Source organism: Ochotona curzoniae, unplaced genomic scaffold, assembly GCF_017591425.1.
Source record: "Ochotona curzoniae isolate NIBS_2020 unplaced genomic scaffold, NIBS_Ocur_1.0 contig_430, whole genome shotgun sequence".
Taxonomy (NCBI): Eukaryota; Metazoa; Chordata; class Mammalia; order Lagomorpha; family Ochotonidae; genus Ochotona; species Ochotona curzoniae.
In genome coordinates this window covers 25,138,722-25,427,079 of record NW_024466219.1, presented here as the reverse complement: position 1 = coordinate 25,427,079, position 288,358 = coordinate 25,138,722, and the positions used below count along the sequence as shown (strand labels likewise).

Genomic DNA, 288,358 nt, shown 5'->3' with positions numbered 1-288,358 from the left:
TTGTCTGATGCTCCTAAGAGGTTGCTTCATGGAGATCTGAAAACCCTTTGTCAGCAACACCAAGCATCAGTTCTTCTGTGTCAATAGGAGGTGCTTCAGGGAGTCATGCTGACACACAGCTGCTTTCTCAAGAAAAGATGACCTTCTTGATGGATCTGTCCAGGAAAACCAGCTCCTGTCTTTTAAATGAGTGGAATCTGTACTGGAAAGCACATCTTTATTCACATTCTAAGTTAGCTAAGCTGAACACATAGTCCATGTGTTTCCAAAAAGCTAAACGAGGATTTTGAATGTTTTTTCCATAAAGAAATGATAAATATTTATTGTGATAGATTCTCTAATCACTTTGATTTGATTATTGTACTGTATATCTATCAAATAATACCCCACATGGGTGAAATCACATATGATGACTCCGAAAGCTCTACTGGGGATGAAACACATATAGTTTTCCACTGGGAAACTCTAGTGTGCTAATTAGACACAAAGGCAAGGAAATGAAATACAAAATATGATACAATGTGCAAGGAACAGTTAGTCTCAATGTTAAATGCTTGGATTAAGTGTAAAATAAATAGTCACTAGAATACTCCTGTGGTGATGAAATACCCGTTACAGATCTCCCCATTTAAAGAAAAAACAGCAGAAAAAATGAGCAGTAGGCTGGTGACTCACTGTTTATGAGGTTATGATAAAACACATAAAGAACTAAAGAAGGATGGTGAAGTATGTAGTTTATCAGGATTTGCAGTGAGGGCAGCAAAGTTCTTTTTAAAAATTCCTTACAAGGAACGCAGAGGTCTCCCTTGGGAATTTAAACACTATAAGATATGCACAAACTGATAAAAGAAGGTAACAAAGAAAAAACTGCAGAATGCACTGACTTGAAAATTGATCGCAAAGTAGGGAAATGAACAAATGAGTTATCCAATCAAATTATGTAGCCAGTTATAGAGACCCTTGTTTAGGCAGCTCTCAGTAAAGAACATTTCCAGCTTCCTGCATGGTGAGGTGACTGACAAAGCTAAAGCCATACTGCACTGTGTGTTTGCAGTTGGTTATTATTCTTGCATTAACTATTCTTTCTGAAAGTTTTTACATTTTATGCGATTAAGCTGTTTGTAAGTGCTTCCTCATTTGCAAGTAATAAGAAATTCAATGTGGATTGTGTATGAAAATGTGTGTACACAAACTTATATACAGAAAGTTCCTTCTTGAAGTAATAGCACGACAAAAGCATAATTGTAGTGGATTTAAGAAAAGGCAGAGAAAGAAAAACTGGAGAGTTCAGTACAGAAAAATATTTTTGGAAGTTTTCTTTAAAACAAACTAGGACTAACAGGTGAGGTTTTTTGCTATTTTATTATTTTGATTTTCATTAATATTTGATTACACATATTATAAGGTATTATTTAATATCTTGATAAGTATGTAATACAATAATCAAATCAGGATTATTACAGAATATCACCTTGAGCAATTGTTATTTCTATTTGAAAAGGACATTCAAAATCCATTCTTGTAGCTTTTTGGAAACATATACTACATAACTGATAGTTACAGTGACCCTGCTATGCAATTGGACACCAGAACTTACTCTCCTGTCTCACTTTAACTTGGGACCTACTGACCATCTTTCCCCATTCCCCGCTCACTCCTATTTTCCTGATCTGCAGTAATCACTGCTTCCCTCAAGCTTCTATGAAATTGGCTTCAGATTCCATGTGCAAGTAAGATCATGCCAGTTTTACCTTTCCATGCTTAGTTTTCTCCCGTAACATATTGTCTCCCAGGTCATTTGCTGTTGCAGTTTCATAAACACAACCTTTTTACATACAACAGTACAATGATACAAATACCACATTTTGTTAATCCATTCATTCAGTATGATTAGTGTAGATATATCTTTGGGAAATTAATTCTACTTCGTACATATTATACACGTGTGTATATCCAGTAGTTGAGTTACTAGATCATATGGTAGCTTTATTTTTAACTTTTGAAAAATGGCTATGCTCTTTTCTATAATGATTCTGTGAATGTGTATTCCAGCCATCAGTATGCCAAAGTTTGCTCTTCTTCACATGCCCCTCAGCATTTAGTATTTGTCTTTTTAATAATAGTCATTCTGACTAAAGCGATATCTCATTTTGGTTTTGATTTGCATTTCCTGAATGACTGGTGATGTCAACCAACTTTTTCATGTATCTATAATCTATTTGTATATATTCCGTAGAGAAATGTTTAAGTGTTTTTGCTCCTATTTGAACTGGTTTATATGGTATGTTGTGGTTGAGAAATCTGACTCATTCATACATTTTGGATCTTAATCTCTTATCAGATACAGAGTTTCCCCAAAATATTTTCCCAATCTTTAGGCTGATTTGCAATTATATTCTTTATGAAAATAAAAAATATAATCATAAACTTCAAATAGCACCACTAAAAGCATTAAATATTCTGCTGATCTTGAACAAAGGAGCAAAGCTAGAAATGTCAGACTAGCTAACATCATATACAACAAGGCTACAATAACAGAAAGAGCATGGTAGTAGAATACAAAGCTATGTTTCCATGAAATATAATAGAAAAAGAACAGAAATAAAATAACTTGTGTATAGCCAACTGACTTTTGATAAAGGTGCTAGAAATCCACACTGGGATATGACAGTCTCTCCAGTAAGTGTTATTTCAAAAATTAAACATCTATGTACAGATTCACACTAGACTCTTCTCTCAGCATATGCAAAAATTGCCTCTAAATGAATTTGGGACTTCAAGTGAAGACCCCAAACTATACATAAAACCACTAGAAAAAAAAAGGGACATATTAAAACCTTAGAACTGGGCAAGGATTTTGTAGGTATTGTATTAGAGATCTATGTAACTAAGGCAAAAATAGGCAATTGGGATTATACAAGTGAGAAAATTTCCACACAACACAGATTATTTTAGTATGAAAGAGTATACAGTATGCTGAAAAAAACTCAAAGCATCATGGAGGTAGAAATGATGCAAGAAAGAAGGGAGAGGATTTTTAGCACAATGCCCTATGAAGGGATGTCAAGTGTATGTGAGGATTCGAGTTTATGGCAGTCATCTTCTGATAATTCCTTTTTTATCTGTGAAATAAGAAAGATAATCATTATCTGAGATTGAGAATGATGTATTAAAGAAAGAAAAGAACAAGAAAGAAAAATGAAATTGAGACATATTTACAAAAATAGTTTTATTCTTGGATTGTATTACAGTACCTCTTGGACTTCATGCTCATGAATTTAGCATGAGAACAATCAGTATGGCTTCATAATTTTCCTTATTCTCGTTCAAGAGCATTAGTGCAGGTGTAATAAGCAGAGCATGTACTAAGCCATGTTTGGGATTTGGATTGAATTTGATCATGTAAAATAAGCAGGAAAGTGGCCACATACTCAAAGCAGTGATTATAATCAATAGCCCTCGGAGCATAAGCTTGATGAGAAGGAAATGGTGAGAGCAACTGGAAAAATGGGTAGAAAAGCAAGAAAGCAAGAAAGAGGATGGGGGGGAGGGAGGGAGGAAGGCAGGAAGGCAGGCAGGAAGGCAGGCAGGAAGGCAGGCAGGCAGGAAGGAAGGAAGGAAGGAAGGAAGGAAGGAAAGAAGGAAGGAAGAAAAGACAGAGAAAATTAGAAGGACTGGAGCCATGGCTCAGGAAGCCAATCTACCACCCTATAGTCCCAGCATCCCATATGGGTGTTGGTTGATTCCTCAGCTGTTGCACTTCCAATCCAGCTCTCTGCTTATGACCCAACAAAGCAGCAGAGGATGGCTCAAGTCCTTGGACACCACACCCACAAGGAACACCAGGAAGAGGCTTCTGGTTCCTGACTAAAGATCAGCTCTGGCCATGTAGACCCTGAGGAATGAACCAGCAGATGGAAGACTTTTTCTCTGACTCTCCTTCTTTCTGTAAATCTGCCTATCAAATAAAAGAAGGAAGGAAGGAAGGAAGGAAGGAAGGAAGGAAGGAAGGAAGGAAGGAAGGAAGGAAGGAAGGAGAAAGAAAGAAAGAAAGAAAGAAAGAAAGAAAGAAAGAAAGAAAGAAAGAAAGAAAGAAAGAAAGAAAGAAAGAAAGAAAGAAAGAAAGAAAGAAAGAAAGAAAGAAAGAAAACATTTTGGAAGCAATGGATTAGTGGATTGTGTTTGGTGGCTGATGGGAATGACAGAAAGAGCGGAAGTGGTAGCATAAGGATGGGATCCTGAACATTGAAATCTTTTGATTTGAGTCATAATGAGATGTAGGAAATGCAATAACTGAGCTGGGACAAGTTGAGGAGAGGAGACTAATGATTTAGAGCACAAAGTTTTGGGAGAATCATCCCAAAGGTGTCTGTAATTCTCAGAAAAAAAAAAAAGATGATGGTGTTGTTGGATAGAGTGCCAGCGATCTTGAACGTTACCACTCACAGAGCAATCTGTCCACTTGAGTATCACCCTGGCCCTTGCTGGATTAGCAGTACCTGAGGTCTAACTGAAGAACTACGGCTCAGTAAGGTTTCCCGCAACACTCATGTACTCACTTATGTTTGAGACACGTTCAATCAAGAACTGGCTATACACCTTTGTGAAATGAGGAATAGCCGGGGTGTTGGAATGTCTGTAATAAAGAATAGTTAAAAATATGATAAGATGAAATTCAAAGTAGGTTTGAAAGTCTGGAGCTTAACTTGGTTGCTGACACAAACAGGATAAAGACCTCATTGATGTATTTGAAGTATGTTGAGGGCAAGTCTGAAAGAATTGAGAGTTAAAGACAAGTAGGTTTTCAGGAGAACCTGTGTTTACTATTGTTCCAGGTTGGTCTGGAAAAGACAAAGAGGAATCAATTCAACTTTCAACAAATTCCCACAAATAATGAATATAGCAATGAGTTAAATAAATGAACTAGGATTATATGTTTTTCATATTGCTACAAATCAAACTCATAATGCTGAACAAAGCAGAATGCATAAAACAGGCTAGTCTTGAAATCAAATATACTGTTTAATTACATTATGTCAAATTTTAATATAAAAATAACACTGATGTTAATAATGAATATGTGTATGTTTATGAATATATAAAGAATATATACATTTTTGAAACACAGCAGTTATATCCATTAAGTTTATAAAATTGATTACCTATGGAAAGTAAGCAGGGGAAGAGATATAAATGGAATTAGATGTATCTAAAGCAACTTAATAAAATATTAACATCTGCTTAGTACATACAGGTATCAATTATAATTATCCAAGAAGTTTTTCATATTAAAATAATTCACTAAAATGATAGTTAATGCAAGAGGGACGGCAACTGGCTACTGAGCCTTGGAACATAGACATTAAGGTTCTCTAAAATTAGTTACAATGCCATTTTATTCAATATTCCTTCTTTCTTCCTATTGTAGCCATACCAGTCCATCTCAATGCTGACATATTCCTTTTACTTTCTCTTCTATTAAGAGTAGAGATCACGATAAATGCATCATGCTTTTTTATGCAGATCAACTTAGCTTTGGCCTTGTTCTCCCCTTTCCCCTAGCTCCTTCCTGGAATATATTATGCAACCACTAAGTGATTTTTTTGCATACAAATGGCATTTCACCTTATCTAGAGAGTTTCTTTTTCTGAGAAGGAATTTAATTCCATGTTTCATGACAAGGAAAAGTGGACAGAATTAATACATATTAAAAAATTACAGGAACACATGCAAAACCTTCATGTTCCCCCTTTTGCAAGCAAATTCTTTCCTCCCAACAAAATGTGAGCTTATTTGCTGGTGACAGTGATGAAAGAGTTGAGATGTAGTTGAGAAAGTTTTGTAATTCATCATGATCACTTATTTATTTCTCAGAGTAGCATCAGGAGTGAAATATGTGGTCTGTAAGTTCAGAAATAAAAGAAAATGAATCTACTCACTTGTACAAGCATGCACAGTGTACACACATTGAAAAACCTATATTTGCTGAGCAAACTCTTTGCCTTTGCCTACGTAGAAGTGTCCTCCATTCACTAATCGTTTGAAGCATACGCGTTAGTCATTAAGAATGGCAGATACATCAACAGGCATGAACACTTTTGACAGAAGACACTGAGTCTGTTTAATCACAGTAAAGTAATCAAATTGGTTTTTAAAACACTGATGAGTTTTACTTAACCCAGAGTGCATGCAATATAACTACTGAAACAACAAATGCTGTGTTAAAGTCCAATAATGTGATGTCTGAATTAAGGAATAAATAATAGCAAGCAATTGTTCTCATTTCCTTTGTCATCAGCACTCCAGTAAGAAGACTCTAGACATGTTTTTATAGTGGTCACTTGCCACATGAAACTTTAATATCATAGATGTATTGTATATCCCCTATGTATTATGTGTGGCTGTGTAAATTTATACAAAGAGATTGTGTTTCCCAGGAAGAAACAATTTTTGCCCACGTATCCACATACTGACTTTTTTGTTTTAACTGTTCTTTCCTCAGTTATTCACAATGGCTTGCAAATATTCCTTTATTGCACTAGGTATAAAATGTCATATGTATGCTCCATTACAAGTTTGTTAAGAGCCTTTTCAGGGGTAATTGTGCCTACACATTTTTCGTGTGAAGTGTAAAGCTTAATTCTTTATATGGTTCCACAAAAGTCTTTCCATTGGTCAGAGCCTCCTGGAGTCCTTGTTCAGTTCTGGGCACTAGTTTTGTTAGAAAGACAATAAAGAACCACATTATGCTTTCCAGAACATCATAACCATGGTATGAAAAAGAATGACTCATTCATTGGAACAGTTGCCCTTCACAAACATGCTCAAGAAAATTTCTATTGAAATATTTAAGCAACCAGGAAGAAGGACTAGCATTAAAAAAATCATTGATGGATAACAGAAAGTATAGCACTTGAGCACAGCGATGATAGGAACTCGATACAAGAATGTTCTTTGCCCTGCCTCTGTCTAACAGCAAGACGCACTTTTGCTAAGGTTCCCCTCCCTTTCTTTTCCATCAACATGGCAGAAGTCAATCCTCATGGTCAATTTCTAAGGTGTATGAATCCATAGATGACACCAGAGAAATCAACCAAGATTGCATTGCTGAAATCATTCCTTTTATTTTTCCCACATTTCCTTCTCCCAATTTGCCATACTATAAAATTCAATGTTTTTTTTCCTTCATCTTGCCATTTTCTTCTTCTTTTTTTAAATTTATTTATTTTTATTACAAAGTCAGATATACAGAGAGGAGGAGAGACAGAGAGGAAGATCTTCCAACTGATGATTCAATCCCCAAGTGACCGTAACGGCCAGTGCTGTGCCGTTCTGGAACCAGCAGCCAGGAACCTCTTCCAGGTCTCCCACACAGGTGCAGGGTCCAAAGGTTTTGGGGCACCCTCAACTGCTTTCCCAGTCCACAAGCAGGGAGCTGGATGGGAAGTGAAGTTTTTGGGATTAGAACCAATACTCATATGGGATCCCAGTGTGTTCAAGGTGAGGACCTCAGCCTGTTAGACCACCACGCTGGGCCCCATCCTGTCACTTTCTGGAAAAAAAAAAAGTTATTTTTAAGATATCATTTGAGCTCAGGTTGTATCAATCCTTCTGATCTGCTCATCAGTGGGTGCTCTCCTACATACACATAAGGCACACATTAGCAAAATTCTGTGTGTTTTTCTCTTGTTAACTTGTCATTATTATTATTATTGTCATCATTATTGTCTGTAAGACCCCAGTCAACAGATCTGAGAAAATGGCTTCTCCTCCCTGCTCCATTTTGTCTCCCACGTTTACACACTAAGACCTTGGCAGTTTTGAGACAGCAGAATGTTTAAGAAGCAAACCCACCAGGAGGTCATCTTGTAAGATTTTGCCTTTGCAGTGAATGAATCCAGCCCAGCAGAAGTGGTTAGGTCTCACAGAAGTAGTGTAATGCTTAGAAGATTTGTTTACCAAAAGAAAAAAAAAAAAAGCAAACTTAACCTTTCCCCAGTCTCTTACTTCTTTGCTTCCACATGTGTCCCCTCTGCACACATGTCCCTCTTCTGCTCTGCCAGGTTGCAGCAGCCTCACCAGAATCCTAAACCAAATCAGCCTCTTGACTTTATAACTCACCCCTCCTAAGGCTTTAGGCTACAGCAGCACAGGCCAGAGTAAAACATCCCTACATCATTTATGGGTTCAGACAGTGAACCAAGGTCACCACAGTTTAAACCTTTGATTTTGAAGCAATCCATGCTTTGATTTCTAAAATCAAAAATCTAAAAATATGGATTTAATGATTGACATACTTCATTATGTACCCATTGTATCCATCCGATTAAATAAAAACAAAATGAGTTCATATGAAAAAATATGCTAAGAACATAAGCTAAAAGGTAGTATGAATTATCTTAGGAAAATGGCAATAGCTCTAAAATATGTATGTTAAGGACGCCCTCCCCAGATATGGAAGACACATCTAAGTGAAAAACTATCAAGCAGAAGCTTGTTAAGTATCTCTCAGTCATGTTGTAAAGGCACAGCTCATCATAGATCATGCGTTCAGAGCCACCCCCACGATTAACTCCAAGCAGAAACTACTCGAATGTTTCATTTGAGGAAGGTTCCTTGCCAAATTGACCAACAAATAAACTCCTGCAGGGCAGTGGCCTAAAATCTTGCCTGTGTGGCTGGTGAGTTTTCTTCGCTCCTGCTCAACCACAGCACATTGGCTCACGTTGGCTACCTGACCACTGGAGCTGAGTGACCGCCCCTCTTGGTCCTTACACTGAAAATTCTTTGCTAATTACCCAAAGGATGAATGACTGCCAGTTCCTGCTGAAAATATTTCTTGACCTTAGATGGACTATGTTTTCCTTGAATCTGACAGGGAACAGCCTTCACTGCTGGGAAAAAAAAAAAAAACAGAGAGAGGTGATGCAGCTGGCCAGTGTCAAAGCAACATATTGACAACTATAACTACATAGCTTTAATTAAGAATATATGTCTTACTGCAAATCACTAGGGATCTGTAATTACTTCTACTGAATTCTTACAATTAATGTGACTAGTTATCCATATGTCGTTTATTCATGGCCAGAGACACAATTTTTTTCAAGATTTTATTTATTTTTTTTATTTAGTGAAAAATCAGATATACAGAGAAGAGGAGAGATAGAAAGAAAGATTTTCTGTCTGATGATTTACTCCCCAAGCAGCCACAACAGCCAGAGCTGAGTTGAGTAAAACTAGGGACCAGGAACTTCTTCCAGATCTCCCACATGGGTGCAGGGTCCCAAGGCTTTCAGCCATCCCCAACTGCTTTCCCAGGCCACAAGCAGGAAGCTGGATGGGAAGTGGAGCTGCCGGGATTAGAACCAATGCCCATATGAGATCCCAGCGTGTTCAAGGTGAGGACTTTAGCCACTGGGCTACCGCACCAAGCCCCAAACACAAATTTTATAAGCTCACTTTAAACAGTATTTAAGGCAATGGGCTTTTCTTGAATTTTCTCTCTTCTATATTTCTTCAGTAGTTGGCAATTCTTTTTACCTCCTTGGCACAACTCATTCTCCTTGACTGAGCAAATCACTAATGTTCTACTCCCAATCCCTTAAATGCATTGTTTCCACGTTTCGCATTCTCTATACTGGTCCTAACCCTTCTGCTCTCTCCACTCTTTTCTCCATGAACTCATCTCTATTTCTTCATTCCAACTATCATCATTCTCCGTATGTCTAAAAATGTTCCTCAGGGGTGATAATGACCAAAAATCATCATGTAAAAAAAAAAAATAAAGCTATATGTCATGAGATCTGGGTTTAACAAAGAAAATATCATCATTGAATTATGATGAAAATACATTTTTTAAAAACTTATAACAGTTGATTTTGTGTTATGACTTTGTTATAAGCTGACATATGGTCCCCTGTCAGTTGAGATTCTTTCATCCCCAGACTTCTTGCCCAGACAGCAACTGAAGAGTCCTTCCAGGATATTTCCATGCAAGAACTTCTGCCATGACCCCACTAAAACCTAAAGACAATATTATTTCTGCTTACTTCTTACAACTTGCTTTCTCCTTCTATTGAGATTCAGAAACCAAACTCTTTTTAACTTATTTTTTCTCCTTTACATTAATAGTTCTAATATCACCAATGATCTACAGGAATACCACCAACATTTTCCTAAAGCGTTGCCCCCCTGCTCTTCTCTTTATATGTCCATTTAAACCTTCACCTTCTAGATGTCAACAAAAGTTCAACCATTTTCACTGTCACTAACCACCTCCTTTCTTTCCAATGCAACACGTTATCTTCCCCAAACACAAGTCTTCATTAATACATTAGTTCCTCATTCAATCAATATTTGCTGACAACCAGTCCATACATCAGGAAGACACTCCAGAGTGGTGTAACACTAAATGTTTAAATACTCAATAAATCTTTGTTTAAAATTTGTAAAATCTGGGTTCAGCACTTTGATTCAATTGGCTACTCTACCACCTGGAAGGGCTGGCATCCCATAAGGGCACCAGTTTGGGCACTGGCATCTCTATTTCCTCCCCAGCTCTTTGCTTCTGACCTGGGAAGGCAGTGAAGGATGGCCCAAAGCCTTGGGACCCTACACACACGTGGGAAATCTGGAGGACACTCCTGGCTCCTGGCTTTAGATTGGCTCAGCTCCAGCCTTATGGCTATCTGGGAAATGAACCAGCAGATAGAAGAGCTTTCTTGCTGTCCCTCCTTCTCTCTGTAAATCTGACTTTCCAAGAAAAATAAATAAATCTTAAAAATCATAAAATTCTCATATTTATTTAGATGCGGTTATATCCTTTGAATTAATTGACACTGCTGCTGTTTGTAGAGGGAAATCAAGTCAAATAATTGAGGTTGAAAACTTTGTAAGCCCAACAGGGTCAACTATTAAAAATGCTTTCTTCAAGGCCTGTGAGAGCCTCCCACAGTCACATCAATGCCTCTGTGTCCACATCCAGTTTGCTATGGCACCAAGGACAAAGTCAAGGGAAGGTGAGAGGCATAAAGATGTTCTTATTCTTGCTGTTTATTTGCCTGGTCCGTACTTCTATATGGGGTCAGACTTAGAAATGAAAGAAGTATGGAGTTGTTGTTTCATAAGGCTCATCAAAAAGCCTTTGACCAAAAATATGTCACTTTCTGGGCCAACTTCACCGTAAAAATTTACAAGTTATTTTCTGATATTAAAACATCAAGAAATCAGTCTAAAATGTTAGCAAAGAAATAACATATTAAACCATGCTTAACCTTTGATTTATTTCTGCCCATTAAGTTACATTCAATAACTCTTCAATTATTTTAAGATTTCGCATATCCTCTATTGCCTCTCAGTAATGCTGCAGTCAGCTAAGGTTAGGCCCTGTCCGAGCTGGTTGGCAGATTGCACAAATTTACCATGAACATTTCTCAGCAGTGACGTGGTCATAGACTGGGCAGTAGGCTACAAGTCCCAATTTTCCTTTCTTTCTTTTCTTCCTCCTACTATAATAAAAAATACAAATTCACCTCTCTCATATAGCATATCTACTATGTATAAAATACAATGTTCATTTTTTCCAAACAAAATTTTCCTAGCACAAAACATCAGTCCTATCAATCCACCTTTCTCCACTTAGTGTTTTGTTGGCTTCCCATAGAGCATAAAGACTCTTGTCTCTCCAACCTAAATTTCTATCCCTTTATCCTTTTCTAATGTATACCCTGTCTCCCCTTTTAAGCTTTCTAAGACTTCCAGTTCAATGCTCTCTGTCCTCCAAACTCATCCAGTAAATATCACACACACTCCTCATTTAGTACTTGTCCCTTGAGGAATAATCAATTTGTGTATTTCTATGCACTCATATATGTTTAACAAGACTATAACATTATTAATCTGGGATATTGTAATTGTCATTTTTTTTTGGTTAAAAAAACAGGTAGTGTTAATCTTGAGAAATTCTAAGAAGCTGAACATTTTCAAGCATATCCATATGTGTGTAATTAAATAAACAATTTAATAAAGTAACAATATCTACTAAAAAAAAAAAGAGAGAGAGAACTGACTAATTGGCCAAGGCACTAAAAGAAATATAAATGCGTATAATACAGAGAGAAAGCAGTCAAATGAAAGGGCTCTGAAACAAACTATTAAAATCTTAATCTTGAGTTGCTGCTGGCAAAATATCATTTAAGCATTAGACTGGGAAAGTCAAAGAGAGGGAAAATATTGCACAAATATTCACTGAGAATCTACCAAGTAACAAGTACTGCTCTAGGCCCCTAATAAGAGAACCATAATCAAATGCCTTCAGTCTGATGGGGTCCTATTATACCACATGGGTTCTAAAGTTCATGGTCTTTTAGCAATTGGCCTTCTTTGAGCATATAAACTATACATATTATCAGTAAGAAAGTTAGGGATTTTAAGCCAATTTTATAAAATTCTAGAGTTCAACTTAAAAGTGCAATAGAATAGCATAAAGAACAAGAAGTAACCACTTGATTACTATTCAGAACTTTTCTAATTTATGAGGACTCAAAGAAACCATCCAAGAACATATTTGAAATTGCCAATATGAAAAACAATCTAGACTTTTAGCATGCTGTACCTACACCCACACTGGCAGTGAGATCCCAGGGAATTTCACCCAATCTCCCTGTGTCACATTTCTCTCTGATAAAATGAGGAAAATGCCCTGGCAGTCAAGCATATGACTATCATAGGCTAGAGTCCAATGCAAACTCATCTGTCTAGATGCCCATCCATTAGAGTTTAAAAGGAGCCTAAAGGCCCTTTTCAAGATGAGATTTCCCAGGAATTCCAGGCTGTGTGTGTTCACCAATGTCAGAAGACTCTGTACTTTTTCATAATATGCTCAGTTGATTTAGATAGTTTGATAACGACAAAATTTGACAGAGACACAGTTTTTGAAAATTGAGATAAAAACACATACGTGCCTTGTTTCTATAAATTCTTAAAGTGCTCCTAAGGTACCTCTCATCCTAGAAAACAAGAAATAGTTCATAAAATCCTTCATCTCCCTGTCAGCTGTCTTCTTCAAGGGCTTAACAGCACAGCATGGCATAGAGCACAGTGAATGGCAGCCAGCTTGTCCCCTAAGCTCTTATAAATACCCATACACAGAGCAGTGCAGGGACACTTTGAATCAAGAGAGACACATGGCCCAACAAGAATAAAGGACTGTCACCATATAATTCTTCCTGTTTGGAAACCAGCAACACAAAACTTGAAACTTCTGCTTAGAGTTGGCAGCTGAGTAGTGGGAAAAGTTTCGGACGGAAGGAGAGCCAATAAGTGAATATTGGCCTCTTGGCTTTGCCTTTTCATAAAAGGCAAAAATGACTCTTCCCTTCATGAGGGATAGCTGGGAGAAGTTTAGAAGATTCACTGATTTGGTTTCATTCTAGTCAGCTTATCTAAACCAGATCCAAATGATCTAAGATTTTCTGGGTTATAAAACGGGACTGGAATTCTTAGAGCAGACATGTGAAGTTTCCAAGGCTGCCTATTTCTTGTCATCCTTTCAGCAGTGTGATGCCAGCAAAAACCAGCTAATAGAATCTTATGATCCAAACTTGATTTGGAAAAAAAAAGGAAAATAACCCACGAGGGTTTTTTTTAACCTAAAAAACAGGATAGCAATTTACATGGGATTTATGTTTTCAGCAAAGGTTTACATTAGCCCTGCTTTAATGTTTGTGGATTTACTCAGATCTATCTTGGTGAGGACAATTGGAGAGACCCAGGCTTTCAATGGTTGATGGGGACTGGTGAGCCTCAAAGAATGCTACGTCCAGTGAATGCACCTAGCACATCATTAGAGTAACTGTATCAAACACCCAAAAGAAAATGTCCTTCTCCTTACTGATCCAATTGGTTATCATCTAAAAATGAGGTTCGATTTTTACTAACCTAGAGAAAATTTAATTTCTGCCATAGAGCTTTCCACGATTCCTATTCCCTTTTATGACTATCTGAACTTTGTATTTTCCATGTATTTTACTTTTTAAGTAAGTGTTGTCATGTTTGTATAGTCAACACAGTAGAGAAGTTTTTAGAAGTAAATTAATCCAGGGCCCAGTGAGGTAAAGTCCTCGCCTTGCATGTGTTAGGTTCTCATATGAGTGCTGGTTCTAATCCTGGTGGCCCCACTTCCCATCCAACTCCCTGTTTGTGACCTGGGAGTGCTTGCTGAGGATGTCTCAAAGCCTTGAGACCCTGCACTCGTGTGGGAGACCCAGAACAGGCTCTGGGTTCCTAGCTTTGGATTGGCTCAGCTCCGACTGCTGTGGCCACTTAAGGGAGTGAATCACCAGATTGAAGATCTTCCTCTCTGTCTCTCCTTTTCTCTTTATATCTGACTTTCCCAAAAAAATAAATAAATCTTTAAGAAAAGAAGCAAGTTAATCCATGTTTATGGTTAGTTAAGATGAAGCATAAATTGAAAGGTAAAACTTAGGGGACAGAGATTGTGTTTTTCACTCCTGGATACTCCACTTCTGACCCAGCCTTCTGATAATGTACCTGAGGAACAGCTGAGGATGGCCCAAGCACTTGAGTCCATGCACCAGGCTTCAGCCTGACTCACTCCTGGCTGTTGGAGTTACTTGGGAAATGAACCAGCAGATAAAAGATCTCTCTCTTGCTCCATCTTTTAAATATTTTTAAAGGAGAAAGTTTAAGTAATTAAGATTAGGTTAAATAGTTTGGCTTTCACAGGTCAAGTTCCACTAGGCTGTCACACATACCAGATTGCATGAGACTGTTAGGGGAGCAGGGCCAGGCTCCGGCACCCACCAGCGAGTGGTGGGACTTGGTTTAGGCTGGGTCAGGACAGGCTACAGCATCCAAACACAAAGGTCATGACAGGTGAGGGGCTAAGCCAAGCTGGGTCAGAGTAACCACTGCCACATGCAATATTTAGAGCTGGCAACACACCTAGTTGGGGAGCTAAGGAGATGCCCTGGTTGTGCTATGGTTCCCACTGGTAAACATGGGGCTGGAATGGGAGCCATGTTCTGGTCTAGATAAGGTTGCAACATACCTTGGTACAAGTGTGGACTGGGGCTGGGTGCACCATACTGGGCTAGACCCCATCACCCACTGGTGCTTGTGAGGACCGGGTAGGCATAGGACAGGCTAGGCTAGGTGTTTGACCCTGATGAGCCAGGTATGAGCTGTGTCTGCATGTGGATCAGGCTAGATTGGACTGTAATACCCAACAATAATAACTGGAATGGATTGAAGGCTGGCTAGGAAAGGCCAGTGTTCCTGCTAGGTCAGGAAATAGACTGAGTAAGGATGGCCCATGGACCCAACCATGTGCGCTAGATTTGGCATTGGCAATGGTTCTGATAGAGGAGCTTGGGAAACTCCCCTGTCGGGACACAGTACACGCAGGTGAGCACAAGAACAACAATAGGGAGCTGCCCAGACCAAACAAGGGATTGGTACCCCCTGGCATACATTTGGCACAGGTCAGGGCGAACCAGCTGAACCAGTTCACATCACCCTCTGGTGAATCCAAGCACCAAAATTGAGTGTGGGTTGGGCCAGGTTCAGTTGCAACACATACCAGTACACATTATAGCTGAGATTGGGTACCTGCTGGGCTGGGTTAGGTTCTAACACTCACCAGTGCCAGCTGAAATTGGGGGTGGGCCAGACCGGGCCAAGCCAGGCTACAGCACCCACTTGCAAGAGCTGAGGTGAGGCAGGCCATGTCAAACCAGGCCATGGCACCCAAACAGCATACTCAAGACCTGGGAGGGGGTAGGAGGGGTAAAGCTGGTAGGGAAAATGTGGAGGGCTCCCCTCCTGGACAGCCACTCCCACTGGAGAGCATGAGTCGGGATGTGGCAGACCAGACCAGGCAGGGCAACAATACCTGAGGGCCTCCTGGGAACTAGATTAGGAAAAAGCCACAATCTCTGACTGTTCCTACTAGTATAAGCATAAATCAGAGTGGATGAGGGTTGGTTGGGCTTTGCCACAGCATCAGCTGGCAGGTGCTGGCACTGGGGGCTGATTCTGTCAAGCTAAACTGCAGAACCACCTGGAAAATGCAGGATGTGGGAGTAGGAGTGACACACTAGGGAAACAGTGGCCCCCCCCCGCCCCCTTGGTTTATCACTCCCACAGGAAAGCATGAAAGCCAGGACCGGAGCAGTGGTGGCTAGACAGAACAGCACCTTCCAGCATGTGTTTGGGCTGGTTGGGTTGGGCTGATTGGGTTGAACTAGGCTTCAGTGCCCATTGACGTGTATGAGAGCTGAATGGGATGTGGCACAGACTGGACTAGTCTGCCATACATACTAGCAAGTGTGGGAAGCAGAGCAGGGGGAAGGCCTGTTGGGAGTTACTGCAGGTTGCTCTGACTAGGTTGCAGTTCCCACTGGTTTGTGTGAGGGCCAAGGGTGTGGTGGGCAGAATCAGGCTGGACTGCAGCACCCATTGGTTCAAATGGAAGACACAGGGCTGGAAACAGAACTGACCCAGCAATTGCGACCACCAGCATATGCATAAGTTGATTGGGGCGACGAACTGTGCCGGACCCTGTATTGGCATGCACACACAGGTATGAGGCCTGGGATCAACTCAGACGAAATTTCTTTCAGAACTGCTGATCTCAGAACCCCATGCAGGTTCCATGGTCTGACCATGGAGTGCAGGTGTCAAAGCTGAGCCTCCTCAGAGGCTCAGATGGAACACTGGATGGCAAATCCAGGTGCACATGGAGGATATGGCAATCCATTGGAACGTCCAGAGGACACCTGGTACCACAACAGAGGATGGAGGGCAGAATAAATCAATCAACTACTCCAGTCATGTGCTGGCAGTGAAAATCTAGGCAAACAGAGACTTTAAGCTGAACTATGTCATTCAGTTATTTCTGGAGAGATTTCATCGTGCTTGGAATGGCGAGACTGGCAGCAATTCAAAACTGTTGAACTGTCAAAACCACTTGAGCGGGACCCTTGGAGCATGCCCTACGTCAGGGACCTGGGGTGCGTGGGATGCTTGGTGGGGTTTCTTCCTTTATTCTCCCCTTACTGCAGATCTAGAATCAATAATAATAATAATGTGGAAACAATGGTCTTACCAACTTTCCCGTAGCCCTTGACCCTTTGTGCCCTAATCAACTATGTAAACATTATCAAAATAAAATAATAATAAAAAATAGTTTGGATTTCTAAACTATAATATCTGCCAAAATTTTTACTTTTTAAAAAGTATTTATTTTATTACTTGAGAAATCATGAGAGACAGTGTATATGTTTATTCCCCACTGAGAGTTCATTCCCCAAATGCCCATGACAACCAGGCTTGGAGTGGACCAAAGTCAGGAGCAAAATCAAAGTCTACCAATGTGCTGACAAGACTCAAGTACTTGAGCTAGAACCACTGCCCATGAGGGTCTACACTAGCAGGAAGCTGAAGTCAGAAGCCAGAGCCATGCATTGAATCCAGGCACTCCGATTCATCTTAATAGGTCACTCACTCACCTCAGAAATTTTATTTGCAAAATTGGTAACATCATTCTTTGTGTTTCCTTATAGTCACATGAGAAAGATAATAGAAATCAAAGTTGGTGGTTAGCAAGATAAACCTTAAGAAGTTAAAATTAATAAACAATTTTGGGGAAGTGTTTGGCCTGACAGTTAAGACACCCTTGCCTATTTTAGAGTGTCTGGATTTAAAACCCAGCTCTGCTCCTGACTCCAGCTTCCTGCTTTCAGGAACCTGTGTGGGCAGCAAGTGATGGCTCTGGTGGACAGGTGCTTGCTACCTACATAGGATATTCAGAGTAAGTTTTGGCTTGCAGCATTGGCCTGGGCCAGCCTTGGTTCTTGTAGACATTTAGAACATTTAAATGACATATACTTATGTTTATTTTAAAGATAAACACCCTGTTTCCTCTAGAATTAACTGCAAGCCATCCACTTCAAGTATGTTATGTGTTTCAGTGGAATTATGAAATTATATTTTTGTCTAGTTCATTGAAAATCTACGTCAAATGACAAATTCATATCTTTAACATATATATACACGGAAAACCCCACACAGACATACACATGCCTCAAACAATAAAATTAAAGAAAACAATACTGTTTTCTAAACTATTTATATTTCATATTCTCTAAAGTAGCTGTTATAAAGGAATATTTTAAATATATCATTTTACATAAGATAATATAAAAATTGGAAGGCTTTTAAAATATTGTAATTTCAAAACATCATGTTGTAAAATACAAAGGAGTGATTCATACATTTTTATTGTTCTGTTTCTATTTTAGTTCATGTATTAGTTACCTGAACCATATTTTAGCAGTTTTGTGACAGCTGATAATTATTATAAAACTATATAAATATAAGACAATGCAAAATTGACTATCTGTGAAATTCCTCAAAGAGCTCCTTCTTTGAAAAGACTCTGGCTATTGTCCCATAATGCATTGCTACCAAAAGAGTGCCGGAAGTCACTGTCTTATTTTATTGAGGATGCTATCGTAAAGTATCTAGAGTGGCAGTTTATAAATGACAGCAATTCATTGCACACATTTCTGGAGGCTGGGAAGACCAGGAACAAAGCACCAGGGACCAAGCTTTCTGTGTGTTCTTATATGGTAGAAGGGACAAATAGCTGACTCACGTCCTCCCTCATGTCTGTTCACTTCCCAAAAGCCCCATCTCCTAATACCAGTGCCTGGGAATTATGTTTCAATATACAAATTCTGAAGCAATATGAACATTCATACCATGTCATCCCACCCTCCCCCAACAGCCCTCCAAAATTTATGTTATTCTATGCAAAACATGGTGCATCCCATTTCACAGCCAATTCAAAAGCCTCAAATGCAGAGTTTCATCTAAATATCATTTAACTCAAATATAAATGGGATTCAAGGTATGGTTCTTCTTGAAACAAACTGCTTTTCGTCAAATCAAAAAATTCACGTGTTTCCAAAATGCTGTGGTTGGTTTGACATGGACTACACAATCCCATTACAAAAGAAAGGAATACAAAAGAAGGGGTCCTAAGGAAACTGGTCCTAAGGAAACCCAAAACCTGGTAGAGTAAAAGACATTCATCTATGAGTCATCATCTGCGACTTCATACTTCACTTTTGGACATAATTGGGCAGAGGTTAGGCCACCACAGTTTTGGAAGCCCTTATAATCATAATGTTGCTGGGCAAAGCCCAGGTCACAGCTCTCACAAACTGGAGTCCCAGTGCTTGCAAATGTGGTTGTACCTGTTTGGGGTCATAAGGCAGCTCCACACCCACAGTTCTAACAGGCAGTGCTCTAACGGAGACTCTCTGGAGTTCTCTGGATTTCAAGACTTTCTGGAATATGCTTTGAACCCTGGCAAAGGCAGCCTCTCTCCAACAGCTCATGCACTCTGCACCCTACTGCAGATGGCACGATATGGACATTGAAGGACTGGCAACCACACATTGAGCCCACTAGAGCCAAACCTATAACAACTAGAGAATGCTACAGTCCAATGAGGTGAGAAGTAGTATGGGGCAGTAATGTATCAACAACAGCAGTTCATTGCTCATATGGGATAAAGTTGTTATTAAATAACAAAGGAAGTCAGATGCTGTTCGTCAGCATAGTGAAAGAATGACCCAAATGGCATTTCATAGATTTCAGGGCATCCCTACTGCCATAGACCTATAAGGCTAAGGCCTTGGAAGAAGAACAATTTCAGATGAGATCGGGCGCGTTCAGGGTGGTATGGCTGTAGACGGGAGAAGAACAATTTCAAAGGAGGGTCCCAGTGCACTCATCCTCCACTTCTTTCCCAGGCTACAACCAGAGAGCCGAATGGTAAGTGAATCAGCTGGGACACGAGCCAATGTCTGTATGAGACAGTGGCACTTCCAGTTGCATGATTAGCCTTTTGAGCCACCGCACCAGTCTTATTGTTTCTATTTTTGAAGAAACGTAATCTCAGTTTGTTTTAAGATACTGGTAATGTTCTCATTGAGATTTATGAAATAGACTTATTTAGGAAGAACAAATTTATTCTAAGTAATGCTTTTCTCTTCTTGCTGAGAGTATTTTTTAATTAATTATTTTTCACTTCATTACAAAAGCATAGAGATTAGGCAAAGAGTTATCTTCTCTCAGTTGATTTGCTCCCCTCATGTCTGAAATACCCAGGGCTGGGTCAGGTCGAAGTCCAGAACTTAATCTAGTTCTCCAAAATGTGTGGTAGGAGCCCAGGTAGGTACTGGAGCACCATCATCTACTGCCTTCCAGGAAATGTGCACCTGAGTGAAACTGAATTAGAAGAGAAGGGGCTGGGATTCAAATCAGGGTCTCCAATATGGGACATAGTATCCCAAGAAATAGCTTAACAACTGTACCGCATGCCCACTACTGAAAATGTTTTAATACTTCATATTTGTTTCTCCTTGTGTTCCTTCTTGAATAATATATTGAACAAACACTGATATATTATTCAAAGCCCATGTTTAGTAGCCTTTTTATATGCAGAAAGAAACTCAGGCCTAGTATAGAAAAGCAGGAAATTTAAAGAAATTACACTTATCAGTACTTACATGCTGGCCATTTTTGCCAGCAAATGTTGGAAAGCAAATATTTAGCCTAATAGTTTTCAAATGTGTGTTAATTTCTTCACCACAATACCAGTCTGTATTTTCATTTTTTAATGTATTTATTTATTTTTATTATAAAGGCATACTTACAAAGAGAAGGAAAGATCAACAGAAAAATCTTCCATCTGCTGTTTCACTTCTCAAATGGCAGCAATGCCCAGAGCTGAGCTGAGCTGAAGCCAGGTGCCAGGTGCCTCCTCTGGGTCTCCTAAATGGGTGTGCAGGGTCCCAAGGACTAAGGCCACCTTTTGCTGCTTTCCCAGGACACGATAACGGAGTTGGATCAGAAATGGAGCTTCCAGGACACCAGCTGGCAGCCATAGGGGATGTTGCTGCTTAAAGGTGAAGGATTAGCTTCTGAGCCACAACAATGGCACCCATTTTCATTTTTCAAATCATACAGATAGGATCTACTTAACAGGTTGATCTAGAATCCCATGAGCTGTGAAAGATGGGGAGAAGTAGTACCTATAAGATAAGTTCTTTTTCTTATAGAAGAGGGTTTTATGCTTCTCATTGGCCCCATTGCAATATTACAGAGATCATTTATCATGAAACTTAAACTTTCAGAGCTCCCACTGGCTGGCATGAGACCCTTGCAAGGCCTTTGAGAATCTCTAATCAAATGTTTGTGTGGCCAAGTATATTTATAAGATTTACAAAAACGCAACTTATCCACTCTTGTATTCTCCTACATTAAATGAATGTCAAGCAACTATAGACACTATTGATTCTGAGTTTGGGATTCATTAGTTGGCTTTTGGTGGAATATCTTTAGAGATTATGGATAAATCCCTGCAGTGTATTAGTAACCATGCGACAAGATGGATATGAATAATCAACCTTTGCTAAAATAATCCTATGTAACACTAATTTCTAACCTTAGAAATCTGCTTTACAAATTTCTCAGGGTAAAATGATATATAACCCCCTGAGTATAATTCCTTGACTCTTCAATTCTTTTAAATGAAAAAATTCATGCATATCAAAAAATTAATAAAAATTAGCATCAAATAAAACTTTCATGCCTTTTTTCCTATTAATCTGTCTGTCAGTAACTTAATTTGAAGCAATAGCCATTGAATCAGAAAGATCAGAGGAAACGTTTATTTTATTTCCCTACAATATTAGTTAAACTGAAATCAACTAGGCAAACAAGATAAATTACATAATGTATGCTATATAGAGTAAGATTAAACGCACAGTATATGATCATGGATTAGAATAAATCTGATAGACTTAAATTTAAATGTAAATCTATTCTACAACCCCCATTCACCTCAAAATAAGACAATTTGTTTAACTGAACTAAGAAAAGACCATGGATAAGGTATATAAATATGATTGGCATCTGATATAAAAACTCAGTGCAGTGTTGGTGTAGATTATATCTCCACATAATTTTCTATACCTCTTGAATGTCTTGGAAATAAATAGCACATCACTCTTAAGCAATAATCAAATTTTATTATCTTAGGAATTACTATATCATGGGGAAAGTGAAGTCCTTTTCTGTAACCTGAAGTTGGTAACTTCCTCAGACACAAGAATTTAGAGAAATCTGCATTCATTTTGTCGTTGATTCTTCCAGAATAATAACAATCTCCACTTAAAAGAAAATACATTCCATATGCTTCACCATCATTTGTACTTAAATCACCACATGGGAGATATAAACAGATATTAGATATATACATATGTATAAGCACTTATAGATGTAAAAGAGAATACTTTTATCTTTAAAATGAGTAGTTCATATGCTGATCCATACGAGGGAAATAAGTAGTATGGGCTGTCTTACAGGTTTGGCTGCTCATTCTGTAAGTAATCTCAGACTCAGGGAAGGTGTCCTCCCACTGAACTCAGCCATTACAGCAAATCCCTTGGGATGTAGTTGTACCGCAAGTTAATTTAGCAAGAATGAGTCCAACCTTCTATTCCTTTGCTCTTTAGGTTCATTGAGGACCAAGAATCCTGTCTTCTATCGCCTAATCTAAGCATAGGAACCATATATTTGGCCCAACCATGATGAGATTCTGTTTCATTCTTGATTTTGATGACTTTGGAGAAGTAATCATAAGATTGTTTGCTTAACCATAAGGGAATAAGGAAATCACTCCATTATGAGTGGAGAAAACAATTCTCAAAAAGAGCAAAAGGCTCTGTTCAAATGAATTTCTGTCTCTTTTATATACTTTCTGGTATATTGAAGTGATAATAATAATAATGTCAAGAAAGAGTTTCTAGATGGAATGCTAGCTCTAGGAGAGACTAACGCTTGAACTTTTAACAGTATGAGTCTGATACAAAAGCAACATCATAAGGATTTTACTACTTCTAGAATGATATACTACTCAGTTTATCACTCTGACTAAATATCTGAAGTTAGCAACTTATGAAGGCAAAAAAAAAGTTAACTTGGGTCTATAGTTTTGGAGATCTACAGTACAAAATCAAATGAGTCCTATTGGTTCAGCCATCTGGTGAGACCAGAGGATGGCAATGGCACAGAATGTGCAGAAAAAAAGGTCACTTGATGGGTCAGAGAGGACTTGATCCAATTCAGCTTGGAAGGACATGCCCTCAGTGACCATAATTGGATCAAGTCTCATCCATCCTACCATGCCACCCATGACTTTCAGGAGTAAACATCTATACAAGTCCAGGGATCAATTCCTGTTCTAATAAGATCAAAAAGACTCACGGTTCACACACAGTTACCTTGCTCCTGCCACAGGCTAGTCTTATTCTCATTTAATACAACGTCACTTGGCAGAACAAAAATGTACCTGATCCTTTGTGAGCTTATATCTGTCTCCTAATGATAGCATACTTTCATTACTTCATGCTCAATTGAAAAAAGAAGGAAAGTATACCCCTTGTTACTTCTAGTGCTGGAGTATACAACCAAACTATGCTCCAACCCAATAAATTTGGCTTGATATTACACAAATTTCACAAAAACAATAAAAATATGTATATTAAAAGTAAACTATGAAACACTTTCTAAAGTCTAGACTTAAAGAGGTTTTCACCCCAGCATAAGTTTCTACTCTACAAGAGAGAAAAAAAAAAAAAAAGTCACAGATTGATTCCCAAGCACAGGTTCTGTCCAAGATAATTCTAAAATGGAGACCTTTCCTAAAATTGGCTGGATCAGAATGAGTCCTATATACCATATACCTAAATACTTAAAACACAAATAAAGTGAACAAACTATTAAATAAAGTAATCTTATCTTCTTAACTTGACAAATGCAGCTTCATAATGATCTGGTGAGCCAGGAACAAGTGAATTCCATGACCTTGTTAGTGACCAAAGTTCACTAAGCTGTCTCACATATGCAGATCACAGACTACATTATCCTATTTCAGCTGGAAGGGATTCTACCAGGAGAAAATGGATGGTAGCATACATAAAGACTGAGGCTACAGGTCCAAGCTCTCCAACAAGCCTTTACAGCCTCTGCACAAAGCTGCTCCTTGGCCATTGTCTTAGTCTGCTCAGAGAAATATGACAAAATATCATAACCCAGGTGTCTGCAGACCATTTATTTCTCACAGTTCTAGAGGCTGAGAAGTCCAAGCCCAAGGTGCTGGAAGATTCAGTGGCTGATGAGAGCCCATTTCTTTCCTGGAAGACATCTTGCTGCATCCTCAAATAGTGCAAGAAACCAGACTGTTCATCAGGACACTCATCTGTTCATGAGAACTCCACCCCCACAACTGAATCACATCTCAGAAGCCCCACTCCCTAACTCTATCACACCTCAGATTAGGCTTCAATACGTGAGTTGTGGGAGCATAGAGGGTGCCAACATTCAGACAATAGTAAGCATCCTAGGATCTATGGCAAACACAAAACTCTACAAATTATGGAGGGATGAGAATGGGTTCACAGTGAGTTGGTCCTGATGGGAGGGTGTACCAACAGAAATAGGCCAGAGTCATTTACGAAGCCAAAAGGTTAAAGAAGGACTCACTCAAGTCCAGGAATAATATCACTCAGTTCTCATTGTCCTTTCTTTCCTCCATAATAGACCCTTGCCAGAATATTTAAGTATCTCCAAATCAGTTTCTAAATATCACCTTTTCTCCCTTCAGAATATTTTCAGTATTAGAGCTAGAATTTCTTATTTCTATAATTCAAGTAAATCTCAGCCTGAAGCCCTTTGAAAGTCTAATCTTAAAGATTAGATTAAACTCCTTAAATGGGCTACAAAAATACTTCATGGTCTGCATCCCCACTCTTTTTGTCATGACTTTCTCTCAATCCCTTCTACCCCTCTTCCTCCCGCCCATAAAGTGCCGGAGTTTTTGTTTCTACGTGAAATGTTCTTCTCTCATTCTCTTGCTATGTCCTTCAGGTCTTTGCTACCCTAGCCCATTGCATTGCATTTCAGAATGCACATTTTTCTCTTCTTTCACAGCTTTATCACCACATTGAATGGTATAAAGTATAGTTGAAGGGCATGTATGACTTATCAATCTCCATATTATATCTACCAGAGCATTTTCTCACTAGGAGCCCTGAAACTAGTTGCTAAATTAAGAGCAAAACCACCTGCATCTCTAAGATGATGATGAAAATATCACTACATCAGAAGGTTCAAAAGTGGAGCAAATGAAATAATAGACACAAATCACCTGTGATGGCACTTATAATTTTTATAATTTTTTAAAATTATTTGAAAGTTAGAGAGAGGGGGAGTTGCTGAGAGAAAGAAATTTTCGATTTGCTGGTTCATTCCCCCAAATGACTGTAATGGTCAGGGCTGGGCCAGTCTAAAGCCAGAAGCTTCCTCTGGGTCATCAACACAGTGACAGGGGCCCAGACACATTTTATGCTGCTTTTCCAGTTGCATGAACAGGGAAGCACATAGAAAGGACAATAGCCACTCCTTGAACCACTTGGGATGTGGACATTATAACCAATGGCTTAACTTGTCATACCACAAGGCTGGCCCTGTGATGTCTTAGATACTGGATAAAATTTCTTGCTCAATCTCCCCAACTCAACCTTAAAAAATACATGGAAGAGGGCCTGGTGGCATGGCCTAGTGGCTAAAGTCCTTGCCTTAAACGCCCCCGGGATCCCATATGGGCGCCAATTCTGATCCCACAGCTTCACTTCCCATCCAGCTCCCTGCTTGCGGCCTGGGAAAGCAGTTGAGGATGGCCCAAAGCTTTGGGACCCTGCACCAGTGTGGGAGACCTGGAAGAAGTTCCTGGCTCCTGGCTTCGGATCGGCATAGCATCGGCTGTTGCATTCACTTGGGGAGTGAATCATCGGATGGAAGATCTTCCTCTCTGCCTCTCCTCCTCTCTGTCTATCTGACTTTCTAATAAAAATAAATAAATCTTTAAAAAAAATACATGGAAGACAATATATTCTGTAAAGATGAGAGCCTTACCTCCTTTTCTAGGATCCACCAGGGTGGTCATTAAAAATAGATGCCAAAAAGGTGTTTTATGAATTATTGCTAAACCTCCCTTCCTTTTACACCACCCAAGCTCGGGTATTTTGTTATGTCACAGAAAATGGACTCAGAAATGGAAAATTGGCACTGAAGGAAGAGAGGAGTCACTGCTTTAACAAGACCTGAAAAACTTAAAGTGCTTTGACACAGGTTACAAACACGGATTGAACAACACTGGAGGATCATCCTGAAAACAAACAAACAAACAATCTAGAATGATCTCAGCATAGGATTCTGCTGAGGACTCGGGTGGCAGGATGGAAATGAGGATTCTGCTAGAAATGGGGTGGAAGCCAACCTGGTCTCGCCATTATAATGAAACTGGCCACATTTTCACTATGTCCGTGGGCTTTGTAGCAGGCTGATTTTAATAATGATCACCTATAACATTTATCCAACAAACTTGTTAAACAACCATGTGCTCCGACTGCCTTCAGTGAAATTTACAATGTGAGCACAAGGAAGTAGAATGAAAGGATTTACAAAATTCTCGACCAAGAAAGGAGTAAAACAAAACAAAGCAAAAACCACATACTGTATAACCCAGGATCTACCAACTAAAAATATTAGAATAGGTAAAAGGAAGGTAAGTGGGACCTAGCAGCTAAAGTCCTTTCCTTGAACATGCCAGCATCCCATATGTGTGCCAGTTCTAATCCTGGTGGCCCCACTTCCCATCCAGCTCCCCACTTGTGGCCTGGGAAAGCAGTCAAGGACAACCCAAAGCCTTGGGACCCTGAACCCGCATGGGAGACCCAGAAGTTCTTGGCTCCTGGTTTCGGTTCAGCTCAGCTCTGGTTGCAGCCACTGTAGAGCGACTCATCGGATGAAAGATCTTTCTTTCTTCCTCTCTGCCTCTCCTCCTCTCTGTGTATCTGCATTTCCAATTAAAAGAAAAAGTGGATTGTAACAGAACAAAGGGAAAAAATCACAAGAAGACATCTTGGACTGTCTGTACCATCACAAGCATGTGGTTATAGAAAGTGGGCACTGGGACCTCTGTAGGGCCTACATCATGATTCTACTGCATGGTCCACCAAAATGCTCCAGAGGCTCTAGAGCCATAGCGCAAGTGAGTCCAGGCTCAGCTCATGCCACTTCTCCCAAAGTTGCAAGCTACAGACTTTAGATTTCACACGGTCCTAATTTTGTGGGTATGTGTAAGACAAGAACTCTGAGGTCATGATGGCTCACAGTACAATTTCATAGAAAAGCAGAAATCTACTTGAGTCATTGCAGAAATTCACCATTAGCCTATCAAGAATTTCTCAAACCATTAATTCTTTAAGATAATTGCTGAAATGTGATTGTTGCCCATATATATTCTCAGCTTACTTTCCAAAAGTACACATAGGTATTATCCTCCAACTAGTGATATGTAAGCACCCCCCCCTCTGTTTCATACCGAAATTCTTATTTCCATTCTCATTAACTTTTGTTTACTTTTTCATTAATATTGGTCTTCACTATCTTAACTTTTTAAAATTTATTTCAGCTATTTTTATTTCTTCTAACAAAATAGCAGTTTCCATGTTATTTATAAAGTTCCCCACTCGCTTTCTAAAAACCCAATAATATAATTGCAAAATGGATAATCTTGGCTTGACAGCAGAATTGAAAAGCAAAATGAAAAACAGTCAAGAGGAACATAATAGCTGACTTTAAATATCAACATTTACAAATAGAAAAAAAATCTTATTTAATTTATAGTTTTCCAAAAGGAAAAAGCAGGACAGGCAGATGGAAAGTAATAGATTTACAGACTTTAGCTCATCTTAAGATGGAACATTTAATGGTCTCAACTATACAAAGACAGAGCAGGTTGCCTCAGGCATTGCCTTCCGTGCCAATAGGTAAATTCAAGGGTATAAGGGATTACCAGAAGCTTATAAATAAAAGGTTTCCTATATTGGGTTATCTGGATGATAGCAAATGTCTCTTGAAAATCCATAATCGTTCAGCTCACAGTAATTTCTCTTAAAAATAGACAGTCATGTACCATATAGTAATGTTTCACTAAACATTAGGCTCTTACATATGATGGTAGTCTCATTAGATTAGAAAGGAACTGAAAACTCCCTACCACTTTGTAATGTTGTAGCCATCACACTACCATAATGTAATAGATGACACATTTGCGAGGATGTTGGTATAAATGAACCTACTGCACTGCCATTCATATAAATGGAGAGCACATGGGCCTAGTGCAATGGCTCAGCAGCCAAATCCTCATCTTGCAAGTGCCAACATCCCACACGGCCTCTGGTTCCTGTCCCAGTTGCTCCACTTTGCTTCTAGCTCCCTGCTTGTGGTCTGGGAAAGCAGTGAAGGATGGCTTAAAGGCTTGGGCCCTTAAAGAAGTTCCTGATTCCTGGCTTTGGGATTGACTCAGCTCCAACCATTGCAGGCATTTAGGGGGGTAAACCAGCACATACAAAATCCTTCTGTCTCTCCTTCTCTCCATAAATCTAATCTGACATTCCAATAAAACAAATAAGTCTTTGAAAGCAATAAGTAAAATTAAATTAAAAGGGAAGCACATACACCGATGTATAATACTTAATATTTGATAGTGATAAGGCACAAAAGTTACTGTATTATGTATTTGCTAAGCTATACTTTGTAATCCTATCACTGTAGTTCTACTTACTAAAGTAAAATCGACAGAAAAAAAATGCTGTTCTATGCTGGCAGCAGCCTCATGCATCCTGTGTTTACAGTCTAGGTTGATTGCATCAGGAGGCCCAGCTGAGTGAATAACCAATACAATCTGGAGTGGTGAAAGGGCTGTCTGTGATGTTTGCATAACAATGAAATCCCCTGACACATTTCTCAGAACATGTCCCCACTTCTAATCAATGTAGGACTGTATGACTATTTGTTCATTCACTGTCAACTATCATGGAACGGAGAAAGAAACGGCAGATGGTTCTTGACTTAGAGTTGCATTCCCATAAACCTAACATCAACTGGACGAGGAAAAGAAATCTTTGTTGAAATTTACCTATGAAGTACGTGAAATCTGTTCTCATGATATCAATTTTTTAAGAGGGAAAGAAATGTGTTTAGTGCACATATGAACATTGTAGTTTAATGATGTGAAGTATTGGTTGTTTATGCTCACGAGCAGTAGTATATATGATATGGTGCTATTTAAGGAAAAGACAAAATTGAAAACACAAAGTCAGGTTTCTACTGAATAGATTTCATCTTTTCACCATCAAGAAATAATTGATATATCTAACAGATTTAGGAATACTATTGAGTGTAGAGTGCATATTTAATATTATTTATACATTTATATTATATAAGTATATAATTTTCTGTTTATATATTTATATAATATACACAATTTATTTTGGTTGTATAGGGTAGAGAGATTTTCTGTATTTCACAATACAAATTTTCGAGCATAGTGACCGTTCCCATGCTACCCACCCTTTTGCCCCTATTCTTCATCCACCCTCTCCTTCTCGATTTTTACAATGACATGATTTCACGTAGCTTCCCAATCACAAGCTTGACACTCCTTAGAGAAGGAATTCAACAAATAGACTCTGTTCCTCAAGAATATGGTCAAAGGCTGTAAACTACAATCAAGTCTCAAAATGCCACTCTGTTTCATACAGAGTAAACTTCTTGTACTCCATATTTTAGATACCACATAGCAGGGAAAACAAATGCTATTCCTCTCTTTGTGGGTCTGACTTCTCTCACAAAGCGTTAACAGTCATCTAGGCATAAAACACAAATTCATCTACTAGGTTTTCTAAATTGATCAATTTGTTATTTGTTTATGTTTTCATAAAAGATTGCTAGAGTAGCAAATTTTAAGAAGGATTTATTTGTTTATTTTAAAGTAAGAAAAAGACAAAGGACAAGATGGAGAATCTTTCAACCACTGGTTCATTTCCAAATTGTCACAATAGCCAGGGTTAAAACAGCCAGAAGCTAAAAACCAGAAGCCAGGAACTGAATGTCTCACATGAGTGGCAGTTGTCCATTCTCTCCTGGTTTTCCCCAGTCATTAGCAGGGAGCTGGATTGGAAGCTAAGTAGCAGTGGCACAAACAGGTTCTCATATGCAATGTTGGCATTACAGGTTGTGGCTTTCACCAGCTAACCCACAACATAGGCCCTGACAGTTATATTTTGAATGGGAAAAATGACTCGTATTTACTTTTAAAAGCTGTTTGCTTGTTTATTTCATGTTATTCCATTTATTTGAAATGCAGAGATAGTGAGAAGGAGAGGGAGGGAAGGAGGGAGGAAGGGAGAAAAAGAGATTACACAAGTGAAAGAGAATCCCCTCCTGCCAACTACACCTTTCATTCCCTGTACATTCCCAACAGCCAGGTCAGAGACCAGCCAAAATTAAGGACCAGGACCTTATCTTCGTTGTAGTCTCCTACATGTGTGTCAGGGACCAGCTGCTTGAATTATCATACGGTGCTTCCCACGGTTTGCACAGAAGGAATTTGAAATTAGGAAAAGTATCTAATTGAACCCAAGCACTACTGCGTGGGACATAAGTACCCCAAGACTCATCTTAATCCTATTATAAAATGTTACTCTATATCTCATTTAAAAAAAAAAAACCATTAAAAACTTCAAAACAGATTAATGTAAATTGAGAATGGCCTAGTTAGCAGGCATGCCAACATTTAGGAGTTCTTTATTGGCATGTGTTTTAAGTAACAATTCCTTTAACAGTAGTTAAGATGATTTTTACATTAAACAAATGTATACATTTCCATAAAATTAGCTGTGTAATTCCTGCCCTTTAAGAACTTCAAAATGTTTCGTGGTGAAGGGTTGGCTTTGTTTGAAGCAGGCAATAAGATGAAGATCGTAAAACATACTCATGCTCCATGTAGCTGTGGTTCCTGTCTTTTCCTCTCATGTTTCTCATGGGAAACTCACATCTGTATTTGCCTTCACTCTCTTTCAATCGTGTAGTAGAGGATCATGCGGAGTGTATCTATTGCGATGCGGAAAGAAAAACTCTTTTCACAGGGGCCACCCACTTCACTGTGTGAGGCTGCAGAAATTGGGCTTCGAATTGAGTTTATAATAGAGGCCACAACACTGTGGGACACAGGGATACTGTGTCAATTAGTCAGATCTAAAACTTTAATTCATCACACTACAGTAAGGAGGAGACACGCCATGGCATACATGCCTGCCAACTCTTCCCAATACTCCACCACAGGCTGTTTTTTTTAAGTCCCCAGCTTGTTAAGTGATACCAGCCTACGTTGTGTTATATGATCTTGCTGATACTGCAGATAAAATATTGCTGCTATTTATTTTGGTAATTTAATATGGCAGAAGCTTGAGAAAATTGTGCTGTTCACATGCTATTTTAGGATAACACTGACCCACCCTGATGCAGAGAAATCATGTTAAACTGGGCCTGCTGTTTTCCATTCCATTTTGTTGTCACGTGTTCCTTGGCTAAGTTTAACCCCCAAGAAAGATCAGAATTCAGACAAGATCACAGAGGAAAGTACAGGGCTTGACCATGATGTGAAAATAAGTCTGACTTCTAACATTAGTGCAGCGTGTATTTTTGGTAGGTCATTTATGGTTTCTGTACTCACATTGCCAATTTGGGAAACTAATAGTTTATTTTAGAAATGCATTCTTTCTTTTAAAGATTTATTTGTTTTTATTGGAAAGGAAGATTTACAGAGAGAATAAGAGACAGAGACACAAAGAGAGAGGTCTTCCATTCACTGGTTCAATCCCCAGATGGCTTCAACAATCAGAGCTAAGCCAATCTGAAACCAGGAGCTTCTTTTAGATTTCCCACATAAAAGCAAGGGCCCAACAACTTGAGCTGTCCTCCACTGCCTTCCCAGCGCACAAGCAGAGGGTTGGATCAGAAGTGGAGCACCCAGGACCCAAACCAAATGCAATTGCCAGCACTGCAGTTGAAAGGTTAGTTTGCCTAAGCCACCATGTCACAGAGCCCCCAAGAAATGCTTTTCTTCTAAAATTGCATTCATGGAAGGAGAATGCATCCACATTGCTTTTTTGACTTGCAAAGGAACTGTGTCCAGCCACCATGCAGAAACTTCAGGTGATGCAGAAATGTAGATACCACATAGGCCTTTTCTGCTTTGTTCTGCCAGTCAATACATTGAGCAGAGTTAGGTATTTGAGAGTCAAAACTGACCAAGAGTCTGACAAACTAATATATTCCATTTTCCCAAAATCAAATTTGTCAGTTTTCCTGAATTGTGGTACAGTCCTACTGTCATGACTTTGGGTAGGTTATTCTCTTATAATGAATTTTAATCCAACTTTTTGGGGGACAGTTCATATGTTTTATTGATCCTCTTCTGTGTGGAGGAAGGAGAGGGCATGCTATAGTCACCTGGAGAATTTTCCCAATAATTTAACTCTCACACCTCCTGTTTACTCCCATCAGAAACACCAGTGTGTAAAATACTATGTATCTACTGACTGAGCTGATGTCTGTATATTGATTGGAAAAGATCAGTAAACAAATGAATTTCTCAGTAACTCAAGCAAACTCTACACGTATTTCTATTTTTCATCAAATCTTCCTTCTGTTGCTTATGAAGAAATGCTATGCATCAAGATGTCTGTAGACTACAGAGATGGTCAGATAGACACTGTTCCTGTCATTATTGAACTTGTAGCTGTCTAATTGGAGAAACAGATCATATAAACATGCATGCACATGCATACATGGCACAGCTTCACCGAAATAGGAAATGGCCTGCTTATTTCTACAGGACGGATAACATAGAGGAAGATGGTTGCTCGTATCCTCATAAACCTTGTGTGTCTTCTCCAAGTCTTTCCACTGTCTTTTTCGACCTTGATTTTTCCGTATTTCACAGATGGCAGTTGCTCCTCCCCTTTCAAACTCATTTGGATGCTGTGCAAATTAACGCGCAGAGAGGTTAGATCTTGTCCAGAAAGAAACAAAAGATCCAAGAGAACTACTCCAAGGTGCAATTCTTGCTTGTGAATTTTCATTTAGAGGAGCTGAATATGTCTTTGCAACTCATTATGAAGCAATGGCAAGGGAAATAACACATCCAATCACATTGATTCCCAACTTTCCTGTAGCTCTATCCTATGCTTGTACTTCTAAAACCAATTCTGGACATCTTACCACCAGTCTCCTGGCTCTGGCCTATAAAGGATCCAGAATTTAAAGGCTGTTGTTATCAACCTCCAATGTCAGTTCTTCCATGATCATAAATAAATTGTTAAGGAATAGAATTAATGTCTCTTTGGAGTTTAGTTGTTTTTTCCATATATTAAAAACAAAATAATATAAATATGGGAAAGTCATTTTCTAGTGGTCGCATAATCTCAAATGACCAAATGGTTATCAATTTTCAAGTAAGAGAAATTTTTTTAGTGGGTGTTCGTGGACGAGTCCTACCTCTATAGATTGCATAGAAGTTATTGCTACCTGTCTTTTTCTTCCACAGCTGCTCTTTCTCGGAAGAGGTAACCATTGTTAAACAAACAAACAAACAAACACCTTGAAAGCTACTTACAATGTATATGAGACTAGTTCTCCCACACTACTCAAGTGACTTTTAAGAATTTTTTCTTCCAGATCTAACTTCTGCTTCCTAAATAAGGCCCTACAAATTTTACGGATTTTCTTGCCTACATCCTGGCCTTCAAATTGCATGAAATAAATCCCTTTTACTATTTTCATTCTTTCTTAAATATTTGCTTTCACCCTATCTGAAAGGCAGAATGACAAAGAACGAGGAAGGCAAAGAGACAGAGACAGAAATATTTTCATCCTCTAGTTCACTCCCCAAATGCCCTCAATAGCGAGCACTGAACCATGTGGAAGGCAGGAGTTTGAAACTCCTTGCACGTGGATGTCAGAGATCCAGGTGCTGAAAATATCACCTGCTCTCGAGATGCGTTAGTAGGAAGTTGTACTGGGACAGAGTAGCCAGGACTCAAGCTGGCTCTCAAATATGGTGCATAACCATCCCAAGTGGCAGGTTACACTACAACATCCACTCCACTTTGAGTTAATTCTTAGTACTTTAACCCTCCCAGAAGCAAAAAGCTTTCCTAACTATTATCACGTACCTTTCTCCTCAAAAAAAATTTTTTGGCCCAGTTGTGCACAATTAATTCAACTTTTCAAATAATTTCCTTAGGACATTCTTATGATGTTTGTTCAAAATCAAAACTTTTGCAACACCTATAATCTGACTTTGATTGTAAAGACTCGCCTGCTCAATTTGCAACAAATACCAGCAGTTCTAAGGCAACAAATATTTGGAGAAGATAAAGTGTTCAAATACTCTCATCACTTCGGCAGAATATAAGTTCTGTGTGGCTTTTGACTGTATGCTTCACTGCCAATCACCAGAACCTGGAAAATCTGAAGTGAGCTACCTATTTGATAAAGGAATGAATGTGTGTGTGTGAATAGTGTGTGCGTGTATATGTGTGTGTTTGTGTGTGTATATATGTATGCAAATGCACACACAGATGATGGGTTATGAAACCGTTTCAAATTACTGGCAAAGTCATAATCATCCTAGTCAAAATAATTGACATGGATAACAGGAAATTATTCCTGATAATACCCTAAGCAACTCAACTTATTTTTCCTTATGTGCTCAGCAATAGCTTACTCAATCATGTAATTCATTCTAAGAGTTTAAAGGAAAAAGAAGTTTAAAACCCAAGGCAAAAACTGCACCAGTATCATATTTCCCAAAAGTAAGTGCCTTAGGCATTCATCTGCTGATTTATCTTCCACCATGCACATACTTAAAACAAATTCTATTATTATTATTACTTGTTAGAGGAAAACACAGGATTTTCCCCTCATACATTTCTCTGATTGACCATAAATCTGCTGTGAGTCCATTGTTCTAACACTCCAATTTTCTTCTGAACTTTTAGATCATAAGTCACCAAGATCATTAGCAATTTTCTTTCTGTTTGCATAATTTCTGTCTGCCCCTGGGTGGCTTTATTTTAATTAGAAAAAAAAAAATTAGAATGGAAGCGTTTCCACTGTAAACACACAGAGGCTCTGTTGGCAAATGTTGAGTTTGACAGAAGAAAGGCCCGTGATCAGCTTCAGCTGAAGCTTACTGGCTCAAACACAAGAACAATTTTAACGGAAATTAGAATAGTTTTTTTAAACGTGACAATTTTCTCCATCAGGTAGATTACACTATTTCCTGTTATTTTATGATCCTGATATTTCACTTATACATGTTCCCCAACTCCCATAAAATTTTTCCATCTGGAGTGCACTTCTCTAATCCCATTGTAAGCCTTTGGATTCAGTCTACTCTCCTCTCCTCTCTCCTCTCCTCTCTCCTCTCCTCTCTCCTCTCCTCGTCTCTCCTTTCCTTTCTTTTGTGTCTCCAGGGATCCTCAAATCCTCAGATACTTGGAACACAAGTTATCTTTTATCCACTCACAGAAAACTACCACATATCCCTGATTCCCTGAAGGACAGAGGTGGCAACCGGTCCCAGCTGCTAACGTTACCTCTGCCTGAAACCTTAGCTCATGCTTTGAGTGGCTTACAACTGAAAATCTTTGAAAATTAAGACTTACAGAGGTTCCGGCCTAGACCTTCTCCACCCAGATGAAAGAGCAGGTGCAGCTGGAGTTCTTTCAAAGACGGGAAAGCAACTAGCTGTGGTCTGCAGCAAAGCATGGGTGGGGAGGGAATGAATGCTGTATAAAAGCTTAAATAATACCAAACAGAGCTTTCTCTCCCCTTTCCTCCAATTAAACCATAGAGGCTTTCGAAGCAAAGACCAGGTAGAGAAAGAGAAAAGACAACAAAGGCTGGAATGTTGTGTGGATGAAATTACAGGCTGATTACAACTCACACGGTGAGATTTTATTACTGATGGAAAAGAAAAGAATGAGAAACATTTCTGTCTTTGTGGACATTAGTTCCTGTTTCTGGAATACAGTGAATTGTTGCTGCTTTCATACATCATAGTGGGTCACCTGGCTTCCTAGGGTTCACTTTATTTATTGTCCTTGCAATGGCTTGACCATTCCCCACCCCACCCCGGAAATGCTCTCTGCCAATTCCCTATTCCTGTTCCAATACTTTTACCATCACTTCCAGAGTTTCCACATGTCTAGAGAACATATGAGCAGAAAAATAAATATGTTTCCTAGAACTTTTCAGTAGGAAAAGTGATGATGAGACTTGAGTCCTCTGTCCAGATCAAGGAGATGGTCCAGTGACCAGCACTGCTGTCACATTAGCAAGCTGCCATGAGTTTGGAGAACAGATAGGAAGGCCATGGGCTCAATGAATCGCTCCTATGAACATGCATTGAAACTGAGAAATCAAAATAATGCTCCAGAGTATCCTATGGCAAGAATACTCTGAACTAGAGGATGACTAAGGAGTAATAACATAACTCTTCTCAAACTTCTTTATACATTCAAGGTTAATATGAAACATCATACAATTATCTAAACAATTCATATCCAAAACGGCAGAAGAAGCAACAACATCACAGTATTTCCATTCAAAGTGTTCCTTGACTGCTCATCTCTCAAATCAAATTCCATTTTACCAGATATCCAAATACTTGGTTACTATTTTCCCAGTGAATAGATGAATGGATAAATTGTATGCCTTTGTTTCATTCTGTGCTTTGGTTGCATCAATAGCACCCTAGCACCATTCCCAAGATATTTTATATTTAATGTCTTGCATGTATCCCTGGATACTTTTTGCAACAGTCCCAAAGTATCTAACTGTTTGGAGACTCACGGCCTACTCTTATGCTGCTGAGTTGTTACAGCAGCAAAAATCACTGCTTGAAGTTGTCATGGAAACCGAGAAATTGCTTAGTCTTTGGGCCACAAAAAGTGCCAAAACTAAGTTTTGTCTCAGGACAAAAATCATCTTTCAGAGAAAATTAGCTGGTGGGAATTATATGGGGATAATTTACCAAATATCAGATTTGGATTATCTGGAGAATAGCTTAACATTAACATCATGTTGAAGGCAAGGTTTATTAAAGAATAAATATACTAATCCATGAAAATTATAATAAATATCTTCTCATTTAAATGTCATTTTGTCATTGCTGTGGATGACAGCTGTTTGGTGTCCTATATTTTGTCATTTTTTATTTTCTCCATTTAGAAATTGTATATTCTTTGCGTTTTAAGAACACACATCAGTAAAATTGGAAAATACAGCACCAGTTGCATTTTGTGTAGTTTCTGCTAAAATGGTAAGTCACATTTGTTCTCCTTGTGCCCTCAGTAATATTTTTTAAGCATGCATTATTTATTTGATAGGTAGAGCAACAGAGAAAGAAGTAGAGACACAGAGAGCAAGGTCTGACCATTGATCCACTCCCCAAATGGCCACAACAGCCAGCCTGAGCCAAGGTAAATCCAGGAATCTGTAACATCATCCAGGTTTCCCACATAGATGGCAAGAACACAACTACTTCAACTGTCTTCTGCTGCTATTGCTGGAGCATTATCAGGGAGTTGGTGGAGAAGTAGTTTGGCTGACACTCCAGTCACACTCGGTGTGAGATAGTGCATTCCAAGCAGTGACTTAATCAGAATCACCACAGCTCCTGCTCCTTCCAGAATTTTTGTCTCTTCATCTTCTGTGTCACTCTAATCTGTTGATGCAATGTATAAGTAATGCAAAAGTGTTTTCTCTCTATTTGAAATTGTCAAAGTGAGATGCTTAGAGCTACTGATACTGAAACAAGTTAAGTCCAATCACTAAGGGAAGAATAAATTTAAAGTCTAGAAAAGAAGAAATCCAAAATTCCTATTAGATCTCTACTCAGACTTCATTAAGCAGGTTGAAGGATTGATCTGGTTAAATAGGTTTTATGTGAACAAGATAATAAATCTCTTAGTATTAAAAGCTGCATTTTCTTTTTATTGTGATAAAACACATAAAATTAATCATCTTAACTATACTTTAGTGAAGACTAGAATGGTGATAAATTTAATCATAATATTGTGCAATAGATCACCAAAAACTTTTTTTTATATCGTTCAACACTTATCATTTCTCCCCTTTTCCAAGGTCCTTGAAACTATGGTTCTAATTTCCATCTCTGCATTTGATTTACTCTAAGGTAATTCTTACAAGAAAAAGGATACAGTTTGTTTTTTCTTTTGTGATCAAAAATGTTATCATCTTTGTGGCATTTGTCACAATCTTCTTCCTTAAAAAAAAAAAAGTTTGAAAGCACAATAGAGAGGGTGAAATAGAGGAGAGAGAGAGAGATCTGATCTACAAATTCAGTTCACAGATGGCCAAATATCTGGTTCTGGGCGGGGCCAAATCCAGGATCCAGGAACTGCGCCCTAGTCTCCTGGAGGGTGGCGCAGAGCCAAGCAGTCGGACCATGAGCTGCCTGTCGATGCCTGTGAATAAGAAGCTGGATGAGAAGCAGAGCAGCCTGGGCTTTAACCAATTCTCCAAAATTAAATGTCGGTGTTGCAGATGGTGGCTTAAATGGCAGCTCTGCAATACTGGCAACAGAACTCCCTTTTATGGCTGAATACTATTACATATATGTGTATACCACGTTACTCATCCAATGGACAGTTAGATGTTGCTTTTTACTGACACATGTTCTAGGATATGTTTATAAAACTGCTGCCATCACGTAGATTCACTGTCTCCTCAATCTGAAAGAAATTCTGTGTTTGTATCATAAAGGGGAAGGAGAATATAACTGCTCAGATTACTCTTCTCATGAAATAATCTTGTGCAACACAATCGAAATATCAATATGATGCCTCCATCAGGCATAGGAGTGCTAGTTTGAATCTTGAACACTCTGCTCCAGAGGCAGCTTTCTGTGAACACACCTTGGAAGTCAGCAAACAATGGCCTGAATACTGGATTTCCTGCCGCCCATGTGAGAGCCTGATGGAGTTCCTGGCTCCTGGCCTGGCTCAGCCCTGGCTAGTATTGTCATTTGGGGAGTGACTCTGTGGATGGAAGCGCTCGTTCACGCTCTCTCTCTGTCTCTCTCTCTCTCTGTCTCTCTCTCTCTCTGTCTCTCTCTCTCTCTCTTCCTTTAAAATGCATATCTCTTTTCGGGGAAGGAAAAAGTGAGATGTTTTTATTTTTTAAAAAAATACTTTCTATGTGAGATCTGTTGCGCCAATGACATTTATTTCATTTTGAGCATGGCAAATGGCCCGGGGTGAGAATATCACTAACCTGGATTTAATACACACAGGGTTGCCAAATAGAATGTGAGGACACCTTGTTAAATTTGTATTTTAGATAACGAACGAAGATTACCTAAGCAGAAACATGCCCAATGAAACATTTGAGAAATACTTCTGCTAAAATTCAAAATTGGCTGGGCATTCCCCATTTTTACTTGCCACATCTGGAAATCCTCAGTGCCTCTTAATCCATATGCTTTCTAATGTATAGGTACCTTCATGTGCCAAAAAGTGGAGACAATCAAATACAGTGTGGCAACACTAGGGGGCACTATAAGAAACTAAGAGTAAAGTCATTCTGGAAGCAATAAAGAAACTGTAATCCCCTCCCCTTATCACGCGGCACAAAGGACTGAGGACCACAGAAAGACAGGAGTGCCACTGGGGAGATCCTACCAGCAGGGACACATAGATCAAGCAGCGACAGAAGGCTGCCAAGCAGGCTACGTCACTGGCCATGAGGAGGGCTCCAAGTCCAGCAGCCAGGGGGACACAAGCAACAGCTATGGCTGTCACACAGTGGCATCAGCATTCACACAGGAAGGATTATCCTAGCTTCCAAGGAGGACAGCTGAGCTTCCAGGGATCCTCTCCAAGAGCAGGGGAAAGGCAACGGAAAGCTCAGGTCCTAACAAGTCTAGTTGGTGGGGGTGGGGGTAAGGGTTCAATTAAAAGTCTGTTTTTAGCTCCTTTGTGGCTTACAAACAACCATCCCCACAGTGACACAAACGTTCCCAGGGTGATGGTCTCAAAAACCAACGCTAACCAAGCTTTTCAAGACTAAAACTGTGTTTCACAGCTTCCTATCCAACTCTCGAAGTACCTGACCCGATGTTCTAGCTTGCTTTTCCCGATTTGCTTTCTAAAGGAGACAACTCCACAAAGTCAAGGAATCTCCCAGAGCCCCTCGATCGTCACGACAAAAAGGGAAGCACATCCAAGCTAGAGACGTTAGTAATTCCGAAAGCAGTAAAGCTTCTCAGTGCCAAAAACTACAGTACAGATAAGTCTTAACAAATAGCAAAGTATCAGTCTGGAACATAACGTTCTACTTTTCAGTATCCCTGGAAGAAATAAGAGTATTCTAAGTAATACAGTTGAAAAGTCAATACATTCTTCGCATTCTCACTCCGACTTTGAAATTCACTCACCTTCTCTCTTCAAAAAGCTTGATAGCTTGGAAACCTGGGACTGAAAGTATGAAAAGCCTGCTACCTGCTGTACATAACTCTCTTCAGAAAAAAGTAAACCTGTTTGAAGTCACAGTGAACTATTCAAACAGACTGAGCACTTCTGAGGGTACTTGGAAAAGTTCATGGAAACGGAGGAAATTTTTTTTTCTTGCAAGAAACTTGCTATCCACACAGATAAGGGATCTTCAAACGTTCATGGAAAAAGCATCATGCATTTCTTTCTTTGCCCTCAAAAGCCCAACTTTGGTTTCCATTTTTCCACATTTTGGGGTCTCATTTCACCTTTCCTGAGTCCCATATCTGATGATAAAAACATAAAAATATAAAAATATATTTACAGGTGCATGCAGTGACCTGAGACACATGTTAAATACAGCTATCCCGGCTTTGGTTGTGTCCGAAAGAGCAAAAAAGCCTGGCTGGCTATTCAGAATTAGAAAATAATTTAAATGCACTATAAACATATTTTTCTTTTCAGAACTGAAACTGGAAAGAATGGAATTGAAATTTGGTCAAAAGTTGCAACTTTGGTCAAAAAGATGACCAGAGTATAGGTTTGTGAAAAACCTGGGAGTGGACATCACCAGTACTCAGTCACGATCGTCTTCTGTATAGTGTTTCATAGATTATAAAACCGCTGTGTGTGTGTTCTTTGGTTTTTCGAGTTTCCAGATGAGGTGGACATTATTTCCATTTTATGTTAAACAAACCGAAGAGCTTACCTGTTTCCTCCAGACTCATTTCCCAACACCTTCTTCAGATTGCTAGCCCTCCAGCCCAGTCTCTCTAGGAAGTCACTCACATTCTTTTATACTTAGTGTTCTCAACAACTTAAAATCCTGTAAATCGGGCCCGGCGCGGTGGCGCAGTGGTTAAGGTCCCGGGATCCCATTTGGGCGCCGGTTCTATCCCAGCAGCCCTGCTTCCCATCCAGCTCCCTGCCTGTGGCCTGGGAAAGCAGTCGAGGATGGCCCAAAGCCTTGGGACCCTGCACCTGTGTGGGAGACCTGGAAGAGGCTCCAGGCTTCGGATCAGCACAGTACCGGCCGTTGTGCTCACTTGGGGAGTGAATCATCAGACGGAAGATCTTCCTCTCTGTCTCTCCTCTCTGTATATCCGCCTTTCCAATAAAAAAATATTAAAAATAAATCTTTTAAAAAAAATCCTGTAAATCGAAATATCATGGGGGCGGGGGGTGAAGGGCAGACATGTGGCCCAGCAGTTAAGATAGTGCTTAGAACATCCAAGTCCTATGTCAGAGTAACTAAGTTTGCTTCCTGGTTCTGGCTCCTGATTCGAGGTAATATACAAGTTCAGAGGCAATGGTGAGGACCCAAGTGATTGTGTGTCTTCCACCCCCATGGGAGACTTGGACTGAGTTCCAATCTCCTGACTTTGGCCCATTGCAGGCACCTGGGATTGAACCAGTAGTAGTTGGGAGCCCTCTCTGTGTCTTGGTCTTTTCTCTGATTATATCAGATAAATAAAATGCTACCAGCACTCTTGTCACTGAAGAAGAGACAATTCATTCCTTACTGGTTGGTCATTCCTCAAATATTCACTTAGCCTTTTAAGTCTCAGTGAAAGCATGAAAAAACTTTAGCTAACCAGTTTAGACAGATGCATCTCCTTGTCTGTGCTGCCACTGAGTCCTTCCCGAAGACCTGCAAAAATAGCACTGATTGCCATTGACTACAATGACGTAGTTAAGGATCCGTCTTCTCCACCTAACTTTAGATTCTATGAAAGCACGGATCATGCCCAGAGCTTAAAATATGCAGTGCCTCAAAAATATTTATCGACAGAATGAATAAAGTCATTTCCCAAAACTCACATGGAGATTCAGAACTGAAATGTGGGTTTTTCATTCCAGTAAAGAGCCAGTTGTTCACAGGGTTGCCTGGATGTTTGGTCAAGATAAAATGGAGTATTAATCGTGTTAAAAGACACTCTGAGTAAGTAGGAGTATGTCAAGAACTTGTACTGAATATTAGCAAAATGCTAAAATTGACTAAACAAATCTGAGGTACAGCATCAAAATGTTCACCATAAACTAAGGTCACGTTGTTTATTTTAGCTAAAACTCATAGTTCAACATGAAAAAAAACACATCATGTAACCTAAATATTATCTATAAAAAGCATCAAACTGAACCTTGACCAACTTCACTTTTCTCAGTTAAACATTATTTGTGTTTATGAGAAGATGATGTCATTGACACACACAATGTGAACAACTGAGCTCATCTCTCAGTAAGGTGAAATGGTTAGTGATGTGGTCTCATCATCAAAGACTCAAGCACACTAGTCAGCATTCTACACTAGTATCAAAGCAGTCACTGACATGGCATTTGTCTGCAGCCGTTGGGTCATTTTGTGATTTATGTCTTTCTTCTTTCCTATTCTCTGATGTTCTTACCTACATTAGTATTCAACCCCACTTTCTCAACCAAATGTTTTGATTTATTTTTGCATCTTGGAGCAGAGGCACATGGACTGCATCTGAAAATCTTTCTCTCCAAGTCCTTTTTTTTTTACTAATCCAGCTAAATAGTTAATTAACTTCACTGCCTTTTTCCACTGACATGACTGGATGTTTCACTTGTACACTCACTTTGAATAGATGAGCTTACGTTGTCTCTGTAATTCAACAGTCACATCATGGCTTCTGATGCCTCTGATCACAACTGAGCTGAAAATCAGTAACTCTGCCCAACCTAAAACAGTCTTGAATGTTTCTTTCACATTTTTTCCTAATTTTCTTTCTTATTATATTTTTTTTCTTTTTCCACATAGACTGGGATTCCATATTTTAAGTAGCAATTTCTGAAAAAGTGTAGTTTCCTTCCTCTGGGAAGATGCTAGTTCTCCCTATTTGCTGAGAAGGGAGGAAAATTCCCAGAAAGGTGAAAAACAGGAGAAATGGTTTTGTCATTTCTGTTCTTCATTGCCTCCCAGCAGCAACCGGGTGAATTATCAGATTGGCAAGAGTTGGAAAGAGGAACTGAACACGTGTAACCTGGCTCTTTCCAACAGATCCAAGCATTCTTCCCATCCCTGCTCTGCCTCATAGCAAGTTAACTTGGGCAGAAGAATAGCCACCAGCAGGTGAGTAAAGCAGTTCAATTCATAGGGAAGCAATCAGATCTGATTACAGCGCCTCTTAAGCCGTGGTTTCCTATCCCTAGTTCCAGCATGAAGCACTGATACCCATTTATCTTACCCCACTGTCTATGTGGCATAGAATTTCAAGTGAGAGAAGAATATGATTAATTACCAAATCTCAACAAGTGTCTAATATTCTATTTCCTCTCAGGGCCCTTGGCTAATGGCATTGCCCCCATGTCACTGGCACCCAGGAAAATGCAGACATGCTAGCATTATGTAGCTTAGTCTGAATCCTGCTACTTACCAGATTTGCTGCCGTGAACTAAACAAATTAACCTCTTTCTGCCTCAGTTCTCTCACTTCAAAACAGAACCAAAAATAGCTACCACATTCTGTTTTTTTTTTTATGAGAATGTAGTGAGTTAATTATACACAGACAGCTTCTAGCATGTAAATAGTGAAAGGCCTTGTTTTGCATCATAACGTTGTCATTTACAAACCTCAAAATGCCTTCTCATTTTACCCATATAGAAAAAGCCAAGTAGAGCATGGAGAATCTTATCTTCCTAAAGCATATTGCTCTATTTCTTTTGTAGGAAAGTGTGTATTATCTAAAATCAATATCCTAGCTTATTCACCAAATATGGCTGAGCTGCCTCCATCTTCCTTCTTGAGTATTTCTCTCCACAACTTTGCTGAGAAAACAGCATAAGCAGCTCCCTTTCTCCTAGAAAGCTAAAGGAAGTACTTTGGCACCTGCTCACCCACCAGGTCAACCAACTAGAGAGCTGTGTTGGTCCATTCAAGCCTGTGCAGCATCTTCTGAAAACTTCACAAGGAAAGGCTCTGAGAGTTTCAGCTCAGAGGAGCAAATCCAAGAGAGGTAGATAACAGAAATAAAACACCAACAAAGGCTAACTGGAGGCCATTGTGTCTGAGCAAACACATTTGAAAGATAGGGAGATTCTTTGAATTTTTTCCCTCCTAGAAACTGAAACTAGGGGTATTAGGGATTGTTTTATCCTGTCTTTTGTGCAATTTCCTTTTCACTCCCAACTTCACTTTGTTCTATTTTTCATCATTTCATATTCTGTCGGCTCTGCAAAATCCTCTTGGCTCCTATTTTAAGTGTTTTAGTTGTGAAGGAGATGGTGCCTATTTTCCCCATACTTGTTGGTCTTAGCATCAGGCTTTGAAATTCTCAAACATGCTGCAGCCACACTGAAGTCTCCCTTTCATTCCTGAGGTTTCTTGATTTCTTTTCTGGGGGAAAACAAAAGAGTTATTTCCTCCAACAGGGTCTCTAAGAACAGTTCTATCCTAAAACAGGCAATATCCTGATAAACAAATGAAGCATGATGCATTGCCTCTGTAGTAGAAAACCATGGTTTCAAATGGAAATTGCGTGGCGTATGTTGCGTGTGCACACCTATGTGTTTTGATCTTTCTGATTCTACATGCCAGCATCAATAATAGTGATTTTTTTTTGCATTAGTTTTGAACCCAGAGCCAATCTTCTCTGCTTGTGGGTTGGGTAGTTACCTAAGACACTTTGATCACCTTACTTGAGTACTGATTCCTGAAGTCATTTCCATAGAGGAGTGTCTTTTAATTCCCAATAAGCAATAAGGATTAACATGAAAGCATTATATAAGTAAAGCCATAACTCTACTCAGCCTATTTCCATCTCAGTATTTGTGAAGGATATCACCCACCAGCACAGTAGCTCACCGCTGCAGTCATTCTCCGCCAAGATGAAGTTATGTTGGGCAGAGTCTTTCAGAATCAATTGATGCCAGTTTATTTGGGGGGCGTAAGATCTGCCAGGTAGATAAATGCTGGATGTAGGAGCAATAGAATGGAGAGATCAGGAAGGCTGAAGATGCATATGGGAAATTCTTAACCCTGTCCAGGCCTGGTCCTTATTGATAGCCAGGAACAATACACATCCATGGAACCACAGTTCCAATTCCATGGACATGCTCATCTCACACTTGTGTACTGTCTATCTGAATGGCCAGCCTTCCTACGCCTCTTCTTACTAGGACTGACAAAATGTAAATCTTGTAGTCACTCTACCTTCTCCAACACAGGACAAGTCCAGCCAGTTCTGTAAAGGAGGTACAGACACAGTGAAAATACTAGGCAGAATCTAGACATGATGAACATGAAATTGCAAAGGTAGAAGCCAAGTCTTCATCCAGTAAGAGGTATAGTGAGTCTTGCACTAAAAGAATAACTTTCTGTAGCTTTAAGTTTTAACCCTTCTCCACGTAGTGTTAGTGTAAAACTTTCAAGAAAAGGCAACTAAAGTCTAGAATGTTTTAATAACCTGATCACATAGCTATTGGCTTGAAAAGCCTTCAGCCTTGCTGCAAGATCCTAGTCTTGCCTTCTTTCACCACCTGAAGAAACTATTCATGCTTACAATATCTCAGTTTCTGGACAGATGGAGAACCCTGATTTAATTGCCTGGTTGGTGCTTTTCGCTGATAACATGTCTTGAAGTACTTCTAAGACCTCAAGCTGAGTGCTTCTGCACTAACATTACAGTCAAAAATGTTCAGCATGACTCAGAAGGGAACTAATGAAAATGCTCATGAAACATACCAAATAAGTTGTTCACTCCCATGGACAAATGGAAGGAAGGCTGGTCCATCATTTTCTAGGTAAAAATTATGTCTAGAAGTTCCTGAAGTTCAAAAAGATCTCCCTCAACCTGTCAGCCTCCTCAAAAAAAAAAAAAAACTGTATTTCTGTAGAGGCCTGAGCAGTTGGGCAGTGATTCTTAAAAGTGTGATTCCTGGGGGCTAACACTGAAACACAACAGATCAAGTTGCACCTTGTGGGAGAGCCACTTCAGTGCATGGTGGCTCCACATCTGACCCAGCCTCCTGTTGATATACCTGAGAAGGCAATAGAAGATGGCTCACAGACTTGGGCTCCTGACACCAATCCTGGAGACCAAGATGGAGTTTCTGACTGTTGGCTTTTATCTAGCCCAAAACTGGCTAGCCTGGCCATTTGGGGGGGTGGACCATTGACTAGATCTCTTCTCTCTCTACGCTTCTGTCTCTATATGTCTCAAATATATACATCAATAAAACAAAAAAAAAAAAAAAGTGGGGTTACAAGAGCAATGGCAGCAGTTTCCAGAAGCTTGCTATAAATGAAATCTCACGCTTAACCTAGTAAATCACAAAATCTGAGGACAAAATCTGACGAGCCACGCATTTTCAAAACCCTTTAGATAATTCTAAGGCACATTAAAGTTCAAGAACCAATCAGCTTTCTCTTTTGTATTTTGATAATTGTGACTCTCCTTATTCTGATCAACTGTACCAGAGTTGGTAGGACCACTTAAATATTGTCTTCACTATTAGGGAGTTGCATACAGATTTGAGGCAACTAAAGAGCAATTCAAATTAGTACAAAACACCATACGGCAATTGTGTAGTCCAGAATCACAAAGAACTATGTAGCTATCACATATGGTGAGCAGAGATCGGTCCATTATAATTCAGGTGTGTACAGAGAAATGCATACCCAAACCCCACTTCAAACTATGCAAAAGATCAATAGATTGCTAAATAACTATGGCAGCCAACCACTGGTCTGATACTAATCCCTTAGAAATGGGGTGGCTCTTGGAGAGAAGCATAAAGGACATAAAATTTGGAATCACAACCAGCTCCAGATTCTACACATAATTGCCTTTGGCTGCAAAGCAAAGGTTTGTGTGCTCAGCATGAGAAGTACTTTTGGTCATGCATCGAGTCATGCTTGCACTTGCAGATAGTGGTCTCCACATTAAAGGATTCTAATCATGGGGTTTGGGGCAGATGGCCATGCAGACCCAATCGTGGAGTAAAAAAGAGAGTTGTGTCTTGGATTGGGCTCAGGCAGACAGGATTGAAGTGTTACACTTGGCCAACAGAAAACAGGCTGTCATTTAGCCATTTCTTGAGTGCCTTCTAATGCATAGAACACTCGGTGGATATAAGGAGGTAATTAAAACAGCATTCACTTTTGAAAAGCCCAAAAGTCGTTGAGATGCCAAAAGCAACAAATAAGTAATCAAAAACACAGCAGTCAGAAACATGTAAATACAGACCGAACTGGGTTAACTGAACAGTTTTCCGAAGGCTGACCAGAACCAGATTATCTTAGTGAAGTAGAATACAGGAAAAACAAACTTAACAGAGGAGTGTCAAATGTTAAAGAAAAGATAGAATGGATGGTGATTTAACGTAGATAATACAATATCCATAAAGAACATGAAGAGCATTATGCTTTTTTCAAGTAGAGATTCAATAGTCAACACACAAATCTGGATCAAATAATACTATGATAAAAATTAAGACTAAGGATTACTCCACATTGTTAATCACACAAACAGAGCCATAAAAGAACAAAGTTCCAACTCTATTGAGATATCGACACTAGGGCTGAGAATGAAAGGCAGGATGTAGAATAGAGGCAAAAGAAAGAAGACAACAACAGCACAGAGCACAGTGAACAAATTGAAAGGGAAAGCAACCAGGCCCAGGGCTTAGTCAGGTTTCTCAACCTTGAATGCACCATAGAATTCTAAATGAACATTCCAGACCAATTGAATGTGAGTGTCTCCAAGCTGACACAATATAGGTACTTTGAAAAAAGCTTCTCAAACATTTCTAATGTTCAGCTTAGAGTCACTAGCCTAAAAAACTAGCATCAAAGAAAACAATAAAATGACATTGTGGTGGCCACTACAAAGAATCTCTGATGAGGTAAGTGAGTTAGTGGTGATTCTATCGGGTAGTTATTTTAGGAAGAAGGAAGTTTGGAAATATAGAACAATAAATGGAATGTGAGAATTATTAGCTTACAGAAAATCCTTAAAGACGCGCTTCTGGGTACACTGTCCAAAGACTGCAGAGAAAACAGAAATCAACAAGAATAATTGTGGGTGATAGTGCCTATGATTTATAAGAATAATCGTGAGGGTTATGAGATAAAGAAAATAGATCAATAATTTAGAATCTAAGATCCAAACTGGACTTTCAACCATAATACACATGATGCAACCTGCTGTCCATTCTGAGTAGTTTTCTTTCTTTAGGATTTATTTATTTTTTTATGTATTTGAAGGGCACAGTGACAAAGAGTGTAGGGAGTAAGTGAGAGAGAGAGAAAGAGAGAGAGAGAGAGAGAGAGAGATCTTCCATCTGTTCATTCATTCCCCAGATGGCAGCAATGACCAGTATTGGGTCCAGCAGAAGCCGGAAGCCTGTAGCTCCATCCTGATCTCCCACTTGGGTAGCAATGGCCCGGGTTCCTAGGCTCTCTTCCACTACATTCTAGGCACATTAACAGAGAGATGAATGGAAATAAAGCCAATAGCCTAGCATGGGAGCTCTTCCACGCAATGTCTGTACTGCAGACTGCGGTTTAACGTGCCGTCTCAATAACACCAACCTTCTGAACTCTGAATTTTTGTATTCTCTTCCTTTCTCCCTCTTTTATTTGGCTTAACTTTATGAGATAATAATCCAACTTTGTCTTTAGAATTTTGCAGGTAAAAACTTCCAAGAGAAAGAGAAATGTTTACATATTTTTTTCATGGCTAACTTCAAATCAGTAATTGGCAATCTCAGTAATATTTTTCTGTCTCCACTCTACTTTTAAAAGATTTATTCATTAATTTATTGGAAAGGCAGATATACAGAGAGGAGGAGAGACAGAGAGGAAATTCTTCTGTCTGATGGTTCACTCCCCAAGTGGCAGCAACAGCTGGAACCAAGTCAATCTGAAACCAGGAGCCCAGAGCCTCCTCCAGGTCTCCCACACAGGTGCAGGGTCCCAAAGCTTTGGGCCATCCTCAACTGCTTTCCCAGGCCACAAGCAGGGATCTGGATGGGAAGTGGGGCTGCTGGGATTAAAACCGGCGTCCATATGGGATCCTGGCATGTTCAAGGTGAGGACCTCAGCCGCTAAGCTATTGCATTGGGCCTTCTTTGCTCTATTTTATGCTTACTGATTACCCCCTCCCCCATCTAAAATCAACCTGTCCCTCACTATACAGATATATTAAGTACAACTTACCTAAGGGAATGGAATCAAATATTGTATAATACCTTTAAAATCTTTACCTGCAATTTATTTGGCTTCAATTGAGTTAAGTGAAATAAACCAATCTCAGATAGTGGTAGAATTAATCTTTCTAAATATTTGTAGATGTCTCAGCATCAAAACAAAAATTTCTAACCTTGAAAAATCTCAAAAGAAGATCCTGTTATGTGTGCATCTTTTAAATTTCACCTGACAAGAATTATTTTTAAATAAGAGGAATAGATACATTATGCTGAGCTTAAACTAATCACTGCTGGTGGAAAAAGTGGACAAGTCAGTCCGAGTGATGGTTGTGTTAGTTAAGCTCTCATAATTTCTCACTTTTATTGGCCATGCGTGAAGTAGCAGTTCTGCAATATGACTTCTGTTGGCTTTCTGATAATGCAGAAGCTGAGAGGCAGCATAAAGCCTGCCCACATAGCAGAGGGGTCCACATAGGAGATCTGGAGTATGTTCTGGCATGACAAGTATTTAGGGAGTGAACTAATAGGTGGGAGCTTCCTATCTATCTATCTATCTATCTATCTAATTTATCTATTTATCTAATTTATCTACCTATCTCTATTTCTCTAGGTCAAGAAACAAAGTAAAGCAAGGCAAGGAGTGGAGAAGGAATGCAAAGGGAAAATCTTTCACTCAGTTGATTAGTGCATAGATTATCTGTGTCAATATTTAAAGTGCTATCTCTTGGGGCTGGCATAGTGGCTAACAGGCTAATCCTCTGCTTTCTAGCACTGACTTTCTATATGGGCACTGGTTCTAGACCCAGTTACTCCAGTTCATATCCGGCTCCCTGTTTATGGCCTATGAAAGCAGAATGAAAGATGGCTCAAGGCCTTGGGCCCCTGCACCAGGTGGGAGACTAGAAGAAATTCCTGGCTCCTGCCATTGGGACTGCCCAGCTCTGGCCATTGTAACAGCTTTTTGTGGCGTGAACCAGAGGATGAAAAATATCTCTTTCTCTCTATCTCTTTTTCTGTGTGTGTGTGTCCCCTTCTCCTATGAAACTGCCATTCAAACAAATTAACACATCTTTTTTTAAAGAAACGCCATCTCTTCCTTTGTCAATTTTTAACATATTTCTCTCCCTTATTAATTTTTTATTCTCGTCTCCCTATTATGTTCATTCTTTTCAGTATACCCCACATGAATCAAACTTGCTAAACTTTGGCAAAAATTAGCTCTGAATCACAACGGAGATAGATCTTACTAAATCGTGATCCTTCATGAACTTCCTCTAAGCTCTTCTTTCCCAATTGTGCCAGATTCAATGGAGGAAAGGCAATATTTCTTCCCTTTGATGTTACAAATAATGTATTATTTATAAAAAAAAAAAATTCAAAGCCTAGAAATACAAAGAGAAGTGGGTAACAAAAAAAAGTCAATAAACTTAGCATTCAAAGATTAAGTGATGTTGCCCCAGTGTGGCTGCTGTTCTCAGCCTGGCCTCAGCTGACTCATCTCTCACCTGGATTAGCACAATTGCCTCTCGAACCACCCTAACACACCATGTCTTCTTTCAGGATCTTTGCACCCTGTTTCCCTAAGAAGCTAAATATCTTCCTTCAATTTGGCTTTTCAATACAGAAGCTTCTTTCCCTGGAGTCAGACAGCTTTTGTTCATTGGATACTTTCAAGTTTCTGCCCCAATGGCCATTAACCAGAGTTGGTGCATCTCAAGCAGTGCCTTTATCCCACCATGAACCCATTTTGCTTTCCTTCTCAGCACTTAGTACTACTTAATGTACTGTGTCCTTCTGTTTGTGTATTTGTTAGCTGTCTAATTCTTTTCAGTAGAATGGAAGTGCTATGAAAGCCACCACTTGGGATTCCAGTATTCTACACTAGAGTGCCTGGGGTAAGGTCATGCCTTCATATCTGCTTCTGATCAGTTTCCTGCTAATGCACCCAGCAGGCAGCAGACAAGGCCTCAAATACTGAATCAGCAGGACTGATGTCGGAAGCCTGGATGGGCTTCCTGGCTCCTGACCTCAGCATAGCTTGGTTTCAGCTTTTTCAGGCTTTGAGAATGAACCAATCAATTCAATCTCTCTCTTCTTCTCCTTCTTCCTGTCACTCTGCCATTCAAGTATATAAATCTTTAAAAATCAGTTGTCAAGTATATGAGTGACTAGATAGCATTTCCATTATTACTATCTTACTTTCATGCCATGTCTACTCTCCTAGAAAATCTCAAAAGCATCTCTAAATTTGGAGTTGATTCACAGAACCCTTTAAATGTAGGGTTTTACAAATCTACATCTACAACTGGACAGGTTTCCATAAGTGGCTGTCAAAAGGAGAGTAGATCTGTTTAGCATACTATTTTTTAGCATTTTGAACTGTTAAACATATAATATAGCATTTGTGACATATAGTAGTCATGTATGTCTTCAAGTTCTGGAGACTTGGTGGTCCATAACCCATGTTCCAAATGATTTGCTGTCTGATAAGCACTTGTTCCCTAGCACATAGATGGCACCTGCTCACTACACCCTCCCTTTGTGGGAGTGCAAAGCAGCTCTGTACAGCTCTTCTGAGAAGAGCCCCAACCTCACTCTGATGAGTTGTACCTCTCTCGCCTGACCACCTCTAAAGGTCATATGCCCTAACAGTGCTACAATAATGGTCAGCTTTCACCGCTTCAATTTGGAGGAGATGCAAGCATTCAGGCCATAGCAAAGCCTTCATGCAAGAGGCAAGAATTACTATATTTAAAACTGAAACAATCAAGGTAATTGATGGTGAAACCAGCTGCCATGGTTTTCATCTGGCTCTTTGTTGGAGTCTCATTTCTACTTCTCTTTTGCAGGGTTCCTGACAAGCTCAGAACTTTTATTCTTTCCTCCCTGGACAATCCCAGCTCATAGATGCTTCACTTAAAACCAGAATTTGGCAATGTTTTACTAATATAGATGACAGTGGTGATGGTGATGATGATAGGTGAAATTATATTATTTCTCTATTTAACTGACAGATGCAGTTTTGTCAGAATATTTATTGACTATTATGAGCTGTGGAATACACCAGGTGCCAAAAGAAATAAAAAATGTTTGTGTTATAATGTAATCGCTTTGGCTGTGAAAGACAATAAATATGTGTTGATTGATTCATTAATGAACCATTCAATTTGTGTTGACAATCTTACTCAGTTCTTCTGTTCATTTTTATCCTAAGTCCAAGGTACATTTTACATTGAAAAATAAACAAAACAAAACAAAAAAACCCTTTGATTACAATCCCATGAGAACACCTAGTGACACAAATTAGGAACGAAATACAAAAGTAGATCATCAGAGAAATAGATACGTGCTTCATGTGAAAGCACAAATAACTAGGAAATGGTTCCGCCTCACCAAAAAGAATATGTTGTGGATGTGGCAACAGCATCCACAAGCGACCTGGCAAAGGCATCTGTCCCCTTCCACAGCTTCTCTGTAATTTAGACTCAGTTTATCTAGACAGTATTCAAACAAGGCCTTAGTTGCAAGGTATATTTTCCCTGCATGTATTTTGACAAATTTTGTAAGACGAAGAGCAGTATGAAGAGTTTAAGTGAATATTTAACCTGTTTAAGAAATTGCAACAAATGGTGCTAGCTGCTACCTCTTTGTGAATTCTTTCATTTCTTGATACTAACAAAAACTAGATTTTATTTAGGATAGCAGTTTAGCTCAATGATTTAAAAAAAAAAAAAATGCCTTCCTAAAACCTTTGCAGTTTAGGGTGAATTTTTGACCCAGCCTGGGACAATGACGTCACAGTGGATTGGTATTAGGAAGGCAATCTTTCCTAAGGCAAATACTTAGCTGGAATCACCATTGATTGACACTTGCCCTTTTCTCCTTGTTGAAGACAGGTTGTGATATCTGCAGGTGAAGTGGTCATCTTACATCACAATAGCTAGGACAAAGCTGAGAAAACTTTCTACCTTCAATAGCTTTTTTAAGTGTCTATAACAGCCTCGAACTACCAGCAGACCTTTCTGAAGCTACTACAAAATCAGTATTTTCTTACATACAGCCTAATGCAATCCCAACTGTTAAACTTCTGAAGGACCTGTGGACATGTGATTTCATACTGACATTGCAGCTACATTGTAATAATTCTTCTTTCCTATTCTATTAAAAGTTTTAGCCTACTTCTCTAAGAACCTGGTTCTTATTACAATTAACTCTAAGCTTTCATTTTCTAAAAAGATAGGTAAGCATTTGTCACAGCAGCCAAACCAACCTTGAGATGCCCAATCCTACACTTTAGATATTGGAGTACTGCATCTACTTATTAGCCTCCAGCTAATAAAGCCTTGGATGTGGAAGATGATGGTTCAAATGCTCAAGTACCTTATTCACTTCTACCCATGTTAGACACCTGCAAAGAGCTTCTTGCTTAGGCCTGACTCCATAGTGGCTGATAGAGTAATGTTGAGAATGAACCAGAAGATAGGAGATTTCTCTCTCTCCTTTTCCTCTTAACCATCAAATAAATAAATACTTTTTTAAAATAATCCATAATTATAGTTTACCAATACAATGAATATGATTGTAGTCTTTAAAATAGTCTTATTTTATCAGTTATTTATTTAAAGTCAAAGATGTGGAAAATAAGAAAAAAGATACACATCTTAGGAAGTACACAGATCTCACAGTCATGGAAACAAGGTTTAAATGCTGTCTCTACCTCTGCCAAGCGTCCAAGCTTCCAAGCTTCGATTCTTCATACATTGTAACGTCTCCTTCCTTTCTTGGTCTTAAATTTTCTACTGTCACAATCATCACATCACTTGCCACATTGCACTGAAATCACAAATTTGCTCATTTTTCTCCTTAAACTATAATATGAGCATTTTGAAAGTACCCTTCAACATTTTGAAAGTGGCTTCAACTACTCCCTTCTTCCACCAGCTAGCTCAGTGGCTACCATCCAGAGGGTATCCAATGAACATGGCTGATTGAATAAGTAAAACAGTTCTAATCAGTTTTTCAAACATGATTTTTCCCTGTAAAACTTATTAGAAAAGATAGAATTTGAAGATATGAAGGGTTCCTGGAAATTGACTTTCCATAGCAGCCAGAGCAACTTATCCTTCCAGAAGGTATTTCACCAGTCTGATGACACATCTCCAGTGGAAGGGCAATATGCTTCCTAAACCTTTCTCAATGCATCTTAGTGCAACCTGTGGGAATTTGAGAGACTACTCAACGATACTCAAAGTCAGTTTAAAACAAAACAGCACCCTAGACTCCAAATCCACTGCCTTCCTTAGACTTGGCATCTTTTCTTCTCATCTGTGAGGGACTCTGAGCCCTAAACTGATGATGTTGAGCAGGATAGAGTCCAAGTCTTTACATGCATAACTTCAGTTTTAGTCATCTAACTTTGTGCCATGTATACACGGAGACTACAAATGTAAAGGGTACCTGGAGAGCAAGGAGAATAGCAGTGTTTCTTTCAATCTCAATAAGTAGATGCTTTCTAAAGCCAAAAATCCAGTCTGTTATGAGTCAGAAACCCAACAGCAAACATGGAACACACATTTTATTTAGCAGATAAGGAAGAAAGAGGGAAGACAGATGAAAGGAGGAAGAGGGAAAGGAAGTGCATGGGGGAAAAAAGGAAGACAGGAAAGGAAAGAGAAATGAAAAAAGAAGAGAAGGGAAAGACACAGGAGCTGCGGGAACAATGGAGGAAGCAGAACCCCAAGATCTCTCCGGAAAGAATATCATATTCAACAGAGGGCAAATCATTTCCTACCCACTTCTCACAGAAGCAATTTCCAAGAGATCAGTGCCAACACATGCACTGGCAGATAAAGGAATTGAGACCCAGGAAATTGTGTGTCTTGAGAATGATAGCATCTGGATTTAGCCTCAGTCTATGATTTCAAAACCTGTGCATTTAAATAATCAGGCAGACCGAGCCCAAGGAAAAGTGACTGGTGGGAAATGCATACACATATGCATATTTATATTCCCTCTTGTACACAGACAAATGCATATATACACTCTCATTCACACACACACACCGGTTCACACACTTATATTCACATGTTCACATGTAAACACACACACTTGACATGCCTGTGCACACACACAAGACCCAGCCTCCGGCTGCCTCAGGGTTCCATACTTTCCCCTTCTTCTCCCACTCATCGGAAAGGTCCTTTGAGGGTAGCTGAGAGCTCTTCCTTACAATATATTTAAAGTTTTGTAAATAGCAGTGGAGTGAAAAGACAAGTTTCTAAACGAGACCAATTCCCAAGTAGGGATTTTTATTGATGAATTAGAATCTGTTGTATGGACCTCTCGACAACACTTAACCAGAAGGTCGGTTTGTTAAACATCAGAAGGATGAGTGCAAAGATTCCACCTTCAGTTTTAGCCTTAAAAAAAAAAAGGTACTCCCATTTTTCTTCTCCTATTTTTCTGATACAAAGATTTATTTCCTTTGGTGGTGGTGGTGGTGGTGGTGTTCCCCTGCCATCAGAGACACTGAGCAGATAATCCTTACAGAACTTCTACCCGAAGTGGTTTAATTAAAAACTGGCCGCATTCTCAGCATTGTTTTCCAGGTGCTCAGCTATTTTCCACTCTTTCTCGTTCCCACAGCTAACGCAAGGAAAGAGAACTGTCAGCTCAGTAATGTAAGCAACAGACCAGGAGATCATTGCCAAAAATGTAACCACCCAATCGACTCCAAAGGAAAATATTCATTAAAGTGACACATGTTAATAGTATTGAATTCAAAACACTTGTTTGGACATCCAGATGTCGGAAAGTGCCACATCCTGATTAGCTGAAATATTCTCAATTCTTTCAGATCTTCCTTCCTCATTTTGATTGTTAAGTCAAGTTTCAGGGAAATTCCTTCCCACTGTTGTCCACTGATCACATTGCTAAAGCATTTCAAAATCTTCCTCGTTTCCTATAAGAAGAAATGCAAAGCATGACCACAAATATTTGTGTAAATGTCACCGTTTGTTATTGGAAGCTTTGTTCAATCTGCTAGCGAATCGTTGCGGCCAGTCCTCCTAGCAGAGCTGCTCCTCAGACACCTCCCCCATGAGCACGGACACCCAAACACACCCACACACTCACTTTCCCAGTGCGGTAAAGCTAGAAATGCTTTCCCAAACTTTTAGATAATATCCACAGTGTTCAGATGAAAGGTTTATGGTCACTGTGAGCATTTTCATGCTCAGGGGAAGAGGGAAAATGAGGGAACTCTTCTCTCCCATAGAAGGCAGAAAATAAAATCCACAGAAAGAAAGAGAAAGCACCTCCAAAAGGCAGCAAGTTCAGGTTCACATCCAAAAAGGAAGAAACGAGTGAGGCAGCAATATTCATCGTTAACTCTTTCTGGGAGGGCCCTGAACTAGATGCCCAGGCTTTCATTTTTATGGAATTAGATCATAAATGGGACCAAGTTTGCTATTCAGTCATTTGTCACCAAATAGCAAGAATGTGGTGTCCTAACATGGAAAGAATGTCATGCCCTAAACATTTATTTCTGGCCATGTCTTTCCAAGCCTTTAGATCAAAATTTCAATAATAGATAAGCATAGGTCCTGGACTCCTATATCACCTCCTCCTCAGCTCCCCTGACAATGCCTGCTGGCCTAGCCTGGCACGTCCCTCTGCATGTTTAAAACTGTCTGGGGCTGCAGAGATCTTCCACCCCAGCAATGTTTATACAAGAAATCTCCCTCAAATTTTCTCATACCCATTCATTTCTAATAGAAGCATGGTTTCTCTGTCTTCCTTTGCTTTGCTGGTACTTCAGGAAATCCATCGTGTTTTATTTGCTGAATGAGTACTGGTAATTCAGTAATTTCTCCAACTGTAGCTAGCACTCATTCATCAGTGTTTCCTTTTTACCTCTGAGTTCATATTTGAAAGATGGAGAGCCAGAGACAGATCTTTCATCCACTGATTCACTTCTCAAGTACCCACTTTTGAATGGCTGTTTCAAGTTAAAACCAGAGCTCAAAACTCAATCCAAGGATCCCACATGAGTGATACAGACTCAGCTACTTGAGTCACCATCTGCTATTGCCTCCCAGCTGTGCATTAATGGGAAGCTAGATCAGAAGATGATGGGCATTTCATCCAGTAGCCCCTCAATGATAATGGAATGTGTCTTCACTGGAATCCACCACGCCCATCCCACATAGCTGTTTCTAAATTAAGAAAGTGCATACAGGGATGTATATGGGAGTGAAGGAGGGACTCAAAACGTTGCCTGAACACTCAAATACCAGATTGAGACATTGAACAACAATACAAAATGCTGGAATGGACTTTGCCTTTATAAGCTCTCTGGGGACATATGATTCACTGCATCAGAGTCAATGGTTTCTATCCAGAGATCATTTACCTTAGTCCCAGCATTGTCCATTCGGTACCAAAGAAACCATAATTTCTTTCTTAGAGAGAAGTCAAAATGGATAATTTCTCCATGTTTGCACGCTGCCCCTGACTTGCAAGAACTTGGTGAATTTATTTGACATCAGGTTTCTGAAACTTGGAAAAAAACATTAAAAAACCACTTCACTTTGGCCATTAATACATTGGTCAGATTACATGACATCTGGATCCCAATCAAGGACTGATGTGTGTGTTTCTAGTCAACTTTAGTTATATGCATTGCTTTGTCCTAATTCATTTACACAGATGCATTGTTTTGCATAAAAGTTACAGCTTCTCAATATGTAAAAATACTGTCAGGAAGAGATGAATACAGGCTAGACAGTCTGGCATCAAGTCCTCGCTCCATCTCCTGCTAAGCTATGATTTGAAACAAACTATTGAATTTTTTTGGTTTTTTAAAAAGATTTATTTCTTTAATTTTATTTTCATTTTTATTTTTATTGGAAAGGCAGGATTACAGAGAGATAGGGAAAGTCAAGAAAAGATGGGGAAAGTCCTCCATCTACTGACTCACTCTCCAAATGACTGCAACGGCAAGAGCTGAGCTGATCCAAAGCCAGGAACTTCTTCCAGTCTCTCACATACTTGCAGAGACCAAAGGTCTTGAGTCATCCTCTGCTGCTTTTGCAGGTCATAAGCTTGGAGCTGGATTGAAAGTGGAGAAACCTAGATTCAGACTGATGCCAGTTGATATGCTGGTACTACAGACAGAAGATTAGCTTACTCTACCACCACACCGGCTTGTAAGCTACCAAATTTTCTGGATATCAGTTTCTGAAAATCAGGGGATATAGATGGTAACTTACTTTAGGGTAACTAGGAAAATTAAATGAAATTGTTTATGTGAACCTCGGTATATGGTAAAAGAAAAAAGAAGCTTATACATTCTAGTTATTACTAATCCTACTACAGCAAATACAATATTAATGGACCCATAAATGATTATCAGCTAACTTGCCTATAATTTTATGAGGAATGAATTGGTAGAGAAAAATATTATTTTGAAGAGCAAAAATATTAATCAATTGATGTATACATGTAAACAATTTTTACCAAAAAATACCACTATATCAGTGTCCTACTTAGTTAGAAGTTGAAGTCACTACTTGATGACTATGTCCTTTACAAGAGCACTGGGATGACTCAGATGCCCCAGTCCTGATCCAGCTTCCTGACCTTGCATTTCCAGAGGCAACGCTTATGACTCAAGTGGATGGACCCCTATCGTTCATGTGGGAGGCCCAGACCTAACTTTTTCAGGCATTTGGGAAGTCAAGCAGTGACACAAGATCTCTCTCTCTCCCTCTCTCTTCCTTTTTTCCCCTCTCCCTTCTTTCCTTCCTCTCATTCTATCTGTTGCTCTGCCTTTTAAGTAGATAAAATAATACATAAGTAATATTTAAGAAAATAAATCTTACCAAAGATTCTGCACACAGAAAGGCATGTGTGTATTGTGTATTCATGCGTTCTTTTTTAAAATTTTTTTAAAGATTTTTAAAATTTTTATTACAAAGTCAGATATACAGAGAAGAGGAGAGAGGAAGATCTTTCATCCTATGGTTCATTCCCCAAGTGAGCACAATGGTCGGTGCTGTGCTGATCTGGAGCCAGGAGCCAGGAACTACACCATTTTTCTACAATAGTGTAGTCCTTCATACGGAATCATAATTCCATCAGTCTCTTATTCAAGTGTACCCCAACACTGTTGATATAAACAATGTCAGGCAGTCCAGCACCCCTATGTCTACACATGTCTAACAATCTCATTGGGACTCCATCTTTCATCTGGAAGCAGGATGCATGTTCCATTATACTCCCACATCTGGATATGGTAGACCCCAGTACTCCATCACTATTCCCATGACTGAGAAGCCATGAAACAAGGTCAACAACTAACATGAGTCAGAACAGCCACAACAACAACAACAACAACATCAACAACAAATTACAGCACCGTGAAAAAATATGCAACTGAGTAACCAACACCTGGGTGATAAAAAGGAAACAGAAAAGTCTCTTGGGAAAAATGATGCCACCATGTAATCCATGAACCAGTGATCAATTTGACAAGAGAAAAAAAATTATTTGGAATAAACAAAACTGAAATGAAAAACATCAAAATACACAGGATACAGCTTGTTTTCTTATATATATATAAGAAAGAACATATGGTATTTGTTTTTTTTTGTGATTGATTCATTTCACTGAGCATAATGGTTTCTAGTTGGGACCACCTAGTTGTAACTAGTATAATTTCATATTTCTTAATAGCTGAATAATATTCCATGGATAGATGTACCACAGTTTCTTCAACCACTCTTCTTTGGACACACATCTGGATCGTTTCCTTGTCTTTCCTATTGTAGATTGTGCTGCTGCAAATATAGTATAGAATTGTTGGCATAGATGTGGGGAGAAAGACACCCTCCTTCACTGCTGGTGGAGTATAGGCTAGTACAACCACTATATAAATCAGTATGGAGAGTGCTTGGAGAATTGCAAATAAACCTGCCATATGACCCAGCCATCCTGCTCATAGGAATATACCCAATAGAAGTGAAATCTGCATATGAGAAGGGGATCTGTAATCCCACACATGTATTCTTTATACATACATGGGTATGGTGTATGTAATAGTCCATATTTTTCTCTTTCTTAAATCAAGAATCATTGTTCCATAAATCAGAGGATCTACTGAAAACCAGCAGCAATGTCATTTTCTATTAAGCTCTCATGAGAGAAAAATTATTTCACAATAAATATCCTCCTGTACTACCACACTTCAAGTTCATTTTAGGGAGCGACATTTAGTGACTTACAGACATTATCCATATGACATTAAATCTCAGCCTGCAATGTTTCAAGGGATACAGTCATCCTGAACTCACACCTCCCAAGGTTGCCAATGGGACTGTGTAGAATTCCAACTTCCCCTGAATACTCAGAGCATAAGTCATCACTGTTGTTGACTTAAACTGATTCATACTGCCCGGGACTTCTTCCTTACTGAGTAGCAGTCCTTCAAAGGATCGAATGAGATCATCTCCCTCCCTCCCCCCCTCACATCTCTCTTATTTAAAATTGAGATGGGAAAATCTTAGAGTGCCTTTAACTCTTGGATCCGACAATGCCTCTAAAATCATCCAGTTTGACTGTATTACTGACTTCATTCACTTGTTGACTGATAGGGTCAATATTAATAAACGTTGAGAATGAGTCACCCAAATGTAATTTTTCCATCCTTTGGATGTAACTGTTCTCATTCATTAGGTTCAGTAGCTTATAATAGCCATCCTGGTATCTTGAGTTTTCTTTCTCATGAATGATAGGCCACACACTCTAAAACAACAATTTAAAATCTGTAATCTGCTAAGATAGCAATTAAGAGCATTCAGGCCCTGTTACTGTGGCCCTTGGCAACAGCCCTCCCCTACTTTGTTTAAGACTGGGAAAAGGAAGGAGAAAACAGGGACCCAGTGGGCATTATTCTAATCAGAGTGTTCCATTTGGCAGCCAGCATAGATGATCTCCTGTCCTGCAGGGCAGTTATCCCCAGGGTGCTGGAGAGGAATATAGCAAGGCAAGGCAGGTGCTGAGATCTCCCAACACATCATTCAGGAGGATTTTCTTTTGTTTTGTGCTAGAAAGTTGATAGGCCAATAATGAAACTCTGAAGTTGGTAGTGGACGTGCTCAAGTAGCGGAACAAATGAACTCTCAGTTCCTCCAGATCAGGCTGAGTGGAGTAGCAACCTGAAAAAGAGTTCAGAGAAACAAAATCATTTTGGTTTGGAGAATGTAATGGCTATTTAGACAAGGAGCTGAGCTGAGAAATGTCTTTGCCTCCCTCAGCCAACCTCATGTGTTTGGAGGCATGTCTCCAACTGGATGATGTCATAGAGGAGAGATATGTAAACGGAAATTGATATCCATCAATCACAATGTAGCAGGCAATCAGCAACTCCACTGAGGGTCTGGTTCTCAGACAAATGATTCCTTAATGCCACAAAGGACCAACCTGCAACACAATCTCCTTTCTTCACATCATGTGAAAGGGGGGTCATTGTATAAAAGCACAAAGTGGGGTTTTCACGGCACTTTTGTTTTCTTTTTGGCCACAGGTCTACTCTGTCAGCAAGGCGGAACTCTGTCAACTCAGAGACAAAGAGTAGCACAAAGGCATAGAATACAAGAGATGGAGCATAGGATTGGGAACCAGAGTTACAGCCGTCTCAGAAGCCATGCGATTTAATCTCAAAGGCACCCCCTTTTGTCATCTGTGGAAAATGAGGCTTGGACCAGACTGGTCCCTCATCTCTTGGCCTTTTTGGGACTCTCTAACTTATGGGATTTTATCATTTGAAATGGGTTCCCATCTTCAATGGAACTGTCTTGGACACTGCACATACACAAATAGGTAGAGTAAGCGAAGAATTGGTCCTTCTTCTATAACAACAGCCAATGCAATAAAACAAACTGACCAGTGGAAATCATATAAATTAGCAGCTCATAATATGACTGACTTATTCATGTTTTAATAAAATGATAGTCTAACAGGGAAGTAGTAACACTATTATACACAGAATTAAGTAGTCCAGAACAAAACAGTTATGTTTAACTGTTGCAGGAAGGGAAAAAATTGGTAAGGTATGGATAATGGGAAAAACATGGAATATTAGACTTTTAGCATTGCAGAGAGAAAAAAGATATAAACCACTTAGGAAACTTCATGCACAAAAGGCTATTGATAGCTGCAGTAACTTTGAAGAGTACCTTCTATGAAACCTTGACTTTGCAGATTCAGTACTTTCTCATTAATGGACAAATTTGGACTCCATGAGTGGGAATGTAGACAAAAAAATCCCTTTCTCTCCATCTGAGAAAAACAGACCAGACTCACAAAGCCAGAAAATGCCATGGTCTGTAAGTATAACCACAGATTTGGAGAGGTAGATTGTCAACTTGAAGCTCATCTCACACCACACTCACCAGATATCAGACGTGTATAAGAGACTCAGCACATTTTCACCAAGTGTGCAGCATGCTGTGCAGGAATATCATCAATTCCTTATCTTTCTTATCTCTGTCAGTTATTCACAGTGCATTCATTCCAAGCCTATGAGCTAACTGCTGCACCAGAAGCTAAGGATATGATGTCATTTAAGCAGATATTACTTCTCTTCACGGAGTGATCAAAGAGATCTACACTGGCCAGATAACTACATAAAAATTCAGCAAATAATATAAATAATGATATGATGTTACTACACAGAAAAAGGTAGAGCAAAGAAAGGTGAAGCTTGGGATTGGTTCCAGCCAGGAGCAAGAAATCCTGCTCCAGGTTCCATGAGGATTGACCAACCAATTATCTGGAAGATGACTAGCAGTCAACAAGATAAAGAGGAGGAAATAGCAAGTCAGACCTGGTGAGTAGCAAGAGACAGAGAATGACAAGAGGAATGTGGTAGTCAGAGCACAGAAATAAAAAGGAAGGCAAGAGATACTGGAGATGGCAGAGCCTGCATCCTAAAGATGCTCATAGGCCATATTAGCAGTTATCATCAACAGTAATCAATTATTCAGTAAATCTTAGAAGAAAATAAGAGTGACATTGTGATATAGCAGGTTAAGCTATTGCATGTGACACCAGAATCCCAAATGGGCATTGACTCAGTTCCCAGCTACCCTACTTCCAATCCAGCTCCCTGTTGATACACTTAAAATAACAGCATTAGAAAGCCCACTTAGAATAAGCTCCTGGCTCTTAGGTTAAGCCTGGCCCATCTCCACCTTTGCAACCATTTGAAGAATGAACTAGCACAATGAAGATCTCTCCTTCTCTGTCTCTCCCTCTCTCTGTGTGACTCCTCCTTTCAAATAAATAAATCTAATCTTTCAAAAATTAGCCAATAGTTGAGCAGATTATGTATGTGTTACGCATTCCTAGAAGATAAGACTCAAGTCCCTTACCTCAGTCAAATAGAACTGTAGTTGGTGAAAATATGGACTTTTGAAGCATGATTACGTTTTCTACAGAAAGGTAGTAAGTACCTTCTGTTAGGGGATAAGAGGATGGAGCACAGGCATTGCCAGCTCCCAGGAAGCCATCCCAGAAAAACAACTAAACTGGACATTGAAGAGCATGCAAATCACATGGAAGACCCAAGTGTAAAGACCAAGACTGAGGGAGGAAATCTGCAAAGATGCTTTGGGAGTCTCCCTAGAAGCCTTTTGAGCTACCCATCTCACAGTGTATATTCAAATGCAAAGTGGAGTATCAGGCAAATCACCAGATAGACCCACACAAGATGTCTGTGTGACTGATTCCAACTGATATTTTACCTGAATTCCATAAAAACATAGATGACCCACATCTATTATTTCCCTTTTGTATGTATCCCACAAAGATCCCTTAAGCAAAAACATACACTGTGTGTAAATGTTTCCATTTGCCACAGAAGGAAAATATATCTGCTCATACGAGCTAAGCTAAGATTGAGCAGACTCAACCAGGGAGATGTACTCAGTCATTTGTAATGCATCCCTCAGGGTAAATCAAACACACATCCCTACACATAGATGTGTCTGTTCCCAATTCTTTCAAACCAGCTTGAATTACTTTCTTACCACACATGTCAATGAGCATATTTCTGGATGATTTTAACTATTTCACACATACTGATTCATTTTATTTTCATAACCACTCTGTGTAGGTTGTGTTATCTGTTCTCTGTACTGGGCAGCTGAGAATACTGAGGCAGCAGAATCGAAAAGAACTTAAACATGATTACAGCAGATCAGAGGAGGAATGGACATTTGAATACATATCTGGCTCCAGGGTTAAACTCTTACCTCTAACATTATTCTGCCTCCCACTGTGCATAATAAACCAATGATCAGCAAATCTTTTTAGGAAATCCCCAGTTATCTTTAGCTTTGTATATTCTACCATGTACCACCCCTGTCCTTATTCCATTATGTCATCATAAAGTGGAAGTGGCACAGACTATATGTAAATGAAAATGAGTGCCACTGGATGGGACCCAGGGTAAGCCTGACCAATCCATGCCATAGCTATCATTGTAAGTAAAAAAAAAAAAAAAAGAAAAGAAAGAAAAACAGACAAAGCCATTTTCATACATTTATGAAGTATATGCTTGTTTGCCTTTAAAAAAGACTTCTTTCCTTATTTGAAAGGTAGAGCTACAGAGAGATGAGGGGAGGGAGGAAAGAAAATTTCTTATCTACTGGTTAACTCCCCTGATGGCTACAATAGCCACAGCTAGGCCAGACCAAAACTGCATCCTGGTCTCTCACATGGAGGCAAGGGCCCAAGTACTTGAGTCACCTTTTGCTGTTTCCCAGGCTCATTAGCAAACACCTGGATGCCTGCACCCTATTACAAGTGAAGGCTTAACTCACTGTGCCGCAAAAGTAATCACTTGTTATTTATCTTAATTCCCATTTGTACGTATTGATTTATCCAGCAAATATATATTAAGGCTATACTCTATGTCAGGTATTTTTTGAAGGTACTTGTGTCACATCTGTAAACAAGAAGTTTGAATCCACTTAGAGCTACTTTTAAGCAGAAGAGACTGTGTAAGGATCAGGCTTTTAACAGAATACTGGGTGGTGATAGTGCTGTGAACAAAAGCAAATCAGATCTAAGAGATCATGAAAAATGGTGGTTCTCCTGCAAAGAATGGCTAAGCAATGCTTGGACATTTGCGAATTGGATGGGATATGCTAGGCCGAATGCAACATTTGAAAAGAAAAGAAATTCTAAGCATGAACCCTCCCTGAAATACTCCAACATTCTAATCTGTGATGTTAATTACATCACAGGTAAGGTAAGGGAAGTGTTAGAATAAGTAGAGACAAATGTTATTAATGTTCATATGATACAGAGTTGAAAGGTGCCCATCAGATTTGCCAATGAGCATATTCTTGATAAATTTGACAAGACCAATTTCCGAAGAAGAAAGAAGGTTTGATTGAATGGGATTCACAACCTAGTAACAAAAGAGGAAATGAAGATACTGAGTGTGAAAAAGACTCTTTTCGAGACTTATGTTATGTAATGAAAAGAAATCAAGCAGGGTAAATAGAGAATAATGTAGTGCAAAGAAAGTATTTTTTGTTCTGTTTTTGTCTAAGAAGACATAGTGCATAGGCATATTTATCAATACAAATAAAATAGTAGGGTGAAAACATTGATGAAGTAATACCAAGAATAAATACTGTTAGGTTTAACAGTTGATATTTGCCTATATGAGGGAACTTCAGAAAGTCCATGGGAAAAAATGGATTTATGATGTAAAGTTATTTTGATTCTCAGAAACGTTAGGGGTAATTTAGGTGTCATAGACAGTGTTGCACTCCAGCTATTCCATGCATAGGTTACAGTTTTTATGAGATCAGAGAGGTCAACACAGAAGCAGAGTTGATATCCAATTGATACATGTCAGTGTAAACAAAACACAGGGCTGTGCTCAGCAATGCGTTAGAATTCTTAATGTAATTCTAACTCAATATTTCATCTATCATTTTTGCTCAGAATTATCCACCACATAATCTTGTTTTTTACACAGTCACTGTATACAATAATCAGAATTTCCTGAGGATTTTTTGCTTTTAATTATGCCATCCACAACACTGAGATTAGAAAAAAAATTAAACACAAACATGGTTTACCCATTTTCTGATTATTAGTTGATTGTTAGCTAAATGTATTCTCTTTCACTCTTCTCATATCTTGGGTGGTCATTCCAAGTAGCTTATTGTGGGTTACTTTGAGTAATCCAATCATTCTGTGTTTGCTTAACTGATCTGAGGATAATGCCGGAACAAAGCAAATGAGCTCTGTCCATGTAAGGACAGATTGGGAGGCCTGCATGTGTCCAATCACAGTGAGAATTCCTACAGGTTTTATGACATTCGATCTGCCGGAGAGGTCATCACCACTGACTGCATTCCTGAGATGCACAAATGCCTTTGGAGGAAAGGTATCTTGTTCAGAGGAAATTCCAAAATCATTTTTGAAATCTGAGGTCTGGGGACAAAATCAAATATGAAGCAGACAGTGTCCTCAAACTCCTAACAAGAATGACTGCAGAAGAATACTACAGTTCCTTAACAGTCTTTTCTATTTTTCCCATTTCATTGTCTACTGCAGAATATTCCAATATGTAGTAAGAGGGAAGTAGCTGCACAGATTCAGAGTACTGAAGCTACTCACTGGAAGTCTCCCACCCAAAGGTATGAGTGCAGATGTTGGCTGAGCAAATAATAAATGAATGAACAGGCAAACAGATGCCATAGGGGCTGGCTTTAGGTAGATCACGTTTGGTCTTTCATGGACATGTCATGGTTTCTACTAAGTGACTTAACCTTTGATTTTTATTGAAGTAACTGAAACCCAAGTTGTCACGCTAGATCTAATTAACAAAGCCTCAAGGTAGCTTAAATATGTATAACATAATATCAAAAGTATATTTAAGTTAATGCTTTGTGGCTTCTTCCCCCATCCCGTTCTCTTCTCTTTCTTTTAACAACAGATCTATACTTACTGGACCACCACTGTTTCATGAGAAGATGGGCTCAGCACTTATTCACTAGACAACATCCTTACCAGCGACACACAAGTGAAAGAAGGTACCAGATGTCCATGAATTCACTGGCTGGAGGTGGTGATTATGGCAAAGCGTTGGGCCACTTCAGCAATATTCTCCATCACCACCCTCCTTGATGTTTCTAACATTCATCTTTGACTCAGGCGGGCCAAGTCAGTGTTTGAATCCCGCTCACCTTCATTTGGAATGATGCTATGCTTCATGTCTGCTATGTATTCATGAACAAATGGCCGATTCCTGTGGCATTGTTATATAACCCTCATGAGGGCAAGGCCTCAAGTCCCTCTATAGCCCTTCAGCTTCGGCTATAGATGATGATAAATGTGAACCATATTGGGGAATCCTCTCTTCTTACTTCTGCCTGCTATAGGAGCCTCACAGTAGTTATGACCTCTCTAAACTTAACGATAATTGAATCAAAAAGTTTAAGGTCCAGTCTAACTTTCAACTACTATGACTACTTAATTCTAAGGAAATGCTTATTGCTCAGTTAGGATTCTCTGGCACCCACGAACATATTTTGAGGAAAATGTACCTTAACAGTGAAAGTTGAACTTTGAAGTACTCCAAAACATCTGAAACTTGTTTCCAGACATGAATAGCTACCACAAAAGAAGTTAACACAAAATTAAAGAGACAGGATCTGGTGCGATAGCGTAGGGATTAAAGTCCTTGTCCTCTATGCGCTGGGATCCCATAGGGGCGCCAGTTCTAATCCCAATGACCCTGCTTCCCGGAAGCTCTCTGCTTGTGGCCTGAGAAAGCAGTCGAGGATAGCCCAAAGCCTTGGGAACCTGCACCCACATGGGATACCCGAAAGAGCTCCTGGCTCCTGGCTTCAGATTGGCTCAGCTCCAGCTGTTGTGGCCTCTTGGGGAGTGAACCATCGGACGGAAGATCTTCCTCTCTGTCTCTCCTCCTCTCTGTATATCCGCCTTTCCAATAGAAAAAAAATAAATAAATCTTTTAAAAAATTAAAGAGACACAAGCAAAAAAGAAACAACAAATATTGGATTCAATTTTCAAAATCCATATGGAAATAAGAACTTACATCTGGTGAGATAATTTTCAAATATTTATTTTTAAATTTTTTATTGTATTATATTTTATTTTTGTTTACATTGATTTATTTGTTTTTGCTTTCTAGCTTATCTATTTATTTTAAAATCAAAATTACTCTCCAAGAAAATTACAGTTTGCTTCAACCAGGACTTGGTCAGATCAAAGTCAGGTCAGCCTCTTCTGGGTCTCCCCCAGGGGCAGTAGGAACCCAAACACTTGGGCCATCTTCTGCTGCTTTCTCCATATCATGAACAGGAAACGGGATCTGAAGCAGAGCAGCCTGGACTCAAACAGCTGTCCAGATGTGATCCCAGTGTCACAGATGGTGGTTTAATCGGCTCACTATGCCACAACGCCAGTCCCCAGAGAAATTTCTAAAATTTATCAAATGTTCCCTTTATTCACAAAAGATCAGATATGGATCTCCCTGGGAAATGGTTTTTGCCTTAAAAAATGGTTTTTGATTCACAATTTCCCCCCATTTTATAATGATGTGAGAGTGATATGTACCCAATGGAAAGAAAACTTAGAATTTTGAATCTTGATATCTTCCATGCTATGACACTGTCTTTGTTTTTTGGTTCTTTTTTTTTTTTTTGGCTTTTTTTTTAAGATTTATTTATTTATTGCAAAGTCAGATATACAGAGAGGAGAGACAGAGAGGAAGATCTTCCGTCCAATGTTTCACTCCCCAAGTGAGCGCAACAGTAGATGCTATGCCGATCCGAAGCCAGGATCCAGGAAGTTCTTCCAGGTCTCCCACACAGGTGCAGGGTTCCAAAGCTTTGGGCTGTCCTCGACTGCCTTCCCAGGCCACAAGCAGGGATCTGGATGTGAAGTGGAGCTGCCAGAATTAGAACCGGCACCCATATGGGATCCTGCTAGGCCATGCTGCCGGGCCCGACACTGTCTTTGCATCCTGCGCATTGGCAGTGAGCTACATCTTCCAGGCATCCATGTAATCGAGATTGTAAGCAATGAGCACTGTACTCCCGAACGTCCTTTATTAGGTATATATCACATGACATTCAATAATCCCAAAAATAGGCTGTATGTTAGAAGATTTTGTCTAAGGTAGAGTAAGTTGGTATTCTCAGCATAGTTTAGGCTCAGTGAAGTTTGGGTGTTCATAGGTCACATTTATTACGTGTATTTTTGCCTGTTCATTTTCAATGTGTGATGCATTCTTTGGGATATAATCCATCGTATGTTGTGGAGCATCTAAACCAGCTTCAGCAAGCTGTTGAGTGCATTCAACTATGAAAAAAAAACCTGAATCACTTAGTAAAATGTGTTACACGTATACAGGACTAAAAATGCTAGCTGCTATTTTCTGATATTTTTATGTTCACTATTTGTCTTCATCCTCTAAGCAAAGATCAAGTGGAAATGGAAACAGGAGAGAGAGGAGAATATCCATGCAAAAAGAGACAATATTTTGAAAGGATGGAAGGAAAGAAAGAAAGAAAGAAAGAAAGAAAGAAAGAAAGAAAGAAAGAAAGAAAGAAAGAAAGAAAGAAAAGAAAAGAAAGGAAAAAGAAAGAAAGAAAAGAAAGGAAAAAGAAAAGAACAGAACCAAACCAGTGATCAAATCATCCTCTTCTGCTTCTTGACAAGACTTCAAGATTGGACTTAAGTTCTACAGCATCTCCTGATACATAATATCTGCTGACAAGCACTGCTTATGCTACTACTCATCTTTCTAATCCATTCTTTTAATTAAAAATCAAGTTGAATCTCTGACTACATAAGTATAACATTGACTAGAAGTACTTGAATACCTGTTTTTAGTCTGTTCCCACTAAGCATTGCATGAGTTATTCAAATGTTCACCATAAAATTGTAGGGCTGCAATATTGTTTTAGAGAACTTCCAAAAGACTCCAAAAGGAAGCAGAACTCCTTCCTCCTGGGACCATCTTGCGTGACAATATGTACTTCAGGAATTAAAATAGAAGCTTTGTTTATTGCAAACTAAAAAACAGCCAAAAGGAAGCAGTGGCTCTGTACTGTGACTTTTCAGGATTATAAAACAACCTTTATTATTCATTACTACAAAGCAGAGCCTTCTGTTGCTAGTGTGTAGCTATCATTCAAAATAGAATGTGGACCTCCAATTACCCAAAAGAGCAAGTCCATTACAGTTTGCTATTTCTGCTTTCCATTATTCTATCTTTCCCCCTTTGCTCCTCTCCTCATTAATATTTATTGCACAGACTGAAAAGACTATTAAACAAGATAACAATTGATTAAAATAAATCCATTTAAACATTTAACTGAAAGCCCCATTTCTGTGCAGAAATACATGCAGTCAAATATTTGTACTAATCATGTAGCCTCATGGTTAAGCTCTGCTTCCTGAGTCAATAACGAAACTGATGCACAGAAAAGAAAAAAAGAAAGAAAAGCCATCAATCAAGGGTACAGTCACAGCTAGGCTAATGAAGAGTTTGGGAAGGAAAAGAAGAGCACCTCCCAGCCTATGCTATTTAATTATTTCTCTACACTTTTCCCCTCAGAGAGAAGATAACATGCAACCTTTCTTGGAAAGCACCACACGCTTCAGACTTTGTTTCTTTTGGATTTATCCTGGAGACAACAACATCATTAAAATTTGAGGTAAGGGACAGACACATGTCTCTTTGGTTGCTATTAGTGTTTTGGAAACTCTAAAAGAAGTGCTTCTAGTTAGCAACTAGAGGTGTTGATCAAGCAGTAGTTTCCCAGCCAACATAAAAACTGGATGTACCAAATAACTTTGCACACAAGCATTGGAATTTGGGAGTATGTGGCTAAAGGTTGACTTATGTTACTGAACATAATAAAACCTTAGCTTACAACAATTACAGCAGGAACAACAGCAAATACCCTCCTATATTGAGTTCAGGACATTCCAGAGACAGCCATTCATGTGACATTAACAACCTCGTAATCAGGGGCAAATTTTTTTCAGAGCATTAAGCCATTAGAATATGTGGTGATCTACTGAATAATTAATAAATCTCACAGAATTTTGCACTCATTTTTACAAACCAAGAATAGACTCCAGGAACAAAAATATGGGAAAGCATTCAGATATGAATTGCTGAAGTGATTACAAGGAAATCTCACCACACACAATCAAGTTATGTTGACAGGGAAGAATATCTCTCCATCAGTCTGAGTAAACTATTACATAACAGCTAAACTATAATAAAATCCTGATTCCAAATCAAATAAGTCTCCCAGACTTCTAAAATGAGTCACCAACAGCTTTATAAACATACAAAATACTTGACAAGGAAGTCTCTGATAATTTTTCTGTAATTATGTCTGCAAATTGTTCCTTGCTGACATCACTGTAAGAAATGATTTCCCATAAGCTTGCATTGCCTTTTCACATCTGTTCATTAATCACTAATGCTTTGAATATTTCTATCATTATTAGGTAATTTACAGGGTTTATATGATTCTACAGCACTCTCCTCAGTGGAATTTTTAATTAGTGGGATCAGTGTGATCAAAGTCCATGTAATCGTAGTCTCACGTTCCTGTCTGTGGATTTTAGCTCAGAAGGATTTACAATACTGACATACCTTTATCCTTAAATCATATTTCACAAACAAAGATGACACAACTTCTAAACATCTGAAAAAAAAGAAGGAAGAGAGAGGGGACAAGGTTGAGCGGTCAGTGAGTTAACATATTTTGTGTTTCAAGACATTTCAAAGCACTGGCGTCATCTTTTTGTGTTGGATGTGAGATTTAAAGTTCTTCTCTAACATATGATTCACAAACCAGATCTGAGCCAACTCTGAGTGTCGGATGCTGTGTTCTGCATACTGTATGGTCTGGCAATGAGCATCTGAGAGCTATGCACAGCAGCCCTGCTAGTCGAGAATAAAAATGAGGCGTCACAACCTGGACATTTAAATTTATCCCAGAAATGAGGGAAACACCACAGAAAGTTTAACTCACGAAAGTGATTGGAAACAAGAGAACTCCTTAACCTAAACCAGGCCATTATGATGGTTATGATCTAGCATAAACTAAGTTCTTGATCTTTCTGTAACTGTACTCATCCAGTGATAAACATTGGCTCCCTGGATGCCTGAGAAAGTGTAGTATTTAGAGGAGTTCAAAATGTGTCTAAATGGAATTTGTATTTCTCCCCAAATGACCTGTGCGGTTGGCATGCCAGAAGCTGGCCACTGGAATGCCACTGGAATGAAGATGGTTGAACAAGCAAAGGAATAAGCAGAATACTTCCTGTTGAAAATAAAGTTGCTATCTTCATCAGGCCTGAAACCTTCAGTTTAATATTTAGAATGAATTCACAGAAAGAAAAAATATTTTTATAGGAATATGGAAGTTCTGAAGATGAAACATTGGTTAACACACAAGAAAAGCTTTCTATCATTAGAGCTATCCAAAACAGTAAGGAGTTGACTAGCAAAGGAATATTTCACAACAGGAAGCATTTTAGTGGAACTTACATGTAAGCATCATGCAAGTGATGCAGTCCTTAATGCATTCACTTTTTTACCTACTATTTATGGATTGCCTTTTAAGTATGAATTAGTGAGGATGCGAAGATGCATGAGATATAGCCCTTAACATCCAGAAGGTCACAAAACAACGGATGACACATCCAAAACACAGAAAATTAAAGCACAATATAGTCAATGACAAATTGACAATGTGATCCAACTTTGGACCACACATAAGATCTGACCAAACAGAATGTTGAATCACATTACAGCCAGGTAGGTGACTGTAACAGCATCAGTTTTGGGCCCTGCACAAGATACCTATAGACGAAGCTGAAAAAAAAATTTTTTTTTTTTGTTCTTCCACTGGGGCTCTAAATGATTGCTTTCCTGTAATCCCAAAAAGAAGACCTTTATAACCTTGGTTGTGTTCTTGGAAAATAAAGTGATACGTATCTCTTTAATGTAAAGAAAAACAACAAATTTGCAAAAACAGAAGACTGGTCGAACCAGTGGTGATGGTGAGCGGGGAGGAGTAAATACAGATTTATTTGAAGCCTGAGCTCAGAAATGTTGGGATTTGGAAATTTGGGGGGCATATTGTATTGCTTGTCTATTCGTAATTCATGCACGATTATCTTGAGAATGGGACCTAATTCAAAACAAAGTCCATTTCATGTTCATTCATGTATATCTCATATATATAATATGTAAAGTTGAATGTTATTTCCATACAATACTTACAGCCTTTTGTTCATGAACAAAAACTTCCTAGTGTAGGATTTTCCACTATGGTATTATGTTGATAATCACATAGTTTCAGATCTTGAAGCATTTTGAATTTCAGATTTTCAGATTAAGGATGCTCAATCTTTAGTAACTCTTACCAGAAGGCTTGAAATAATTATCAGACCCATAGGATGAATCATAATAGAAAAGAATTAAAACAGAATGAAGACCAACTTTTTATCTTATGTGAAATTCTGGAGATGCAGAAACTAACATATGAGAACAACGAATCATTGTCAATTACTTTACTACCATGAAGAATATGAGAGGTGAGATATGTTTGAAGAAATAAAAATGTAATTTGAGACCAAGACTTCCTGGGTTCACAGAACTAAGTAAAAATTGTGAGCTATTTCCTGCTTTGACAGCTGAGAGCTTTGCATGGGAAGGATGGTTGGCAAGGTGAGTCATGATGTCTTACAAGGAATATGAAAGCTTGTAGACTGAAAGTATCAGTCGGCTGGTGACTTTGTAACTGATCAAATGACGGAAACTTAAGTGGAGTGATTATGAAGGGCATGTAATGTAGAAGGATTCTCACAGCACACCATGGATAAACTTTCTGCTGTCTCATGACCTTTTCAAGGTCACATGTTTTTCACTGAATGAAATAAGAAGGATGCTAAAGATACACTGTGTGTATATGTAGATAGTAACAGACAGGGCGACTCAATTAGATAGTTGACAGAATTCCGTTCTAAATGAGAATTAAGACCTTAAGACCAATAGATGCTATATCTCTAAATGAAAAATTATACAGTTTATATTACCAATCTGATTTCAAAAGTAAAGGATGGAGAAGTGTGGTTTAAGTAGAGAATAGACAGAAGTTGCCAGGATTGTATAATGATTGATTGTCATGACTGAAAGCCAATATGAAATTTCCGTGGTATTAAATGTACTAGAAATATTGAAAGTAGAGCAAAGACTAGTAGTAGAAGCTAAAAATATGAAAATTTCAGTGCAAGGCAAGGAACAACTTTTTGATTTCTAAGACTGTATAAAAATTAGAGGGCATACAGTTATGTTGCTCAACGGAGTAGCCACTAGCTCCATAAGAATAGTGAACACAGGCAGTATGGTTAGCCCAAATTGAGATGTCCTTGAATTATAAAATGCACTCTGAATTCTGCAGACTTCGTTTAAAAAAAAAAAAAGGACATAAAATATACCCTTAGTAATCTTTATGATGATTGCCTGGTGACATGATAATAATTTAGAGATGCTGAGTTAAATAAAATGCAATATTAAAATTAGATTTGCTGCTGCTTTTCTATTTCTTACTGCGACCACTAGACTATTTAAAATTACCTATATGGTTTTTATCTCTGGCTCATATGCAGCATAATCACGGACAGTTTGTAGGGGTATTACAAGTTGCACAAAGCTCAGGCTTTTCTTAAGTATCCCTGAGACTCCAATGTAATGCTATAGCCTAAAGAACACACACAAGAAAACCAAACATTAAAATGCAGCTTATAGGTTACAATGAATATATTATACCATTATTAGATTGGTATTAATAATAGGAAAATCTGAATATGGGAATTTTTCGACGGCTTCTCAATTTTTGTTTTGTAAAATTTAAAAAACTAAATAAAAAAACCTTTAAAAACTGAACAATAATTGATGTCTTTATTATTAAATTTAAATACAAATTCCTTTCAAGAAATTGACATTTGTTGGTCTTAGCGTTCTACTTAGATTAAATTTATTTGTAGAAGAAAATAAGCAGCAGATTCACAACACAAGTGTCTTTGTTCTCAGGCCTTTTCTAATAGGACCTTGAAGTTGATCAGCCGTAATGTTGGCATCTATTGACACAGAATGGTAAGCCAACCAGTTACTATTGTACAAGAATTACTATTATCCTTCCAAATAGTTACCTGTAATAGTGTTGTTCAATATTTTTAATTATTGCTTTCTGAGCATCTTATAAAGACAATATTTAAGAGTTTATCAAATGAACAAAAAAGTAAGAAAAGAGCTAAATGCATTAAAGAAAATTGAAGGAAGTGAGTACAGTTTACATTCATAAATTTTTGGAGTACATGGTCTTCACATCTTAAAGTTGAATTGTTTGTGTCTAAATGAACTAAAACCACTTTGAAATCAGTATGCAAGTCCTTTATATGAGTACAAGAAGTGTAAGATTTATACATGAGACATAGTAGACACTAATTAAATGCTTGCTGCATGTACATTTTAGAATAAGGCCTGTATATGGGAAAGTAAGTACATTTTCAGAAAACAGGGATTTTCAGACAAGTCTAAAAGCAATATAAGTTGTCATTACCAAAGTAATTTAAAGATTTTGAAGAAAAAAATAATAAAGATAAATCTTTTCACTGCAAAAATTTTGAACCTGAGCAAATGAAGAATGTCAAAATATCTGGAAAAAAAAATCATGAAAAATGTTTATTATAATAAACTAGATGATTCACAAAATGTTTTTATGTCAAAATATTTATCTTTTAGTTCCAATTTCCACGAAGTTTCTGAAGTAGACTCATTTATATCACTATAAATTTTAACCTTACTTTTCTTCCTCCAGAGGTAAACAAACCTTCAGAGTTTGCAGTTTAGCTAGAGTGTCCCGTATAATGGGCTAACAGGACCAGAACAGCCTCCAAACCTACCATGACTCCATTTTTGACCTCTTAAACTGAATTTTCATGTTACTACCTAGATATCTTGTGAGACTATGAAAGTTGGCCATGTATAGGGCAGGGAGAAGGATGGGCACATATCTCAACCAGAAATATCCTGCTTTTGATAGAAAGCTCTGCTGAGACAGCTTACATAATTGCTATTCCCATTTGTTTATCAGTATGGGGCTTGAGGGAAAGCTAATGATGGGCACTTAAAAGGCAAATGATTGTGAAGGCATCTCCATTTCAGACTGAGGGTGCAGAAATGCTCTACCTAGTGGATCATGGATAAAAATAGCTACTGTCTGCTGGTGCCAGGTACTTTTCATGATTCTCTCATTGAATGCTCATAGCCAGTTTATGAGGTGGGTGCTACACAATTCTCACTTAATACACAAGGAATCCAAGGCATGGGGAGGTCTTGCCACTTGTCAAAGGTTATAGTCACTGCAATGGACTTCCAGTCCTCCACTGATGCTATTCCAAAACCTAATCTCACATTGCTTCTCCCAGTGTAGTGCTGATGGCATCTCCAAAAAGTCCCTGGTCAGATTTTGGGAGACTAGAAAGATAGATAGATAGACATGCGGGGGGGGGGGGGGGGGCAGAAATCACCTAGCATTAGAGCAACATATTACAGGCAATACAATTTCAGTAACTGCCACCAGAACTAGGTAAGTATGGCCTCTTAGTTCTCATTGAAACTCATCTCATCCTTCAATCATTATGTGGAACCGATGGAAGCTTGTGCAAATTAAATTCCTCTAAACTTGTTATCTTTGTTTTCTGCTTCCAATTTAGTCACAGAATGAAGGCGTGTAGTTATCATAAAAAGCCAAGAAAGCATAAACAAGTAACTCATTACCATTAAATCCTAGAGATTTTATCCTAACAATTTGGGGCCTGAAATGTTATCGTTGCAGAAGAGAAACCAAGAAAGAAAAAGAGAATGGTCTGTGTCAAAAGACAAATAGGAACTACTGTAGAAAGGTGGGTCGGCCCTGCAGATTTGCTTGGGAGAAAATAGCTTCACTGACTCAAGCTCTGAGAACAGCCCTAAGAAGGAAGGAGGAAGAAAAGCAGCCAAGGACTGATGCCTCTCTGAAAGAACTTTAAGAAAGAAAGTGAGATGACCAGAGGAGCCCGAGAAAAAAGCAAGAATTGAGCTGAGCTTGGGAAACCTTAGACAGCAGCCAGTCTCAGGTGCTCACGTCCCATGACCCAATAGATGACCAATCCTAGACGTCAACAGGGCCAGGAAGGAAGAGAAAGCAAAAATAATTGTAGTGCAGGAAAGAAGAGATGTATTGTTTGAGCGCTATGAAGGGTAATGAAGCTCGTGTCTGGGAACCAGCGTCCTTCCTGGGCACTGATTCGAGTCCCAACTGCTCCACTTTCGAATCCAGCTCCCTCCTTAGAAGGCAGCAGAAGATATATTTCAGATTCCTGGTCGCAGTCTGCCCCAGCCTTGGCCATGCTGCCACTTGGGGAGTGAGCCGGTGAACAGGGAAGATCTCTGTCTCAAACACTCTTTTGCTCTCTCTCTCTGTAACTCTGCATTTCAAATTAATTAGTTTTTAAAAATCAAAGGAGAAATTAAGAGTGTAGAAGATGGCTCCACTCAATCTCATCTTTAGTCTTGAAATAATGAATAAGTTAACAGGATCTAGAAGAGGGTCATTTTAGGAAGAATAGAGCTCACTTCTAAAGAATAAAGTAATTAGCGCATTCAGTGGATGCTGTAAGGCAGCCACCAGATAATCATCGAATCCTATTGAGTTAAATTTCATGCCTGCCCTTACGAGGAAGGAGCGGCTCGCTAACAATGCAGCCAGTCACTTAGAGAACGGAAAATAATTCCAGATTGGATGTGATGGAAAGGTAATGGTCTCATTAAGTGTGCATCGAAATGATTCTAATCAGCGCCTTTATTATTATTTATTAATTATAGCAATGTGGGACCCGATTTCATAGTGGCTGAGGTCAGATTCAAATGGTTGACTCACACACATGGCTGATCTACATAAATAGCATGTGCTAAGATTACCATCTGGTATAACAATCTACATCACAAGACTCCACATTTCCTGTTACCCAGGGTAAGTAAATTTCAAGCATAAGGGAAAATTTTAGCAAATTTCTCCAACTACCTTGACTGAGAGACTAATGTGGCTTATGCGGAGAAAAGAGAAAGGAAATTATGAGGTAAAGGTTAGTCACTCTTTCACCTCCCCCTGACTTCCTCTTTGCCTGAGAAACACCACCTTTGCAATTCTGGCTTCTGTCATTGTAAAATCAAATTTGCCTATTGAATCTCTAAGAGAGGCACTCTGGGCATATCATACGACCAATATTTGAAGCAGCATTAAATAGGAGTGGTATCCATTGAAAAGTGTCCTTTTTCTTTTCCTTGCACCCTCCCTTGACTTCTGTCTCTATTCTTTTGTCTCCTTTTTGCATGAAAACACCAGTATCTGCTGTGAAAACTGCGTGAGGGAAGCAGTGACCTCTAAAGATAGCTTTGGTATTTTGTGTTTCCAATAAAGACATCCTATTTGAAGTCACTCCCTTCAGAGCTACTCGTGTTCACTGTTTAGAGTTGTCTGTCCGTAAACGCATGAGAACTGCCATGGTTAGAGATGCTCTGCCTTCTATCAGTTACAGGTGAGGAACCTCTGATTTCTTCCCTGCCTGTGTGAGTCCCCTGGTTTTGCAGTCTCAGAAGCCCTCAGAGAATCTACCAGGGCAAGAAACAAGCCAGCATCCCCATTCCCAGGCTCATTCTTCAGAAGCTTTTTACATTTTTTTACTTTCCCTTGATTTCCTTCAAATGTTTCCAGATTTCATGTTTTGTCATTCAGATTAGAAAAATGAGCTCAAGTGATAACATTTGGATGATACTCCAGCCAGAAACAGAAATCTTTCCTCTCTTATATTTTACTATTTGAGACAAAGAATATTGGGTTATATAAATGTAAAAAGGTAAACAGAAACATCTTCATGTAACTAGGAGAATAAAAATTGCTTGTGGCAATCTTTGCTTGTGAATGACAAATTCTTCTGCAAAATACTTTAAAGCAGGAATCCACAATTTGTTTTCTGTGAAAAGTCAAAATTATTTTACAATAGATCTACTGAGAAGAAAGAAAGCATTTTTAAGAGCATGGCGAGTATATAAAATTGTTTGTGGTTAGGGTTCAAAGTCAATGCTCCCTATTAGCAAACTGGTGCAAATTCTTTGCTGAGTTACTCTTAGCTCACTGGCTATGCAAAATAGGGAACAGGCTAGACTCGGTTTATGGGCCATACTTTGACAACCCTTGTTTTGTTTTGTTTTGTTTAAAGATTTATTTATTTATTGCAAAGTCAGATATACAGAGAGGAGAAGGAGAGACAGAGAGGAAGATCTTCCATCCGATGATTCACTCCTCAAGTGAGCGCAAGGGCCGATGCTTTGCCAGTGCAAAGCCAGGATCCAGGAACCTCCTCCAGGTCTCCCACACGAGTGCAGTGTCCCAAGGCTTTGGACCGTCTTCGACTGCCTTCCCAGGCCACAAGCAGGGAGCTGGATGGGAAGCAAAGCTGCTAGGATTAGAACTGGTGCCCATATGGAATCCCAGCGCGTTCAAGGCAAGGACTTTAGCCACTAGGCCACGCCGCCAGGCCCAACCCTTATTTTGTTTTCAGTGCTTTCAAGTGAGCGCTGTGTTCTAACTTCCACTATGTCATTTTAGTTCTGCAATAATTCTGTGAGAAGACTGAATTGATATGTCATTCTTATATTATAGATGAAGTCTCCAAAATGCCCACAAAGGTAATTGCTTTCTTGAATAAACACATCTAGTAAATGATGGGATCATTACTTAAATTTTTACCTCCAAACCATTCACCACATTCTAATATAGCAGATTTCTTCTTCCTTTGATTTGCCAAGGTAAATACAATATTAAATTAGACTTAAGCAATATGCTAAGATAATATTGATGTTACACCAAAGACCTTTTAAATGGCACCTTTGCAATGTATACCAGCACATTTTCAATGTTGCTATATTTTCATCCTTTGACAAAAAATTAGGACTCTGTAAACTGCCCCAAACCTGTTGATGCTGCGTGTCTCATAACACAAACTTAGTGTGAGTCACAGTGTTTGGTTAAAGTGCAATGCAACTTCTCTTATGGATGGATCCGAACACCCAGCTCTGAAGACAATCCCTCCCTTTAGAGAAAGAAAAAAACAAACAAACTTTAAGGCTGTGGAGTAGCCTCATAACTGAGTAATCTTTACAGAACTTTGGAATTTAGAACTTTGAGATGAGACTATGGAAATAGGTTTTTCCTGCTTCTTTCCTTTATAAAGTAAAGCTCAAAGAAAATAGCATGGAAGAAAAGTATCCATTTAAGTAGTAACATCTTGAAATGTATAGTAGTGGTTAGCAGAGGTTGGAAAGGGCTGGAGGAAGGGGAAATAAAATTATACAATCTAATATTTATTTTAAAATCCCTTTCAAGGCAGTAATAAATATTCAATAACTTTCTCTCCATTATCTACCTTATTAATAACAGTGGATATGATAATATTAAACTACCAGGGGTAAGGTCAGCACCCTGTAAAGACCAGGAAGTTTAGTCTTTTAATAGTAAGTAACTTCTGATTTAGATCTGTGTTTTGAATCATCCAGTCAGCAAACTCCATGCTACTATGAAAATTCAGCTGGAATCTTCCTGAATGTCTCCTGTACACCTTGCACCATGCTCAGCAGTGATCTTATAACAATCCTGTATGGCAGCTCGACTTATCCACCTCTTATAAATGATGAAGTCAAGATGCAGAACCTTTGACTTAAGTTTATATTTATAGTTAGAGGCAGATACTTGATTCCAACTTGATAAGTCAAGTGTAATCGAGAAAATCACTGAGGGAAGTATATCATTATCTTCCACAGATAGAACTAAGCTATGTTGGCACTGCTATTGATTTTTCATTTGGAACTGAACTTCAAGACTTTCCGCAGAGCAGTCAGAAGGAAACGTGGACATGAAACAGGAAAGGGCAAGAAAAAAAAAAAAGCAAATCCATGAGGAAAATCTGAAATCCACGAGGAGTTTCAGGACCATGTACCGGTCTCCTTCCTCCAAACCTCCCACTTCCGTTATGCATGTAACTAACAGAGGTACATTCTGCAACAAGGCTACACACGAACCAGTACAGGTGGCATTCTCAATTTCCGATTGAATGAAACCATTAACTGTGGCAAATCCCTTGGGAACCAGGACCTTAAGACTAATCTAGCAAGTACAGGAAATAAGGCTTCTACCAACTTACAACTTGGGGTGATTACAAGAAACAGTATTTAAATTTGCTCCTCTTGAATTTACAAAAACTATCCTGGCAGATGCTTTTGTTTTTCATTTGGCACCACAATCGTGTCTTTAAAAGACTCTCCCACCGCTCTACCAGGTTAAATGCTTCTGAGTGGTGAGAAATTAAACCAGTGGTGAGAAAAACCAGGTAATGCCATGAGTGTAAGTCCATTGCTTCCCTTCAGTTGTTGTGAAAGGAGTTTCTCTGTGAGAAGCAGTATGTAAGGATTACAAAATTCTAGAAGTATTGACAGAGCTGCTATGGAAAGGTAAGAGAAAAGCACAGCTACCATCAATGTCTAGTCTGATGATAAAAAAAATATTGACATTATCTGTTACAGGATTTAATTGATCCAATATAATCAACCTGCCATCAAATGATTGGTTGATATGGCACAGGGAAAGCTATCACTTTAGGGACTCAAGGTTCTTCTTTGAAGACCAGATCCAGGGTAGTGGCAGAAGCCAAAGCAATCTTAGTGAGTAGCAGTCTGTGATGCTGAGTCCATGCATAACTTCCACTCTTACTTTAATGTCAGATATAAGGGTAGCTGGAGAAACTTACTGATTTCCCTAAGATTGGTCATCTTGTTCATTACAAGCTTCCTCTGCCTAGGTTGCTCTTTGGTGCCCAACCACAGAGGTCCACCCATGCACTCTTTATTAGACCCTTTTCTTACTTATTTCCAAACAGAAATGCTTCCATGTCTCTGACCATCTGTGAAAAGCAGTCGCTTTAGCCCATGAATCACTATTCATTCATACCTCTGGTTGACTCCCCTTCAAAGCAAAATTAACAGCCAGTTGTACTACTCAAAATTCTGGCAGACTTTTTCCTTACCGCTGTCCGTAGGATCCCCTCATAGGACTGTCTGTTTTTCAGTATTGCCAACATATCATGAAGAATGATCTATAAACAAGCTCTAAATGGTTCTCTTCTCAGTTAACTAGGATAGTTTACTTCATTCATACACTTATTTCCTGTATATAGAATCCCATATTGAGGATCTACATTTTTGAGGGGAGGAAAGAAGCAGTGTAGCAGGAATGTGGCCATGGATATTGGTACCTTTGCATAGTTTATTTTTACCCTCAGGAGCTGTTTTAATGTGCTCTCATTTATATCAATTCAACCTCATAATGGAATGTTTCTATTCATATACAGCATTATGAGCCAAATTATGTCTCCATAACCCATGGTCTCAACAACTGTGTTACATTGCTGACAGTATTCATAACAAACAGGAGTGAGCTGTTATATTTCATACCGAGGGAAACATCAGACGGTCATTATTTTTTTCAACATCAGTGCAATGCAGACAATTGTTATGCTAACATTCTTGATTTCAATATAAAACAGATTGAGTGGAGCAGCGTTGACTCAAATACCCTCTGAGAAAATGCCCATGCAGGATGACTGATTTACGCTCTTGAAGATAATAACCTGTAACCAGTAACTATACAGGAGAAAATGTCTCCTGTGTACAAAATGACATATAATTTAAATTCTAAATGTCTTTAAGTAAATAGGTGCTTCTGTACTTTTTCTCTGTTAATGATTCACCCCCGTGGCAAACAAAGAGTAGAATTTAATTTTATTCTTAGGCTTTCTAAAATAAAACATTCTACAAACCAAGGTTGTTGCCTAAAAATGTAACATTTATTCTAACAACAACCTCAAAATATTTTACATCACATTATGGCATATGTTATAAGCCACAACTGTCTGAGAAGTTTGGTTACCCTGTGTGAAGTTCTAATACAAAGCAGACACACTTGAGTCTTCAATGTATAAGAAGGGAGACAGTAGAGAAAGCAAAGGGGTTTTCTTTTGATAAAGCTTTGAAAAAGAAGAATTTGTCTTAGGAAACAGCATAAATATTGATACTACAAAACCACGGTTTTGATGTCACTGTTACTAATTCACCCATGATGAGTGAAAAGACTCACTTATGAATAGAGAAGCTAGGTCTGACAACATTTTAGACTTAATAATAAGTGATTTCCTTCTAAAAAGCTGTCATGATATTGAATTAGAAAATATAAAAATATTAGAGGTAGAATCAGGCAATCATAGATTTTCCTTCTAGCTTTTCTGGTGACTTTTAACCTTTGGGCATCCCAGTGATTTTTCAGCTTCACAGTTGGCACTGCCACCTAAGCTTCTGGCCTGGGGAATCCTCCAATGTTTCCTGTAACTGTCCTAGCACAGCCTCTAGTCGACATAAGAGAGTAATGAAGTTGAAGAAAGCAGTCACTGTCAAAGCAGAGAGAGGGAGAAAGAGAGAGAGATGTGGTGACAAGAATAATCCAAGAATTGCTGTTACTGTCAAATGCAAGGATGATCTAGGAATTGCAGTTAAGCCAGTGAGCATTAATGCTTGGCTGTCGGATAGAACATCAAATTTAGGGAGCCTTTTTCCTGAACTCTAACAAATACTAAAATGACTCTATGCTCTGGGGATATCCAACAACTCAATTCTGGGGAGCCGGGCTATGTTTAACATTTTTTTTTTTCAGTTGAGGTACAAAATAGCAAATCCATATAGATGAATGGGGAATTGATTTTATACGTTGAGAATTGAGAACTGCCAGTGGGATAAGGAAAGGGAGGAGGCACAGCTCACGTGTAGCAGATCTGCATTGCTTCCAATCAGATCTGTAATCCTATCCCCTGCTCTGCAGAGGATGCTTGCAACAGTCATGGGTCACAACATGAAATCCTTCATTCCCACGGCAAGCAGAATTTGAAAATGAAGCTTCGTGCAATTAAGGTTTGTTGGGGATTTTTTTTTTCTTTTCACATATGGCAATATTTATCTTCAAAGTTCTCCTCTTTGGCTCTTGGGCTCCTTGGTGAAGCAGCTGGTCTTGTGTGGCCTAATTGTGAGATGATTTGTTGTGTGATTCAGTAGCATTGTTTATTTGTATAGTGGTTTGGTGGAATTTATAAACAGCACAATATTGTTCTAGACTGTTTCTTTTTAGTGAAACGACACATTTTCCCCAGCATTCATGACTGGGGCTATAATTAGATGGAGCACTTGAGATATTTTGATCTCAACTTCCTGTTAATTAATGACATTAAGCAAGAAGCCCTTGAAAATAAATGAAAAGATAGAAGCAGAACATGAGAAGAAAACAAGAACGACAAATCAAGTTGAAATCAATCCTCGTTTTGCAGAGGAGAGCTTGCTAACAAATGCGCAAAAAGAACTAACACAATTTGCAAGCTATTTCTAATTAGTGCTAGCTGTTCTCAGGAAAATCAAGTCAACTGACAGAGTCTTTCAGAAAACATCTCGTGCAAGTCTTATTGTGTTCCTGGGAAACCCTCAGTAAATGATCTGAATCACTTGTCATGCTTTCCTTAATGCTGAAATAACTCTTGTGCTTCCATGTCTATAAAAAGTTCTAAAAGCAATTAGACCTTCTCATTTTTATTCTTTTATTAAAATAGGGATGTATGTGGGTTTGCTGAGGGGTGGTGTCTTTTTTTTCCTTTTTCCAAAGAGAAGATTTCTGAATAAATGATCAATTTATTGATAATTTTTTTGAATTTTCAAATATTTTAAAAGTTAAAATATTAATAATAATTTAAAGATCAGAGATGGGATTTGGAATTTAGAAAATTAATCTGTGCTAAAACTGAAAAGAATGCCATGGAGCAAAATAAGGATGTCACAGTAAAATAACCAGGAAGCAACCAGTCAGTTTCCATTATGCTAATGTCTTGGTGCACGAGTCATAAATCAGGGTCTGGCCCTCTGACTCCTGGTCCAACAAAATGACCTTATCAATATTTCCAATCATGATCAACCTTGGAGAGATGATCATTCACTAACACTGTAGAACATTAGTATGTAAACCAAAGATTCAATTGAAAAAAAAAATTGAAATGTGCCTATTATTATTTTTATGGGGCATTTATTATCACTTATTATTATGCGGTACGTCTGTGTTCAGGGTCCTGAATACTCACCTCTTATATCTAAAACATTCTTTTCCATGTACAGGTAGATACATTCCTATCTTCTAAGCTGGGAGCTAGGTTATTAATCTAAAAGCTGCTTGATTGGCATGGAACTAAAATAAATCAAAGGGGAATGTCTTGAGAATCATGTTATTTGAGCTAAGATAGAGTTCACCCAAATTCCTAAACTCTCTTAGGAAACAACACTCCTCAGATTAACTATGATTAACTATGTTCTCCAGGTTTAGTCATTTTAATCCTCTACACATAAGCCATTAACTCTATTTTTTTTCAGTGCTACATGGTTTTATTTAAAGGTGTTTTATTTTTATTATTATTATTATTATACAAAGTCAGACATACAGAAAGGAGGAGAGATGGAAAGGAAGATCTTCTGTCCGATGAGGAAGTCCCCAAGTGAGCACAAGAGCTGGTGCTGCACAGATTCAAAGCCAGGAGCCAGGAACTTCCTCCAGATCTCCCATGTGGGTACAGGGTCTCAAGGCTTTGGGCCATCCTCGACTGATTTCCCAGGCCACAAGGAGGGAGCTGGATGGGAAGCAGGGCTGTCAGGATTAGAACTGGTGCCCAGAGAATCAAGATGACAAAATAGAGTAAGGACACATTTAAACTGATGGAGAAACAGTTAATCAGGAGGAAGCAGAGAGGAAACATTACAGGAAATAAGAGAGGACAGAACAGCAGAGGGGTACCTGGACACTGTCAGACACAGGAAAGCAGCGAAAACAATGGTGTGGTGTTGCAGTGACTTATAATGCAGTGACATTCAACTCACTACAATCTCAACTCCACCAGCAGCCAGAAAGCCACCAGCAACCAGGTGGGAAGGGACTTGCACTGGGAGTTTGGGAGATGAACCGAGACTAAGAACCATTCGTCCTGCTGGTCTGCTTGATTTGACCAGAAGCAGAGACTGAATGGCAGATCCCAGATGGGCAGGGGGAGAACAGGGCGGATTTCATAGCGCAATCAGCCGCTTAGAGCCGAATTGAGTACCATTTTTCGTAAGGAGGCAAAGGCAAGAGAAAGGATTGAGCATAAACGGAGCTGGGAGTGAACTCACTTCTGACCCAGTGAACTGCACCAATGCAACATTCTACAGGTTCTACCCAAGACAGGTCTGGGTAGCCCTCAGATCTGACGGTCAGCAGATCAAGAACTCTAGTAGGGGCACGTCAGGCACTATTTTGTACAGTGTGGCAAAAGCTTTAGGACCGCAGATAACAATAGTGAACTGCACATGTGCTGAGCTCCCGAGAACTCACTGAGTTCAGTGGATTGCACTGGTCCCATGGGAAAATAACAAATGTACGGGTCATAAATAGGTCTGTGTGGCAACCAGATCTAACATCCAACAGGTTCTGGCAAGATCAGCACCACCAACAACCTAGCTATATAGGATACCTGGTGTCTCCCTAATCCTGGGACCTACTCCAACTGGAAGGGGGAGAAAGATTGTACAGACAACGTGCAGCATCAGCACGGTATCACAGGAGGTGGAGATTGGTGAGCCAGGAGCTGGGGCTATGGAAACCATGGTGGAAATCTAACATAAGAACCCAGACCTGGAACTCACTGGGGGGAGTGGCACAAATGGCTGCAAACAAAGAGCTGTGTACCAACAGCAATAAGTAAAATCAAACTGTAGGCTTATGGGTGACACAGCTTAGAAACCTGCACCAAGGAGAAAAATCTGCTAACTAGAAGTACAATGAACAAAAGTAAAATGAACAGGAGTCAGAGGCACAATGAATATTACTGAAAACTCCCCTGCAAAGGAGCAAAAAGCTATGCCAACTTCAGGGTTAACTGAGGGAGACATTGAGAAAATGGAGGACACAGAATTTAGAAAATTATTTTAAAGTTTCTGATCAACAATGAGAAGCACATACAAGAGTTCAAAGAATTTAAGGAATATATTACACAAGAAAAAGCAGCAATATGGCAAATCAAGGCTGATATATCAGAAATTAAGAACACTGTACATTAAATTAAAAGTACAGTGGAGAGTCTCCAAAATAGAATGAAGCAAGCAGACAAAAGAATCTCAGATTTGGAAGATATTTCTTGTCACCAGGGGGAAGCAAACAAAAAGCTGGAAGCAGAGCTGGATCAGGCCCAAAAAAAGCATTCAAAATTGAAAGACACTAGTAAGTGGCCAAATATAAGAGCTATGGGAATCCCAGAAGGTACAGAAAGGGAAACTGGTTTTACAGATATATTTAATGCAATAAGAAGGGGAAATTTCCCTAATCTAGAGAAAGAATTGGGAAACAAGATCCAGGAGGGGCACAGAACTCCCAACAGGCTTGATCAAAAGTGATCTTCACCACAACACATGATCATCAAGCTCTCTTCAATTGAACATAAGGAAAAGATCCTTAAATGTGCACATGAAAAAAAATCGACTGACATATAAAAGAATGCCAATTAAACTCACAGAAGACCTCTCACAGGAAACTCTACAGGCAAGAAGAGAATGGAGTGACATATTCCAGATTCTAAAAGAAAAAATTGTCGGCCCAGGATAACATATCCAGCAAAGCTTTCTTTCATCTTTAAAAATGAAATAAAAATCTTCCATAGTAAAGAAAAGTTAAAAGAATTTGCCTCTTCCAAACCTGCCCTACAAATGATACTTCAAGATGTTCTCTTGACAGAAAAGAGAAATAGCACCCAACAAAACCAAAGGCAAATGAAACGAACATCCCAGTAAAATGACAACAGAAGAATAAATCAAAGAAAATCCCACTCCTAAAATGTCAGGACCAAAGTACCACCTATACATATTAACCCTGAAAGTAATTGGCTTAAGCTCAAACAAACATCATAGATTAGTAGACTGGATTAAAAAACAAAACACATCTATTTGTTGCCTAGAAGAGACACATTTCAGCAACAAAAATCAGCAGAAGCTATACCTCATGGATTTTGTTGTTTTCTGTTAGTTTCATCTCTTCAAAACAGCTTTTTGTGATTAAATTATTCAGCGACTCATAGATCATACAGTACCATCATTTTCTTCAGGAGGGTTCTTGATTTTCTTTTTCATTTCTTCAGTGACACATTAATCTATTAGTAACATGTTATTTAACTTCATGGTGTTGTTAATTTCTTTTTTCTCCCTGATGTTGATTTTGTTTTGTGGCTTTTCATTTAAGGGGATGTATAATAGCTGTGCAATGGAGACTGTCATGTCTAGTAACATGTTATTTAACTTCATGGCATTGTAAATTTCTATTTTTCTCCCTATTGTTGATTTTGTATTGTGACTTTTCATTTAAGGGGATGTACAGTAACTATGAAATGGAGACTAACATATCCAGATGTGAGGATACAATGTAGTATGTATCTCTACTTCCAGACAAAGATGGACTTACAACGAAAATGTTTACTATATCTTCACAATAGAATGCTGGACTCTCTGCCATAGTCCATGCCCACAATGATTGACATATGACTGTGTATGAAGAACAATACTTTAGTAATGATAGTGGGGGGATGTAGTGGGGGAACTGGGGATGGGTTAAGGGAAATCCCAGGAGCCTATGGAACTATATCATAAAATGATAAATAATAATAAAACAATTAAATAAACAAATGCAAGTAATAATAATAATAATAAAAGAACTGGTGCCCAAAGAGGATCCCAGCCCATTCAAGGCAAGGAATTTAGCCATTGGCCACTGTGCTGGGCCCTTTATTTGAAAGTTTTTAAGAGTATCATTAACTAACAAGCTATCCACTACTATCATATTCTTAATGTATTTAAATCCTTCAGAGCATTCTTGTTTACTTGTTCTCACTTTCTTGCAAACACCTTGCCATTTCCCCATGCATCATCGTCAACTTTTAGATTAAATCTTTCACTGAACACACATTAATTTATCTGGCATTCACTGAGTATAGGTTTTGCAACTCATGTAGACATTTAAAATCCAAAGTCTTTGCTGTTGAGTAAGGAGCTTAATCCAAACACAGTATTTAAACAAATCATACAATTGTATTGGTTTGCAAGGGTGGAGCCTGTGATGTAATAATCCCCTTTAAAAGGAGAGATCACATGGGTGAGCATGTTCCCTGTCTCTTCTTTTCATGTCATCCTTCTCTGTATGATGCCCTCCACCCTCTACTGTCCTCATAAACACAATAGGGCTGCCTGAGCCTGCACTGTGAGAATGTATAAAGCAACATCATGATCCCTCCTTATAGAAGAACTTCTTTGTGATACTCTGGTTGTGATAAGAAAAAGCTAACAAAACAAAAAGTAAGAAGGAAGGAAAGAAGGAAGAAAGGAAAGAAGGAAAGAAGGAAGGAAGGAAGGAAGGAAGGAAGGAAGGAAGGAAGGAAGGAAGGAAGGAAGGAAGGAAAGAAGGAAGGAAGAAAGGAAAAGTAGGGAGACCAGCTATACTCATACACAAATTCAAAAGAACAATTCCATGCAGTGCATGGCCTAGTGACAAATACGTAGTGAGAGTTCAACAAAAGCTTCATGGAAGAACTGGTATTTAGGAGGAATACTGTATAAATCCTCTCAGAGGCTAAGGCAGGATTTCGCAGTCTCAGCACCTTTGATATCACAGGCCAGCTCATGGTCCTTTTGACGAGCTTTTTGGTACATTGTGTGCAGTCTTGCAGCGTTCCTGGCTTCTAGCCAACTTGTCAGCAGCACCATACCCTCAAGTTACAACAACCAGAAGTTTCCAATATCCCAAGTGGCAAGATCACCCCATTTGAATTTCACTGGCTTAAGATGAAAAATCATTTAAGTGAATTATCAGAGTGAACATTAGCTATGAGGCACAGTCTCAACAGAGTGGTGAGCTAGGAACACAAGGATGTGAGTAGACAGTATCAAGGAATGGATATGAACAGAAATGGTAGGCATGAATCTGTGAATCTGAAGATAACATTGTACATAGTTGTAGCTATGACATCTTTTTGCACATAGATTGATTCTTTGAACATACTTAAAAATATTCCCATCCTCATTTTGAATTAGTGACATCTAAAAGCAGCTTTTTCTTTTAAAATAGCTCAGCTGTTCATTGTATGCGCTCATCTAACAGATATGGATGAATGCATGCAAGTAAGCATCTTTGGAGATGTCAAAACTTATCCTGTAACCAACAAATGGGATTCTGAGCATGCTTCAGGAAAAGAAGTCTTCAAGGGTGGGGAGTTGCCTCATCATTTACCTTTTTGTTTAAGAACTTAAAATTGACATTGAGTGCCTGAAACATATTTTGACCACAAACTACGTTTCAAAAGAACAGTTGTCATAAATAGTATTATCAGAATCTGTTACATAATTCCATTCCAGAGTGCCCCCCCCCCATTAGCGCTGCACATGAATAAAATACTGACCGCTGTCAATAGCTACTGGTTTTTCTAAAACTCCTAAGGGAAAAACTCAGCTTGGTGGAAGGCATTGTTTTGTTCAATCTGTGGCTTTTGGCATCCCTGTTTGGGGGAACCAAGGCAATGTCCATCTTCACAAGAGCACTTAGTGCTATTGTGGTCCTGTACCGTTATCCATGAAGCAAAAGTTCATTGTCTCCCGGATCAATTTTGTAATAATTCTAGCAGGAAACGAGAAGGCTTAGTGATTCATACAGAAATGTATCCTTAAAAAAAAACTCGAGTCAACTTTGCCAGCTTGCTCAAACATACATCATGTTCCAATTTTTTTTTTGTTTTTAACTCACCCTATAAACAGGGAGGAAGCAGGGTTAGGGGTTGGTCAGAGGTAGATCTTTAGTGCGGAGAGAAGGGTGGCCTGAGACAGAAAGAGCTCTGGAAGAGGGTAATCAATTCTGAGAGGAAATAGAGACCACTGAAATGTTGCCCGGCCTTCTTAAGTTAGTTTCCATTCGTTCTATTTTGCCCTCTGCCTGGACTCCAGAGCGCCAGAGCAGCGGTGGAGAAACAACGCTGATTCAGAAAGTCTGGTCGCCAGATACTTCGTTGGAAACACAAAGACAAAGGGACTCTGACAGTGTAGACAAGGAAGCTGGACACGGCTAAGGCTGCTGACCCCTGCATGCAGAAGACAGAATCAGAATCCTCCGAGGGAAAACAAATCAGGATGCTAAGTAACAATAATCAGGAAAAAAACCCTCTCAAAATGATGCTCACTTCTGACTTCAGAATTTCCGGTTAGGCTCCAACTGGAAATGCCACAGGAGAAAATTATTTACAATTTCTTATCCCTCTTCCCTTCATACAGAGCCATTTCTAAGCAGTGATTCTATACAGTTAGGATAATTTTATTTGGTGCAAATCCTTTCAGACACATTTCCCTTGTACTCTGTTCTTCTCCCCCTTTCCATTATCATTTGTTTCCTTTTAAAAAAATCGAGCAAACCTCTCACTTTGTGGCACACACTTGAAGAACTCCAAGACCTATTCTTAGATTGATACATCAGGAATTTCCTCACCACTCCCTGCAGGATTAAGGAGCATTAACCTTTGGAACACAGTCTTTGTGTGCATGTCAGGGTATTTTTAAGAATGGGAAAACCCAGGACACCGATAAACAACAGGGGATCCAAATGATTATTTTTAGATCTGAGATCCCAAAGCATATAAAGCTACACACACTCAAATGGTTTCCATCGTGGTGGTTGTACTCCTCGTGTCACCTTTGCTAGCTCTTCTCCAACTGCTTGAAGTGCCATGAGGACACACACGCACACACACACCCTTACTTCAGACCTCTTCATAAAATCCCACTGTCATGATCCAACCCTACTTAAGATTATAGTCCATAGAAGAGTTCCTTCCAATAAAAGACCGTTTTGATAAATCTCCCTCCCAATGCTTTTCTACAAAAATTGCTGGGGTGGTTTCAGGCATTTCACAAGCACTTCAACGTTGACTACTTCTTCAAAACAATCGTGAACACTTACAGCTGTGACGGGGAAGCCATGTGAGTCTTGTCCTTCCGGCTCTTACTACCAACAGCCAGTCTCTGACAAATGGACAGAAAGCCTACTCAGAAGAATGCAAAAAGTTCCTTTATGTAACACTCCCTGTAAAATCCACAGTGAAGAAGTAAGTCATCGCACTGCCAAGTTTAACTCATCTGTACTCATCTAGGGCACTTTGGGGAAGCTTCATTTGGGACATGCAGAATTGCAACCTTTCTCCCAAGCTGGGGGCCAACCTATAGTATACAATATAGTTTCATGCGCTTCACACTTCTGCTAAACCAGGGCACGTGTCATTCTCTAAAGAATGAATGGGGCCTGAAGACAATATGAACTTAGTTGCATTCTTTCAGAAAGAAAAGCAACACAATGACCCAAAGAAAGTCCATTTCTATGATACTTTTTACAAAATCACTTGAGCAAATTTACATTTTCAGGAAGAACGTCACTTTATTAATTTGTTGTTGTTGTTGTTGTTTTGAAAACTGATTGAGAGCCCAGCATGGTAGCCTAATGGCTAAAGTCCTCACCTTACACATGCCCAGGATCCTATATGGGTGCTGATTCATATTCCGGTTGTTCCACTTTCCTTCCAGCTCCCTGCAACTAGCCTGGAAAAGCAGTCAAGGATGGCAAAAAGCCTTGGGCCCTGCACCCATGGTAGAAGTTCATGGCTCCTGGCTTTGGCTCGGCTCAACTACAGCCATTGGAGCTACTTGGGGAGTGAACCAGTGGATGACGATTTTTCTTTCTCTTTCTCCTTCTCTCTGTGAATCTGCCTTTCCAATATAAATAAATAAATAAATAAATAAATATTTAAACAAAAGAAAATTGATTGATATAATATCTGATATTTCTTTAAAAATAATTTGGTAGTAGGCCAAGCACAATAGCCTAGTGGCTAAATCCTCACTTGGCATGTGCCAGGATCCCACATGGGCACTGATTTGAAACCCAGCTGCTCCACTTCCCACCCAACTCCCTGCTTGTGGCCTGGGAAAGCAGTAGAGAATGGCCCAAAGCCTTGGCACCCCACACCCGCGTGGGAGATTCAGAAGGAGCTCCTGGCTCCTGACTCCTGGCTTCAGATCGGCTCTTCCTCTCTGTATTTCCTTCTCTCTGTATATCTGACAATCTAATAAATAAAATAAATCTTTAAAAATAATTTGGTAGTGAGAAGATAAAAGTGAATGCAACTGTAGGTAAAACAATTGTAGCTGGCCAGCAGATGCATCTGTTTCTGGGGTATTGCTACATTTTTTATGGAAAATTTTCACAATAATAAAAAAGTTAATACACTTAATCGTTCATTTTCAATATTAACTCTCTGAATGGCTCTTTCAAAAGCACCTTTTCCCACTATGATCCACACAATTAAAGCATCATATAAGGAATCTTCAGAGAGTTCATTAAATACATTTTATGTAAAAAGGTATTCATGGATTTCAATTTTTGCATCAAAATTAACATAATTAAATTTGGGGTTTTTTGTTTGTTTTTAAAGTCCCCTCCATAGATGAAAATCCTGGCTTAGCCACTTACAGAGAAATGTTAGGAAAATTTACTTAATCTATGGTCTTGATAAATCTCATCATAGAATCGTTGTGAGGATTAACGAAAGTAATATAGCCAAAAAGAACCTGACATTATAGCTTATTAAATGTTAGCTTATTTCTAATCAAAGTTATGAGTAGAATATAGAAGCCTGAGGCTCAGTTAAAACTGAAACAACAGCAAAAAGCAACACAAGTGTTCCTTTAAGCATGTGCTGGTATTCAAGCTACAAATATTAAGCACCATTTGCATACTTTCACTGGGGCTAGGTGCAGTAGAGAATAATATATGAACATAGCTTCAGAGAAGTTCACGGCCTGGCAGTAAACAGAAATATAAATTTATACAGCCAGCTGGAGAAAAGCCAAAATAAGTGCATGCAGGCAGTACTGGGATCCTGGGGAGTACTCTGTGAGCTCAGCCCAGAAGGGGTCATTGAGTGGTTAACCAGGCACCCAATTAGGGCATCCTACTGACCACTAAGCCCTGCTCCACAGCCTTCCCAGGGAATCTATCCAAGCTCCCAGCCAATGCATTGCCTCCCTTAGCCATATCCTAGGTAACCAACAGACAGCCACGGAAACGGAGCATACACAGTGGAAGGAAACCAGAACAAATAATCTCTGGCATTTCCACTCATTTTCAGGACAGTACATCTGAATTGTTAATAAACAGAGAACAGATCTGTTGGAAGGAACATAGCCGACTGGAGGGTCCCACTTGAGGGACCAGGGTGGGGGCTTGAGGCAGAAGGAGATACAATGGGAACTCTTGAGAGATTGTTTATTGGCAGTGAGGGGGTCAGTGGCTGAGTCCTCTTGTCTTGCAGTCTCTGCCTTCATTCCAGGACAAAAAAGACTTGGGAAAAAGAGAGAGAGAGAGAGAGAAATAGCTGGCAGGGAGGGGTGGGGTTGCACAGAAAAAGGCAAAGCTCCAAACAACGTGCCCCTCCTATTTTCTATTGGCACTATAAATACCATTCTGAAATGTTACCGTAACTTAAGGAGTCTCTTTTAGGAAGCATTTGGTGGTGAGTCATCCCACAGCTATGTATAAAGCTGAACACCCTGCTGTGTCTCTGTGAAGCTCCTGGACTGGCCCTCCCTGGGTCTGGTTTGGAATCCCATTTCTGGGACAAGGAAGGACACGTGCAGTTTGCAGACAAGGTCATCTCTGCTGCCATGAGCTCATACTCCTATGTTGACCAGTGGATCTCCAGGAGAGAAGGAGGAAAGTCAGAGACCTAGAGAGCACATAGCAACTTGTAGGAAGAGAAGGCAGGGGCTCAGCTGAGTGAATAAATGGTTTGCAGAGGAAGACCCCTTTTGAGATGACAGAGAAAGAAGTTACAGGACTCACTGCCAAAGACTTCGCACAAATTGATCTTATTCCCAGACATCCTCAGTGCGCTTTCGCCTGGTGTCCTCGCAACAGCCCTGGCCAAGCTGCCATATTGGCCACTCGCCTAAGTAAGCTCCAACACACATCCGTTTCAAGCCTCATCCCCTACTCCTCATAGCTCTACAGAAACTCAGCAATAATAACCAAGGGCCAACCCTGGACCAACACAATCCTAACCAAACCATTGCATTACTTTCCACAGGGAGGGCCTCTGCGTTTATATGTATTTCTTACCAAACCTGGGATATGGTCAGTGCTTACTAGCTTTGGGTTGCTGATAGAACTTAATGATTCTACTCTTTAAAAACAAAACAAAACAAACAAAAGAGTATGTCAAGTATAATAGAATCCTGTGTTACTATCTCAAAATCATAAACAAAAAATAACACAACATAGCACTGAAAACTGTTCTTCCACCAAGTGAAAATAAGGACACTTACCCCCAGGGCCCTGCGCAGTGGCCGTTACTTCTTTAGGATAATTTCCCATTACAGTAACAGCCTTACTAGATGTGTATAAATATTTATAATGATCTTTATACATGTAGTTAAAACTGGTTCTAAAAGAGCTAAGCGTGTTTATGGATTAACTGCCACCATAAAGATGCTAGCTTCATACATTCTCACCAATACTTGATGTTAATCATTACTTCTGCTTCTTAATGGTGGAAGCAGCCTTCCACCCTGCATTTCCCAGGGTGACAGCCACTAGCTACACGCCGTGATTGAGAACATGAAGCGTGGCTAGTCTAAAGTGTAAACATACACACTAGGTTATGAAGATGCAGAATGGAAAGCAAAAACAAAAACCAAGGAATATAAAATTTCTGATTAATCAGATTTCCTGTCAATTGTATTTTAAAATGATACTACACTAAAATTAATTACTAAAATTAATTTAGCTTGTTTCACTTTGTAAAATATAGATGCCAGAATAAGCTGCATGAATGTATGCAATTCGCACTGTACTTCTAACACAGCTGTGGAGGTTTAAGTGATTTATCCGTTGTGCTCTCATACTGGATTCACAGCAAAGCTAAAACCAAAAGTAATAGTATCGCAGGCTGTTGAGTTCAGGACTTTTCCTACTGTATTACTTGGACAAAGTACAATCAAAGGTGTAGCACCGTCTAGGCAAAAAAACAAAACAAAACAAAAACAAAACACTATTGAGTTTATTTTCACTGTGTTGGGAACTGCACTAGGCTATTTTATGAACATAGTCTGTCTTTTTCAAACGTATGTTTTCTATATTTCACAAACAAAAAGAAGTTTAGAGTTGTCCTTTTACTTACAGGAGACACCTCACATGTCATTTTGTTATAAGATAGCCATCTCAAGGCAGAATCCATTTGGCTAAATTGTGGGGACAGGAAAATCAGATAAAACATAAGGAAAGGAATATGTGTGAGTAAAAATAAAGCAATACACTACTCACAGGAATGGGCTGTTTTAGGAATTTTGTCTGTTAATATGGGAAATGGGCTACGCAATTGCATTACTTTCAGCTTATTACAATTTTCTTTTATTGATTTTTTTTTCTTTGCTTTGGCTAGCTCAATAAAAGAAAAGCTGCAGCATAGAGAGAGTGAGAACTAAGTCAAAGGAAGATTAAATCTACTAGGCAACACAGACTAACACAAAGATCATGGTTGACAATAAAATTTAACTTCGAACTTACTGGCCACTGAGATTAAAAACAGACTAACTATGTAGTTTATTCTCATAATCTTATTGAGGAAAGCTTAGCATTGTATCAACAAAGATTTATATTTTGTTGGCAGTTGAGTTTAAGGTAAATGACTATGAAGTTTTCATATTTGGAACCATAAAGACTATAACAAAGGCTTTATTTTAAATTTCCTCCAAAACACAGATATTCTGGAAGGCATTTCTCATCTTCTCTGTGTGCTGTCCAAGTACATAATCATTTGATTTTGACATAATCATTTAAAGTTTTATTTATTTATTTGGGGAGAAGGAGAGACAGAATCAGACAGAAAAATGCTGCCCGCTAGTCTATTTCCCAGATGTCCACAATAGCCACTGCTGGACTGGAACTGGGAGCCAGGAACTCAGTCTAGATCTGCCTCATGTTATTGTACAAACTCAGTTACTTGAACCATCACTACCTGCTCCCAGGACTGGATTAGCAGGACTCTGCAGTCACGAGAAAAAGGAGGTATGACACCCAAGGACACCAATTTGGGGAGTGGGCATCTTAACTGCTAGGCTAAATGCTCACCCCTCATTTGGTTTTAAAATTGAAAAATATTTGTGAAAACAAATTACTCTCTGTATTGCAAATTGTCCTTGATTCAATGACTGCAACTTGCTTCAGCTTAAGTCCATGACTTGATGTAGCTTTTCTTCTTTTTTTACTCCTAAGAATATGTAGTTTTAAGTTCTGATATTTTATTTTAAAAAAATGTGTTTGTTTTTACTTAATTGAAAGAGTGGCAAAGAACAAAGAGAAACAGAGAGTTGTCTTCTGGCCTCTGGTTCACTCCCCAAATGCCCATGAAAATCAGAGCAGAGACAGGTAAACCCGGGAACCAAGAACTCCATCCAAGTTCCCCATGTGGTTGACAGTAACCCAAATACTTGGGCCAGAATCCATTGCGTCATTGGTGTTCAAAAGCTGAATTACAAGTGAGGCAGAATTCTGATACCAGGCGCTATAGTATGAGCTGCTGATATCACAAGTCCTGCCTTCACCCCGACACAACATGCACCTGTTACACAATTTGAAATAGAGAACTCAAGAATCCAGACTCCTAGAGGAGGAGGGTATGCATTTCAAAATGGTGCCATATGGCAGTTAAGGATAGAATTTAAAAATTTCAGGTGCCAGGGACTGGTGTGGTAATTCAACAGGCTAATACTGCATGTGCAAGAAATGGCATCCCAAATGGGTCCCTTGTAGTGTGCTGGCTGTTCCACCTTGCATGTAGTTTCTGGTTTGTAGTCTGGGAAGGTAGTAGGGAATGGCCCAGGTCCTTGGGTCCGTGCACCATACGGAAGACCAGAGGAGGTCCCTGGCTCCTGGCTTTGGACCTGCTCAGCTCCAGCTGTCACAGCCATTTGTAGAGTGAACCAATGAATGCAAAATCTTTATATATATAAAGTTTTATATTAAAACATATATTAATATATATATTTGGTGCCAAAAATGTATCAAAGCCTCCCAAATTCAATTTAAGATGTATTTGTCTTGTGTATGAGACACATAGATCAGTACAGCCTTCATTCTATGAATCATAATGAGCTCTCACTAGGCAGTGGCCTAATATTTTATTAGGTAGGGGCAAGAAAACGCAGCAACAGAGAAAAGTGCTGATTCACATCGGCTTGCCTCAGGATATTCCTTTGGTGAGAGTTGAAGCAAAGGAAACCTAATTATGCTGACTCAAGTAGAATGGAATCTCCTGTTTTCAGGAAAAACAGATCTGGGGGGAAAGGGGGGACGGGATATCTTTCTTTAAAGTTTCTGTTTTAATTATGCAGCATTTAGTATGAATAACTCCATTTTGATGTGATGTGATCTGCTCTGCTTTAGTCTACAAGAGCTCCATCTAAAACAATGATTGCTGACAGTTTTGTCTGATAATTCTATTTCATTATGGCAAAAGAAAAATTTGTTTACAAGGCTTGAAAAATTAGATAGAAAAATAAAGTTTATATTCAGCTTTTTATTCTAGGATAATTTACTTCTTCATGAGCTATTGATACCAAAAACTGACAAAAATTAAAAGTCGTTCTACATCCATACAATTTTTTATCAATCCCCCAGAGTTATTATTTTATAACACTTCGTCCTGGGGTAGCTCTATTTTGAATACTTGGAAATATTGGCATTGCATTTTTAAATAATATCTCACCTTTAGACTCTTTTATGAATTCAAATTGTCAGTTAACACTCTTCTATAATTCAAGTTGCACAGATATTACAGGGATTTTTAAAAAAATTAGGTCAGAGATCAGAATCAGGTTCCTTCCAGTGTGGAAATTTCCAAAATATCCATCGAACAGACTTCCTTTCTGAACCCCTGGTTGATGTTGCCAAAACTCATGGAAACCTCCAAATACCCTCTACCCTGGGTAAGAGAAACTCGGCTTGCAGTCAGGAAGTGACATCACAGTGCCCCCAGAAGAGGTTTGGGTTTACTGTGCAATCTACACTTTCAATATGAATGATGACAATGAGATGATCACTAAGGTGGGGACAGAGATTTTTTTTTCATGCCATTTGCGTTGTACTTCGATGGTGTGAATGTGATGCATCATCAGGGATCATTCAAAGTTTTCCACTATTTGGCAGAAACCATCACTGAGCTTTGCAGGTTCAGTCTGAGGTACATCACACTCTAGCACTGACCCAGCACTATCAGTAACCCTCACTCACACCCTGCAGGAGCCAACACACCACCATGTTACATCAGGCATGTGGGAGTATCAGACAGGAGAAATGCTAAGATAGCAAACAGCCCAGCCAGCCAAGTTGAGGAAGAAACTCTAAGATCCTGTGTGAGTTGGTTTCCTTTATTGACAAATGTTTGCTTTGTGAGTTTTCCTTCTGGTCTATTGAGGACTTGACCAATAGTCCATGGAATGTGTCAGCTCTAATTGCCTATGTGGATTGGCATAAGTCATGCCTCAAAATGTTGTCATATATAACACAGCCCTGCGGAGGGATAAATGCGGCCTAGAAAATGTTTTATCCAAACATTTCTTACAAGCAATTCTGTTTTGCCATAGCGAGGGAAAGGCCACCTTTACAGAGCACGCTGAGCAAATTCCCAGGATGTCCAAATTTCCGCAGGTGTCAAGACATGGCTGCTTTGCTCTGACCCTGAAAAAGCAAATTGTCCCTTCCAAAACTATCAGACAATGGCCGATTGGGGTATACTGGCACAAATTTAGCAGGGAAGTTTTCCAAAAGAAGTGGATAATTGGAGGGTTGTGAGAACAGATGAGGGATCTGTAGGATCCAGACTTGCTTTGGTGTGCAACCCCTAATTGACGCTCAGCTTACACAGGTGTTGCCTAATGGCCAAGTCATAACTGTCAAGCAAAACCCCTTAAATGAAATTTGTCTTTAGGGGGAGATTTGAAACAGAGAGACATTATACAGTAAGGATAAAATATAATTAAAGAGAATAGACATCAGCATGCTCTGGACACCACAAATTGATATCTTCACACATTTCAGTTCTGTATTTCTTTCAATTTATAGGTCAGGTACTCACACACTCATGAAGGGTCTATTTTTTTTAGAAATAAAGGCAGCAACCTGGTTCCTGTGAATCAATTAAGCAATAAGTAGTGGGCAATGGCATCAAATCACTTCTATTTGCTTATTCACACTGGTTCCAGTAGAGAATGGCCCAAAGCCTTGGGACCCTGCATTTGTGTGGGAGATTCAGAAAAAGCTTCTGGCTCCTAGCTTCAGATTGGCTCAGCTCCAGCTATTGTGCTGCCACTAGGGGCGTGAACTGGAGGGTGGAAGATTCTTTTCTCTCCCTCCCTCTCTGTGACTATTTTTCCAATAAAAATAAATAAATATTAAAAAAAAAGAAGCATGCCTTGTTAAAATGCATCTACAGACACACACATAGTTGTCAACTTTTAAAAATGCGTATTATTTTGGTTATCGAAGAATAATGAACTAGTTAATTTGATCTTTAAAAAATTATCAAAATTTAGAGATAGAAATTTGGCTCAGTAGTTAGAACGCTTCTTAGGACTCCTATCAGCTTCCATATCAGCTCTGATTATGATTCCAGCTTCCTGTTTCTGTCCACCCTGGGAAGTAACAGGTGATGACTCCAATAAATAAGTCCCTGTCACTCACCTGGAAGACCTGGCTTGAGTGGTCTGGCCTGTCGGGTTAGCCAGTAGCATACTCAGCTGTTGCAGATGTTTGGTTAGTGAAGCTGTGGATGCGTGTTCTCTATGTGTGCATCTGTCTGTTTCTAACTAACTTGGTTTACTTATTAGTCTAGCAGATATCTTTCATGTGGAACTGCATGTTTAGCATCTATGTATGTATAATTCATCTATCTTCTACCTGTCATCTATCTTTATTGTTTTGTCATTAAGTGCATTAATAAATTCATAATTTTAAATTTATCTTTTTGTCATGAGGCATTGAACTTATTGGGTATTGATAATAAAACCAGAATTCTTAGTGACCAAGGAGACACAATCAAGAGCTCCAACAGGGAAGGATGTTGTGCGAGAGAAATTTTGAAGAAATTTCCCATAGAAAGAGACAAGCCCACAGGAAATGTCTAGTTGAGATGATGGATCACAGACCTCTCCACTTGCTAAACTTCCATTACACCCTCCTGTGGGCACCGTCATGTGACAAAACAATTCTCTTTTTGTCCTAGGATACATCTTTTTTAGGAAATGTCAAACTCTGATCTTCTAAACATTTCATGTTAGATATTTGACATTTTCCCAGGAGATACAACCCTGCCTTCATCAGGCAGTGGAATGAGGCTATAGAGGTTTCTTTTTTTAGAGATGGGTAACATTGCCTTTGGAGAATGAGACGGATACACAGCAGTGAGTACGTCTGTTCCCCAGGACATTGCACACATTGTCTGATGGTTACTTTTTCAAATATTTGCAGCCACCAGGAAACCAAATCTCATTGAAATGATTCTATCTTTGTAACCATTATCTCATCATTTTACACCCATTTGGTTAGAAGTAAGCGATGAATAAACACTGACACTGGGCTTCATCAAATTTACCTATATTTTTGTTAACTGTAAAATTATTTCCCTCTGCACCCAAATGACACAAATCAGTAGGCCTTGGAGGGATCCAAGAATGTTTATTGCCGAAAGCTGTCCAAGTGGCCAGTGGATACCTTAACTTGGGATTAGTGAATAGAGATAGGAACATTGAATCATGCAGAGAGGCATTCTACACCTGCAGTCTTTTCCAAATGCCTTATAGAAAACACTGGGCAATTGAATTTGTTTGCCTACATATTATTTTCTTATTTGATCATTATTAATTTGATAAAACCCATTTCTCAAATAGCTTATTGCTACTCGAACCACCCCAGGAAAAATGGATCCCTCTCCTCTGCAATTCTGAGTTGCATTGTTACAGCAGGAATTGAGTCAGGAAGACGAGGTCATAGGAGAGACCGGAAGCAGACCCTTCCTCCTCAGTGCCAAGAAGGATCCCTCTAATGTCACACGTGTGGCCTCCAGAACTGAGATAATGAAATTCTGTTGTTTAAGCCACTGTATTTAAAGTATTTTGTTATAGAAGTTTGAACAATCTAACACACAGGCCATGGGACCGGAGTCAAGGAGTTGGTGTCATAATGAGATTATAGATTGTAGACTGATGTGGTGTGAGGTAAACAGGAGTAAGTGCAGTTGTCCAGCTTTTTTCTTCTTTCTGATTTGCCATATTCTGCTAGTGTCTCCCATGGGTGTCTCTCAGAATAGAGAAATGAACCTTGTGGGATAGGCCTTTGGCAGAAGTTAAGTTACTGCCTGGGAAACTCGCATTCCAAATCAGAGTTCCCCCTTTGAATCCTGGATATACAATTTATATTTTAGCTTCCAGTTTTTGTGCATCCAGCAAGACAAGTATGTTGGAAAGGCTCAGGTATGTTGGAAATCAAATTGAATTCCAGATTCTTGGTTGACTCAAGTGATTAGCTGAAAGAGATAGCCTCCACATTGAAGTCACATAATTATTTGGCTGGGCAGGTTTAACCATTCTGCAAGCCAGTGAAGTAAGATGTTCATACGTCAAGCTGATTCAGTTATAGAAAGATATCTTCCTTTTTACTTCTCTTCATGTACCATCTCAAAATGCTTCCTCGGGCAAGACTTTGACTCAGTGGTTAACACACGGCTTGAGATGCCTCCAATTTGAGTCTTGGGTCTGTTTCCAGTTCTAGTCATCTGCCAATGCATATTCTGAAAGGCACAGGTTCAACTACTTCAGTCCCTGTTACCCATGTGGGAGATACACATTGATTTGCAGGCCCAGGTCTTGGCCTGGCTCTGCCTCAGCTGTTGCTGCCATTTGGTGAATTAACCAATGGATGGAAAATGTCTGTGTGTGTGTGTGTGTGTGTGTGTGTGTGTGTGTATTTGTGTTTGTCTCTTTCTATTTCTACCTTTTAAATAAAATAAAAATGCAAGCAAAATGTTTTAATATGAACGCATGCCTACATCATAAAGAATGTTTTATCTCCTTTAGGCAGTGAGAGTGTGCGCTAACCAACATTAAGAAGGATTGATGCCTCTGGTTGAAAAACAGCTCCTTGCTTCAGTGCGAACAGTATTTTATGGAAACTAAGATAACGGCAAAGAGACCCCTTAGTCTATTCAAAATAATGTAGATTGAGGGACTCTGTGGAATCTTTCTATCCTTTACCCACCATAGATCAGTGGCACTTTCCAAGTTGTGACAATCACAAATAAGTGTCTCCAAGCTTTTTGTTTTTTATCATGCAGTACAAAAGAGTTTCTAGTTGAGAATCACTTGTCTAAATGAAATAAAACCCCTACTGGTCTTGAACCAAAAGACATATACTAAATAAATTGTAAGGATTTTATTGATTATGGCATTACTGGCAAAAAAAACTGACAACCTAGTTCATGGTTTTCTTTTTTTAAAAAACATTATTTTCATTTGAAAGACAAATTTTTACATAGAGAGAAGGAGAAATAGATGGAGAAGATCTTACATTTCTGGTTCACTTCCTAAATAGTTGCAATAACCAGAGCTGAGCTGATCTTAAGCCAGAGCCAGGAGCTTCCTTTGTGTCTCCCACATGGGTGCAGGGGTACCATGCTTATGCTTTTCCAGGCCATAAGCAGAGAACTGGATTGGTAGTTGAGTACCTAGGACATGAACCAGCATTCACATGAATGCCAGCACTTGCAAGCAGAAGATAGCCTAATAAGCCACTGCGCTAGCCTCATGGTTTTCTTTTACTTAAGCTATGACCTTCTAAAGGGCATAACACCTTTCTGTTGACTTTCAAAAGTTTTATCACAAGTGGAAAGAGCACTTGATATCCTGCTTGTTGAGTGCTTATGAGCAGACCCAGTATCATCTGGTCTTTCCTAAGTATGGAAGCAGCTTCCTGCTTCATCCCTATGAACTACAGAGTTGAATTCTCTCTCACAAGGTATTGTACTTCAGCCTCATCTTTGATCAGCAGGTGAAATCCTTGCCCATTTGTAGATGCTGGTGGAGAACGGTTTGTGGGAAGGAGCTGTTCTGTCTTTTCCATTGCTTCTACGACCACGTCAAAGAAGTGGCTGTCAGTTCTGCCTCCTCAAGAGCCTGGTCAACCAAGTGTAGATGCTGAAGAAAGGAAAGTGAAATGTGATTGCAAACAAAAACATCTCTCTTCTGGTTTCCACTGATTCACTTACGGACCATCAGCAAAATCACCGTAACTTATCAAGTGTCGCATCCCATGAATAATTTGTCCCGCATAGATCAGTGAATAATTACATGATCTACTGAGGAAAGAGACTTACCTGTTTTCTGAACCTGGAACCTCAAACTTAAAACAAACCTCACATATAAGGACACACTCAGTAGTTAAATGAATGCATGAATGAATAAATGAATAGATATCTCCTGTTCACTGTGATCATCAGAGAAAAATGCAAGGGGGCAATATGAGAGGCAGGGGAAAAACAGGAATTACAACAGTCTTTCTATAGGTCGCCTTACCCAGTGCTTTCACTTTAATGAAGAAGAAAGCCTTAAGAAAATTAGGTGACTTCACTGGGTCCCCTAGAGTCAGTGGCACAACTGGAATTCATCCTAACCTTTCCTTTCCTCAGTTGAACAAATGCTGTTCAATTGCTGAAAGCTACATTGTGCACTGAGTGCTGGGAACACAAGATCAGCAAGGAGTTGTCCGTAACAGGAGGACTAAGCTCAGGACCCCCTGGAGTTGCAGTGTGACCATTCCCAAAACCCAACCCAGCAGGGCAGAGGCAGAAAACAAGGAGCCCCTTATCCCAGAGGCATCATTTATGCAACCAGCACTTGGGCTTTTAAAGACTTGCCTTGAAAGAATGGCACAGTGGGATTCCTGTGCTGAAGTTAAGCCTGGTTGACCAATTCGTTCAGTTTTTCTTTTGGACTTGTTTACTTGCTTTAGTGTTGCACACAGACACACAACTCTTCACTCACTCTATAGAATTCAGCAATCATTGCCCAGGGTCTCTCATCTCCCTTTTTCTGAACTCACTTTGTCTCTTGTGTCCCACTTTCCTACCTTCCTGCTCCGAGGTGTTCATCGACCTCACTGTTCCTAGTCCTTATGAAGAGCAAAAGAGTCTGAAACAATTCTGGTCCCTTTACACTGGAATTGTTTGCTGTGCTACACCAGTCAGGATGTTGAAATAATTAAGCACACATGTGTGTACACGTTGCACCCTTGTAGAAAAATCCTGTTATCAGAGTTGCAACAAATGGATAATATTCCAGAGGTTGCTAGAACTTCCTGGCATTCTGTAAGGCTCTCATGTTGGCTTCCAATTATGCTCTCCCCTGTGCAGAAATCTAAATGCAGCCAGTGATTTCTTAGAACACCAGGAAATGAGCACAGAAAAGATGTGTGTACATGGTGATATGAAATTTGATGCTTCACTAAATGAACAACCATCACTTTACTTCCAGCTCCCCTTACTTTTCTGTGCTACTTAATTTAATTGTGTTTCAGATGAAGAAATTGACATCACACCCATGCCTGAGGAAAAGCCAAAGTGTATGATTTCATCTCACCCTTACAGTGGCATTGAATTACATAACTTCCTCACTTGTTTGCTCCCAACATTGAGATTTGGAATTTTATGCATGATGTGGATCCAAGGGGAAGGTTTCCATCTCCAGGACGAGCCAAACCTTGGTGATGTCACGTGAGTAATACATCCGGGTTCTTTCGATAGGTCTGATCTCTGTAAGTGGGAAAACTGCCACTTGAGAACAAAGCGTGAGAAGTTATATTGAGCCTACCTTTTCACCACTAAGGTCGTTTGCCTTCCTTTCTGTTTGATTATGTCTTTTCTCTTGGCTGAATGGCTTCCCTAGTTTTGATCACATAGCAAAAAGTCTCCCTCGGAACATTCTGTTCCTGTTACTAGGTCACTGCCCAATGTCAGGAACAGACTCTTCTCCCTGAAGCCATTACCTGCTGAAATTTAAAACAAAACAAAACAAAACGTAGCTACAAATTTTAGGAAATTAAATATTTGAACGGGAGAAAACATAAGGCAGTTTTCTCATTTGAAAAATGGTAATTGAAAAGCATTCTGTTTGCAATTTCAGAAGAAGTGATTCATATATATAGTGATGCAATGGTTTAATATTTCTGCTACTGATTTTTTCCAAATGTATTAGGATCTTCGCATTATGTTCAAACAGAAGTATAAAAATGACATCTGTGGAGTTGGTTAGGACGGTGGTGGGTAAGATGGTGGTGATTGGGATGCATAGATCACACATCAGTTTCCCAGGTTTAACTTCTAGTTTCAGCTCAATTCTAGCTACCTGCTCCCAGATAGATCTTCGGAGGCATCAAGAATAACTCAACTTGATTACATTGCCTCTACTCGCTTGGCAGATCTGCACTGAGTTCCAAGTTCCTGGCTTCAGTCACTGAGCACTGCAGCAATCGGAGGGATGCAGGAGGGCATGGACCAGCAGAAAAGAGTTCTCTTTTTCTCAACCTCTCTCTAAAATTATTTTTTTTAATTTATTTTATTTTTATTACAAAGGCAGATATACAAAGAAAATGATGTTCCATCCACTGATTTATTTCCCAAGTGGCTACAATGGCCAGATCTGAGCTGATCCAAAGGCAGGAGACAGGAACCCATGTGGTTGCAGGGTCTCAAGGTCTTCAGTCATCCTCTGCTTTTGTTCCAGGCCATAGGCAAGGAACTGGATGGGAAGCAGAGCAGCTGGAACATGAATTAGCACCAATATGGGATCCAGCAGATGCAAGGCAAGGATTTAGTGACTGGGCTATCACACTAGGCCCTCTAAAATTAATTTTTAAAAATAATATTTTTGTATTGTTTCCAATGCAGAATATTCATAAATGAGGCTTTATCTCTAGAAATTTTATCTATTTTATTTAAAAGATAGAAGATAATCCCAGGGTAATGGCTCCATGGCTAAATCTTCATTTTTCAAGCTCTGGGATTTGTGGGCCCTGGTTTTGACCTGGCTCTTCCACTTCCCATCTGGCTTTCTGCTTATGACCTGGGAAAGCAGTAGAGGAAGGCCCAAGCCTTGGAATCCTGCACCCATGTACGACACCCAGAAGAAGCTCCTGGATCCTAGCTTCGAATCGGCTCAACTCCAGCAGTTGTGGCCATTTGGGGTGAGTCAGAGGATTGAATATCTTTCTGTCTCTTCTTCTCTCCGAAAATCTAACAAAAATAATTTAAAAAAAAAAGACAGAAAGACATGGTGACCACTCATTGTCTGGTTCATGTGCTACATGCCTACAAAAGCCAGGGCTGAGCAAGGTTTACGACAGTATCCCGAAACTCAACCCAGTCTTCCCACATGAGTGACAGGGACTCAAATATTTGAGACATCCTCTTTTGTTTCCTAGGGCTTGCATTAACAAGAAACTGGAAACTGAAGCAGAGCCAGGACTCAAACCCCAAAATTCCAACAAATATGGATGTCCCAAGTGATGTCTTATCTGCTTTACCAAATGTTCATCCCTTTGAGTCTTACTTTTTTTGTTGTTGTTGTTCTGCATGTAACATGTAGTTATGGACAGAAGGAGGAGATTAGAAAATAGGGTCAAGTTCTGGTTAACTAAAAGACAAAAAAGAGAGAGGGAGAGGTGATAACTAGTTTCTTATACAATTATAAGGTAATAATAGTCTTTGATGGAAACAAAGGCCTTTGTTAGATGGAGACCAGAGTCAGGTTGACTATTTAGCTCTTGAAACTTAAATGTCCAAGCTTTTCACCGGTAAGGACCTCTTCTAAGCCTCTAATCTAATCTTCCATTTGAAAATTTTTTTATTTTATTTTTATTTAAGGAACTCTTTCTTCTATAAATTTCAGCAGTACAAAACCTGGCTTTAGGGCCACTGTTGTGATGTAGTGCATAAAGCTTCAGCATGCAATATCAACACCTCATGTGAGTGTCGGTTCAAGTCCTGGCTGCTACTCTTCCAGTAGAGCTCCCTACTAGTGACCTGTGGAAAGCAGTGAAAGATGGCCTAAGTGCTTGGGCCCCTACCACCTACATGAGGGATCCAGATGAAGCTTTGCCCTTGCCCTACACCTGCTATTGTGCTATTGTAACTATTTGATGAGAGAATAAGTGGATGGAAGAACTGTCTCTCTCTCTCTCTCTCTCTCTCAAAATAAATATGTAAATATTCAAAAACAAAAACAGAAAGAAACCTGAAGCCATCCTTCATGACCTGTTAACAAGAGTTGTACAGCAGAGTTTATTTCTAAATAGGAAACGTAAGGTTGGCTCAAGATTGATGGATAAAATGAGCACAATGTTTGGTTTTTTCTTTTTTCCCTTAAGTCTGGTAAGAAGGATTATCACAAGTACGTTAATGAAGACTTCTGAGAACTGAAAATATCTGCTATAATAGTTCAACTTGATAGAAACAGGCCATACTGTCCAAATTACTTCATTATTTTGGTGTAACCATGAATTATATCAAAAGCTTTGATATTGAGGTCTACATGATATTTTCATTCTTAAAAAATATATTTGATGGACTGACAGCATGGCATAGTATTATAGGTTAAGTCTTCACCTACAGGACTGGTATCCCATATAGGTGCCTGTTCAAGTCCTGGCTGCTCCTCTTCCAATCCTACTCTCCGTTTATATACCTGCGAAAGCAGCAGAGGACTGGCAAAATCCTTGGGACCCTGAACCCACATGGAAGTCTCAGAAGAAGTTCCAGGCTCCTGGCTTCAGATTGACCCAGCACCAGCTTTTGTCACCATTTGGGAAGTGAACCAGCTGATGGAAGATCTCTGCTTGTCCTTCTCTCTCTGTAAATCTGTTTTTGAAATAAAAAATAAACATTTAAAAATGAAACTATTGGAGAGGCAGGAAAAAAAGAGGATGAATTAGATGTCAGAGAGCATGCTCCTTCCTGTTTGCTGGTTAACTCCTCAAATGCTGGCAGTATTCAAGAGCCATAAGCCCTTAGGCTAGCATTTGCTGCCTCCTAGAGTATGCCTCCCAACAAAGCTGAGATTTGGAGCAGAGTCAGAAATCAAGCCCAAGGTTTTGGGCCATCTTCCACCTCTTTCCCAGGCCTGCGAGAAGACTGGGAAGTGGAGCAGCCAGGACACAAGCAGCACGCATATGCAACTGCAGCACATGCAAGGTGAGGATTTAGCCACTGATCCATTTCATGTGGCACCTGCACCCACGTGAAAGAGGGAAGGGGCTCCTTAGCTTTGGGTCAGCAGAGCTCCAGGCTTTGTTGCAATTTGAGAAGAGAAACAACAAATGAAAGATCTTTCTCTCTGATCCTCTTTCTTTCATAAGTCTGATCTCCTGTCCAATAAAAATAAGTGAATCTTGTCTTAAAAAACATCAAATCCAGGCACTGTAATAGGGGATTAATGCAAGCATCCCAAGATGTGTTTTAACTGCTAGGCCAAATGCCCTTTCCAATATTTCTACTTTCATTACCAAATATAATCGGCACCAATTGTTAGACTGAACACCATAACTTGGTCAATATTCTACAAATTATGATCATAGAAACAGTAGTTCTATAGAGTAACATCGCACATATTTCAATACTATACTAATTACTAGAAAAAATGGTTGCTATTATAGCTTAGGGGAACAGCTTGGTCTTCATCTCCAAACATAGCTACTTCAAAATTCTCCTTAAGAGCTTTCAAATAGAAATACAATGTGGGGCCTAGCGCGATGGTGTAGGGGTTAAGGTCCTTGCCTTGCACGCCCAGGGATCCCATATGGGTGCCGGTTCTAATCCCGGCAGCTCCACTTCCCATCCAGCTCCCTGCCTGTGGCCCGGGAAAGCAGTCGAGGACAGCCCAAAGCTTTGGGACCCTGCACCCGCGTGGGAGACCTGGAAGAGGCTCCTGGCTTCAGATTGGCTCAGCTCCAGCTGTTGTGGCTGCTTGGGGAGTGGATTGTCGGATGGAAGATCTTCCTCTCTGTCTCTCCTCTCTGTATATCCGCCTTTCCAATAAAAATAAAATAAATCTTTAAAAAAAAAGAAATATAATGTGCAGAAGTGAGCTATGTATGTAATTTAAAATGTTCTAGGAGCCATGCTAAATAAATGTAGAAAACAAGTGAAACTTAATTGTAATAATGTACTTTATTTAACCCCACATACCCAAATCGTATCATATAAACATATAATCAATATAAAAATATTTGTGAGACATGATACATTTTACATCCTCTTTGTCACTTAGTCTTTGAAAACATGCTGTGCGATTTACAAATCTGGCATATCTCAGTTCAATTAGATATATTCCTATTGTTTAGCCCCACATGGCTAGTTTACTAGAAAATGAAATTCCAGAGTCTCCACTTACACATGGAGTGGTCTTGGATAAGTGATTTAACCATCTGAGTCAGCTTGCCTTTCTGTCAAACAGTTATATAAACACATCTGCTTATAAGATTAAATGTGAGCTTGAATAAGTTAATAGACTGTCTCTAAGCACTTAATATAGTAGTTACCATTATCACATAAGCAAGCAGGTTATCCAAGTAGTCACTTTGTATCTTTTATTTTGAATTTTAGTTGTGGGATTCAAAGAAAGCTTAAAATGAACATTTTCCCTTTGAAACAATTTTTGACCAATCATAAAACCGAAAGGTTAGTATGAATACAAGAGCTCCTCAAGAATTATTGATGGCTGGATCAATCGGTCAATGTATAAGAATCTAGAGCTTTTATACTTCTAGTATTAGAGAGAGAAATATGGATATGTGCTAAGGTTAAGACAGGAAATAAAAAAAGCACAATAGGATTGCCAGGAAACAAAAATTAGAAAAATCTGAGAAATACTGTGCAATTACCATTCATTGATTGCCAACTACAGACCAAACATGAGAAATTAGCTTTTATATGTTGATTCGTTCAACAACATAGACACAAAATCAAGCACGTATTGATTTGTAAAAGGCATTCTCATGCTGCGGACACAGAGGTAGAGGCTAAGAGCAGGTGACACATTCTCCAGGGAGTCATTAGCTAGACATGACGTGGGATGAGATGACAGGCCTACCACTGACGACTCCACCCAGAAGCAGGAACTAAGTGTTTTACAGTCTAAACACGTCCTCTGTCTACAGGTTAAGTATCTGAAACCAAATGGAGAGCAGGTTGTAGAAAAGGGACCACTTTCTACCCTCTTCTACATTGAATTGATGTGTATACAACACAACAGACACAAACTAACTCTTACATTAGGCAAAGCATGACAACCAGGCTGGGTCACAGCTACTTTATTTATTTACTTTTTGAATGTTTACTAACTTGGTTTATTAAGAGACTGGCAACAAAGCTGAGAAGTCTGGTATTTTAGATTATAACAAAGGAAATTTGAGGGAATAGTGTTTTCTTTCTTTCTTTCTTTCTTTCTTTCTTTCTTTCTTTCTTTCTTTCTTTCTTTCTGTGCAGTGCTGTGGGTGAAACTAAGAGAAGAGTAACTGTTCCCAAATAACCAACCCCAAAAAGCACGTGGCTCTTGTTATATTTGGCTGGCTCCACCACTATCCAAGTTCCAAGGCTACAGGGGATACTGTCTAGACCAGTTCTTTTGGCCCTAGGGTTGGCAGGACATTGGACCAGAAAGCCAAATCATGGTGTAAATAGCTCTCTGCATTTGTTCTGATAGACAGTCAAGCTGGATAGAAACGAACTCTCAAATAATTACCAAGCAACAATAAATAAGAGAATAAAAAGATTTCACAGGGTTTTCTTTGGTCTGGCATAGACACATACTGGCTCTCACACTATAAAGTCTGACATTTGGGGGGTGCTTATCCTTTAAGAAAAAGCCGCAAGAGTAATCTGAAAGATGGGCTGCTCCTTTTAGTGACTCTAATGTCTTCTCGTTGTGATGGTGGTATCATGAGAGGAAAAACACACCCACGTAGAATTGAAATAATTTATTTACCACTAGAGCACCACAAAAACAGACAAACATCGTGTTAAAATACAGCGTAATTGGTCATCAAAATACAAAACAGCTCTTCTTATATTCCATTTTTTAAAAAATGATGCCAACCATAAAATGGTACTGCTTAACACAGAAAAACTGCCTGCCCCACCCACATACTAACATGTCCCCCATTCCATACCACCTCCCACCCCTCCCATGGCAATGTTTACTTATGGGGAATAAAGACCTTGTAGAACCCCCAAATTAAAAAAAAAAAAAGATTCAAGAGATTGTAAAATATAGCATTTAAAATATTATCAGTGCATTCATAAAGAAAAACAAAATAATACAAAACAAAATGTCATCCTATCTGAGAGGAAACGACCTGCAGAAGGAAAACTGTGATGTGCCTAGAGTTAATAGGGAAGTGAAGAGGGAAAAAGAAATCAACACACGCTCCAGTCCCGGATGGTGTTACATCCAGCACAAGAGTTGTTGAGTAGCACGGCATCCCATCTGTTATTTTTCCAGTTCTCAAACTTGCAAATCCAATTCTGCATTTTAGTTAATGGTCAGAAATTTCCAAAATAGTTTACCACACTAGATGATCTGGCTTTAGAGTCACACAACACTATGCTGCCCTTCACACCAACTGAAATTACCCCCTTATCTAGCCTATCAACTTGGATCTTCAAACTAAATGAGTTACAAGTGACAAACAGCTCCTACAAACCCTGTCAGGAGGATGCCTCCTCTACAATGATGTGGCAAATTATTTATTAAAGCAAGGTAAACTCTAACCTCATACTTCTAATTCAGAGGAGAGAAAGAATTTTCTGATTCTGGGAGAATTTAGGCTACACTTTTCTGCCTTCAAAGATCATCTAGAAAAATCTTAACTTCAGTGAAATAAATAAAATGACTTATGCTGACCTGGAGTTTTTTCCACACATTAAAAAAAAAAAAAGTCAAGAAAAACGTTTATATTTCAATTTCCCCCTGAACACTAAGACCTAGAAAAAAACATGTCTCTTAAGAGTTTGCTTTTTTAAAATCAATATAAATCTGTGAAAAATGCTGAGTGATCAAGGTCTCTATGTCTCTGAGTTTCAGTCAGATCCTTAAATCCCTACTAATCCTAACACATTTTATTTTAGGTATTTACGCATCTAGAAAATTCTCCATCTTTCTAACACAGGTGCTTGTAAGGCCTGATATAATTAGCAGTAACGTTTCAAAGGTGAAGAAAGTCCACTGAACTCAAATCCATCTTCTGTAAAAGGAAAGAAAGAGAAGACCCAGGTAGCTTATGCACAATAATGGACAATATACACCAAGCCCGAGTAGAGCAAACACCAGAAGAAACGTATTCGTAGTGCAAGTAAAAAGAGTCTTCACTCAAAAGTACTGGCCAGCTAAAGGAAACATGGAATTGTGAAGGATCGTTTAAAACAGCCCAAATTGAAGTCCATTCCAAATCATAGTTGACATTATTACAGAATATAGAAAGTATGGTAAAAATTTACACATTACACATAAAGTAGTTAATGTTTTGATTTAATACTTTGCAAAAGAGATCTGCAGATGTGTTTTCAATTACGCTGGCTTCTATACCCATCTATTTTAATAATACAGGTATGGTTACATTTACCAAAAAAAAAGGAAAAAAAATCCTAGCGCATAGCTATTCAGCAATACTTTAAGGTCAGAAGATTGACCAGTACATGATGGCAACACATTTCAACATTTCATTGGTTTACTAAACTGACAAAGAACCATTTACAATTAAAAAGAAAAAAATTCTACAGACTTATTCTGACTCAGTTTCCTTTATTAACAAGCTTTTTTTTTTTAATGTTTTAATCTTCTAAGAAGCTTCCTCAGGCAGTTGGGATATCGCATGAGTTTTCAGGGTCTTTATCTAAATGCAGACTTGTTCAGCCATACATATAATAACTCACTTGGGTTTTCTTCCCATTAGTATGACCTCTTTTTTTTCCGGCTCGTTTAAGTTCAAGTTCCTTAAGCCATCCATGAGTTTCTGGCAAAGTATTTGGTCTCCACTTTGTACACCTGTTTTATTTTCCAAGGGCAATGAAATGTTCATTATATAGTAACACGCAATAAATAACTCACTGTTAACTCTAGGAGTAAGAATGGGAAGAGTGCCTATTGCATAGCAATACAGAAAAGTCAAGTGAGGCATGGGATAGGAACGGTACGTACAGCAACTCCACTTAGCGGGATTTTCCTGTTTTTTTTTTTTTCTTTCACATAATTAACACCAACAAATTCTTCCAGTGTTTATTTTTCTCTTAAAATAAAAAAAAGATTTTGCTTCTTGTCTCTCTCACTTACAAGGTAGGTGTCATGTAGAATAAGGCTTTCGGCTTTCTTTGTTTCAGATGGCAGTTTTAACAAACAACAGAAACTTCCAAAGTGTTTGAATTAGTACCGCTTTTTCAAAAAAAAAAAAAATTAACACTGATGAATCAAGGCTCTCCTATGTTTTCTTGTTATAAGCATCATCATTGTCATCATCGTCATCATTATCATTAAATTCATCATTATCAACATTATGGTTTTTGTCTTGCCACCTTTCCAAAACGTTTAGCTGCATTTGCAAGATTTTACGATCATATTAGATAGCTGTTCGATCTTGGGTGTCTTGCCGATGTAGTAGAGAATTGTTAAGGGTTCTAAATCCTGGGACACACAGCAGGGAGAAGCCGATGCCTCTGGATTTATGGTGTTATATAAGCTGAGGACCTGAAAAGACACAGGAGAGGAGAGACAGCACAGGGAAAGGCAAAAACATAAAGGCAATCCTTGGTTAAAACAAGTTAAAACAACGATTTCATGTTGTTATCCTACCAATCACAGAACTATGCAAGTCATTGAAATTACTTGGGGTTTATATTTTGTTTTATTTGTTACAGATGGATTGGCATATGTCTTCAGCAATCACCAAATTTATCCTTTTCTAACAGAAAGCCTTTGTCTTTTTCTTTGTAAAGCTTTATTTTTATTGAAAGAGGGAAGAAGCAGCAAGATCTGCTGGTTCACTTCCCAGACGCAAGTACCCACAGTAGCGGAGGAGGGGTTAGGCTGACTCTCCAAGGCAGCGACTGTGTTCAGCCCTTTCAAGAGAGTAACAGGGACTCCAGTGGGCAAGGCATCCTGTGCTGCCTCCTGCAGTGCACAAAGCCAGGACAGGATTTCAGTCACTCCAGTACTGGCTGGAGTGCCCAAGCAGCCATTCAACCCACTGTGCCACAACTCCTGACACAGAATTTTTTTTTTCCATAAATCTTATACAACTTATTCTACCTAAATGAAATTGAATAGAATCGCCCATCTAATGGATCTTCCAAGCTTTTCCAGTCTTTACTCTTGATGGGTACTTTGCTGCCCATAATTCTGAAAACCTCAGAAATTGACTACTTTTTTTTTTTTTACATTTCTTTGCTAGTGAAGTTATTTCACGAGTATATATTTTCAAATCTCATCTACATTGAGTTCCCTTGAGATGAGGGTCTCTACACAGACGTTGTATTAACTTTGCAGACCTATGATGAATCTTGTATGCACAAGATAAAGAGGCAGGTCTACAGTTAGTGCCTTATACCTTTAACCCCATTCTGTGTTAAAGGGGTGTGTGATTTTCACTCGTGAAAATATGTAGGTTCCCCACTGATGACACAGGGACATTTCCAAGGATGCTATTAATGTGCTAGTCAAATAGCAAGTGACCTCTTCCTCGAGATTCACTGCAATTTTTTCAACCTAAGACAGAAGATCTGTTCAGCACAGCAACACTGAGCACTTTATTAAGCTACCTCTAGCTTCTTGGGTAACTGTCCAAACCACATATTTGTGACCATGACAGTTATTCTTCCTCTCTCCTTGAAAAACAAGCATGGGCTCAGCCTTCACACACTCCCTCTGTGTATCAAAGAGGAGAATTAGGTTTCTACTTGGCAACAGGGTCTTGCCCACATTACAGCTACTGCCTCCGCAGCCCAGATGAAGCAGCCTGTCCAGAGAGCTCAGACAAAGGGACAGGCATGAGCAAGCTTACCTCACATGGCCAAGCACAGGGTTACCCCACGGTGCCAAAGCCTACAGGGGATGTGGGAAAACAGCTGAAAAATGGGGAGCCATATTTGTCAATTTCCATCCCAGCATATGCAGGCATTTATAGATAAATAAACTTCTTATTCCACTATCACCTGATTTTTCATAGAAACTAGAGAAGGCGGTTACAATACAGATTGTCTAAAATGATTGATCACCCCCAAACTTGTGCATTCAGCGGAATTCATTATGTGATCTCCTTGGCAGCAGATTTGTTCTCCTTCCCTGCACTGAAGGTGATTTTCAGCTGCCTGCTTGGTAGGCAGATTTACAGAGGCACAAAAAGCAGAACAGAAACTCCAACATGGAGCCGCATTTCAGAAATCAAACTTAGTAAGACAGAATCAACGGAGGCCTGTATGTAAAACAAGGTATGCATTTCAAGTCTTAGTTTGTGACTAATTTTCTTTTTCATCTTGAGCAAGTCATGGATCTGAGTTAAAAACCAAATTTCTTTAGAAAAAAAAAAAGAGTGGGTTGTATAAGATAACTTATGATATGCTGCATATATTTAAATCGTACATTATAAATCACAGAGAAGTAGGGTATGAAAAAAATATTATTCATAGAAAGTCTTCATTAATCTGTTCCGGAAGCTGTAGCATTAAATTTAAGACCTGCCTCCTCAATTAGTCCTCTATCTTCATTGGAGGAACTTTACAAGATATTCAAATTCTCATTTACCTTGGGAAATATTTTTTAGAAGATTCAGATATGCTAACAATTTTTAAAAAGTATTTATTTGGGGAGATAGAGAGGGACAGCTAATTCAGATATTAATTTTAAAATCATGTTCACAAGTATCAGCTTTTTGTGCTTCAAGTCCACCCTTGTGTTTGGCGCTACTGTTTTACTTATTTTTTACTGTTATTATTATTTTTATGATACAGTTTTATAGCTACAGGGATTCCCCTACTTCAACTCCCCTTCCTTTTAAAGATTATTTATAATATATAGACATTCCATTGCACTAATAATAAATTGAGAATTAGATAGGTTAAATGACTCTCTAATTGCCATACACAAACAACTTTGTATGCCAAAACACCTACTGAGCCCTAATGTTCATTGCAATATGGCCACCATGATGGCAGTGAAAATCACTCCTTTTGTTGATGTAGACCTAAACCCCTACCCTTCACATCTCAGTAATGTGTGTATGACAGATATATTCAAATTTTGGTTTGGGCTACTTATTTATGCTTATAGCTGGTAGCTATGAATATTTAAAAAAAATTTCAATAAAAGTTTCTTCAAGATGCTTCTAATCCAATTAGAAAGATGGGACTAGTTTGAAATGGATTAGTACTGCTTTCTGATTTCATTCATGACCTACTTCTTTTTTTTTCATCTAAAAAGGATTTCTGGAGCATCCACTGTGGCACATCAGGTTAAGCTACTATTTGGAATGCTTACATTTCATGTTGGAGTGCTGGTTCGAATACCGAATTTTCTGTTTCTGATCCAGCTTCTTGAAAATGTATCCAGAGAGATAGCAGATGCTGACTCAAGTACTTGGTCCCCTGCCACCCAAAAGACATCAGGATGGAGCTCTAACCCCTGAGTTTTGTGGGTATTTGGGGAGTGAACCATAAGATGTAAGCTCTCGCTCTCTCTTTCTCTCTCTTTCTCATTCATTCTGGCAGCATATGTATGAAGATCTCTTGCTCTCAACCTAACTCTATCATTCTCTCACCCTACCTTTCAAACAAATGAAAATGAACAGAACAAAAATCTTTTAAAAGAGATAATGGGATTTATCCAGTACCCAGAGATGTGTGAAAACTGTAAGAGCACTAAGCGAATAGCTCATTCAGAAGATTTACATTGGTACCCCAAGGACAAAAGAGACAAGTTGGTCAAACACTTACCCTACTGTGCTGAGTATCTGAACTCCATAAATATGGACATGCCCCGGCACAGAAGTTGGCATTGTACCCTTTGGGTTCATGTATCCATTTCCACCCGAGATCCCTCTTGAAGTCAATGTAAAGTGGGCGTAGGCAACAATTATCCTGTACATTTCTGTTAAAAGAAAGAGCAGTGGGGATGTTAAACTGATTCCTTTCTCCCGCTCTACCCATGCCTTATCCCAAACAAGAAAAACAGCACATTCATTCATTTGAAAAACCTTCAATGGGACATTATCATGAGCCAAATTTTAATGGTTATAATACAATCTCAAGTGACATTCATGAGGTGATGTGATTTGCTGGACTACTCTCCCTTCGGAATTCTATATCCTGACTCCCCGGTCTTTGGCCTAGAAAACCTCAACCTTCAAATGACTAGACGTAAAGACTAGACCAAGACCTTCTGAAATGACATTGGGTAGTTCTGCCAACTGCCCTTTCAAATAGGAAATGAATTAAGAGCAACAGCTGTTTTTCAATAAAAATATACCCCTTAGATTGCAAATGAAAAGTTAAAGGTAAACTCTCTTGACATGAAATTTGGATTTATATTAAAGTGCAAGTTGTAATAGCTGTGAGCTAGTTCATGCCATTGTGTTAGCCACAAATGTGTATGTGTCCTCATAAAGAGCTACTTAAAGAAATGTTTAGAAGACTGCAGCAAGAACTCTGTAATGAATTTTAAAATTCTTTTCCAAATTTCCCAGGCTCCCACGAGTGGCTGGGGTAAAAACTGAGAGCTGAGAACTCAATCCATAACTTCCATGTAGGTGGCAGGACTCCAGTGACTTGAGCCTGCACTGTGGACTCTCAGGGATATCCCCACGGTACACGCTAGCAGGAAGCGGGGGTCTGCGACGGACTCAGGCACTCTGGTAGGGAATCTGAACACTTCAACCACAAGGCCAAATGCTGCTCCCATTTATTTTCTGGCACACTAATTCACTTTGAGTAGCATATGGCTAGGAATAGGTCTAAAAGAAAGAAAAAGTTGCTTGTTCAAAAATGTTAGTAGCAATTTTATGCATTTTTAGCCTATCAACTGAGAAATGGATGAATAATTTTGATCTATCAGTACAGCTATCAATTACTGCTATATAACCAACAACTAATATTGGTAATACATAAAGTTATATGCAAAGCATTTTAAATTAAGACCAAAATGTTCATTAGTACATAAATCATTACATTGATTTCCCAATGGAAAATTTAGATTTCCCTATTGAAATGAATCAGAAGACATGTAATTGCAATTTAATATTCTCTGCTAGATGTTGATATGTACAATTAAAAGTAAAGGATTAATTGATGAAGTGTTTTGTTGGAAGAAAAAATAGATTCCTTATTTCATCCCATGATCCTAAATCTACGAAGAAACCAGAGACCAAGAAAAAAGAAATCTTGCTGAGTAGAAGCACTGGCTCCATCACCAAAAAGGCCACTTTTACATGGCTTCTGACACTTGGAGAACTTCAATAGTAAGGATGCTTCACTGCCCTGAATTTGCCAGTTAAAAGAGGCCACCTTTATGAAATTTCATAAGAAGCCACAGAGCATAGCCATGGAATAAATTCTTAGAATGAGATATAACTTGTCACTCTGTTCCTTTACTTCTCTCGTGCTCTGTAGATATGACAAGAAAAGCAATGGTCCATCATCAACTACTGTTACTGAGAAGGAGATGTGACCACAGGCATGGCACCAGGAGGGTGACGGCTCCTAGCGTGGTGGCTCTTCCCTAATTACAGATACAATCCACTGAACTCATATTTGCATTGGGGGTTAGAGAGCTTCTTTTCTTTATCAACAATGAAGCAGCTCACATGAATTTGAGGAAATATTTAGGGGCTGGTTTTCACTCTCTGCTCTTCCTACATTGTTAGAGAGCTAATGAATACAACACAAAAAGAGCAATTGTAAGACACTGGAAAGAATGTTATCAGAGATAAGAATTATAACAGATGATATCTGGCCTTAAGCAAAAAGTTCAATACAGGTCAATATGTAGCAGGAGAAAAGGCAATTGAACAGTTAACAGGTGCAATCACTTGGTTTGATTTTAATTTCCTTTACCTAAAGCAATAGGCTGCATCCAGAGCACGCTTCTTCCGCCGGTTGGACTGTTGTGACTCAAGTCTGTAGGAGGGCAATAACATTAGCAGGAGATGTGGGGTCTTCCCACTGTTTTTTTTCCTAGTGGACTTTATAGTTTTCTGATCACCACTGGTATATGTGGAGGTGCCATCAATACCTTGAAAAAATGCATTTGGGTAATAAACATTTAGCTTTACCTTAATCAAATATAGTCAACTGTATAAAATACATATTTATTTATTTTCTACTTTGCAGATTGTCACAAACAGTAGTGATGACCACCATGGCAACAACACTTCACTAAAGTCATTCTGCAAGGACGCACATATAGTATGACAGTACTACCACAGGTGATAACTAACACTTCTGCAAGGGACTCCTATCCGAGGGCGGTTCAGTGTCAATGGCAGGGCTGTTGGGATGAAAGTCATCACAGAAGAACTCTGCCCTTGTGACTCAAGGGCAATGTAAGTGGTTTATTTTAGTCAGCCCTCAGTTTACACTGTGTTCAAACCCTCAACAACTTTCACACACAGCCATAGACCAAGCCTTGTCACCCACGGGTTCACACTGTTCCTGAGACCAACACTCAAAAGACTATTCGAATGAACATAAACTAAGACTTAGTTAAATCACAGTGAATTAAGTTCAAGTGAAACAGAAGTTCACCCTTGGCTAATGCTATTTTGGGAAGCTGTGAAGAAAGGGCTTTTTCATTTATTTTATGGCATCCTGATTCCATCTGAGATTTTAGAAACTTGAGCTCCCCAAAGCATGCTCAAGAGACTGCCAGTTTAAGCATTTAATCTCTGCACTCTGGAGAATCATGACTAGGTTGGAAACTGAAATAAATCTCTATTCTGCTGGGAGTATTTTTCCATGAGCAAGGGCCACTGTAGCTTTTTCAATGTGAATGGAAGTCATGGGTGATATGAGCAGGGAAGGGAAACCAGCTTGCTTTCTGGGCAGTATGGGCTAAGAGGTCACCAGCTCATGGGCACAGCTTTCCTGCACACTTCTCAATGTCTAGTAACTCATTATTGAATACATGAAACGGCTTAAACCCTTGGTGTCTTGTCACAGTTGCTGGCTTTTTGGGCTGATTCACTCAAAGATGAGCACTCCGACAACTGAAACCTTGTTAGGTATTTGGAGAAAATTAAAGAAAATTGTGGAGTTCTGATACATGGCACAAACAGTCTCCCTTCTCCCACTGAGCACAGTTGTGAGTTCTTGAAATCTGGTTGAAATAATTACCAATGGATTCTTCTTTCATATCAGTAGGCATAGAAAACTAGTTTGCTTAAAGAATAAAGTGATGACAGCCTATTTTATAGTTTGGAGGGTTAATGAATTTGAGTTAGTGCTGACCAAGTCATCACTGATCATTGAACAGCAAAAACCAGGAAAAGCAACCCCCCAATCCAAACCTTTTCTATCTTTTCATATCTTTCTCCAACTATATTGTGACCCAAATGCATGAGATGCCCCATAGCTCACCAAGCAATCACATTCATATGCAAATCGGTCTATCTTCCCATAATGTTTTCAACATAGGTCTTTCCCACCCTTCTGTTTGATCCAGTTTCAGTTACCTGCAAATCTTGCTTCTAGTTCTTCACTTTTATTTGGGATGATGTAATTATTAGATGGTACAAAAGTGCAGCAGGGACAGTGTAAACTTATTTTAAATCCCAGATTCCTGTCTGGAAAACATGAAGTCAAAGAGGTCATTTGTATGTGTGTATACGTCCTTAAATCTGCACTCAACTTATAGTAACTTAGGGCTCCCAACTTTCTAGAGAGAAGAGAGAGTGGTTTGTGACCTTTATGGTGAAGCCATTCATGAACGGCGTCAGTTACGTCGAAGGAGAGCCATTCGCCCTCTGCTCTCGTTTTCACCACTTTGCTATCAATGTAGCGCTGGGTTGGAGATGTTAAATCTTTGGATTTGAGAATCTAGGAAGATAAAGAGACAAAAAGCTCAGTTGGCACAAAAACAGCAAGACTAAATCAAAACCATTAACATTATCCCCATTCATTATCTGAATTTAGCTCCAGTTTTATACGCCCATCTATTGTCATCTCAATGGCAGGGCAACATGCGTAAAAACACAATATCAGGCCATCTGCCATGAAAAATACTGCTACTGAATCAGTTGCATGTTATGATAAACGTGGCAGGAATCATAAAGCTAAAAGAAAGTGACAGTAATTATTTTATTTTGCTGACATAAGCTTTGCAAGATTTCAGCAATAAATTCTATGCTATTAATTTAATGGTTTTTGTTGCTCTGTCTCCCTGCTTCTTTAATTTGGAGATCTGGGATGAGAGAGGGACAAGGGTAGAGACCCAGTTCAAAGGACCCATGTTCTCCCTCCAAAGGCCCAGAATTATACATTTCTTTCTAACAGACAAAGGTCCTAATCTCAGTTCCTAAATCCACTGCAACGAAAATGTGTGTCATGCCTTAGTTTTTGAGGTTAGTCTCTTGCTGGGATTTTTACTCTCATGTGACACGCTGTGATTTATAAAAATATTCCATATCCTGCAGGCTAAGAATGAAGCTGGGCATGAGCAGTTTGGCACAGAGTGTAGAAAGCCTTGTGCAAGCAAGCCAGCCTCAGCATGGAGACTTTAGAAAGATGCATCTAATTCAAACATGGGAACATAAATTGCAGCACATTTTTTGGGGGGAGGGGAGGGTCCTATAGGAAGTGGACATTTTCAGTGGTATTTAAAAGTCAAACTTGAAATAAAAATGTTGTAACTGGTTTTTAACCATAAAAGGGGACAGAAAAACGTTTTTATCAACCAGACCACGGTCCCAAGTCTCCTAGAGGTATAGTAAATCCCATCCAAACTGGATAGCTTTGTATTTCTCATTTCTTAGGCACTTGAGCTCTGTCGTTTCCAGCTATCCTTCCTGATAGTCAGTCTAACTTTTCTGTGGTCATTTCATATATTGCAATTTAGTCACTCAAGCAAGTTAATAAGCTTCTCCAGGCCAACACCATGTCTTCCATTTGACACCATTTCAAAGCACAGCATTCAACTGAATCAACAGTCACCATTAACTGTGACTATTACTATTACTGTATGCCTAGATTTACTTTCTCTAAATCTTACAAAGCAAAAACACAATGTCTTCTAATTATTTCAAAGTGCTCTTTCCTTTCACCTGTGTACATGACATGGCACAGATAATTTGTGAACAGGTGCTTCCTGGAATGTTTGGCAGTATAGACCTTGTTATGGATTGAACAGTATAGAAATAGAAAGAAATTCATGTTAATGATTGAACAGTATAGAAAAAGAAAGAAATTCATGTAACTGGACTCTTGGTGCCCTCATGAATTTTAGATAAACACAGGTATACAGCTCTGCCCCTATAGGACAATAAACTCCACTAAATAAAGACAATCCCAAGATAGTCATGACGGAAAGATGCTTTTTGTGAGATACAAGAAGCACAGTAAAAAGAAGCGCAGTAGCCTGGTGGCTGAGGTCCTCGCCTTGAACGCGCCAAGATCCCGTATGGCCTCTGGTTCTAATCCCAGCAGCCCCACTTCCCACCCACCTCCCTGCTTGTGGCTTGGGAAATTAGTTGAGGACAGCCCAAAGCCTTGGACTCTGCACCAGCGTGAGAGACCCATAAGAAGCTCCTGGCTCCTGGCTTAGGATCAGAGCAGCTTCAGCCATTGCAGCGGCTTGGGGAATGATTAATGGACAGAGCATCTTCCTCTCTGTGTCTCCTCTCTGTATATCTAACTTTCCAATAGAAATGAATAAACCTTAAAAAAAAAAAAGAGCAGGCAATCCTCTAGGAATTAAACCTTTTCTTGAAAATATTCCCAGTTGGGCAAATAAGACACCACTTACTCAATTCAGCATAAATGATACAATTAACCTAAGATCAGATAGCAATGACTTAAAAATCTGATCTTTCTCATTGGCTAAGTTAGGATTATACTCACAAATAATTTTTTTTTTGTCTTTAAGTTCTTGGCCTAACTTATCTCCCAAAGTGCTATTCCATAATGATCTGCACATTTGCCATGCTTCTAATTGTCACAGCATATGTTATTCATCTTCAGATAGCTAACACTGACAGGTACCACCTAGAACAAACATTGCTTCCATTATTAAATGAATTATTTGTGACATATGTATAACATATACATATATATCCATTCTCATTGAAGACAATTAAAAAACATGGTTTTCTTAGCCAAAAAAACATTCACTGGTTAAAGCATGGAAATCCATTCATGATACAAATTCAGAATACCTTTCTTTAAAAGGCGGAAGTTAAAGGGAAGCAAAGAGCTTCAAGAACCTTTCCCTTTAAATCTCAATATTGTCCTTCTCAGAACACATGACCGATAGATGCCATCATACTCTCACATGAACCAAAGCTCTGGATCACATCAAATTCAATTTATTAGAGACAGAGAGCTCTTCCATCTATATGTGCATGCCTCAAATGCCTGCATCAACATGGGTGTGCCAGGCAAAAACCCAAACCTGGAATTTAGTCTGGCTTTCCCACATGCATGAAAGAGACCCGAGTGCTTGAGTTATCACCAAGTGCCTCCCAGGGTGGGCAGCAGGATACTGGATTGGAAGTGCAGCTGCGAACCAAACCCAGGAACTCCGATTGGGGTTAAGCCCTTTGACCCACCCTAGCAAGTGTCTGCCTCTCCTCTAATGTTTTTTTTTTTTTTTTGCTTATGTTAATTTACTAGTTTAAGAGTCAAGAAAAAATGATATTTAAACAACTCAAAAAAGAGAGTTGGCTACCTACTTCTACAACAGGGACGTGACATTGGGCTTGTGGGTTTGTCGTCTCAATTCCAAAGACTTCTTAAATCTACCTGTTGTAATTTGATACCGTTCTTCTTACCCAGTCCTCAGTGAAAACAGCTGCTTTCCAAAAGGAGGCTATTATTATGTCCCCCTCAGCATGCTTACTTTCTCTCTCTAAGTTAAACAAACCGAGTTTCTTCAGACTACACACTTAGAGGAACAATTGCCTAAACCCTTCATCATTTGGGTTTCTAGCAAAGATGAATGGAGAGGTGTATTAAAATATTCCTCTTCGGACCCAGTGCAATAGCCTAGCAGCTAAAGTTCTTGCCTTGCACAACCCAAGATTCCATATGCACACCATTAATACCTTCTTAAATTCCAGAGTCTGGACCAAAAAAAAAGTGACCAGATTAGTCAATTTTTCATTCTGTTTAAAAAGCCTTTGCTGTCCTTCTTGAATCGCTATGGATGTTAACAGCACAAACATGTAGCTATGATCAGCTCCATTTGACATTTGCTCCTAAATTTTTAAATATGTTTTATACAAAGATAATTTAATTTTAGCATCTATTGAAGCTTTCTTCTTAACTGGTCTCTGCCTCAACAATTAACAGATATCATTTATTCCCAGTTTGTAATTCATATTGGTAGAGTGACCACAGCACACTAGGGTTCCCTGCTGGAAAATCTCTCCAAGTACTTCCGGTCTTAACAATTGAGTTGCAGGCTTAATAAATAACAATTGCACATGTTCCTAAATATGCTAATTACACTTGGATTTGTTGAAATTATGCAACTGACATATTTAGAAATGTTTACAAATGACAAACCGTAGGACCAAATGTAAAGATAGTTGTTTGTGAAAAAAAAAAAAAAGCCAAGTTGGATATCTTAGAAAGACTTCATGGAAACAAACTGCTTAAAGGTTAAAAAAAAATGAGTTTTGGTAAATAACTCCTGAATAGGAAATGTGTGTAACTATCATATGGATCAGAAATTCTATCAGAAATAATATATTCAAAAGAACTGAAAGCAAAGACTCAAACAGAGCATCCCAATGTCAATAGCAGCATTATCCAAAATGGCTAAAAAGTAAGGGGGTAGAGACAGCATCCATCAACAATAGATGAATGGATAAACAAAAAGTTAGTTTATGCACACCTAACGTTTTACACATATTATTTACACATATACATATTATTCAACCATAAAAGGAATGAAATTCTGACACACACTGAAACATTCATCTGAAACGCGGATGGATCTTGTTAACAATGTGCCAAGTGAGTAAACCAAACCAAAAAAAAAAAAAAAGGAAAAATATTGTAGTTGTCTCCTACTTATATTTTACCCACAGAGACATCTCAATGAAACTTCCATTAACTTATTGACATACACAGTACAGGCAATATATGCAAAATACTCACAGGTCACTACCAGCAAGAATCTAATCTTATTACTGAATTGTTATGCCCTATACCAAAGGATTAATTCATTGCTCTGCCACTGGAAATCAGCCAACTAGGGTTTGGATGGATAGAGGCACAAGTCACTCTATTTTACCAACAATTTTTATGGGAGCATTAAAGTAGAAGACTAGAGGCAAAGCTATAGCCTGGGAAAAATCTTAGTCTTAAAGGAATAATGCTGTAAATCAACTCAGGATTTGGCTGACACGCTAGGAGCAATGTCCCTTACACTCCTATGAGACATTGAAAAAGTTGTAAGAAGGCACTGGGAATTCAGTGTTGCTTTCCATATTTAGACAGCATGAGTTCCAAGAGGCCCAGGCAATCAGACTTCAAGAGAGCAAAGGAAATTTAACAGGAGGGCCATAGAGTAAAACTGACACTAGGTTAAACAGTGTTAGCTCATCTTGTTTTTTCAATGTCTTTAAAGTTTCTCATGTTTTAAATGTATTGAATGTTTACAAGTGTTTGGAAAGACTCATATGAAGTGATTAACAGATTCTGAATTGGACATTCACTCTGCTGGCTACAACCATGATTTTTTCCTCACTCAGTCTGACCCTGAGTTACTAACTTTAGTCAAATGAAATACGCGAGTTGGAAAAGCACTCAGAGACGATCTGCTCCAATCCAAATGAATTCAATCTCTACCATCTCTTTGTCTAAAGACATAACAGTGAACTGACCACTTTATGAGAAAGCTTATCCCCCATTCAGACATTGTTGAGATTCTTCATTTTCCTGGGTTTTTAATTTCCATCAGTCTCAATGAAGAGTACTACTGCCTCATATTTGTACAATCACTGTAGTTTTCAAATACCTAAATAGTTTGAGATGTTTGTTATTCTTCATGTACACACACATGGAAACCCTGTGACACACACACTATGACTGCTACCATGTATATCCTATACCCAAAGGCAAAGACACTGAAGGACTTAAGTGCATCCCCAGGACTCTGAAGGAGGAGCCTAGACTAACATCTTGCCTATTTTAGAACCAGTCAAGAAGGCTTTCCAATGCTGTGGCTTTCTGAAGACAAATGGAAAGTGCCTTCCTCTCCAGGTCAGGTCTTAATTCCAAAAAGAGATTTTGTCCAATTGCATCCTTCCTTGATACATCCAATACAGTTCCTTCACCAATACCTGACCTGGTCAACCAGAGCACTGAAAGTACAAAAAAGAGGCCAAACATGGTGAGAGGAGTATCCTTCACTTTGCTGATTCTGTTCACAACTTTTAATGCAAATGTTTTAGTTTTTGCAGCTGCCACATCACACCATGGAGCCACACTCAGGTTTTTTTTTTCTGTAAAATAAACATTTTGTTCACATACGGAAACTGATTTTCCACTTCAAATACTTTCTGGAATAAAGTACAATGAAGAGAAAGAGACAAAAGCAAGCAAAGGGGAAAAGGCAAGTCCACAGGTTGCAAAGGTTAGCTTGTATCACCAACAGTAGGGGATTCTCTGGTACAGACGGCTGATGTGCATCCCCAGTTTTCAATTTCACAGAATGAGGCTGAGGTCCAAAAATTTACATTTCTGACATATTCCTAGAAGATGCAGAACCACTGCCATATCCTTTATTGGTATAATTAATTTTCAGAGCAAACTTGAACATGAATCTTAGATATGAATGTCGTAAAATGACTCACAGTGAGGCCAGCCTTGTGATGCCCTGGGTTAAGCCTTGATCTTTGATACCAGCATCCCATGTAGATGTCTATTTCACTCCCAATCTAGCTTCCTGCTGGATACAACTGGGAAATCAGAAGAAAATGGCCCAAACACCTGGGCCCCTGGCATCCCATGAGAGATTCTGTAGAGTCCTAAGCTCCCGGCTTTAACCTGGTCCAGTGCATGCCTTATGCTTATTTGGGGAATGGATCAACTCATGGAAGATCTCTTTGTCTCCTGTTCTCTCTAACTCTGACTTTCAAATAAATGACCACTTTGTCCAATGAGAAATGACACTACAAAAATAAGAAAATATAAATGGATTCAAATCTCCACAAATCCTCTTATTAGAGTTTTTTGACCCCAAAAGAGAAAGAAATAGGAATCTGGTTCTGATAACACTAGCATTTCCCCCCACATAGACATAGAACATGCACTGAAAGGCATCTGTTGGCTTATCCAGGGTAGGAACAAATGATTCTCCAACATTAATCCTCTGGAAGGTTTCATTGACTTTGGAGGTAACTTTTGCTTTTGCCTTTATATCCAATGATACCCAGAGATACTGACATGCTTAATAGGATTAGTTAATCTGTTTAGTCATTGACTCAATGAATAATTGCTGTACATCTTGTATGTAACAAAATCCTCATGTATTTATTTTTTGAATTATTTTATAGCTCATATTCTCTAGCTTAGTTCAACAACTATTAACCACAACTGTGTGCAAAGAATTGCATTATATACCAAGACAATAGGTGGACCTTATTAAAGAGGCTCATTGTTCCCCTCCATCTCCCTGCTTGTGGCCTGGAAAGCAGTCAATGATGGACCAAAGCCTTGGGACCCTGCAGCCGTGTGACAGACCTGGAGGAAGTTCCTGGCTCCTGGCTTCGGATCAGCACAGCACCTGCCGTTGAGTTCACTTGGGGAGTGAATAAACGAACAGATCTTCTTCTCTGTCTCTCCCCCTCTCTGTATATCTGACTTTGCAATAAAAATAAATAAATCTTCTAAAAAATGTGTTTTTAAAATTGTGTTCATAGAGGAAGATGAGATGACAGACTCAGCATCCACTTTCCCAGTGAGGCCAGGAAAGGTTTCCAGGAATAAGGGGATAATGAAAAGATAACCATATGTATCCCAAGAACCTGGCAAGGATACTGAGCAGTGAGAGAATGCAGTCTACATAACAGGGCGGGGACGTAGGGACAAAACACGTCCTCCTTTCTCTGCAGTATCCTTTCCTTCCTTCCTAAACTCTGTATACCTGGATGTGCAGTTTGCTTGACAGGTGTGTTGCTTTTCTAGCACTTAAATGGCAAAAGATCGCAAACTGGGTGGTTTAAAACAACGGAAAGGTATTCTTGTGCAGATCTGGAGGCGTAAAACAGAAATCAAGGTGTTGGCTTGGATGTGCTTTCTCTGAAGCTCCATAGAAAATGTTTTTTCTTTCTCTTCGAGCTTCCAGTGGTTGGTGGCAAGATATGGCATTCTTCAATGTCCTCCTTTGTCCTCCCAAGTCCTACATGTGTGTCTCTGTCTTCACCTTGGTCATCTTCCCACAGAGACACCAGTCCTAGTTATTAGGAACTCATCCTCCTTCAAAAATGACCTCACTTTGACTACTTGAAATGATCCTACTTCTACATGTGATCACATCCTAATGTACTGAGGACTAAGACTGTCTTATGGAAGGGTGCGATTCAGCTTACAACAGTAGTTACTGATAAGCTATACTACGTTTAGTAAGTTCCAAGTGTTCAGTTTAGCAAGACCTTCGGAGTAAAGTATGTTCTCTTTTATTACCCCACAGTCATCACAGTACCTTGCACAATCCTATCAGGTAATTTCTTGCTGAATTTCTAGAGAGACGCACTTGATCGTGTTATAAATAAGCCCTGAACAACCAACATTTTATAGTGAGAGATTAAAACCCTCTTGGAGCTTTATACATATCCACACACCCATCACAGATTTATACATATCAAGAAAGACAAACAAAATCATTAGATAGTGTAAACAATTTTATACCGTGCTTTTTCATCTTGATCACATACTCATCTAATGGGATTGAAAATAAGGAAGAAAAAGAAATCAAAAAATCTTGCAAGTAAAAGAAAGTGGGACATCAGAAGGAATCTAAACTGGATAGAAGGACTTGTCTTCTATGAAGACATTAAACACCGTTCTCCCTATTTTTAACTATGGCCATCTTAATCATATTGGGTCACTTTGGAAGTGCCTGACAAACCAACACACCGCATGATTACCTTTCAGAAGTGGCTCAACAGACCCAGTACTTATCTTATGTCTGCCACTACCATATCCTATAATTGCCATGGCTCCTTTGTAATTGAATCTTTCTAAGAGGTCCTAAGTAATGTATACTTGGCTAGAGCTTTGCAGGAACCTGTGTGATTGACTCCTGTAGCACACCCATTGGTTTCGTAAGAGACTAGGACATGAAAAACAGCCTCCAATGAGGCTTGGATAGCGAAATGATTGTTACAGCATTATTCTTCCTCTTGATAGTGCATAGTAGTGCACATTGATACACATCTCCATCACACACGTCCATATGCATTAGGATAAAGTAGGACAAACACAGATCTCTAATGACACTTTCAGAAATGTCACCAGATACGCTTCAACTCTGCACACACACACACAGAAAATACCTTATAATCCTCACTTCTTTGTTGTTGTTGTTGTTTCATTCTCTATAAGTGGGCTTTTGTGCTAATGGCGCATCAAGTTAATTCATTTTTACAGGTCTATGGGTAAAGGAGGCCATTCTGTGAATGGGAAATCTCAAACACTTCAGCTCAGTAGCGCTTTTAAGACATGATATAAAAATCAAATGGCAGAGAAAAGACCCAACTGGATTTGGGTTTCATCCATATAAGCAAGGAAAGAGAGTGTGAAGTAACCAGTTTAATGGTTAAATGAGAAGGAAAACTAAGACTATAATGTCTACTTCACGGCTGAGCTGCCTCAGTCCCTGAGGCTTTGTCACACAGCCTATACAATGGCTTTTGACAAGTATCCACTGGCTCTCTGCCCTAGTGTGCAGCAAGAATCCAAGATCTTTGCAGCTGTTATCTTTATTTTTCTGATTTAATCTCCTTTGCAAATCCACGCTGACTTGATATTATACACACATACTTGGAGGACACATTTCCAATATCATTTTTCCACTCTGGTACCTGTAACAAAAATGGAGTGAGGGCTAGGCTACAGTTTAAGCCACAACTTACATTCAGAATCGTTTCATTTAGGGAGTATGACTAAAAAGTAATGCATCTAACTAAATGATGTGCATCTTTTCTACAGTTTTATTACATAACTGTAATAAATCTATATAACTGTAGATCCCCATATTATAAATTCTCAAAATTAGAACTAAATAAATATTATAGAATAAGTAGACTTGTTGTTGTGGTTGTTCTAACTCATGCCAATTGTTGACCTGTTTCATGGCTTCTCACATATGATAATGTATAGTGATGGAGTACTAAGGTCTGTCATATACAGACGTGGGGGTATAATGGAACATACGTCCTTGCACCCAGACGAAAGATGGATTCCCAATGAAACTATTGGACATTCTCCCAATATGGGAAGAATCTGACAGGGGTGGGAGTTTTGGGGGGGAAATTCCAGCCTATACAAAATTGTAAAAATAATAATAATTTTAAAAATAAAAAATTATCAAAAAATAATAAGTAGAACTACATGATTTTACTCCATAAATATTTAGAGAGACCTACTTAGAATAAATGGGGCATAATATGCAAATGTATATACATGAATCCCCTCACGACATTATATGTTTTTGCTAACACGCCCTAACCTTATTTTGAAGTTTTTCTTTTTATTTCTTAGATTTGTTTATTTTTATTGAAAAGTCAAATATACAGAGAGGAAGATCTTTCATCTGCTGATTCACTTCCCAAGTGGCCACACTGGCGGGAGCTCAGCCAATCCAAAGTCAGGAGCCCAAAGTTTCTTTGAGGTCTCCCATGTGGGTGCAGGGTCCCAAGGCTTTGGGACATCCTCAACTGTTTTTCCAGGCCACAAGCAGGGAGCTGGATGGGAAGTGGGGCTGCTAGGATTGAAACCGGTGTGCATATGGAATCTTGGGATGTGCAAGGCAAGGACCTCAGCTGTTAGGCTATCGTGCCAAGCCAAAGTTTTTCTTTTAAATACGTTTAGTGACACTCATCAGTCCCATACTATGCAGGCAGCTCTCCTGGATTTTGTATTCACAGGTGGGACCAAGATCATAAAACATGGAGCTGAAGTAGAAAACCAAGTGAGGCAGACGGTGCAGAACCTAAGGAGAGAGCTACGGTAGAGAGCCAGGATAAGATGTGTACTAGAATTGTGAAGATTAGTCATGGTGACCAGGGGAGGTCTCCCAGATTAGTTGACACTTGAGCAAAAACCTAAGGGAAGGGAGTGAGGTGTGAGGATATCTGGGAGGAGCATGGCCCCAGGCTGTCGGGAGCAGTACCTGCACAAGAGAGCCAGCATGGAGGAGGCACGGAAGAAAGGGGATGTGAAGGCTAGGGGGGATCAGTAAGGGAGTAACAGGGCAGAGAAAGTTTCATATGCACTGGCAGGACTGAATCCTTTCAGAATGAGGGAAGGAAACGGTTTGTGCACAGATTTAAAATGCTTACTTTTAATTGGCATGCAATAATTATACAGTTATGAAGTACAAAGTAATGTGTTGATTATACAGTAAGTCATGATCAATTTATGGCAATTAACTTTATCAGTGGCCTGCAGCATGTACAGTTTCTTTGTGAAAAGAATACTTAAAATTTTCTCTTGATTTTGGAATTATGCAATGGTTGATCTCTTGGAAGCAGAGTAGAAAGTGGTTGGAGAGGCTGCAGAGCACAATGGAGAAGGAGGAGAAAGAATGCAAAGAACTTGGTCATTGAGTAAAATGTGATAGCTGAGGAGAAGGGGGAAATCCCAGTATTCTATTGCACATGATAATGACTACAGAGATGGGGAGATTTTGATCCCCCCAATATCTTATAACAGATCACGATCACTGTGTCATAATGGGTTCTAAGAGGTACAGAGTAAAAACAGGGAGAATAACTAGGAATGCAATTCAGTAACCCATGTGTCAGACAAGAGTGGCTTGGGAAGGGGTGGAAGTTAATAAATACATGGGTAGTGGTTGAGTTCTAAACATAGTCTGTAAAAACTTTGGTGATATCAACTTAATGACTTGAATTTGCCACTAGAACTTGGATGGTTTTTTTTAAAGCAACACAGTCTTTCAAAGATTTGTCCCCATTGATTAATTCTTGAGTAGAAAATACAGACTATGAATACAACTTAAGATGTGAGTTCCCCCAAAATATAATAGGAATTGCTGGCATCAAGAAATAAAAATACATCCTATCTAGGAAAAGTTTCTATCCTACTGGAGGTTATATAGGAGTTTGCATCCTGAATATTTACAATGGTAAAAGAGTGATGTGTTGAGCCTGGCACAGTAACCTAATGGCTAAAGTCCTCGCCTTGCATGCACCAGGATCCCACATGGGCACCTGTTCTAATCCTAGCAGACCAGTTCCATCCAGCTCCCTGCTTGTGGCCCGGGAAAGCAATTGAGGATGGGCCAAAGCCTTGGGACCCTTCACCCACATGGGAGACCCGGAAGAAGCTCCTGGCTCTTAGTTTTGTAACAGCTCAGCGTTGGCCATTGCGGCCACTTGGGGAGTGAATTAGTGGGCAGAAGATCTTTCTGTCTCCTTCTCTCTGTATATCTATCTTTCAATATAAATAAATAAATATATATATTTTAAAAGTGAAGTGTTACTGAAATCAATTCAGGAAGCAAAATACCAAGCCCATTTGTGTGGTGATGGAGCAGGGGGAGGGAGAGATAGAACAGGGAATGCTTCTACTGGGGAGCATCTTAGCAGTCTTCTTCAGAAAGAAAAGCAAGGTGCATCATAGCTCCCATTGAACACCTTTGGTGCCCTTGATAAAGGAAATAGAGCAACAAAAAGATGGTTACTCTGCACAGGCCTGCTGTGTTCCACTGATAACCACAAATGGGTCAGACCTTGTCCATCCAGGGATGGCCAATGCCATCATGGAATGCTTTTATAATCACAAACCTACTGTAAGCAAATAAGAACCATGCTGTAGATGATAAAGAACAGCCCACTGATAATCCACGCCCTCTACAGTGAATAGGCCAGATTTCACACATGTGTTCTCATATTATTTCATTACACAAGACTGGTTAGTTCTACTTTGTGGTGAGGCTGAAGACAATAAAGTCAAAAAAAAGGATGGGAAGGGCCGACTGGCACCACGTTCCTCTTCTTCCTTCTCACCATGAGTATCTCACCAGTAATCAAAGATATTACCCCAAGCAGAACCAGGGGAAAATATTCCTTTGTTACTTTTCTTTAAAGATTTATTTATTTTGATTGGAAAGGCAGATTTACAGAGAGATCTCCCGCTCTTTGATTCAGATTCTCCCAAGTGGCTGCAAATGCCGGAATTGAACCTATCTGACGCTAGGAGCCAGGAGCTTCTTCAGGTCTCCCACATGGGTTCAGAGTCCCAAGGCTTTGGACCGTCCTCAACTGTTTTCCCAGGCCACAGGCAGGGAACTGGATGGAAAGCAAAGCAACTGTGGCATGAACCGGTGCCCACATGGGATCCTGACTCATGCAAGGTAAGGACTTTAGCCACTAGGCTATGGTGCCAGGCCCAGTGGAAAATATTCCTGAAGGAACAAATATTCCTGAAGCAAATTCCTGAGGCGACAACCAAGAGTGCAGCTCCTGAAGCAATAAGGGCTAGAATGAGCTTTCATTTGAACAGATTTTTGGGCAGAACATAAATTTATGATGCTTTTGAAACTGTGATAGAACCATACCTCCTCCTCCTACCACATACCCTCAGGGTGACTGCCGCATAGATAGATACGGCAGCAGGAGTTTCCATGCGTTATTTTCATGCCCTACAAACATTTCTGCCAAGTAGGTGCACTGATCCATGTTTTACTGATGTAGAAATAGTCTGAGTGACCTGAATTCCTCAGACTCCCCAAGGAGCATAGCCATGCCTCCAATCCACAACTGACTCACTTCCACAGCCAATAATCTTCCTGTTAATATGGCAAGATGGTCAAGAGCCTAGTCCTGAAGGCCAGACAGTCTGTGTTCAAATCCTGGCCCTGTCTGTTCATAGCTGCATGACCCAAGAGCAGCTTAACTCCCTTCTGCCCACTTTCCTTATTCGTAAAATAACGATAATAAGAGTGCCACCTCTTAAGGTTCTTATAAAAAATTAAATGCATCCAAAGATACAAAGTACTTACCACCGCAGCTCCCAGCCATAATTTTATCAATATTGCCACCAACTCACTTTTTTTTTTTAAAGATTTATTTTTATTATTTTTTCATTGGAAAGGCGGATATACAGAGAGGAGAGACAGAGAGGAAGATCTTCCATCCGATGATTCACTCCCCAAGTGAGCGCAACGGGCCGATACTAGGCCGAGCCGAAGCCAGGAGCCTCCTCGGGGTCTCCCACATGGGTGCAGGTTCCCAAAGCATTGGGCCGTCCTCTACTGCTTTCCCAGGCCACAGGCAGGGAGCTGGAAGGGAAGCAGGGCTGCCGGGATTAGAACCGGCGCCCATATGGGATCCCGGGCGTGCAAGGCGAGGACCCTTAACCACTTGCGCCACCGCGCCAGGGCCCCACCAACTCACTTTAAAAAAAAAAAATCGGATGGATGGATAGTTCCTACTGCAGGTTCAGTAACATTTGTTCAACATAATGGGGAAAAACTGCTACTCACGCCGCTTTGGTTGGGGTCCTGTCTGCTCAGAAGTTCAGCAGATTCTAAGTAGGGTTAAAACCTAACATAAATGATAATAATCCAGTTTCCTTAGGAGGCCAGCATGTCATTTGATCAGTTTGGGGAGGAAAAAAACCTGGGATATTAATAGCCTCGTGCAAACAAAGTGTTTATTCTATCTCATGGCTGTTTTTGTAAATAGGTTAGCATGCTGTGTATGCCTCCAGTGTGGCGCCAGAGCTAAGATCAGCGTTAAGGGGATTGGATGCAGTGAAATTCGGTACAACAGAAGCACAGTATAATTTTTTTCTCTGCAGTAGCACTTTTTGCAAGTCTAATTTACAGACAGTTTTTTTGGCTGACCTCTTTTTTTTCCACTCCCTAAAGTAATACAAGAAATGAAAGCTGAACTTTGTGTATTTCTATGTGTGTGTGTGCACATGCATGTGTGTGAAAAAGGGGCAAATTTTTGTGAGCTTCATTGTGCTATCTGCAGTGACTGAAACCTCACCTTTCAATTTTACAGCCTTAGTCTCCTTAAAAGCCATGCCTAAGCTATCTACATTGAATTTTCACTATACAACAACAGGAATGTAATTTTATAATCTTTTGTGGTGATTTTATGCAATTGCATGGAGTGTTCATGAAAAGGAGTTAATGATTCACGTGTCCCTACTAAAATCTGTGTTTGTTTCATAAACATGAATTCACTTTTCTTTAATATTTACTAGGCATCATGACACCATCGATAAATGGACATAAATGATTTGCAATTTATTTATTTATTTTTATTGGAAAGGCGGATATACAGAGAGGAGAGACAGAGAGGAAGATCTTCCATCCGATGATTCACTCCCCAAGTGAGCGCAACGGCTGATGCTATGCCGAGCCGAAGCCAGGAACCTCTTCCGGGTCTCCCACACGGGTGCAGGGTCCCAAAGCTTTGGGCCGTCCTTGACTGCTTTCCCGGGCCACAGGCAGGGAGCTGGATGGGAAGCAGGGCTGCCAGGATTAGAACCGGCGCCCATATGGGATCCCTGGGCGTGCAAGGAGAGGACCTTAACCACTGCGCCACCGCGTCAGGGCCAATGATTTTCAATATAGACAGTATTACGTGCCTTTGCGTCTCCACTAGAAATGAAATCTCATCGTATTTGATAAACTGGTTGCTATTGTAATGTACATTCAAGAAGGCATTAAAATACAAGTGTTAAACACAGGAATAAGTGAAATACGTCATATTTCATCCTACCGTCATCTGCCAGAGTTGCGGCGGAGAGTTCTGTAGAGGGGACAGTTCTCTTAACCAGAAGGCAGTGGTTTCACCTGAACCTGAATGCCCTCACTCTCCTAAGAAGCAGCGCCAGGGTTTCCTAGGTCCAGAATCAAAGAGTCTACAGTTCCCTGTAAATCCACTGATGCTATCTCATGTTAGCATATTGGTCTTTTACCAGGGTATTTTATTCTACCAAGGAATATATTACACCAAGCCATCTTTTGTCCCAACATTTATAGCCAAACGTTGAGGAGGCAACATTTTGATGAGTTTTCACCTAGGATATACAATGTCTGAACACAGTCCCTCAGGGAGTCCTTTTTTACATGGCTTGATTCAGTGATCTGTGAATAATAAGTTAATCTTAAAAATGATATGGCAACTGACTTCCACAGGCGACTCTACAGAGGGCACTTCCTCCTAGAGGACTCACAGCAATCAAAATCAAAATCAAACCGATTTAACAGTGGATGGAGACGAATGCTGACTTCCTGTTCTCTGCTTGGCAGTTCCACAGACCACTTTATTTCATGCTCACAATAAACATAAAGTGAATCCACAAGTGTGAAGAAAATTGAAGCCTCAGTGCCCAGTTCTTTGAACATCTCACCATGCCAATACCGCCTCCTAAAGCGTGAATAGGATATACATATGTAGCCACCATGTTCCGGGATGGTAGTGCACACACTGAAACACAATACAGCTGGTTCTACTACACGCAACAATTATCCACATCTGTTCCTATTGCTTCCCAACTATTCAGATATCCCTGCAACAGTGTTGACCTCAAAGGAAGGTCTTGATTCAGGCAGATGGCTTGGCTCCTTGTAATTACGTCTTGTTCTAAGGATACCTTGGTATAGCACTGTTACTAGAAAAACTGCGCCAGTCAGCTAGAGCTTACATGGCTGTTTCCCCACCAGAGACAGAGTGGAATTCAGCTGCACCCACACTAGCTGTTATCCTGGTGGAGTCCAAGCATGTGAACAAAGCACAGGCCCTCCAGCCCAGCCTTGCTGTCCTCTTAACACAAGGGAGTGACCCAGACAAGGCCACGTGAAGCAGCATCCCATTTGGGCAATGGCTGAAACACCAGCTACTCCACTTTTGGGTTCAGCTACTTTCTAATGGCTTGAGAAAGGTAGTGGAAGATGGGCCAAGTGCTTGGGTCCCTGCACCCACATGGGAGTGACAGATGAAGTTCCTTGCTTCTGGCTCCTGGCTTTGACTTGGCCTAGCTGTTACCCTGCAGATCCTGTTGCTTATATCATGGAGAAGACAGTACTGAGGAGCCCTCTGAATAGGAGCACATCCACCAGGGTCTCCCTAATGTCCTCTACATTATTAGGTTCATATAACACATCCTTTTCTAAAGGAAAACAAGTCAACAAGCCAACTGTCAGAGGTCACGCCTTAGAGATTAAGGCCAATGAACCAAAGAATAACAGCAACTTTGCAGTTCACATTTCAGGCAACAAGACCTAAGCGACCCCTGCCTTGGATTTACTGAAGTCATACAACTGATTCAGTGTCAAAGAGAATGATCCAGGATGCTGTCATCAGCACAGACAGAAATGATTAATTTGAGGGAAAAGAGAAATAGAGATGTAATCAAGTTTGTTCAAATACTCTCCCAATTAATCTGGTCACCCTTAACTTGCCCCCTTTTCATAGAAACCAGCCTTCAATTTCTCTCTAAATATCACTCCACCCTCTGACCTACTTAAATTTTTTTTATTATATTCTTGCTGATACTGAGGGAATGAGGCAGAGAGGGATTCAGATCCCTGGCCTGCCGTTCTCTAACTGAGACTAGTCCAGTTACTTGACTTTTCTGACTCAGGATTATTCTCTATGATATGAATGAAGAATATAGTAGTAGAAAGAATTGTACAAACTTCATAGTACAGTTCTGTAGTTCTGAAGTTCTCAGCATGGCGCCTGGAGTGGGTATGTGCATGAATACAGAGCAGCCAACACACAAACATACACTTTTTTCAGACTCTCTGTTAGGTAGGAAGCAATGGTTGCCCATCAGACACATGAGGCCTTCGCATTGTTCTCAAATTCTAAAAGTGCTCGAAGATTTAAAGGTCTTCAAGTAGAGGTTTCTAAGGACTCACTCTAATAAGTAAGAGTAACCGGCTGGTGCAGTAGTGCAACAAGCCAGTATCTCATACAGGTGTCAGTTCAAGTCTCAGTTGCTCCACTTTTGATCCAACACCCTGCTTTGGACAGGAGGAAAGCTGTACAGAATGGCTCATGTCCTTGGAACTCCCTACAAGGGAGACTCAGAAGAAGCTCCTGGCTCCGTGCTTTAGATTGGCTCAGCTCTATGAGAACATTTGGGGAGTGAACTAGATGAAAGATAATTCTACCTTTTCTTTCACTGTAAAATCTATCCTTCAAATACAAATAAATAAATATTGAAAACAAGTAAGTGCAAACCAGTGTTTTAAGAAATGACTAAGGGATCCGGTGTGATGGCCTAGCGGCTAAATCCTTGCCTTGCAACTGCCAGATTTCTAAATGGGTGCCAGCTCATGTCCCAGTTGCTCCACTTCCCATCTAGCTCCCTGCTCGTGTCCTGGGAAAACAGTAGAAGATGGCTCAAAGCCTCGGGACCCTGCACCCCTGTGGAAGTCCTGGATGAAGTACTGGCTCCTGGCTTCGGATCAACTCAGCTCTGGCTGTTGTACAGCCATTTTGGTGAGTGAACCAGCAAAAGGAAGATCTTTCTCTCTTTCTCTCTCTTCTGTAAATCTGCCTTTCCAATCAAAATAAATAAATAAATAAAAATATTATTAGGAGATGCCGATGTTAATTACAGTGACTTGATCAATATATGCTACATAGACATCCTGAAATACCACACTGCACTCACAAATATCTATATTTTTATGTATTAAGTGAGATTCATTTATTTTATTGGAAAGACAGGTTTACAGAAAGAAGGAGAGATAGAAAGATCTTCCATCTGCTGATTGACTCTCCACATACCCACAATGGCTAGAGCAGAACTACGAGCATGGAGCTCCTTCCAGGTCTCCCACATGGTACAGGATCCCAAGGCTTTGGACCATCCTCTGCTGCTTTCCCAGGCCACAAGCAGGGAGCTGGGTGGGAAGTGGAACAGCCAGGATACGAACCAGAGCCCATATGGGATCCTATTACATGCAAGGTGAGGATTTTAGCCACTGAGCCATTGTGCCGAGTCCAGTATGTACATTATTACATCTTAGTTCTTTTTTTTTTATTTCTTTTTAGTATTATCATTTTATGATACAGTTCCATAGGCCCCAGGATTTTCCTTATCCCCTCCCCACATATTAGTTCAAAAGACATTTAAAATCCTTGTTTAAAATCCTTGTTTAAAATCCTTCATAACTAAAAACAAACAAACAAAAACTTTAAAATGATAAAGCAGAAGCTATAAACGAATTCCTCATATTGCATGCAGCATTCATCTACATGACAATTTATTCAATTTAAAATACATAAAAGAAAAGCTCTTATCAAATTTTATATTAATTATATTCCAGAACTAGGGCTTTCTTTAGTCAGAGGTCAGCTCCTTTCTTTTCCTCAAGCAAGCCCATGTTTTAAAAACATGGTCGTATTTGCTCACTCTACTTTCCTTCTTGGCTTCTAGGGTCTGTTGAAGTCCCTTTGAGTCTCCCACGCACTCCAAGTGCAGAGCAGCCTTCTGTGCAGACTCTTCAACTGCAGACACTGAGCTTCAATCATCAGTTAGCTTCAACAAGTGCATCGAGCCGGCCTCTGCATAGGCCACTCTTTGTGTGAGCAATGACCTTCCCTCATCCTTTTCTAACAAACACTATTGATGCTCTACTCAAAGCTTAGCTCCCTTGTGAGATCTTCCCAACAGCCCTCTACTGCGGCACTCACTGCATATAACACTAGGATGTAGGGAAGCTGTCTCTTTACATGTGTACTGCCTTCACTAGGATTAGGGCTTTTAGAATAGTGGGGTTTTTTGTTTTATTTTTTTGCTTTGCTTTGCTTTGTTTTGTTTTAAGACATCAGTATACTATATGGATTTTCTAGTAAATCATTCTGGCAGTTTGGCTCTCAGACTATAATTAATAAATAAATTCATGAAACATGTTTGGTTGTATCAGTTGAGAACTGTTACTTTAGGAAATTCTTCTTACACATTTATTTACCTTTTTGAAAAGCAGAGTTTCAGAGAGAGGGAGAAAGACGGGCAGAGAGATAGAAACAGAGAGAAAAAGCTTCTTATCTGCTAGTTTACTCCCCAAATGGCTATAAAGAACAGGGCTGGCCAAGGTAGGAACTTCATTCACGCCTCCCAAAAAATGCAGCAGGGCCCAGGCACTTGGGCCATCTTCAGCTACTTTCAAGGTGCATTTTAGGGAATTAGATTGAAAATAGAGTACCCAGGACATGAACAGGTGCGCATATGGGATGCTGGCATTGCAGATGATGAATTAATTGGTTATGCCACATAACTGAACCCAGAAAAGCGCCATAATATACCTAAGAATTGCCCAGGGATTTTCTGAAATCATGGACGCTGATTTGGTAAGTCTAGAGCGAGGCCTGAGACTCTTATATTTCTGTCATCTTGACATGATGCTAATTCTACCACTCTGCCTACCCTATTCAAATATCACACTTGTAGGAACAACTCTGAAATCTCCGTAACTTGACATTTAACTTCATCATAATATTTTTGACACAGCTGCCAGCAACTCCACCAGAAAGATGACAAAGAGGTGATGTCAGAGCTGCTAAAACAACGGAGGGAGGGTGCACAGGTGATGTGGGAGGAGTTGACAGATGGAAAAGACTGGGCAGAGTCCAAGAGGAGAAGGAAAGAGGATGGGGTTACTACAGAGACAGGAAGTAGCAAAGTGAGAAAGAATAAAAAAGAGTGCAAAACACAAAGAGTGAAAGAGAAGAGGAAGGAAAAGCAGAGAAAACAGGAGAAAAGGGACAGACATTGCACATCAGCTGTCTTCACTGCTCCAGGCGGATCTGGGCTTACAGTATCTCCTTTCCAGATTAGGGAATTGTTTTATAGTCTGAACTCTGCCAAGGGGTCGGTATTTCAGCCATTCATGCCCCTGAAGAAACTCCGAACTTCACATTTCATCTTTAAAGCTCTCACTAATTAGGAATGAGCTGTGAGGATAACAGGAATAGCAAATAAGGGAATCTATATAAATATGAATTATAGAATTGTTTATGTCAGCTAAGAACTATGTATAGCAGAAAGTCTTTTTATCTTAAGAAAACAGGTTACCCATTAGAACAGACAGTAATCAGAAATTACCTGATACAGCTCTATGCGTTGTTCGGACACTCTGGCTTTTGGGTTCTGCAAACGGAAGACTCTGAATTCTGCTTTCACCAGGTTGGAGGCATTCTTCTCCATCGCTGACACATCAAATCGGACAATTCTGAAGTAGGGTCTGTAGAAGGTGGGTGGGATGGCATCTGTGAAAAGTCAGGGCAGTCATTGAAAGTGATCAAATCCACTGTACTAAAACAACAGCAACAACAACAATGCACAGCATGAGCTAGTTCCAAGAAACAACAAGGGAAATATTTAAACAATAATATCCCTTCAAGCAGCTGATTTAATGGCATTAACAATTTAATCAGGAAAAAAATAAACAGACGCTTTTGGTTACAGGAGCAGAAGATTAATAGAGATTAACAAACCACTTGCAACTCTCCTGGAGGGCATGCAGTTAACCCTGTTCTTTGAAGGTTGACAGAGTGGTGGAAAATCCTCGATGGTTATGAATTGGAACAAGTTAATGACAGTGGATGCCTGAGGAGAGCTGTCAGGCTTGCATACAATTTAATCAAATGTGCCAAGAAAATAGCCCCTAATGGCAGGCAGTTTGCCCAGGTATTTTTTTTCCTTGAAAATTTGGCAATCAAATACTGTACTTTTATCCAGGCTCATGTATTACATCTCTCTCTCTCTCTCTCTTTTTTTTTTTTGGCTTCAATATATTTGTTTTTCATACACATACGGCCAAATATACCCTGAAGTTAAAGTGAGAAAATCTGAATAAACATAGTGAGGAAATCTGAGTAAACAAACCATCCCCTCAAATTGGCTACACACGCTTCAGCCTTAAGCTTCCTTATTCAGGATAATGTCCACTGATGGGAGGTAATCTTAGGTGAGGAAGAAACATTCTGAGTCATGGAAAGATAGAGAAAACTACACAATAGTTCCAAGCTGAGGGTTGCTTAGAGTTTTGCCTTTATTTTTTAGTAGTCTGCCATTGCCTTTGAATATGCAACCAACCAAGACCAAAGAAGGTTTTTGTTCATCCCATGCTTCCTAGACATCATGCATTCATTGAACACTTCCCCAAAGCAAAACCAGTGTCTTCTGTTTTCCAGGGGTGTTCCAATGGTGTTCTCTGGTGATTTCACTTCGGTCTACCTTTTCTTTGGACGTGAAGTTTCATAATAATACAACTGCTCACAATATTTTATGCTGCTTTACAAATAGTGTCATTGCTCCCGCGTTCTGTTTGTTTTTGCTTTTTACTGTGAAATGTGAAGAGTCTTAAAGCCAGAAACTATCATCGCCAGGTCTTCTTCTTTCCCATATATCCAGGATAGGTTTCTGCCTTCACGGAGTTCACCTGATACCCACTGTTTCTGTAGCTGGTCACCAATGGGAATCTCTAAAGACTGGTGCGGCTGGGTTATTGGCAGCATCCACTGTGCATTAAATAAGCAAACCACCTTGCAGATCTTCAAATAGAGATAAACACCTTCTGTGATTTCCTGGGAAATCCTGGCTCTGATGATTACACTTACAAAAAATAGAGAAAGACACTAGCAAATCCTTATAGTAACAGCTCTGCATGTTTTCCCTCCCAGAAGTTTTCCCCTGTGCCTTTCCTCAGACACTTGTGACTTTCATGGAGCAAGCTGGTAGAAAAACAGTACTCTGCGAGATGCTGATTTACAAACTTACAGAAAGAATCCAATGCAGCTGGGTTTCAGAGAAAAGCAAGTCTTCAGGCAGGCAAGATAATGACCCACTGTGTCTTATCACCATTGTCCGATAGTTAGTGGGCAGTTTGGAGGTTGGCAAACATGGCAACATCTAAACACTTCAGAGCCCCACAGCACAGCAATTTGAAAAGGGGGCAGCTAAGAAGAGCCAGATCTTTTTTCTGAAATATGCCCAACCCGGTAACTGGAAAGGTTGGTCCTATCTGAACCAGCTTAGCTGAAAATGGCCAGGCAGCCCTGGCAGAGGGGGCTGGGCAGGGCTGGGGACAGAGGCTCTGGTGTTACGCACCCTATTGGCCAGGTTGGGTGGCTCCATCCCTCTTTGTACAGCCTCCATAGCATGTGCATTAGACTGAAGAAACTCCAAACATCCTTTGAAAGTGCATCCTGGAATACCAAAGCTCATGAATGTAGTTCCTGCTGCTAGCGATAGTAAACATCTTCTTCTTGTTTCCCCCCTCTCTTACAGGGAGAACCCACCGGTCTGTTCCACAAACAGCCATCTTTCACACCCACCCACTCGCTCAATCTTATCCTTCCATCAAGTTTGTAAATAAGTCCTCTTGAGATTTATTTTTATTCTCTTTCGTGCTTATTAAACTTTGAACATTTTTTTTCTTTTCTTTTTTTTTTTTTGGTTTTTTGCCCATATACACTCTTCCTGTTTTATGACTGCTTCAGACCAGGAGGTCAATTTTGTTTCTTCTTCCTCTAAGCAAATCATCCAATGATCCAGCCTTGGGCTTTTGAGCTCTGAAGGGGCATTTGCAAATATTTACAGGAGGAACTTGATAGTTAAGTACAGTTGTTCTCCGCTCCCTATACATTGGCAAAGAGCCTCCCTCCCTTGTGGCTCTCATAACCATTTAGACTGTTTATATTTCAACTACCTGATAAGATAAATCTGCATTTGTGGTTCCTGCTTTATAAACAGAAGCATTTAATGCACAAGGTGTAAAGACTGCTGAGCAGCCCCCACCCTCGGTAACCATTCTGCTTTGGTTTGGAGCCACCATGGAGAGGCCAAACCAGGGGGAGCCAACAGCCTTGCACATATTCCTGCTGCAGCACACAGAGCATGATTTAAAAAAAAAAAAAAAAAAATGTTGACCAAAGAACTATTACTTCCAAGGGTTGGTCTCAGCTGTCCCCTGCTGTCATTTGTTACGGGTCACAAGCCCCCTGCCTGGCTAAAGCACTTGAGCAACTTGCCAAATGTCTCTTTATTTGGGGGGGGAGGGGAGCACTGAAAATAGCTTTTGGTCAAGTCTGTGACCTTGCTGTTGCTTCATAAATGCTTTTGGACACATGGTGCAGCAGGACTGAAAGAGGCCGGTCCACGGCCAGCCAGGACGCAGCAGGCTCCCTCCCTTGGCTCAGGGTGCCAGAGCAGCAGGGTAGGTGTTTAATGGCTTGTGCAGCCCTGATCCACCCACTTAGTCTTGGAGGGCTGGAGCTTTTTCCTCTGCTCCCTCCAAGAACTCATTTCCCCCTTTGGAATGGGAGTTCTCTCTAAAGTCGGCTGTTATTCCAATCCTGGTTCCTCATCCACAGCCAGGTGGTCAGGTACTTGTGACCTTTGCCAGTTTACCCACTCTCACATCCTGGCCCACTTCTTCCGCTCAATTTCTGACCCACTTTTTCAGCTCAATCAAATGGATTTTCCTTCATCCTTTTGGATCTCACAACAGCGGACTCATTCTGGTCCCTCTTCCCATGCCTTCCCATGTGCCGTTCACTCAAGGAAAATCTTGCACATTGAAGATTCCAGTACGTCATCCAACAAGCGGTGCCCCCCTCACCTTGACCCTGGCCACATATCCCTGCTGAATAAAATTTCGCAGAATGAAGAGAGGGGAAAAAATGAGGAAATTCAACTAGCCACTCATTTCCAAAGAAACACAATACAGAAAGCCTAAACGTCAAACTTACCTACAACACTGTGCATAAACACTATATGTTGAATGGTACTAACTGATGGCTTTAGACCCTGTTCCTAGGTGAGCAGATATCTAGGTAAGCACTTTGAGCTGAAGAGTCACAGTGCTTTGGTTTTCTGCAGCCCAGGGCCTGCTTCCCAAGCGTGCAGCTCTCACAAGCTTATAGGTTCCCTCTGCTTAGAAAGCCTATGTACTTTAGGGCCCAGCGCAGTGGCGCAAGTGGCGCAAGTGGTTAAGGTCCTCGCCTTGCACGCCCGGGATCCCATATGGGCGCCGGTTCTAATCCTGGCAGCCCTGCTTCCCTTCCAGCTCCCTGCCTGTGGCCTGGGAAAGCAGTCGAGGACGGCCCAATGCTTTGGGACCCTGCACCCACATGGGAGACCCGGAAGAGGTTCCTGGCTTCGGATCGGCATAGCATCAGCCGTTGCGCTCACTTGGGGAGTGAATCATCTGATGGAAGATCTTCTTCTCTGTATATCCGCCTTTCCAAAAAAAAAATAATAAAAATAAATCTTTAAAAAAAATTAAAAAAAAAAGAAAGCCTATGTACTTTAGTTCTGTGCTCTGTGGTCACCATCTTGAAATTCTTAATAATGTTACCTGTACGTTTCACCTTTGTAAGGAAGCATCCGCGGCCACTAGGAAACTTAGCTCCTGTGCTGCCCCACCCCCTGTGATCCCTAGGAAACTCTTCCCCCTTCTCTTCTCCTATGTCCCCAGCCTTACTCAGCCTTCCGTGACCCACTCAGGCACAATGTCACCTTCCACTTGTGAGAGAGCTGGGGTCAGGCACACAACGCTTTCCATTTTCAGGCCAGGCCATGGTGACAGCTATCCCATCCTAAGATAGCAATGTCCCAGCAAGTGCATGCTGTGAGCAACTCACGAGGAGCTTGCCTTTCCCTCCCTTTTGTACAACCCTGTACAGCTTATAGGCTTGTGGCTTAGAGCTACAGGCATCGACTGGGGGCTGGCAGCAGGGTTAGCCCAGTGTCGGAGGGCTTGCACATACAAAGCAGACGGAGAGAGAAGGCAACATATATTCATGAAACAAACAAAGCATATATTCAGAATTTCTGAAGAAAAGGATCTTCATGCAGCAAAAGGCCTCTAAAGTTCAAATTCAAGTCCCAAATCAACCAGTTTTATTTTTGGTTTATTTATTTATTTATTTATTTATTTATTTATTTATTTATTTATTTATTTGTTGCACAGCAATAGGGACATTATCCAGTCTATATGATTCTGTTTCTTCATCTATATAATGAGGTAAATGGCTTCCCACCCCACTCACACTGACTTATGCAAGCAGATGGAAAGTAGGAGTCCTGGGTCTAGCACAAATTTCCACTCAGGTCCCTCCCTGGCTGCCAAGTGGTCACTGGGCCTTCTGCGAATGCCTCCAGGGAGTGAGAGCTCTTACTGCCTGACAGAATCAATTAGAAGAGAAGAAAATGAAGAGAGGCAGCTGAGTGTCCTGGGGCAGTTTGTGAACGGATTTAAAATTGAACAGTTTATGAGCTGTGCTCAACGCTCCCACAGACTCCCAGCGCCATCGCTCAGTATGTCACCATTTTACTATTAGCCTTGACCATCCAAAAGGTTGATAAGTCTAGTTTTACCAAATATCTCTACAGGAAGCAATTCCAATCCATGCTATGATACTCCTCTTGGGATTTCTTCTTTTTTTTTCAATCAATGAATAAACAAATTGGAAGAAAGGCTGTATAACATTACTCATATTGATGAGCTCTGACAGATAGTGTATAGCTTTGGGACCTACAAGAAGCACTCCCAGTATTGCAGAGTTCACCCTGGGGAAGGTGGGGGTGGGAGGAATAACGATCCAATCACTCATTTATTGCTCATTCCATAGTAGACTGCAGGCACCTCAAAACTGGGGGTTGGAAATGGGACATACTGGAAAAAAATGCTTAGGTCAAGGATCTGGAGGGATGTTTTCTGAAGTCATTCAAGCAATGGTTTGCAAAGTGAAGTTCTAGATCCATAGTATTGTCCACAGTTAACAGTAGCAAGCAGAATAATAGAGCCCAAGGGTACTAAAAGAAAGAGAGGTTTGGTGTCCAATGGCAGCTTTCCGGGGATTAGCACTGACCACAATACCCAAAGAGAACCTAGCACTGATTTAAGTGTCCATGGGGAATTTCTAAGATGAGAAATAAAGGTGTAATTTAAAGTGAAATGTAGGTCTGAGTGTGAAAGGTATTCCTGATGGCTGGAGTTTTGGTTGTACTCCAGCTGGCTCTCTCTCTCTCTCTCTCCCTCTCTGTCTCTCTTTGGCCTAAGCCAAATAATAATCTCCATTCCAGGGGGAAAGTTGCAAGAGGTTTCCAGAGTAACACAGGTTCTTGTTGGTCCGAGTGGATGTAAAGGTACCATGTAGCCGTGTTTTTCAAGGAGTGGGAATGCAGTGCTGCATTTTAGCAAAAATCTTAGGTCATTCTTGTACATCCTAAAGACTATGACACACTGAAATAAAAGACAGAGGAGACAGAAAAAGACATAAAGACAAAAGAACATCTAATCCTTTGGTCAAGTAGTATAAACAGGGAGGGGGAAAAAAGAACAGCCAACCAAACAAGTAGCCAGCAAGACAGAAAAGAGGGAAATGACAGCAACGCAAAGCTTTCAAAAGAGAAAGACAGGATTCCTCCCGAATTTGCACTGTTGTCTGCTTTGAGCTCCCATTTTAATCAACTGGGGAACTTAGGAACATGAAAACTACTGACTGGCTCAGAGTCCCTGAGAGTCTAATTAATTGGACAGGGGTGATTCTAAGTGCCTCAGATGGTTCTAATGCGTAGTCATAGTTGAAAGCCCCCTCACAGGAAGGAACTGATAATACTTAGATTTCTAAAACAAAACCTTAGGGACACCCAATCTCTTAAGGGATTTAAAATGCTTCTAAGACGGACATGCGTTCTGCAGAGCCAGAGAACCATGTTTAAGCCCAATGTATAAAAATCCCCCAGTAATTTAGAAAAAAAAATTAAAAGCTCAGTCTTTGAGATTGTGAGCTCCCACTCCACGGGAGAATTCCTACACTCACGATATGCGCTCCCCACAGACACAGTAGAGCTTCTGGATTTGGTGGCAGTTGGAGCTAGATGGTTTCCATTCTTCTGGTCATGACATAAAATCATTGTTCTTTTTGATGCTGTCCAGAGATGGAGTCTCCAAAAATTCTATCTTTATGTTCTAAATCCGAACGCATTAGATAAATGTCCACCTACCGCCTGTACTTTGTTAATATGCCTTTCACCCAATCCTTGACCAACTGGGTGAATATCAGGTTTGTCATTTTTAGACTCATGTTTGAGAACTCCTGCCCTGGAGTACAATAGTTTCACCACAATAAACTTGAACAGACTATCATTCAGTGTCATAAACTAATTAGGGATTAATAAAATCCATTCATGGAAGCATTCTTAAAGAAAGGTCTGCTGTCACTACAGACTTAGAATTCTACTTCATGGCTCACTCCCCATTTTACAACAGTTTTCCACTTCAGCTTAACAAAGAAGGTGCTTCTATTTTTAGATTTATTTATTTGATAGATGGAGAGAGAAAGAAAGAGAGCTCTTCCACTCACTGGTTCACTCTCCAAATGGTTACCCATTTCACAGATATTACGAGCAAAGAAAAGTGAAATAACTTTGAACTAAGTTTAAGGTGTAATTGACCTTCTGATCAAAAGTCAGTAGTTTTTCATTACAGCATTCTGCCTTCCATGCAAAAACATCCCCTGAGTGGAAGGCACGCATATCAACCCAGGCAGAAATACATGTGCATGGACATCAACTGGCCATAAAGAAGACACAAGAATCATCTCCTCCTGAACCAGATATCAGCTTGACTTTGTGACCAATCTTCAAAAACTCAAATGCAAGACCCATTGTTTTTGCTGATGTGCCATAACAGAATGACTCCACTTTGAATACCTGAGTCCACAGTGTATAGAGGTATATGCTATTAGTCCAGCATTTCCCAGGAACTCTGAGGCCTCCAAACACTTGAGTCTAGTGCTCTTATCCCCAGTGCAATCCACTGGCTCTTATGTCCAAGCCCCTTAGTGAATGGAATGAACTCCCCTTTTTGCTTTCCAGAAATGCACTTTTCCTGAAGCTCAGGCGTGACTGGTGTGGACTTCTGACATCCTAAATGAGTGCAGAGACCTCTGATTCTTGACATGACCAGATTTGGGGGAATTAGTTTGGGGTTTATTAGGCATCCCCTAGAGGGTGGCAAGACAAGCAACCCACCAAATGATTCGAGGGCAATAAACTACCTACTATTTGCATGCACACAGAACAGCCAACAAGAAATCAAGACAATTGCATTATGGGGTTTTCTGAATTTGTCTTGGCACACTTGATATAGATTGTATTACACTACCACATCCCAAACATAGCTGACATTCAAGTCACAGCAATTAAACACAAAATGACTGAGAAAGAAACAGCACATCAGCACTGGTTTCTGATTGTGTCTCTGGCCATCCCACCTATTAAATGTAACATACCACTGGAGTAATTTAAAAAGGGGTTCTCTGAGATGGGGATGGTGTCAAACTTGACATGTTGTTGGCAGTAGAGTCTAATTGTGTCAGCATCGGCTTATGTGGCTTGGCCTCCATTGAAATGCTATTTGAGACGATGTGTTACTGTCAGCAGGGGTGTATGGGCCCCTTCTTACATGGTGCGAGAAAAGTAAAATAACAATGGTGCTTGCCCACAGTATTTGATTTTCTTGAACCACAACAGACAAGGGGTGTGTAGTTTGTATACCAAAGTTTCTATGATCCCCTTTTAAAGACCCACCTACATGGAGCTCTCTAGTTCACTTCAGTTCCTCTACTTTTCTCATCAAGCTCAATTCTACATAGCATTTGTATAAGCTCTACTGGGTTTGAGCCATAATAGCTTTGAGTGCTGAGCCAGTTGACCAACTGGTGCTACCCAATGAGACAATGAGTGAAAAGGCACACACGGGGACCCTCTTGTAACCAAGTAGGCCAGTAATGTGACACACCCCTTTCCAGCGGTCTCAAGGGACAGGCTGAACTCAGAGTTGCAATAACCCTAACCACAATCTCATTAGGTTGTTTAATTTTTTTAAAAAAGTATTTTTTTTTTATTTATTTATTTGAAATTTAGCGTTACGCAGACAAGAGATAAAAAGCAGAGAGAGAGGGTGAGAGAAATCTTCCATGTGTTGATTCACTCCTCAGATGGCCACAACATTTAGGGATGTGTGAAAACAAAGTCAGGAGCCAGGAGGTTCATATGGCTCTCGTACATGGGTGGCAGGAGTATAAATACTTGGGTCATTTTTTGTTGCTTTCCCCCAAATCATTAGCAGGGAATGAAATGTAAGCATTTAGGACATGAACTGGTACCATTATGGGCTGCCATTGTCACAGGTGCCAGCTCGATTCACTGTGCCACAACGATAGCCTCTAGTAGCCTCAGTTTTTGAAACACAAAGAACCTTCTGGTTGTTTTTGGATTTGTTTGTCTGTCTGTTTGTTTTATGATTCTCCTTACCATTTATCCTTTTCTTCATTTTATTTCTCCCCTCTTTTTATCTCTACCCCTCAATCTGTGCTTTTTGCCATCTATGATAACCAGGGGGCAATACAGGTTGGTTTTTGGGTCCACTAACATTATTTAAAGTATTAAAAAAAACTCAACAACACTAGTATACAGTTACCTATGCAGATATTTTAGAATTCAACATTGGCTCCAAATAAGATCCACAGAAAAAGTTAATATGCATTTATTCCTTTAGTGATTTAAGTTTGGAAATTTGGGGTAACTGCTTTATCCTCCTAACAAGATACATGCATTATTTTTATCCTTTATTACAGATTGCAGAACTGAAGAGCAAAACGTTTCCAGGATGACAGAAATGCAGCCATTAATCGATCATACACACCATCTTAGACGTTTTTTCCAATCGTGCTTCCTCCCACAAAAAAATTATTCTTATCTTAGAATACAGAAACTCCACTCCTCCTTCCAGAAACGAATGCGCTTTTTCTGCAGCTCACCAATAATTGATGTGGACTTTTGACATGAGCCTGAAAATCTTTTCTAATCTCTGCAAAATTACAGCAATGATGCATATAATGACCAGTGCATGTCTTGTGTTGTGAGGTTTTCTTTGTGTGTTCTTCAAGCTGCCTACATGTGGCCTGTTTTTCTGTAAGCCAAGCACCTAAGTGCATCGAGGCACTGTGCTGATCTGTTGCTCTGCCCTCAAATGTAAGCTAATAAGTATCAGGGCACACCCTATTAGAATCAAAAGCTGTTTACCAACTTAACTAAATGGCATAGGCTGTTATTGTCGATGCAATAAATTCAAAAGTTGGGAGTAAATATGAAAACTAAGAGATGATGTGGATCACTGCATTTTTAAAAGAGAAAAACAAACAAAGCCTGAGTTCAGTCTCTGTGTGGCTCTTCGTTGTAGGAGATATGAGAGCAGGCACAGTGACTGCCTGCACCTCTTGTGTGCTTTCTCATGCTATTTGTACCAACTTCCAATTATTGTAATTTCTTCTACAAGACAATCTCTGCAAACACTTGCATTGACAAAGAACTCAGAACCCAGATGGAAGTCCAACTTCAACTTCTGCAAGTTTATGTTTGCTCAGGAGTTCCACCCTGGCTTGGGCTGAGTGCTTCTTACCTCTAAGACCTATCCAATGAATCATTCAGTCATGCCACATCATATCACCTACTATTCCACTTCACCCCATGTGGAAATGTTTATGTCTTCTTTACTCTGTCTTGTTTCTTATCTCAGCCAACAATGTGGATTTACTTTCAGAATTTTTCATGAAAGTCATTCAACCTTGTCTGGTTCTCTGCTCATAGGTTAAAATTCCACCCTTAATGCCGAGCATAATTTTCCAAGACAAAAAGAGCAGAACTAACTATTACCTTACTTCTTGTTGAAATTATACTTTTATTAATGCATCCTCAGAGTGAATAATTACTGTCTTTTCAACCTTCCCACTCATGATATATTCCTATGTGTCTTAATGCATAAGCTATAAGGATTTGGTCTCTTCCATACAAACCATTTTGCAAATGTTATCACCTTGTACCTACAGTGAGTCTTTCTTGTGCAAAAATTTACAATATACTACTACTGGATGTACAGTTCTTCGATTCATCCTTCCACAAATACTGACATGAATTTAAGGTCTGATGTGATAAACCAGTGTGTTCACTTGTTAAGTGATATTGCAAGATATAAGAGCTGTAAAATCAGAAGGATCTTTAGTTCTACTTCATTCATTTCTCTAAGATCACAGACAGGGAAGAAATTTTCTAGGACATTTTTTAGGTGGGTACATACCTGGATCCACACTAGAACTGCTTTTTTCTGGGCTGCTCTCACTGCACCAAGCAGCCCACTGTGCTGCTCAACTCTGGGGGGACAGCAGGGTTTAAGGGAAGGTGCCCATGGGGTTTCAAGGTCAAACACAACCACCTCGATGATGTTTCCTGATGTTCAATGGCACATCTTTAAAAGGTACATCAGCCAACCAGCTTTGTCCTACTATCCATCAAGTAAACAATTGGGCAGGACTTAGGAAGATACTAGAAAGCTACTTGACCCCCAGATTGTTCACTGTCTCTTAACCAATATTCTAAGGGATTATATTCCTAATGTGTTTCTTTAAACATTTGCCTAGAAATTATGGATTTCACTTTATGCCAAGTGGTAGCTCTCTACTTAGAATATAAAGATAGCAAGGAACAAGACTTTCTTGGAAGAAGTGTGCAGTTACCAGCTATTCACATTAGCATTCCATGATATGGCCAGTTAGCACCTCGCAAAAAAATATTAGAGCTTCAAATGATGGTGCTTCTTAAAGTTGGTACATGCAATCATGAAGGGTGTGCTCTCTTCCCTCATCCTGTTTGTACTGGCACACAGCTATGGGCAATTAAGATATGGTAACATACAGGAATTATAGGAATCCAGATGAACTGTGGCATGAATGAGTTCAGGAATGGAGCCAGGGATCTTATGCTTCTTTTAAGGAAGCAGGTTCATTTGGGTGTTAAGCAGCTTTCTGTTTTCAAGGTCGAATCACTATTTGTGAGAAGAAGGAAAAACAATCCTTAAGTTAAGAATCTTCATTGCAGATCTAGACCATGGCTAGGTACTTACAAATGTTCAAGGATGTGTTGAACTAGTTGAGATCAAGCCCTATAGTTGAGCTGCAGCCTCACTAATTCTGTGTGTAGAGTGTACACAAGGTTCAAATCTCACTTTGAAAAAAAAGATATGGTTTACTTCTTTGAAAGATGGGCTAACAGGGATAGAAGGAGAGACAGCGTGAAAAAGTGCTCTCCCATTCACTGGTTCACTCACTAAGTTTCCTCAACAACCAGGACTCAGACTAGTCAAACCCAAGAGCCCAGAGCTCCTTCTGGATCTCCCATGTGGGTGACAAAGACCTGAACACTCCATCCATTGTCCACTGCTCTGCCAGATGCATTAGCAGGGAACTGTATGGGAATTAAAAATAGCTAGTTCTAAAATCCACACTCTGACAGTGCCAGTGTCACCAGCACTGGCTTAACCCACAGCACCACTGTCAAATCCCTAATTTGTTCAGATCTTAACTGGGGGACACAGCGGGAGAAAACTGATCAAGAAGTAGCAAGTAGAATGTACAAGTAAAAGAATGTAGCGGTAAAGAGTTAATCCAGCCAGACTCATTTTATTGTCTACCTCAGTAAAGCTAAAAAGGTCTATGATTTTTGAGAAATGGAAGGAGAGTTCCTAAGAAAAAGTAAGATTTTTCTCTTTGGGAAGGTTTAAGAACTATAATACAGCTCTCTCTGTTTTCTTTGGGGCCTTTAAGACTCTTCAGGACAGGCAACAAAGTTGAGATGGTTTCTGGATCTCCTGCGTAATGGAAGTCAAATACCATTATTTAGTTCCAAGTCAGTGGCTCACCTACGCATCTTTCAAAAAAACATTTATTTATTTTTATTGGAAAGGCAGATTTACAAAGAGAAGGACAGACTGACAGAAAGATCTTCCACCCATTGGTTCACTCCCCAAGTGACCACAATGGCTGGAGCTGAGCCTATCTGAAGCCAGAAGCCTCTTCTGGGTCACCCACATGGGTAAGGGTCCCAAAGCTTTGGACCATCCTCTGTTGCTTTCCCAGGCACAAGCAGGGAACTGTATGGGAAGTGGAGCAATCAGGACACAAAGGGCACCCACATAGGATCCCGGTGGTTGCAAAGTGAGGATTTAGCCACTAAGCTGTCACTCTAAAACTATGCCTATGCTTCTGAAAAAAGTCATTTACTCCATATTCTTTTATGAAAAGTTCTTTGAACAATGTCAGCGCTTCATAAATGCATTAAAGTGAAGAAAAACAAAATTCACAGAACACCATATTGAAGTATAAATTCATATATAACCATAGTAAAATAAATAGCTAATGTACAGAGATGGGAGCTTTACATTAAGCCAGCATAGAACTATCTACATGCACTCAAGCCTTGATGTCCATTCTCACCATACTACGTTGGTTTCATTAGATAATTTCAAAAACTTGTGCAATAGGTCTGAAAAGGTTATCTTTTATTAGGAAAGCAAGAAAATAATCAGGTCACATTCATCTGAATGAACGAATTTAGTTTTTCTTGTGGAAGTACATGAGAAATTACAATAAAGAACATAAGTATAGGGTCTTCAAAAAATTTGTGGAAAATGTATAATAGAAAAAAAAAACATGCTTAGATTTCAAATATGTACTGCACCGAAACAGATACATCTTTTAATTCAATTTTTACAAATTTTGCAAAATAACCTTGAGTTGCTCACAGGGCTGAATTAACACCCATACGCACTGCACAACAGAGCTCCCACATGACACTGCCCTGTGAACATGAACTGGCCAGAGGATTTCTGCCTTCTCAATTGTTTTCAGTGCTCCTAAGACATCCAAAAACTCTTTTGCCTAGGGAGTGAGTTGTGTAGCTGTATGGGTGAAGGACTGAATGAAAGATCATTGAGGGCCAGGAGGAGGTCTGCATATCTATTTTACCTCATTTGCAAGCTCCCGTTAAGACTTTTCCAATCATGATTTGCAGGGGCACTTTACCCGGAGTACTAAGTCTTCCCAGTGGAAGGGTATCTTAGTGAGTTTCAACAGCACAGGAGCTAAATCTCTCATCACCCTACTCTGATGTCCTAGCTCTATGCCTAAAATAGAACCTTGTGGGAATTATCCTTTTGTTCAATTTGCTAAGGCCTATGATAATGACGAATATTAATTATACTTCCTTAGATCTTCATAGGACTTTTTGTTCTGCAAGGCACTTCCACATATGAAGGAAACTCATGGCAAAAAAAAAGTGGAATTAAAAGCTATGCTTATTTTGGTACAAACTTCAGAAATTCAAACCTATTTCTTTACAATATGTGTTTCTGTAAACGTGTGAAGATCCACTCAAACATATAGATTTAAAATTTTTTGCAGCAGTCAACAGATTTTAATTTCATTTCCACGAACTTTTGGAATCACCCTCATGTATTATTTCATTGGAACCCAGTGACTCTATAAACCAGGTAGTATTCTCCCAAGCTTACTGTCATGGGAACCACAACTCAGTAATCTAACGGTTTGATTTAAATGAGTCCCTGGACTTCTTAGAGCTAATCTCATACCTATATTCTGACATCACACAGTAGCTTCTGCCATGGGGTAGAAAGCAGCCAGTGAACCTCAAAGTCCCTGTTACAGAACATGCTGGAGAGGCAGCCCAGAATGCTGAGAGGATTGAATCTGAGCTCATCAGCGTAGCCCCAGCTGAAGAGACAAAACAGATCAGCTGACTTTCCAATGGTTCTGAAATTCCACTGAGTGCATTTCCCTTAGCATCCTCCTCTCAACACACAGCAACCTAAGAGTGACAGTACCAGGGGGACCAAAGTCCAGAAAGTGACCGAAGTTCACTGGCTGTCTTAGGGATGGCTGCTCAGCAATGACCTCCTTTGCAGTTAGACTACAGAAAAAATCACACGATGAGTACCAGAGAGTGACAGAGGTAGTGGCCAAGCAGCTTGTGCCAACATGCAGTGTCCCAGCAGAGGATGAAGATGTCTTCAAACAATGTGCCCTTTATTCCACAGCAGAGGACTGGAAGTGGAGCACAGGCAACTGAAGCAGGGGGCGTAACACAGACTCAGCAACACTGCTGATTTTCAGCCTCAACGACATCATTGCTTTTTGGTATACAATGCAAGCCATAATTGCTCATCAGGAGTTCACCAAACCTCTAGACACTCCCTTCAAAGGCGGAAGGACCAGCTATGGCCTCTCTTCTTCCGAGATGGCCTCACCCACATCAGTTTGTCTTGGCCCAGCACAAACACTGCCTTTGAAAAACTCAGCTGATTCCTCTGTTTCCTTGTTTTAGAAGCCAACTGTTACTCTTATTGTTACTGTTGCTCTTCCTTGTTCTAGGAAGGAAGCCAGGGTGCTCTAAGAGGCCAATGAGCCTTCCCCATGCTTCTTTACCTACAGCCCAAGTCTAACTCTTCTACTGTGAATGCACAGGTATTCTATCTGCTGCTTCTGTTCTTCGGAGGACACAGACGTGTGCTCTCACTTGCTGTGAACCTCTTAATTGTGTTCACTTCCACGGAGAATTAACTTGAGTGGGGTGAAAAGAGTACTCAGGTGGAAACGGACATGAATGTCATGGTACGTTCAGCATGTTCAAACATCTCAGAAGTTTGAAAGCATCTTAAGAATTGAATAGAGACCATCAACACAGGGTCGATGCTGCGTTCCCAGCCATCAATGAATCAGTTTTTCTCAACAGTCTACTGTGAATAAAAGGTAGAGAAAAGGTCGAGAAGAAACAGGTCTTGTCTGGTGACATGGGCTGCAAAGCCATCTAAAGTGCATAATAGGAGAGTGGTATTTCAGAAAGAATGGTGACAGGAAAGGGTGGTGTGGCTTCTCTGTAGATCCTTCTATGAGCATTGTTAGTTTCCTCAGTCCTCTTGTGGTTAAAATAAGGGAAGGCTTGGATGAAATATTTCCATCTACATCTGGCAAAGACATTGCCTGTCCTTGAGTTTGCTGGGATTCAAGGTTGAAAAGCTTGAATCCTACTGTAACTGGGCATCATGGAGATAAGCAAGTCACTTACATTTTTAAAAGTTCTTTCTTTCTGCCTCCCTTCTAATTACTGACAAATATTGACAAATTTCAAACATCTCAAAGAGACGATATCAAGGCATCTCTCTCTCTCTCTCCCCCTCTCTCATTGTCTTTCTTTCTCTCTCTCTCAATCCCACAGTGGACTCACGTCTTTCAATCTCTTAACATATCAAATGCTGATATACCCCACATCTGCATCTTGCTAGTTCTTTTGACAATAGATGAAACTCTATTCATCCTTTAATGTTCAGACTACTGTTGCTTCTTTCAACAAGTACTTCCAGTTCTTCTGGAACAAACTCTGTATTCCTTCCTTGTGTCTGACAACAATAGTCACTCTGTATGTTAGTTATCTTTGATAGATCCAAACAGAGGAGCGGAGCTTCACTAATTTTAGTGACTGCAAACTGTACTAATGCCTGTACTTCTAAGAATCACTCTAAGAACTACATGATGAACCTGAACAAAATTAAGACTAAATAAATGGAAGCTTATATGATTAACAGAATGCTTGGAGCACAAGGAAAAAATCACACCCACTTCCAGAGTGTAATGCCAGTAGGAATTTCCTAACCAGGAAAGACAGTAATACAGCAACAGTTTCAGGAGCCCTCTTGGTGAAAGTCCCTTCATCTTTGCCTCACAGAATTCAACAACATAGAACTATCCTTGGATCGATCTGCCTCCATTCTGATTGTAGTTTTTATTATCAGGAGATTTGTGGGTGGACATGAGCCTGACTCAGGAGAACGCATCTTAGAAACCCAGTCTTGGAGTCTGGAGATGCGTTGACTTGTGGGAACACTGGATAAATCAGGTGTACCAGATGAGCCCCAATGATTTTACCACTAGTGATATTCACGTTTGAAACTAATTCACAAAGTACTTTTGGGGGGCATACTCTCATTTTAAATCTTGCTGATTTCTAGCTATCTCATGTGAATGCTGTCTCATTGATGGCGTCCTCCAATGTGGTAGATAATTTCCAATCTCCACAACTCTACTGAATAAATAGAGGAACTGGGGTTTCTAGCAGGAGATGACCTGTGCATATAGTTGAACGGAAACGTGACTTCATTCTTAGCAAGAAAAGTGACTCTGTAAACTGTAAGCTAAGTCTCTCCTACCCCAAGTCGACACTTGTTTGCTCTTTCACATTTTCTTTCTTCCTGATTAAGGCTTCATTTGTAGTAGTCCAAGAACAAGGGGCTGAACAATCCCAGGAGACCAGCCCACACCGAGTCCAATGAAGAGCCTTCCCCAAGAGCTTCCCACAGAAGTAGTTGGGGTTAGTTAGGGTCTCTTGACAAGTTTCAAGGAGAGATGATGAGATAATTGAACCAGATGATCTCTAAGACACGATCACCATGGTGATGATGACACTGTCTTGGAGCTTATTAGACAGGCCTCATTCCATCAGTCTGAACCTTCAGTTGTCCTCAAAGGAGAAAGATGGCAAGGATCCAGGCTGTGCTGGGATTCAGACCCTGAGCTTAGTAAAAGCCTCGCATAGGCTTTGCAGGAGACACTGCAAGGCCTGGTTTGCCATTCCTTGTTGTCAGCTGACAGATGGTGACCAGTCTGCAATTTGTCAGGAAAACATTTCTAAGTTTCACAGTTAAAAAGATGAAGAGTTTAAGCCTGGGATCATCACTTCTTAGGAAGAACTCCCAAGTGGTTCTAACTTTTGCTATTTGGGGAGAGCCCATCACCTCCTTCTGCCCCATGAGCCTGTGATCACTTCAAAGACTTGGAATGAGTCTTTGTTCAATGCAAAATGATAAATAAGTGCAATGTGGAACAACCGAACTTATACTTGTTTGTAATTGTCACTGAGTAAGAATATTATGTCCACATGGCCTTATAATTATTAGTACACACTAAGTAGCATTTGCCTATGTTATTTTACCTAATTCTGCACACACCCTCCCCAAATAACTTTGGAGGCAGAACTCCCATTTTGCAGATTAGGAAACTGAGGTTCAGAAAACTAAATGAGGCAAAAAAAGAAACCAACTCTGGATCCTACCTTCTAATAGCATTCTTCCCATTCACCACTATCAACTCCAATACACCGAAGTCCCCTGAAACTTCAGAGTACAACCTGAGCCACTGTCAGGGTGGTAATGTGAGTTCCTTGTGCTGTCAACCCCATGTATGACAACTGCTCTGGGGCAGCCTCCGCAGCATCTGCAATCAAGTTGCTCTTAATGTGCAGCACCCTGACTTCACCACACCCTTCCCCCTCAACACACCCATAGGCCATCCATCAACTTGTATGCCAACCAACCATTCTCAAAAGATTTGAGCTCTGCCTTCTGCCACTTCTTGGCCAAACCCTAGTTACTCAGGTAAATAAAGTGTCCACAATCCCTGAATCAAGTGAAACAGATGAATGTTAAATCCATTGTCTGGAAAGTCAGACTCTCAACTGTCATAATCCAAAAACAATAACAACAGAGAAGTCTTTTCTGGTTATCTCACAGAAGCCTCACAAGGCCTACTGGGTAAGTATTATTTTCATTTCTGTCTTGCAGGACAGGACTCTAAGGTTTAGAGACATTAAATAAAGAGTGAAGGTTAGACAGCTAACAAGAAGAGCCAGAGTGGAAGTAACTTACAGTGGTGTACTTTTAGTATTTTTCTTCTAAAGATAACATAGACCCATTTTATGCATTGTTACTCATAAAAGTATTTAATACACTTGATTGTCTAAGTTTCCGGATATCCAACAACCATCCAAATGTCTAATAATAGTTTTCTTCCACGTTATTTTCAAATTGTTCTAATGTTTAAGTCAACACAATCACTTAATCTTTCTGAAAAAGATATCTTCAATGGCTGTGAAACAATGCATAAAGGTATAATTATTTAAAGCAAGACATTCACTCAACACATTTGAAACACATTTTTTTTAACTTTTAATGAATCGAAATGTACTGGATAAGCATGAGAAAAATCCTGTGAATTATTTTCTATCTTATTGTTATAGAATCTTCACAATTACTACAAATTTGTCAGAACTGATAAATTCTGTGATGTTGGAAGGAAAGAAAATGCAGAGAGAAAGCATTCTTGAATCATGTTGCAATCATTTTCTAAGTCCAGAATGTGACAATTGTGATTGATACATATTTATTCTCTACCTTTCTAGATGGAAAAATCCAAAGGCAATGATTTTTATTCAAAAACGCCTTTCATTAAAAGTTTTTTGGAAGCCTGTGGTCAATTTTGTTGCAGTTTCTGTTTGAAATCTAAGTCATGGGACATATCAACTAATCTTGTGAGTACACTGACATGCATTAAAATTCTTCACCAAGTCTTCCAAGGGCCTGGCGCAGTAGCCTAGCAGCTTAAGTCCTTGCTTTGCACGTTCCAGGATTCCATATGGGCACCAGTTCATATCCTGGTGGCCTTGCTTCCCATCCAGTGTCCTGCTTGTTGCCTGGGAAAGCAGTCAAGGATGGCCCAAAGCCTTGAGACCCTGTACTCATGTGGGAGACCTGGAAGAAGCTCCTGGCTCCTGGCTTTTGGCTCCTGGCTTTAGATCAGCTCAGTTCTAGCTGATGTGGAATTTTGGGGAGCTAATGTGTCCACTTGGGGAGTGAATTAGTGAATGGAAGATCTTCCTCTCTGCTCTCTTCCTCTCTTTATATCTGGCTTTTAATAAAAAAAAAATATATATATATACATATATATATTTTTAAAGTCTCCCAAGTACCATGGTTGAAGGAAAGAAGGGTTTATATAAAGATTGTAAATATTCCTGTTCGCCCATGATGCTAACAGCGACCTGTGTGACACTGCAGGCCTGTGACAGTCCCCATTCCCTTGCTGCACCTGTTTTCCCATCAAAAAGAAAATGAATAAAACCCTCTGAATGGAATCCAATCAGTTTCTATTTGAAAAACACTCCTGTATTTTCCTAATAGATCCCTATTTACAATAAACAATATATTTTTAAAAGACAAATGCTTTCTTGCCTTTCTTAGTGATGCCCAGAGGTTTCACAGCCTGACTAAATGTGGGTGCATTCATTGCTCATAATCTTCCAATCAGACTCCTGATTACATACAAAATCACACCCTAGGGCTTTTCTTTAATATTCAAAGAAAGAATTCAAAAGCATAAGGCTTCATCACAGTTTCCTTTTCTCTTGGTTGGGGATTACCCACTTTTCTTCTTTTTATTCTCCTTGGAAACCTTTCCTTGTGATCTATGGTGTTTAACTGCACAATCTAATTATTTTTGAGAAGATCCTCTGAACAAGGTAAGATAGGCTTGTGTCCCATGATGTCCTCTTCACTCCAATAAATATTATTTTTTTTTCCCAAAAATTGCAGTGAGTCATTAAAGAGGAATAGTTCTTCATAGTTGCAGATACTGTAGTGCTTGAACAAGAATTCTTATCAAAGAGCAGCACTCCTAAGGTGACTAAAGGTAGCATTTGAAGATGAACCCAGCTTTGTGTCAGGAGCAGCAATTGGAGACTTTAGTCTTCTTTCTGTCATCCTGCATCCTTTGCCCAAAGAAAGGTTGGTCCATGGTAAGTCAGTACCTCCATCTGTCTTCTACTCAAGATTTCAGAAAATGGAAAATCATTCTTTGGCTTCAGTTCCTGTGTCTGTAAATCCAACAGGATGCAGTGGTGCTATGAAGCCAGTACAGAAAACGCTTACATTGCACAGAGGGGGAAAAAATCCATCTGCTTTAATATGGAAGCACAATACACCACTCCAATCTAGTCACTTTATTAGTCTCCTCTCAGCTGGTGCCCTAAAAGGGCCCACCCCCTGGTCACGTTTGATTGTGTGACTTGGAGTACATACCATCTGTGCCAGGGGGTGATTCTTCCTCCGCTGACAAAATCCACCCAAGGACTTCATTTCACACCTTCACTTTTACAATTTTTCCACCTTCAGCTAAAAATACTGCTTTTGGGCGGGACTCAACCAAAGCATAACCCCCAAAAGCAGCAGGACCGGTAGCTGAATAAGGGCTCTCGTAAGGGGTGTTGGGGCAAGAAGGCTCTTCTGTTTGTCTTTCCAACCTTCTTGGAAGACAGCCCTGCAGAGTGTGGAGGGGGGATTGTAAAAGGTGTGGGAGAGCTGTTTCCAATATTATGGCTTAATTTTCACACAAACACTTCCATTTTTTTTTTTTTTTTAATGAACTGGGGTTCTACCGGAGTCTACCAGAGGCCTCCATCTGGCAAAGGGAGGAAAGAAACAGAGCTCCAGCTGTCCTCTCCTCTCCCCTGCTGATCTGATCTGGGGGACATGTACTCAACACATGAAAGGACAGTGAAAGAAGGTCAAGCATAAAGACCTGCACATGTGCATCGCTGGCAGCTGCTATGCTCTTGAGTTACAAGATAACTCTCCAGGGCCAGTACACCCGTGCCACATCATGGGCAAGCGCACACGCGCACACACACACACACATTCGTAAATTGTGTGCATTCCTGAAACCACGACTGCATGTGCCAACTCTATTGACCAACAGACAGAGTTCAGGACAGACCACCTCAAACTCTGCCTCAAGTCCTTTGGCTTTGGAAATCTTTGACAGCTGAGTTACTCTACAATATTTAGAATTCTTTTTTCAAAGATTTATTTATTTTTAGTGGAAAGGCAGATCAGGTTTTACAAGGAGAAAAAGACAAAGAATCATTTTCCATCCACTGAGACATGAACTTGTGCCCATATGGGATCCTGGTACTTGCAAGATACAGGATTTAGCCATTAAGCCATTGCACCAGGCCCATTCTTTAGAATTTTTTGTTTTGTTTTCTTTATGATCTCATCACTAGTACCTAATGTAGATGTCCTCTACCAAAACAAAGAGATTTAAGGTTTAAGATTGAGCAGACCCATATTCTACTGCAAGGTTTGCTACTTAAGAGTGGTCTTTTGGCCAGCATCTTAACTAGGCCTCAGCATCTGTCCATTGCTAACACCTAGCATGTGGTACAGCTGGAAAGGTAGAGAATGCGAGAACTTTCAGAAGAGACACAACGAATTCTTTGGCTCATTTTTACTCCATTCCACATACTGTACTTCCTTGCTCTACACTGGTTTTATTAAAGCAAAACAAAGAGAAAGTTTTGAACAACTTTCCCCATCTATAAAAGGGGAATACTAACAGCATGCATGCCACAGAATGGTGAGAACAGAACAGGTTCTTAAAAGCATAACATTTCCCCATTGCACCCGGACAGGTTCTTTTCCTGGACGCCAAGTTGCCAGTAAAAAAGAGCTGCTATTGGCAAATCGCTGCTCGTCTCCTCCTTCAGGCAGTCCTGTCTGAGCTCCTTCCCAGCAGCTGATCCCTTCCCCCTGCCCACTGCTCTGCATCTCCAGAAGAAGCACAAATCTGGTAAATATTACACTTGCAAGGTAACAGGTCTGGAATGCTTGGCATCTCAGGCGGAGCACAGTTGCTTCTTGGCACCCTGATACATACACTCTGTAGCCCAAGGCCAAACTACATTTGGCCGCGTCATTGTAGTTCAAATAAAGATATTAAAAATCCTCCAACTCTATAAACATTTGTACTGTTTGCTAATCAAAAAGAGATCTCAGCATGTTCATTACTCTTTCCAGTTTCAGATCCTGAAGAGTTTGGCATGTGTATGCATCACGCAGGTTTCTAACATGCTCTGATGGCACCAGGATTTATAGATCTTGGAGCAGGTGGGAATCGATGGGAAGAGTGGAACCTTGATTCAAACATCAGACTCCAGCCACTTTCATGCTGAAGTTTGTACCCTGAACCATTATCCCATCGCCTTGCTTTCGGGTCTATGATTGGTAATTGACTTGAGCTTCCAGCTCAGGTAAGTGGCTGATGATGACAGAGGAAGTTTCGGTAGGTAGATAGCCCATGGTTGCCAGTTAACAGCTTCTGCAACTTATTTATTCCCTCTTTTTCTGGGTTTCCTCATTTGTGAAATAGAAAAAATTAATAATACCTATTGTTGCCAGGATCATTGAAGTGCCTAGCAGAGTATATGGAGTATTAGAAATACTATATAATTTTTGTGCTGGTAATTGTTCCTGATCCAATGGATAATAAGAATTAGGTATATAGGTGTTTAAGACAGAGAACTAGTTCCTTAAGGAACAGAAATTAAATGTAATGGAATATTTTTAGGTCTGCTTTTTTTTTTTTTCTTAACTTAAAGCTTCTAAAAGGAAATGAGAAAATGAGCTATCACAGCCACTGGATTTAAACTTAGTCTTGTCCAACTCAGATAACTCAGATATCAAGACTGACCAAACATCTCTCAGGCATGAGAACAGAAAAAAGATACTTATAATTGGCTTCACCTTGTCTTCCAGCACTCAAAAATCAAACTGCTTGCCAAATGACAACCCAGAGAAACCTATGAACCCTGAATTTAAGCACTTGAATGGAACAACACAAGGTGGAACATTTTCATAAGGTTAAAGAAAACACACCAGATTCTTTGGATCTGCTTATGTAACGAAAGGTAACAGTGAGTCAAGCTGCCCACTGTGGGTGGTGAGGGCTGTGCTGGGACGACTGCTGGGTGACCACTGGACCTTGCTGGCAGACACCCTGCTCAGCGAAGCTGGCGACGGAAGGAGCTGCGCAGAAAAAAGCAGACCCAAAAGGGAAGCAGGTGAAAACTACATTGATGCCCTTTCTGTTTCTTTTTCTCATTTACTCTCCTTTCCTCTCCTTCTCCTCTGGCCTCTCCAATCTACATCAGTGCAACCACAGCTCCTGCTGTCCTCCCAAAACCTTCCCCACACGGAAGACAAGTCCAATGCTCCATGTCAAGAATCTAACCTTGGGAGTCAACAGTTTCAGGGAGGTGATACAGCATGGTTCCTTATAGGAAAGATCCACGAAGGAGCCAGAGTTCAGTTTGAAGGAGACATGATTTCTCTACTCAGAAAGGCGTCTTGGAGGAACTCAGCCTGCAACATTATAAAATATCTCCCTTGCCCACACAGGACACTGGGTGACTTTCTCCCCCTGTCCATCCACTCTGGAGTAGAGGAAAGGATTGGGTTTCCCAGGCTACAGGGTAGGGCAAAGCTAAGTAACAGAAAAGTAGGCAGCTTGAGGAGCGTAGAACTTCTGTTCTCACAATTGAACACACAGAAGTGTCTCCCAGCATAAAATATATTAAGGAGAGGAGCACTCAACCGAATGAATCACAGTACTTATATGGGGTGGGAGGACTGGTGGAAAGGGATGTCCTTGTGGTTAACCACATTTTACTGGGGATTTTTATTGATTGCAGTTGCATTGAAAGAGACGTGACTCAGACATACCATGCCCAAAGCTACGTAAAGCACTGGGTTAAAATGGAATTGCAATGTATGATAATGTCATTAACTAGACTATGAAATGTGAAAACTTGTACACAGATATTATATACTGTCTGTCTTCTTCCAGCTGAAGAACAAACTAATTTTTCCATGTCCTTTTTCCATTTAGGGTTGAGGCTATTAGCAACTCAGACCCACACGTTTTTCAGTGCATCTTATACATGGTTGGCTGTACACACTGCTTGCATCACCGATGTACCGCCCTGCATCTTCTGATTATGCTTGTAAATATCATTCAGCAATTTCTTATTCTGCTTCGTGAGGGTTAGTTTCAAAGTTTTTCTTCACAAATAAGCCAACTGATGGCAGGGAAAATGTTCTAGCAACAATGGAAAGAATTGATGGCAGCCACAGCCGTGTTTTCTGTTCGTGGCAGCACAACATACAAGCTTGCAAAGGGAACTTGCCTCCAGGGTGTAACTAGAAATAACATCTCCACTTTCTAGGATCTTCTCTTTGAGCCCTGCTGCCTCTTCCATCCACCCATCCCCTACGACCTGGTAGGGGCCCCAGTGCCATCATCTGTTGGCTCCCCAGGTCCATTATCGTGGAGCTGGTTTGGAAACAGAGCAGCCAGGACTGAAACTGGCACACACCCACCACGCCACAACACAGGCCCACCAAAATCATTTTTATGAACACCTGTTGTAATTCCTGCACCAAGACCTTAACTCAGCATTCATTCACTCAGAGGATATTAACAGAACTAAAGGAACAAAACAACATTTTCCAGATCACTCTTTTCAGGAAAAATCCAGGAAGGGTTTAAAGTGACGTGACAAAGAACTAGGCAGCTTACGTACCGCTTAGTTGTGTAAATAATTACTAACACACGTCATGGTTTCAGGCAGGTTCTGAGAGAGACTCTGGCCTCCTAGTAAGCAAAAGATTATCACCCTGTCTTATCCACTTCTACCATTAAAAAAACAGTATGAATGTGAGTATTTGACCTAATGCTTAAGATACTGCTCAGGATGCCCATGTCCTTTATGCGGTCCTGGAGTTCAAATCTCAGCTTCCCTCTTGATCCCAGCTTCCTGATCACGTGCCCAGTGGAAGTGGCAACCACAATCCCTCTACTTAAGTCAAAGAAGTTGACTATTTTATATGACTCACTATTTAAAAAAAAAAATTATCTCCAATATCATTTTCCTACCCTAGAAATTGGAACCATTTTTTTTATGTTCCCTAGATTTAAAAGATATAACTTGCTGTTCTTAATGTGTGCCAACTCAATATTAAAAATGAGGATTAGAATTTCTTATTTTTCTTTGTTTCTCGGAGCAAGAAAGCAAGAACGATTATGTCGAAATGAATGGATGAAGGACAATTTATTCAGTCCCTACCAAACACGAGGCATTTTGATGAGTTTGATAATTTCTTTACAAAATTAAAAAGATTCCTTCTTCTTTTTTTAAAAATTAGTACTCAGTATGCAGAAAAGAAGAATGAGGCTCAGAAAAAAGTAACTGAGTTGCCTGATGTTACAGTCACAAAAATCTCTTTTATGGCTGCATTTTCACCCAGCGGTGTCAGAAACTGTCACACCCAGTAGTTACTGTTGGCTCACGTGTGAGTCACTTTCTTGGCTTATCAGCAGCAGGTTGGGGTAAAAAACAAAACCACCAAAGGCTGACATCTTCACAGAGTTTAAAGGAAAGGACCACCATCTGTTCTAGAAAGCAAAAGAAACAGAGAGGCCCATTATATGAACTCGTCTGTCTAGACAGATGACTAAACAGGGGTCCCTCCAGGGTTGGACTTGAATTTCCTCTGTTCAGCCTGTTGGATATTTAGCAATAAAAAAAAAAAAAGTTTAAACTGTTTAAAGGCTGTAGTACTAATCCAACCCCTCCTATCCTACCCAGAGAGTAGTTTAAAAGTCGTTTCAGTGCAGCCTGCATGTGTTAAAGTTTCAAGCAGAAATTAGATTGAGACAAGAAGAGCCCTAAAAATACTTGTGCCGTCTGGCTGCAGATCCAAGAACACAGGCCTAAATGTCCCTTTATAGCTCCAGTGGCAGCAGCTTGAACTCACAGAGGGAGCAGGGGCCCATCCAGGAGTCCATGTTGCAGGGCACAAAAAGGCGTGAGGTTGGGCTGACAAGTTGCTTCTTCTCTGCTCACTACGTGCCCCCGGGAGGTTGAACTGATTCTAACTTATAATGTGAAAAATGCTACTGAGAAAGAAGGAGAGGTCACGTATCCTTCACCAAGGCTGAGTGATACAACAGGCGCTTATGATAAGATTTTTTAAAGTTAATTAGTATCGCTATGCTTACTGTATAAAATGTAGGCAATTAGGAGTGGCCAGCAAACTACACATCCCCGTGGAGAAACTAGAGTAGAGCAATTAGCTAAGACCTTTCTCACTACCCAAGAAGTCCTGAGCCATACACACACAACTCTTTCTATTACGGCCAAGATTGGTAAAATTCATTCAGTCCTTACTTAACAGTTACTTCTGAGAATGTCTTGATCTGCAGCACTCTCAAACGTATGGGGAACTGGCTATAAAATTTCTAGGGCCTTGTCCATTGATAAAGGCTGGCACTATTCTAATCTTTTGAAGGGGCATTGTAGAACTAATCTGGTTTTTTCAAGTAAGAAGTACTCAGATTTTCCAGTTTCAAAAAAATAAATAAATAAACTTTTACGTCTATTTGAAATATTTTTTTCAATCATGGAACAAAATGGAAAACACCAGAATTCTACATTGCATATTCTTAAGTATTACAGCCTGGAAAACAGAAGAATTCCAAGGATACACTCATTCTTTACCTAACTCTCCCAGCAATAGGAACAAGCTATTTCTACTTTTCAAATGAGGAACACAAGCACATTCAGGGGTAAGTCCAGAGGACATTGCTTAATTTCAATACCAGCAGCACTCAATGCCTTGAGCTTTGTTGTCTGCCTTGAACTTCCACGGGTTTTTAGGAAAGAAATGTTGTATTTAAAAGAGAAAGAAACACATGCAAATATATGTTTTTATATAACAGAAATAAAGACTACTTTATTTCAAATGAAGAAAGAGAGAGAGACACAAACACACAAAAAGAGAATTGTTCTGTCCGCTGGTTTCACTTCCCAAATGCCCACTACAGCCGTGGCTAGATCAGTCTAAAGCTAAGCACCTAGAACTCAACCCTGGTGTCCCATGTGAGTACCACAAACTCAAGTACTCGAAACAAGCAACATCTGCTGCCTCCCAGGGTGCACATTATCAAACCAGTGGAAGCCAGAACTTACACCAGTCACATTGATACGAGATGCAAGGATCCCGTGTGGTGGACTCGCCCACTGTAACACAATGTCCGCATTAGAATTATTCTTCAATTCATAAGGGCAAAGAGAGGTTCTCACTCAGTGAACTCTCCTTTTTTGTTTTGATGTCTTGCTCCTTTACCCAATTTTTTCTTATTTAAATGTATCTTCTTTGGGAAGTGATTGAAAGGATGAGCTCGGGAGTTAAACCAATGTCAAGTTCTAGCTCCACCATTTACTAGCTGTGTGACTGTAAGGAAATTGCACATAAAGTTTTTAAGCCTCGGCTTACTGATTTTTAACACTGAGAGTAATACTAGAGCTGCTGTATAATACTAAAATGGAGATTAGCCAAGTGTCTATTATAACTTTTCAGTAACTGATGTTTAGCACCATCATGCTTGTTATTATTAACAATTCCGTCAGCACCTTCCTCAGACTTTCACAGCCCACACAACTAGACTCCTTTCCTCAAAATCTAACACAAATAGAGTGACAACAATGAACAAATGCTACATAAGAGTAGGTGTGGTGGCATAGCCTGCTACACTTCCACCCATGGCTATGGCATCCCATAGGGGCAGCTGAGAGTCCTGGCTGCTCCACTTCCAATTCAGCTCCTTGCTAATGGCCTATAGCCTTAGCAGAGGGTGGCTCAAGTCCTTGGGCTCCTACACCCACATGAGAGACTTGGAAGGAGCTCTTGACTCCTGGCTTTGGACCATCCCAGATCTGGATATTGTGGCCATTTGTGGAGTTGAACCAGTAGATGGAAGTTCTTTCTCTCTCTTGAGTGCCTGCCTTCCCAGATCTCTTTCTGTAACTCTTTCAAGTGAAATAAACAAATCTTTTTTTAAAGCCTACATAACCCCCTCACCAAAAAAAACCAAACCAAAACAAAACAAAACAAAAAAACAGGACCTTCTCAACTACATACACTAGTTATGTGAGCAGGTCTTCAAAACTAAAAATGTGAAATCCTAGCCCAGATCAACTGAGTCTGGGTTTCTCAAGGTGAACCCTGGCATAAGTAAAGTTAAATCATAAGTTAAATGCTCCCCAGGTGGATCCTATGCCTAATGAAGTTGAAAGTCTCCACCATCAAGTAACCAAACAGAAACCGTAGCCTTGACAAAGTGCCCAACAAGGGACATGAACACTTTGATATGTAAACCCCCAAGTCCAACTTTTTGCCATGATTTTGGTGTATCTAGTGGGTTAGCTGTTCTCAGTGTTTCACCTGTTCATTTTATAATAAGCAATCTGCTTTCTTCTTAACAATTACACAAGGGTTAATACTCCTTGAAGACATAGTGGCCACAGTTCTGCAGGGAGCCACCTTCCTGGTCCCCTGCATGTGTACAGTGGAGGGAGTAAGTAGCAGTCTTGGGAAAACAAGCACCGTGGATCAGGAAAATAGAGAAGCAACCCCTGCTGCTGAGTGAACACATACAAAGTAGGCTCCACAGCAACGATACAATCCAACAGAATATTAGAAAAATATGGTCTGACCATTTAGATTTCAGAAGGATCCAAAACCAATTTAGACTCCAGTCGGTGGACAAAGTTCACATTCAGCAAAACGGCTCCAGCAGTTGCATCATATGCACAACAGGGCAATTCAGAAATACAGATGTCCAACCAAGTGCAAAACAATACGTTCATTTTTTTTCTTCTCTTTCCCACCACTGACCCCAAGAGCAGGCTGGAAAAGCTCAGCATCTGTTGCTACTAAGAATAGGCTGTGGAGATGATTAGTTATGAACTTGCAAGCACCAAGCTACCTAGCAGATGCCCTCCAGGACAGACAGTTGCTTCCAGATTTCTCACTGAATAAAAACAGGTAGGAGTCGTGACTTTCAACAGTCTAACTGATGGGTCATCGTCAGGAGACCAAGGTTCAGTTTCAACAAGATTCTAGGGAATGACATGGTACACATAGTTTAAATTGGCATGGAACTCACGCAAGACGGATAAGAAACAGGAAAGTCATGTTCCCTCGAGCAAACAGTTAAGCATCTACATACTTCAATTCTCATGGAATCCTAGCCTGAACCCATACTGTGGACATCAATGAGATACTGTTGGGCATGTCATGACCAGGATGGCAACTAGCACCCTAAGGCTACTGGATGTCACTGCATGTTTTGGAGATAATCCTGAATTTCAGATTTTTCTCACATACATAAACTTATGTAACGCATTGGGACTTGCTTCAGAGATCTGGTACTTCTTACATTGGAAAACTTGTCTCGATTGGAAGAAGAAAGCATTTATTAAAAAAAAAAAAAGAGGGAAATCTTTACACCGGACATATAAATATTCAGTAAATATTCATTGTTAAAATATTCTTCATATTTCCACAGATGCAGTAACAGTGGAGCTCCAGCCATGGATATCCACCACACAGACAGTTTTCACATGAATGAAATCCTTTTTTCTCTTCCCCAGTTCCTCCAAACACGTTGTGGTAGACCGTATCTGTCATTTGTTTAAAATGTTGGCTGTTTCTCTTGTTCAGGCTCAGTCCCAAACCTGCTCTCCTTTATGCCCCCTTTCCTCACTATCGATAGCAGGCTTGGCCACGTGAACGGCTGTGCCCAGTGGGATGTGTGTGGGGATAACAGGAAATCCATACGACCAGGTTAGGGCTGCTCCCTCAGCTTGGGTTCCAGAGCACACATTTCACACAGCAGAGCCCCAGCCTATTCACAAAGCCACCCAACACAAATGAAAGATAAACGTATGCGGCATGATACTAAATTTAAAATATAAGCTCTGGATAATAGTCTGCAACTTGCAAGATTATCCCATGCTCCACACTCTCTTTGTAGCACAGTACTCCGTTATGTGACTATTCATAAACAACAGATTAATTCTTTCTTCAGGTTGTAGCTACTTTGAATAGCAGATACTTGATTTAACAATATTGTCCTGCTTTCTGGCCTTAGTATTTCAAAATCATTCTTTTTGAGGAACACATCCACTGTCTCAAAAAACCATACTCAGTATTTCATGATGCATCAAGGTAGTAGTCACACAGGCTCACAGAGAAAAATGCCATGAAAAGGCAAATCTTACTCTGAAAACAGAGAATAAGATTTGCCCTGCTGAATGTCCTGTCCTGCTGAATGAATGCCACTACTATTTCAAAAGTCATCTTCCTTGCAGAAAATAGTATTTCCCCCAAAGAAGGCTTTCTTTAACTTCTTAGGCCAAATCAAGTGATTTGTCTGCACTCTCAGATGCCTCATTTGTCATCAACCATATAGAGTTGGCCTTTGGTTTGGTTTGGTTTGGTTTGGTCTGCTTGACCTTCCCACTACATTGCAGGCTCCCTGAAGCCAGGGTCTATACTGTATGCCTATATTGACCATCTGGCATGCAATAAACCCAATGGGTATTTCTTGTACAGACAGATACAGAAATAAAAACAACATCTCCACATAAAATCTTGCTATTCAAAGCTTAATAATTAAAAAGCACATTCTGGTTCAACAGAAATGCTTTTTTGACTGATAAAAGACATCATTTTATAAATTGCCCGGCTTATGGCCTCATTTCAGAAGTTTAGGCAAATTATGCACCAGGCCCAACTGGACAGATGCAAAGAGACTTTCAAGTTTGATTTTCTGCATTCCGTGCAATGACTATTTGTCATTCTCCTGGGCCAACATGTGGGCATCTATGAGGTTAGTTTCATGCATCCTGGCCACTGTGTCACCAGATATATCAGCAAGTGCAAACTCCAGAGGTTGCCACTCCATGATTGTCAGCACAGGATGGGAGACCCATGGAGGTATTTTAACACAGAGAAGAATACAGATCCAGATTCTTCCAGAAAGGAAGATAATAGTTCACCAGTCACTCAGGACTATTAATTTTAAAACACCAAATAGAAAAATATATCCTACATGCAGAATACACTTTAGTCTGCCCATAAAACTACTGGCCAAAGGAAGAACTCTCCACAAGGCAAGCCTGTTGGAGGTTCTTGTTTTATTGCAATTTTACCCAGAAATGCAGCTGCCAAGTTCTACCCCAGCGAATGGTGAAGACCCCCTTATGATACTTTCTGTTCTACCTTGATCATCTTCTGTTCTATTCTCAAAGGATCAGTCTCAGTGACTCCTAATGTAAAATTGCTGTTTCCCTCACTTACTCACACTACAAAGTTACAGATATTACAACAGTCTACAAAGGCCTCCCTTGATGTCTCTCCCTGTCATGCTAAGCTCACCTCCCAGGACACTTTTGACAATCCTTAAATGCATCAGGAACAGCAACTTGCTGGCCCTTGTGCTAAACACACTCATTCCCAGAGAGCCAAAGATTATCTCTGACCTCCTTCAGACTTCTGCTTAAATGCCACCTTCTTGATGAAACCTTCCATGCTCCATTTTTTATAAAAAAAAATGCAGCTCATGGAGTTGAGACTTTGCTGAACAATTAAGATATCCATGTCCTACTTCAGAGTGTTGGATACGATACTCAGCTTTGGCCCCTGATTCCACCTTCCTGATGCAGACCTTGGGGGGTGGATAGCAGCAACAGGTAAGTAGTTGGGATCCCACGACCCATGTGGAAGACCTGGGTTGAGTTTCTGGCTCACAGTTTTGCCCCAAGCCAGGTCCTGGCCATTAGAGACATTTGGGGAGTGGACTAGGAGATGAGAGCTCTCTCAACTCACCTCTCCATCCCTCTGAACTTGATCTGCTCCTCCTAACTATAACATTCATCAAAGTCTAGCATTCTTATTGAGTTGCTACTATGAATTGCCTGTCTTCCTCCACCAGAATACAAGCTCTCCACAGGTGATGGTTTTTATTGTTTTACTCGCCGATGGCATCAGTAGTGGCAGGGGAGGTGCCTGATGCGAGCTCATGTGTGATAAAGACTGTTAAATGAATCAGTGTTTCATAAGGCTTTCCTCTCTTTACCAGGGCCTTCCAAAAGCCTCTGCACACATTTGGCAATTATTTGAAAATTTACCTATATTTATAGCTATTGTAGAGACTATTAATTGAAGTTTTCTTTGAAAATAAAATTGACATTATCACTAATTTTTTTCAAACAACTATCTGAATTATTTTGTGATGCACATCATATAGGAGAGATCTTTCTTTAAAAGCTCAATGGCAAAAAAAAAAAAAAAACCAGAAAAAACAAAAACAAAAAAATACCCCAAAAAACTACACTAGTTACAGAATATTCAGACCATATGGTTCAATTCAAAATACTGGGTGGTACAAAACTAACACTAGAATACCAGGAACGTGGGGTTGCACAAATCAAATACCAAGCAATTTATCATTAACTTTACCTTTCAGTAGCTTGGGTTAGATTTGTACCTGCCTTAATACCTTACCTTTGCTTGAGAAAATACCATTTGAAAAGAGAATACTACAGTTACCTAAAGCTGGGTTTGGCTGAGATAGTGGAGTTTACATTCCATTGTTGGCTAGATTCTTACCCCATGGAATGTCTCCGGATGCAATGCAGGCCAGGAAGAGGTTGGCAGTGCTTTGACCAAGCAGCAGGAAGGGATTATACATTGATTTATACTCCATCAACATTCTATATGTCAACGATCCATTAAATACTAGCTTTGAAATCACCTTCCTACTCTGTGAATGCCCAGTTGAAGGCACTTGAGTAAAGGAATCACTCCCTTGCATAACTTATGAACTGGGCATCTTTTATTATTCTTAAAGTATTTATTTATTTTTATATTGGAAAGGCAGATTTACAAAAAGAAACAGAAACAGAGAAAAAGATCTTCCATCTGCTGTTTCACAATCCAAGTGGCTGCAACAGCTGGAACTGAGCCGATCCAAAGCCAGGATCCAGAAAATTCCTTTGGGTCTCCCACATGGGTACAGGGTCCCAAGGCTTTGGGCCGTCCTCTGCTGCTTTCCCAGGCTACAAGCAGGGAGCTGGATGGGAAGTAGAACAGCTGGGACAGGCCCCCATTTGGGATCCCAGCACATCCAAGGCAAATACTTTAACCACTAGGCTGTCACAGCAGGCCCTGAACTGGGCATCTTAACCTCTCTGAATAATTTACTTTCCTGCGCACTCATTGTCCTCATCCGTGCTGGACAGGGAGCAGGAGGAATGCGTAACACTCTTACCAGTGAGTCTGCCTTGATGTCTGTATGCAATTGGGAACATGGGAAGTATCCACAGCTCAGGCTGTGGACACATACTCTTACCTAGGAGGACCAGCTGATCAAACAGAGGCCCCGCTGGGCTGGATCTTTCCCTGTGGGATGTGTTTGAGCAAACAAACCTATGTAATCAGAGAGCACACTGCAGTAAGCAGCTGCAGACTGAGGTCAGAGGCACCTGCAGGGTCTGTTTCAAATGGGCAGATTCCTCGTCCCACATACTCCACAAGTTTTGACTTGGAAGGTCTGAGAGAAGGCTAGAGAATCTGCTTTTTTGTTTGCTTTAAGTAAGGTGTACACACACACACACACACACACACACACACACAGACCGGGTGGGGTAGGAGAGACAGAAGAGAGCCAAACCACTATCATGTGGTGCTTCACTTCTCAAATGCTCACAGCGGCCAGAGTGGCCAGGATGGGATCAGGCCAATGCTGGCAGACAGACCAGAGCACAGCATGGGGCAACCCTATGGGTGACAGTGACCCACCTGGGAGCCAGCCCCTGTTGTCTCCAAGATGTACTTTGAGTACAAGCTGAAATCAGGAGCCGGGGCTGGGGACTAAACACACACCCTCCAGCTCTGCATGGCAGCATCTTAACCACTAGGCCAAACACCCACTATAGAATTTGCATTTTTTAAGAAGCCAACAGAAATACAAACATGGACCACACTTTGAGAACATCATTGTTAAGTCTAAATCAGGCTATTCAAACACTTCTCAGTAAATCCTTACAAAGAAATTGAATTCTTTTGCAAAACCATTAATCCATCTATTGGAGAGAAATTTATTCTATTCCTTGAGCCCTGGATTCTTGTATCTCAGGAAAATCTCTAGGCGGGCCGTAAGCCATCTTTCTGGGGACAGTGGATTTGCAAATGGACGCGTATGCGACCACATGCACTGTGAGGTGCACGGCCTATTTGCAGCCTGCTGCAAGTCTTATTTTAAATTCTGGAAACATCAGAGCTGCCAGGGCCATCATCCGCGTCAAAGCACACAGCTATCAACACCAAGGTTGGAGAGGAGTGAGGACAGTGAGGGGCGCCACACGCCCCGCACTGCGCACTGCCTCCAGCCGCTCCCCACTGTTGCTTGGAACCGGGAGGCGGTTCACGCAAGGTGACAGGGATGGCCCGCGCGTGGCTCAGCATGGAGAAATTCACACTGCCCCTGGCCGCCTGCCCCTTGGCATCTGCTCACTTACATTTTTACCCAATTACTATTTCTAAGAACAGAGACAAGGCGGGGAAAACCAAAGAGCTGCGGTGCTCAGCAACCTCGCGTGGTCGGGCCGAGAGGGGTCCGCGGGGACCTTCCGCAGCCTGTCAGCTGGGTGAATTCCCACTACTGAGAACGCCACTGTGTGCCCCACCGCCCCTTCCCCACCCCTGAAGACACTCCTGAAGGACCCGGCCTCGCTGAGGAGCAGAGTGAGGTTCCAGTGTTTTGTTTCTTTCACCAAAGGAAAGGGGAAGTTTGCAGTAAATAAGTGACCGAAAATAACCCCAAGTAGAAAGGAGTGTCTGAGAAGGAAAGATACCCAAAGAACCAGAGTAGGCCTCTGGACTTGTCTATGCTATCAGAGAAGAAAGAAAGGGGAAAGGAAATTAATGAAAGCACCAGAGAAGAAAGTTATCTAATTAATGATCCAGGACTCGAATAAGAACACAAAGGAGTGGGGGTAGGGAAAGTTCTACAAGCTTGGGGTCCCGGGAGTGTGGGATGAGCTCTCCAAGGAGGTAACTCGGTGACCAAGGACAAGGCAGTGACCTCTCTAAACCGCAACTTCCTGAGAAGGGGGAGCGTCCTACTGGCCGTCCCAGCCTGGCCAGCCTACGGGAGACGAGGGGGATGTGTTTGCTGTAAGTACATGGGACATGGGGTGTTCAACAAATCTTGTCCTTTCTTCACTCCCATCCCTTTTGCTTTCCAAAAACCTAATCAGCTAGTGGGGGACTCAAGATAGCTAACTCTTTGGTTTCAAGACTGACATAAATTGAAAATTTGGAGCATGAAAACAGAATATAACCTGTCACAAAAGGGAACTTTCAAAGTATAAAATCTTGCAGTCGTTTTAGTCCCACTGACTGCTTCGAAGCTCTCTGTGCTAAACTGCTTGCATACTCTCTACAGAGTCTGCATTCTTGTTTTGCTGTGTTTGAGGAATCCCGTAGGCCTCTGGGAATGAACTATTTCCTGATGCCTAAGTAATAAGGTTAGGCCATGTAAGTTACAGGATAGGATACGCAATAGACTAGGTTTCCTATAGCACACTGGAAACATTGCTTTGGTCCCAATCCAGGACATCCACACATTTAAGTTGCAGTCTCCCCCATGCCTCAGCACTACAGTGAAGCCGTGCCAGGATGGTAGTTCTACCTCTCATCCGCCAGAGTGAGGCTCCAGCACATTTCAGGCCCCCAAATCCTTCAATGTCAGGACCATCCAAGTCCTGCTGTTTAGGTGTGGCCGCAACAGCCTAACATACAGTCAGTGTTTAATAAATGCTACCCAAGGGCGAGCACTGTGGCTCAGCTTGGACACTGCTTCTTAGGACTTTCACATCCTGTACTAGAGCACTGGGATTCAGTTCCACCTCGGGTTCAGAGCTCCCTGCTAACACATAACCTGGGAAGTAGTAGGTAACGATTCAAGAACATGGGCCCCTGACACCCACGTGGGAGATCAGGATGGAATTGTAGCAGCCTACCAGTGACCGACCCCAGTCGTGCCTGTGGTGAACATTTGAAGGGTGAACCACCAGACAGAAGTACATTCCTGTTCTCATGAGCTCCTTTCTCTTTTTCTTCTTTCTTTCTCTTTGTCTCTCTTTCTTACTTTAAGCCTTTCAAACAAAATAAAGGACTTTATTTGGAAAAGTTCTGGCTGAGTAAGTAACATTCTAGAAAGGGTTGGAGATGTCTGCTTCGGTGCGCCTCTGCCTAACACACTGCACTGTATCTGAGGAGCGTGCACTTGGTCAGGGTCAGGTCTTGTACTTGGTCTGAGGGTCGGGTCTAAGCATTTTGAGCAGGTGGCAAGTTCCCCAGGTCAAGTCAGTTGAGGACCTGATCCATGACAATTCATGTCAAGATAAAAAATCAACAAATCATGACATCAGCATAACCGTCCCATGGCAGAGAAATCTTTCCTTGAGTCTAGTTTAGCACAAGGCACATTTATTGAGCAACTGCTCTGTGTCAGCAGTAAGAACATTGCTATAAATATGTTATAAGAAAAGGACATGCCCTTGACTTTCTGGCCCTCCTCCTCAACACTGAAGAAAGTGGCCTCCATGGAGAAAGTAGTCTGTGACCCCTAAAACACATATCTCAGACCACACATCATTCTTTCAACCCCGCAATACAACCATTGTATTACTGCTCATCATGCTTTTCCTTTTTTCTTTTCCTCCCCACATAAACCCTCTCCAGAACATTCCAGGCACTTTGCAATTTCTCCACAAGGCTGCATTTCCAAATACTGTCTTGCCTCTGGCAAGTTCCGCACAGGAGACAGACTCTAAAGGCGGATATGATGTCACTAAGGCAAACGATGGACTTGAAATCACTACAGCAAACGAGGAAGAAAGCAGACAAGCGTACTCACCAAGGTACCCACAGAGCACCTGGGACTGTCTGGCGCACAAGCTGCCCACTGAGCCAGAGGGTGTTGTGACAACTGGGCAGACAGCTAGGAGTTTTAAAAAGCACAGTCATTAGCTATTTTACTGAAGCGATGCCTGACACAGAACTATACAAAGATTAAAGCAGAAGAGGGACTCGCTGAATGTTCGCATCACTCCCTCAGCTATGTGAGGCCCCTGCTGCCCGGGAGCCTGGGGATTTAGGCGTATTCTCGATTCTACTCCCAGATCTCCTGGTTTCCTTTCATCAGCAGAATCCTGACTTCCACTTTCCCTTTAACATTCCCTAGTATTAAAGGGAAAGGTACAGTATGTATATGCGGTGGTAAAATAAATACCTTGATTTATATTAAGGATGAATAAGAAAAGCCATAACCTCCTTTGACAAAAGACATTCCACCTATTAAGAATAAAGCTGCGTTTTTCATTTGGCTGGCCTAGATTTCAGTGCTGTTAAAACCACCTGTCATCATTTATAACTCACAGTATGAGAACTCTCAAATGAGTCAAGAACACAAGTATATATTGGTTTGTTTAGCTACGACTGAAAATGTTAGGGTTCTTTGCCATGCGTTAAACACATCTTCCATGATGGCTGTTCCATCTGGGGATTTCGAACTTCACTTTCCATAAAGCAGTAACAAACATTCATACAGTACCCACCGTATTTTTTAAAAAGAACACACACCTAAAAAAGAAAGACCCTATAAACATTTCTGAGTGTTCAAATGTTTTCCTAATTGTAGTGAAAGTCAATAAATGCAGGGGGTTTTTTTGTTTTTGTTTTTGTTTTTGTTTTTGCATGAGGAAATGTTGATTGAAACTCCTGTTTCATCTTTCATTTCCTGTGAATCTCTGGACAAGTCTGTGAGTTTCCCCAAGCCTCTGTGTTCATTAGTCAGACAAAATGTTACTCCTGAGGTTGTGACAGGACTGAAAAGAAATCCTAAGGTTGAAAAGACAGTGACAAATCAAAAGAGATTATGAAATGTAACCACACTGTTATCCAACCTACACGATGACAGAAGTGCTGGCTGCCTCCTAAACCTGGCCTAAAGAGGATACTTCTGAAGCCCCCACCTAGACTCGCAGCCTCCATTTACTGTATTCAAACAGAGGCTGCTGGTGCCAGGAGTGACACTTCCCACCACTCAGATCTAGCGTGAGCAGTTCTTTTGCCCTACGCCGTAACTTGCCGTTCCCAACCTTTGGCCCACTAAGGAGATGGCAATGACAGGTGTCCCACCTGTGCATCACCCCTTCTAGCAGGAACACTCATTCATGCAAAGGCAGTGCTCTGAATGGCCGGCCCGGCAGAGAAGGCCCAGCAGCACACTCTCGCAGTACATGCTGCTATCACATTGCCCCCATATGCGGCTTCCAGCAGACATCTGCTCACACGTACTCCCACCCCACCAAAACATCTCCATGCTGTTTATTTTTAGAGCCTTCTCCACAACCATTCAGGGAGAAAATATCCCTGAAATTAATAATCAGGGGAGACCGGAAGCTATAATGGGTATAAACTGTTTGTCACAAGATTAGCAAGTCAAACAAAGTCATCTCATTCATATCTGACCTTTCAAAGAAATGCTGCAAGTTATCTTAAACAAAAATCTCAAGAATAGAATCAGAGACCGGCACAATAAACAGAGCGAGCTGCTTGGGGAACAGTGCTTTCTTCTTCAAACTATGGTCTTATGTGTTTCTTTGGGGGGATTTAAATCCTTTTCCTGGGAAACAGCACCTTCTTGAGGCCAATGTATGTGATGGTGCAAAACAGGGACGCTCCTGATCACTTCATTCAAATCCCCCAGGAACCCTAGGAAGTCCCTGTGGGAAGAAGGCATGGTAACTGTTGGGGTCTGCAATCTAACAGTCCTCAAATATACACCATTGGTTTCCCTCACTCCATGAGACAGTTGTAGCACTGACGTCTTTCTTTTTTTTTTCCTTTTTTTCTTTTTTCTTAAGACAAGCAAAAGTGAGCAATAACTTAGAATTAAGACTGAATTGGCGGGGTGGGAAACTGGGTGGGGCTTCTCCCTCAATATCCCCCCTTTACCTCAGATACATGAAGGAAGCAGTATGGAAATGGTGGTCTTACTCACTTCCCTGTAGCCCTTGAACCTTTTTACCCTAATGAACTATGTAAAGATTGTCAAAATATAGTTTTTTTAAAAAGTGTAAAAAAAAAAAAAGACTGAATTGGTGGGCCTGGCAGCTTGGCCTAGCGGCTAAAGTCCTTGCCTTGAATGCCCTGGGATCCATGTGGACGCTGGTTCCAATCCTGGCAGCTCCACTTCTCATCCAGGGCCCTGCTTGTGGCCTAGAAAAGCAGTCGAAGACGGCCCAATGCTTTGGGACCCTGCACCTGCGTAGGAGACCTGAAGGAAGTTCCTGGCTCCTGGCTTCGGATTGGTACAGCACTGGCTGTTGCGGTCACTTGGGGAGTGAATCATCGGTTGGAAGATCTTCCTCTCTGTCTCTCCTCTCTGTATATCTAGCTTTGCAATAAAAATAAATAAGTATTTAAAAAGAAAAAGACTGAATTGGCAAAGATACAAGGGTGCTAACAATGATTACTTAGGTCACAGAAGGCAGTCACTAGTTTCAAAATAATCAATTTTCAACAATTATATGAATTGAGGTAGCATTGTGATCTAGGCATGCAATTTCCTTTTTGAAATTGGAAACGTATTTAATGTATTTATTTGAGTGATTGGGAGACAGAAGGAAAGACAGAAAGAACTCCCATCCCTAGTTCACCCCCCAAATGCCAGAAAGGACTGAGGTTGTGCCAACCCAAAGCCAGGAGCCAATGATTTAATGCAGGTCTCTTGCATGAGTGGCTGGAACCCAACTTCGTGAGGCATCACTTCTGCCTCCTGCATATTAACATGAAGCTGGACCTTGGAGTTGAAACAGGACTCAAACCCAGAGCACTCCAATATGCAGATCCCAGGCAGTGTCTTAACTGTCTGCATCCAACACTGAACCCACATATAGGCCAAGGAAGCTTTGGATATATGTGAAAAATTCTTTATAACATATGAAGTATGTTTAAAATATGAGACATTGGGCCCAGCAGAATGGCCTAGTGGCTAAACCCTTGCCTTGCATGCACTGGGCTCCCAAATGGGTGCCAGATCACGTATGCCCCAGCTGCTCTACTTCCCATCCAGCTCCCTACTTCCCATCCAGCTTGTGGACTGGGAAAGCAGTAGAGGACAGCCCAAAGCCTTGGGACCCTGCATCCCCATCGGAGACCCAGAGGAAGTCCTGGTTCGTGGCTTCAGATCAGTTCAGCTCCAGCTGTTGCAGCCACTTGATAGGTAGAGCAGCGAATGAAAGATTTTTCCCTCTGTCTCTCCTTCTGTCTGCAAATCTGTCTTCCTGCTCTAAATAAGTAAATAAATAAATCTTTAAAAAAATAAATGATGAGACATTTATAATCTTACAGACAACACAACTTAGGAGGACTTGGGTTCTTAGGAATTGAGAGTAGGGGACTATGGGTCACAGAAGTTATGAAAAACAATCCAAGTATTAAAACTTAACAAGGGTAACTTATAAAATAGCCAAGCAATTATGATATTAACTATAAAAGAACGAAGGTTTATATTTGCCTGGGATGACACAGATAACAAATAAAACAAAAAGACAGGGGTCTTTCCTTCCTTGGAGCCCCTCCTGTTACTGTGGCAGGGATTTCTTTCTCACTTTTTCTGAAATAAATCTTGTTGTGCAAACTGGGAAAAAGAAAGAAAGACGGAAGGAAGGAAGGAAGGAAGGAAGGAAGGAAGGAAGGAAGGAAGGAAGGAAGGAAGGAAGGAAGGAAGGAAGATAGATCGTGGTGTTTTCAGACTATGTTATTAAGCTGCTGATTTGAGACTCATCTGGCTTTCTTGTCAAGGTGCAGTTTTATGCGGTTGCCCTTTAAATCCTGAATAGTACATGAGACTGGCAGACAGCGGCTGGGCTTTGGCATGGTAACATGTAAGAAGCATTGGGAAAGGTCTTTGTGACTTTCAGGTTAGAAAGGTCTTTGATATAAGCTCATGTGTGTTCAAAAGACAAATGGAGGAAGATTAAAGAATCTGTCCCCCAGCAGGATTATTTGTCCTGAGCAGCTAGTGGTTTTACATAGTGCCAAAGTCTCCAAAAGTAGGGAGAATGTCTATCTTGCAACAATGAAATGTGAAGCAGCATGAGGTGTTAATAAAAATGCTCCATCACTTTCACATTAAGTTAGCTCTGGTCCAAGCGGCCCCTTCTCCTCCACACAGACATCTAGTGGAGCTCCTGTGATTACAGCAATTCTGCCAGTTCTGTCACTTCCTCCTAACACTACTCTACAGTAAGTTCTTCCTCTTAGAGAATTTTAGTAAATGTTCCTGAGGAAGGGAAAGTTGATCCAAATGTATAATGATCTGGGGTCAGCCTGACTCGAGACCTTCTTTCTAGAATCTGAGTACTTAATGACAAAGAATTAATGAAGTTAGACATGACTCTACACACACAGTTTTACTATTGATGGTGATCTTTCCTGACAGTTGAATTCATCTGAAATACATGTCTCTCCAAGAAAAACAAGCACCAATCCATCTCATTCTACACGGAAAGAAAGAAAAGTACAAGTTTAGCAGGGCAAACACTGGTAGTTCAGGAGTTAGTTCATGGATCTGACTGGTGACTTTAGTTAACACATTTAACAACCTATGGCCTGATAACTATGAAAAGGCACAAATGAAGAAATAAATTGCCATTCAAATCGACATGATTTTCTTAATAGGCCTCAAGCTGTCTTAGATATAAAGCAACGTGGAGTCAGATGCCAGTAACTCAGACAGTAGACTTTAACACACACGTCTGAAGGTAGGCCTTGGCTGCTCAGAACCCACGAGGATGGTTGTCATTCAGCTTCAGTTCAGCCCGGTCACTTCCTGCCCTCTGTAGAACTCCCTGCTTTGTCTCCCTCACCTGTACCTTCAAGGCTCAAAATGCCAAAAATGTGAGCTTGGACATGGGAGCATTTGCAACAAACCCCCCCACCCCACCCCAGAGACTTCTAAATCAGCTATCCTCTGCAAAGGCAGATTCTCAGGCTGTGACCAGCTTTCTTCCTCCCTCCAAAGTCGAATGACTTTCTACCTTTTTTGAACTTTCTGAACTTTCTACTTCATTGTATGAGTTCAATATAGGTCAAGTAAAAATAAGTCAGTGACACTGCCATGAGTTTGTCCGAGTAGAAGTAAGCCTGAGATTAAACCAATGTGTAGAGAAGCAAGCAGCCATATAAAAGGGAAATCCCTAATGGAAGACATGACCAAGTTTCTGAAACACCTGGTACAGGCAGCTCAGTCCCTGCTAAACTTACTTTAAGGAGCACTGGAATTAAAAAGACTGAGATGAATCAAAAACATAAAAATGATGTTATATCTCCAAGAATGGTTTTGGCAACAAAAAATATTTCCAGTGCTCTTACAATCCACTGAAAAATACACAATACACAATAACCTAATGATCTGTGTCAGAGAGATTTGCAAAGATTTGTGTTCACTTCAGTCTTTCTCGCAACTCAACTCTGCATTCTTGTTCACAAAATGAAGTAACAAATTGGGAGTCTTACAACAGCCTAAAGTTATGAATGAACCGTTATTTGTGAACTAGCTTGTCGAGACAGATGTGGTATTTGTCAGAGTAGTGTGGGTCTGATAGGGAGAGCCAAATGGACAGAGCCAAGATCTAAATCAGAGCATTTCTCCTCTTTCGTGGGACCAGAAAGATGCCACAGTCTCTCCTGAAACAACTCCAAAAGGGCAGTCTTATTCTCAAGCTGCTGCTCCATAAGTTCTCTTTCCGAAGCATAGGAGCTATTCTTCAGGAACGAGCTGCTTCCTAATTATCAACGTGAAGGTGGCTGGGAAGGCTGTGGGAATGAGAGACACTCCCCCACTCACCCCACACCATGAACAGAGATTTGTGGGATTTGTGGAACCCGCTGGTGTGAGGGAAAACAGCTGTCTCAGAAGGGCTGGAAACACATTCAAACTATTTTCAGAAGTTAGAGCTTCAGAAAGTATTTTCCAGCTGCCCTAAGTTCCTCATGTCATTGCAGTGAGGGAAACATATAAGCCAAACATGTTAGACTTCTCAGGCATAACGGATCCAAGTGCTCATTTAAGAGAATAAAAGGATGCTTCCAACCCACGAAGGATGGTGTCCTCAGCTCTGTGAGGCTTTCCCTCCTGCAGACAGATACTGCATCCAATTATCTCAATGCCTCTTGGACAGAAAAATGTCCTTGCATGAGTGAGGTGGAGTTGCTGGGCTGTCCTTGGACAGCCCCAGTGCTCATGGGAAAAACATCCTGCACAGTGACCTTCCCAGGCCAGTTAGTGGCCACTCCTCTCTACTGTTCCCGTGCAAATTTCATATACCCCTCCTCAAATATTTTCTGAAGTCTCCTGAGCAGCACCCTCTTTGAGATGCCTATTCCCTCTCTAGGTACTGCATTGCTATGAGCTGTGTCTTCTTCTTCTTTTTTTAATGAATCACCTGATAGCTAAGAGTGCTATGGCTTGGTTCTGGAGGTGACATGGAGTCAACCCAACTCTAAGCATCATCTAGCTTGGCTCGAACTTCACCCCAAAAATCCTGGCTTCATCCTCAACAAACACTCACCAAGGGAAGGGACAAGGTCCAGGATCTGTGGAAGGGACTAGAACCAACCTGAAAGTGCCAACTGCAGCTGCGCACAGTGCTTCCTCACCCACATCATCATCAGTCCTTCAAATCCTGGCAAGCAGCTGTTATTTTTATTTTGACAAGTGAGGAAACTGAGTCAGGATGAAATGGAGTGGTTCCAACCCTAGTCAGAAAGCCAACAACAGCAGAGCCAGGAACTCATTTTTACATCAGAAAAAAAAAAAATTAAATGTCAAAGAGACAGTTTTAATAACTTGTACAGAGAGAGCCAAGTTGCTAGCCAAAACAGAACCAACCATTTTTTAATAATTCCCATAGGCCTAGAGTAAGATGTCTTTGATGCTACCGCTTCTGTATCAGCCTCGGTACCAAGCTGCTTTGGGACAATTCTTTTGTATTTATTCTCCTTCCTGTACTTACTGGGTCTTTCTGACTCCAAGTCCATTGTCTGATACCATCCAGCATTCCCAAATAAATTAATTCTCTGAAAGAGACAAGAGGAATGTCCTCAACATTTTTGAAAAGATGGTTTCAGTTACAGAACAAACCAGGGGCTTGAAGGTCCCAATTTCTGCAACTAGCAAGTGGAGACTTAAAAGCTGAATGTATTACAAGCAAGGAAAAGGACCCAAGGGTGTGTACAAAGTTTCAGAGGTATTTTTCCTATTTTAGAAAAAGAACAGAAGGCTTATAAGTATAATACTTGATAGGAAAGAACAGTGATTGAGCATTCTCTCAGGAATAGAGGCCTACATTTTCAAAAGGGCAAGAAAAATATGACAGCCTCTCTCCCTTGTGGTGTCTGAAAGCCATATTTCAATAAGACATCGCTGATAAAAAGAGCAATAGTCGCATCCTCAGTTATCAAAATGCTAGCACTGATCTCCCCAGGCTGCTTGTGAGTACTTAAATGTGAAAGATTAAGAATTATACATAGCAAAAGTCAACATCATCATTAGCACTGTCATTGTCCTACTATCTAGAAGGCAGGAAATACAGTTATGAGAAGCTCTGTGCTTTCCCTGGCAAGAGTGGTGTGACACATCTGACAATGAAGGTGGGGAAATTTCATTTCTCCACATCTTCTGATACAAATGCTGTAACTCACAAACAGTTCTGCTGGTTTAATCTTGTTCTCTAAAGGGAATGCTCACCCACTGGTTAAACATCTATTGAGCAAAAACACTGTGCTAAACTCTGTAAGAATATTGATGAGTTGGACTTGCTGCTTCTGCTGAGGTGTTTGCAAATCAATGAAACAGGCATCCCAGAACACAGCTAGACATTGCCAACAGCAAAAAGAGGAGGATTTAGAGATAATCATCGACCTCATGAGAGTGTGGAGGAAGAACCAACTAAATTTGAGCAGGAAAAGTCACAGAGTATTTCAGCATCTTACTAACTGCTATGGTTTGAAGATAATTCTCTTCTGAAAATCCATGTTGAAATGGCATTCCTTAAAATGAAGTACTGCAAGAGTGAAAACTCAATTCAACCATGACATTGAGAGATGAGGCCCGTGGTAGATGATTAGGATAAGACAAAGCAGGAAGAAGTTCCCAACATTGAATGGTGATAGCCTTAAATGAGGAAGGAAACAACCAGCATTCAGGTGCTACATGCCTTTCTCCACACAACACACACTGTATGGATCTGGGACTCAGCCAACAAGCAGACCATCATCAGATCCAGACCCTGACCTTCAACCACAACCATAAGCCAAAATAAGCCTATTTTCTTTATAAATTATTCAGCATATGATACTGAGCTACTGGCAACAGAAAATGAACTAAGCTACTAAACGATATTTTTCATCATTAAAAGGTAGATCTCCAGAAGGAAGAAACAGTACAAAAACCCATTGGCATGAAAATGAATGGCCCATTTGGCAAGTGGGGTGAGTGGTGGGAGTGTACTTGCCATATAGAAATTCAGTTAGAGTAGTGGCTGAACAAGGAGAGGTCAGATCCTGACAGTTCTTGGAAGTCATCTAAGAAAACTGAGCCTTAAAAACCCTACCCTCTCTACATTGGCCACAGTCTGTTCCCAGCCCTAACCCACCTCTGCCCCTAAGGATGAGATGCTTCCTAAGAAGCAATCTAAGGGAAGTAGATCCACTGGGTGGAATTTAACAGAGAATGTGAATGTACACCCTGAGAACTCCCTGTCGGGTTTTCAATATCTCAAAAATCAGAAGTCTGACTTATACTCAACACCCTAGCAGGGTTAACTGAAGTGGTTTTTGTTTTTGTTTTTGTTTTTTGTCCTCCCTGGCACAAAGACTAGTAGAACATCTTAAAGCCAAGGTATGGGGAATTCAATAAATGAGATGCCCTGAGCGAAGCCAGATGCAGCGACACAGGTGCTTCATCTCACAGGTCTTCATCAAGTCAGTGTGAGCCCAGGAAGCAAATGTTACTTACACAGGGAAGGGGCTGCTGCTTTCCACAATCACAATAGAGCAACGAGGCAGAAGATCCAACTGCCGGACATACAGACATCTCACCACAGAGAAAGACAAAGGGAATTCAGAGATGAGAGGCACAAGGTCCAGGGAACATCTTGTACAGCGTCAAGGCCACCAGGCCAATCCAGGAGCCAAGGTGGTGCAAGAGAACAGCGCAGCTAAACACCCACTTCTGCATATCAGGGGTTGGAAAGGAAACAAAGCAAACAACAACAACCCAAAGTGGCTTGTGGTTAGAGCATAATGTGAATTTTTTCTAAACAAAGGAGGAAAGCCAACCTTTCAGTCTAAACAAAGTCATCAAAGAACCCCTCACATGTTATTAAATCCAAAATGAAATACCTGGAGAACATTGAATTTCTAGCTTAAACACCATCTTTGTTTAAAGGGTATTAAGAAACAAAAGCACACCATATGCTTTCAAAATGACAATGGAAAGGTTTGTTTATCTCAGCCAGAGCCACATTTCATCAAGCTGTTGAGAATCTGCAAAGGAGAATACACCCTTAAGCAGAAGGAAAGCAAGCACATCTGGCAAATCCAAATCCCCAATCCAGGACTGTGTCAGCACCGGAAATGCTACACCCACAGAGCCGAAAAGGCCATCTTCAGAGTTCTTCCAGGCAATCTCCTGTCTTGCTCACCTTAGTCCTCAACTTCTAAAAGGGGTAGACTGCTGGGCCAGCACCCCAAACCAATGGTGAGATGTCTATCACTCCCAGAGCCAGGCTGCCCTGCTCTATCTTCCAGAACCTTCTAAAAATACAGCCTGGTATGTGTTGTAATTTCTGGATGAAGGTCACAGAGTCACCGACCTCCTCAATTGTAACTCAGAGTTGATTTGGGTTCAACAGTGAGTCACTACCCCTTTTCTTAAAAAAATTTTTTACATTTCAGTTTTCTCTAGGAAAAGCAACGTCATCCTTTCATATCTGTATGCGAAAGATGCTGTCACTAGTTGCATCAGCATCCTCTCTCCAGGGAAAAGTCACAGCACAAAGACCCTTCTTATCATTTCCGGGAGGTCAAGTGGGCCTCACCTGGTTCTGCAGCTTTGCAAAGTCAGTCTCTAGCTGGTGAGTTGCTCACAGGAGAGGGACCAACAAGCTGGCCTCACTTGGCAACAGAGACTAGCCATTTTGTTTTCTTTAAAGTTTCTTTTTGAAATTCTTGCTCATTGAAAAGTAAAAACAGAGAAGATCTTCCAAGAGGGGAACGTGTCCTTAACTCAGCCACAGAAGGGGATGGAGGGAAGGATGTCAATTTCTGTTGTGTATTAATTCAATCCCTCTAGAAGTCAAAAGCGCAGAAGCTTCAAGAGGTCTCTGATAGCATTCTCTTCCCTTTTCCCTCCTCCATCTCCCCCCATGCAGGGAATGTTAGAAAAAAATAAAGGCAAAATACTTCCACGTTCCAGCAACTGCTAATATTTTCATTCGCTGGGCACTTGGCCAACAGGGCGACAATTCATATATAGAAAGGAAATAGTCATGAATAGAATACTAAGTCACATTCCCCCAAACCAGAGTGTCACTGGTATTCATACTACATTGCACAATTTCACTTGGAAAATTACAGGGGAAACAGAAAAGAAGATTTCTTGGTATTACACATTTAGCATTAATGTGAAAAATTACATAGGGAACCTCATTGCAATTTCCAGGCTGTATATTTAAGTTTATCTAACTCACTATGATGGAAAAAATAAACATGACTACGGATCTCTTGCAGTTGTCTACACTGAAAATTCTACTTTTTATGAACACAAATTGCTTATTTCACTTGAAAGGAAAAGCCTAAGTCCTTATTTTTTTCTCCCTTCTGATTAACATCATGTTGCTGCTGACGGAAGCTGCTAACAGATGGGTGAGTCAACACCATTACATAGGTTAAATGAATGGGAAGTTTTGATGTTTTCAATTTCTTTGCTTTCAGATCTCAATAATGAAGTATACCTTGTACAAAATTGGCTCATCTGTATTTATCTAATCAACCACATGTTCTGACTCTTTTTCTATTTCATATTCTCATTTTAATAGGTCAGTTATAAAATATTTTCTTATGATTTTCAAAATGGTACTACTAATAGAATTCTGTAGCTCGAAATAAATGCCATGGCTACCAGAGTGTCTCACGGGGGAATTACTGACAACCTGGACTGTAGAATTCTTTGATGTGTGGGACACAGCGACTGTCCTGTGTACTGCTGGGTGATCAGAAATATGCCCAGCTTCTGTCACTGACTTCCAGCAGCAGGTCCTCCACCCAGGACCTTCCTCCACCCCCCCCAGGTCCAAAAATCACCAAACATGTCTCCAAACACTGCTAAATGTTTGGCGGGGGGTGTACACAGTCAACGTAGTTAGAAACACCACGTCTGCCCAATTTGACAAACTTGACAACAAAGAGAAAAAAAAGCAAAACTTTTGCTCTGGCTTTTTTGCGTTGTTCAAGGCTGCACAGATTGTATGTCAATCATTTGTATTTTTCCTGTATTTAATGAAATCATTCCCAAACTGAATCTTTCTGCAGTGTCTTCTGATTAGATGCATATTGAATTTCTAATGGATTGTCAAGCTACTAGAAGTCCACTAATTCCCACTGGGCAAGCTATCGGTAAACCTTAGCATAACTCCACTTTGAGCCTTAAACTAACAGCATATGAAAAGATCAATATGAATAAATTCAAAACTAATCAAACTTCTTCTTTAAATGTTGACACAGTATTATTTATATCCCATAAATACATTCTTGACTAAAATTCATACTAAGCACTTGGCGCCTGGCCAGCTCTATTCATATTTTCTGTATTTATATAGTACACTTGGCCAAGGATAATATTTAAGACCAAATATGCCTGAGGGCATATACAATATCTCTTATATTTTTACTTTTAAATCTCCACATTGCTAAAAATATTTAGTCTGAACTTCACAAAATGTCCTACAAAGGGCTATCAGCCATCTGTAATGATATATAGCTCATTGAGTATAATTAGAGCATATTTGTAATACTTGAACTGAAGTCACTCTGTGGACGCAAATAAGTTGGTGGTAAAAAAAATGGACTAGCCATCTTTCCCATGCCTTCATCTCGGGAGCTCATGACCCTCCCCAGATACCCTGCAAGAAAGGACAGGCACTCTCCCTCCCCATGTCTGCGTGGTGACAGCTGAGTTAAAACTTGAAGTCCTCAAGAGGAAAAGTTGGTATATAAGCCAGTGCTGTACTTTCCATTTGCTTTTTTAAAAATATGAAAATATGGTGCCATGATTCTTTACTCTTCTTGCTTCTAAGATGTTCACTACATTCCAATGGAACTAAAAAGTGCTGGAAAATTAGTTACCCTACTTTCTATAAGACTATCCACAGTCCTTGCACGGTAATATCCAAACTGCTACAACTATGGCTTTCTGCTCCTAAATGTCCAAGTAGAGTATAGGCTTTAAGAAAATTGTAAAACCCCAGTGGTTTTTTTTTTTTGGGAGGGGGGGTGTTTGTTTAATTCTGGACTTATCAGAGTTTATTTGATGACTGGGGGGTAGAATCGAAAGGAGAAATCACTCATTGATTCCAGTGTCGTACTTTGAGAGCCGCGTTAAGCATTTTTCTAATTTGTTGATGACCATGATCCAGGTATGGCCCATTTCAGCCCATTTCTCATTTCTCAGACTGAGGATTGCTTGAGAGAATAAAGGGTGCGTGGCCTCCAGGGTTAGTCGCTCTCTCCCCACCGACACCATCATGCGATCCTGTTCTCTGTTCTGAGAAATGCAGGCAGTGCCTCAGCGCATGTGCACATGAACACTGAAGGCTGAGTATTCCGGTTCCAAGAAACACACTTGCTGTCTATCCAAATACCAGGGAACTCCTGCATGTGCTGCAGAAGGCAAACTGGCTCAACTGCTCAATGCTTTTGTACTAATTATAATGAGTTTTCATTCCTGGGATCTCCTTGGCTCCACCCCTAGACAGAAAGCTGGGCTTCCACAGGGGGAAGACACGGGGTGGAGTGCATTGATCACCACTGTTGTGGATAGTGCCCTGAGGACCATAATAGAGCCATCCTGCTTGCCAGGACCCCCTACATCTGTTCTGCTATCAAACAAGAAGGAAAGCTGCGGCGGAAGAAAGATGGCCCAAATGACTGGAGTTAGACCCATGGGGCGGACACTCAGGGGCCGTCCAGCGCGGGAGCAAGGCACAGCACGTCAGAGTCAGGGCTTGTCTAACTAAAAATAAATATTAAAAACAAAAAGCACCACCCTGCAATTAGAACTCCCAGGATAAAATTACCAAGATGGCTGTATTATCTATTTAGGCAAGACACTGAGAATTAACACAGGCAGCCAGCAAGTATATAGGGCACCGAAAGGGGAGGAGAAATGGACAACCAATGAAAAGTTTAAGACTTGGGATTTGGAATACACAAATGTTAAAGTGTGGGGTTCCCCCCCCCCACCTTTCTTCTTCCTAGTGTTTAACCCTCTCAGTTATCACTAAATACTTTTTTTTTTTTTAATTTGAAATAATAATACACTAACTACCCATTCCCCACACTTCACAATAACTCATTTCACTCCCCTGTCTGCTGGATACCAGCTGCTTGTGAGAACATGGCCCTTGGAGAAGCCACTTCTTTTCTTTTTGAAATCAGCCTTCTTCACTTTATTCTAGACTTAAGAATGCCCCCAAAGACAATGGCAGAACATATCCCAAAGGGCAGGGGCACCCCGCCTAAAGACAGAAAAAGGCGAAGATAAACCCGTAAGAAAAATAGCTTGTGCTACACTGGCGATTTTCAGAAGGCAGGTTTCGGTGAGCAGTAAAACCTTTCTAAATACACAAATGAAGCTGTGCTTTCCACCAGCCCAGGTGAAGTCACAGAGGACACGGCTACAAGAGTTTGCCTCTGGGGAATGTAGACACCCAGCGCTGGCAAAGGGACCTCACGCACTCAGGGTTTCGAGGCAGGTTTTCTGAAGGGTCTCCAAACCGGGTTTTGTCTGAGCGCTGCTGACATTTTTAGGGGAGTCAGAGACCCGGGGCTCGCGGAACCAGCTGATAGGTCCGGACGGAAAGGGGGCGCCTTCCGGAGATCGACTAGTCTGGGGCCACTTTTTTTTAACCCTTCGTGCACCGGTTCGGCTCACTACACGCCAATCGGAGCAAAGAAAACAAACCCGCCACAACTTTCCCCCTCCGCGGGGTTCAACTCTGCCCCAGGGAGCGTGTGCCTCTGGTTTGACAGGGAAGGGCAGACTGCTAGTGGTCCAGGACAGGCTTTCAGGGGAGAGAAAAAGAATCACGCCGGCTAAAGGACACAGGCGTTGGGGCATGCCAGAGGTGGGGAAAATCAAGTAGGGAGGGAACGTCTTAAAGCCTGCGGGCTCTCAAGGGCACGGCTGGAAAGAAGGTGGACTGGGCGCAGCTCCGCGGAGCGGGCGCGGGGAGGGCGAACCCCGGGGCCGCCGCGGCGGTGCGGGCACTGGGCAGCGCGACACCTCGGGGCTGGGAAGCGAGCGAGACTCGGCACTTACTTTCGGAGGGGAAGTAGGACGTGTCTATCTTGTAGACTTCCTTGGCGTAGTACTCCTCGTCGCTCCTCTCGCGTTCGCAGGCGGCTGCCCTCCGGCTCGCCTTCTCCTGGAGCAAGTCCCTGGTGCTGTTGTAGATGGAAATCACCTCCGGGGGTACTTCCTCCGGCTCGGGATAGTCTTCTGGGGGGCTGGTGAGTTTCAGCTTGCTCAGGATCTGCCCGCGGATCGCCTCGATCCTCTTGCGCATGAACTGGTCCATATCGAGTGTGCTGCAGGTAGACAGGCTGAGCGCAACCGTGACCAGATGCAGGATCAGAAAAGCGCTCAGCACACAGTAGTGCATTTTTCAAAAAAAAAAAAAAAAAAAAAAAAAAAAAACCTAGAAAAAAAGTTCTAAAAAAAAAAAGAAGAAAACGACAATTCTCAAAGTGCAGATCAGGTGGAGTTGTTTGTTAATGCGAAACTTTTGCAAACAATCAAGGGTTGATGCCCGATGGAAAATGTATCTTGCTTGAATTCTTTCAAAAAAGAGAATACAAGTCGTTCCCAAACTGGACAAATAATAAGGGAGGGAAAGTGGGGAGCCCTGAATTTGGGAAGAAAAAAAAAATTTTTTTTTTTTCTTGGAGCGACGAAACGGAAGGAGAGGGGTGGAAAGGGTGAATGGCTGTAAGGCAGTGTGTCAGTCGCGGTGCCGAGTGGCGGATCTGAACTCGGATCCTCTGGCCAAAAGGAAAGAGATGAAAAGGTCCCGGGGCTGGCAGCTGCCAGGCCAGAGGGGAGGGGCGCCGGGAGCGCTGGGCAGGGGACCGCCGAGACTGACCCGGGCTGTAACTGATATATCTAGAGAGAGCGGTTCGGCCGTGTCTTCCACTGGCGCTGAGAGCAGGGGCAGAAGAGCGCACACGTGTGTGTATGAGTGTGTGTGTGTGCGTGTGCGCGCGCGCGCGTCTCTGCGCGCTCTGGGGACCAGCCTGGTGCGCCGCGACAGGAGGCGGATGCGCTTCGCACGGCTCCCGGGACGCGATCCAGTGCTCCAGGAGCCGCGGACGCTGCGGAGGGGCGACGATCCTGCTCCCGGAGCTGCGCGCTGTGGCCTGCACTCGGCCGCTGGCTTACTCCACGTTGCTGCTGCTGCCGCCGCCGCCGCAGCCGCCGCTGCCGCCGCCAGCAAACGCTTCCAGCCTCCAGCTCCCTCCTTCTGCTCCTCCTTCTGCTCCTCCTTCTCCTCTTGCTCCAGAAGCCAACCCCGCACCAGAAGATCAGCCGCAGCCGCCGCCGCCGCTACCGCTTGCACCCCCTGCGGACCACAACAGCAGCCCCGGGACACGTTGGCTTGGGGGGTTTATTCCTGAGGGTCGCGTAGGGGCTTCCTTGGACTCCCACCCTTTTCTAACGTCTCCTGGTTTCTTTTGCACTAAGACCCTCTCGCCTGGGGGAGGTAGGCACTTGCACCCTGAAGTAGACCCTCCTTGCTCCTTTCTGCAGCCGGGAAGCCCCTGTCTGTCCTCGAACGGCTCCTTAAACCGTTACACCGACGTTTTCCATCCCTCTCCCTGCCTCTGGGACTTGCACTCTTGCTCTGCTCTCACTCGCTCGCTCGCTCTCCTTCCTGCTATTTCTCTGTCTTGTCGGGAGCTTCTGGAGCTCCGCTCCACTCCCTGCGAACCTTCTGCTGCCAGCAGATAACATCACGAACATGCTGGGGAGGGGAGATTTATAAGTTCTCTCCGGACCACGTGTTTGCCTTCAACAAAGTGACGTGCTAGGATTACAGTCAGAAGTCCTCTCGTTACTTAGACCACGAGCTCTGCCCGAACTGTGGAGGGGTGTGGAAATGAGGCCGGCTGCTGGGAGCGGAGGCAGGAGGTGGAGTGTGCGCCGTGACAACAGTGATTTACGGTCTCTGCTTTCTGTAGGCGCTCTGCACAGGTCTGTTGAAGGACAGGCTGCGGAGGGAGGCTTTCCCACTGGGTGCAGCTGGCTCACAGCCTCCCAGGTGGAATCCTCCGGAATGGCCGTCTTCCCTGCGGCATTGGGTGCACACGCACATGGCAGCACACCTTCGCCAGGAGCACCAGGCTGCGCACAGCCGGGTCGGCAGGGAAGAGGGTCTCCTCGCAGCCAAGATTCCTGTATTGCTCGTTTTTTACTTTCTTTAGATTCTGCAACGGGTTGCTCCACTTTTGTCACTACCTAGCCCTTTGACTGTGAACCGCTGGAAAACAGAGACTCTTTGTTTTTGCTTGAAACAACAACTAAATAGGAAGGGACATTTGTTTTACTCTTTTCAGTGATTACTTTCATTTACTGCCTATGCCACTTCTGGTCTGACTTTTCTCTCGTCCTTTCTAAGCTAGACACTATCACCAACTTCATTCTCATCGTGTACCTCCAGGAAGATGGCTGTTCGATGTCTGCTATTATAGACTACTCATCACATTTTCTGTCAACCTAGTCCAAAGCCCAAATTAGGTGAATACAAGAATAATTCTTGCCACTGTTCCCTCTTCCCTGTTTCTATTATTTTACCTCCAGTTACTCAAAGTCAACATTTTCATTTTGATTTCAAATTGTGGCCATACTGACTAGACAGATGATTTACACTGGAAATGTGGTTCAGTTTTTCCCCAAACTCAGAGACTTCTGTAATTTACACTGTAGGTGTGCGTGGAGGCTTATACCATTATTAAGTAGCAGACTGAATAAATATGGTTAACAGTAGCTAGCCTACTAAGCTTCATAATGTGTATGTATTCAATCAGTTTCCATAGCAATGCTTTAGAGAAGGGATGATCCGTACAGATGGAACAGAGGTAACACAGAGGTGAAGCTCCCCTTGTAAGACCTCAGCAGGCAGTAGAGGCGGGCTTTGCAGTCAAGATTCATGATCTCTGTTCTGACCCTCTAGGTGCTTCCAACAAACACCTGATCCACAGTGTGTTCTCACAAAAGGATTCTAGGGCCAAATACGTTTGGAAAATATGAGGTCGCCTTAGAGGGTCAGGATTCCTACTACATTAAAGGGTCTGAAGCTCCCACAGGAAAGAAAAAAAAAATTGTCAAACTCCTTTGAAGATGGAATTTTCCTCTACTGACACATATTGGAAAACTCAAATAAGAGAACCGTTCCAGCTCACTTCTGAATAATTCTGAAAAATATGTATAAATTAGCATCAGCAGGTCCCTCTCCCTCAGGCCAGTTGTAAAATGAAATAACTCGGAAGGGGACACCCAGCTACCATCCCAATAACCAAAGTGAAATAGAATCAAGAGGAACTTCTGGCAGGCTAATAGTTTCATCAAATTAAGCCATCTGTTTTGAGTTCAGTTTGAGAACTGCAATAATCCAGCTATAGAAAGAGGACAAAAAGTGAATATTTCCACAACAGAGGCCATTATAACATCTATAGCAGAATCTACAAACCCAAGCTTGTGACTGAAGATGCTGCTTTGGGAAGATGGCCGATTTCCGAGTGAGCTCTCCGATATTCTGCGGTAGACTTAGCCTCTCCCTAGCCAGAGGACATCGCTCGCTCAGTGTTCAGAGACTATGTGACTCAAACACACACAGGTGCATCTTAGGTGAAATGGGTTCAGACAGGACATGGGCAAAGTCCATCCTCCTCACTTCTAGGGGAGTAACTGAAGCTACAAATTCTGCAACTGCCTTACACAGTCATGCTTTGGTTCATAAGTGTGAACACTTAAGACTTAACAAGTCCTTAGACTGAGACTCCTGACCTGTGTCTAAGAAGCTGTTTTTGTTTTGCCAGTGCCCAGGAGAGTAAGACCGGAGGGGTCGGTGACACCTTCTAGATGTCTATACAGTGAGGCCAGCAAGAGAGAAGCAGCCCATTTCCTCTTCTCAGCAGAGGAGTTTCCTAAGAAAGTTAACAGTCACAACTGTCTGACTTGTCTCCTTAGTAATCAAATATTCTATCAAATAACAGCTTGAAGGCCTTTCTATTTGAGGAGCATGATATTCACTAATCTGATTGAGATCTCGTGTGCTGAAGACTACCTTCTGCCTGGCAAAAGGGGGTTTTGTCAGTCTGTGCCATCTTGATGTCTTCAAGGAGAGCACAGAGTACAGTGGTTAAGAGGGCAGGCTCCAAGGGAGACATTTCCTGGGTTTAGAAATGGCTTTCAGGTCCTGCCCAAATTGGTAGGTTATTTTGTTGCTTTCTTCATCTGTGGAATGGGGGTAACAGCACCATCCACATGAGGTCAGTGTGAGGACTGGATTCTACAGGCACAGAGGGCAGCTATACCAAAAGCCAGCACTGAGTGCATCCACCTTCAATGCAAAAACAAACAAAGCACTCACCCAGGCTTTGTTTCAACCAAAAGCCTCCTAGCGATTTCTGTAGGCACATGCTCATTATTTTGAATATGATGGCATTTTGCCCCCCAGTAATTAAGACAGAAGGACAAGGAAACATCTTTTGGAGAACAGAACACTGAAAGGCTGTCACAGACTGGTTAAGCCCCCGAGATCTTGGCATAGCATCTTTTCTAAATCACAGCAAAGACATGCTCTATACAGCAACAGGTTTTATTCACCAGAGTGCTACACAGTTCCTAGGAGAGGCTTAAAGAAAAAGACTCCTTTGTGTCCTGGAGTTTTATTCCTGTAGACTACAAAGAGCCTGTGACCTATAACAGGTCCTTCCTAACTTTAATAAAGTAATAATTTCATTTGTAACAATTTGGGACGTTTTCCATGTTGGTGTAGAACACCAAGAAATCAGAAAGCAGGGAAAATGACAGATGGTCTGACTACCATTGATGGCATTTTTCTCCAAGTAATGACAAGATCAATTTAAAAAAACATTTGATATGAAAATACACCAAAAGCTTTTTAAATTTTTTAAATTTTACCTTTGATAGAAAATGCAACATTCGAGGTACATCAATTTTGTGAAATGTTCTGTATGCATTTCTATAGAGAGGGAAGTTTATGAAATAATTATAGGAAATTATTGCTAGAATTATTACTTAGAATAAAAATGATTTTCTTTATACAAATTATACTTTTGTATCTAGAAGTAATAAGGAAAAAGGCCTGCAGAGAGGCAGATGGAAGGAGAAGCGCTCAACGTCAGCAAGTGGTGAAGACAATGGACTAAATTTGAGATAGGGCCCAGAAAAGCAGAGTATGCTGACAGGGAGGCTCAGGAGACAAATTCTCCCACTGCAACGACACACTGTGGCAGCATTACCTCATCCTTTGCAATCATTACTTCTTGTGGCTTTTGAGCCATTTTGTGCCTCTACATTTTGAGCTCTGTGTAAGAAACCAAAGGAGAAAGTCTTGTTTTGGAAGGAATTCTCTAGGCAGCCCAGACTACGTCTTCCCCAGGAGCTTTTGAACATACTTGTCCCTTGTGAATGGATATACTAAAATAGCATTCAGTATCTGATACAAAAATATGAACAAGGGGAATGGTTGGGATTCAGTGGAATAGGAGTATGTGCTCAATCATACGCCAAAGCTGGTGAGAAGCCAATCACAGTCGCCTTGTTTCCACAGCATTTGGCACATGCCCTTCCAAAATCTCTACTTCCACTTTACTAATCCACAACCTCAGGAGTTCAAACCTACTTCACAAAGCACAAAGTCAGATGGGGTTGCTGGAAGAAAGAGAAAGACAGAAGATTCCAGCCAGGAAAGACTGAAAGATGACAAAGCAAAAAAAAAAAGACATAAAACAACAGAGAAAAGTACATGTATGTTCTCGTAGTTAAAATGAAGACAAAATGAAGGAGAATTATTTAAGATAACCCTTAAATGAATTTTTTCAGTTATAAACAATTGTGCTTCTCAGCTATCTACATTTGTCTACAATCTAAAAATGCAAATGGGGCCTAGCACATTAGGCTCGTGGCTAAAGTCCTCACCTTGCATGCGCCGGGATTCTGTATGGGCACTGACTGCTCCACTTCCCATCCAGCTCTCTGCTTATGACCTGAGAAAGCAGTAGAGGATGGCCCAAAGCCTTGGAAACCTACACTATAAATCTTAAAAAAAAAAAAAAAAAAAAAAAAAAAAAAAAGGGAAGAAAGAAAAGAGACAATGGAAGCAGCTGTTTTCTGAAGCAGTTGGTAGGTTGGCTAATGTACATGACCAATATTTGAGTGTGTGAGTTCAACTCCCAGCTCCTGACTGCACACTGATTATTCATGTAGTTGGCTTCCAGCCACCAAATCTGAGAGCTGGATTGAGTGGCCAACTCCCAGCTTAGGCCTAAGCCCTATCCTGTCCACTGTGGGAATTCAGGGAGTGAGAATTCAGCAGATGACAGCCTACACTCACTCTGTTTCTCAAATAACTGAACGAATGAATGTTAAAACAACACACAGAGGGCCATAAATGATTAAGTGAGGGGGAAGAAAAACTAGCATTTTTAAAACCAAAAACCTATGTTTATGTCTTTCAGGGCACAGCTAGCTATGTAGATGGTTTTGGCTTGTTAAACTGGGGACTACTGATCACAAAATCTTAGAAAGCTCTAAAACTTGAAGATTTGGGATTCTTATTACTAGGATGACCACATATTTTATCACACCAAGTTGAGTACTTGAGAGTGAAGACGATGCCATTTATATTAAGACATGGAGATAAAGTCCTAGAAAGTCGCCCTATTTAACATAAACCATTTCAAATCTTCAGCTCTAAGAATATGTCAGTTAGGCTTTCAGCATTTTTTGGTTACGATAGTAATATTACATTCATATTTTGCACATTTCCAAGACTTTATTTTTACTCTTCTACAGCAGATTCTAAAAACCACCACTGGAGCTGCATTTTGAAAATTCCTGATGTGCACAATTTTAGCATTGATGTAAACCCACTCCACCATGAAAAGGAGGCCTCCAAGAGTTCGAGGGTTGAGATTCTTCTGTGCTCTATGAAAGCTAATCTCCCATGCGGAAAAGAGGGGGATAAACCTAACAATGATGGGGATTAACATGTGTTGTGTGTATTCTGTGTGCAGCCTGGAAAAAATTGTGACAAACGAACAAGAAAGAATCTCAAAGATAAAGACGAGCTCTCTCCGCTTCCCGCGCGGGTGCCAGGCTAACGGGGACTATTACCTGGTGCTCACAGGTCATGCCAACACTGGCTGCTTACATTTTTCTCTTTCCTATTTAACCAACAGTAACTGGCTCAGAAAGCTGGGAGTCACTGCAAAGCGACTGCAAGTGCGGCTCCTGTTCGCCTCCCGGCTGTGGGGACCAGAGGTCCCTCTTGTGGTTGCCTTCTAGGGGATTTCAGCCATGGCTGAGTCCTGTCCAGGGCAAAGCGTTGCCTTCATAGTTCCTGGTAAATGCAGGTCATGTGCCAAAACCAAAGAAGTCAGTCCAGAGAGAAGTGTGTTGGAACTGAACAGACATCAGGACAGCACAGAAGTGATTCTGGCTGCTGGGTTATTAGCGATGAAAAAAAAAAAGGCATCTGTTTAAGTGTGTTTTAGAAATCTTAATTATGGCTAGTAAATTAAACACTGTTACAAGGTCAATCTAGCTACTTAAACAGCTGTAACAACCAAATCTAATCAATGCCAGTGATGTTGACTGTTCTAAAAGTAGCCACTCTTTTAGTTATGGGGAAAGCAAATTTATCAGTTGATTCAATGATAGCCTAAATTCTGCCACCTAGGGGAGAGGAGTGGTATGGCCTTATAACTTCATATTTAGTATTGCCATCACAATTCATTAAACACTAACATATCACCTAACTGTAGTAAATTTTTTGAAAAGTGTTAATGTACTTAACAACCTCACCTCCAAAATAAATCCTGCTTACTTATTGTAAAAGCTCATAACAATTATAATTTAAGGCAAATATTGTTAAAACACTCATTTTTAGAAAAGATCCTACATCGAGAGCAAGTTTCAGCTAACCTATTATTTCCTAGATAATCATTGGAAGTTAACGTCTAATTTTCATGTATAATTTGAATATATAGATCCTTAATAGTAAAATGCCATTGACACCTTTGTCCTTTATAACAGTGGCAGTATGTATAGCCAATTTCAATACATATTAAATATGTATATCATTGAACATCACTCAAAAAGTTCAAGCAGCTTCACTTGGATAACTAAAAAGCAGCATTAAGACACAAGAAGGCCTCTATCAAATTCTCTAGTGATGTACAGAAAGTCAAGAGGAGTCCCCAGATTGTCTGCCATGAAAATGTCTCACCCTTTTAATACATGACATCTGCTATCCACCTCTGACCACGGATTCATCTCATACTCAGGACAAAAACAAAAAAACAAAACTGGATAGCAACTTGTTGTTCCAGAAAGCTTAACTTCTCGAATCCCATTTTCTCTAGGACATGAAGATGCCTGTCGGGATGCTCACGTCCATTGCAGAGTGTGAGTCTGAGATGTGGCTCTGCTCTCACTTCCAGCTTCCCGCTGCCGAGTGCTCTCGGAGGCAACAGATGGTTCATCATCCAGTTGAGACTCATGACTGTGCTCCTGGCTCCAGGCTCCAGCATGACCCAGCCCTGGCTGTTGTGGACATTAGAGGCATGAATCAACGGACTGCTCTCAGTAAAACTAATGGACACGAGACCTCTCTGTGTCTTTCTTTCCAATGAGCAAAATGTGTTTTAAAAATAAAAAATGTTAAAAGTGAGCACTGTTACATGTGTGATCTTAAATTATTTAACTTATTGTGTATTTTTCCATCTGTAAAATGGGAAGAGCACCTACTTCAGAGGATTATTAGGAAGACCGTATGAGACAAGGGCATGCTATGACAATGGCATACAGTAATGCTGTACAAATATTTGCTATTATTATGTGTTGTTTGAACTTTAACTTGAATTGATAGGATTATGCAAAAATAAGAAAGCTTTAAAAATGGCAACAATATTTTGAAAAATGCAGGTCTCCCTTGCCTAGAGGAGTTATTTTCTAAAACTCCTGTGGATGCCTGAAACCATGGGTCATTCTGGACCCAGCACATGTTCTGGCCTACATACATATACCTGTGATACAGTTGGGCACAATAAGAGATGAACTGTAACAAATTATAGCAATATACTGTAATAGCAAGTTATATGAATATATAATCTCTCAAAAATTATATTTATACTGTACATCTTAGCAAATCAACCTGTTTTTCCCCCTTATCAAATCCCAAACTTCCACTTTTTTACTTTAACCAAGTGAACAAAGCATCTTACGACTTGTCTTAAGCATATTTAAATTGCCCAATATCACTACTCTTGCAATTTAGAACTATTATTAAGGAAAATTAACATGCATTACTGAGACACAATCACTAAACCACTCCAACAGTTGATCATTAAGATAGCCTAGTGATAAACAAGACGATAGCACAAAGGACCAGGATCTGCTGGAAAAGGAATGGTTGACATCATGGGTGGGACAATGCAATACTTCATCATCCCACTCAATCACAACATTCAATTTTAGTTTCTATTTAAAATATTCATAGTGGGTGTGGTGTAGAGCCAGTTAATATTCCACCTGTGACACTGGCATCCCTTATGGGTGCCAGCCTATGATGCAGCTGCTCCATTTCCAACGCAGCTCTCTGCTTCTCACCTGGGAAAGCAGCGGAGAACGGTGAGGCCTGGCCAGTGCCCCCACAGAGGAGACTGGGAAGAAGCTCCCTGGCTTAAACCAGCTCAGCTCAGACCACCACTGTGGCCATTTGTGGAGTGAACCAGTGGATGGAAGACCTCTCTTTCTTTCTCTCTAAAACCTTTCAAGCACATAGAAATAAACCTTAAACAAAAATGCTCATACTTTGGTTGACCCTAAGTAACTGAAAAACAAAAATAAGATCAAAGATAAAGGAGACTACATTAATTAAGAAAATGGAAGTTTCCGTTCAAATGTTTTTAATCGAGGAGTACAAAGTAACTGACAAATTTTTTCATGTTCCATTCATTGAGGATAATTAGCAAAATTTTCAAAGTAAATATTCTAGAAAAGAGGACTCTTCAGTTACCTAATTTACTTCTCTTCCTATCAATCTTAATACTGCTATATTAAATAGTATGTTGGCTCTAGAACAACGTAGGTAAAAACATGCTTTAATAACTGTGTGTCAGGATCACTTCACTCCATGTCTTATATAAAAAAACAAAATATTAAAAACAGACGCCACTCTCTGTTTCCATTTACCCAATGTATTCCTAACAGTTGGCTACATCATTTTTGACTTTATATTTTCAATTACCATGCAACTGATATTTGCATTTTTACCAGTCTTCACAGACATCATTTAAAAAAAAGAAAAGTACGTTACACAATTTATGTAAAGGTCCTCGTATCACTGAATTTAGGGGGGGGTCACTTAAAAACTCTGGCTATTAAAACAGTGCTCTAAAATACTGCTTATATGACATTTTCAATCATAAGGTCCTTTCATTTATTTTATTTTCATTTTATATTTGGAAGGTAGAGTCAGAAAGAGAAGCGTTCCATCCGTTGCTTGTAGGAGGACATTGTGACCCTAGAAGGATTACAGTTGATTGGACAACATTTGTATGATACAAACCGAATGGCTACCTTTTGTATAACTGACTGGATATCATTTGTATGAGAACAGTTGAGTGGACAGCATGTGAATGAGAACACTTGGTAGAATATACAAGACAAAAGGAGTTCCAAAGAAAAGCACAGAAACTGTTCATGGGTTTTGTTGATAAGCTCAATATCTCCTCCCTTATCCCATATGACCCTCAGTGTATAAAATCTGATGCCACTAATAAACTTTGACCATCAGTCAGAGTCCATGTGTGTTATTATCGGCTCCATGCACCAAGTCCATCGCTGTGGGACTGTGACAGTTGGTCACATTCCAAATGCTTCCAACAGCAAGAACTGGGCCAAAATGAAACCAGCTGGCAGCACGGTGGCTGGGGTGCGGGTGTTCCCAAAGGATAGCTAACTTGGCCATACATCTGTCCCAACCAGAGTTTTTTTGTAAGGTTTCCTGAAATATAATAGGGGGTTTCATAAATAGCTGTTACCCATCAAACTTCAACTTTTTAGAGGAAACCCCTTATAGCAGAAACATTTCCAATTATGTAAACTAGAAATAACTGAGACGTCTACAGATACAGTAACTAATTCTTCAGATGCCTAACAGAGAACGAGTTAACATCCACATATAGGAAGTGTCTTGGGCTTGCGTTTACATCATTCCAATGCTCATGGTGGAGCCCACAGATCAGCAGATAGCCACATGAGCCTCAGAAAACTTAAAACACTCTGTGGCAGGACACACCACTAGTCAAGAGTCCAAACTGGACTCTGCACTCAGTTCTGACTCCAAAGTTACACTCTCTCATCTAAAAATGAATACTGGTACTTCTTAGAATGTCCAGTGTAAAAATAACTGGGCTCATTGTGCATGGGAAGGTCCTAACTGCACTCAAGATGTGATAAGCTGTCTCATGCAATCTAGTCATTCCTAGTGTTCCTGACATTCTCAAAGAACAGTATCACATTGACTCCTCTGGATTATGAGCTTTTATATTTATAATACACTTAACACAATCCAGTGTTATTGTACAAAGACAAATATTTTTATGTAGCAACAACCCTTATGTTATGCTTGGTACTACTCAGTATTTCAAGCTAACAGTTATGTCTGGCTGACTCGCTGAGGTTTTCAAAGCTGATGTCAATGTATTGTTTATGCCCTTTTCATGGTAGGAGATGTATTTTTACCTAAAACTCAAGTCTTGTTCTGCAAGAGCAAAGAGGCAACTGTCTGGTAGCCTAAGGGAAAACCAACAGCTGCACGGCCACCCACGCATCGGACACAGCCCTCAGCTGTCTCTATTCAGGGCCCCATACAAATTTGGTGTTCTCGCTTTGATGTTTATGAACCGATTGCATTAAAAATACAGGATAATGATTCAGGGGTTATAGAAACTGTTATTTATACAAATGTGGTTAACACCTCATCATTTCAAACTGGCTGTGCTAATAACACTCATTGTACTCTTGTTTTCATTTTTTCCCCCTTTTTCTTCCCAAATTGAATTCTTCCCCTTTCTTCTGCAATCTACATTTGCTTTGGCAGCATGCTGAGTGTATGTTAGGAGAGGATGGAACTATTAGCCAGCTCTAGAGTCCTACCCTGAAAGGCACTTCCTCTGGAAAGCTCCTAAAGAAACAGACTCCCAGACACATCCAAACCACAGGAATTCACAACTCACATGAGAAGTGGCATCTTTCTGGCATTTCTCAGTATATCCTTCTGCGGCATCTTAAACCTACACTTTTGGAGTGGAGTAGTAAGACTTAAACCTAGATGACAAACAATGCCACAAACCAAATGCTATTTGTTAGTAAAAACTATCTATCTGTCCATAGTCTCAGTTATACGTGTGTACAAAAAGTTCATTACTATCTAGACAAAAAGTTCTAAAACCCAAACTCTTAAAATTATGTTTAGCAGAAAAAAAGATATGAACGAGATTATCCTCGCTAACAGACACTCTGCAGAGAACATAAAATCACCTGTTAGCATATACCTTCCATCTACTTCTTACCAGATTCATGGCAGCTTACCATCTTAAGACATCAATTGCAATTCTAAATGTCTCATTACTTACCACAAAAACCACTGTATTTCTAAATCTGTTTATAGGTCCTCATCATCTGATAAAATTTCAAAAAGCTCTTCTAGTGAAAAAAGTTATCAAGTCTACCTCTGTTGCAATGATTAGTAAGGTTCAAGCACTCAGCTGGCCAAAATTTACACTCCTCTTTTCTTGGGGGAGGAACGTGAGAGCTAGTTGTAGGCATGGAGTTTTCTGTTTCCAAAATCTCTTACTGTCAATGCTTGGCATTCATAGTACCTACAGGGCTTACCAGCCCTGCTGGCTGTCACTGACAACGGACAAATGCCACTTACAGATTCTCCAAGATGAGTATGAGGGATGAGCAGAGTGAACTGTGCTAACCTCAACCAGAGAACTATTCACAAATAAAAAATACAGAGCACTGAGCAATTTTAACCAACACAGGTCTAGATAGTTTCATTATTCCAGACCTCTGGAAATATATAACACAATCCATCACAATATTAGAATTTTTAAAAAGTATCTCTTACTTTTAAAAAGTATCTCTTATCTTATAAGTCGTGGTCGATAGCGGATTCATTTCAAGTTATCATTGTTCAACAAATGCGCCGCATAATTCTTATAATACACAGACTTATAGGAAGTCAACTTTAAAGAGGTTTAATCTCTTGTTCGGTATAAGAGGAAAAAAACACACCTGTATTTTACCACAAACACTTAGATAATTCCAGCAAAGTTCCGAGAACAGGTATTTAATGAATGGTATCTAAAGGTTTCACTCAGCTAATTCTTTGATATTGTGAGACACAGTGGCAACTACTGTTACATCTAAGTGAAAATTTCAATTTATGCTATTTTGTTATCACATACATATTTCCTGAAGAAATTACAAATGTTGAACATAGTCTCCAACTGTCTTAAAAAGGAGAAACTTGTGCCACAGGCGTGAATATACTGAGTACAGTAACAGTATTCAGCACCAATAAAAACGTTGTTCAATGATTCTGAAAAAAAAAGTCTTGTTTTACTTATGACTTCTAAAATTTATATGAACAAAATAACAATACATGTAAGGAGGAAAAAACTAAGTCACATGACCTAAAAGCGCTAGCTCTCTTACCTAGTCTTCCAAGCCTTTTCCATTGCTTGTTCCCTTAAAGTCCTTTACGGCATATTGTTAGATCTTATAATTCCTTGAACTCTGTGGCAACATAACTCATATTTTCAGTTTGCCTATGTTTGTGTTCACATTTCCATCTACTTTGTCATAATCATGTTTTAAGGAGTCATCTGTGAGAATCTAAAAACTTTAATGCAGTGACTTTGTAATTAAGGACGTGTACCCACATTGTGCAAACCCAAGCACAGGTAGCAGCGTTACATCACTGGCAGCCATCACAGGGGCAGCATTCAGGAAAAGGCCTTCGGAGTTCTCCCAAAATTTAAAATGTGTCTTTCTTTACCGGTTAAGACAAAAAATATTTTAAAGAACTTGGACCTTTTACAAACGTCTACTGAGCGATTTAGGGTCTAAAGGCTGACCTTTGAACTTATCCATCCAAAGATCCAACGGGATATTTTGCAGCTCTGAATACTCAACTAGTGCAGACTCTAGGTAAACTGAAAATAAATTCTGTACACCAACTTTATACTAACGGGCTAAACTACTACAACGACTGCTGACTGTTTCCAGCACTAAGCATCTCTGAATCCCAAGTTTTCAATACTAATAAACAATAACCAACATCAACACTACTTTACAAAGAAATAATACCTTCACATTATTATTTTCTACACTGCTTTTTACATTCAGAAAAGCAACTTCTTTATATTCTTTTATTTATAAAACTTTCTTTTCTTCAATGCTTATGTTACTGTCATTCTATGACAGTTATCAGAATCAACTCAGCTCTTAGATGCAATTCCAAAGACCGTAACATTAGGAAGAAGAAAATCCTAGCAGCATAACGTTTAGACAAGTGGAGCTGGGTGGTAGACTGCAGTTCTTCCTGCTCCCTCCTTAGAGAAATCAAAGATAATCCAGAGAGAATCACAATTACTTATCTCACTGGTATCAGACAAAATTTAACGTTGCAGGTGAAGTATTTAGGATAGAGGGGGCATTAGATTATTTAAAACATTCATGTAAAGACAGTTTCTCAAACAGGCTTGCTCTTAAATTTATATTTAAACATGGCGATATCTGCTTAAATAGTTTTATATACAAGATACAAAAGAAATACTAATAAACAGATTTCCACATGACCAGAATTATTTCATGCAATTTATATATACATATAACCATCTGACATAAGCCATGCCCAGCTTGTATCATCAAAAATATTCAGGAAAAAATTCTGCAAACTTTTTGGATGATGACTGAAGAACAACAAAAATATAAAATTTAATATTTAGTTCTGATGAAAAACAAGTTTTAAGTGTTATACATTTTTTCCCAAATTATCAACAATATTACACTGCAATATTATCTATTCAAACAGAGAAATATTACCTATTAGCTTACATCAGTATGTTAAGCACTCCTGTATTAACACTGAGGAATAACTGCTCACATTTATTTATATTGAAGTGACAAAACGGCAGTTACCTAATTAAATAAGAAACTGAAGTTCAAAAGATAGGACAAATACAAACATTCTGAGCTTTGCTGTTTTAAGAAGCTGATATCTTGGGTGTCTACCTTCCTTTACGATAACAAATACCAGAACATGAACTAATCTAACGTTAGTCACATAATACTCAGAGCACTCCAATGGGTTTGAAAACATAGCCATCTCTGCTCTGGCACACTGTTTCGGGGGAAGGTTACCCCTTCAATAGGTAACAGATGCAGTGCGTACAACTGGCCGGTAGAAGGGAACTATTTTTATTATGGAAATGATAGAGAAAGATTATACTTTTCCAAGATGAACAGATTACATTAATAAATAATTCCCTTATAAACTTAGATCTGGGGCTGGGTTTTGCAGGAATTTTGGAATCATACTGAACAGCCTTACTTTTCTCTTTTTACTTAAATACCAAGTCTCAAGTCAGAAGCAATATTCTGATGTAAATTTCCCTATTATAAAAAAAAAAAAGATTACCTCTTGTGTAACTTCATCATTTCACTGCTTGGGTTGTCCAGTTTGCAGAACAGGAAGGGAGTAAAGATACCAAATATGCTTCCTAAGAAAGCTCATCTTCTGCATAAGTTACACATGACAATTTCAAGCTCAATAAATCTTTAGTGAAAAAATAACTGGAAAATTAAGTGCATTTCCTGTTTGTATTACTTGGTATGAAAAAGGAAATAATATAAAAGTAGAAAGCTGGTACTAAACCTAATTTGTCCTGCAAAATCAAACATTTTAATTTCATTGCAAACGTTTTTACAACTTACCAAAAACACAGAAAAATCCACCACTCCCCAAAGCTAGATACACGATCTCTAAAGTGAAAGGCAAAAAACCCATTTACTTCAAAAAGCTCATTATACTTATGAACCAGGGCTGCATGCCTAGGACACTGGTGACGCTGAGACAGCACAGCACGGGCATGACCAATCTGTAAACATCTGACAATACTGGCACAACGCGGATCTTACTGAGTAAGCAGAAATATTCCTAGTTGCAAATGTTTGGAGGAACAATGCCTCAAAGTATACAAAAGTTCAAAATAGAACTTTACCAAAGTTTACATGTAAAGGGAAAACATCAAAGCTGGTAAAAGTGTTTTGGCTTTCTCACAAAGGGTATTCTTCTAATTCCCCGTCAGAGATCGGAGTAGCTTTGTGGAAAAAACACAGCAACTGCCAACTGTGTTGCCTCCATTGTTTTACACATCACAGTCACTCGCAGAGCCTGGTCGGCTGTCATCAGGCCCGTCACTCTCCTTGTCCCAGTCTTTCATAGAGGCTCCCATCATGAAATCGTCACGTAGGATCGTCCAACCTGGAGTTTCTTCTGGCTTCGCTTCAGGCTGAGGAAAATTATACAGTCAAAACATCCAGAAGTCAATCAATTCAGTTATAACAAAGTAAATTCAACTGAACAATGCAAACTTTTTAAAGTTTTGGTTTACAATAGGGAGAAATCAAAACAAACTATAAAGTGAGATTATATACTACAATCACATGTTAATTAAATATCTTTGCAACCCTGTAAAAGACACATGAAAGCTAAATGTGGGGGCAGTAGAGAAAAGTACAGTAAAACCTGGGTTTGATACCAAATATTTAAAATCTTTTAATAATTGGAACAGAACATGAACAAAGGTTCTTAAACTAAAATAACCCAAATAAAGACAGAAACCAATTCCATATTGTGCTAAGCATCTATGGATGCCTTTTTAACATTTTATACATATTTGAGCCAAATCTTGTTTATTCAGGTTATAATATTACTGACCCAATCATGTAATCAAAGACTAATCATATGCTAGAGTTACCAGTAAGCAGACAATGAATGTAACAGTCAATTCATTTTGGCCATAGAATTTTCCTAATACTATGTAGGTTAAGACTTACTTGGTGCAACAGTACCACCTTGTGGTATTAATTAAGTAATACAACATGTGCAATAATCAGATTTAGTATTCACTCCACATTTATCAAAAACCATCCCAAACACTTCTTAGTTTGGACAAAACAAACCTGCTGTCTCATGGAGCAGAAATACACAATTTTGGAAAAACCTAAATATGTGAGAATCCATGACATCTAACTGTTAAGTAGCGTTATCTTTAGCAGTTGACCAGGTAAGAGGCAATCCTTAAAAGATTTAAAGATAGCTGCAACAACAGATTATTTACCTGACACTATGAAACTCCCCATTATTTTACAAAAGATGGCAGTACCCATTACATTGAAAAACAAACAAACAAACATTACATTGAAAAACAAACAAAAACACTATTAAACACTATTATTTCCTGTCTTCCTAGGAAAAATTAAGCTTAGTTGTTGTCTAGATATAACCTGACTAGGCAATATATGATGCAAGTAATGGTCTTAGAATCAATACAGCCAAAGTCAAAATTCAGCACATTTCATTCTGTGATTTAATCATCACCAAGATTTAAAGATTATGTTGGGGTTTTTAACTGGCCGGGACTTTACTCTGTTAGCTCTGCCCTCAGACCAGGGAGGGTCGCCCCAAGAGGCCACTGGGCTTGTCTGGACAATAGGATGCTGGACTCTGCTGGGTATATGCTTGCAATGAAGGAATCTCAACTTGAACTGTGGTTATGCAGCAAGGTGGAAGAATCCACCGTGGATGGAGGGTTGTGGGAGGGGTGGGGGGAATCCCAGTACCTATAAAACTGTTTCACATAATACAATGTTACTAACAATAAAAAAAAAAAAAAAAAAGAAAAGAAATTAGGAAATTCTATAAAAGTAAAAGAGTACAGGCCTCCTTGCTTTGGCCTGGCTCATCAGGCAGGGCACGTGAGCAGTGAGCCAGCAGATGGAAGATTCTGTCACTCTGCCTCTCAAATGAATAAATCCTTAAAAAAACACAAAATAAAATAAAAAGGAAAAAAAAAAACCTTTTTTTTTTTTAGTAAACTACTTATAATTGTAGTTAGTAACATAAATTAAAGCCTATCTGAGGATTCTATGTAAAGGACATTTCCAGCAGAAATCAACAGACGTAAAATATGACCCTTAATCTTCAGAAATGGCACAAGAGCATGAATGGTTGCCCACTCCAAAAGGTACAATTACATCCTACTGACCCTAAGGAAAGGGACGCTCCCAATTTGGGTTAGAAGGTAATTAATGAGATGATAAATGCAGAGTTCCTTAAGAAAAAATAATTGCGTCTTTCTCTTTTCCGTATGATTTATTTTTATTGGAAAGTCAGATGTACAAAGAAGAGAAGAACAGAGAGGAAGATGTTCCGGTCACATATTCATTCCCCAAATGGCCGCAAGGGCCAGAGCTGAGCCGTTCCGGAGCCAGGAGCCTCCTGGATCTCCAACGTAGGTACAGGGTTCCAACGCTTTGGGCCATCCTCAACTGCTCTCTCAGGCCACAAGTAGGGATGGGGCCGCCCAGATACAAGTTGGTGCCCATACTGGATCTCGGTGTGTACAAGGTGAGGCCTTTTTAGCCACTAGGCTACCGTGCCAGGCCCAATTACATCTTTCTAAGAACTCCAGTCCTAATACTAGATGACACACTTTATTGATTCATTTTTTTCCTCTACTGAATTATTTTTGCTTTAATAGGTTCCTGCTCAAAGTGATCCTGTTGTGGCTTCTATTTCAACTGGCTATCCAAATACAACAGAAGAGTTTTTCCTTAATTATTTTGAGATTTATTTGAAAGGGAGAGTTAGAGACAGAGTGAGCCACAGCAGTCAGGAACTTCCATCTGCTGACTTACATTCCAGGTGGTCCCCAAGGCTAGTGCTGGGCGAGGCCAATGCCAGGAACCAGAAGCTTCTAAGTCTCGCATATTGGCACTGAGCTCCAAGCAGCTGGGCAATTTTCTGCTGCTTTTCCCCAGCAAATTAGCTGGGAGCTGGACCGGAAGTGGAGCAGCCTGTGGCCACAAGAGATGCAGGTGTTGCAGGTGGTAGCTTAATCCACAATGCAAACACCAGCCCCAGGAGTGAGTCTCAGAAAGCGTTCATTTAAGCAGCTGCCAGCCTTATGCCGACACAGTGTAAGCTATCACTTTCAGCAATATGGGTGTCAACTCAAGCCCCCCCAACTGCTCCTCCTTCAATCCAGTTCCCTGCTGGTGTGCCTGGAAAAGCAGGAGAGGAAGGCGCATGCATGTCTTTGGGACCCTACACCCATGTATGAGACCCAGGCGAGGTTCCTGGTTCCCATCAGCCTGGCCTGCTACTGCCCTGTGACTAATTGGGGAGTGACCCAGCGGGTGGAAGATAATACTGATTTTCCTCACTATTAATACCATTTCAGAACTGTTAATAAGTCAAAGTTAACTGAAATGTCTTAAAAAGCCAAATATAACATCTTAAGGAACCTTCTAACATAGGGTTACATACATGTTCATATTAAGAGTCTGAAGCATTCAAAATTTTTAAACATTCTGAATCTCTTTCCAGTTAGTCCCTTTAAAAAAATTTTTTTTTTAAATTTTCCTTTCCCCTCCTTGGCCCACGTCCCTGCCCTGCCAGTTAGTCTCTTAAAGCACATCTCTGCAGCTTTATTTGCTGTGTTAGATGGTATGTACAATACAGCCTGTATTTATACAATGCATTCATATGATGTTATACAGCATATAACATATGAATGAGTAGTTATAAAAAAATTGAGCCAAGGTGTGTCTTCTCATTAACGCATTTATTAAAAGGCTCAAAACAGAAAACACATGAAAAATATTCTTTAAAATTTTCAAATATCAACAAAACTAAAGTGTGTCTAGCAATATCAATGTCTCCAGTGAGCTCAACTAATAAAAATAGACTGCTACCATCACAGCTCCCTGGAGAAAAGGGTCATTCCAGTCCAGTCTCGGGACTCGGGGAGCCAAAGGGCGCCGGGGCGAGTCCGTGCCCAAAGGATAAAACAGTCAGTTCCCACAGCCACGTTCACAAACTTTAAACAAATATGCATCTATTTCTATCTGAAAGACAGAATTAAGAGAGAGACAGAGAGAGGGACAGAAAGAGAACATAGGTCAATCAGAAGTCAAGAGCTTCCCCTGGGTCTTCTGAGTGCACAAGTCCAAGGACCTGAGCACCTCCAGCGCCTGCCCAGGCCACCAGCAGGGAGCTAGACTGGTTGTGGAGCAACCCAGACTAGAACCTGTGCCGTTCTAGGGCGTTAGCATTGCAAGTGGAAGCTGAACCTGCTAAGCCACAGCACTGGCACCAACATTCATGTTCTGTAGCTTATAGTAATATATTATATGAATAAAAAGTAACTTCAAAAATATCTCTTCATTATTTTAAAAAGAGATAAAAGCAGTGATGGAGCCAGACAGGGTTAACTGCTGACACTAGAGCTGATTGTTAACCAACTCCTTACCCTGGAAAGTACTAATTAAGAGGAACAGAAACCAGCACCCATCTCTAAGAACTTTAATTTCTCTCAGGAAAAGTCAACTAATGAAATACAAAACAACTAAGAAAATCACCATTCTGTAACCTCCAACACAGAACTCTCTGAGGTGAGGATCAGTTAAAAGACGGACGGAGAAAGGTATATTCATTCCCAGAAACTGTTCTCTAACTCAGCATGGGGAGAAGGAAAACTGCACCTTTAACAGGCATATTTTTATATTACATTAACTAAATGAAAGACTAGCATCACTAAACAGGACATTCTGATACAATCTCTCTTGATGCACGACAGTAAGCACCCAGCATGAAATAACCAAACCAGAAAACGTTACTCTAAATATCATCAAGCCTTTAGTATGATTTTCCAGACACAGAAATAAACCACACACGTTACGAAACATTATGATAAAACAACTGACAACTCAAAACTAGGGTCTGATATAGATCTGGCTGAGCAGCAGGATCCCTATGGGTTCTGGGGTCCTGCAGAACTGCATATGAACCAGATCCCATCCGTCACTACCAATGAGACCTCAGGTACAGTTACCCTTTCTGTTTCACATCTCTAAAGCACGGTCCCTACCACTTCCAAAGGTATTATATAAAAACACCGTGCATGGTATCTGGCACAAAACAGACACCATGCAGTTTCAGTGCCTCCTCCCACTATCTTACGCTGACACCTGCCTTCTCTGTACCCACAGAATCCCCCAGCTGGGACATCTGCAGCCCCCTGATGCTGCTCTGTGCAAAGGTGAGCACATCCCAGCAGCACAACAGCATCCATTAGAAAACAAACTTTCTTGGTAAGTAAAATTTTATAGTTAGTTCAACCACAGCACACAACCTGGCAAAATCTAATTTTTTTTTTTTGGTAAGATTTGTGCATTACTAAACCCAACCTACCTAAAATGAATGTGTAAGATTTTCTCAAATCAAACCAGAATTCTTACCAAATTACTGGCTTATCTTTGATACTCAATAATTCAGATAAGCAGTAAAAGTCTTCTTTCAAAATTTACTAACGGAAGAAGTGATCTTGGAGAAGTAGCCTACGTATTGGAAATTCATGACTTTGAACTCAGAAATAATTGTGAACATGTCTGTAGCAATCGTGATGAGTCAAGCATCTGTTACACACTTGACATGTATCTCACTTGACTCTCCCATCCCCAAGGAGAGAATCGTTAATGCGACTACAGGTAACAATGCTTTGAAGCCAGACTATCTGATTCTAGAATCTGTGGCCTGAGCAACTATTGTTGCTCTTAATAGAGGCCATGCATTAGTCAACCACCCACTGTTCAGAACATGATTTTTACAAAAAAAATCCAATATTTAAAAATGTATTTTAACATTTATTCTTATTGAAAGGAAAATTTAGAGAGAAACAGCGACCCAAAGAAAGACATTCACTCCACTGTTTCACTCCCGGCCAACACGGCCAGGAGCCCCTTCCCAATACCCCGTGCAGGTGCAGGGTTCCCAGGCTGTGGGCCACCCTGTATTGCTTTCCTAGGACACAAGCAGGCCGTTGGATGGGAAGTGGGGCAGCCAAGACATGAACTGGCACCCGTATGGGATCACAGCACTTGCAAGGTGAGCATTTAGCCACTGAGTCATCACAGCAGCCAGACATTACGGGTTCAAATATACGGTACAAACTGCACTCAGGTAGGACCTTCTTTCTTTACAAAAAAAAATTGATCTAACAAAAATCCTACATTGGTAGCAGCTACAAACATTTGGGGTATTCCTTCATAGAGTGCTATGAAATACATAGCATTATTATTAATTTTAATACAACAGTAAAGATTTCCACAGCAATTCCATAGTGACCAGCACTTAGTCTTCATTCACACCTACATTTTGCCCATGTCACAACACTCCACGTACCGTACTGCCAAACATAAGTTCCCTTTGATTAGCAATGCGCTTTAATTCAGAAACGTTCCCCCACTAAAACTAAACAGCATATTTTAACAGACATTAATACAATGAGAAACTGTCTTTAAACTTTTCTCATCAACAATAATGTATACGATCCTGCTCATTCTCATTTCAAACTTGGCTGTCTTGCTTTTGTCTGAACTGTAATCTATTTAGGCATTTTCAGTAAACAAACATTCAGCTGAATTATTTAGAAAGTTGGAATTCCACACATTCCTACCAGAGCAGCTCTGGCGGGAGAGTAAAGCACCGCTGCCATGCCATGCAGGGGCGGCCCAAAGACAGCATCTTTCTGCATTCCCTCATGGCCTTCACACCCTAACGTCTATCTACAAACTGAACTATAAGAGTTGTTGGGGACCAGCAAGTCCAGTCGAGACAGCACCACTCTTCCCAGACTGCCTTTTTGAGAAGATCTCGGCGGATCTCAGCACCTGAACGCCTACAAAGTTGGAACACTAACAGCAATTTGGATTCTGAGTTTTAAGGTATCAAAGCCACTCAGGTATTTCAAAAGCATTCTCCATTCCCACTACTAAATAACTGATTATGAAATTACAACACTGTGTCCCGTATGAGAAAAGAGAAACATAGTAGGGTAACTTATCTCTGTGCCTGAGAGCTGAAACACAACACAAAATCACAAAAACAAGTAAATAACAAAAACTAGCATATTCCAGCAACTTTTTCCCCTAAGGATTTTTATTGATTCTTAAAATGTATTTATTATATTATATATTTATATCATGTTATATATTTTACATTATGTATTTATATTATTTATTTATTACATTTATTTGTTTTTGATCTATTGCTCTGCAATCACTAAGAGAATGCACTGAGCAGAAGTTAGCTAACATTTTCCCTTACCGCAGAATTTTCATTACAGCTTCCCTAAGACAAAATAAAACTTAAAATTGATGCCTGGCTTTTTCAAATACATGAAAATCTTCCAGAAACTTCGTATTTCAGGACAATTAACAAATAACCAATGCTTTTTCAACAAACTAAAAATATCCATTTGCTTCTGTTCCACCGTTAGGCTAAGAGAACTTTTTACTTCTAAGAGGCCTAAAAGAGTTTGAGGAAAAAGTAAAAGCAATCAAAACATTAAAAATGAAGAAAACGTTGGTTCTAAATTAGCAAAACATTGATTACTTTAACATACTGGATACCAAAATACTTAAGATAGGTACATGTTCTAAATGGGGGGCCAAAAAAGAGCATTCTTCCCTTAAAATTTAAAGTTGAAAAATTTTATGAATATTTCCTTATATAAAACATAAGCTTTTGTTATTTCCTTAAACAGCATCCTAAATGCAAATTAATCTTTTTCGAAGCCACTCAGGGTCAGCACTGAGACATCACGCAACGTGCCTTGCCGCTGGCTGCGATGTAACTTAGTTGGTCCAAGAAAAGAGTTAAGGCTTTGTACTAGAGAATTATTTCCAGATTAACTGACAACTAATTCTTTAAACCCAGAAACTTAAAGTTAACCTTCAGGGGGAAAAAAAAATCTGTAAAACATGCTATTCACCTTTCCCTACCTGGTAAAGAGGCCTCAGGGTCCTGAGAGCGAGGACCAGGAGGAATTCACTATTGATTGAAGAGCTAGCCTACTAAACTCCAGCCATTCGTGCATTTCAGAGAAAACACAGAGTGACATGGATAAAGAGAAGATTCTAAATGCTTCCAAAGAGTAAAGAAGCAACAGCGCTGAATCAATATTGGGGAAAAGGGAAGGAATCCAGGGCAGAAGGGGGTACAGATGATTAAGGCACAAGTAGTTTCAAATTCCTAAATAAATTATTTTCCACCACAGAAATCTATGTTACACTGATTTGTTATTGCTTCCATAAAAAAACAAAAACAAGCAAAAAACCACAAACTAGGCAGCTTGAAAAAAAAAAAAAAAGCAACTGACTCTCACACAGAAGCACATTATCTACATGATAAGGTCCTGTTCTCTCTGGGAGCTCCAAGTCACAGCAGCCCCACACCTCATGGCCTTCCTCCAACCTCGTGCGGTTCAATCAACCACCACATTGTGGCTCAGTTCGTTCGGCTGCCACTGGAGATACCAGCATCCCACTGCTGCTCTGTGGATCCAGCTTGCCTCTGGGGCACCTGGCAAGGCAGCGGCAGACAGCCCATGCACTTGGGACCCTGTCACCCACATGGGAGATCAGGACGGAGTTGCTGGGTTCTGCCCTCAGCCTGGCCAACGTCTGAAGTCATTTGAGGATTGAATCAACAGGTGTGACATCTCTGTCTTTTGTTCTCCATCATTTCATTTTTCAAATAAATAAGCAAATGCAAAAAAAAAAAAAAAATCCTCAACTTCCATAAAAGCTAGTACCAAGTATTGCTAAAAACAGATATTATTAAAGAAATTAATAAATAAAAATAGAAAATTTTGATATTCTAATGCAGAAAACGGCTCTGAGAAATATCACTTGTTCGAAAACAACCGTGATGATGTTTCAAAGATTTTTATACTGTGAGCAATTAGTTTTATGAAATCATGAAAAGAATTTATGTCCTCAATCTCTTGATCAGCCAAATATTACCAAGGATGACTTGTTACCAATATTTCTTTAAACTCGACTTTTCATATTTTAGGAGTCACATACCATCACAATTATCTCTGTGAACAAAAGTCTCAAATTGAATCTGTACACCTCTCACTTCGGCTTCTAAGACTTCAAAAAGCATAAATGGTAAAATTTTAGGTAGGAGACTTAGTAGCAGCTTTCACACTTAGCAAATTATCATGAAACTAAAGAGTTCAAAAATTAAACTAGGCTGTGGCCAAATTGGAATTTCCATAAAATCTAAAATGACTTGTAATTCTATGGTGTGATTTTTCCATCTCAAAACTCCTTAGTTTAGAGCTAAAAAGGCTGACACACTGAACTCTTTAAAAAGTGTTACCTGATTGGCTTTTGAGTTCTTGCCGGCTGAGCTCTTCTCATTTGCACGTCCATCCATTCCTCTGAGAACACTGATGAAATCTTTCTTGGAAACAGTTGATATTAACTTAGCACGCTTTCTAATGGAGCCTCCAGCTTCTTTAACCTTTTCATCAACATTCTTTTGATGTTTTTGAACAGCATTAAACAACTGTACCACACCTCTACAAAATATAAATGACCAGAACCACGCTGTTAAACAACCACCCTGCAACATGAACTCTACGGATGTAGGAACAGTTATTTTCATTGCTTAGGAAAAGGGCAAAGACTTACCAGGCAACCAAATCTAAGAACTGCACTCCCAGGCCACAAACAAGGAGCTGGATGGGAAGTGGGGCCGTCAGGACCAGAACCAGCACCCACACGGGATCCCAGGCGTGCAAGGTGAGGATTTTAGCCACTACACCATCGCGCTGGGCCCTATATTTTTAAATAGTAACTCAAATGTTTTTAAGTAGTAAGTCTCCCAACCTGCTGAATACTGTAAACACACAGAAAATGCTCTGTTCTCAAAAACGACTGCCCAAGTGGACCTGGCAATGGGTACCCAACGGCTGCCATACCCTGCTTTCTCTCTGGACACAGAAGCTTAGTGTTAATAACTTAAAAAGAGAGACAACAGAAAAGGACAGCATGAAGGTGCCATGACATGTAATATATTATGCCTTCAATGTAATACAAGGTATTTTTAATAATGTAATAAAAGAGAACAATAATCATCTAATGCTTCAAATACTGGTAACTATTATAAGAAAAATGCAGAAACAGGTCTGATCACACCGTTCTCGTGGCTATAAAAATAAGATAAATCGAAACAGGTTTATACCAAGCATATACTTAGCACATTAAATTCCTGCCTCAGGAGACATGCAATAGCTTCGGCTGAATTCAGTGTTGAATAGCAGGCTTAAATATTTATCATTTGGCTCTGAGAGAGCAGAGTTGAAGAAGCAAATCTGATGAAATATAGGCCGCTATCAAAGCTTTACTAGGTTTATTTTTTTAAAGGGCAAAACCAGTCTTACCTCGTCGCAATTCTCTGAAGGTTTCTCTCTGTTTCTTTGTCTTTGACAACATCTGGCTTTACTCTGCACAGCATCTCCCACTCCCGCTTCTTATCAAGCTGTGTTATAATAAATATTGTTAGGTGAAAGAATATTAGACACTTTGGAAAATGCAGCACACTTTGATATGATACTCTGAGAGAGGACAAAGGCAATAAATCATTCTGGTTCAGTCTGTCCTGCCTTTTCGGGGTTCAGCTCGGAGGCTGTGGTTAGCGCGCGGCACGTCATCCGAGAGGCACAGAGTGAGTTTCTGCCAGGGTCTCAGCCGGCGGGGGCCTGGAGAGCTGCCAGCACATCCAGCCTGCAGGCCGCGGCTGTGTGAGATGAACTGCCGTCACCAATCATCTCAGAGGAGCCGAGCAAGATGCCATCCAACCTCTTCAGTAACTACAGGGCTAACTACTGCTTCTCCTTACTTTCAGAATCTGACGTCTTCTTCGGCATGAAAGAATGAAGAAACGTGTACCAGTTTTTAAAATATCCTCTTATCCAGATATTTTTCTAACTATTTATTGTTCAGAAATCACTTAAACTCATTTCTCCTCTGTAAGCACACGTGATCAATACCCTTGCCATATATGCCTTGTCAGTCACAAGCTCACACAAACTGATTTTCACTTTTCATGCAAAAAATAGAAGGGGAACTGAGAAACAGAAAAAAATCCATTGACAACGTAATCTCATTCAAAATTGTCTGTGATGACTGTCCCGGTTGCAATCACCAGGCTACTCAGGTCTCCTTCTGAGACTAACCTTCCACCGAGCACTGCATATACTGAAAACATGGGGTGGGTGACACGGCATAACAAGTTAAAACCACTGCTTGCAGGCAGACAACACAAGCACTGGGTTCAGCCCCAGCTGCTCCACTTCTGATCCAGTTCCCTGCCAATGTACCGAGAAAAGCAGCGGTAGATGGCCAGTCCCTGGATCCCCGTCTCACATGGGAGACCTAAATGAGGCTCTGGACTCCTGGCTCTAGCCCAGCTCAGTGCCAGCCATTGTGGCCAATGGGGAGTGAACTAGAAGATGGAAGACCAATTCTCTCTCCCTCTCTCGCCTTCACTCTATGTCTTTCAAATTAATAAATCTTTAAAAATTCTTAAAATATATACTAATATGAGTGAGCCAGTTAACAGGAAGCTAGCAAGAATCCAAAGATTCAAAGCAGTAATAAAGACTAGTGGAGGGCCTGGTGCAACAGCCTAGCAGCTAAGTCCTCACTTTGCATGCACCAGAATCCTAAATGGGTGCTAGTTCTAATTCCAGCAGCCCTGCTTCCCATCCAGCTCCCTGCTTTTAGCCTGGGAAAGCAATCAAGGATGGCCCAAAGCCCTGGGACCCTGCACCCACATGGGAGACCAGGAAGAAGTTCCTGGCTTCCAATCAGCTCAGCTCCAGCCATTGCGACCAATCGGGGAGTGAGTCAGCAGGTGCAAGCTGCTCCTCTCTGTATATCTGATTTTCCAATAAAAACAAATACATCTTAAAAAAAAAATTTGTGGAAATAGTGTCTTCTTTTCTCTCTTGCTTTTCTGCTTTCACTTTTTATAAATAAAATAGTAAAATCAAAGTTCTCCTAGCACTACAAAATGTCCCCAGATAATTCATTTTAACAGTCATAAAATTTACTATCACTCTATGCCAGAAACGAAAACAAAACAAAACAAAGCAAAGAAACAAAAACAAAACAGTTCAAGTTTAAAATAGCTCTTAATTACCTGTAACTCTCAAGGAAAAATAAGTATGCTAAATACTAAAATAGCTTCTACTTTGAGAAGTACTCTTCTTTTTGCAGTAAAAAATAAGTAGCAAATACACTGGAAACCTGTAATATCTAGCATTAATGAGTAACTTTTCTTGTGGTTTATGTTATCTTGCTTTGCTTAGATGATTAAAGAAACTTAGACTAAGTTTCTAAACATAATGTTGGTTATCTAGCCCTATATGAAAAAGAAATTAGAACACTGACACGCCACCTGGACAAGCATGCAATGAACGACCTGGTACAGGTAAGAACAGACAGACAATCCTGTGCATAAGACAGCTGCTAGGATATACCTGTTTTCTTCTCTCAAGTCTTTCTTGCTTTAACTTTTCTTTTTCCTTCTCCAGCTTTTTATTTTTGACGAGAATGGTGGGTTTACTTTTAGGAATTTGCTTATTAAGGATTTTAGCCATAGCATCTGCCCAGCCCATATTAGTCCCAACACCTGACTCTGTGTTTTCATTTTCTTTGTCACAGGGTTCAGCATCGTCCTCATTGTCAGCATCCATAGCTTCATCATCAGAAAAGTGATCCTTTTCAGATCCGCAGCTTCCTACAGAACCTGAAAGGAATTAAAAAACAAAGACAAAACTTTCAACATGCTGGACAGAGGCTGCCATGCCAGCACCATACCCCTGGCACTCTCTGTGAAGCTCCAGCCCTTCTGGGCAGAGGACACTTGCTGAGTTGCACTGTTGCCGTGTTAATGGAGGAGAAAGAGCAGGACCATCTATGTCGCTGCCGTCAGACACCAAAGACCCAGATGAGCCGTCAGGAACAAACCTAAGAGCATATGCTACGTGCCTGGTGTTAAAGGCGACGATTGCTGCTCTCACAGAACCAAAACAGACTGCCACTCACCTACATGGACCTGACTTGTGTCAGTAAAGTGGCCAGAAGAAACTAATGAAGACAATGTGACACTGACAATATAAAACTTTATTTATTAAGAAACCTATACAACGCTACAAAACTAATTCTTTTTAAAGAATTTGGTTCAGCTATTTAAAGATTTGAATTTACGTGCAGAAAAACAATTTAAAAATCAGCCTCATATTTGCAAACTTTACTGTAACATAAAATTAGGCATTTTTTTGTGGGAGGTTCCTAATGATGGGCCCAAGACAAAGTTCTGAGTTGAAGATGAACATTTACAAATCAATTCTTGAATTTTATCACACAGAATCACCAAAATGACCTACATAGGTTATCAGCAGTTTAAATCATCGTAAGGTTTAAATGGCTAGGGTCAGAAGATTGGAAGAAACACCGGTGTAGTTAACAGCTTTGCCTGAAAATACATTTTCTGAGAAGCTCTGGGTCTTCCGGTTCTAATCCCGGCAGCTCCACTTCCCATCCACCTCCCTGCTTGTGGCTCCGGAAAGCAGTCGAGGATGGCCCAAAGCCTTGGGACCCTGCACCCGTGTGGGAGAAGTTCCTGGCTCCTGGCTCCAGATCGGCGCAACACTGGCCATTGCGCTCACTTGGGAAGTGAATCATCAGATGGAAGATCTTCCTCTCTGTCTATCTGACTCCGTAATAAAAATAAATAAATCTTTAAAAAAGAAAAAATATCAATCCTTGGTACAATGTCAAAACTGCAACACTGCCATCTAGTGTTCTGTCCTGATATATGCACACACAAACTGCCATAAATCCCAATTTCACATTTTTCAATTGCACAGTAAAGGCAGTCAAAAAGCCTTATGATCATCTAAGACACTCCAATGCTCCACTTCAAAACTCCAGCGACTTTCCTCTGAAATATTTCTCACCCAGCTTCACTACTACAACATGCATACCATGGACATGCACATTAAAATCAACAAGTGTTTCTAACACCATTTGCTCTACATTCTGTGCTGATCCTACCGATAATAATAATAGATCCAGAATAACTTGTTAAAGCTATGGTTTTTATTTTATTATTTTTAAGGTATTCTACCTAAGAGGTTTCGGGTCAGGTACACACCACCAATGGAAACACTGACATTGCTATATGAACAAATTTGAAATTTGATAAGAGGTCTATAAATAAATTTAAAATATAATAAGAGGTCTCTTGGCATGCTGAAAAACACAATTTTTTTCTAAGATACCAAAAAAAAAATACCACTAACCAATCAGAAATTACTGCATTCTATTAAGATGAGATTTGTTAAATTTTTCATTCACCAATCCTTTTCTGAGAGAGAGAAGGAAATGGGGAAGGCGGGGAAGATTATCTTCCACCCATCCTCAATGTCCACAGCAGCTGGGCCTGGTCCAATCCAGAGCCAACAGCCCACAGCTCAATCTGGGTCTTCCACATGGGTGGGCACAGGCCCAGTCAGCAACTTGGGTCATCTTGTGCTTCCTCCCAGAGTCCACATGAACAGAAAACTGGAATGGAACCTGAACTTAGGGTTCAAATGGGGGCATCACGGTACCGGATACCAGAGTTCCAAGAAGCATCTCAACTGCTGACTAACTGATCGTCCACACAGCAAGTCGAGCAGACAGATCCAGTGCTTTAGGGCAGAGAAGAAAATGATCAGACATGTGCAAAATACCTTTGAAGTCATCTGTGTTATATTTAATATGAATTTTGCATTCCATTTCAAAAATCTTGAAATTAAAAAAGGACTCCAAAGCATGGCTACCAGAACCAAAGACTAAAATTTCCAATCACAGCAACGCCCTAAATAATAGGCACAGGCCACAGGAGCCTACTGAGGGCTTCAGATGTGGTGAGTACAGTTGAGGAAGAGAATTTTTTATTTTAACCACCTTAAGCAGCCTCATGTAGCTTGGCCACGTGTGGCTAGAAGCTGCTACAGTGGACAAAGCAGGGATAAACCTCTTAGGTACAGACGGAAGGCATTTCTCATCTCCTGCTGCCGTTCCGCTAAGCCTCCTGACCCCTTTTAAACCTGTTACTTGTTCCTCAGCCAGATACTGTGAGCTGCAGACAGGAGAGCAGGCCCTTTTCTTTAGAAGCAGGACACAGTTTTAAGGAGAACCAAAGTTCCTCCATACGTACTGAGGACTCATGAATGACAGGCAAGAAAAGGAAAAAAAAATAAATAAATAAACCTCTAAACCTAAGTTCTTTTCTGAAGAACTCAAAGATCTTGGTAGAACAGACAAACCAGGTAGCCAACTGCAATATAAAGCTCTTAATTGTCCTGTAAGAAATGCAGTGAGGGGCCAGTAAACCACTTTTTGAATGCCACCTGGGATCAGTGTCAGTTCCCATCCAGCCCCCTGGGAAGGCACAGGATGATGCTTAACATGTCTGGTCCCTGCCATGCAAGTGGAAGACAAGGAAGGCTTCAGCTTAATCCAGACCTGACCGCTGTGGCTAAGCAGCCAGTGACGAGGAAAGGGTGGTATCTGACACAGGTGACGGAAAGTTTCCTTAAAAGGCAAGTTAAGTTTAACTATCTGTAGAAAGAAAAAGGCCAAAGATTCCACTTAAGTCACATTAACTCTTTCCTCAAGGGACAAGATCGCCAAACCCAAAACAAAAATATCCAAGATTTGAATTAAGGCACTGCATGGAAATAAAAATTAATGTAATCATGTCATAGCAGGCATCACAACCAGAAGAAATCAATGAGCCCAAGTGTTTGACAAAGTTCAAGGACACGAAATCCTTATAAGAATGGAAAGGAAGTTTAGATTGGCTGAAATTGGAAGCTCTGAGAACGAAGGGCAGGCGCTGTGGCACAGGAGGCTAAGTCACAGCTTGAGAGGTCCAAGTTCTGTATCATAGAATAGATTCCAATCCAGAATATCTGCTTTGGACCCTGCTTCCTGCTAACGCAAATCCTGGGAAGAAAATGCAATGGCTCAAGCTCTTGGCCCCCGGCACCCACATGGGCAGCTGAGACAGGAGTCCAGCCTCCTGACTTGAACCCAGCCAAGCTCAGGCTATCGAAAACATGTGGGGAGTGAATCAGCATATGCAAGTATTTCTCTATCACTCTGCCTTCTGGATGTATGAAAATAACTATGTTTAAGAATTGAGGCTATAAAAGCAGAACAGACATTTCATAACAGTCTCATTTGTGGAAAAGATGAGCTAACCCCGAAACTAACATCAAGCAATTTAACAGCTCCACATTTAAATGGCTTCGAGTAGGATTCCAAACTGCCTCTGCTCTTTCCCTCTACACTTACCTTAAGCTCTTACAGTTTTTTTTAATTAGCTGAAAGCAGGGGGAAGAGAAAGAGAAGACACAGAAAGGCAGACAGATGTCAAAATTGTATTACTTCCTCAGCGAATTGTTAGGATGATCAAATGGGATAACATGAGAAATGTTAGCACAAACCTAGGGGAAGCACAGCAAAGGGATCTAATAAACCTAACAATGAAAGAAAAGGAAAGGTATGGAAGGGGAGGGAAGGGAGAGGGCGGGGGAAGGGAAGGGAAGGGAGAAGGAGGGAGGGAGGGAGGGAGGGAGGGAGGGAGGGAAGGGAAGGGAAGGAGAGGCAGGGAGGAAGGAAAGAAAGAAATGACAACAGTAAAAATTTTACCTAAACATCTTGGTTATAGTTGAGAATTCCCATGCCAGAAAAGCCTCATATGCAGGGTAACTTTCATTTCATTTCACCAATAGTCAATGTTTTTACCTTACAGAATAGTAACAACTGGCACACATGTATTTAGAATCCTCATCACAGCACTTTTTTGAGTTGTTCTTAGCAACTCTATGTGCACTGATGTCTCTAAAGATCAGAACCATTAAAAACATCCCCCAAATCACAGTAACGGGGTGAAGTGCAGGGCTGTTGGATTTCTGAGATAACACAAGGTTTGGAACCAGGTTCACTCCTGAACAGCATGCTCTGAACTAACACAGCAGATACTCATTAACTTTTTACATCATTGTTTAACAAAGTTTGCTTTAAAATGGAACTTGTGTCTAAGCTTAGGTTAACCAGAATGGCCCATGTGCTATCCCATTCTGATTTTACTCAAGTGCACATAGCCTCCTAGTTATTAAAAACCCTAAAACTACTATTCCCCATTGACGTATAAATCATGTGTTCTGCTCAAGTCACATGGTCTTTCTGAAATTATTACTAAATTTAGAATATTAAAAAAAAATGATGCTTTACAACCTTTTAAAAAAAAAGCACTACACTTAAAAAAAAAAAAAAAATGAAGTCATCCCAGGCTTCCACAAAAATAGCCAAAACAAAGTGAAAGTGCTACCAGGGGACAACACTGTCAGCTGTGATTACACGTGCTATCTGGGCAAGCCAAAGCAGATAGCGCCCGGAAGGCATCTGTTTCCTGAGTCTGTCCCATAAATCGCTAAACCACTCAAGGAAGACTGCGATATACTTCATTTCTCAGGCATGCTCTTCAGCTATTTTAAGTAACCGAAATGATGAATGAGCCTATAAGCTACAGTCTGATGAAAAGCACATTTTTCTGCAAAGTTACTATATCTTTAATCTAACTTTGTAGTTTATCAAAAATGAAGGGATATCTCCCAGGACCTTCTAAACTGGCTAGTCTCCAAGTCCTGACTTGGAAGTCCTGACCATTTGTCATGTAGGTGATAGGAAAATGCAGGCTTTTTAATAGGCCAGAAAATCTGAAATTACCATCCTCCATACTACTTTCTGATTCACACAGCACACTCACATGGGCGGGGTCGATCAGATCAGGGCACTAGATGATAACCGAAGCTTTCAGTAACCTGAGTTTGACTTCCTGACTGTAAGAGTTTTTTATTCCCAAGACTACCAACCTAAAAGTCTAGCTGGCTTTGTGTCTGACCTCTAAGGTGTATCAATTCAGTAAATCTGAGTAACTCGGGTAATTCAGAAGCACAGGCTATCATCTGCCCCTCACAATACCTGACATCAAAGGTTATTTTTATGCTTTAATTTGAGGTGATTTACTACCTAAAGAAGCTGTTTCTTTTGTATTTTTTTTAAGTCTGTGAACTGAAGAATCAAATATATAATATATAATATATTAAAACCTTTAAAAATGGACCAATTTGGTAAACTCAAGATAACTCAGGTAATACTATCCTTCCCTTTACAAGATACTCAGAAAAGGCAGACTGAGCATTTTACCTTCCAGATATCTGATTCATGGTCACCTAGGATTTTACCATGACACAACTGAAAAGTATTAAAATGTATCAACTATTTCATGAAATCTATCTCCCCCACCAATGTAGATAACCCAGTTAAAATCCAAGCATAAGACTCTCCCTCCTCCTGATAAAACGAGTCAGTGCTCTTTAACATGTCGATGGCCTGCCCTGACTCTCCGTGGGTACGGAGCCTCCGACTTCACACTCTTTGTACCATAATCTAAGCTTTTGAGAATATCTACCAAGGCTACAGAAACACATCTGAAGCAGAAAAGTTGTTTCTATGAGCTACTTCTCAGAAACGAATGATTTCATGAGAGAAAAAACAGCAATTACAGCCAATTCCTCATTATCAAACAACAAAATATGAAATAAATTAAAGAAAAATGCACCATCTTTCATTTTTAAGATAAAACTATTTACTTGAAAGTTACAAGGAGAAGGAAGAAGGGCGAGAGGAAAGGAGGAAGGGTGCACAGGAGGGAAGCAGGAAAGGAGAGAAGGAGGAGAGAGGGAGAGAAGAAGTGAGGCAGGGAGCAAGACGGAGAGAGAGGGAGAGATCTCCATCTTTAGTTCGCTCCCCCAGCAGTGAGGGCTGAGCCTAGCTGAAGCCAGCTTGCTATGAGGGGCTCCCACCCGGCTGGCAGAGGTTCAAGAACTTGGGCCATTTCCTACCGCATCAGCATGGAGCTGGATCAGCAGTGGAGCAGCCAGCACAAGTGCCATGTCACGCTGGCTTTGCAAGCAGCAGCTTTACCTGCCATGCCACAACACAAGTACAACAATATCTTATCTTTAACCAATGGGTCTACATTACTTATTTATTAAAGTCTTCTTTATTATTTATTTCTATTTCAGTAAAAGCCTAAAAATGGAGACATATACATTGAAACTACAGAATCGCTGTTTAAGCCAAAGTTAAGAAAGAGAGAACATTATAGCAAAGAAACAGCCTAGGTACTGCTAGGGGAGGGGAGAGTGGAGAGGGAACAGGCGAAGGGATGGGAACCCTGCGTTCAAAAAATCAGAGTTTAGGGTGATTGTTACACTGTGATAGCTTAAGTTGCTGGCTTAAGAGCCTACAGCCCGGATTGGGTCCTGCCTCCAGTCCCCATTCAGTTTTCTCCTAGCACACGCACTGGGACACAGCAGATGACTCCCCAGGTACTGGCGTCCCTGTCAGTCACCCACATGAGATACCTGGCTCCAGCTTTCGGACTGGCCCACCCTCGGCTGTTGCAGGCATTTGGGAAGTGAACCAGCAGATGAGAGACATCTGTTTGTCTGCCCTTTAAGCAAACTGAGCAAACTTCAGAAACAAGCACATAGACAAACTAGGAGGACTCTGACGTAAAACCTGAGCAATGACAAGACGTGAGGCCTGAGAAGGAAGCAGTGTCGGACCCCACCCTGCAGCTCACAAGGAGAGGTCACCCATCTGCCGTGCTCACAGGTTCTGCCCGTAAGATTAGAAATATTAAAAACAAAATGGATCTTTCACATTGGTAGTTCAAGAAACAATGCCTAGGGGAACAAACAGGGGAACCGGCAAAAGTTCATGGGAAATGAAATAAAAAAGACAGTGCCACACAGGAGTCCGGCCTCCCAGCTAAAACCCCAACATCCCATAGTGGAACGCCAGGGGCGCTCACCCCACTCTCAACTCCAGCTTCGTGCTAACATAAACCTCAGGGGACAGCAGGTGCCGCTTCAGCCCTAGTTACCCACAGAGAGACAGGGATTCAGTTCCTTCCTCGGGCCACCGCAGGCCCCTGGGGCAGGACCTAGCACGTCGACACACTGTCTCTAGAAAATACTGGTTTTGAAAAACAACGCACATATCCCCCCAACTTTTTGAACTTCACTCTTGTTATAGGCTATACATATGGCAAACGTAAGTTTAAACAGATGTAGGGAAGAACTAAGGCCATGGCAACAGGAGAAACGGACACAGGCAAGGGGGAGAAGAAAGGAGGAGAGCCCCCTGGACAGTGCCACCATTCTCGGAGACCAAGGTGGCTTCGAGAAAGGAAACTGCGACGCTAGCTTTACAAATATTACATCTGAAACAACAAAGCACACACAAATAACTCAGGTGAGGGTATCCTCGTCATCCTTAATTCTGAATTTTACCAAAAATAATTCAATTACAGGCAGGAAGTGAGGAAAAACAGGTAACACGCTGTTATCTGTGGATGGTAAGTTTTCTCCTAGGAAACTTTTTTCTTTTTTTTTGCAGCAAAGTATAATAAAAATTTTCCTTTAATTCCAAGTATCCATCATGTCTCTGAAGCACCTTCCTGCGGGCTAAGGAGTCTGGACATTTTTCTGAGATGCCAGGGTCACTCACAGTCAGGGATATGATCAAACGCATTACAAAAAGACTGGGAGCGCCTTGTGGGATGGGCTGATGCACAGGGGCGGCGGCAGCGAGGCAGTGGGCAGGCCGGGGCTGCCTGCAACTTGAAAATCACGCTTAGGAGAGAGGCAGCACGGATACTCCAAGGAAGAAACCGTGGAAATACTCGGGACTGAACAGAAACGTCTTAAGGAAACGGAGTTCCCAGCAGCGGCTGGCACCGACACCATCGCAGCCGCTGCGGTCTCCCACACCTTCCCTCTCACCCCCCATCTGGCCTGCTGCCCCTGGCTCCCTGGGAGATCCTACAGCAGTCCTCCGCGGTACCCCGTAAGCCTCGGCGTCCCCCAACACCCCGCAGCACCAAAGCCCAGACAGCTGGCCGCAAACGCCATCGCACCCCACGACCTCCGCCCGCCCCAGCGCAGCCTTATCCCAGTACCTCCGCTGTCGGAAGCACCTTTGACCTCCTCTTCCAGCTCCGACGGCAAGACTTTGGCTATCATTTTCACCTTCTTCTTCTTCTTTAGGGACTTTTTCAGCTTTTTCCCCGCACTCACACGTGAGTCCTCCACGGACGCAGCCATCTTTCCTTACCGGAAGTGTGCTCTTAGAGCTGCGTCCGGGGGCAACACAAGGCACTTCCGGGCGTCGCCCGGGAGACGGTGGTTCCGGGGCGGGGCAGTCTGGCCTGAGAAGAACTGCCTGATCAGAAAGTGACTCGGGAGGATCTGTGAATAGATTGACGTCTTGACGTGAAGTGGCTTCCCGAGCACAGCTCTGGCCGCACGCCCTCGGGCGATCGCTCTGGCCCTGCCCTCTTCGGATGACCTGCTCGGCGCCGTCTGCTTCGATTTCGCAGCTTTACTTGCCTGCCTGGCTTTGGCCGTATTTTTGCGAAGGTTTGGGCAGTCCCGCAAAATCCGCTTTTGTACGCACTGAACACGCCGCAGTCAGGAAGCGGAAAAAATCCCGGTCGTTAGATGATGAGCCTCCCTCCCGGCCCGGCAGACTTCCAACGCGGGAAACTTGATCAGATCCTCTCCGCTTCAAGCCGCGAGCCCTAAGGGACGCTAGCCGCCCTTTGAATCCTTCTCCACCCGGGTGGACTCCCTTCGCCCTTCCCTCGAGGCGCCCTTTGTCCCTCGAGGGCCGTCTTCCAGGCTCCACGGGTCACCTGCTGCCAGCCCCGTGTTCCCTGGAGCCGGCAGTCCTGTGTTTAATCTTGCTAACAATATGTGTACGTATTTGGGGCCAGCGTGCGATGCTGTAACACGTGTCCACAGTGCGTGCTGATCAAAACACAGTAATCCTCTTCTCCCCTTCTTGGAGCTGTAGTCTCCCCATTTTTCTCACTAAAAAGTTGGCTTCTGAAACGTGGGGCCATTTCTCATTCACCATTTTGCCTGCAAGGCCGTCAGCGGGACGTGGCCTGTATTTAGTACTCAAAACACAAATTCAGAGGGCAGTAAATGAATGGCAGAATGCAACTACTGATGAGGCTAATAATGCATTAGCGGGGTACAGCCTTTACACGATGCTGTAGAGCCGAAGCATGCTCTAAAGCTTTTCCCTAAGTTTAGTTATTTACCTGTACAGATCCTTGGTTTCCATCACACAGCACATAAAAAACGAAACCCTTATTTTAACAAATCACAGCTGATGTTTATACGACATATTTTATATTTGCATTCTGAAAGCTCAATACATTAGAAAAAGAAAACTGCAGGGGAAGTAATATCCCATACACAGAGTGTGAAAGATTCCAGCGCGAACTTTTGCAAAGTGCAGTCTTGGCTGACAAAAGGGATGCTCCGTAGAAGTGCCCCTTAGGACGGTGCTAGAGCCCAGAAGCCCCCCTTTTCCTGAGTGTGTTTCCCACTGACATTTCCCACTGAGCTCTTGCACGGTAAGTTCCAACCAAATCCGAGAAAGCGCTGAAGAGAGTTGTAGAGAAAGATGCCACGTGAGAGAGCAAGACGATTGCCAGCCGTCCCGGAAGAGGTGTTCCTGTATATGAGCCCCTTCACCCTGCATCTGTGTCCTGGTATTATTTGATGACTATCAAGCAAAAGAAGCAGGTGTTGGCAGGTGTAAGAGAGAGAGATCTCCTGTCTGCCAAGACTGTAAAAACCAGAGGAAGAAGTCAGGAGTCCACAACCCCGCATGGGTGACAAGAACACAATGGCTTGTGCAATCACAACAGCTTCCTGTGCCCTGAATGAGTAGGGAGCTGGAATGAGGAGCTGCAACTTGTTCAAATGGAAGTGCTCCCACAGGACTATGGACATCCTAACCCAGAGGCCAAACACCCTCTCCCCAAAACTGATGTTACTGTAGTTCTACATTTCAGTATAGTATTTTTTTCATATAGGGCAATTATATATGTTTACTGAAATTTGAAAAATTGGGGGTGATTGATTTGTCACACAGATTTTTGTTCTCTAACAAATGATGATAGTACAGAAAGCTGTTGGAAATAGAATTAAAAGACAAGTTTGGGGCCCAGCATGGTAGCCTCATGGCTGAAGTTCTCACCTTGCAGCCACCAGGATCCCATATGGGTGCCAGTTCGAATCCCAACTGCTCCACTCCCATTGCATATTTCTGTCTGTGGCCTGAGAAAGCAATCGAAGATGGCCCAAAGCCTTGGGACCCTGCACCCACATGGGAGACCTGGAAGAAGCTCGTGGCTCCTGACTTCAGATCAGCTCAGCTCCATTGCAGCCACTTTGAGAGTGAACCAGAGGACAGAAGATCTTTCTCTGTCCTTCTCTCTGTAAATGTGACTTCCCAATAAAAATCTAAAATAAATCTTTATTTTAAAAAGTCTGTTTGTTTTGGGGCAAGAAGTTTTTGAAACCCATACATATTCCCTCCATAATACACAATTCCTATAAATTTTCGAAGACTCTTCATAAAATAGTCTCCAGATTTTTTGAAATGTTTTTGTTTTGTTTTGCCTTTAAGATTTAGTTTAGTTGGGGCCCGGCGGTGTGGCCTAGCGGCTAAAGTCCTTGCCTTAAATGCCGGGATCCCATATGGGCACCGGTTCTAATCCTGGCAGCTCCACTTCCCATCCAGCTCCCTGCCTGTGGCCCGGGAAAGCAGTCGAGGACGGCCCAGAGCATTGGGACCCTGCACCCGCGTGGGAGACCCAGAAGAGGTTCCAGGATCCTGGCTTTGGATCGGCATAGCATCGGCCGTTGCGCTCACTTGGGGAGTGGATCATCGGACGGAGGATCTTCCTCTCTGTCTCTCCTCCTCTCTGTATATCTGACTTTCCAATAAATAAATACATCTTTTTTTAAAAAAGGTTTAGTTTAGTTTAGTTTCAGTTTGGAAGACAGATTTTAGTAAGTGAAGAGAAAGATCTATCTCCTGGTTCACTCCCTAAATTGCAGCAGTGGCCAATTCTGGTCCCATACAAAGGCAAAAGCCAGGAGCTTCTTTCTGATCTCCCAGGTAGGTGCAGGGGACGAAGACCTTGAGCCACCCTCTGCTGCTTTGCCAGGTCATAAGAAGGAAGCTGGGTCAGAAGTGGAGCAGCAGAAGACATGAAGCAGTGACCCTATGGGATGCAGGGGCCTCAGGCAGGGAACTATCCCACTCTACTACCACATTGGCAGTGAAAATTGTTGATGTGTTTTTGTCTTTTACTTTAAAATCAAAGAAACAGATCTGTCTCCCAACTCACTTCCCAAATTTCAACAACAGCAGGGCTAGACCAGTCCAACCTCAGGAGCCCAGTCCGGGTCACCCACGTTAGAGGAAAGCACTTGAGCCATCATGTGGCCTCGCAAGGTGCATGTCTGTGGGAAGCTGGAATTCAGATTAGAGCAAGGGCTCGGACGCAGACATCCTGAGCGACACCTTCAGCTTTGTGCCAGATGCAAATCCCAGCTCCAAGCATTTAAGTCTGGCTTTAAGAAATAAATTCCTGCAAAAGGGACTGATATCTGTTGTAATATATTTAATCCTCCAAAATTAGCCAATAAGTAAGGTACAGTTATTATTCCGTTTTATACATGAAACAATTGAGGCACAGAATAAATAGCTTCCAAAGGTGCCAGGGAATGCCATTCCAACCTAAGCACTATGCCACAGAGGCTGCTCAGACAGGGAAAACCGCTGCCTACTCATCTAGTCTCAGTGTGGCACTCAGAATGCAAGTAGTCGTAGGCAATGAGGGTTTCTGACACTCAGATTCGTAAATGGGAAAGTAATCTGCACTTTAAAAATGTCCGTCTTGTGTTGAAAAATAACTGGAATAATCTGCGTGTTTGGGTGCGTTTTATAAATAAACCTGTGCTCTTTATCTGCCTGCTGCCTCTTAGCTCCAAATTCACCCTTTTTTGCTGCTCTCTGAAAATAAATCTGGGTTCTATAAATATTTTTCTTCGGCCTATGAGGCAAACGGCATAGTTTGCCAGTAGAGGGCACCAGAGTGACATTGGAAGAAGAAAGGAGCTTCCTACAGAGCTCAGCGTGCTTCCCTGAAGGCTAAGGTAGAACTTTCTCAGCGTCAGATTCCTGCCCTGGAGCTGGAGTCCCAGGACTGGATTATTGTGGCCCAGGTGATTCCCTGGGGACCTGCCAAATCCCGGACCTGCAGCTCCCCTCCACAGCCTCCTTCACAGCAGGACGCCTCTGACAGGACAACTGCCCACCGCTGCTGCTTTCCCCAGAACCTACAAGAGCACTGATTCTCATGGAGGCAGAGAAAGAGGATTTTCAGCAAGTTCTGACAAAACCGCACTACAACATTTCAACATGTGAGACCGAGAAGAAGCTTCTGGCTCTTGGCTTCGGCCTGGCACAACCCCAGTTGTTGAGACCATTTGAGGATCGAACCAGCGAATGGAAGATTTCTCTTTGCCTCTCCTCTTTCTGTAACTATTGCCAAAATTCAATCGACCTTCCTTTTTCTGATATGTAAAAAAAAAAAAAAAAAAAGACTTTGGTAGGAAGCATAAAGGAAAACTTATGTTCTCAGGTTGGACAAAGATTTCTTAGATAAAATATCAAAATTATTATCTAGAAAATGCAAATTGATAAATTAGACCTTACTTTGAAGGAACTACAGTGCTTTCACAATCAGAAAATAAAGGTTAAATGCTATTTTTACTGCAATAATTCATTGTTAGCCATTAAGTCCTCATTTACTGAAATGAGATCCGGAGGACTAAAAAATTTGAAAACTTGTACAGCAACTGATGGGAATGGGAAGGTTAGAAATATGATCCTTTCAAATCAGGGATTATGAAACTTTGAAAAATTTCAGTAATATTTCAACTTCATGGAGTTTTTTTTCATAATGCCTGTAGGCATCAGCATATCATGATTATCTAACCAGTAGCACAAAGCACATTGTTATTTTATCAGATGAAAATGAAGAGATCCCCAGCTGCAGGCAACTGGCTAGGTTGCAATGTACCTAGGCAGGTGTTACACCGCTGGAAGAAAAGCTACTGATAGTTGGTGGGCATTCTGGCCCTGCCTTAGGCCAAATTTGTGTTAACTATAACAATGTGCCACCATAGTTGGCCCGAGAGCAGGCAGGCAAGGCTCCACGCAAGCATGACACACTGCCAGAGGACTGGGCTTCTTGATCTGCGTGTTGTGGGCATGGGGGACTGTGGATTGCTCAAGGAAGGGGGTCTGGCGAATGTGTAGGAGAGAGGGTTGCTGGGGGAGAATGTGACTCACGAAGTGACTTCTGGGAGATTTCCACTGACTGGGCGACTGCACTTGCAGTTAAATGAAGGAGCTGAGACTGGGTGCTTTGAAGAAGGGAAATAAAAGTACCCTTCAGGGCCAAATCAATACATCTGTCCACACGGGAGACCTGAGCTGTGCTTGTTGGTATCAACTACCATCTAGCAGCGCATATAAAAGCCATGGCTGGGGGGCTTGACTGGCAGGGCTCAACCACAGTATCCACCAGTGATTGCTGGGTCAGGGGGTCAACAACATAGGGCTTGGCCATGACACTAACCAGCATGCAAGAGAACTGGGTCTGAGAGCAGATATATGGGGGGAATTTGTGGATTCATGCCTATGGAACTGCCATTTCAGTTAATTTGCTTGAGGGCTGGGAATTGTGATGAGCCAAGCTAGGCATGATCATGGAACACAACAACACTCTTGGGTACTTAGGTTGGGAACGGGCAGGCTGGTCCAGGTTGCAGTACCAAGAACTGGGTATGGGATGGACCACCATATCCACGAGTACTCACAAAGGCCAGGACTGGAGGATGAACTACATTGAGTAAGAGACCAACACCCACTGGCATGCATGAGATCTGGGCATAGGGTCCTGGTGTGGGAACTTATGGAACTCCCCCCAAGTAGACTGGTACTCGCACTGGTGAGCGCATGAGTCAGGTTGGGTGCTGGTCAGGCTGGACAGGACTGCTTTATTTGTCGGTAGGTGCATGAGTTGGCTCTGGGGGTGGCAGATTTGGCAGGGCTGGGCCAAACTGTAGCACACTGGCATGCACAGGATCCTGGATGGGGTGCAGGTCATGGTGGGCTAGGCTAAGCTAGGCTATCACACCTATTGGTTTGCATAAAGGCTGGTGATAGGAGCAGGCTGGACAGGGGTAGGTTGCAGCACCCACCAGTAAAACTTGGGACTGGGGACAGGCCAGATCAGGCCAAGTTGTAGCATCTAATGGCAAAGGCTGAGCTGAGTAATGGGTTGTGCCAGACAGGGTTAGAACAACCACCAGCATGCACAAGATCTGTAGCTGGAAGTGGGCCTATTGGGGAGCTAAGGGGGTTCCCTAGCTGGCTTGCAGCTCCCATTTGTGAGTGCAAAAGACTGAGTATGGGTGGCAAACTGTACTGTACATGGCTACAATATCCCTCAGCATGGGTGTGCACTGGTCTGGGGTATGCAAGACTGGGCTAGGCTCCAGCATCCACTAGTGCTCACAAGAGCCAGAGTGGGTGTAGACAGACTGGCCTAGGTCTTGCCACCTGCTGAACCATTCAAGAACCGATTTTGGGATGGGTCAGGCAGGACTGGGCTGTAGCACCCAATGGTAAAAGCTGAAATAGGTGTGAGCTGTTCAGGCAAGGCCACTGTACCTGCCAGGACAGTGGGTGGGCCAAGTCAGCTTAGGCCAAGAACCCACAGGAATGCATGAGATCTGTGACTAGGAGGTGACCTGATACCTCTGTCTTGGAGAATTCCTTTGTCAGGATGCAGTCCCTCAAAGTGAATGCCAGAACCAAGGTTGACAGCTGTCCAGACCAACGCAGGTTAAAATACATGCCAAATACTTGTGGCTCAGGTCTGGAGGAAGGCTGGGCTGGGCCAGTTAATAATACCCACTGGCAGAAATGAGAAGCAGGACAGGGTGGAAGATAGGCCTGCTTGGACTACAACAATAGCCAGTTCACATTAGGGCCAGCACTGCGGGCAGTCCAGGTTGGACTAAGCTGCAGCAGCCACCAGCGTGAGCTGGAACTGGTACAGACCAGGCCGAGCCAGGCTGTAGCACTTGCTAGTGAATTCCAAAGTGAGGTGACACATGCCAGACTGGGCTGCAGCTCCCACCAGCACATATAGGACCCAGGGGAGGAGGGTGTGAACCTGGTGGGGGGCTGTGAGGACACCCTTGCTGGGTCACTGCTCCCGCTGGTGAGCCTCAGAACTGGAACTGGGGCACACCAGGCTGGGCAGAATTACAAAATCTGTTGGCCTGTATGTCAGTAGGTTAGAGAGAGAAGCAGGCTGGACAAAGCAACTGTATACACTGGTGTATGTATGAGCCAGAGTAAGTGCAGGCTGGTCAGGCCTTGCCGCAGCATCAGCTAGCAGGTGCTAGGACTGGGGGCAAGTCCTGTCAGGCAAGACCACAGAATCACCTGGAAAGTGCATGATTCATGGCTGGGAATGCCTAATAGGGAAACTGTGGGCATCCTTTTGATGGGCTTCAGCTCTCATCAGTGAGCATTTGAACCCGAAGTGGGTGTGGGCCTGGCTGGACAGGCAGTAGCACCCACCAGCTTAAGTGTGGGCAGGATAGTGGGATTGGTTGGGCTGAACTAGGCTACAGTACCCATGAATGTGCGCAAGAACTAAATGGGATGATGGATTAACTACACCAGTTTGTTGTGCATTTAGGCATGTGCAGGAACAGGGTTGGGGGCAGGCCTGGTGGGGGTTGCTAGGGGTCACTCTGACTAGGCTGCAGTCCTGCTAGTGTGTGTAAAGGCTGGGTGTGTGGTGGGCAGGAATGGGGTGAGTCACAGCATCCATTGGTTTGCAAAAGAGATGGGGCTGTAGACAGAATTGGCTGTGTGACTGCAAGCACCAGCATTTAAGTAGGCTGATGTGGGTGACGAACTGAGCCAGACCCTGTACTGGGTGGCACTCACAGGAGTCAGGTCTGAGGGAAAATCTGGTGAGGTTCACTTGGGGATTTCCCTCAACTGGACCCCTGGACTCAGAATTTCAACCACAGGGAAAATCACAGGATCTGTGCTTTGATCATGGAGTGCATGTGTCAAAACTGGGCTTCTTACACGGCTAAAGTCTACGCAGCAAGCGGTGTACCCAGATGTACACGTGGGACAATCAGTTCATTGAGGCCTGAAGAGGATGTCTACCATCATGGAGGGCAGGGCAAGTTGTTCTTCTGGTCAAGCTTTGACAACAAATTTCTGGGCAAGTGGAGAGTGTAGGGTGGACTATGTCAGCAAATGAAACATAGAAGGATTTCCTCAAATTTAGAGTAACAAAATCAGTAGCATCTCAGAGGTATTGCAACCACTTACGCAGTACTCTTGGGACATGCTCCATATCAAGGAGCCTGGGATGATATCAGGTGGCCATCTCCTAGCCCTGGATGCTGATGTGGTTGGGCTGCTGGGTGCAACCCTCTCTGCTTCTCTTCCGCTTTGTCCAGATACAGAAGGAAGAAAAGAGAGGCAGTTGTCTCATCCACTTTGCCCCATTCCTCAACTCTCCCTACCCTTACTGTGGTCCACATGGGCATGCATCCTTCTCAACTATGTAAATATCATCAAGAAATAAAATGGATTTGTTATGTATATATTTAAAAAAAGAAACAGAAAATGAGGATATTCCCAGAAGAAATGAATAGTATCTTCAACAGGACATGAGGGAGAGTCCAGAGGGACATTTCCCAACTGTAAGAAGAGATGTACCAATACAGATGACCTCTCTTCTCTGGACAAGATCATGTCTGAACATGGACCTTGGAACAGTTGCAGCCATGTTGTTGCTTGAGGGAACACTGAAAATGCATCTTTGTATAAGGACCTGGGTTCCCTTTGAGCATCACTGAGCTGTTGAGTCAAAAGGAGCTACAGCACACTGTTAGGGACTGAGATGCATTCTCCAAAACCCCTTTGATGAAGCACTGATTCCCAGCGTGACTGTTTGGAGACAAGGCCTTTAAAAGATGGTGAATGCAGGCGTCAGCTTTCCTTCTCTGTAAGCAATGTCTAAGAAATGGTCTCTATGAAGATAAGAAGTTTGACGTGGCTTACAGTTTTAAAGATTTAAGATCCAGCAGGTCTATTGATTCAGTTTCTGGTGACAGGACAGTGGATAGTAATGGAAGCATCACATGAAGAGCCAGGAAGCAGAGGGGCCAGACCCAGTTTAGCTTTCACAACCGCATCGTCATGAAAATAACCTTCTGAGGGCACTCCGCCAGTGACCTAAGCATCTCTCACTCAATCCGAGGATCAAATTCCTACTTTTTTAGAATTGTTAATTTATGACTTAGGAAATTCAATGTTGCGTGAGTTTGGGAGCCAGGTCTTGTCCAAACCATGGCATAAAGTCATGAGATCACCAGGGTGAGGTCCTTACCCAAAAGGATTCATGTCCATATGAAAAAGGAAAAGACATCAAGAGCAAGTGCACGTACAGAAGACCATGTGACAGTGAAGAGTCTCAGGAGAGGCTGCAGGAGAGAACTCTGCAGGGACCTCGATGCTGAGCTTCCAGCTTCCTGGTCTGTGAGCAAACAACTTCCTGTTGTTTAAGATGACCAGCTGCTGTGTTTTACCACAGCAGCTCCAACAAACTAAAGTATCCAATCCGTATCTGCTCCTCCTATTGGTGAAAAAAAATTGGATCTGTGTTTATACTCAATGTGGTGAAAATACAGATTTCCCATTACTTGCATGCAGAAGTCATCATACTAGGTACAAGATGACCTTGGTCAAGTTGCTTTCATTTCTAAAGATAAATATACTCCACTTTCTTAATAGTTAGAAGATTTGGGGCCCAGTGGTGGCCTAGTGGCTAAAGCCCTCACCATGAACACACCAGGATCCCATATGGGCACTGGTTCTAATTCCGCAGCCCTTCTTCCCATCCAACTCCCTACTTGTGGCCTGGAAAAGCAGTCAAGGATGGCTCAAAGCCTTGGGACCCTGCACCTGTGTGGGAGACCTGAAAGAAGTTCCTGTCCTGACTTCGGATTGGCTCAGCTCAGGCCATTGTGGTCATTTGGGGAGTGAATCATCAGACGGAAGGTCTTCCTCTCTGTCTCTCCACCTCTTTGTATACCTGACTTTACTAAAAAATAAATAAATCTTTAAAAAAAAGTTAGGGATTGGACTAAATAAACCTAAAAATATTTTCAGCATGCTTTTCTTTGCTATCATGGAATAAACTTTTAAGTAGCATTGTTTTTGAAAATCTTTCACTCTTTATCCAAAATCTATGATTCAAGGGTAATATGTAAGTTTCTCCAAATATGTTTTAAAATATTAATCTAGGGCTCGGTGTGATAGTGTAGTGGCTAAAGTCCTCGCCTTGCACATGGCTGGGATCCTATAAGGGCTCCGGTTCTAATCCTGGCAGCCCCGCTTCCCATCCAACTCCTTGCTTTTAGCCTGGGAAAGCAATCAAGGATGACCCAAAGCCCTGGGACCCTGCACCCATGTGGGAGACCCGGAAGAGCTCCTGGTTCCTGGCTTCGGATTGGTACAGCACCGGCCGTTGTGGCTGCTTGGGGAGTAAACCATTGGACGGAAGATCTTCCTCTCTGTCTTTCCTCCTCTCCTCTCTGTATATCTGCTTTTCCAATAAAAATAAATCTTTAAAAAATATTAATCTAAAGTTAATAATAATAATAGGATAGATGTATTATTTCAAACTCTACATTTTTAGGGTAGTGACAGAATAGGGAGAATATACAAATGATAACAAATTCTCCTTTATCGGATGGCCCTCAACACACTAAACTGGGTAATATTCCTTTGGGGGAAACCAAGGCTTGGAAATTGTTCTGAATCTTACAGCCCAGATTTTAAAGATTCATTTCTTTATTTGAAGTTCAGAGCCAGAGTGACACAAAAAGATACATCTTTCCGCTGGTTCAACCCTCGAATGGCTACAGTTGTCAGGGCTGGGCCAGACTTAAACCACCAGCGAGGGGCTATCACTCGGTGGCAAGGACAAAGGCCGCAGCCATCATCCTCTGCCTTCCCAGGTGTGTTATAGGGAAGATGAATCAGAAATGGAGCAGCTGGGACTTGAACTAGCATTCGGATATGGGATGCCAGCATCACAAGTCACAGCTTAACCTGTTGTACAACACAGGCCCCTGAAAGTGTTAAAGTAATCTAATTTTTCAGAAAGATTTATTTTATTTATTTGAAACAGAGAGAGAGGGAGAAATAGAGACACAGAGAAAAAAAGATATCTCCCATTCACTGGTTCACTGCCTAAATGACAGTAACAACCAGAAGCCAGGAGCCAGGAACTCCACCTGGGCATCCCACGTGGGGAGCAAGCACGTAAGCACTGGCGCCATCCACTGCTGCTTTCCAGACACACCAGAAGGGAGATGGATCACACACAGAGCTAGATCTCTAACCAGTGATTCAACACAGGATCCCAGCATCACAGGCTCAACTTGCTGTGCCAGGACACTGGCTCCTCTGAAGACAAGCATTGCTGAATCCTTTGGAATGTCTTTAAAAAGAAGATATCTTTCCTCCTTATCTTTGCTCTCCTCTTACTTACGATACAATTAAAACGCAGTCAGAAGCCTCGTTATTCCTAACCAGTCTGAGTTCTTTGTACTGTGTTTGATGGCTTGTTCAGAAACATCCCTGTACATAGGAAAAGGACAGATTACATCATCAGCTTGGTGTTAAACAACAGAGCAGGTGAATACTGGCAAGACTAATAGGCTTTATTTCATTTGGACAAATTACCTTTGGACTCCTGGTCTCAGAGCCTGCATTAGTGAGACAGGCGCTATCATGCATCAAGGAGACATATTCCACCTTGCATAAAACCTTTCCATTAAAAACTCACCTCACTATGGGAGTTAACAGTCTCTTAAGCAATATTCTTCAGGAATGACAAGATTGGCCTAGCACTTCTGAATGATTGAGAAAACAAAAGAGAAAAGTGGGCTCTCTTGATCCTGCCCGATTTTAGACTTTCATTTCTGCTGGCAGAAAGGACATCTTAGTTGTGTGTGATGCACTGGCACTCTGAATTCATTGTGTTAGTTGGATCTGACCTATGTGACCAGAAATACAGTTAAAGGAAGAATTGTGAGTTCAGTCTTTTTATTTCAGCCTAATGTACGGACACATCATCTCAAATGGTTGCTTATTTATCTGAAGGTGAGGCCACAGGATTCAGCATGCCTGGATATGTCATTCACAAATTCACTCCTTCACAAATGCTGAATGAGTCCTCAGTAAGTGCCAGGTTCCATTGTAGGCATTGTGTATCTTTAACAGGATAGACAAAATTATTGGTTTCTTGATGCTTACATCTTGTGTGACTAAGACAATAATAAATAAGTTTTTTTTTTTTTAAATAAGGCAGAGGGTAATGTTGGGAAGACAGTATAACACAATAATGAGGAAGAAACTGGGACAGGCTGTTGCTGAAACATGAACTCTAGAAGAAATCAGGGATCTAGGAGATGCCATTTTTAAAAAAGATGTATTTATTTTTATTGTAAAGTCAGGTATACAGGGAGGAGAGACAGAGAGGAAGAGTTTCCGTCCAATGATTCACTCCCCAGGTCTTATCCATTATATGACACTGTCAGTTTCTCAAACTCATTTCTGAAAGATGCCTTCAGTTGTGCTGGAGAAGGTGGAGGACAGAGTGCAGCTGCACAGACCCATCGAGAGGCTGCTGTGAAAACCTGGTGTGTGCGATTATGGTGGACTACAAAGGTGAGAGAGAAGTGAAACGGGAGATTTAGGGCTAACAGGTGGTTCAGCATGCCAGTTGTGGTGACGGCATCCCATATTGGCATCTGTATTAAGTCCTGGTTGCTCCACCGCCCAACCAACCCCTGGTGTGGCCTGGGAAAACAATGGAAGATGGCTCAGGGCTTTGGGGTCCTGCACCCGTGTGGGAGGTGGGGAAGAAATTCCTGGCTCCCAGCTTTGGATCAGCTCAGCTCTGGGCTATTGTAGCCATCTGAAGAGTAAACAAGTGGATAGAAGAACCCCCTCTCCTCTCCGTAAAAATAAGCCTTTCAAATAATAAATTTTTTTTTAAAAGGAAAACTTATCTAAGAGTTGGATGAGTTGGCCCAATGTGTGTTGGGCCATATTTGTAGAGAAATGCACCCTGACAAGGAGCACCTAAAATTAACAGCCAAGCTTACTTTTCAGACGTGCAGTATCTACTTTCTGAATAAACAAGTCAATTGTTTCAGACACACCCAGCTTTCCTGAAGTAAAAGCACTCTCTAATATACAGCTCTTTCTTTTGAGTAACCCCTCATGGCTTCGTTAGCAGGTCAGACTTACAGTCAGATATTAATCGTTATGTAATGCCTTACTTTCTCTCCAGCGTTTCTCTTGGTTCTGAATTCTATCTTACCTGAGATTTATAAAGCATTTCCTTTTTTTAAAGAATCCATCTATTCCATATGTAAAGTAACTTTCTGGAAGCTTGAAAGTGATTGGATCATGTTTTTAAATCTACTTGACTCATCTCTCTGTGAAGTTTGGTTTATTTACACTATTTAAAGTAATAGTGAGCTTACATTTGTTACTTTCTAAAATGTTCTTAATCTCTTCTTTTATAAAAAATTTTCTCTGGATATATTATTACCTTCATGTAGACTACTTGAATGTTAGGATGGATATCAGCCTGACTTGTTTACATATAAGAAGATTTCAAAAAGTTCATGAAGAAAATTGAATTAAGAGATACATTGGGTTTTGTGCAAGCAAAATTAAAACCCATGCATGGATTTTTCTCTTTTTGCAGTATGCATTTTACATGGATTTTTGATGATACCTTCATAGTGTTTTGAGTATGATACAGTACAATGGGTATCTCCTTCTACAGGGAAAATTTGTTGCAATATTCCCAGTGGATACCTGAGCAATGGCTAGAATCACCCTCCCCCATATTATTTTTCCTCTATACGCACAACTAGATTATAGCATAATTTATAAACTAAGCACAATAGGAAATGAGCAAGAATTAATGACCAGATAAGAAAATTACACTGCTGTACTGTAGCCAAAGTTTATATAATTGTGTTCTCTTTCACTGTCACAGACAGTTATGCGTACACAAGTGCTGTGTTAGCATCAAGACAACTGGATGACTGAACAGGCTGCTAAGTGACGAATGGGCAAATAGCAAATATCGGGGTTCTGCTGCAGGGAGAGAAGAGTGCGATACGGGACCTCTCCACGTGAATCAGAATGGCATGCTCTTTAAAACTCATGACTTGTTTATTTCAGGAATGTCTGGTTGCTGTGTACTGCAGTTTAGATTTGATAGTTTCAGATAAGACACTAGCTTGTTGTTCAAACTGGTGTCTCCCCAAGGTGAGAAGTCGCTTTTCTCTGGCTGCTTCCAACATATTTTTTAAAAAACTTTGCCTTCAGTTTTCAGAGTTTAGCAGTAATGACTCTTGGACTGGGTTTCTAGAAATTTATTCTAATTAGGCTTTGCTCAACTTCTTGAATCTTTAGATTTGTTGGAGGAACAGTTCCCAGATTTTATTGCAGGCTCTTGCTTCAAGTTCCTAGTAGACACATACATAAAGTGTAATGACGAGAGATGGGGTTTATTTGAAATGGGCACGCATTTACCTGTGAGTGCAGAGAATGTCACAGGCAGAAACACTTGCCATGACAGAGAGAGAAAGAACTGTGCTTGAGAAGGAGCTCAGGGAGGAACGCTCCCACGTCTAACCATTCTCATTATAACTGAGTACAGAGATAGGAGTTAGTGCATGTGGGGTCTTCAGAGTGTGTCGTGGTGTCTCCGTGCAGAACACACTCCACATGCGGTCATGGCATCTCCTTCCTTGTGTAGCAGTCTCATGTACATCATGGCATAGAGGGAATACTGGTTTGGCATGGAAGGCAGTGGAGTTAAGGTGCAGGGCTAGAGACAGAACCTGGATATTTTCCAGTTCACTTTTCTGAATGTAATTTGTTGCCTGTTCTGGACCCCATGTCATACTTACATCTTTCACTACATTTTCACTACTTTCCAGCCATTTCCTTGAATGGTTTTTTTTTTTTTTAAGATTTATTTTCTTTTTATTAGAAACGCAGATTTACAGAGAGGAGAGACAAAAAGAAAGATGTTCTGTGTGCTCGTTCACTCCCAGTGTGTCCACACTGGCTGGAGCTGAGCCAATCTGAAGCCAAGAGCCAGGAGTCAGGAGCTTCTTGGTCTCCCACATGGGTGCAGGGTTGCAAGGCTTCAGGCCATCCTCTACTGCCTTCCCAGGACACACGCAGGGAACTGGATGGAAAGTGGAGCAACCGGGACATGAACCAGCACCCATACAAGATCCCAGTGCATGCAAAGTGAGGACTTTGACCACTAACTGAGCCATTGCACTGGACTCTCCTTGAATTATTTTTTTAAACTTATTCTCTCTTTTCCTTTCTATTGAAACTCTGATGGCATGAATTTAAAATGTTTCCTGAGATTCCTAGTCTGATTTTTCTCCACTGTTCAGAATGAGTACATTCTATTGCCTTGCCATAGGAGTCACTGATTCATTTTCAGACATTTCCACTTTACTGTTGAATCCTTCTGCCATTTCATCTTATTTTATTTGTGCATTTTCTTACTTATTGATGAGAGACAAAGAAAAAAGAGGAGTTCTCATCTACTCTTTTTTTTCCTTTTCCATTTGACATTTCTTTGATACCTCTAATAGATTGCCTTGTTAATTCTTGACTTGGCACTGCCTTCTGACACAAGAATTTTGCCTTTTTTAAAAATGCCAATAAAAGGAATTGCACATTATAAACTCTTCTGTGTTTAATATCTGTTGATTTTATTACATTATTCCATTGAATCAGAAAAAATAACCATGGTCAGCTTTACTAGAAAGATACAATGCCTATAAATTAGTTGTTTTAGAACAGAAAAAATTCATGTATATGCACATACATATTTACATAGATATTTCATATAATAATATAGAGTATGAAGTCATCGCAGTATGCAATAAAGCTGGTGAGGAAACCCCCAAGTTGAGAAGGAGATTAAGTTATGAATTACCAAAAGATAAACTATTCATTCTTATTTTCCTGTTGATTTTCATGTCTGTACTGAAATCATGGCGGATTTAAAGCAAGCACATGCTTTTGTAGAATTTCTGGTATCTTGGACTCCACTACCTTGGAGAGTTGGTGTGCTATTGATGGATGAAATTTCCTTAAGAAAAATGAGGGATAACCTTGTGTTTGTTCAAGCCTAAGTAGGCATTATCACATCAAATGAAAATGGTTATGATTACAATAGATGCCTCCAAAGTAAGCTGTAGTGCACTGTCTACCTAATTTTCTCATTTTTTGAAGCTTTATTTTGTGTTTTAGGATGGATTTACAGAAAAGTGGAAACATGAAGGATAATTCTGTTAAGAAGGAAAGTAGGGGTGGGAGGAGGAGGAAGGAGAGTAGGTAACCTTTGGGTTTGAGTTCAGCAGACTTTGGCACTTGTACTTTATCATTCCGCAGAAGGAAAATGGAAAGGGAATGTTGATATTGGAGACAGAATCTTAGAGCTGGCTTCACTTTGGAAAGGTGTCTCCAACACAGTGGTTCTCTGTGACTTGAGGCCACATTAACATGTCCTAATTCAGATGCGCAGCTGAAATTCTAGGTTGGTGGATAATAGGAGATGGATAATACTGATTTTGGTACTATGCATGCATTCCCAAATACCTTTTTGCAAGTGGTATTGTTACATTGAATCTGGAACATTGTTTGTTTTAAGGAAAATTTTAGTGTCCTTGGTGAAGGCAGAGTTTTCATTTTAGTCCCGGTGCTGAAAAATAACAAGAATGCCTGCCAGTAAATAGAGTTCACTATGGTAAACCAGATGCTTAGAAACGCTTCAAATCAAAAGCTGACCCTGAATGGTTACCTGGCCAGTACGATTTTTTTTAATGTGAGGAATATCAATAGAATCCCTGAGGCTAAATTCTGAGGTGTAGAAATTATTGGTAAAATTTGTAAAATTGGTAAAAAAAAATTAGTAAAATTATTTCTACTCTTTGAACATCCATTGGTGATCTGTGTCTCACAGGAAAACCAATAAGAATAAGATTGTATATTTTTTATTTCATAGAGAGGAATTCAGTAATGGCTAATTATCTTCCCTAGTAAAAGGTCTGTCTAATTAGTGGATAGAAGTTGCAGGGAAGCTGTGACCTTTCGTCTCTTCTTTTACTAATGGAAAAGGTTTCGTACTGTGGGAAGGTGGGCATAATGAGATTGTCCTGAAGCCACTAAATAGGGTAATAAATATATTGTGACTATTGTTGACTTTTCTGTGAGAAAATCAGATGACTATTCTGTTGACTTCAGCAGAAGCTTAGACTGTGGAGAGCTCAACATTTTTTTTTTTTTTTTACACTTAGCATTACTTGCTGAACTTTCCTTGTCTAATAAACAGAATAGTAGGAACTGTTGTTATAAGCTTCCTGTAGGAAAAAAAAGCCAAGGCAACATGTCAATTTTACTTCAAAAAAGAAATACAAGTAATGCCCTTAACATCATGGACAGCTCCTAGGCTAACCTTCACACGTGCTACTAAGTTAGAAATGGTCCTCATTGTGTAGTTATCAAATAAATTCCCTGATACTCCTATGTCTAACCCAGATGTAACCAGTTGAAATCAGAAGGAAGGAGTACAGCCAAAGGCAGAGGAAAGGACATGCAGATCAGAGTGAGGGAGGATGGGAAATTGCTGGAAGGATGAGCATAACAACTTGCAGCCTGCGGCCTAACGCCTCTCAAATCCATAGGCTTTTAACGATGTTGCTGCCATTGCCCGAATCCAGTCCTTCATCATCTCTCCTGTGCAATTCTGCAACAAACTCCCATTGGCATCACTGTTTGCACTCAGGAATATCATAATTTTTTAAAAATGCATGTCAGAGCATAGAAATCTACTATGCTTTCCAAATTCTCTCGTGGTCTGTACGGCCCTGCAGTGCTCAGTGTTCCTGAATCCCAGGGAATCTGCCACCAGGGAACCAGGATCTAAAGACACTTCTGGTTGTCACTCTGGTGAGCTACTGATGCCTGGGGAATATGTGAAACATTCTGTGAGTCACAAGAAAGGATTGTCTGGGGTTGGTGCTGTAGTGGTGTAGTAAGCTAAGCCTCTGAATGCAGTGCCAGAATCCTGTAAGGGTACAGGTTCAAGTTCTGGCTGCTCTACTTCCAATCCAGCTCCCTGCTACTGTGCCTGGGAAAGTTACAAGATGGCCCAAATCCTTATGCTTCTGTACCTAGATGGCAGACCTGGAAGAATGGCCCAGCGCTGGCATTGGCATGAAGTTCCTGGCTCCTGGCTTCAAAATGGCCCAGCCCTTGTGGCCATTGGGGAGTGAACCAGAGGACAGACAATCTCTCTGTCTCGCATTCTCTCTGTAAATCTGCCTTTCAAATAAAAACAAGCTTTTTTTTTAAAAAAAAAAAGTTTTTGTCTCCAAATGTCGCTGACGCTGGGGTTGGGAAGTTCTGAGCCCCAGCTCGCACCTACCCTTAATCTCGTCTTGGACCACTCCCCCCTTGCGTCACAATTCAAACATGCTGCATTCCTCTTGGTTTCACTAATCTACCATCTTCCCTCTGATTTGTGATACATTGTCCCTGTTATTCTCTCCTATTACTGTGTCTCTGAAATTGTGAAAAGTGCTGTATCACTGAGGATACATCTTCCTCCCACAGCTTTCCCTCCTTGTCATCTAAACGGACCTTAAACGTTCCTGTCTCCTTCGGTGAAACAGGCAAAGCCACTACCTCGGCACCAGCAGCCCATATAGGCACATGTTCATGTTCTGGCTTTTCCACTCACAATCCATCTCCCTGATAATGTGCGTAGGAAAGCAGTGGCAGAGAGCCCATGTGCTTTAGCCCCTGTGCCCACATGGCAGACCTGGAAGAAGCTCCCGGTGCTGGCTTTGGCAAGGTCCACTTACGGCAGTTGTGTCCATCTAGAGAGTGACCCAATGGATGGAAGACCACTCTCTTTCTCTTGCTCTTTTTTTTTCTCTCTCTTTCTATCTTTCACTATACATTTCAACTAAATCAATAATTTAAAAAAATCTCTTTCTTAGGATAGCTATCTTTCTATTTGATGATTGGTTATAATCCTTGCCTACAATTCCATTAAGCTAGGTTCCTCTTGCTTCTTGTTGTTATTGTTGTTGAATTTTGTACTTACCCTTCACCACAGTATAAATGAACGATATCTTAAAAATGATAAGGAAAAAGGGACTATCATTATACTCTTAGAATTGCATTTAATTAATTGTATCAAACTTACTAAAAAAATTAAAACAATTAAATTTTTAAAAAATCTGTGCTTTCCCTATGGAAACCTTGCCTTGCTAAGATTGTCTCAGCTCCTGCACAGCGCTGAGATTACAGATGTGAAATTTTAATGTCGGCAGTTTGTCAGTGGAAGATAGCTGTGGAGGACACTGCGAGTTCTGAAGGAGTCCCAGTGGACATGGCTACATTCCTCACGTTTTCCTCTGCCCAATCAATTCTGACGTTGATGTACTTCATTTTATTTTTCTGTGTATTGTGTCATTCATCTTCACAATTTCTGATTTTATATTTTGTTAGCTCACCCTCTATTTAATTCCTCCTTCTGATCACTTACAGTTTTCCTACATCCATTGAATTTATCTGTATTTCTTCTTGAAGTTGGCTGCTATTTCTGAAAGCCCATTTCTTTAAGGTCGATCATAGATACCTTATGTTTTCTATTTAGTAATATCATATCTCTGATTGTTCTTGGTCCTTGTACTCCTGCATTGATGTTTGTACAACTAAAAAAAAAAAAGGTACTTATTCCAGTTTTTGTCAATGACTTTTTCTGGAAAATTCTCGCAGGTAGCATGGCCTTGAGAAGTACCAGATTCCCAGGACCTCTGAGAACTGTCTGCCACCGAAGGACATCTGCCACGTGGGGATCTGTTGTTGATGTAGGCCAGGGATTGGATTCTCTATGCAAACCTGAAGCCTAGAGCCAAGCTGTCTCCCTGGTACCAGAGTAAGTCCAAAGGCCGAGCCCTCGCGTGGCAGCCTAAGTACTGACCGTGGAAGTCTGCATATGGCTAGGTGTTACTGTGGTGTGACAGTTGTAGCATACACAGCATAGTCTATGCTCCCTTCACTCTGTTTTCCCCAGGAACCTGGGATCTCTGTGCTCTGCTGCTCATGGTAGTGGAGGGGTGATATGAATAGTCTTCACCCATCCTTCCTACATTCTGTTCATCTTTCCTCATTAGCTAGGCACTGTCACCTCTCACCTGGTTTCCTTCGCATTTATCAAGCTGTTTTATGTGGATAGTTGTTCAAATTGATGCTTTTGTAAAGGAAAATCACGGGGATGTCAGTCAGTCAGTTTGTTACACTTCTAGTGAGTGCTTAGGTTTTCTATTTTTAATAGTGACTATGAAACTGCATCTTCACCCAGATGAATGCTGATAGACCTCTGTGTATTGGGATCATTTCAGGCAAGAGCGAGAAATACAAAAATGAACAAGACATGATTCCACATCATATATTACATTGTTAAAAGTACTGTAGCGGGCCTGGCACAGTAGCCTAGTGGCTCGAGTCCTTACCTTGCATGCACTAGGATCCCATATGGGTGTCGGTTCCTATTCTGGCTGCTCTACTTCCCATCCAGTGCCCTGCTTGTGCCTGGGAAAGTAGTCAAGGATGGCTCAAAGCCTTGGGACCCTGCACCCCTGTGGGAGACCCCAAGGAAGCTCCTGGCTCCTGGCTTCTGATCAGCTCAGCTCCAGCTGAGTGAACCAGAGGACAAATATCTTTCTCTCTGTATCTCCTTCTCTCTGTATATCTGCCTTTCCAATAAAAATAAATAAATATTTTAAAAAAATATTCTAACATGACTGAAGGTAGAATAAAGGAGTGGCAAATTTGGTCTACGCTTGCTCTTCATGGTCACACAATAAATATTTATGAATTACCTCCCAAATGACAAACATTATTCAAGATGAAGGGGATACAAAGGTAAATAAAACTTTTTATGCTCTTAAGGAAATTGCATTCAGTGGGAATAATGGCCAGTTTTATCCAGCTTTACAATTCCTTCACACGACTTACTACATCCATTTTTCGGAACTCCTTCTGTCCTTACAAAATACATGTTATAATGTGCTTCAGATTAATAGAAGAGAAAGCCGAGCTTTGGAGAACTAGCTAAGTAACGTGTAACTTATTGAGTGAGGGCTCTGTCTGATTTATTTCACTGTGGTAATACCAGTGCCCAGCATATATTCAGTGGTCAATACAAATTTGCTGGTTATAGGAGTAAACTCTCTTGCCAAAGGCCATAGCTTACTGAGTGATAAGCCATGACTGCCTGCCTTCCAAGTCCAAGTTTACAACATGACAGTGAGTCTGACAATGCTAAACCCATGTCCTTGGAATAGCTTCATTGCTGCCTCTACTCAGTGACAATCTCCTTACTAAGCTGTTAATCTCCCACTATAATAAGGAGATGCAGAAACAGAAAAGGAACTTATTGTTCACCTTCTTTCATCAACTTGTTAGCAGAACCTAGACCAGGATGAAGTTTTTCATTCACTCCTAAGATGACAAAAAGAACTCATTTTTACACAAGTGTGCCTGATAACAGAAGGAAACTTCCACACAGAAAGTTTCTGAAGTTATATTTCATTTGCATAATCATAAATACAAGTAACTGAGATGTCTTCTTCTTGCCTATTACATGTGAATGTTTTGATAGCATTGAAAGTTTCATGATAATGTTTTTTTTCTGTTAAGTGTAGTTGACTTGTTAAAACATGATCAGGAGAGGCTGAAAAGTAGAAAATATGCACAAAGTATTTGGAGGAATTTTTAAATGTTAATGGGAATAGAACTAAAAAATACATTTTCTCTAAATTTTTTTTTAAAGACTCACTTTTTAAAAAAGAATTTGGAAAGGCAAAGCTACAGAGAGGAGAAGCAGAAAAAGAGAGAGAGCTCTTCCATCCACTGGTTTCTTCCCCAAATGGCCACAACATTCAGACCTGGGCCAATCAGAAGCCAGGAGTAGCAGTTCCTATGGGTGCAGGGGCCCAAGAACTTGAGACATCTTCTGATGCCTTCCCAGACCAAAACCAGAGAGCTGCATGGGAGGTGGAGCATCCGGGACACATGAACTGGTGCCCACATTGGATGCCAGCAAATTTGTTACTAGTAAGACTAGTTTGAGAGTTAATAAGCATCAAACATGGTGGTTGACGTTGACATATTGACTGGACAGTGGAAAATGAGCTGCCGGAACCTTTTGCCCTTGACCAAAGGAAAAGTAAAGTTCAAACCTAAGACTAAAGGAGGGAACTCTGCATGTAATCCAACACGTATTGCCTTTTCCCGACAGCTTTAAACAACGTAACTGTGTGACTGAGCTGATAAATAGACTTTCAGAAGATGAAATAAACCCAGCCCAAGCCAGAATTTTTTTTATTTTTTTGAGAAAGACATGAATGAAGACAGGAAGATATATATATATATATTTTAGAATGTATAAATATAATTTTTAAAAACTTAGATATGTGAGAAGACTTAATAGAAGCTGAAAAGGAACTAAAGAAAACCAAATCTCACTCTGGAGTCATTGACCAAGAGGCAAATCCGATTTGAAAATGGTATCAAATTTGGGAGAAGTGATGGTTTGAACAAGATTTGGCTCCTCAACAATGCAGATATTTATATCCCAAATTATGTTGATGGTGTTGAAAGAATGGAAACATGATTCAATATGGTATTTGGATGTATTGCTTTTGGGAAGTGATTGGATTGGCATGTACTAGATGAGGATGCTGACAGGTGGGGCCACATGATTGAATCACAGTGGTTTCAAAGCATAAGATCACATGGAAGAGCAGGTTTGTTTTCTCTCTGCTTCCTGGTTCACCAGACGGTCATTCCTCTCACATGCTGCAGCCTCACCAGATGGCAGAACTACTCGGACCTGCCTGATCTTGTACTGTTCACATCCCAAAGCCGGAGCCAAAGACGTTCTGCCTATTAGTTACAGTGATGAAAACCTAATACGTGCTGGTAAGTGCCATTTAGCCTGAAATGTCTGTTTGGTGGTTTATAAAAGATACCAGAACAGAATCTAGTCCAGGGGCTGCGAGTAGTACCAGGAAGAGAGGAGTAGGCCAATTCCTCTTCCTATCCGTACAGGTTTAGTAGAGTTACCATAAAAAGTCCCACAAACTGAGTGACCTGCAAGAGATATAAACACATTTTATTTTGCTTTTACAGTATTGGAGATTAAATGTCTTACATCAAGATATGGGTAGAGTTGATTTGGTCTGGATGTACTGAGGAAGAATCTCTCACACACCTGTTTTCTAGTTTTTCCTGATTGCCAACAATCCCTGGGTATTCCTTAGCTGTGCATGCATCACCCCAATCTCTGCCTCCACAAAACCATAGCACTCTTTCTGTATCCCTGTGTCCTTGACTTTTGTTCTGCTTGTAAGGACACCAGTTATGGATTTAGGGCCCATTCTATCCCAGTGTGACTTCTTAGCTTGATTGTATCTGCAAAATGACCTTGCTTCTAAGAAGATCACATTTACAAGGGTGAAGAGTTCACATTTGCTAATGTGTTTTAGAGGACACAGACTGGACTCTTGGGCCAGGGAGTCTTCTACCTTTCCTCTTCATCCCGCTGACAAGCTGCTTCCGATGTCAGCCAAGGTTCACAGCCCTAGATGTGCCATGACATGAGCTTCCGTTGGCACCATCTGTAGGACAATGGACACAGACTGAAGCGGGACTAGTCTGAACAGGTTGGAGTTGTGATTTGGACTACTGGCCCTTTCCTGTTGCTAGGGAGATGGGAGTGGGTGCGGTAGGAAGTGCAAACTCAAGTATCATACTTAGTCTCATCACTCTTCTCCCCCCCGCCCTTCTAGCTGTGCTTGACAACATCTGTGCTTGTATCTCCTGCCGGCAGTGAGGTGTCAGCGTATCTCAGCAACGGCTATGCCATTCATGAAAAGTATGGCCATCTTGATCCCCTCATGTCATTTTGTTCTTTTCTTATTCTCAATAACACTCATGTTCAGACAAAAAAAAAATAAAGGCAGCAAAAATAAGCACTTTCAACGAAATACTGATGCCATCAGGCTTAAAGTGTCTATTACTATTTCTTGTTGAAACATCGTTCTCAGTCATGCTTTGTTAAATCATGAGATTCTTAAAGAAGGGAGAGAGGCTTCCCTGTTGCTATTTTACTTTGAAGCTGTCACTATTCTTTAGAGCACAGAGGTTACAAACTCTAATATTAATGTATAGTTCCAAAGAGCACAATATATTAAGATTCAGTATTTTAATATTCTTATTGTAACTGAGAGGATACTACTGTAATAGAAACTCTAGCATGAATTAGATATTAATCTAACAAACCTTATGTTCCTTCAGATTATTTAGCAATGAAATGGTCTATATTTATCATGTAATCATGGAAATATAAGTCAGAACTAAAATAGGAAAGATTACTTTCCTCAGCCTGTATCCATATAGAAAGTCAGATACAATTGCTTCTTTTGGTTAGCAACTTCTTATGATAATTGGAATAGCTTATAGATAATGACGTAAGATTTTGTTCTAAGCAAAGTTAATTTCTAGGCATTGGTAAAGCTCTTGTATTGCCTTTGCTCAGACAGAGATTAGAGAGTGAGAAAACAGCAAACTGATAGAAGAACCACCAGATCTGTTTTGAAATATTTGCTACTTGTGAGCTTCCTGGATTCGAATGTGTTACACTTGCTGCATAACAATCTCATCATGGCTGTTAATGTGTGGCCGTTTATAGGGATCTATACTAGCAGATTCAAGTACTAATGCGATTATGTGGAAAGTTGAGGCCATTTGCAAACTGAAGTCTTAAAACCTTGCTGCCCCTGAAGACCCTGCAGGAGCACACAGGAAAGTTGAGGCAGGTCTGAACTCTGCAGAAGTGCTCTACGTGTTCCATGCGGTCAACGCAAGCACTCTGTTGTAACAGAAAGCCTTTCTCCCTTTGTAGGGGACTACCCTCTCTGGGACTCACTTTCACATTCTTTATTTGCATGCGCTAGCTAGCCTTTTTATTGCAAATAGAGCTCTAAATCTTACTTCGAAATGGATATTGCAGTTGTGCGGGTGCATGTGTGAGAGAAGCTATCAATAATGTTAGTTATGAAAACCTGATCATAAGTGTTTTTAGTCCATTAGCCATTTCACTTTATTTATGTCCCTTTCAGGGAGGATTTGAAGCCAATATTCCAAAGATGAAGTTTGGATGAAGAGTAACACAAAAGGGTATAAAACACTGTCATGTTTTTTTTTTTTCATGCTAGAAGATATTTCTTCCTTATATTATTTTTTTAAACATTTCCTAACAATAAGTAACCTCCATGGGAAAGAGGGAGTGCAGAATAAGGAACTGTGTCAGGGATGGGTATTATTTAATATCTCTCTCCATCCTTCCCTAACCCATTTCTATCATTACATTTAATTATTTTTAATGCACATTACTAAATTTTTAAAATTACTTACTATGTACCCAATAAGTGAAGCTGTCAGCAAGTATGACCTATTTCCCTCCACTTCTGCTCCAAACAGAAATTTGTCTCATGATTTATTAATAAAATTCTGTTTGCTCTTATTTGCTGTTTTATCTTCCCAACAGCATGCAAAGATAATGCTTGCAGTGCCCTTCCTGGTATGCAGTGGTTATCAACAGCAGAGACTGCTAGCTTGTGGTTACCACTTTAGTATCACCCTGAAGCCATTGCTCGATCCTGTTGCGAAGAGAATGTGTGGGAGCAGTGGCAGTCCCATGGAGACCACCCAGGGCATCACTTGAGCCGTAGGTAGTACGGCTGTGCTGATCCCTCCCAGAAATTTGCTCACCTTTCATGATGCTCAAGGAGAAGGAGAGAAAACAAGACTGCCCAGGAAAGGGTTGTAAGGAATCATTGAACTTTCTTTTGCATCATATTAGAACCAATTGTGATATAAATGCAAAGAAGGCATTTACTCCAGTAGGTTAATAGGTATTTGGGGGGTCTTTTAAGAAAAGAGTCAAATGTTTAGTCTAATTTCCAAAAACAGTAAGTGAAGTTGTAACTCCATATGGGGCCAAATGCCTCACTTGAGCTCTGCCCACTTAAGAGGGAGCCTCTGACTTTCACATTCATTTCCATTAATGGGAACGCCTTGCCATGTTTTAAATCTTCATGTGAACCTAAAAGAAAGCGAATACTGGCTCCTTGAGTCACCTATTCCTTCTCTGTGGAATCATCTCTAATTGAATGTTAAGATCAAAGTTTAAGTTTATAAGAAAGAAAAACAAGTGCAGATAAATAGTTATTATCTGACATCCTTATGAAAATTCATGACCTGCAGTTTTATCAGAGGCCTTATAAGAATTCTAATTGTGAAGTATGCAGAGCTATTAAATAGCTAGTGCGCTTCAGTCTCTTGATAAGAAGTGAGTTAAATAATTGTCCTGTTTAACTTGTGCTTGTTAACCTTTAAGGTCAACTAGTTTGAACATACGTTTAATGAAATCCTGGAGCCAGAATTTATGATACTGCTGCTGAATGTTAAATTGGACAATTTACATAAGCAGGACATTAACCTTCTGAGCACTAAATAGCATTTTAGCACTTAGCCGCTGGGGACAATAAGGGACATGTTCTATATATTTGTGATTAGCTTGCCTGGAAACTCTCATGATGACCAATTGGCCTACCAAGTTTAGCAGCATAATTAAATGAATGGACTCAGTCTAAGTAAATTATCAGTGCTGTATATAGTATATCATTACAGTTCCAAAGAAAAAAGATATGAATAATTTAATAATACATTACTAATTTATCAATGCTAAGTGACTTCGAGGAGGCTCTTTGTAGCCCATTGTTTTAGATTTAATATTTGATTTACTGCTCTTCTGATTAAAATTGAACCAATTTGATTTCTTACCAACAATACATGGAAGTAGTAGATTTTATTTTAATTTACTTATTCATTTATTTTAAAGGAAAGTAGTGATGTTTTGTGCTTTGATGATATTACAAAATATCTACTACTGTGCACTGACTTGCTGATAAATCAGTAATTTTTCACAATCAGATGCATCACTGATACCATTGCTGCTGCCCGGTAGCCATACTGAGGGGAGGGCAATAACCCTGGAGTTGTTCATAAGCCCAGCTTGCAACACAGCAGCAATTATGATTATGGCTTGGAAGGGTCAAGCCCCAGGGAAGGCAATTTGCACTTCACCCAGGGATATTCCTGCTGCTTGTGGATAATCAATCCACTGGACTGAGTGTCCTGGAACTGTGTTCTGTAAACTCCGCCTAACAAGAGGGTGCCTTGAACTTTTAACAGCCCAGTATCTATTGGGAGAAATAATATGTCACCCTTAAATCGGTTAAGGTCCCTGCCCCTTAGACTTCTAAGATTTCAATTCATGTCAGTGGCAGTCCAAACCTCTCCAGCTCTCCTCCCCACTTTTGCTGGTATGAGGAGCTGGCTTCTACTTCCTCTTCATCTCTCCTAGTTTTCTTTCACATCTCTCTCTCTCACACACACATTTCCTTTGTTTCTCTTTTTTCTTTCATTTGTTTTTTAAATGAAAAGACTCAATACTATCCTTAGCCTTTTAACTGGCTCCCATTCATTTCATTGTTTTAAGAACAAGTAATACCATAGACCACATGCTAAACCTCTGATCTAATCTCATCCTCCTTCATTCCTTCATCTTTTCCTTCGGCAAAGGAACAACTATGATTTATCTTTTGTTCAAGTATGTATCTAAACAAATATTTTCTCCTAGTTAAATGATACCCTTGCTATAGTTAATTTGCACAACAGTAAGATTGTGGTACCAAGTGAGGCAGATATTTGGCATTTCATCCTCTTGATGTAATAAATCCTTTTATACATATGACCTCATCCCTTTCTGACTCCTGGGCTCCCTGATAGAATCAGAGGCCTCTTCAAGAAAAGTAGCAACAAGAATGACAATAACAATAATCCCTTGTATTTAAAAAAATGTTTTATTTTCTGTTTTTAAAGATTTATCATTTATTTATTTGAAAGACAGACTTAGAAAGAGATATCTCCCATCTGCTGGTTTACTTGCCAAATGTCCACACTGACCAGAGCTTGCATGGTCCAAAGGCAGAGTAGTGTATGATTGCTTGTCGTGGGCAATTGCTGAAAGTATCTTACAAATATATCTTCTAAGTGTTAGCAAACATTGGCCTTACTTACCTCACAAGAACAAATAAGGTGAACAACAGAGTATGTAATAAGTGTTAGTGATTATTGTCATTGCAATTTTTATTGACACTAGAAGCATTGATTTCAGTCAGTCAGAGCATGTGGGAACCAGCCCTTCAAATTTTAGTATACTGGTAGGACAGGCACCCTAGCATCACTGAAATTACTTGATCCTTTTTTTTTTTACTTGATCCTTTTGTAATAGCTTCCAGTCTACTAAACGAACATGCTATCAGTATTTTCAGGCCTCCCAGCAGTTTCCCATTGAAAAGGCTTTTCTTTGACTCCATGACACAACTTAAGATGGTATGTATGTTTGTACAAAAATATCATGGAAGAATATTTTCAGCTTTTTTATTATATATTCTTACAACTGTTTAGACCAAAACCATGAAGTTTCTGTCCTTTCTCATTAATCCATTTATCATTTACCTCTGAGTCAACTCCCAATGAATCACTGTATATCCTCAATATGCAGATTCACTGAAAAAAATAACCATATCAACATGAAATGTGATGTATGGATTAGCTGAGAATTTGTATCAATTAAATCTGCAATGCCTCTCCATCTATTTGATGTTCAAGGGTTAATTCTTCCAAAATACTCAGTTACTCTAAATTAGTTTCTAGTGACATATGTATAAAAATACTACTTTTTGCTTTGATCTCCTCTTTTGTTTTCCAGGCATGTTTTCTTAGAAAAAACGTCTAAAAGTTGAAATTTTAGAATAATTTGGTATGATAAATTACTACTGAAGCAAGGAGATCTTGGCACCCAGATCTATTTGGGTATCCATAGTGGCCCAGAGAGATACCATACTTATTCAGTTAGATCTAAATTGAATTTTCCATTTAGCCATATTGCTTATCAGATGTTATAGGAATGCTAGTTTAGGATTCTTTTTAAAGCATACAATCCATTTCATGGCCCCCTCAGTAATGTCTAGTATAATCTTAACAAGATATGATTTTCAATAAGCATTCGATGTCTTAATGATTTTCTTGACTTCTACATTTTGTTGTTCTGCCTTCCAGTTTTTTTTTTTTTCTCTTCTGGACTGGGAATTAGTTACTAGTTGAGTAGAGATAACCTTAAATTAGTCCTAATCAATCCTTGGAAAGAAAGACATATATACATACATATATGTGTATATAAACGATTTCTTTTTAAATCTGCACAAGCTCAAAGAATTTGAAAAATGAAGGTGCTGGTGTATTCATCTGCAAAGATTCTGAAGCATTGCTTTGACTTCATTACAACCACCACCCACTTTGCAAGGAACATGCTTACTGATAACTGAAAGAAAAAGAAATTTCTCTGACACATTTTCCACCTAGCTCTCTTCAAGATAATTCCTTTCATTGCTTTGGTAAGTCAATCACACTAACAGGTACCAGCTATTCTGTGCCTGCCTTGGGCTAAATAGAGCAGGTGACAAAAACCCTTTCAGGTTGTCAGGAATTAATGTAAAATACCCCTAGACCTCACTGCTTATTCATCTTCATCTAGTTGACTAATGCTTTTCCCATGTTGTTACATGTTGGTAAATTAAAGGAACCTTCCAGACAGTTCTGTCAACAGTTTACTGAAATGCACCTCATTAGTGAGGTTGAGCTGTCACATGAGTGTAATTTAATCCTACTGAATTATCACTCAAAAATGCCTAAGTGCCCAATTTTTACACACTGGATAGAAGTTTGCTACTAACACTGTCACATTTCCAGTTGATGAGAGAAGAAACAAGCAAAAAAATATGCAGGATTCCCTCTGTCCTCACCTGCCTTCCCACCCTTCAATACAGTGATACTTACGTTAACTCCTGAACAGAATATAGCATTTGACATGAAAGATTCAAAACAAAAATGTAAAGAATGAAAGCTGTCTGTTCCCTCTTTTTTTTTTTCCTGTGCGCTCACAAAAGAAATCATGGATACAAAAGCTAATCTGAATGATTTCTTTATTGTAAGACACTATTTGTGACCTGCTATACATGGTATTGTGAGTTACAAATGGCAAAATGGCACATGAGATTAATCATTGTACTTCTATCCTCTCTGTGGTTTTTCTGCTATTCCAAAGTGAGCTGTGTCAAGGGAAGGATAAGCACTAATTGAAAGAAATAAATGCAGGCTGTATGATGCGCAGTAGAACATCTTGTTAATTTCTCTTTGACGGAAGACATTTGTAATTGCCTCCTCCGTTATTCAGGTAATAGGAATGACGTGATCAAGGCATGATTTCTTTAGTTGTTATGACTTGCCAAGTTGATCGATCTAGCTCACAGAAATTGAGAAAAGTTTTTGATGGCTAAAGACTAATAGCCAAAAGTATATAGGTAAATCTAGAGAAAAATTAGACTGGCATGTCGCAGTGATACTGCAGCAATATTGATCATAATCACAGAGTTTGGCATTTATTGGTATGTGCTTAACATGTATCAATTTCATTTTAATGAATTTTACATAGATACCATTTTTTTTCATTTTTTCTCAGTAACTTTTTGTTTTATTTCGATGACCATTTGCAATCAAGGAAGCTGACAGTAAGCCTACCAGCTCACAAATGGCAGAATCAGAATTTGAGTCCAGAGATCATGTTAGCAATACTAATGGAAGGCTGTGAGAACAACCAGGAAGTAACTGTAAGTTCTGGATGTTCTAACCTGTCATTGCAGTTGACCAGATGATTGGTGGCAAGTAGGCAATTCCAACCCTCTCATATGCTTCCATCCTCCCAAAATAGTGTCTGTCTGGTCTGTCACAGGAAGTAAGCTATGGTGCTGCAAAGGGCTATAGGGTCACTGTGATACAGGTAAGGGGATGATGAGAAAGGCTTCCACAGTTTTTGGAGGGCGGCCCGGTATTCTTGTGATAGCACACTTGATCTTATCTGCTTGCTTTGCTTTTATGGGAGTGAGGACTGTAAGTTATATGACTGGGTTTTTTTTTTAGCCCTTTTACCTTCCTTACACCTCCCTCCACTGACCCTCCATGTACCTGTCAAGCTTCACCAAATATGTGCTAAATTTTAAATGGTTGGAAACTGACTCTACATAATGGATGGGTATAAAAAACGGCAGAGCTTTAGAGTCTCATTCAGGTGGCAGCCAATTTTGCCTGAGAAACTAGAAGGAAAATGCTTGGGAAAAGAAAACAAATCTCAGACACAGCACCTATTTTTATTTTTAGCTGTTTAAAGACAGCAAAGGAATGAAAACATGACCAACACAGTCAGATTGGAAAGAATCCAATGGGCAACCTCAAAGTACTCTAGTTTAGAACTCTTAGTGATCTGAGTAGCTGGTTTATATACAGACACAAAGGCCTGGCCCTCTACTCTGGTGATTTTCACAGGTCCGGCAGATGCCATATGGCAAACGGTAAAGGTGATGGAGAGATGCTGAATCGGAAGTCCTGAGTTCCAGTCTCACTGGTCCCAGGCACAAAATAGATTTTGAAAACCCAGTCTACTGGCACAGGAATACATTTGATTCTTCAGGGAACTACTAATGTGTTAACACTTCTTGTCTTGATACAGGAAAATGAGGTGAGAATAATGTATCAACGCTATGAATAAGGTTATTGCAACTCTCCCTTACTGGAGAATAATATATACTTTCTGTTTGTGATATTCCTACCAAAAATGTTGTAACTAGTACATCTGTTGCAACGGTCATGACTTGATATCTTTAAATTGTTAAATTGTTAAATTTCCACACCCAAACTTCATGTCTTGGTAGGAAGCTGGAGTCAGGAGACATGGGATGAGAATACAGTCAATGTGGTAATGGAGACAGACATCTTAACTCCTGGAGGCAGCTTCCACTCCAGTTTATTTAATTTCCAACATTCATGCGCCACCCTACTTTTTGCTTATTTGTAACAGTAGCTAGCTGGAAAGGAGATACCTTTGGTTCTTAAAGGAAGAATCAGATACTAGCAATACCCTCTTCCAATTTGGCAATAAGTCATTATAACTGATATCAATGAAACAGTTTAAATTTATATCAGAATTTTTTTAAAGATTTATTTATTTAAAAAAAATTTTTTTTTTTATCGGAACATCAGATATACAGAGAGGAGGAGAGACAGAGAGGAAGATCTTCCCTCCGCTGATTCACTTCCCAAGTGGTCACAACAGCCAGAGCTAAGCTGATTCAAAGCCAGGAGCTTGAAGCCTCTCCCGGGTCTCCTATCAAGTGCAGGGTACCAAGGCTGTGTGTCATCCTCAACTTCTTTCCCAGGCCACAAGCAGGGAGCTGAATAGGAAGCAGGACCCCTGGGATTAAAATCAGTGACCATTTGGGATGCCGGCACGTGCAAGGGGAGGACTTTTAGCTGCTAGACTATATGCTGGAGCCCTATATCAGAATTTTTGAATATGTCAGTCATCATTAACTTTTTCATTTATTTATTCAACAGTCGTTTTTGAGGTTTCATATGTATATAGATAATTCAACTTTTTTTTTAAAGTATAAAAAAATTGCCTTTGGTGAATTAAGAAATCTTCCTAGTGGGTTGGTAATCAGAACATGTGCAAGATGAATTAAAGTACAACATGAAATAATTACAGAAGATAGTCTTCAAGGAAAAAAAAAACGCAGCAGGAAAGTTTCAATATTTCCCTAGTAATGACTGTAATTATTACCGCAGCTTATAGATTTGTATTACTCTGGGTTTGAACTAATGTTGAAGCTTTCAGAAATCTCATCGTCCAAAAATTTAAATGTGGAGAAAATATGGCATAATGAACAGAAAAAAATGTGAAAATTTAAGTCCTTTTATGAGTTTCAGTGTCCTTTTTTATAAAACAGGCATAATTCTTCTCTTATAAAATTATTCTGAGAATAAATGGGCAACAGAGAAAAAAAGTCATACATGCTAGTGCTTTTTAAAAAAAGATGTACTTATTTATTATGGGAAAGACAAAGTTGCAGAGAGAGGAGAAAGATAAAAATATCCGCTGTTTCACTCCCCAAATGGTCAGAATGGCCAGAGCTGAGCTGATCTAAAGCTACTAGGAGCCAGGAGCTTCTTCTGGGTCTCTCATGTGGGTGCAGGGTGCCAAGGACGTGTGGAATCCTCCACTGCTTTCCTAGGCGGTAAACAGAGAGCTGGGCAGGAAAAAGAGCAACTGGGACACAACTCAGCACTCATATGGGATGCCAGCATTTGCAGGTGGAGGATTAGGCAGTTGCCATCATTCAGGCCCTATGCTAGTGCTTGTTAACGAGGGATGATTCTCCCTTTCTAAGGAACATTTGACAAAGTCTAGAGACACTTCTGGTATTCCCAACGAGAGACATTGTATTACTAGGTGTGTGTGGTCTGTAGAGGCCCGACATGCTTCTGGACAGTCAATGGTGGACAATCTAAGCCCTGTAACCAAGTATTGAATAGAGCAAATACTGGGGGTGAGTAATGTTCATTCCACAGGTTATACAAAGCCCACTGGGTCTGGTCTTGCCAGAGCATTTGCAGGTGGGATTTGAAATTCAGTAAATCCATATCAGGGTGAATTTTAAGTTGTGTGTCCCATGATTGATGTTATAGCTATCCAAAGGATTGTTTGCAGGTGAAAGGTTCCTTACTCCTGATGCTTAGAAACCCTGGGAATTTTTCTTTCTTGGATAGGCAGGGCTTGGAATCAATGAAACGTTGCACAGTATCCATACAATTCATGCTAACATTCATAGACTATTTTGAGCCTCACATTTCTAATTCTGTGCTTTCCTTCAGATACTGCATTCCTCCATCTTCAGTTACAGAGTTTTTGTTTTAATGATATTGGTTTGTAGCAATGTTTTTCATATAACTTGGAACAACCACATAGGAGTTGGGATACATGAACTTTTTATTGAAAAGTACCAAAACAGCTATTTTAGCTCTGTCTATTCAATAAAATTCTGTCATTTCTGAGACAGTAAGCTAAGTTTACTTTAGTTTCTAATACACTAACTTTGCAAGGATGTTTTAGTTTTGACAGTCTCCCATGTAAGTTTCCTTCTTTGTCATGTAACCATTTGGAGCAACATCTGTCTTACAACTCTTCCAAACTTGTCCCAACCATCTGCTAGGCTGTTCGTCCATTTGCTTATCTATAGTTCTTGCACCTGTACATTTTTAATATTGTTCATTTACATTTTTATGATTGCTCCGTCATGTCAATTTGATTATTTGTCATGTCAATTTGACTTAAACATTGGTTATTTAATCTGTGCTTTTTCAGTCTAGCAGAATGATGAGACATACATAAATGTTGGTTCAATGAATAAAGCCTGACAATCTACCTACATGAAAGTATTGTTGATTCTCAAAGAATGTCTTGTTGATTGATTTTTTTATAGTATACATTTTATTTTTGATACTTTTTACATATTTGATTAAGGTGTGGAGAGTGAAGGACTTTAGGAAAGTGGGGTAGACCATTGTTTTGACATTCTCTTTTTTCTTTTCTATATCTGGGGAGAGGATGAGATAAGGGGAGAAGCCACACCCAGCCTCTCATCCATCTCAGGGTCCCTGATGTGGGGCATGCTCTGAGAGTCCTGCTCAAGTGATTTTGATAGTCCAACAGTTCTGTATTGCTGCCATTCTTGCCACTACAACCACTATGAACTTTTTCTAGACTCCACCAGCTTACATAATCCACCTTAGAGTCTCCATTTGCCCAGGTATTCACTGTCAACTCTTGGCTAGAGTAGCTGATCGATTTGTTCCATCCTCAGTTTTGGTACCAGGTGTCCTCTGCAGGCTCCAGTGTACTGTCAAATCCTCCATGGGCATCTGAATATGCTGTCCACTGCTCCATCTGAGCCACTGAGGAGGCACAGGTCTAACACATGTATTCCACGGTCAGACCATAGAAGCTGCAATTTCCTCCATGGTTGGAGTTATGAATCAAGCAGTTCAGTTGGGGGGATTCCCAAAGAAACATAATCTGAGGTGATCTCAGAGTTGATTCTTCTTAAAAAATTATTTATTTTTATTGGATAGGTAGATTTGCAGAAAGAAGGAGAGACAAAGATCTTTTGTCTGCTGCTTTGGTTCACTCCCAAAGTGGCCAAAATAGCCAGAGCTGAGCTGACCTGAAGTCAGGAGCCAGGAACTCCTCCACATCTCCTGTGCAGGTGCAGGGTCCCAAGGCCTTGATCCATCCTCTACTGCTTTCCCATGCCACAAGCAGGGAGCTAGAATGGAATGGAGTTGCCAGGACACTAACCGGCACCCGCATGGGATCCTGGCACATGTAAGAGGAAGATTTAGCCATTGAGCCATCACGATGGGACCTATTTATTTATTCTTACCAATACTATTTGGTTCTGTTACCATTAAGAAAATCACAAACATGTCACAAGTGAAATAGCGCCAGGTCTTACGAATCTAACTTTTATAGCAACAGAGAAGATTCTGAGCATAAAGATCATTAGAAGTTTACATCTATTTTGAGCCTCTTCAAGCTCATGAATAGCATGCAGCATTGTGTCTTTGGAGTATATGAAATTAAGTGAAATGAAACAAAGTGAAAGCTAATTTTAAAGAAAGAAAGTTACTTTCCCAATGTATTTAACTTACTAAATAGTTGAGTACCAAGTAACATTGTACTAAAAATGATGTGAGAAATATTTAATAACGTGCTGCCAAAATTAAATTTAAAATTACAATTAAATCATCAATATTATTTAAAACTGATCAAAGTTTCAAGTAGAATGTTAAAGTGAAAGGCAATTTTATTTTTAAATTTTTTTAATTTTATTTTTTATTGATTACATTGCATTATGTGACTCTGTCCCATAGGCTCTGGGATTCCCCCACCCCTTCACCAAACCCTCTCTCCATGGTGGATTCCTCCACCTCGTTGCAGTATCACAGTTCAAATTCAGTCAAGATTCTGTCTTGGCAAGCATAGAGTCCAGCATCTTATTGTCCAGATAAATTCAATGGTTTCGTGGGGAGACCATCTCTGGAATGAAAGCAGAGTTGGCAGAATATCATCCCAATCAATTTAAAGCCACAACATAACATCAACATCAATTTACAACATTATGGAATTAATTGATATGGTATTGAGTAACCAATATGTTAAAAAATGCAAGTTCTTAACCACATCCTGTGACTACTTCATTGACATTTCAATTTTAATTTATACACAGAACTGGCTGCTATACACCTTAAAATGGCTATAGGGTACTATTCAGCTGTCTTGTGACTATTTTCATTGTAGCATTCAGCAGTTTATAGTGTTGAAGCTTAATTTTGCTGAACTTGGCAGATTTTGGAATAGTCTAAACAGGCTTATAACTCTAACAGGGTATATGTCAACAGTTGAAGTGCAGAACAGTTTTAGGAGGGGTGTGCAGAGAACTCTTCAATAGCTTAGTGAGGAGTAACTAATCTTTGTGTCCTACCTAGTAAGGCATGTGTGAATCCACGCTGACCGTTTCCTGTCTGGTTCCAAGCTTTTCTTGTTGTTCTCTATCTATTCCAATTTGTGTGTGTGTGTGTGTGTGTGTGTGTGTGTGTGTGTGTGTGTGTGTGTGTGTGTATGCGTGTTTTGAGGTGGGAGGCTCCAGAGCGACCCTGATGGTCATTGCAAGAGAGGGTGGGGATCCAATGTTGGAACTAAGTGAGGACCAGAGAAAGCTCCTCTCCCTAGTCCTAAAGGAAGCTTACTGTTCTTCTGTTTCTGTGGACTGGTCAGGGCTCCTGGCTGTTCTGATGACCTTGGATCCTGCAAGGAAGGGTTTGGGTTTCTTCTATCCCATGTGGTAGATCCAAATGGGGGTGGATGACCTCAGAGTTCTTGGCCTCCGAAGGCATTCCAGTTCCCCGTGGTCTCCTTGGCAGTTGTGATGTAGTCTTTGGTGCCCATAGTGATAGTCCTTGGTAAAGATCTGAGAGTCCCCAGGGTTGGGATACAAGCCTCCTCCTGTCCGCCTGCTCCACCTTAGGGTCCCCCCCACCTAGTTTGTGTATATGACCTCCTGTTAAGAGGTTGTGAAAGACAATTTTAAGGATTGGTGTCGTGGTGTAATAAGCTGGCTGAGCTTCTGCCTCTAGTACCAGCATCCTATATGAGTACTGGTTGGAGTCCTGGTTGCTCCATTTCTGGTAGCTCCCTGCTTATGGCCTTGGAAAGCAGAGGAATATTCCTGAAGACAATGGACCTCTGCACCCATGTGGAAGACCTGGAAGAAGCTTCTGGTTCCTGGCTTGGGACTAGTCTAGTTCCAGGCTTTGTGGCCACTTAGGCAATGAATCAGTAGATGGAAGGTCTCTCTTTCTCTTTCACTCTCTCTGGAACTCTGCTTTTGAAATAAAGAAAATCTTAAAAAAAAAAAGTTAAGGGCAATTTCATCCCCAAATATTTATTGACTCCTGCCACGTGCTAGACACTATTCTAGGTACTTGAGAGTTAGCAGTCTCTCAAGTTTGTATTCAATGCACAGTTTCCACAGACATTTGTTTTAAACATCCTTAAAATTGTATCATTTACATTGGTCAGCTATTTTTCTGACTTAATGGTCTAACTTTTATAGAAAAGAATTGACTTGGCAAAGGAAGATGTGTGAGTTCTTTTTGTAGTTTTTCCAAATATTTGAGACTGAAAAAGAGTTTGAAAATTGATTCCTAGAATATTTCCATAGTAGTTGCTGAATTCCTAGTCTGGATAATTTTCTACTCTCTGATTCACTGTCTTACTTACCTAGACTCTTTATTCATTATCTCCAGCAACATATTCAGAGATGTATCTAATTGATGAGCATCTCAAAACAAACACACTAAGAATTTGTCAGAGGAATGGAAAAAAATGCACAGAGAAAAAAAACTTACTTCTGGTCCTTAAGAGTAAATCCAGTTATCTGTATGAGGAATTAGACGCTCTCTAGAAAGAGCTTTTAATTGCTTAATCTAAGTAATGTGGGCAATGGCATACGTGTTTTATTTTAGGGTCTATCTAGCCTACTCAGAAAATGTAATGGACCTAATTTTCATTTAGTATAGGTCTGTACAGTTCCTAAAACATCTAAATGGCTATTAATTTAATCAGGTAATTTAACTATAGCTCCAGAAAAGGCCACCAGCTAGTTGTCACGCGATGGTTATGACAATGACATTTCTATCCCATGATGCCAGAGGCAGACTTTGATACATCATTTTCTTTTTGAAGGTTAAACTCAGATAACCTGCCTTTGGCATTTAATTAGCTACATATTAAACACTCTTTTAATAATAAAATGATTAAAAATTTTATTGCTTCTCAAATGAGGAGCTTTTAGATAGATTTAATGGCTTGGTTAGAGCTCTGTAGTTTGTGAACCAAACCTTACTTAGGCCACTATGTAGTAATGATATGCTTTACAGCTTGCAAAATCTGTATTTTATTCAAATGATGGTCATAATCATTTTGGGTAAAACTTACAATGCTTTCTTCTGTATTTTTAAGTCTAACTATTAAATGTCATTGGAAAGTAACGAGAGATCCACTGGTTCAAAATTTTCAGAAATGATCAAGTTTAAGGATAATAACACGATGATGAGGTCTGGTGAATGTGCTGAAACGTATACACTAATTGTTTACCCTTGGAAGAACCATTTCTCACCATCGAAGACCTGAGAAAAATAAAATTATCATAGAAATGATGGAAAAGTGTAAGGGAACCACAAATCCCCATCCATATTTTAAGTTAACATTAGCTCTTCAGTGAAAATAGTTATCGAGAGACCATTCATTGCTCCTTCTGCCCCTGAACTGGGAGGGAAACAGGCATTAAAATCTCTGTAAAACAGAGTGGAAGGGACAGAATACAGCACACAGGAACTGTGTGCTCTTGCACAAAGTGACTATTTTAACTCATTTTTTAAAGTTTTGATTTAATTTTTAATTTGCTGCATTATTTAAATATGCTTAGATTCTATGTAGTCAGTTTCATAAAGCTCGATGAAAGTGTACATGCACTAAAACCTCCACCTCAGTGAGGCTGTAAAACAGTTTAAATGTCACTAAGTCTTCCTCATGCCTGTCCAGTCAACCCTTTCCATCAGCATTCAGCCCTTCTGAATCCTGTCATCAAATTCAGTTCTGCGTTTGACACAATGGCTCAATAGCTAAATCCTTGCCTTGAATGCGCTGGGATCACAAATGGGTGCCAATTCTTGTCCCAGCTGCTCCACTTCCCCTTCCGGCTCCCTGCCAGTAGCCTGGAAAAGTAGTAGAGGATGGCCCAAGGCCCTGGGACCCTGCACTCAAGTGGGAGACCCAGAAGAGACTCCTGGCTCCAGGGTTCGGATCAGCTCGGCTCTGGGCGTTGTGGTCACTTGGGAAGTCAACAAGCAGATGGAAGATATTTTTGTCTCCTTAGTTCCATATGTCTCAAAACATCGTGCAGATGTAGTCACACAATGACCGTGCTTGCTTGTTATGTGCTTTTTGAGATGTATGTACAATTTAGCATGTATCAGTAGTTACACCTTTTCACTGCTATGTAATAATCCGTTGTGTGAATGTATCATGATTATTTAACTACTCACCTGTTGATGGACATTTAGGTTGTTTTCAGTCATTTACTAATATTAATGAGGTATGAACATTTTTTGACCATGTGCTTTCCTTACTATTGAGCAGATAACTAAGAATAAAATTACTAATCCATTATAACACTTGTATGTTGCACTTTACAGGAAACTACTGATACCCTCCTTTTTGATGTAGCTGTCAATGTGCTTACATTTAAGCCTTTTAACTTGGAAATATGAAAAGATCTGAATTAATGATACTCATTGCAGTGATGATACAAGATTGTTTAGAATTATAATGACAATTTTCTTCTATCTGTACCTGGAAAAATATTTATTTTTTTAAAAGATTTATTTATTTTTATTACAAAGTCAGATACACAGAGAGGAGGAGAGACAGAAAGGAAGATCTTCTGTCCGATGACTCACTCCCCAAGTACCCGCAATGGCTGGTGCTGTGCAGATCTGAAGCCGGAAACCAGGAGCTTCCTCCAAGTCTTCCACACGGGTGCAGGGTCCCAAAGCCTTGGGCCGTCCTCATTTGCTTTCCCAGGCCACAAGCAGGAAGCTGGATGGGAAGTGTGGAGCTGTCAGGACTAGAACCGGTGCCCACATGGGATCCTGGAGTGTTCAACAAGAGGACTTTAGCCACTATGGTACACCACCAGGCCCATGGAAAAAATATTTTATTTGATAATTTGATAAACATGCTCTCTAGTGATTCTCCATCGACAGAGTAGTACCTTGATTCCAGTTTAGAAAAATGCAATTCTCATTTTGACATTTTAGTTGTCAGGGAAAGTTAATGAAAATCTTAGGAGGCCACCTGTTACTTTACCAAATACATATGTACTTGTACGACAGGAAAATACATAATTATGCTCTATAAACTGACTCTTAAGGTCTATTTTCCCTTTGCTTTAGAATCCAAGGTAGCTAGTCAAAATTCTGAAGATCTCTGGCCCCTCCTTAACTTTTTTGGTGTACTTGATTGACAAAAAAAAAAAAAGCCATAAGAAAGAAATAATCCTGCTAGAATTATTATCATAGCATTCATCTGATATCTATTTTCTTTAAAAATTATTATTTTTTTTGAAAGGCAGAGTTACAGAAAGAAGGAGAGAGAGAGAGAGAGAGAGAGATCTTTCATCTACTGGTTCGCTCTCCAAAAAACTGTAATGGCCAAAGCTGAGCTGATCCAAAGCCGGGAAGCAAGGAGCTACCTTTGAGGGTCTACGTGGGGGCAGAGGCCCAAGGCCTTGTGGCATTCTCTGCGCTTTCCCAAGCTCTAAACAGGCAGCTGGGTAGGAAGTGGAAAAGCCTGGACACAAACTGGTCCCCATAGTGGATGCTGGCGCTGCAGAAAATGTCTTAGCCTACTGTACCACGGTGCCAGCTTTTCTCTAATTTTTGTGCTTGATTGCCTGACATCCACAAGCATAGGGAGAGAACTTTAAGTAAATAACATTATCTGTCAGTTCCCTTCCTGATTGGTTATATATAACAGGGTTTCTCAGAGTTTTCCTTTGGAAAATAATCTGAAGATTAATGCACCTTTTTATATTGAAAATTACTAAATGTCTTTATTGAAGCAGTAGGTATTCATTGAAAAAAATTCAGCAATTGCAAATAGTCAAAAATAAAAACTAGTGGTAATTTTACCGTTTATAGTCTTTATGAACTTAAAGCAAATATTCTTTCAGTTGCTGTCTATGGGAGATGTTTAATTTTTATTATATATTTGTAAAAGCAAACAGAGAAGCCACTTGTTGCTCTGCCTCACTCCCCAGTGGCCACCACATCCACGACTTAGCTAGGCTAAAGCCAGGAGCCAGAACTCGACCTGCAACAGGGGCCCGGGACTGACTGAGTCCTCGCCTGCTGCCCCCAGTGTGCACATCAGCAAAAAGCTGCAGACGGAAGTGGGAATCAGGACCTGAACTCAGGCACTCTGCTAAGTGATAGGAGCTTACCAAGCCTTCCTAAATGGATTTATGAAAATGAATTCACCTATTTCTCTTTACTTTTTCAAATACTGTTTTTGGAAAACTTGAAATTACATGCATGGACATTGTTTATCTAGATGTATATACCCCACCCCTATTATTTAAAATATTAAAAGTACCAAGCTTGTGGGTTGTATCCAGGTTCTATGGGTGACCGATAACTCTGCCCATCCACCCCATAGGCCCCTCTCCCTGTTGAAATTCGGAAGAGTTGAAATGATAATTATATTAGCTGTGTCTATATCATATATAAGGATAGCTAGTGGGTAAATGAATAAAGTACGTGACCTCATTCTAGATACTATTAACTCATTTCAAATTGTAATGATTACCACTTCACAAATGCGCAATTTGCATGTGTTTTCACACAATTTCAGCACAGAAAGCTAAATGTGGATTCAGGTAAGGAACCATGAGGCAACTTCAGACTTGAAATTTGAAAATAGAATTGCATGACAATTTTTATTTCTGTAGTGTCTGCAATTTTAGAATCCTGTAAATAATTGAGGTATATAATATTCATTCCAAAAACAAATAAGCCAAAAACTGACAAAATTTATGACACATGACTGAATGATCCAAAGTTAAGCATCTGATTGGAGATACTTGTAAAATTGTCATGTTGTCTGTTTAGATGCTTCCAAGAGGCAAACGATATGTTTGCTAAAACAATTCTTTTATTTTAAAAAACTCTCTGATTTTACAAAACTTCTCAGCTGCCTTAGTGTTTGACCTTCATTGATAACTTCTACAAGTGAATCTGTGGAAGACGTGCTAGGCTATTTCTTTCAACAAGGTCAAGGAAAATGCATATTCTGAAAAGACTGCCCATGGATTCCAAAATAGTTTTGCATCCAAATAAACTTATCTTTAATTTGCTTTCATGAGCTTTTTGAAGTACTTCCATACTGCAAGAGTTACAGACCAGGGAAGAAAATGATTTCATTCCATTTTCAACAGTAGTGATTTACCACTGTGTAAATGTGATGCTATAGCCAATAAAAAGCTTCTTTTTCCAAATAAATTACTTTTTACAAAAAAACCCTTGTTGGCTTGGTCTTCCATTTATAAATGTAAATCTTGCTGGAAATGTCAAATTAAATCTAGTAATGCCATATTTTTTTCCCAAAACAATGCCATTTGTGTTTCCCCAAACAAACCCCATCAGCACATATTAATAATTAATTCAAAATATCATGGAACTCACTACTATGTAAATTCACATTTAATCACAAGTTGCCTGTTCTGTGTAAACTCAGCTCACCGATTTGTTCAAATAATTGCACTCAATAGTGCACCTGTTTGGTAATTTGAAGTTTCTAGTTCAAGGTGAATGGAGTTGCAACAACTATTACATCCTATTACAGAATATGACAACTGAATTTCAGTATTCACCTTAGTTTTTGGTACATCAATTATTACAGTTTATAGGCTTAACATTTGTCAGAGGCTTAGGTGGTCTCTTCCACTGTAAAGAGCTGTCACCACATGGCATTAAAAGACCCAAACCACTCTGTTTTCTACCACTGTGACCCAGGTGGTCAGCATGCTGTGCATATTCCTCATCTTTTAAATGGGGGGGGGGGAATAATAATATTTAACTCATTGCATTTTTCCCGAAAATTAATAGCTTTCAAAAAACTCTTGAAATGTTCTTGGAATACAGAAATTATGTTAATTATGTGTTACCTGTTTTATGTTACAAAGTCTCACCAATATAATAGAATTTATGGATCTATCAATTTGGAAAGACTTGTGCTATTACACAGAATATCTAAAGTTCAATAGCCGTAATCTTAGCTGTAAGGAACATTGTCATGGGCCCAGTCCAGTAGCCTAATGACTAATGTCCTTGCCTTGCAGCCACCAGGATCTCCTATGGGCACCACCTTGAACCCCCGCTACTCCACTTGCTTTCTAGCTCTCTGCTTGCAGCCTGGAAAAGCAGCAGAGGATGGTCCAAGGTATTGGGACCTTGCATGCTCATGGGAGCCCTGAGGAGGTGCCTGTCTCCTGGCTTCAGATCAACTCAGCTCCAGCTGTTGCGTCTACTTGGGGAGTTAACCAGCCAGTAGAAGATCATTTTCGCTATTTCTTCTTCTTTCTGTAAGTCTGACTTTCCAATAAAAGCAAATGAATCTTTTAAAAAAAATAATTGTCATTTCCTCTATATCTTCCCATAAATTGCTAAAAATGAGTTCCATTTCTTCTTTCTTTTTAATATTTACTCATGTAATTGAAAGATAACAATGAGGATGGAGAAAGGAAAGGGAGGGACACACACACACACACACACACACACACACACACACACACACAGAGAAAATGTCTTCCCTATCCTGGTTCCAAATCACTGCAACAGTCAGGTTAGGTCAAAGCCACAATCTAGAATGTTATCCAGGTCTCCAAGGTGGGTGGTAAAAGACCAAGTTCTTGAATTATCATCTACTTAATTCCCGGGCACATTGATAGGAAACTGGATCAGAAATGGAGCACCTGGGACTTGAACTGCTACTTCACAAGGGAACGCTGGCCTCACAGTGGCAATGTAACTAACAGCACCATAACTCTGGTCCCTTTATCTAACGAAGAGGAAATGATTTTGAAGCAGGAGACTGAAGTTGAGTGCCCTGCTCTACCTTACAGAACACATTTTTCTTATTTTGTGGGATTGAAAACTATTTTTCCAGCTTGCTGTCCACTCATGTTATGCCTTCAATCCAAATTTTCACCACAATTTGTGGAAGCTTAAAAAAAAATGGGTCATAGCGCTGGAGGGTCCTGAATGCTGTATATGCTCATCGACGGGAGCTGAGCATTCCCAGAGTAAGTTTGTTCAGATTGAGTTAGTTTGCCAGCATTCCCACTGAAAATGAAGGCTTAGCACCTAACCTCTTTGGATTTCAGTTTCCTTGACCGAAAAAAGTGGAGAAGGCATCGGCCCCCACCTCCTGGGGTTGAAGGTGTGCAAGTGTGTGGAGACTGACGGTGTGACTCTAACTCCTGGTCCACACCCAGTCCTCAGGAAGCATGTGGATTCCTTGCTATTGCTGTGTTTGTTGTTGTTGTCTCTGCATTGCTCTGGTTTTCAGTCTCCTCTCTGTCACCTCTCCTCCTCCGCCTTTTCTTCAGCTCTGTTGGCATCTCTGTCTGGTTTTCTCCCTCAATAATTGTTTAGAATCTCATGATTTCATGAGACTTGAGGGAAAAAAAAATCTTTCAATAAGATATGCATATTACTAGGTTGATTCTACAAATCTCTCACTTATTTCCGAGGGTAAGGATTGTCCTGCTAGCCGAACATGGCTTCTCCAAATCTTTTAGCAAGGACCACATCACACAAACACCCAGGTTGAGTACCGTATAATAGGGCATTTTCAGTTTTGCACCACTTGCTTACAAACTTCATCAGCTATGGAATGCAAGTTTTTCTACAAGTCCATAGGCAAGAAAAAATAGACTTGATTTCTTCACATTGTCATCAGTACATCTCTCTGGAATAAAGTTGGACTGGTTTGTTTTCCAGAGTAACAGAAGTACCATTAGTGCACTGATGTTAATATGTTTCCCTAATTGATAAACCTTCCCAGACAGGGACTAGAGTTCTGGTAAGATACAAGCCAAATGTGTATTTAATTACCAGGTCTACATTTTGATCTTCTAGTGTGGCATCTATGAATTGAAAATGCTTATTAAATTTAATATGAAATATTTTTATTGAAGTCTGGTGATTAATTTGATTTGCATTTGGCCTACAGTTCCAAATAAACAAAATTATAACAGCCATCTAATGTGAATATTGGGATTGGTCAAATAAATTATCATATAGCCTTGCAACAGAATGTGTTGCAGCCATTAATAATGAAGTCTTGGGAATATATTTACAGATGTGTAAAGATATTAATCATACGTTCTGAAGTGAAAAAAAAGGGAACTACAAAACAATATTAACAATGTGTCCTAGAGTTTTAGAAAAAATATCTGAATTTTTAAGCACTGACGCAATGATGATTATCAATTTAAGTTGACAGGAAATGGGAATTTTATCTGCTGAATTTTTTTTACATTTGCTAGCTTGTGATAATCCAAATGTATGGTTTCTGAAATACGTGCTGAATTCAAACTATGATACGCAAATACAAGAGATACTATAGCTAGCCATGGACAATTTTGACACATTTGTTCATAAAAATAAAGAATTATGTCAAGATAATATGAATCAGACGGTCAATACTTATTGCAGTTTTTGAATACCTACCATTTGGGAGATACTAGTAAAACAATATTAAAAATTTATATGTAGCTAATATTAGTATACCCATTTTGTTGATGAGGATAAAAATTGAGAGAAATTAAATAATTTGCACAAGTCCATGTAGCTGATAAATAAGAGTGAAAGAATTAAAACCAAGGCCTCATTCTACTATTGTCAATCTTTTTTCTCAAAATAAGAACTTCTTCCATTGTCTTGACTAAGAGATTGTGGATGCTAGACTTGTGCCTAGATCTTGCTGACCAGAGCCCAAGTATTTCCTGTTACACTGCTCTACATGTTTGCAGATGTTCTATTGGTCAGAGAGTCATGATGAGAACGGCAGTCAATACGGAAGAGGACTAAATATGGATGTAAGCAGCAGGGACCAGTCATCACACAAATGGCCATTTCTCTTAGTTCAAGCTGCTATGCTAAAAGTACCATACATTGGGTGGCTTTGCGAATGCTTAGTTTTCACAGCTGTGGGGGACTGGCAGTCTGAGAGCAAGGTTCCAACATGGTCAGGCTCTAAGGGAAAACCCTCTTGCTGGCTTTTAGCAGCTGATTTCTCCTGTCTCCTCACTTGCATCCCTATAAGAGAGAGAGGAAGTAAACTTTTCGCTGGTGTTTTCCTATAAATATACTAATTTTATAATGGGATTTCATTTTTATGACCTAAGTATCTTTCAAAAACCTCAATTCGTAATACCCAGCTGTTGGGATGAGGCTTTCAATAGCTGACTTTTAAGGCATGCAGTCCTTAACACGAAATAAAAAACTGAAGTTTCAGGGAAAAGTGGCTCACATGGCTAAGAAAATGAAGGGGAGCAAATTTAAGCTGTCAAAATGTTGCCTCTAAAAAGGAACATGGAGACCTGAATAATGTGGATCTATAGTTCTAATCCATGTCATCAAAACCAGAACCACTAAAGGAAAGCCAACACTTGAAACGAAATCTCAATAAATTCAGAGTAAATATTTTTAAATTAGGATGTGCAACTTTATAATAGCAGTAATCAATTTTGGGAATCAGTACTCTATGAGGCAGTTCTAACAAGGAGTAAATTGACTGAGAAATTGTGAACAAATCCAAATTGTTAGAGCCATAAACCGGCCTGAGGGTAAGTAGCAGATTCCAAAAATCATCAAGCTCATTTTTTGGAAACTTTGAAATGAATCTCTCTAGGGCTCTACATCCAAGAGATTCTGTAACAGGACTTCAGGGCCTACTTTTCTCAGGAGATAGTGTTTTATTAAACAATTAAATGAAAAGAAAATGGAATGAAGGAAAGAATGCAGGGAGGGAGGGAGAGAGGGAGGAATGAAGGAAGGAAGGAAGCAAGAAGGGGTTCTAAATTTCTACAATGCGATGTTTCTACAGGACAAAGTCCTTTTGGAAAGCATGGATTTTGCTTGTAAAAGGGACCAGTGTTCGTATCCAGTAACTTGTTATCCATTCTAACTTTGGACAAAGTAATGCGTCTTTTCTAGTCATCCCCTCTCTGTATCCCTATCCCAATTCTGGAAAGTAGGGATAAAAATGCCCACATCGTAATAGTGAAAGAAGTAATCCATGCCTTGTATAAGTAAGAGCTCAGTGAGGAGCAATAATGATCATCACGAGCAACATTTCAGCCTTTGATATTTGTGTTGACTTGACTGGAATGGTCAAAGTTTTGGATACATATGGTGGGTCCCCTTCCTATGATTTTATAGTTTGGAAATGTATAAGAAAACATGATTTAATACTTAGGGAAAATATTCTATTTCCCTATGCTTGAAAACTGCATAAAAGTAAAGCTCTTTCTACACAACTGGAAAGTAGCTAACAGCACACAAGGGTATGTCAAAAAAATAATGATGGTAGCAAGGATGCTTATTCTCTCCATCAGTTATTAAGATCCCCCTTTGTTCCAAGCCTTGCCATAGACACAAGTATTTCATGTGTCTTATCTGATTTCAGTCACAGTGTAGTGTATTAGGAACAACGTGTTATAATTTTTATTTCACACTGAAGGGAATAGAGGCTTGGACAATTTATCGCTCATTTATAATCAACATACAACATGAACTAGTATTTCTACCTCCCACTGTCTGACTCAGACACATACTTGATGATTTACTTAAAAATAGGACTCTTGGGCCCGGCGTGGTGGCGCAAGTGGTTAAGGTCCTCGCCTTGCACACCCGGGATCCCATATGGGCGCCAGTTCTAATCCCAGCAGCCCCGCTTCCCTTCCAGCTCCCTGCCTGTGGCCTGGGAAAGCAGTCGAGGACAGCCCAAAGCTTTGGGGCCCTGCACCCGCGTGGGAGACCTGAAGGAAGAGGCTCCTGGCTTCGGATCGGCATAGCATCAGCCGTTGCGCTCACTTAGGGAGTGAATTATCGGACAGAAGATCTTCCTCTCTGTCTCTCCTCTCTGTATATTCGCCTTTCCAATAAAAAAATAATAAAAATAAATCTTAAAAAGAATAGGACTCTTGTGTTAATCATCAGCATTGTCTCCTCAAGTGCTTATGGAGAAAATTAGGAAAGAAATAAGTGAATGAGTAACAATGAGGGATAAAATATAGAAAATGCTTAGGACACCAGCAATAGGTTTCTAGACCTGCTGTTGAACTAAAAACAAAGACATAGTAAAAACTTTCCAAGAGAAATTTTTTGATCTTCCAGTATAGCAAGTGGGATAATTTGGAATTGATTTTGAAAAGCCTCATGGAGAGATTCTTTCTTCCTCAAACTGTCATGCTTTTCTAAAGCCTTGGTTCTTCTTACAGCTATTTCCTTGGACTCCTGAGGCAGTTTTGGAATTTTTTTTAAAAAAAGGAGTTTGTGGTAGTAATGAAAAAGCAGATTCCAAGTTATTTTCTACCCACACTATTCTTTCCCTGGGCTTTTGGATGAATTATAGCTTTGTCCAGCAAGGCAATTGCTATTTACAACTCTTCTTTGTCAATGAAACCTATTGTAATAAAATTTTCCAGTGTATATCCAACAAGGTAATTGCATAGCCCTTTGGTTGAGATTATGAGATAGCTCCTCTATTTTTCTTACTTTGGGGTGTTTATTTCACTATTTCCTTAGCTAACTAGACTTAGTTGTGTAGAGTAATTATATTTACCTAAACACACATTTCCCCCATCATTTTTTTTTTTTTCTGTAGAGGCAGTCTCTTCACACCAGTTTTACGAGTGTGTGCATCCTCTAGGTCCCTAGTAAAACAAAGGTTCCTAAACCTGGCCATGAAGCTTGCTTGAAATGGAGATGTACGGCTGGGGAGTAAAAGGCAGATTTTCTACCTCTGTGTGATTTCACAGGGACACGTCTCCACATTTTGCTGAACAGAAAGGAAAACTCCAAAGACAGGCAGATCAACAGTTGCTGGTTCTTTTTTTTCAGACCAAGTGTTCACTAGCGCTAAGTGACATCCTGGCAAGACACCCCGTAAACATGAGGCTGTTGTGTGGGACTGCACCAATGGTCATTTCCCGTGCACCAAATTCAGATACCCCCAGCTCTGAGCAAGCTTCCCTCTGCCTGAAGGCTGGAATTGCTTGCCCAGCTGTGGCCACAACAGAGGCATCAATCCTCATCTGTTCCCCACCGCTGAGCTCTGCACTGCACACGAGAAACAAGCAGCGCACTCTCTGACACCAGTGGGACCTGGCTTTTAGAAGTAAGATTGAATGGCTATTAGAAGGGGTGACGGGTATAACCTAACACTGCAGAGAAGCCGTGATAATGATATTAGCCCAGAATTGGGGAATACGAGAACTGGAAGGCTCTGTAGGCATCATTCTGGCCATCGTCTTCATTTTACAGGTGAAGAAACTGAGGTCCAAAGAGGTTAATTGACTTATCCAACTTGGTATTGTGAATTATTGCTCTTTTGTTGTTGCAGATCACCTTTAAACAAAAGTGTATTTTTTCAAGGTTTCTAAGAGCTCAGAGCTAAAAATGCTTCCCTCTATGACTCATTCATTCTGTATTACTTAGTGGACATTTATACACACAGTAAGGAATAGATCCTTGCACTTAAATATGTTTTATGCTATTGTTGATTTCAGACATATCAAGATGAAAAATTCAATACTTTGTATATTTAATAAAAACAAAATGCTTGACTATGAGGAGACTTCAAAAGGTATGTGGAAAAAGGGATTATTAGGGAAGTTTATTTGGGCGCAGAAAGCTTTATGATAGCTTCCTCATGATATTCATTTTCCAAGAGCTTATTAACACCCTACCTTTACCAGGGATTCTTAAGCCAATAATAATTGCTAACATCCAATGAATGCCATCTATATACCAGGAAAATATCTAAATCTTTTGTATATACCATCTCATTTAATATCACCACTAATACTGAGGTAGATATTGTTATTGTTCCCAGCATTTCACATAAAGAAACTGAATATGAGAAAGTTAAGTAATTTGCCTGATCCATCTGAAAAACAGTAAAACTGATATTTGAAACCAGTCTTTGACCCCATGTGCAATCCATTAATCACCACGCAGGGTGGCCTCCTAGATTACATTTTCTATAAAAGTCAGATGATGCTTTCAATCCCTTGAGTAGATAGACTTCTTGTAATGGGATGATCAGTGTGGAGAGTGAGATGTGTGTGTATGTGTGTGTGATAGTAACGAGGGTTGTGGGCTGTAGAAACTGTCCATTTTTATTGACATTAACTGATTGTATTTAATTTGATGCTTGTGGTGATCTCTGGCCAGCACACATCGTGCTGGTCTGCAGCATGGTTGGAAGCAGACACGACCATGCAAGGCTGACCATGCATCTCTCCTTGCGAACCTTCACTTGCATGCATCCTCCCACTCAGGCTTGAATGGTGAGTTCAGAAGCCATTTCATTACTGAAATTTCTGCTCTGCAGCGTTGTATGAAATACTATTAGGAACTCCGTGATTTGGAGTCCTCCAAGCCTAAATCTAAAGAGATCATGCTTAATAATTTATATAACCACATTCCCCTCCCCCCTTTTCAATGTTGTTAAAAATAATGAAATGGAGAATTCGCACTCTCAGAGAAAGTAACAAGCCAATTTATGATTCTCATTCTCTGTTTGGTCATCTGAAATGCACTAGTTTAGCAGTTTTATGCCTTTAACAGGTATTTCTTAAAAGCAATTCCTACTTACATTACTGTTCCATAAATGTTTTGGCTTGAAAGAGAAAATGTGTCCTTCAAACAAGTTTATTTCTTTCTGGGCTACTTCTGGACATGAATTCTTCAGTGGCAACTTCCCAGTTTTCTGTTATCATCTTCTTAAGGTTCAATTCATTACCCTTGTTCACTATTCAATTTGTTGGGTGTTGAGCACCTGAATAATTGAAAGCTATGCAAGTATTATAAATTATATTGTCCACATTTGTAATCCCCATTTTAAGTTTATAGCTTCACTGTAAAAATTCACTGTGTTGGAACCTTACGTACAAGGTCTTATATATTGAAAACAAATTAATTTATAAATACCCTTTTTTCTTCCCCCAACTATTTTTTTTTTTATCAAATGTTACATTTTTCAGTTGTGATTTTTATGGCTCTTCCTGCCATTGCAAGACAAATGAAAAGAATATTTTTTACATAGTCATTTACACAGTCATTATTTGCAACTAATATTTGCTTAATGACTCCTGTGCTTCTGACAATGGAGTCTGAGATCAACTCAGCTTATTCTCTTTGACCATAATGAGAGAGAGAAAACAGGGTTTGCAGTCCTTCAAGTCGTTGCCTCTACCTTCTGATGTCTTTCAAAAGCAAAACAAGCCAACAAACATAGAACTCCAAGCAACCATTTCTCTAGAAGCCCTATTTGTGGGGTTTCTGCCCCTTGGCTTTTCCCAGTTCAACTGGGGTGCTGAGGACAGAAAGGTTCCCTGTGCATATGAACATTGAAATAAATTCTCAATGAGAGTGGTAGATTTATTCTTTAAACCTTAAAAAAGAGAAGAACGCATACGTGAGTTTCAAGGCAGTGACTCCTCTAGCCAGTAAAAGCCTCAAATGCATGAAGTCTGGGACTTTCCAATTTTATTAATATCACTTCTATATTTGTAAATGGATCATTTGATGAATGGATTTCACCTTCATAAAAAAGTTTCATTGTTTTTCTCTTTAACTATAGAAGCCATAGTCACTATTTCCTTTGTAAAAGCTGAAAAAAAGAAAGAAAAAATTAAAAGGCAACTATCATCTGTAAAAAATGAATTTGTTCAACATTATTTCGGTAAGTATTTACAGAATGCTTACTCTGAACCACTTTGCGCCTGGGTAAATGGTATGAATAAGAAAGATGTAATTCCTCCTCTTCATTTGGTTTGAAAAAGGTGAAGAATATAACACTTGAAAGCAAATGGGTACGATCCCACTTTCCTGCAGAGTGGGACTAGAGAACCATGATGGCAGTTCAGCAGGGGAGCAGCTGCTTGGCTCAGTTCGTAAGGGATGGTTTCTCCCAGAAAGTGGCAGATTGGAAGTGAGCCTTCCAGACTGCTTTCTGTGTGTATCTTTTATTCAGCTTTAGTTTTGTTTTTGTTTTCACAAATGCAATATCACATGTGTAGAATGTTTTGTTTTTCAATGCAACAGTGTTAATGTAATCTTTCATATAAATAAGTAGAAACTATCTGGCAAGCCTACATCATAAGTTTCAAAATTATTCTATTGATGGATGTTGATTTTTTTTTTGCTTTAATATGCATTACTGAGATAAATATTCTCTCACTTACCACTTGGGGCTAGTTTACCGTTACCTCTTAGCATGATCATGGAAAATTTCATGGATATGGAATTTCTGAGTTAAAGACTAAAACACCTTAGAAATTTTGTTTTTAAAACACCAGATGGAGACATGTACTGAGTTATATTCAAGGTAGCATAATGTTCAAGTGAGCAGCAGAATAGAAGGCTGATGTCAGAGGTGGCTTTTGTGACTAGACTGCCTGGGTACAATGTCCACCAGTTTGTGGTTGATGTTTTGGTTCCCTCATCTGGAATGCGGGCATAGTAACTTATGGGCGAATTGTGAAGATGAAAGGTGATGCTACATATAAACAATATAGTAGTACAAGGCATATACTAAGTGCTCAATAAATAATAGCTATTACTATTATCCATTCATTCACACCCTTCTCAATAGTGGCTGCTATTATTTTTCTGATTTTTTGACACTTTTGTATTTAAAAATAATTCATTATTATTGTAAGGAATGTCTCAACTCATGTCATGGGATACTAAATGAAGAGTCCTCATTACTCCTCATTAACTTGCAATTCCACTCCCAGAGATAAACACCCACAGCTCAAAATGTATGCATACAGCTGTCATTCCTGGATGATTTTACTCAGAAATCTTAGGAGAGACCACTATAAAAGAAGAGGAATTTAGTTTTCCTTTTTGCTATGTCCTGATATCTGACAATATATTTTTAAGTTCTCTAATTTTTCAGAATTACATTTCAAATAGAGTACCTATGTTGTTATAGACCCAACTTAGGGCCTGGCACAATGCCCAGTGGTTACATCCTTGCCTTGCACATGCTGGGATCCCCTATGGGTGCCAATTCTTGTCCCCACTGCTCCACTTCCCATCCAGCTTCCTGCTTGTGGCCTGAGGAATTAATAGAGAATGGCCCAAGGTCTCGGGACCCTGCACACACAAGGGAGACTCAGAAGAATCTCCTGGCTCCTGACTTCAGATCAGTTCAGCTCTTGCTATTATGGTTACTTGAGGAGTGAACCAGTGGTTGGAAGATCTTTCTCTCTGTATCTCCTTCTTTCTGTAAATCTGCCTTTCCAATAAAAACAAATTCCTTTGGTTTAAAAAGAAACACAGCTTAATAATGTGTACACTTCCCTACCTATATTTGCCTTTATAAGAATCCAGTAGATTAGATATGCACGTTACTGCGACGGGATACCTTGCTGTGCTTCCATCATCTAAATGTATGCATTTATCTTAGATTGCCTGGAATTGTGACAGATTAAATTTTTGTCCCAATGAGATTTTGAATGGGCCTTTCTTCACTTAAAAACTACAATATTTCAATAAGTGCGTATTCCTCCAGTTTATAGAAAGAACATGAATGTGGAAGTCTTCCTGAAGATTGGGGTTACAGGTAGGCAAGGCATTTCCCAATGCCTCTACCACCGAGGCATGAATTGTGTTAGTATCAAGAGTGAAAACGCATGCTTCTTTTACTTTCTTTTTAAATTTCAATCTAATTTTATTTAATCTTTAATGCTGTTTATATAGTTGAGCAGGGTATATACCCATGTGGGCAACCCATTGTAGTAAAGAGAGTTGAAGTATGGAGGAAGGTGGGGTGAAACAAGTGTTTCCAATTTTTCCTTCTCCTCCTGTTGGGAAGGAGAGAAGCAGCAACTTCTTGCTACCAAACTACATGAAGATCTGGGTCAGGGATGGCCATCTTAGAGGATAGGGATGGCATTTTAGAGACCCTGATGTGGGCAGGAGTGTTCTGACGGTGTTACTTGAGTGGTTTTGGTAGTTTTGAGATGTTGGTTTCGTTACTCCAGGATTGGGAAAACCTTTCCAAGGTCTACTGCTTGATAAAGTCCACCTTAGTGTGTCTACACACCATCATACTGTGCTAAAGCTTTTCTAGAAGAGCTGTCCAACTTGTTCTGCTTTCTATCCTCTGACAAGGCACTCGATGTCATCTGCCATCCTAACTGAACTTGCTGTCACGTCCCTCATGTGCCTCCAGGCATGCTGTCCACTTGCACATTTATCAGCAACTGAGGGGGCTCAGTCATGATGTATGCATTTCAAGGTCAGACCACATATGTTGTGCTTTTCCTGTGCCGAGCGTTTGAATCCAGTGATCTAGTTCGAGAGTTCCCTAAGAAACCTTGCCTTGGGTGACATCAGATTCTTGTATGTGCTAGCTAGTGTGGGGTTTGGTTTTGCATGACACCTGCTTCAGCCTAAGCACACACTGGTGAATACAGTTGCCT

The 288,358-nt window shown here is 40.4% G+C and overlaps 2 protein-coding genes across 5 annotated transcripts; both read right to left on the bottom strand.

The window, feature by feature from the left end:
* Positions 1-115,075: 115,075 nt before the first annotated feature.
* Positions 115,076-196,674, bottom strand: TGFB2 (transforming growth factor beta 2). 2 transcript variants are annotated; one of them, XM_040985314.1, is made up of 8 exons: positions 195,888-196,674; positions 181,134-181,217; positions 143,818-143,981; positions 123,231-123,363; positions 123,000-123,110; positions 121,384-121,561; positions 119,269-119,422; positions 115,076-116,029 (listed from the first exon to the last, which is right to left on the bottom strand). In XM_040985314.1, exons 1-8 carry the CDS (start codon positions 196,228-196,230, stop codon positions 115,871-115,873), a joined length of 1,326 nt encoding a protein of 441 aa, XP_040841248.1. In that variant the 5' UTR covers positions 196,231-196,674; the 3' UTR covers positions 115,076-115,870. The 2 variants fall into 2 exon arrangements, with proteins under 2 accessions (XP_040841248.1, XP_040841249.1); XM_040985315.1 differs by lacking the exon at positions 181,134-181,217 and having other exon boundaries at positions 115,109-116,029; positions 195,888-196,401.
* Positions 196,675-210,555: 13,881 nt separating this feature from the next.
* Positions 210,556-233,360, bottom strand: RRP15 (ribosomal RNA processing 15 homolog). Of its 3 annotated transcripts, none has more exons than XM_040985682.1 (5): positions 233,194-233,360; positions 224,582-224,850; positions 222,479-222,576; positions 221,413-221,614; positions 210,556-212,467 (listed from the first exon to the last, which is right to left on the bottom strand). In XM_040985682.1, the coding sequence occupies exons 1-5, from the start codon at positions 233,336-233,338 to the stop codon at positions 212,324-212,326; spliced, it is 858 nt and encodes a 285-aa protein (XP_040841616.1). In that variant the 5' UTR covers positions 233,339-233,360; the 3' UTR covers positions 210,556-212,323. The 3 variants fall into 3 exon arrangements, with proteins under 3 accessions (XP_040841616.1, XP_040841617.1, XP_040841619.1); XM_040985683.1 differs by having other exon boundaries at positions 224,582-224,841; positions 233,194-233,354; XM_040985685.1 differs by lacking the exon at positions 210,556-212,467 and adding an exon at positions 215,817-216,089.
* Between the last annotated feature and the right edge of the window lie 54,998 nt (positions 233,361-288,358).

Bases quoted from the DNA above. Each gene is read 5' to 3' on its own strand.
- TGFB2 (XM_040985314.1), bottom strand. From the start codon at position 196,230: ATGCACTACTGTGTGCTGAGCGCTTTTCTGATCCTGCATCTGGTCACG. The intron at 119,423-121,383 runs GTAAAGGAAATT...TTCTTTTAACAG, and splicing joins GATGCAGCCTATTGCTTTAG to AAATGTACAGGATAATTGTT. The intron at 116,030-119,268 runs GTAAGTGTTTGA...GTGTCTTTTCAG, and splicing joins CAGATACTCAGCACAGTAGG to GTCCTCAGCTTATATAACAC.
- RRP15 (XM_040985682.1), bottom strand. From the start codon at position 233,338: ATGGCTGCGTCCGTGGAGGACTCACGTGTGAGTGCGGGGAAAAAGCTG. The intron at 221,615-222,478 runs GTAAGACTGGTT...TATATTTTGTAG, and splicing joins CTTCAGAGAATTGCGACGAG to AGGTGTGGTACAGTTGTTTA. The intron at 212,468-221,412 runs GTAACACTTTTT...AATTTTCCTCAG, and splicing joins AGAACTCAAAAGCCAATCAG to CCTGAAGCGAAGCCAGAAGA.